The sequence below is a fragment of the Jaculus jaculus genome, chromosome 7 (genome assembly GCF_020740685.1).
Source record: "Jaculus jaculus isolate mJacJac1 chromosome 7, mJacJac1.mat.Y.cur, whole genome shotgun sequence".
Classification (NCBI taxonomy): Eukaryota; Metazoa; Chordata; class Mammalia; order Rodentia; family Dipodidae; genus Jaculus; species Jaculus jaculus.
The window spans coordinates 141,374,600-141,662,957 of NC_059108.1; the positions used below are offsets into that span (position 1 = coordinate 141,374,600).

At 49.1% G+C, this 288,358-nt stretch overlaps 1 protein-coding gene, 1 non-coding gene and 1 pseudogene across 6 annotated transcripts; 1 reads left to right on the forward strand and 2 right to left on the reverse strand.

Annotated features, from left to right (window-relative positions):
• Positions 1–18,890: 18,890 nt before the first annotated feature.
• Positions 18,891–222,889, reverse strand: Esrrb (estrogen related receptor beta). Of its 5 annotated transcripts, none has more exons than XM_004649392.2 (7): positions 222,690–222,889; positions 79,012–79,424; positions 58,020–58,136; positions 36,513–36,623; positions 35,923–36,084; positions 24,304–24,573; positions 18,891–21,574 (listed from the first exon to the last, which is right to left on the reverse strand). In XM_004649392.2, coding segments are annotated over exons 1-7 (1,320 nt in total). In that variant the 5' UTR covers positions 222,692–222,889; the 3' UTR covers positions 18,891–21,329. The 5 variants fall into 5 exon arrangements, with proteins under 5 accessions (XP_004649449.1, XP_012803122.1, XP_004649448.1 ...); XM_012947668.2 differs by lacking the exon at positions 222,690–222,889 and adding an exon at positions 222,489–222,564; XM_004649391.2 differs by lacking the exon at positions 222,690–222,889 and adding an exon at positions 144,492–144,615.
• Positions 105,182–105,288, reverse strand: LOC123462542. Its single transcript, XR_006638351.1, has one exon. It is a non-coding gene; the product is annotated as a U6 spliceosomal RNA (small nuclear RNA).
• A 41,098-nt stretch (positions 222,890–263,987) lies between the features above and the next one.
• LOC123462349 lies at positions 263,988–266,138 on the forward strand (annotated as a pseudogene).
• Positions 266,139–288,358: the final 22,220 nt, after the last annotated feature.

Below are 288,358 nucleotides of genomic sequence, written 5' to 3' on the forward strand. Positions count from 1 at the left end.
AACACCAAACACAGTGGTAGTGGGGGACTTCAACACCCCACTCTCATCAATTGACAGGTTATCCCAGCAAAAAATAAACAGAGATGCATCTGAATTAAATGAGGTCATAGAAGAAATGGACCTGACAGATATATTCAGGACATTTCATCCAAATGCTGCAGAATACACATTCTTTTCAGCAGTACATGGAACATTCTCTAAAATAGACCATATATTAGGACACAAAGCAAATCTTAACAAATACAGGAAAATTAAAATAATTCCTTGCACTCTATCTGATCACAATGGAATCAAACTACCAATCAATAGCAAGAAAAGCTATAGAGCATACACAAAATCATGGAAACTAAACAATACACTACTAAATGATTGAATGGGTCAATGAAGAAATCAAGAAAGAAATAAAATTCCATAGAATCAAATGATAATGAGAACACAACATACCAAAACTTTTGGGACACAATGAGGCAGTTCTAAGAGGGAATTTTATAGCTTTAAGTGCCTATATTAAGAAGTTAGAATGACTGGGCTTCTGCATGAGAAGGAAAATACTTAGTAGCAGAGGCCAGTAAGTTAAAAAGGAGATATAAAGGGAAGAGAAAGGAAGGGAGGAGGGTACTTAATAGGTTGATATTGTATATATGTAAGTACAATTATTGAGATGGGGAGGTAATATGATGGAGAATGGAATTTCAAAGGGGAGAGTGTCGGGGGGGGGGGGAGGAATAACCATGGGATATTTTTTTATAATCATGGAAAATGTTAATAAAAATTAAAAAATTTAAAACAAGAATAAAAAATAAGAAAAAGAAGTTAGAATGATCATAAGTAAACAACTTAATGCTTCACCTTAAGGCCTTGGAAAAAGAAAAACAAGGCAAACCAAAAATCAGTACACAGGAAGAAATAATAAAGATTAGGGCAGAAAGTAATGAAATAGAACCTCCCCCCCCCAAAAAAAAATAATCCAAAGAGTCATTGAAACAAGGAGTTGGTTCTTTGAAAGGATAAACAAGATTGATAAATCCTTGGCAAATCTGACCAAAAGAGAGAAGAGACACAAATTAATTAAATTAGAGATCAAAAAGGCACCATCACAACAGATACCAGAGAAATTTTAAAAATCACAGGGACATACAATAAGAACATACACTCCACTATTGCAGTCAGGTTCACATGGCTGGCAAAAATCACCTGACCAAGATCAGCTTTTGGGAAAAAAAGGGTTTCTTTTGGCTTAAAGACTCAAGGGGACACTCCACAATGATAAGGAAAATTATGGCATGAGCAGAGGGTGGACATCACCCCTGGCCAACATAAGATGGACAATAGCAACAGCAGAGTGTGCCAAACACAGGCATGGGGAAACTGGCTATAATACTTATAAACCCACCCCCAACAATACACTGCTTCCAGAAGGTGTTAACTCCCATTCTCCATCAGCTGGGAACCTTCATTCAGAACACTGAAGTTTATAGGGGACACCTGAGTCAAACCACCATACCCACTAAGTTTGAAAATCTGAAAGAAATGGATGATTTTTTTGATTTATAAGACCTACCAGAGTTAAATCATGGTGAGATTAACCACTTAAATAGACCTATAACAAGTATGGAGATCTAAGCAGTTATAAAAAAATCTCTCAACTAAAAAATGTCCAGGCCCTGATGGATTCACTGGTGAATTTTACCAGACCTTCATGGAAGAACTAACACCAATGCTTCTCAAACTTTTCCATGAAATAGAAAAGGAAGGGATCTTACCAAAATGAAGCCAGTATCACCCTGGTACCAAAACCAGACAAAGATAGAACAACAACAAAAAAAGTATAGACTAACCTCCCTCATGAACATAGATACAAAATTTCTCAACAAAAATTGGCAAACAGTGTACAAGAATATATCAGAAAGATTCACCCCAACCAACTAGGCTTTAATATCCCAGAGATGCAGGGATGGTTCAACACCTACAAACTGACAAATGTAATGTATTATATAAATGGGCTGAAAGACAAAAATCACATGATCATTTCATTAGATAAACAAAAAGCATTTGACAAAATCCAACCTCCCTTCATGATAAAAGTCCTACAGAAACTGGGAATAGAAGAAACATATCTCAACATAATAAGGACTATTTATGACAAGCCTACAGCCAACATAATAGTAAATGGAGAAAAACTTGAAGCTTTTCCACTAAAATCAGGAACAAGACAAGGGTGTCCACTATCCCCACTTTTATTTAATATAGTACTAGAAATCTTAGCCCTAGCAATAAGCCAAGTGACGCACATAAAAGGGATACATATTGGCAAGGAAGAGATCAAGTTATCATTATTTGCAGATGATATGATTCTATACATAAAGGACCCTAAAGACTCTAGCAACAAATTGTTAGAGCTGATAAACACTTACAGCAATGTAGCAGGGTACAAAATAAACACAACAGAAATCAGTATCCTTCCTGTATGCTAACAACAAACACACAGAGGATGAAATCAGAGAATCACTTCCATTCACAATTGCATTAAGAAAAAGTACCTTGGAATAAACCTAACCAAGGAAGTGAAGCATCTCTACAATGAAAACTTTAAAACACTCAAGGAGAAATTTCAGAAGATACTAAGAAATGAAAAGACATCCCTTGTCTTGGATTGGAAGAATCTATGTGAAAATGGCAATCTTGCCAAAAGCAATCTACACATTTTATGCAATCCCCATCAAAATTCCAATGGCATTCTTTGTGAAAATAGGGGGAAAATCCTAAAATTCATTTGGAAGCACGAAAACCTCGAATATCTAAAATAATTTTGAGCAACAAAAATAAGACCTATACTACAGAGCCATAAAAACAGTATGGTACTGGCACAAAAACAGAGATGTAGACAATGGAACAGAATAGAGGACCCAGATGTAAGTCTAGGTAGCTGCATCCACTTAATCTGTGACAAAAATGCCAAAAGTGCTCATTGGAGAAAAGACAGCCTCTTCATCAAATGGTGCTGGGAAAACTGGATATGTATCTGTAGAAGGATGAAAATAGATCCTTATCTCTCTCCATGCACAAGAATTAAATCCAAATGGATCAAAGACCTTAACATCAGACCAGAAACTCTGAAACTTCTTTTTTTTTGTTGTTCATTTTTTATTTATTTATTTGAGAGCAACAGACATAGAGAGAAAGACAGATGGAGGGAGAGAGAGAGAATGGGCACGCCAGGGCTTCCTGCCCCTGCAAACGAACTCCAGACGCGTGCGCCCCCTTGTGCATCTGGCTAATGTGGGACCTGGGGAACCGAGCCTCAAACCGGGGTCCTTAGGCTTCACAGGCAAGCGCTTAACCGCTAAGCCATCTCTCCAGCCCAGAAACTCTGAAACTTCTAGAGGAAAAAGTAAGGGAAACCTTTCAACATATTGGTCTTGGCAAAGACTTTCTGAATATAACCCCATTTGCTCAGGAAATAAAACCACTAATAAACCACTGGGACCTCATGAAATTACAAATCTTTTGTACAGCAAAGGACATTGTGAATGGAGCAAAGAAGCAACCTACAGAATGGGAGAAAATTCTTGCCAGCTATACATCTCACAGAGGATTAATATACAAAATATACAAAGAACTCAAAAACTTAAACAATAAGAAATAACCCAATTAAAAATGCAGCTATGGGGAGGTCATGTGCCTTCGGGGTATAAAGCCTACTCTTGTCTGGCTAAATGCATATTTTTTTTTCACCAAACTGTCCTGAAAGCACTACACTTAATAGTCATATTCATATATTAATGCCACTTTCATTTTTGGTTAGAGAAACTTCTCTTTTCAGATGGTGATGACCACTGGAATGACCCAAAAGGCAAGATAGTGCTGAGAAGTGACGGAGGAGCGCTCAGCACTGAAACATCTCAGTCACACCCTCCAAGGCTCAGGGTCCATTGCAGAAGAGGTGGTGGAAAGAATGTTAGAGCCAAAGGAAGGGTAGGACTCCTTACAATGCAACTGTCCAGACAGAAATTGGCCTCCGTACCCATGACCTCACAGTGCCTAGCAATACCTCACAAGACCCTCATAATAGGGGGGGAAAAAGACAATGACATCAAAATAAAAGAGAGACTAATGGAGAGAGGGAGGGAATATGACTGAAAGCAGTGTTGTGAAGGGGAAAGTGGGGGAAGGGTGGGAAATATCATGGTTTATTGCCTGTAAGTATAGAAATTGTCAATAAAATTTTTTTAAAAAAATAGTCTATGGGGCTGGAGCGATGCCTTAGCAGTTAAGGCACATGCCTGCGAAGCCTAGGAACCCAGGTTTGATTCTCCAGGTCCCACTTAAGCCACATGCACATGGTGGTGCATGCATCCAGAGTTCATTTGCAGAGGCTAGAGGCCTTGGCATGGCCATTCTCACTTTCTCTCTATGTCTCTAATAAATAACTAACTTAGGGCTGAAGAAATGACTTAGCAGTTAAGGTTTTTGCCTGTGAAGCCAAAGGACCCAGGTTCAATTCCCCAGGACCCATGTAAGCCAGATGCACAAGGGGTCCATGCGTCTGGAGTTCGTTTGCAGTGGCTAGAGGCCCTGGCATGCCCATTCTCTCTCTATCTCTCTTTTCTCTCTCTCTCATTGCAAATAAATAAAATTTGAAAATAAATAAATAAGTAAATAACTTAATAAATAAATTAAAATCTTTGAAAAAATAGGCTATAGAACTAAGTAGAGAGTTCTCAAAAGAAGAAATACAGATGGCACATAAACATCTAAAAAAAAATTCTACATCCCTAGCTATCAGGAAAATGCAGATTAAAACTACATTGAAAGCCAGTCATCGTGGCACACACCTTTCATCCCAGCACTTGGGAGGCAGAGGTGGGAAGATTGCTGTAAATTCGAGGCCAACCTGAGGCTACATAGTGAATTCCAGGTCAGCCTGGGCTAGACTGAGACCCTACTTGGAAAAACCAAAAAATAAATAAATAAAAAACTACTTTGATATTCCATCTCACTCCTGTCAGAGTAGCTACCATCATGAAAAGAAATGACCATAAATGCTGGCAAGGATGTAGAAAAAGAGAAATCCTTCTACACTGTTGGTGGGAATGCAATTTGGTCCATCCATTGTGGAAATCAGTGTGGAGGTTCCTGAGACAGCTAACAGTAGATTCACCATATATACCTATATGGTTTATCTATATATACCACTCCTAGGCATATATCCTAAGGACTCATCTCACTACCTTAGAGATACTTGCTCAACCGTGTTTATTGCCGCTCAATTCACAAGAGCTGAGAAATGGAACCAGCCTAGATGTCCCTCAAGTGATGAGCGGATAATGAAGATGTGGCACATTTATACAATGGAGTACTACTCAGTGGTAAAGAAAAATGAAGTTATGAAATTTATAGGATAATGGATGGATCTGGAAAGGATTATAGTTAGTGAGGTAACCCAGGCCCAGAAAGCCAAATGCCACATGTTCTCTCTCATATGTGGATCCTAGCTACAAATGATTAGACTTATATGTGAGTAGAAATAAAACTTAGTAGCAGAGGCCAGTAAGCTAGAAATGGGATATGAAGGGACTAGAAAGGGAGCAGGGGGACTTAATAGGATGGCATTGTATATATAAGTAGAACAGATTTATGGGGATGAAAAGACCTAAGTGAGGTCAGGGGAAGAGAATGAGTAAAGAAAAGGTGGAGGAAGGGCTAATCAAAATCTAAGAGGATATAAATAAGTCACATGGAAACCTACTTTTTGGACAATGAAACACCCAGAAACCATAGATTGTTACTAGAAAACTTTCAGTGCCAGGGATAGGATACCTTCGCATGAGTTGTTGGCCAGGGAGGTCACTGATACCCCCAAACATTACCGGCCATTGCCGAGGCCCTTGGTTTCTCACCAGGAATAGATGGCAAGACCCTGTTGCTGAAGACTCCACATACTTGGGCTGCAAGATTGTATGAACATATTTTATTATATTGGAGACCCCATTACTGCTAATATTCCCACCAAGGATTCAGCCCCTGGAGGCCTGTCCCAAGAAAGGCCAAGCCAGGCAGGCTCTGGGTCAGCTCCGGACTCCCGTCTGATATGGACACACAGGAGGCAACCAGAGGAATCTCTAAGGCCCAAATCAAGGGTCCAAGTGGGCTTGAGGGCGGGCTCCATTACCAAAAGGTGCGCGAGGCAGAGCCAAGATGGGCTGGTTGGGGTGGGTGAAAATAGGAAGGGGGGAGTTGGCTTCATCAATAGCTGAGCAATTAGATGTGTACAAAATATTATAACAATAATAATGATGATGATGATGATGATGATGATGAAGTGGATTATCCAGAGGTAGGATTATCAGAATGAGCAAATATTAGTGCAAGACACTGAGTGAAATTTGAATTTCACTTAACAGTACTTTAGTATTCGGACATGCACTAAAAAAATTACTCATCATTTACCTGGATTTAAAGATTTTTATCTGGAAATGTTCCCAGGATGACGTGTTCTTGTCTCCAGAGGCCATGGTTTGGGGAACCGATTAAGCGATCTGATGATAGGCTTGGGAAGAACCATTTGGCCTACCACAGCCTGACATTCAAGATCCTGTTTTCCTGGGGCAGATGGTCAGACAAGAAGAACCCCCTACCCTCCTGGGGAAGGCTCCCCCCTTTTTTTTCTGGTGTGCGCGGATGTATGTGTGTGTGTGTTGTGGTGTATGTAGTATGTGTGACATCTGCATGGTGTGAGCAGATGCACACGCCCTATGCACATTCACGCAGAGGCCCGAGGAGGATGTTAAGTTTTCTCTTATTGCTCATCTAATGATGCTTGAGACAAGGTCTCCCTTCAACCCACAGTCAGTCTTTCAGTAAGCCCCAGCAATTAATTCTCATGCACCTCACCTCCCCAGCCCACCCCACCAGTGGGGTTACAGACATGCTTGGCCACACCAGCTGTTAATGTGGGTCCTCGGGAGCGGAAGTTGGCGCTGGCTGTGTCCGATTCGAGAGGCTGTCATGTTTAAGCAGCAAACACTCCTTACCACTAAGCTATCTCCCCAGCCCCCAGGGAAGGCTTTTGACTCACTGGCCCTGAGCCCAGCTGCAACTTGCTGGGAGTCCTGTCCTTTAGTCACCTCCAGCATCAGCTCTACCCTGTATCCAAGGCCTGGGGGTGAAGGCGCTGGTGGCTGAGCCCAGCTCTGCTCACAGATGTGGACCAACCAGCCCATCTGGCCAGGGCCAACCTTTCTCGACCATGGGCCCTTGTCACGTCACTGGTGCTGGTGGGCTGTCACCCGCCCTGTGCTGTTCCTCACACATCCTGCTGTCACCCACCCACCCACACATGATTAGGGGATCGAATGACTTACAGGGGCTCCTCTTCTCCAGGGTCGGCATTTGCATAGGGTGATGGATGCTGAGATGTCATCTAAACACAGCCGCACTTTGCATTTTAAACAAAGCAATTTCCAGGGGGAAGCTGGGGGAACACAGGCTCTTTCCAGGAATGCTTTCAAGTCCCTTGCTATGCCGCCAGCATTTTCCCTATCTGGTACCTCTGCTGGCCTCCTGCTCCTATCTCACTGTGGTGACCTCAGTGTGGCTGCATGGGAACACACACTGGGGAAGGACAAAGACCCCTGCCCAGGGCCAGGCCAGGGTCATCCGGTGTGCCATTGTATCTGATGCTGGAGTCCCCCTTCCCTGTGCCACCTTTTAGTAGGCCTGGAGTCAGGCGAGGTAGGGGAGATCTTAGCCAGTGCCGGTCCCCTTGAGACCTTGAGGAACACAGAGCATCTACCGTGGCATCTCCGCCACCTTTGCCTCTGAGGGGTGAGCCCAGGACCGTGCTCCTTAAGGTTCTGGGCTGTCTGGATTCACGACGCTCCTTCTGCCCTGAGCTCTAACCTCTGACTCTGGCACCAAAGCTGAGATCTTTTTGTTTTCTTTTCTTTTGAATAGCCTAAGCTTTCCCTTCAGGGCCCCTTACGGATGACAAAAATTACCATAATATTGTCCCATTAGGTCAGGATTAATAGTCATGTTTTGTTTTCCAAAACAAAACAACAAACACACGCATGCACGCATACGTGCCCAGAAGCAGCAGCAGCAGCAAGGAGTCTGTGGGTCTCTGTCCCCAGCAATGCAGTCTGAAGGTGGCAGTAGCGTTTAAGCTCAGTTACTTCAATAGGGCAGAGCTTAGGGTAAAGTCACCGAACCACCCAAAGAAATAGCAATTCCTCCGCCAGTGGCCCTGTTGCCATGGTGCACAAGCACTGCGTGACACCTAGACAGACTCCAGCTTTTCCTCCCTTCCTACCTGCTCCAGGAGAAGGCCCGTGAGCTGGCCCTGTGAGAGTGGGCGCAGGCAGACATCTATGGCTGGAGACGGTTCCTGTGGGACGATGTGGTCCGAAGAGGATAGAAAGAGGCCTGAAGTAGGGTATGGTTAAGGTTAAAAGACTATTGTTGTTGCTGCTGGTGGTGTGTGTGTGTGTGTGTGTGCATGTGTGTGTGTGTGGCTTGGTATACACATGCATGTGGGTGGCAGAGGAGAACCTCAGATGTCTTTCCTTGGGCACTACCCACCTTTTTGGAAACGGGGTCTCTCACTGGCCTGGAGCTCACTAAATAGCCTAGACTAGCTGGCCAGGTAACCTCAGGGATCTGCCTGTCTCCACCTCCCCAGCGCTGGGATTATAGATGTGAGTACCACCATGCCCAACTATATTTTTATGTGGGCACTGGGGAATCAAACTCGGGTCTTTATGCTTGTGAGACAACAAACAAGCACTTTACCAACGGATCTTATCTTTATTTTTTTATTTTATTATATTTTGGGGGTCTTTTAAGGTAGGGTCTCACTCTAGCCCAGGCTGACCTGGAATGTACTATATAGTGGGGTGGCCTTGAACTCACGGTGATTCTCCTACCTCTGCCTCCTGAGTGCTGGGATTAAAGGCATGCACCGCTATGGCTAGCTAGTTTTCTAGATCTTTCTAGTCCAAGAGAAATGACTAATTGAACTAGTATAGATCTTAATTGAAGCAGATCTTCGTAACCTTATAGAGCTTGATCGACCTCACTGAGCTTTGGTCTCCCACAAAGTGGTGACTGTGATTATTGCATCACTCATTCTAAGGAGGGGGTAGAGTATATAAGGTGTCTGGGATCCAGTGACCTTCCCTCCAACTCCTTTGGGCAGTGACGCAGGGGAGGAGTCTAGCAATGCAAGCTCCTGAGGCCAGGCCAGCCTGGACCAGAATCTTCTAATTCACTCCACTTTCAGTGGATCTGACCCATTGCCCCCTGCTTAGAAGGCTCCGCAGTTTGCTTCTGTTTTTCCCTTTGCTGGTCAGTATACTCAGCAAGCCAGCTACCTTCGTGCCCCTCCCGTGCCCAGCCTTCTCTTTTCTTCCTCGCCTTCTGCCACTAATCAACCAATCTGATGTTCTTCCACTTCCTGGAGCAAGTGCAGTGTCAGCCTCTCTCCTTTCCATGAGCTTCATCCGGCTCCTTTCACTCCTTCAGGTCTCAGCCTTATCCTGCTTCCCAGGGCTGACGCCCCTAGACAGCTGCTCCCAACATTCTGGCCACCAACCCAGGGCGGTTCCCTGCTCTACCTTCCCATGTGACATAGAAGTCTCCGGTGCAAGATACAGTCATAAATCTCTGGTAGCATGCCTATCTTCCCTGCAAAACTATGACAGCCAGCTGGAGAGATGGCTTAGCAGTTAAGGTGCTTGCCTGCGAAGCCTAACGGCCCAGTACTCATGTAAGCCAAATACACAAGGTGGTGCATGCATCCAGAGTTCGTTTGCAGGGGCCAGATGACCTGGTGCATCCATTCCTTTTCTCTAAAATAAGTAAAAATAAATAAATAAAACTATGTGGAGCCAGGCATGGTGGTGTACACCTTTAATCCCAGCACTTGGGAGGCAGAGGTAGGAGGATCACCGTGAGTTTGAGGCCACCCTGAGAATACAGAGTGAATTCCAGGTCAGCCTGAGCTAGAGTGAAACTCTACCTTGAAAAAAAAAAGAAAAGAAAAGAAAAAGAAAAAGACAAAGAAAAAAAAAAAAAAGCTATGTGCTTTCACCTATTCCCAATATTTAGCTCATACTCAAGGATAAATGAGAAGAAGAGAGTGGGTGAAAGCAACTTGAATCACCCAGGGAGCACCAAGGGCAAGGATGGGAGCAGGCATGCTGAGTTGGAAAGGGTTTGCCTATCAGAGATGTTGAAACGAAGGGAGAAAAGGCAAAAATAAATAAATAAAGAAGAAGAAGCAAGAGAGGCTTTTCTCAGGAGCGCAGGACCGTATGCTGATGCCCATGGAGGATGTCAGGAGCGTCCGCTGTGGGGGAGAGATGAGGAGACATGCTTCTGATGCTGGGGAGAAGACTCAGTTGGTAAAGTGTTTGTCTAGCAAGCACGAGGACCTGAGGTCAATCCCTAGAGCCCATGTAAAATGGTACTGGGAAGATGGACACCGGAGTATCCTGGGGTTTGCTGGGGAGCTAGTCTATTCTAATTAGTGAGCTCTAGACCAGAGACACTATATCAAAAAAAAATTTTTTTTCAAGGTGATCATTAAGATGACCCCTGGGGCTTTCCTCTGGCACACACACATATGCACACACACGTGCACATAACTTATGATTGACTTTGCTGTGTATTTAAATTTTCACAGCTCCTGAGTGATGCCAGTGCCAGGGTAAAAGGACTTGGGTCCTTTTAAGTAGTTCTATGATTCATTTGAAAGCAACTGGTCATTGCACATGGCCTGGGGTTTTATCTGGGACATGTATTCACTGAAGTGACCTGATGGGTATGTGGCACAGATGGAAGTACAGTTCATGGGCTGGAGAGACGGCTTAGTGATTAAGGCACTTACTTGCAAAGCCAAATGACCTCAGTTCGATGCCCCAGGACCCACGTACGTCAGATGCACAAAGTGGTGCATGCATCTGGAGTTTGTTTGCAGTGGCTGGAAGCCCTGGCCATTCTCTCTCTCTCATTCTTTTTCTTTTTTTCTTTTTTGGTTTTTGAGGTAGGTTCTCACTCTGGTCCAGGCTGACCTGGAATTAACTCTGTAGTCTCAGGGTGGCCTTGAACTTACGGCGATCCTCCTACCTCTGTCTCCCGAATGCTGGGATTAAAGGCGTGCACCACCACGCCCAGCTCTCTCTCTCTTTCTTTCTGCCTCTCTCTCTCTCTAATAAATAAATAAAAATTATATATATTGTTTTTTTTCAAGGTAGAGTCTCACTCTAGCCCAGACTGACCTAGAATTCACTATGTAGTCTCAGGGTGGCCTCAAACTCATGGTGATCCTCCTACCTCTGCCTCCTGAGTGTTGGGATTAAAGGTGTGTGCAACCATGCCTGGCTTTAAAAATAAAATATTGGGGCTGGAGAGATTGTTTAGTGGTTAAGGTGCTGCCTGCAAAGACAAAGGACCCAGGTTCGATTCCTCAGGACCCACATAAGCCAGATGCACAAGGTGGCGCATGCATCTGGAGTTCATTTGCAGTGGCTGGAAGCCCTAGTGTGCCCATTCTCTCTCTCTCTCTCCCTCTCTCAAATAAATAAAAATAAAATATTAAAAAATAAAAATTTTAAAAAGGAAGTACTGTTTATGTGACAGGTGGGTCATTCTCAAATCTGCCTGTACTACCCATGAGCTTCTCTGATCCCTCTAAACCAGCCCCCTGACTTAGTCTTGCTCTAAGCTTGTCACACTTATTTGTGGGGGCAGAGAGCAAGAGTTTCTGGTGACCCCTGAGGCACAGAAATAGGAGAGATTAGCCAGTCTTGGAGGGAGAGCCCCTGTTCTTTCTGGTGAGGATTTTGGCCACTGGGATCTCTGCTCGGGTGGGCTGGGGGTTTGGATTGACAAGGAAGGGAGGGATGTCTACAGAAGGAAGACTGGTTCCTGGAATAGGGAAGGTGGAGAGGTCTAGAAAACGCCTTCCCCGTACGTTGCGGAGAAGCAGGCTGGACGTCTGCCCTCCCCCCACACCCGGCCCTGCATGGCTGGGCTCCTGGCTCCCTGCTCATCCCCGGCAAGTGAAGGAAGTCGGAGAGAAAATGCACAGGGAGTCAGAAAAGTAAGGATAGTCCCTTCCGGGCTGCGGCCACTTGAGGCCAGGAAGAGGAGTTCAAGGAGTCATCTTTGCTCTGAGCACCCTTACTCAGGGCATACCTTGATCTGATAAGAAGCCATTCCCCCATCTTTCAGACCTGAAGCCATGAGTGTTCTCTTGCTTCACAAGGACAAAATTTGAGATAGAAATGATGTTGAGCTATGGTCCAAATACCTAGGGACGGCAAGGCTGTAGAGCCTATCTTGGACCCTTTGGTTGGCTCTGGGCAGGAACCTTCAGGCCTAGCATGTTTTCGCCCTAGAGGGAAGAAAAAATAAAGAGGAAGTGGTACTGGCATCAAAGGCGGGGGGAGGGCTGGAGTACTGTTCAGTGGCAGAGCGCTTGCCTGGCATGGGCAAGGCCCTAGACTCAATCCCAATACCACACACACACAAATTAAAAAGTGGAAGAAGCTTGTTAATGGTAATTAACACTTGTAAATCCTGTTGCCCCTGGCTGGAACACATAGGCCCTTTTATAAGAATAGCTTTCAGATTTTCGTTGATAATTCCAAGGGTACGTTTAGATCAAAGCTTCTGGGTTCCAGTATTATTGACATTTTGTGTGTGAAAGTCTTTTGTACTGGGCGGGGCGGGGGGGGCTGTACTGTGCATTGTAGGAAGTTCAGCAGCGTTCCTGGTCTCTACTTACCCCTCAACGTGATAACAAATAACTCCAGACAATTACATTGAGTCCCAAGGCTGTGTAGTTCCTGGCCCAGCAGCTTCCCAGCACCCTGGGACTTGGTCAAGGTAAGCTCTCAATGTCACGGTTGAGATAATGTCACAGTTCTGACTTGCCCAGTCAGTCTTTTCCAGAAGATGCCTTTTAACTAATTTTTCTCAGTGACATAGAATGACACACGAGGTAGTCATGGAATCCCTGTTACTCCACAAGGCAGTATTCAGAAGAATTAAATTTTGCTTTTATCTAGAGTAGGACACACCCCTTGGATAGTACCAAATTATGTTCTAGGCTTCCTGTGCGTGCATTCCTGTATGCCTATGCCAAAGTTTGATTTAAGCACAGTGTTATGGTTAATCCCTATTGTCAACTTGATAGGATCTAGCATCACCATGGAAATAAATCTTTTGGGAAGTCAGTGAAGGATTATCTAGATTAGGTTAATTGAGGTGGAAAGACCTTACCTTAACCATGGTAGCGACATCTCAGGGAGAGTTAGCTGAGGGGCTGGAGAGATGGACCCACGTTTGATTCCCTCATACCCTCACAAGGTGATGCATGCATCTGGAGTTCATTTGCAGTGACTAGAGGCCCTGGTGTGCTCATTCCTGCTCTCTCTCTCTGCCTCCTTCTCTCAAATAAATAAAATATTTACAAAAGAAAGAAAGAAAGAAAGAAAGAAAGAAAGAAAGAAAGAAAGAAAGAAAGAAAGAAAGAAGAAGAAGGAAGAAGGAAGGAAGAAGGAAGAAGGAAGGAAGGAAGAAAGAAAGAAAGAAAGGAAGGAAGGAAGCTGAGCATCAGTATTCATGGCTCTCGGTTTCTTGAATGTGGATGAAATGTGATCAGCCACCTCTAGCTCCTGTGGCTACGCTTCCCTGCCAAGATGGACTGAATATCCTTGATCTGTTAAATAAAACAAATCCTTCCTCCTTATTTTGCTTTTTTCAGGTATGCTGCTGCAATGGAAATGGTAACTTATACCCACAGTAAGAGAAAAACAAACACTAATGAAATTGAGCAATTAGGGCTGGGGAGATGGTTCAGCAGTTAAAGGTGCTTACTTGCAAAGGCTGCCTGCCATCCCACATTCAGTTTCCCAGTATCCATGTGTGGGCCTCCTTGATCATCTTGTGAGAGCAGAACACACGCCACTTCTGATGGGACCACCTATACCCTCTACCTCACAGTGTTAAACTTCTCAGCCTCTGAGACAGGCGCAAACATTTATGTCACTAAGGTTCAAAATCTTTTTGTCACCAGGTCAGAAAAATCTATACACCACAGGTGATGGGGTGTCTGACTAATAGGTTTCTCAAGACCTTCAGATAGTCCCTTGCCCTAGGAAAAACTCTTAAGTGCCATATTGCTATGACCCTGTTCAGACAGAAGTGGTTTAAAACTGACATCATCACCCTCTTCCCTTGAACAGCAGTTAGAGTATCTTCTCATGAGATAGGGCAGTGAGAAGAGCGAAGCAGATGTCTTTGAGTCAGAGTATCTTCTCACGAGAGAGAGAGAAAGGAGTGAGAGAGGTTAGTCAGATGTCTTTGATTCAGGAAGATGTTATCTAGGAGAAGCTCTGCAGGGAGGAGCCCTGTATCATACCCTCACCAGCCTACCTCAGCTCACCCTGCCTGCCTCAGTTGCAGGACTCAGCATCTGCTCATCTCACCCAACCAGATCTCTCTCGAGAGAGAGAGTGTAAACCCATCCAGGTGTGGGTGAACCCCTTTTTGAGGCCAGACCAATGGGCTTTGAGACCTGACACCAGTGTGTCAACCTCCTCCAGAGCTCAGACTCCTAATCTCTTACCTGGGCTCAGGGAAACAGAACTTCTTTTCCAGCTCTTTGGCTGCTCTGGCCTCTTGGATTTTTGAAAGCTCATGCCTTTTCCAAAACAACAACAGCAAAAAAAAAAAAAAAACAAAAAAACTTTTCAGGAGTGGGAGAAGTGACTTAGTGGTTGAGCGCTTGCCTGTGAAGCCTAAGGATCCTGGTGCAAGGTTCGATTCCCCAGTACCCACATAAGCCAGATGCACAAGATGACGCATACATCCTGAGTTTGTTTGCAGTGGCTGGAGGCCCTGACATGACCATTCTCTATCTGCCTCTTTCTCTCTCTGTCTGTTGCTCTCAAATCAATGAATAAAAATAAACAAACAAACAAAGAAACCTTTTCATATTTTTCTTTTCAAGGCCCATATTTGTTCTTTCACATGAGCTCACGGGTCACATGGGTGTATGTATCCACATTCCCTTCCTCGGTTTCTTACTTTCCCTTCCTTGGCTCTTGAACCATTTTCCTCCCTTGTATCCCTGATATTTTTGAATAAAATAACATTTTATAAATTTTTTAAAAAAGAACTAGATTATAGTGATATGATGTAATAAAGTTAGCAATTTTTGCTTCTGGAATGTAATAGTTAAGGCGGATTGACCATGGATAACTGAGAGAATAGGATGTGGATTCTGCAAAGAAGGGGGCTACCTCCCTGTCTTTCAGTCACAATAGACGGCGATGGGGTGTGTGTGCTAGGGAGAAAGAGGAACGCACAGTGTCACACTCATCAGAACCACACTTGCTACTAAGGCATCACATGCCCTGTTTCCTACTCAGCCAACCTACTGCCCACTGCCCTGGTGCCATCTCCCTTGACAAGCAATAACAGCGTCTCGGTCTTAACACTGGTTTTCTTACCTGATCCTCTGCGCCACTCCCCACCACACTCCTCCCCGCCTCAGTCCAGAGGTGCTCTGGCAGGTTGCATGATGGGACTTTTCAGCTGTATTACATTAGAGTTGACCTGCCTTCTCAATTTTGTTTCCATGAGGAAAGACACAGATGCCAGCTCGGAGTGCTTGTATATGTATGTGTGTGTGCATGCGCACACGCTACAGGTACATCAGGTACAAGGGAAGTGCTTTAAAATAATCCACACGCTGGGTACTTGCATTCTCACGCTACTTCGTTAACCCCACAGCTAACGTGCTGAGTGCTGAGGGCGGACTGCTATGAGAATTCAAACTTGGCTTTCACAGCTCACTGAAATTTGGGCAGACCCTGAGCTGGCCACTGATGTAGTCTGTGGGCTAGTCACCTCAATTTTCAACTCATCTCTTTTTCAGTTGCTTCGCAGCTAAGATGTTGAGTAGGTGTCACCCATCACATAGCTGATTCGCTGAGAGAAAGACCCCACACCAGTGGTATTCAAGAGGAAATTCAGACATTTTTTTGTGGTTGTAAAATTTTTCTCTCACCCACCCCACGGTATGAAATAAAAAACCAGCAGCCCTCCTGCTACCATGAAAGAGGCTAATTTAAGAATGAAAAGAGGGCTGGAGAGACGGCTTAGCCATTAAGCGCTTGCCCGTGAAGGCTAAGGACTCTGGTTCAAGGCTTGATTTCCTAGGACCCACGTTAGCCAGATGCACAAGGGGGCGCACATCTGGAGTTCGTTTGCAGTGGCTGGAAGCCCTGGCATGCCCATTCTCTCTCTATCTGCCTCTTTCTCTCTCTCTCTCTGTCACTCTCAAATAAATAAATAAAAATGAACCAAAAAATAATTTAAAAAGATGAAAAGAAGGCTGTGTGTGATGACACACTTTTAATCCCAGCACTCAGGGAGGCTGAGGTAGGAGGATCACTGTGAGCTCAAGGCCACCCTGAGACTACATGGTGAATTCCAGGCCAGTCTGAACTAGAATGAGACCCTACCTCAATAAATAAATAACAGGTCTGGAGAGATGGCTTAGCTGCTAAGGCACTTGCCTGAAAAGCCAAAGGACCCAGGTTTGATTCCCCAGGACCCACAAAAGCCAGATGCACAAGGTGGCACATGTGTCTGGAGTTCATTTACAGTGGCTGAAGGCCCTGATGTGCCCACTATCTCTCTCAAATAAATAAAATAAAATAAAATTTAAAAACAAACAAACAAAAAAAAAACAAAAGGAAAGAAAGAAAAAGAATGAAAAGCTGGCATGAGAGACTTGGAGCAGGGCCTCACCACATGCCATGGCGGCAGAGAAATTGGAGAAGAGTTGAGATCCACTGATAAGACAAGATAACTGACTGCCCACCGCAAGGCTTGCCACCTCTTCCACATCTGCCAGGGCCCAGGAGAACTTGCACTGGAAGAAGTGCCATGAGCACTGCTCTTACTGCTAACCTGACAGCCAGCTCCAGGGTGACGGTGACGGAAACAGTGATCAAGCACAACCTATGAAAGCAGAGATCCAGAGGCTGCAAAGAACTCAGCACTAAATCCGACCACTAACAGGCCTGTCTCATTGAAGAAGGGGTGGGGGAAGATTCTAAGATCCACAGAGTGGGTGAGAGTGACCTGAGCATGGTCCCCCACTATACCACTGGAACTGATGGAAGCCCTCATGACCTCACAGTAAATCCCATAACAGAGGAGGACCCCAGGGAAACGGGAAGAGGGGAGAGGGAATAAAAGGGTACAATTTGTTTAAAAAAATAGAAAGGAGGGGGAGCCAGATGTGGTGGTGCACACCTTTAATCCCAGCACTCGGGAGGCAGAGATAGGAGGATTGCAATGAGTTCAAGGCCACCCTGAGACTACACAGTGAACTCCATGTCAGGGAGACCCTACCTTGAAAAACAGAAAAAAAGGGGGCGGGCTGGAGAGATGGCTTAGCATAGCAGTTAACACATTTGTCTACAAAGCCAAAGGATCTTGGTTCGATTTCCCCGGACCCACGTAAGCCAGATGCACAAGGGGGTGCATGTGTCTGGAGTTCGTTGGCAGTGGCTGGAGGCCCTGGTGCGCCCATTCTCTCTGTCTGCCTCTTTCTCTCTTGCTCTCTCAAATAATATATGACTAAAAAAAAATTTTTAAAACATTAAAATAAAAAAAGCATTGCTGGGCATGGTGGCGCACGCCTTTAATCCCAGCACTCGGGAGGCAGAGGTAGGAGGATCACCGTGAGTTCGAGGCCACCCTGAGACTCCATAGTGAATTCCAGGTCACCCTGGGCTGGAGTGAAACCCTACCTCGAAAAACCAAAAAAGAACCCCCCCCCCAAAAAAAAGCATGAAAAGCCCCTTCTAAGGCTCAGGGAACATCACCGAAGGGGCAGAACGTTGGAAGCTGGAGGATGCAGAGCGGTTCAGCGGAGTCCAGTCTTCCAACATGACAGGGCCGCTGCACTCAGGTCCACGGGAACTGTGGCTGGCTCCACCAGACTGGGCCATGCACACTCTTCATGGGTTGTGGGAGGGGGAGGGGGCTCCTGAGGTCCTATCTGTCTCTGAAGAGTGACTGGCAGTTAACAGTCCCTGGGGGAGGGAGATGTCTTTTACAGTGGAATAGCCACAGGCTGTGGCCCACGCTGTAGTAAGGCCTCCCCTCCCCACCCACTCATGCACCCCCAAACTGAAACAAAAAAACAAACATCAAAGGAGAAGCAGGACTAGATGAGAAGAAAAAGGATCAGGAAGAGTGGAAGGGGGACAGAGGAAATTAATGTGCGTGGGGGCGTGAAAGTTTCCAAAATGCACTATATACAAGGATAAAATTGTTAGGACATAAATAAAAAAGAATGCAACACAGAAGAGGCCTGCCTGACCCATAATTGTATGCACTCCAAACCCTGCCTGATGCCTGCCTCACTTCTGGAATGAACACGCGTGCGCGCGCGCGCGCGCGCACACACACACACACACACACACACACACTGGCTGACGCGTGAAGCCGGCTGTGGCTTTGCTGCCTGAGTGTGTTAAGGCCACTGTTTGTGCTTCCCACATGAGATGACCTAACTCTGGCGCTCATGGAAATCACAAGGGCCTTGTAGACACTGGGCTTCTGAGATGGCACTCCTGACTTGTGCTGACCAACACCCTTATTTCTGTTTTGAGGTGCTGAGGATTGAACCTTTAGCCTCCCGCATACTAGGCAAGCACTGAGCACACTTCCCACAATACCCATGGGACCCACACCCTTTCTCTCAAGCTGGTGTGGCCTCTCCTTATATAGGCCTGAGACCCGTCCTGTCCAGAGGGCAGCAAGTCGACCGATGATTCAAGAAGAAACGCTCAGCAGGCCTTTCCTTATTTATTAGATTCCAGATACATGGGACTGGATGGGAGAACCCTAGCACATGTGATTTACATGGGAGCTTTGGGAGAACATGGAACAAGAAAATACATACAGGGAGGCGAGATGACACCAAGGGACTGCCGGTTAAAAAATATATACATCTCAAGAAGCCATTCCAGCCACAGTATCATTATCAGAAAATAAATCAATCTCTCCACATAGTGCTTCTCTTTGGTGCTGTCCCACGGGCTTAGACTCTGGGCTCTTCGGTCTTACCACATTCTATCACCCTCCCCTGCCACCTATCTGCCTGGGGTACTGGAGTCTCAAGGGAAGGACAGGGGAATTGCTAACCCTGCTGCCAACAGCATCTTATTTCTCGAATCATGGCCTGGGAAGTCACCAGTTTGTGTGCAAAAATTGGGAGACATGAAATACCATCTAGAACCTTCAGAAGGATGGGTACAAAGGAAATAAATAAAACCCAGCCAGCACCTGCTCAATGGTTGGCTGTTTTTTCCCCCCCTTGGCATTTCAAACAACCTGAACCATTAGCACACAACTAAAGGGCTATCTATCTCCTCTCCACTTCCAGAAACGGAAGACGTAAGACGGAACATGGGCCCTGCCCCACAGGGGCTCAAACTGAAGATGTCCCACTGAGCTTCCCCACCAGGCCCCACACCTTGCGGGCCTTTCATCCGCCCAGGCTTCCACCAAGCAGCTGGCCCTCTCCTTCCATTCCAGATGCCCGGTGGATTCTCTGCCAGAATGGTCTACAGTTGCAGAAGACGGCTGTGCGTGGAGTACTTGCTATGTGTTAAAGCAGTGGCAAGCTGGACGACATTCCCAGGAGACGACAGCCCTGCCCACTGGTGACAGCGGGCCCGGCCTTGACACTTACGCAGTGCATGCGGAGAACCAGCTGCTGGGGGCCTGTCTCCCCAGACACACAAAACAGCAGTGAGGCTGGGGAGCATCCGATCACAGGTTCCCACAAGGTTTCCCAGGCCGAGTACTCAGGGCTGGGCCCCTAAGGGGTGTCTGACTTGCTTGATCCACTTTCCTAATGCCCAGACACCTTTACCAAAGGGGACCAGTGGTGGCATGGAGAGCCAGGGAAGGGGTCACACTGGACTCGGGGCTGTGACTTCCCACGGCCCTCTCTCTGGAGGACCTCAGAGCAGTGTCTGCTGCTCCTCAGCAGTCAAGCCAGGAAGGCTGGGCCAGTATCGGCTCCTTCAAGAGTCTAGAAGAGAGGCCTGGCATTTGGGTGGCATCTGCTCACCTTCCCTCAGTGGCTAGGTGTGGTCTGTGGGTCACCCAGGTGGCAGGTCCATTTTCTATCACACTAAAGCCCCTCATCTCCAAGACCTTCCACACTTCCCTCAGCTAGCTCATGGGCACTGATGGGAGTTCGGGAGTGGGGGACACAGGGTGAGAAACTATTCCCACGTGGCCAGGGCTGCACCCTTTCCTGGAGTAGACTCTCTTGTGTGCGGAACCGTGGGATGGTAGATTGCCCCACACTGCAACCACACTGCAGAGCCCTTGCCAGGGAGCTACACTCACAAGTCCTTTGTTCAATGTACCCCTGGACATCCTCTTTGCTCTCCCCGCCCTGCCCTCACCCCAGGGCTCTGGACCTGCAATGAGATGAGAACCCCAGGTGCCCCAGGATGGGGGCAGGTTCTAAACTCCCCACAGATCGCTTGGCTGGACCTGGAGCCTGCTCTTCTCTGGGTGAGTGTCTGTCTCTGTGACTGGGAGTCTCTTGGGCTGTCTGAGGTAGGGGCAAGAAAGGAAGCATCTCATGGGTTGATGGGGTGTCCCTGGTTCCCTGGTGCGGGCATGGACCTGGACTTGGGGTGCTGAGGCTGAGGAAGAGCGCAGGGAGGAGACCTGCACATTGGGGCCTCAGGAGCAGCCCCAGGGACCTGTGAGTAAGCAAAGCCTCTGTTAGAAGACATTCCTACCTCAAGGACCTGCCCTCTGCAAGACCAGCACCTACAGAGGCCCCAAACCTGAGCCTCGGAACCTGGGTGCAGAGAGCTGCGCACCTAAGCCCTAGGTGGGGAAGGGTTTGGAAATGGACTCGCTGGTTTGGTGCCGGAGGGGATGCAACCTCTGGTGGCTTCCAGCACTAAAAGGAGACAGACCTGGCCCAGGCCTAAGCACTGCCCACGGAGAAGGAGAAAATACCAAAGAAAAAGCAGGTGACAGATGAGCCCTCGCCCCTGCCCTCCCATCCCTGTCCCCACCCCCCACCCCGTTGTCCCCAGGAGTCTGCACACATGGTCAGGAAGCAGGACACCCCTTGTTCTCTGGGAATGCTCAGAGCCCCGGCACAGGGGTCAAAGATCAAAGCTGGTGTCTGTGGAGGTCTCCGCGTGGATCTGTCTGTCTGTCCATGTGTGGGCGCCTGTCTGTGGGCCGGGCCATCACACCTTGGCCTCCAGCATCTCCAGGAAGAGTTTGTGCATGGGCACCTTGCCCTGCACTTTCACGCTGTAGAAATGCTGCACGGCCTTGGCGGCGGTCTGCCGCAGCAGGGGCAGCGTCAGCAGGAGCTTGCCCGTCCTCCGCGGCTCCTCGTGGCGCTGGCTCAGCTCGTAGTCCTGCAGCGCCTCGTGCAGCATTTCCTGCAGCTTCTGCACCGCCTCCAGGTCCTCGATGTACATGGAATCTGTGGGCACAAGGTGAGCGTCAGCGCCAGCCAGGCACCGGGCCTGACTTCAAAGCCGGGGTGTGGAGAGCACCGTGGCGGCCGTCACAGTCCGACGGCACCTCTTGAGAGACCCCCCCCCTTCCCATAAGGTGGCCACGGACAAGTCCGAGGATTTGGACCTGGGCAGACCTGTCGCATTCCTTGGAGGTGTCAGGGGAACCTTGGGAGTCTGGCTGGCAGAGTTCGAATCCTGTGTCCCTTTGTTTGCTGGCTCTCTGGCCTTAGCTAAGTCGTTTAAATTCTCTGTGCCTCGTTTACCTACTTCTGAGATGGGCTTCAGAGGGCTACATGGCTCAGGGTTTAGATGACAGTCAAGGACTACCTCTGTGCTGCCACCAACACCAGCTTCTCCATTCTGCAGTGTGGCCACTAAACCTGCAAAAGCTCTGGCTATAGCACACTTGCCCAGCATGCGCAAGGCCCTGACTTTGAACTCCAGCACTGCAAAGACAGATACAGAAAAAAGCGTTGAAGAAGGGGTTGAACTTAAGTCGTGACTGGCGTTTGACAGAAACTGACTTAAGTCCCAGAAGAGAAGGCGCTGTCTGACGTTGGAGTACAGTTGGATATGAGAGAAACAAAGCTAAGGGATTCTTCTAGAACCCACCTGGGAGAGCCAGTCAGCACCTTCCAGCCTTCCTTTATACCTGGACTACCCCACCCCACCGACCTTCATTCCAAGGCCCACAGAGCAGAGGGATCTGGGCCAACTTCCTTTAATCCCAGCACTGGGGAGACAGAGTTCGGAGTGAGTCTGAGGCCCGCCTGAGACTACATAGTGAATTCTGGGTCAGCCTGGGCTAGAGCGAAACCCTACTTCAAAAAGACAAACAAAGGCTGGAGGGATGGCTTAGCAGTTAAGGCATTTGCCTGTAAAGCCAAAGGACCCTGGTTCGATTCCCCAGGACCCACGTTAGCCAGATGCATCTGCAGTTCGTTTGCAGTGGCTGGAGGCCCTGGTGTGCCCATTCTCTCTCTCTCTCCCTCTTTCTCTGTCAGATAAATAAATTAAGATATTTTAAAAAGGGACAAGCAAACAAACAACGACAACAACAAAAGAATGTACAAAAGAAAAAAAAAAAAAAGGCCAAGTAACTCATCTGCACAGGAATGCAAGGGACGACCAGGGTTGAAGGAGGTACCAGTCAGTGCCTGGTAAATAGTAGCCATTACGTTATCACTGTGGACTTGTTCCAGGGTGGGCACCCTGGCAGGGATGGGCAGTAGTGGTGCCATGTCCAGGTCTCCACAGTTCTCTGCTCCCTGCTGCTACATCAGTGAGGATTCGAGTTGATTCCAGCTCTACGCTCTTGGCCATTCGCAGCCTGAAGGTCTAGGACCCAGCCTCCAGACCCCCCTCTACTCAGCCTGTCCCCCTCCCCCGTGCTCCCCAAGGAGCCTACAATTGACAGGTGCCTTCAACCAAAAATGAAATAAAATAACATTGCAAGATTAATTTCTTTGCAATCCATCAGCAAGTCTGTATTGATGGTATTGATAAACTGTTAATTACAAAATCGATGGCTATGATTTTGTATTCTTTTTCTGCTGTCAGAGAGCCCTACATATGCCTGGGATGCAGGTGCAGAGCGGCCAGCAGGCTCCCAGGAGGCTGAGCTCTGGGCTCCCTGTCAGCCCCTGATGCGTTCTGCTCTTCTGTTAGACACCAAGCCTAAGGCCATGAACCAGCGCTGGATAGTCACTCCACAGTGGCCTGCAGTGACCTCTTGGCTCCACCCCTCCCCCAGCCAACAGGCTCTCTGGGTTGCTGGGGAACTTTCTTACCTAGTGGCTGTGGACAGGACTGACGTCTCAACTGACCCCATCCCCACCCAGTCCTTGGCAGCCCTGAGTTTCTTATTGGACCCTGTTGCAGTCAGGTTCACACTGCTAGTAGAAATCACCCAACCAAGAGCAGCTTGTGGGAAAAAGATGTTTATTTTGGCTTACAGGCTCTAGGGGAAGCTCCACGATGGCAGGGGGGAAATGACGGCATGAGCAGAGGGTGGACATCACCCCTTGGGCCACATAAGGTGGGCAACGGGAGCAAGAGAGTATGCCAAACACTGGCAAGGAGAAACTGGCTATAATACCCATAAGCCCGCCCCCAACAATACACCAACTCTAAGAGGCTTTAATTTCCAATTGCCATCAGCTGGGGAACCTAGCGTCCAGAACACCTAAGTTTATGGGGGACACCTGAATCAAACCACCACAGACTCCCCCCCCAACTGCTTTTCCATCTGTACCCCATATTCTGGCTCGAGATGACAGCTCCACAGGGACACCACAGGGACTGACATTTTGTGGTCTTTCCTGGGGTAAAAGGAAAGCCAAAATCCTGAATGTCACACCCACACACCAGTGCACGATGGTCCCTAGATGCCACTGGGGCAAGAAGTCTGGGTTCGTCAAGCCTCGTCCCATGTGGCTGTTGAGTGTGGAGTAAGTTCTGCTTTTGTCCCCATTCCACTGATGAAGAAACAGAGGCTCAGAGCGGCAGAAGCAGATTCGACCCGTGCAAATACCAAAGTGTAAACCCAGCGCTGGCCTCACGACTGTCCTTTGGGCTCGACAGGGCAGCTGGTACAGTTCTCTGTCAACTCCTGCCCAGTGCAGCCAGCCTGATTCAGCCTGGGCTCCGGAAGATCCCCCGAAACCCCCTGCAGGCCGTACACCACTCTTACCCGAGTTGGCAAGGGCCAGGGCCTTGAGCGTCACAAACTCCTCCTTTTCCACCTTGAGCCGCTTGTACCTGCGCACCAGCTGCAGGATGGCACGGTAGAGCTCCAGCAGCCCCGCCAGGCGCGAGTGCTCCTCGTCCATGATGTAGTCCTCGGCGTAGACCAGCTTGTCGTCATAGGGCAGCGAGCGGTACACGATGCCCAGGATGAGGATCTCCATCCAGGCGCTCTGCAGCAGGCTCATCTGGTCCCCTAGCGACAGATTCGAGAAGCCTGCAGGAGGGGTGAGAGGGCTGCTGGTCAGGAAGGAGGAGCCTGGGGGCTTGCTGGTGGGCATAGATGGGGATGGGCCGTGTCCTTGCGTCGGGAACCTGCTAGGGGGCTGGGGGGGGCCCTCCGTGCAGCCGCTGGACTCATTCCAGGCTGAGGGAGTCGCGCTCGGAGCTCACGGACAAGAATCACACAAGGAGAGCTTGGTCAGAGTTGACTGCGCTACGATTGTCGGCTCTAGGTCTTTTCCAGTGTCTGGAGAGATGCTGATTAATTAGCTGCGTTTGTAATTTTGGTAGCTACTGACTTCAAAGCAGGATCAGATTGGGAGATGGCAGTGCGGGATCTCAGCCACTCAGGGCTTTCCCGGCTCCTCTCGTTGCTCATTCCAGAGGGCCCTTCTGCTTTAAAATGACACCCGGGGGGCTGGCAAGATGGTTTAGTGGCTAAGGTGCTTGCCTGCGAAGCCTAAGGACCCAGGTACGATTCCCCATTACCCGTGTAAGTCAGATGCCCAAGGTGGTGCATGCATCTGTAGTTTGGTTTGCAGTGGCTAGAGGTCCTGGTATGCCCATTCTCTCTCTCTCTCTTGAATAAATCAATGAATTAAATTAAATGCCATCTGATTCTGATTCAGTATTCAGCCAGGAGTAAGGACTCGGCTGTCTGTGACCTAGTCAGAGATCTTGTGACTATTGCCTGGGTCTCCGGGACCAGTAGCATTTTCTCACAGGCAGTCTATGCTCCCAGGGGTCAACTGGGGCACTCCTTAAATGATGACTCAGGAGTTCAGTGACATCTCTGGTTCTTCCCCCTCTCCCTAGGGAGGATGCTGACTCCCAGCACTCAGGAGGCAGAGGTAGGAGGATTGGCATGAGTTCAAAACCACCCTGAGACTCCATAGTGAATTCCAGGTCAGCCTGGGCTAGAGTGAGACTCTACCTCGAAAAACCAAAAAAGAAAGAAAGATAGAGGTGGGAAACGGTCCAGATTCATGACACTGTCTTGTCCAATATGCTCTGGAGGCTGTCTGAACTCGAACTCTGACAGCTCATGTGCTGGCTATCGTACACGGGCTGACCTTGAGGGAGCCGCGCAGACTCTCCAAGCCTTGGCCTCTTCATCCATGAAACAAGCATAAGAGTCACTGTGAGCTCGAAATGGGGCAACGAGTGCAGAACATGAACACTCTTACTATTACTGTTGAGATGGAATCACTCTGTGTGTGAACTTCACTTAGGCAGTCAATTAATAGCTTGATTTACGAGAGGGCATTTCAAATAGCTCAACCAGTAGACAGGAGGCAGTAACTTCGCTGGGAGAGCCCTGGGAAACTGAGCGACGAGTCTACCCCTGACCAAGCTGGAAGGATGAAAAGAAGCAGCTGGCTGTGGTGGTGCATACTTGTGATCCCAGAACTAAGAAGGCAGAGGTAAGTGCACCCAGAGTTCAAGGCAAGCCTTGGCTACACAGCAAGTTTGAGGCCAGCTTGGGCTACAATGAGTCCCTGTCTCAAGAGAGAAAACGGGGCTAGAGAGATGGCTTAGCGGTTAAAGCGCTTGCATGCAGAACCTAAGGACCCAGGTTTGATCCCCTAGTGCCCACGTAAGCCAGATGTACAAGGTAGTGCATGTGTCTGGAGTGCAGTCGCAGTGGCTAGAGGCCCTGAGGTACTCTATTCTCTACTCTCCTTCCTCTTTCTCTCTCTACTAAATAAACAAATGAATAAATGAAGAATTTTTTGAAGATGGATGGAAGGAAGAAAGGAAAGGAAGTTTTCTGACTAACTTTGCTTATGGAGGGATTCCTTTAGGCCTGTCTGTCTGGACATTGCTTCTGAAACGTGGGGGCTGGAGGGCAAGTAATAAGGGGGTGTGAGTAATGAAAGAACTGGGTGAAGAGCCAGCGCCGCTCCCAGCACGCAGTGGGATGCTTGCAATGGTTGGCACATTACATCCTTCTCTTTGCTGGTTCCCAGTTCCTGCATCCTCCTTGTCTTAGGACCTGTGCAGTGTCTTCCATTACCCACTCTCGGGGCATACATGGGGCTAAAGGCCAGTCATGAGGCTGGCCACACTGGCCTCTGTTTTCTAAGTCCATTCTCAGGGTTCCTGGTCTCACCGCTGAGCTCCTGGACTCCTTGGGTGGCCAGCCAGACAGCGGCAGGAGACACCCCATCTCGGGCTCAGCTCAGCGCGCTTCCGCCCAAACTCCCAGCACCACAGAGGGTGTGTGGCCACCTATGGGGGTCCAGGGAGCCCGAGGTAATAAAAGATAGATAGAAATGGACATCCAATTTCCCTTATCAGGTCCCTGAGTAGGAGAGAGGCTTTGGGCGACATTAATTAACAGATACCAATCAGCGAGCACAGGAGGGTGAGTGGGAAGTGAACTGCACCGGGAGGGAACCTGAGAACAGAAAGGCTGGGAGGAGGGCGGAGGAGACAGGGACGAAATGAACAGACAGCTGAATCGGATCAGAAGGTTGCAGAAGGGGAGGGGGAGGCAAAGGCAGGGAAGGAGGGAGGCGGCTCAGCACACAGGTGCGACCCTCACAAGACTATCACCCGCATGCTTCTAGCTAAATGCCAGCCCAAGCCAGGCACGAGGGACAGATGGCGTGTTCAAACCAGGGCTCGCGGGCTTCGGAGAGCTTACAAGCCACCATGCATCACTGGTCAACATGAAGCTGTGATTGTGAGACCTTCAGGGACTCTAAGACTTCAAGAACATGCAATGGGAACGTGTCCTAATAGACAGCCCTGGGAGGCCTTGTACGAGAGCTGCCTTTGGAGCCAAGCTCTGAAAGGACACACTTAAGTGTCCTACTGCTAAGTCCCAGCTCTGAGCTCCTGGGGACCACCGGGTCCCTCACCTCCCTACTCTCCCGGCCCAGAGCAGAAAGGGTGCGGCACTCATGGCTCAAGGAACTAACAAATGCTATGGGCCTGGGCCCCCAAGTGGCAGGGAAATGTATTTAAAGCGCTTGCTCAGAGCCTGTTAGAGCCTCCTTGGGCTCAAGTTGACAGTTTGGATGTGGTTCACAGACCAGCACAGTCTTATGGAGAGAGAGGGGAGCGGCCACCTGGAAACCCCTGTGCCACCCCAAGATGGAGGGGGCCGTGCAGGTTTGAGGTTTCAGCACTGAGCTCAGCACTCACAGGAGAAGCGTTTTTCTTCTACCTCTTTGAGCATCTGTAAAATTCCTGGACAGCTCTGAAAACCCCAACAGACTCAAGCATGAGTATGCAAAAGTGTCTGCTGTCTTGCAATATGTGAAATCACTCAACTGTTTTCTAACATTTGAGAAAAGAAACACTAAAAGAAAAAAATGAAATATGCTTACCTCCAGGAAGGGAGGGGGTAGAGATGGAGGTAAGATGTGTTTATGTGCACACTTTTGCCTACTTTTGGCTTTTAAATCCCATCAAAATACGTTCAACAAGCTGGGGGTGGTGGCGCATGCCTTTAATCCCAGCACTCAGGAGGCAGAGGTAGGAGGATCACCGTGAGTTCGAGGCCACCATGAGACTACATAGTGAATTCCAGGTCAGCCTGAGCCAGAGTGAGACCCTACCTTGAAAAACCAAAAAAAAAAAAAAAAAAAAAAAAACGTTCAACAAACAAAATTAAATCATAATAAAATAGAGAGCTGGCTATGGTGGCACATGCCTTTAATTCCAGCACTCAGGAGGCAGAGGTAGGAGGACCACCATGAGTTTGAGGCCATCTTGAGATTACGTACTAAATTCCAGGTCAGCCTGGGCTAGAGTGAGACTCTACCTAAACACACACACACAGAGATACCAGATGCAGACATCTGCAGCCTCAGTGCCCCTGTGGCAATGGGAAGAAGACAGGGGAGAACCACAAAGCTTGCAAGCCAGTCAGTCTTGTCTTCCAAGCTGCAGAAAAACAAGGGAAACCTGTCACAGACAAGGCAGGAGAGGACCAGTGGCCTGAGGTTCTTTCCTGACCTCCACATGCAGGCTGGATATGTGCATGCCCAAACACACACGTTTAAAAAATAAAGAAAGGGAGCCGGGCGTGGTGACACACACCTTTAATCCCAGCACTAGGGAGGCAGAGGTTGGAGGATCACTGTGAGTTCGAGGCCACCATGAGACGACATAGTGAATTCCAGGTCAGCCTGGGCTAGAGGGAAAACCTACCACTAAAAACCAAAATAATAATAATAATAAATTTTTAAAATAAAAACGGGGGGCTGGAGACATGGCTCAGCAGTTAAGGCGCTTTCCTGCAATGCCTAATGACCTGGGTTCCATTCGCCATTGCCCAAGTAAAGCCATATGCACGAAGTGATGCATGCAACTGGGGTTCATTTGCAGTGGCCAGAGGCCCTGGTATTCCACATATTCATTCTCGCTCTCTCTCTCTCTCTCTCTCTCTCTCTCTCGGCTTACAAATAAATAAATAAAATATTTTAAAAAATAAAGAAGAAAGAAAAAACAGCAGATCGTAGTGGTATACACCTTTAATCTCATCTCTGGGAGGTTGAGGCCAGCCTGGGCTGCAGTGAGACCCTGCCTCAAATAGCTCCCCCAAAAGATAACAGAAACAATAAGCAATGCAAATCAGTAAACAATGAAAATGTGCCTAGTGTGATCATGTAAGTATGGTACAGATACACCTTTCAGTTAATAAATGGTAAATTAGAAACCGATTTGGTGCCACACGCCTTTACCCTCAGCACTGGGGAGGTTGAGGTAGGAGGATCACAGTGAGTTCAAGACCAACCTGGGATAGAGTAGGACCCTGTTTCAAAACAAACAAACCAGGCATGGTGGTGCATGTCTTTAATCCCAGCACTTGGGAGGCAGAGGTAGGAGGATCACTGTGAGTTCGAGGCTACCCTGAGACTACATAGTGAATTCCAGGTTAGCCTGAGCTAGAGTGAGGCCCTACCTCAAAAACGACACACACACACACACACACACACACACACACACACACACACATACACACACGATTAGAAGCCACTGGAGTTAGGTAGAGGTTGGAAGGCACAGATTACTTGCTCTGCTGTCCACCTGAGGGAAGTTTAATAACCCTTTTAATCTCCTTTGGAACAGCATAATCTTAACATGCTTGTATGTGGAACACTTCAAGTTCTGCTGAGTGCATTGAAAGTGCTACTATTTTTCACTGTTACATGCTGAAGTAGGGATAAAGCAGTGTTGGGGTGTGAGCCCATGGGTAGGTGAGGACCCCCCCCACATCGACCCTTATCTGTACACTGGTTGTACACACCAGATGGAGGGCTTGCAAGTGTTTCCTTGCCACTTCAGTCACATCTGGCATTTTCACTAGAAGAACGTACTCCCTGATTCAAGACCCAAAGCAGCTGGCGACCCCCTCCTGGCCTGCAGGAAAACCCTCTTCACAGGTTTCAGCGGCAGGCTGGACCTCCTCCTCCATCAAGTCATCACGGATCTGGAGTGGACTGACAGAGGCTGGGAGGGACCATGGTCCTGGACCAGAGCAAGGCTGGTCCTTGGGGTTCAGCCTGGGTGTGCTACCTACTCCAAGGCCCCTGGCTGCCAGGCACCCCACCGTGAGCTTTCCTGCCCCAGTAGATCTAATAGCACTTAGGCTCTGGCCCCAGCCCCCAGTGATTTGGCACCACAAACTCGCAGAATTTAAAAAAAAAAAAAGCATGTAATTTGTGGCAAGTGGAGTTCATAATCTGTTAATTTATGATCGTCTCTGCCGACCTGGAGGGCCATTAGGGAGGTAATAAAGGGAGAGGTAATTACAGGATCTGGGGCCACTTCAGACACAGCTGCTGTCACTCGGCAGCTCATCCTTCATCCAGCCTGGTGGTGGCTTCGACTGTTCAGGGCCCTTTCATGAGAACGCCTCCAAAGATCCTACACACACAGTAGTAGTCTGCGCTGGGCAGAGGTGGCAATGACTCCTCATGACAGCCCCCCTGGCCAGGGTGGACTCCAAGCTGCCTGGGGAGGGTGGACAGCTGACCAATAATGTATGGAGGCTGCAACGCCATCAAGTGCTGCCCGCTGCTGGCAAAGGCTGCTGCTGGCTTTTGCTTGGATCTCTTGCTCCAGGGAATAAGGTGTTTGCAACACTTGGGCTTGCCTCTAGGCAGCCCAGTACCTAAAGATCCTACTTCAGGGCTGGAGGGATGGCTTAGTGGTTAAGGCGTTTGCCTGCAAAGCCAAAGGACCCAGGTTTGATTCCCCAGGACCCATGTTAGCCAGATGCACAAGGGGGCATATGTATCTGGAGTTCATTTGTAGTGGCTGGAGGTCCTTGCACGCCTATTCTCCCTCTCTCTTCCCCTCTTTCTCTGCCAAATAAATAAATAAAAATAAACAAAATTTTAAAAAAAAGATCCTACTTAAGTTAGAACCCAGTGGCTTCAACAATGCTTGTTATTCTGAGCAAACTGCTATCAGCCCAAGCTCCCTACGTGGCCTTCCTTGTTCCAGTGGGTTCCTTGGGGAAGAAACTGACCTACAAACTGAGCCTGGTGGTGCATGCTTGTAATCCTAGCACTTGGGAGGTGGAGGAAGGAGGATTAGGAGCTCAAGGTCATCCTCAGCTACAAAGCAAGTTCAAGACCAGCCTGCCCGGCATAAGACCATGTTCTCTCCCAGGGGTGGTGGGGGGGAATAAAGGAAAGGAGGTAGGGAGGGAGAAATGGGAGGAACTGATATATAGCAGTCCCTCCCCTTACCTGAGATTTTACTTCCTGGGGTTTCAGTTATGCAAGGTCAACCCAGTCTAAAAATTTTAAGTAGAGGGGCTGAGGAGATCACTCACTCAACTGTTAAGGACACTTGCCTGCAAAGCCTGCTGTCCCAGATTCAATTCCCTAGCACCCGAGTTCATTTGCAGCCTGGCACACACCCATGTACGCATGTACATATATACATACATACACAAATTAAAAATTGTTAAGTAGAAAGTTCCACATATACACAATCCGTAAGTTTAAATTGTGCACTATTGTGAGTGTTACAGTGATATGCCCTCCTCTCTCTCTCTCTCTCTCTCCCTGTTCTGCCCATGACATGAATGAATGAGGCCTCTGCTCAGTGCATCCACACTGTATGTATTACCCATTCCTTTGTCACTTACATGCTGTCTCAGTTAGGAGATAGACTGTCACAGTACAAGCAGTGTGTTTGCACAAGCAATCCCGTTTTACTTAACAACGCTCCCGAAGCACTCTCGTAGTGACGCAGTGTGTCAATGCTGTGGACTTACAGGAGAACACAGCACACACAGAATTCAAACACACAGGGCTGGAGAGATGGCTTAGTGGTTAAGCACTTGCCTGTGAAGCCTAAGGACCCCGGTTCGAGGCTCGGTTCCCCAGGTCCCACGTTAGCCAGATGCACAAGGGGGCGCACGCGTCTGGAGTTCGTTTGCAGTGGCTGGAAGCCCTGGCGCACCCATTCTCTCTCTCTCCCTCTATCTGTCTTTCTCTCTGTATCTGTCGCTCTCAAATAAATAAAAATTTAAAAAAAAATTTAAAAAAAAAAAAAAGAATTCAAACACACAGAGTTCAAACACGGGGCCTATTGGAACTTTCAAGCATTCAAAGGGGCCCTTGGGTCAATCCCTCAGGAATCAAGGGCACTCCTGCAAGTCTCTGACTCAGCCAGTCCCCAGCAAGGGCCTCTTTGTGCATGCGAAGGCAAGTATGGGGTTGGGGAGATGGCTCAGCGGTTGAGGGTGCTTGCTTACAAAACCGGCAGGCTTGGATTGGTCCAGGTCCGATTTCCCAGTACTCACATAAAGCAAACGCCAAGTGGCACATGCATGTGAAGTTCCTGCGCGGTGGCAAAAGGCCCCGGTACGCCAATATTCTCTCTCTCTCCCCTCCTCCTTCCTTGCTTTCAAATAAATAAATAAGTTTCTTAAAAACAAACAGGTAAATATGAAGCACCTTGTGCGTCAGGCCAGGGGCTGACGTCACTGAAGCATGAGTCTGATCTCTAGTCCCCCACATGTGACGCCCAGTCCTCCTTCCCGTCTGTCAACAGGGGACATGGCTCAGAGCGAGCTCCGTTTGTAGCCATCCTCTTCCGTCCCCTCTCCACCACAGGGAGCCTGTCTTTAGATGAGTGTCCCACTGAATAGTTGATAGGCTTAAATCACTTAGTTCAAAAACATCGGGAATGGGCTGGAAAGATGGCAGTTAAGACGTTTGCTTGCAAAGCAAGGACCCAGGTTTGATTCCCCAGGATCCACATAAACCAGCTGCACAAGGTAGCACACAAGAGTCTGAAGTTTGTTTGCAGTGGCTACAGGCCCTGGTGTGCCCATTCTCCCTATCTGCCTCTCTCTCTCTCCTCTCTCTTAAATAAATAAAGTTTAAAAACAATATACATTGAGCCAGGCGTGGTGGCGCACACCTTTGATCCCAGCATTCAGGAGGCAGAGGTAGGAAGATCTGTGTGAGTCTGAGGCCACCCTGAGACTACATAATGAATTCCAGGTCAGTCTGGGCTAGAGTGGCGAAAAAAAAAAACAATAAATAAATAAATAAACAAACAAACAAACACTGTGCACTTGAGGTTTACATACACTAGCAGAAAACTCCATTAATTTTACCTTAAACACGGAAGGTCAAGCCTAAAAGATTGTGACTTCAGATTGATGCAAAACAGGCAAATCAGTGTTTAAGCCAAATGAGCCCCTTTGTTTACTTTACCTTATTGGATTGATAGATTGGTTGGTTGGTTGGTTGGTTGGTTGATTGATTGAGACAGGGTATCAGGTTGGCCATGATGGGTCTGAACTCAATATGTAGTCAAGGTTGACCTTGAACACTTGGATTCTCTTGCCTCTACTTCCCAAGTGCTGGGATTAGCTGTACACTCTAGAGCCTCCAGTTTATGACTTGCTAGGGATTTAAGGGACTTGCGCCCACTAGGCATGCACTGCCCATTAAGCCACATCCTCAGACACTATTTGGGTGCTCTGAGAGTGACTATTCCAGGGAGTCCTTCCTGGCTGGCCTGGAACTTGCTATGTAAAACAAGCTGGCTTTGAACTTGAAGCAATCTTGCCTCTGTCTCCCAAGAACCGAGATTATAGGCATGAGCTACCACCCCTGTTACTTTACCTTTTTAATCCAAAGGAATTCAAAACCAGGTGGAATTAAAGCACACCTGTAATCCCAGCACTCGGGAGGCAAAGGCAGAAGGACAGAAATTCAAGGTCATCCTCAGCTATGAAAAGTTTAAGGCCAGCCTGAGCTACATGAAACTGTCTCAAAAAAATTTTTTTTTCCAAGGTGGGGTCTCACTCCAGCCCAGGCTGCCCTGGAATTCACTCTGTAGTCTCAGGATGGCCTCGAACTCACAGCAATCCTCCTACCTCTGCCTCCCGAATACTGGGATTAAATTAGACCATGAGTTTGAGGCCACTCTGAGACTACAGAGTGAATTCCAGGTCAGCGTGGACTAGAGTGAGAGAGACCCTTCCCCAGGGGGGAAAAAAAGAGCTTTGGAAAGATACACTAGGGCTGGGTAAAGTGGCACACGACTTTAATCCCAGCACTCGGGCGGCAAAGGTAGGAGGATCTCCACAAGTTTGAGGCCATCCTGAGACTACATAGTGAATTCCAGGTCAGCCTGAGCTAGAGAGAGACCCTACCTTGAAACACCAAAAAAAAAAAAAAAAAAAAAAAAATTAAAATTTTAAAAAAAGCACTAGTGCAAATGAAGGCTTTGCTGGTAACGATGTCATTCCTGGAAATGATGACAACCACGGCAAGTGTGGCAGTTATGAGCGTGCTACCTCCTCACAGAACTCCATTCGTGATTCCCATTTACAAACAGCTAACGCTGAAGCTCGGAAAAGCGCAGCACCTTGCACAAAGAGAAGCTGTCGCTGGGCCAGCAGCCCCGGCTGTCTGACTCCAAAGCCCCTGTTCCCCAGCAACCACGAGGCTCTTCCAGTCCCTCACGGGGCCCACATGGGAAAGCATGGGGGTTCGTAGGAAGACAGAGTCTGGGTCATACGCCTTTCCTTCAGAGGTGACGGGAGTGGGACTGACGGAAGACAGTGACTCAAGAGACCGCCAGGCGCCACTCCCGGGTCACTCCCAGGACAAAGTACCTGTGTGACCGGCAGTAGAAGTGTGGGGGGCAGGGCTGGGATATCTGTGCCTAATTTGGCTCCAGGTTAGTGGAGCAATCCAGGCTGAGGTGTCTTAAGCAGTGGCCTGAACCCACATCTGTGCTGAGCCAGCACAGGGCAGATTCAAAAACCTACTGAGTGTATAATCCCGAGAGGCTGATCTTCTTAGCAAGAAAGCACCAGCCAGGTGCCTGGCAAACCCACCCTGGAGTCAGAACGCCCAGGGACCACCGGAGGCACCTAGGCTTCCTGCTCGTTAGTGTTGCGATCTCACACAGGACCTGTCGGCTCACTTCGATCAACTGCTTGGTACCCTTGGCTAGCAGCACACCTCTGCTATAGCCGCTCTAGAACCGTGTTCTTCTTTCAGGGCCGAAGAGACGCTTCCTGCGTCACAGAGCTAGAACCGGAGCCCGTGGTGGGGAGGGGGCCCGTCACTGGAGGACATAACAGGGTGTCTCCAGCCTACTTGGAGCCAAGGTGCTAGAGCGTGGGAACAGAACCTGAGACTGCCCAGAGAAAGGCCGACGGGACATTATGGGGACTTGTATTCACCAAAATGAAACTAATAGGCTTAACCATCTACCCAGACCAAGAGGGGGTCACATGGAGCTAAGAGAAGCCCACATCACATACTTGCTGCCCCAGTAGTGCTCTTAAAATCATGGGATCTCAGTAAGGAGGGGCTCACAAGAGACACGGCAGGTAGCCACAGTGCAGTGAGCCATTCCCACTTTCACCGTTTCATCCTCAGATCAAAGCCCACCAAGGAGGGGATCAGATACTCCCATTCATAGGTCACACGACATGCCCAAGAAACCCAACAAGGAAACAGGTGACCCAGAGTTTGAATGTGACCTGTGAGGCCCAAGCCCCTAATCCTATCGCCTCCTCTTCTGTTTGCCACTTACATGAAGCTATGCTCCTATGCAATCCCAATAAGGTGTACAGGAAGGGCCTACTTTTTGTCTTTAAGGGTTCAAGGAACTTGTCTTTGAGTGAGAAGTTCTGTTGAGCCCCTAACCTATCATCTATATGACTGGGCCTCCCAAACTTTGCTCCTCACCCCCAATCTCAGGAGAGCAAAGGACTCAGAAAGAACAGGCTTGCCAAAGTCTCCCAGGTCTCCTGGGGGCCAGGCCTCAAGCATCAGGGACACAGTTAGGGCGCGCGCAGCCCCAGACCACCCTCCCCCGATCCTCCCCGACTCACCTGGGATGTGCTTGGCCCAGCCAATGATGACCACAAGTTCTCGGTCTGCCAGGTCGCAGAGAGTGGTAAGGGCCTTGATGTCCCCCTCGGGCATGCCAGGGGGAGGCATGGCGTACAGCTTGTCTGGCTCCGCCACCAGTAAATATGAGACAATCTTGGTCACTGTAATGACCAGAAAGGTTAAGATAAATGCCTGGGAGATAGGCAAGGGCAAGGTGGAGCCTCGCAGCAGCCTGACTTGGGTTTCTGAGAGCCTCAAGAGTATCAAGTAAGTTGGAGTCACTGTGTCAACTGTGTGAACTATCCCACTGTGGGGAACTACTAGGAGAACCTGGCACCACATCCCTGGGAGGGTGGCCAGGGAAGCAGGACTGGATGCTGGCACCCATGCTTCATTTGGAGCCCAATCTGTGCCATCCCAGACGGACAAGCCTTCTGATGTGGCCAGGCAATGCCAGGCACTGGTGGCCCCTCCAAGATCCACACTGCCCCATGATCTAGTGGAAGGGAGTTGGCATCATCTTCCGGGGCCATGCCAGATATTCCACATGCAGATGCTGGGCAGAGGGCAGGGCCCATCCGCTACTCACATGGCTTCTTAGCAGGTGGGGACATCTGTAAGCTCAGGTAGGGGCTGCTCTCGGAGTCCAGCCGCCGCTTGTACTTCTGACGGCCTCCGCGTACTCGGTCCAGACGCACACCTGTTGGGGGAAGAAGGGTCTGCTCTAACGAGCTGCTCCGTGTGGCCAGGGTGCGACCACTGTCCCTTGGAAATACCACGCTAAGTCCACCAGGGTCATGCCCACGGCCAGCCTCAGACCAATCATAAAACAACGGTCTGGGGCTGGAGAGATGGCTTAGCAGTTAAGCGCTTGCCTGTGAAGCCTAAGGACCCTGGTTCGAGGCTCGGTTCCCCAGGTCCCACGTTAGCCAGATGCACAAGGGGGCGCACGCGTCTGGAGTTCGTTTGCAGAGGCTGGAAGCCCTGGCGCGCCCATTCTCTCTCTCTCTCTGTATCTGTCTTTCTCTCTCTGTCTGTCGCTCTCAAATAAATAAATAAAATTTAAAAAAAAAAAAAAACAACGGTCTGGAGGAATGGCCTTCCCACTTTCCCTAGGCCTGGTCCTGCCTTTCTAGGTTCAGTATCTTCTAGAAGTGCAACTGAAGAGACCTTTAGCCCCTGAGAGCCTATGTCTCCAAAAGGGAATGCACACAAGGAAGGCCCTGCCACACATCAGTGTTGCAGATCTGCTCTGGTTCCCTGACAACACGGGAAAGGAAGGATCTGAACTGGCAGGCTCTTCAAGAGCCCAACTGGCTCACTAGATTTTTCTCAGAAGCATCTGGGTGCTCGTTACAAATCTCACTTTCTAGACCCCACAGGTATCCCTGGCCACCTCTTAAAAAAAAAAAAAAAAAAAAAGCCAATGCCCGCCGCAAAGGCAATGTGTCTAACAGGCTGGCATCCATCTCTAGGAGGCAAGGCCTACCACAGAGAGAACCATTACTGCCAATTTCTATTCAGCAGGTGGTAAGCCAACCCCATCCACAGCTCCTACTGGTTAGTCAGACACCCTTGTACCACTCACACGCTCCACTTGAAGACCAAGAACACAGGGCTTCCAGTGGGCACCTCACCCAGAGGCACTCGGGCTTTCTAGAATGACCACCTGCTCATGTGGAATCCATCCATCCCATCAGTTCCAATGTATGAACCTACGCAGATAGCATAGGGCGAGGGCAGACAGAGACAGCGTAGCCCCAGAGAGCAGGGGGGGTCCCTTGCAGCCTGGAAGCCACTCCTGCCTTCTTTCTGCCCCAGGCTCTGAGGCCAGCCCTTATGCAAGGTCCTTTCTTGGACTGGATCCTTTGACATGGAAGTAAAGTGAATAGCTTGTCCTCTCTGTGAACTGGGTCCCAGGGTACAAGGCCAGCCTCAGCTACACAGTAAGAGGAGACCCTGCCTTAAAAAAAAAAAAAACAAGGGGCTGGAGAGATGACTTAGTGATAAAGTACTTGCCTGCAAAGCCAAAGGACCCAGGTTCAATTCCCCAGGACCCACATAAGCCAGATGCACAAGATGGTGCATGCATCTGGAGTTTGTTTGCAGTGGCTGGAGGCCCTGATGCACCCATTTTCTCTATCTGCCCCCGCTGTCTCTCTGTCTGTTTCTCTCAAATAAATAAAAATAAAATAAAACAAGCTGAGCATGGTGGCACAGTCCTCTAACCCCAGCACTCGGGAGGCAGAGGTAGGAGGATTGCAGTGACCTCGAGGCCACCTGAGAGTACATAGTTACATAGTTAATTCCAGGTCAGCCTGGACCAGAATGAAACCCTACCTTAAAATAAAGAAAGAAAGAAAATAAGGCTGGAGAAATGACTCAGTGGTTTAGGTGCTTGCCTGCCAAGCCTAAGGACGTGGGTTTGATTCCCCAGTACCTACGTAAAGCCAGATGCACAAGGTGGAGAGTGCATCTGGAGTTCATTTGCAGTGGCTACAGAGGCCCTGATTCTCTCTATCTACCCCTCTTTCAAATAAATTAATGCAAAAGAAAAAAAGCACAGAAGCACAAAGTTGTTGCCTCAGCAACAGGCCAAGTTCAACTTCTGTTCCATTTTCCAAAGGTGAGGGGACACTGACACAGAGCTTGGGTCCTGTCTTTCCCTTTTCCAACAAGCTAAGGTGCTTGCAGATCTGGGAGCGGGGCCGGGAGCTTCCTCTCCAGTCCCAGGCCTCCCTGGACAGCCCGCTCCGTGGAGGTAGCAAGTCAGCCGGCCCAGTCTCCTCTCAAGAGGCCAGAATAAAGGCCAGGGACTGGAAGGACTATCCACATCCCAGTCCCTCCAGGGGCTACTTTCTGCTGTCTTTAAGGTATATACATCCAACGCATTTAAGTCCTAAGAACAAGAGGCAGTTTCGTAGAGCAATTCAAAGTAAAATGACTTTGTTGGTGGACAGGGCGGAGGCTAAAGGACAATTCCTTTGGGGGTGAGAGCAAGGAGGACACCACTATTCTCTCCCCACCCCAATTATGGGCCCCAGTACACAACCCCTCCCTGAGGGCAAGGAGGTGTCGGAGCACCAGGAGCTAGGAGTGTCATACCCTCCAGGACCCTAGAAGGTGCCGTTTCTTTGGGGCCAGTTGCTACACAGCACTTGACTTCCATTCCCAGGCACTAAAGTAGCTGGTGCTGCACAAGGCCACAGTGAATACTGATTGTGGGGCGGGGGGGGGGGGTGGATTCAGCATCCCATCTCTGATTTGTACCTAAATATAACTTCCCAATTAGTATCGTGCTAGGGGTCAGAGCTGTACCCTCAGTAGCCATGCATGGCCTGAGTGCCCTCTCTTCCCGCCTTCTGGAAGTCAAAACATAGTCGGTGCGCATAATCCCAGCACTTTGAAAGCAGAGGTAGGAGATCGCTGTGAGGCCAGCCTGGGACTACAGAGTGAGTTCCAGATCAGCCTGGGCTAGAATGAGACCCTGCCTTAAAAAAAAAAAAAAAAAAAAAAAAGCCACAAACCAACCAATAGGAGATAAAGGGCGCATGACACCCTCATAGGGTATGAGAAGCCACATGGTCCCCAATCCTAGTTGCAGCACTGTGCTGGGCTCTTGAATGGCCTCCAGTAAGCCCCGTTCTGCTTGGTCAGAAATGCCTGTAACTGCCCATGGAGCAGAAGCCGAGAGGAGGCGAGGATGCGGATGCAAGCAGCTGGGAGACGGAAGAGGACAGACCACGAGTGAGTAGGTGACTGCTCAATTTGCTGGGCCTCCTGTGACTCAGTGGAGGGTCAGGTGATCCATCAGTCACCCACAAAGGGCTGCTTTGACACTTCCTGCTTCCCTCACAGGCTAGGCTGAGGCAGCTGGTGACCAGAGCCCGGGGCAGAGTCATAGTCATCGAGTACCAGACCAGCACACACAGGCAGACTGATTGAGGTGAAGGGTAATCTTGTCAGTGTAGGCCAGAGGCCAGTAACATCACCGTCACCTGGGCTTGTTATAAATGGCCTCAGGACAACCAGAATCTGTGGTGTTTTTTTTTTTGTGTGTGTGTTTTTTTTTGAGAAAGGCTCTCGTGTATCCCAGGTTGGCCTCAGAACTCATCGTGTTGCCATGGATGACCTTGAACTCCTGATCCTCCTGCTTCTGCCTTACAAGTGCCGGGATTACAGGTGGGTGCTACCATGCCCAACTTGGGGCTTTGTGCATGCTGAGCAAGCACTGATCTTTATACCCGGCCCAGAATCAACATCTTCTCAAGGTGAGGGGTAGGGAGTCCTGTCCCGGGGTTATCCTGATGGACCTGCACCCTGGGCCTTAGGGGGCAGCAGACACCCAACCGCATGGGCCCTTGGGACTGCGGCTCAACTATGTGGTGGTTTGAAAGTAAATGTTCCCATAGCCTCAGGTGTTTGTTTGAGCCCACCTGGTGGAGCGTGGCTGGCGGTGTGTCACCAGGGGTGAACCTTGGGGTTCAGTCCAGCCCCTGGGTGTTCTCAGGCTGGCTGTGATCTCCCTGCTGTGGATGTGTGATGAGGGAGCCAGTTTCTTCCACCATGATCAAGACCCACCCCCCCCCCCGAAACTGTTCAGTCTGAAGTAAACCCTCTGCTCCCATAAGCTGCTTCTGGTTGAGTGTTTTGTCCCAGCAGTGAGAAGATAACGGCAACACCCACGTATAAGGCCTTCCAGCAGGGGCAGAAGGATGGCTGCTCCCCTGGTTAGAAGAGTTTCCTATCCCATCCTGTGACTTGTCTACATGAAAAACTTTTCCTTCCCCTTTAAAAATGCTGTCACGGCTGGGTTTGGTGGCGCACACCTTTAATCCAAGCACTCGGGTGCTGAGTTTGAGGTCTGCCTGAATTCCAGGTCAGCTTAGGCTACAGCGAGACCTTACCTCAAAATAACAAAAAAAGGGGGGGCACTGGAGAGATGGCTTAGCGGTTAAGGTGCATGCCTGCAGCGAAAGGACCCAGGTTCAGTTCCCAAGGACCCATGTTAGCCAGATGCACAAGGCGGCGCATGTGTCTGGAGTTCATTTACAGCAGCTGGAGGCCCTGGTGCATACATTCTCTCTTTCTCTCTCTATCTGCCTTTCTTTTTCTCTCTCTCAAAAAATAAAATTTTTAAGAAGTTTTAAAGATAAAAACAACAACAACATAAAAGAATGCTGCCATGACCAAGAGTGAAAGCCCACAGCACTCATGGGGTGGTGGGACCCCATCCCATACCGTACACTCCTCACGTGCCCAGGGATGATTTATTTGTTCTCTCATTCTTAGGGCCAAGGGGCCACTTTTGCCATCTTTCCTCCCAGAAGCCTCCATAAAGGAGCTTTCCTGTTCCCCTCCCCCCGCCCAGTCCTCCAATTCTCCAGGTGACACCCATCCAGAAAGGCCTACAGCAAAAGAAAAGATGCATCCATTCCTCAGGGAGGGAGGAAGGTGAGCACTAACCAACTCTGTCAATGCTCCTTCTAGAATGTTCTCTGACCGGATTCAGGGCCCGACTTTTAGCGAGGCCCAGGGAAGTCTTAATGAATGCGGAAGTGGATGTGCCCCCTTCCTCTCCACCCCATGCCAGGCTGGTGCTTCTAGAGCACCTGGGGTTCCCTTGCTGGCCAGGTGCCCCTCACAGGGGCTGCTCACCACCAAGTCCAGGCTGTGGCACGGTGCTGAATTCTCAGGTGCTTAGGAAATAAACTGTGCACACTTCCTAGAAAGTCACATTTCAGCCAAAAGAAGGGTAGGACTGCTTACAATGCATTCTTCCACACACAAGAGGGCCTGGATATCCAGGACCTCGCAATGAGGCATTGCAGCATACTACCTTCACAAGACCCTCATAATAGGAGGAAAAGGTGATGACAGCAAAATAAAAGACAGACTCACGGAGAGAGAGAGGGGATATGATGGAGAGTGGAGTTGTGAAGGGGAAGGTGGGGGGAGGGAATTATCATGGTTTATTGTCTGTAAATATGGAAATTGTCAATTGAAAAAAGTTTTAAAAAGCAAAGAAAGCCACATTTCAATGATAACAGGGCTCACGGAGGACTTTAAGTACTATTTAACCCACAAAATACATAATAGCTGCTATTATCCTTGTTTAACAAATAAAGAAAACAGGCTCAGAGAGACTCAGTGACTTACTCAGTACATGAGCTAGTTAGTACCAAACTCACTGCCATTTAAAGGGGAGGACTGAGGGAGGCTTTTTTTTTACCTCCAAGTTTTATTATCTATGAGCAGAGAGGGAGAAGAGACACAGAGAGAATGGGTGCACCAGGACCTCCAAGCTACTAGAAACGAACTCCAGGTGCATGTACCACTTTGTGCATCTGGCTTTACGTGGGTACTGGGGAATCGAACCCAGGTCGTTAGGCCTTGCAGCCAAGTGCCTTAACCACTGAGCCACCTCTCCAGCCCTGAGCGAGGCTTTTAATAGAAAACAAAAAGCCTTTAAATGGGCGAGATGGCACACTCTCAGTACCTGGGGAGATCAGGTAGGAGGTCAAGGCCAGCCTGGGCTTCACATTAAGTTTGAAGACAGCCTGGGACCCATGACACCGTACCTCAAACAACATCAGTTACCAATGGGCAAACCACTAGCTATGAGGAGGTCTGGGAGCAGAAAAACCATTTCCGCTGACTGGTGCAATGGACAATTACTTTCTAAATTAGGATGTGACTTCCAAACACCCACTGGAGAGTAAGGAAAAAAAGGAATTTTGGCCTTGAAGTAAGAGCTGCCTTATTGTTTGTGTTCTTATATTTGTAAAACATCCAAAAAGCAGTCAGGAAACAATTAAAATACTAATTAACTGATAATTATTGTTTGGGATTATTAGATCCTATCATTTTATTGAGACTCTCTGAATATAAAAAGGCATTAATAGTGCTAATGCATAAAGCATCGCAGGGCTCCAAATACTGTAATAAATACAGAGTCTTTGTTTAATTTTTTTGTTCATTTTATTTATTTATTTGAGAGTGACAGAGAGAGAAAGAGGCAGATAGAGAGAGAGAATGGGCTTGCCAGGGCTTCCAGCCACTGCAAACGAACTCCAGACGCGTGCGCCCCTTTATGCATCTGGCTAACGTGGGTCCTGGAGAATCGAGCCTCAAACTGGGGTCCTTAGGCTTCACAGGCAAGCGCTTAACCGCTAAGCCATCTCTCCAGCCCCAGAGTCTTGTTTTAACCACTGCTGGATACTACTTAATCTCTTAATGTGTGCAGGTCAAAAATGTAATACTTCTAGAGTGTCTCATGAATACAAAAAAAGCTGGTAATCACTGGAATTCATGGAGATAGAGTCCTTGAGTTGAGGCCAGAGCCAGATGTGTCCCCTCTTTGACCAATATGACAGCCCCCCCCTAAATCTGAGATGGGAGTATAGGCAGAAGGCAGCAGTCCTCATGTGGTTAGACCTGGCTGGGATCCTGACTGCTCCCGGCTAGCAGAGCGGTACTGAGAACGCGTCTTTACTCTGTCTTCCTCTAGGTCATCTGGAAGACTAGGGCAAGACCCGTGTCTACCCCACAGGAATAACTCATTTAACCCCCCCATGAGCTAATGCATGTCAAACACTTAAAGTATTGTTGACGGGGCTGGAGAGATGGCTTAGCGGTTAAGCGCTTGCCTGTGAAGTCTAAGGACCCCGGTTCGAGGCTCGGTTCCCCAGGTCCCACGTTAGCCAGGTGCACAAGGGGGCGCACGCGTCTGGAGTTCGTCTGCAGTGGCTGGAAGCCCTGGCGCGCCCATTCTCTCTCTCTCCCTCTATCTGTCTTTCTCTCTGTGTCTGTCGCTCTCAAATAAATAAATAAAAAATTTTAAAAAAAAAGTATTGTTGACAGAAAATAGTTAGTGCTAAATAAATGTTAACTGGGTGAAGGGGACATGGAACGGCTCTGTATTTTTTTCACAACGGCAACTGAGCCCACACTGGTCTCAAAACAGAAGGTATAATGAAAAATTTAAAAGGGGGAGCTGGAGAGATGGCTCAGCTGTTAAAAGGCATTTACTTACTTGCAAAGCCTGACAGTCAAGAGTTCAATTCCCCGGTAACTATATAAAGCCAGATGCACAAAGTGGCGCATACATTTGGAGTGCGCAGTGGCAGGAGACTCTGGTACACCCATTTCCTTTCTCTCTCTCTCTCATTCTCTCTCCACCCTCACACCCTCACCTCTGCGTGCAAATTAAAAAAAAAAAAAACACCTCCTGGCAAAGCTGGGACATAGTAGCACACGCCTTTAATCCTAGCACTTAGGAGGGTGAGGTAGGAGGGTCACTGTGAGTTCGAGAACAGCCTGGGCAATAGAGTTAGTTCCAAGTCGGCCTGGGCTAGAGTGAGAAATCAAATGGTATAGCTATTGGCACAGTAGATTTGTTGATTGCACAAAGCTACCAGAATGACCACTGAGTCAATAAGTCCACTCCTCAGTATAAGTGTAGACTCCAAAGCACTGAAGGCAGGAATGTGCGGGAATGCGCACGGATACGGTACATGTGTCAGGATCCACGGCAGCACAGTTCCCAGGAGCAAAGGTGGGAACAACCCCAGGGGCCATCAGGGGACAGACAATGACTGAACAAATGCGGTACATAAAAGTAACACTATGGGGCTGGAGAGATGGCTTAGCAGCTAAGGGCTTGCCTGTGAAGCCTAAGGACCCCGGTTTGAGGCTCCATTCCCTAGGACCCCATGTTAGCCAGATGCACAAGGGGGCGCACGCATCTGGAGTTCATTTGCAGTGGCTGGAGGCCCTGGGGCGCCCATTCTCTCTCTCTCTCTCTCTCTCTCTCTCTCTCTCTCTCTCTCTCTCTGCCTCCTTCTCTCTGTCTGTCACTCTCAAATAAATAAACAAAAATATATTTTTAAAAAGTTATACTATGAATAAAATGTATATATATATATATATAAAGATCTGTGTGGCCACAAGTGGTGGTGCATACATTTAATCCTAACACTCAGGAGGCAGAGATAGGAGAATTGTTGTAAGTTTAAGGTCAGCCTGAGACTATAGGGTGAATTGCAGGTCAGCCTTCGCTTGAGCAAGATACTGCCTCAGGAAAAAAAAAAAAAAGATATTGGCTGGAGAGATGGTGGCAGTAGTCAAGGCACTTGTCTGGGAAGCCTAGGGACCTAGGTTTGATGCTCCAGTACCCTTGTACGCCAGATACATATGGTGGCACATGCACCTGGAGTTTGTTTGCAGCGGCTTTTGGAGGCCCTTGTACGCCCCTTCTCTCTCTCTCTCAAATAAATAAATAATATTTATTTAAAAAAATAAAGATCTGATAGAAGCTGCAATGTGGATTAACTGTAAAAGCATGCTAAATGAAATAAGCCAGGCACAGAAGGTTAATTATTGTAAAATTCCATTTTGATGAGGCATCCGCAGTACAGAGTAGTTAAATTCACAGAAAGGGGGAGGCTGGGGGCTGCAGGGAGGTGGAGGTTGGAAGTGGAGAGCTAACGTGCCATAAAGACAGGGTTTCTGTTTGGACCTAGGACTCAGAAAGCTGAGGCAGGAGGACTGCTGTGAGTTCCAGGCCAGCCTGCTACAGATTGAAGCCCTGTCTCAAAACCAAAAATCAGGGCTGGAGAAGTGGTTCAGCGGCGAAGGCACTTGTTTGGAAAGCCTGAAGACCCAGACTGATTTCTCCAGTACCTACATAAAGCCAGATACACAGGTGGTCTATGTAAATTCATTCTCTCTCTCTTTCTTTCTCTTCAGTAAATAAATGAGAGATAATGGGTATGCCAAGGCCTCCAGCCACTGCAAACAAACTCTAGATGCATGGGTTCTCGGCAATTGAACCTGAGTCCTTAGGTTTCACAGGCAAACACCTTAACGACTAAGCCATGTCTCCAGCCCTAAAATTTTTTTTAATTTAAATATATATATTTTTTAATTTGCCAGGTGTGATTGCACATGCCTGTAACCTGGGAGGTGGAGGCAGGAGGGTCAAGAGTTCAAGGACATCCTCAGCTATCTAGCCAGTCTGAGGCCAGCCTAGGCTACATTAAGATTCTACCACAACCTCCCTGCAAGCTCTCAAAAACAAAACCAAAAAAGAAAAAAAAGCCAGGCATGGTGGTACACATCTTTAATTCCAGCACTTAGGAGGCAGAAGTAGGAGGATCGTCGAGAGTTCAAGGCCACCCTGAGACTACATAGTGAATTCCAGGTCAGCCTGGGCTACAGTGAGACCCTACCTTGAAAAACTAAAATAAAATAAAAACTTCCTATTTGAGATCATGAAAAGGTTTTGTTTAGTCACAATGGTTGTAAAACACCACAGACATGCTTAATGGCATAGAACTGTACAGTTAAATTAAAAAAAAATTTTTTTTGAGCTACAGTCTCACTCTAGACCAGGCTGACCTAGAACTTATTCTGTAGCCCTGGACTGGCCTTGAACTCACAGCAATCCTACTATCTAGATACCTTAGCTTTCTCTGTCTCTCTCTCTCTCTCCATCCTCAATCTCTTAAATAAACAAGTAAATATTTTAAAAAACAGACAATGCCTAAGACTGTCAAACTATAGCTTTAAATGGGCGAGCTGGGTTTCAATGAAGCTGCCAGCACTTTGGAAAGTTCTTCACTCAGAAACATACAGCCTGTGAAAAAGCAGAGTGCCCAGTGCATGGTTGGCACTCAGTACTCCCTTATTCTCTTCATCATCACTGAAGGTGGTAGAGGGGCAGAGCCTACAGGAATGGGAAGAGACCCTTATATCGCATTATTTTAGCTACCATGCACTGGGCTCAACCTCAAGCAACCAAGGCTGGGAGAGGTCAGACTCAGCCCTGGACACCCCCCCGAGACAGGCACTCTACTGAAATGGAAACAGCCAAGTGGCCACTTCTGTCCAGCCCAAGGAAAGTGGCTCTAGCTGTAGGTACCTCCCTTACCACCCCCATCAGCCCCAGTGCCCGTGGGAGTCCTGGCTCAGGGCACAGGAGGCAGCAATGATGCTTCAGGCTCTGCAGAGCATAAACTCCTTGGAGGGAGCCCCTCAAGGCCAGGCCCCATCTGCTGGCCTCCATAGCCCATTACAAGCACAGCAGAGCGTAGGAGTAGGCAGCTTGCTGTCCATCCTGGATCAGACACTGGCAGCCCTGATGCCACCAGGCCTCTGACTTTTTTTTTCTTAATGGAAGTGAAATATTGTGCACATCCCTCTACCTCCCCCTTCTTCTCGTATGCCCTCCAGAAGTTGGCAGAGAGCCCAGTCTTCTCAAAGTAAAAATAGCTGCATGCGTGGGGGCAGCAGACACGGAGATCAGTTTAAGTTTCTCTCTTTTGTCCCCAGGCACTAAAAATAACCAGCTAGAGTTCCGCAAGGCATAGCCCTGCACCTGGCCCACAGCCTGTCGGGGCGCTGCCCCCACCGACACAGGTCCCTGTTCACCGGGGTGTTTAGATAGAAGGAGAGGCCTTAAAGCCAGTGTCCCCTACTTCACTCTGTCCAGTGCTAAGGACAGGCACAATCCCTACTGACCTTGCTAAGTGCTCATGTTCAAGGCTTTTTTCTCTTCCTCTTCTCCAAAACACCCCATCACCACCACTGAATTCAACATTGTACTTGGGCCAGGGGGTCCCGGTCTTTGAGGGTTTCTGCTTACAGTTTAGTTCACGCCAAGCTCTCATTTGAGCTGCAAGACCAGGCTGAAGGAAGAGTTCCTAGCTGTTACCAGACACAGGAGAAAAGAGTCATCTATCAGAAAGCGCAGCTAACCTGCCAAGCGACACACAGCCAGGAAGGCCACAGTGAATTGCATCTTGACTTAGAGATGTCCAAGTGCTATCTCCTTGGTCCTGAACCAGTCAGTGGCCACCAGACCTGTGTAGACAGAATGACCTAGAAGACCTTGTAACAGCTCAAACTGGAGGGAGGGGCTTGCCCCTTAGAAGTTTGAGCCAGGGGGTTCTGGGGATATATCCAGGAATTGAGGGAGATCTTTTCAAAGCCCCTCTATGATTCTGACTATGGGCCAGGCCTGGGGGTACAGAGGATGTCGCTCACGTAGCTGACTCCCTAGAAGGCAAGGAGTCAGAAAGCCTGGCAGGTTATGAAGCATGCTCCTACCTAATAATCCCAGGTTCTTGCCAACTGCTCGAAGGTGCCAGACACCCTGGTGGGTAAGGTGGCACCCCAGCATTCTGGCTAAGAATGTTTGCTGTCATTCCTCTTGCTCCTCTGAACCCTGCTGGCTCAGGGCACCACACTATCAAGGCCGTCTTGGACAAGCCTTGCTATCCCAGCATCCCCTCTGGCGAATGCCTGAACTATGAACTATCTGAGCTGGGAAGTCGGTTCAGCCAGCCCCCACCCCCTACTCCTTGGCCCTCCCCAAGATAGGGCTGAAGCCTTTGCTACCGGATAAAGCACTGACGTTAGGGGGGGAGACCGGGGTGGAGGCGCACACCTTTAATCCCAGCACTCGGGAGGCAAAGGTAAGAGGATCGTCATGAGATCGAGGCCACCCTGAGACTACACAGTAAATTCTGGGTCAGCCTGGAATACAGTGAGACCCTACCTCAGGAAAAAAAAACAAAACGAGACACTAGGATCCTGGACTGGACTCCGCTCAGCTCTGTTGAATTTCTTAGCAGTGTGCCCTGCGCAAGTCACCTAACCTCGGCCGGGTTAGATCAAGCATGGCAGATAGCTGTCATCACCTGTGCCTCTACCCTCCAGCTCCTAGCCCATGACAGACAACGCTCATCAATCACACGGTGCCGCTGCCTACTGCCCCCGGGAACTGCGCCGGAGCCTTTCAATCATGAAGCTCTCGGTGCCACTACCTCCTGGAGCTGACGGTCGACAGAAAGGTGATCTACCAGCGCCGTTAGAGGACTCCAGAGGAACCAGCGCTCCAGCGAGGTCGTTCTGAGCGGGAGAAGTTTAATGATGAGTCACGCGAGGGATTACTACAGCAGGGGATGGCAAGGTGGGGCGCAGACCTGTTTGAGAAGAGGACACCCGTGTTGAGGTGGGAAGGAGGAGGAGGAGCCAGCTTTGGGGAAGGCATTCCCAGCACAGAGAATCCTGTGGAAGTGCTGAGACAGGGAAGAGTCTTACTGGTGGACAGAAAGCAAGCCACGAGGCTGGAGCCGACCAGCAGGGTGGTGACGCCGGAGTCACAAACAATATTTGTTTTGGGGATTTTATTTTGTTTGTTTGTTTTGTTTTGTTTTTCAAGGTAGGGTTTCACTCTGGTCCAGGCTGACCTGGGATTCTCTATGTAGTATCAGGACGTAAGCCACCACACCGGGCTTTTTTTGTTTTGTTTTGTTTTGAAGCAGGGTCTCACTCTAGCCCAGGCTGACCTGGAATTCACTATGGAGTCTCAGGGTGGCCTCGAACTCACGGCGATCCTCCTACCTCTGCCTCCTGAGTGCCGGGATGAAAGGCGCGCGCCACTCTGTGAGGCTGTTTGAGTTTTACTCTACGTGCAGTGGAGAGCCACTGGATGGCAACGAGATGAAACAGGACCAAAAGAGACCAGAAGTCCAGTTGTGGGCTGAAGAGAGAGTTCCATGATTAAAGGCACTTGCTTGCACATCCTGGTGGCCTGGGTTTGATTCCTTAGTACCCACGTAAAGCCATATGCACAAAGTGGCACAAGCATCTGGAATTCATTTATAGTGACAAGGGACCCTGGCGTTTCCATCCCCCCCCATGGCACTCTCATATTCCATCTGCTTGCAAATAATTAATTAATTTGAAAAAAAAAAAAAAGAGATGTTGCCGGGCATGTTAGCACACACCTTTAATCCCAGCATTCAGGAGACAGAAGAACTAAGAGGATGGCCATGACTTCACAGCCACTCTGGGACTACATAGTGAATTCCAGGTCAGCCTGAGCTAGAGCAACACCCTACCTGGGCGGGGGGTTGGGGGGAAAGGACAGGCTAGGGAAATGGCTCAGCAGTTAAAAGGCAGGTGCTTACATAACCCACCTGCCTGGGTTCCATTCTCCAGTACTCATACAAAACCAGATGCCCAAAATAGTCCAGGCATCTGGAATCACATACATGCACATAGAAAAAAAAAAAAAAAGACATCAGCCAGGCATGGTGGTGCACACCTTTAATCTCAGCACTGGAGAGGCAGAGATAGGAGGATTGCTGTGAGTTCAAAGCCAGCCTAGAAGTACAGAGTGAGTTTCAACTCAGCCTGGGCTACAGAGACTCTGCCTCAAAAAAATCAAAAATTAAAGTCAGGCATGGTGGCACATGCCTTTAATCCCAACGCTCAGGGGGCAGAGATAAAAGGATCACAGTGACCTTGAGGCCACCCTGAGACTACATAGTGAATTCCAGGTCAGCCTGGACCAGAGTGAGATCCTACCTCTAAAAACAAAAACAGGCCAGAAGTGGTGGCGTGCCTTTAACCCCAGCACTCAGGAGGCAGAGGTAGGAGGATCACCGTGAGTTCAAGGCTACCCTAAGAGTACAGAGTGAATTCTAGGTCAGCCTGAGCTAGAGTGAGACCCTACCTCGAAACCCCCAAAACAGAATGTAAGAGCTTGTGATGTAACTGTTCAGACAGAAATTGGTCTGATACCCACGACCTCTCAGTGCCTAGCACAACCTTTACAAGACCCTCATAATGGGAGGAAAAGACAATGACATAAAAATAAAAGGCAGACTAACTGAAAGAGAAGGAGGGGACATGAAGGAGAGTGGATTTGTGAAGTGGAAAGTCGGAGAGGGGAGGGAATTAAATTATCATGATTTATTGTCTATAATTATGGCAATTGTCAATAAAAAAAAGTTCTAAAAAAAGAAAATATGGGGCTGAAGAGGTAGTTTAGCAGTTAAGGCACTTGCTTGCAAGTCTGACAGCCCAGGTCCGAATCCTACGTAAAGCCAGATACACAAAGTGGTGCATGCATCAATTCGTTTGCAGTGGTAAGAGGCCCTGGCACACCCATTCTCATTCTCCCTCTGCTTGCAAATAATAATAAATAAAAATTTTAAATATATGTTTAAAAAGACAATATGAAGCAAAATCATTAGCCAAAGTATGGAGAGAGTGGCTATGGGGAACCCCAAACTGTTTCTTTTTTAATATTTTTATTTATTCATTTATTTTTATTTTTTTGTTTTTTTTCCAAGGTCATGGTCTCATTCTAGCCCAGGCTGACCTGGAATTCACTATGTAGTCTCAGGGTGGTTTCAAACTCATGTTGATCCTCCTACCTCTGCCTCCAGAGTACTGGATTAAAAGTGTGCACTACCATGCCTGGCTGATATTTTTATTTATTTATTTGAGAGAGAGGCAAATACACAGAGAGAGTATGGCCACTCCAGGGCCTCCAACCACTGCAAACGAATTCTAGATGCACTTTGTGCATCTGGCTTACATAGGTACTGGAGTATTGAACCGGGTTGCTTAGGCTTCGCAGGCAAGTGCCTTAACCAGTAAGTCATCTCTCAGCCCCACCAAACTGCTTCTTGAGCCACAAGATGCTAACCAAAGGGTTCAATGTTTCAGTGAGACTAAGGAGCACGTCTGTGACATATTGCACTGCCTGGAACCACTGTATAAAATAATGCATTGCAGGGCTGGAGAGATGGCTTAGCGGTTAAGCACTTGCCTGTGAAGCCTAAGGACCCCGGTTCGAGGCTCAATTCCCCAGAACCCGTGTTAACCAGATGCACAAGGGGGCACACGCGTCTAGAGTTTGTTTGCACTGGCTGGAGGCCCTGGAGCACCCATTCTCTCTCTTTCTCTGCCTCTTTCTGTCTGTCACTTTCAAACAAATAAATAAAAAATTTTAAAAAAATAATGCATTGCATACTTTAAGACTGCTAAGAGAGAATACTAACATTCCCACCAGAAAATAGTAAGTTAATGAAGTGATGGGTAGGTTTATTAGTTTGACTGAATCTTTCCATAGCACATAGATTACATCATCACATTGGACCCCATCAACATGCACAATTATTTGTCAATTAAAAGTGAAACAAAAAGAAAATTAATGCTATACCGTCATGAAGAATATCCATCTCAAATCAATGCCCAGCATTAGACATCAATGTAAAGCCTTGGGACTGTCCCTGAACAGGATGAAAATAGCTTCTGTGATTCTCATTTTCCAGCAGAGGAAAAGAGTCATTTACAGAGGTCTGCGAAGCTCACCCAGAGAGCTGCTAAACGATGAAACTGGGGTTTGACTAGATCTAAACAACTACTGAACTTGTCATCCAATGTCAGACACTAAATGCCTCGAGTGAACAGTAATAAGTACTGGACACAGCCTGAATCAACTACTATCAACACTTGTCCAGCCAGAGGTCACTGCGCCTGGGTGGCTCCAAGGCTTCAGGAAGATCTCCTGAGCGGTCAGTGGTTGGGGGGGGGGGGAGGACGATAGTTGAGGAGGGGGCATTACACATGAACAGAGTTCTCCGGATATAGCTCAATGGTGTTCTCTGTCAGGCTAGCTAGAGAGTTGTTTTGTTTCAAAACACTGCTGTCTTTTGGAAAAGAAAAAGGATTTAAAAAAAAAAAACAAAACAAGTCATCTCTCATTCTCTTTCTTCATTCACAGGATGAGAAAAGTGATATTTCTGGCATGGGCTAGAGGCAGAATACTCTATAAATACAAAGCCATTAAATCCCATACAGCAGGAACCTGATCAGGGCCTCCTTTTAATTTCCTGACATGAGCTGGCCACTAACCCAATTACCCAGAATCCCCGGAGGAGCCCTCTGCCTCTATAACATGCACAAAGAGAGTGAGAGCATATTGCATGGCCGTCAGCCCAGCTCTCAATGAAATCAAATATCTTTTAGAAAACACTTGGGGAGCGGCAGATGGGCCTGAGTGGAGACTAAACGGAGGCTGGTGGCTGGAGAGAGGGCAAGTCGGGAGAGGAGAAGGTGACGTTGGCAGGGACAAGCCGGCTAGAGGGGAATGGACTGAAATCTGCAACAACAGGCTTCTAAACTTGAGGAGCATTCTATGAAATGCAGCAGGTGGGGTTCTAGGGTTCTTCTGGATTGATGGTTGAATCAGCCCACTCCTGAGCCAGGCAACAGAACCCAAGTGAGAGGGTCTATTCACATGCTGATTCTAGAACCCACAGATGGAGCCAGTTCAAGACAAAGCCGCCTGCTAGGAGTCCTGGCAGGGAGACGAATCTGTTTCATCGGCCTCACCAAACTCAGTGGCAGGCTGCTAGACAAGCGCTTGTGAGCCAGACTATCCCTGCATCTAGCCGGACGCGCCCCGTGATGAGGCATGCCAAGGCAATGGCCGCAGTTGTCCCTTCTCAACCCTGTCTTCACAGCTGATGGACAGCAGATCTCAACATCCCTGTGATATAGGTGAGGAGATCAAAGCACATGAAAATAACCGAGAACCAGGAAGAGTATCAGCCAACTCTTGGCCCAGTTCAATAATGGGGGGTAGAGGGGTTGAGACAGGGTCTCACTCTAGCCCATGCTTATCTGGAATTCACTCTGGAGTCTCAGGGTGGCCTTGAACTCAGGCCCTCCTAACCTCCGCCTCCCAAGTGCTGGGATTAAAGGCATGCGCCGCCATGCCCAGCTTCAATTTTTTTTTTTTTTAAGTCAGGGTCTCACTTTAGCTCAGGCTGGCCTGTAATTCACTTCAAATCCTGCCTCGTCCTCCCAAGTACTGGGATTAAAAGTGTGAGCCCACTGCCCCCAGCCCAGTTCAGATTTTGTATTAAATTTGCATACGAGGACAAAAAAATTTGTCTTTCCTTAAAACACCATTTTCTTTTTTTGGTGGGTTTTTTTTTGTTTTTTTTTTTTTTTTTGTGGTTGGGGGAAAGGATCTTACTTACTCTGTAGTCCCAGGCTGGCCTTGAACTCTCATCATTCCTCCTACCTCTGCCTCCTGAGTGCTGGAATTAAAGACATGAGCCACCATGCCCAGTAAAAACACACATTTTTGTATAGCTAGTTAGCCTGCATTCCATTGCCTACTCTCAGGGCACAGCACAGGGAAGCCAAAAGGGACACAGGATTAGTCTGCGACAGCAGAGGCCATCTGATCAGCTTCGATCCTCCAGACCTAGGAAGCCCCACGTCTGACCTCTTCCCTATAATTGCTAAAATCATAGCTCAGACTGCTTTACTAAGAAAGAAAAAGTTGGCTGGAGAGATGGCTTTGCAGTTAAGGCATTTGCCTGCAATGTCAAAGGATCTTGGTTCGATTCTCCAGGACCTATGTAAACCAGATGCACAAAGGGGTGCATGCATCTGGAGTTCGTTTGCAGTGGCTGGAGACCCTGGTGCACCCATTTTCTTCCTCTCTTCCTCCCCCCCCCCGCCCCACCCCTTTCTCTATCTCAAATAAATAAATTAAAAAAAAAAAAAAAGAAAGAAAAAGTTTCCGCAGACTTCTCAAGCTGCCGGGTAGAAGAGGGAAAATGAAGTTCAGATGCACAGACTGTGGGGGTCTTACTGGTCTGCATTAAGACTCAGGGACCCCATGCGCAGGGCCTGCTGTGAGACCTTAAGGCGCATGGGGAGGGGAGACGTTGCGGGGAAGGGTGAAGATTGCCTTTTACAGTCAAGTCAGAGACTGCGGGAAGACGCTGGGACGCAGGAGCCCAAGCTGCGCCTGGGGACCAAGCCCTGCCGGCACAGCCAGGAGGAATACCCAAACAAAAGCAGGAGCCAGGGCAGCTGCCAAGAGCTCTGCCTGGCAGGGACCCAGACTTCTGCAGGAGGCCAATTCCTCCTGGGGTCCAGTCCCCATGGAGCTTCTGATCCCAGGATCTTGCCGAGGCTCCGCAGGGACCCACACTTAGCCAGGTGCCTGGCTGTACCCACACTCAGGAGGCCGTGTCAGCCTTCTCCTTTCCCATTCGAACCTGCTCACACTGGAGGTGAGGCAGGAGTGCTCCAGCGACTAACCAACCCTTCTTCCTTCGGGCAGAGCTCCTTAACAGGCCTGCTCTGCAGACTAAGAACATCTGCTCAGGGGACGACTGGCTGTCACTGGGACCGCTGGTGTTTTCCCTGCCATTCCCTTCTTACTAGGAGCCATGCTCACTAGAAAGTGTCCCCTCTCAGCCTGGCACGGGGGCTTCAATTCCAACCCTTGGGAGGCTGATGTGGGACTGCCCTGAGTTAGAGGCCAGTCTGGGAGACAGGGTGGTTCCGGGTCAGCATAAGCTAGAGTGAGACCCCACCTGAAAAAAATAAAATAAAATCAAAGAAGCCATGTGTGGTGGCGCATACTTAACTTTAATCCTAGCACTCGGGAGGCATAGGTAGGAGGATCACTGTTAATTCCCAGGTCAGCTGGGGCTAGAGAAAGACCCTACCTTGGAAAGATTAAAAAAAAAAAAAAAAAAAAGGAAATCAAAATATCCTTTCTCTTCCCAACACTGGACAGGTCCTAAAGAAACTGTTAAGAGCCGGGCGTGGTGGCGCACGCCTTTAATCCCAGCACTCAGGAGGCAGAGGTAGGAGGATCGCTGAGAGTTCGAGGCCACCCTGAGACTCCATAGTGAGATCCAGGTCAGCCTGGGCTAGAGTGAGACCCTACCTCGAAAAACCAAGAGAACAAAAAAAAAAGAAACTCTGTTGTCCAAGCAGTAGCCACCCCCCACCCCCGTGCTGACCCCTGACACGGAACAGAATAGCATGAAGCAAGAGAAACTCCAGGCTCGAGCTCCTCAAGCTAGTGGGTAACCAGGGACGGTGAAGTCATCTCGCCCCCCAACCCTACAGGTCATTTGAAGGTCTGGAGCAGAGTGATAACAAGAATATCTCCATGCTGGACAGCAATCGGAGCGCCTGCCCATTCTAGCCAGGAGAGGCCCTGTCTGTGCAGGGGGCCCCAGCCTGAATAGCGTCCTCACACCCAGCTTCCAGAACAAGGTGGAAGCTGTGTGTCTCAAGCTTAAGAGTCTCTCCAAGGCCATTTACTCTCAGGTTCCCAGCACCCCACGGGACAAGACAGACTAGCACTAAGACATGTTTCTGGGGGGCCTGTGGGTCCATTTTCTCACCTGGAAACAACAAAAGGCCAGGGAGGAACAGCAAGAGCCCAGCGCAGGAGCCAAAGGACCCAGTCCTGTCTCTAGGTGGGTCACGGCCTACACGCAAGACCATAATCGTGCAGCCTCAACGTGAAACATACAGTGTATTTTTCCACAGGTCCAACACAGCCCATTTTAATCTAGAAAGGAGACTATTGCCTCCAGAGAGACACCAAAATGACAACTGGCACATGCTTCCGTCACCAAGGGGTTAAATTAAGTGACTAACGTAATATCCAGTGTGCTTCGTAGACCCAAGGGCAACTAGAACCTGAATCAAGGGTTTCTACTTTGTAGGCGCAGATGCCAGGTTGAGCGGAGGTGAAGGGGACCTGGAAATTTCCACTGAACGTAAATGTCTGCCCAAGCTGTCTTATAAGCAAGTATCTCGAATGCAGGAAGAGACCTAGGGTAGGAAGGAGAGGTGAAAAAAGGACCTGAGGACTGGTAAAGGCTGGGCTGGGTTCCAGACACCCACACCCCACCATTCCAGCTGCTCTCCCCCTTTTCTGCTAGTCTCTATGGAGGGACTGTACTCCAGCTGGGTCCCCTTCTTTACTAACTTTTCATCATCACCTCCACAAACCTGCCTTCATGCCCTCTCCCACTTTGGAAAGGACCCTAAGGGCCAAAAGTTGGTCCAGAACAATTTCCACGGGCCCTCTGAAATCCACAGCGGGATACACACACGCATGCCTGTGCACATGCAGGCACGCACGCAGGACCACACAGACACGCTGCCCATCCCCACCCCCAAAACAGGACCGAACACGATTCAAATAAGAATCCATAGGGATGGTGGGAAAGGAGGAGACCTAGAGCAGCTGTCGATGAAATGAACCCCATCACAACATAGTTTCCTGGGAGCCACGGGAAAAAGAACTACATGTGATGTTTATTTCACCTTCTATCCAGAATATTGTCACTTCTGCATGTAGTCAATTTTTCAAATGCTACCTAAAACATTTTATTCTGCCTTTTTTTTTTTTTTCAATGTAGGGTCTCACTCTAGCCCAGGCTGACCTAGAATTCACTATGTAGTCTTAGGGTGGCCTCAACCTCACAGCAATCCTCTTACCTTGGCCTCTGCCTACTGAGTGCTGGGATTAAAGGCATGTGCCATTACGCCCGGCTGCCTTTTTGTTTTTTGAGGTAGGGTCTCGCTCTAGCCTAGGCTGACCTGGAATTCACTATGTAGTCTCAGAGTGGTCTTGAACTTTCTGTGTTCCTCCTATCCTAAGTGCTAAGATTAAAGACATGCTCCTCCACACCCGGCTTTCTTTTCTTTTCTTTTCTTTTTGAGGCAGGGTCTCACTCTAGCCCAGGCTGACCTGGAGTTCACTATGTAGTCTCAGAGTGGCCTTGAACTCACAGCGATCCTCCTACCTCTGCCTCCTAAGTGCTGGGATTAAAGATGTGCATCACCACATCCAGCTACTCTGCTTTTTAGCATCCTCTCTGAAGTTGGCACTTATAGCCAGAACACACCTCTGTCTGGACTAGTACAACTCTACAAGAGAAAGAAGAATCAGGGAGAGAAAGTAGGGAGAACAAAAGACACAAGGAAAAGGAGTCTGCCCCAAAGGAGGGCTTTCAAAGTGAAGTCAGTAACTGTCCATGGCCTAAGTAGGGTTAGGAGACTCAGAAGGATGCCAGGGAACTCCGAACTCCTGCCTCGCTAGCCCGTATCTCTCCATGAAGAGGGAGCTGTGCTGGGCGTGGTGGTGCACGCCTCTAATCCCAGCACTCGGGAGGCAGAGGTAGGAGGATCACTGTGAGTTCAAGGCCACCCTGAGACTACAGAATGAATTCCAGGTCAGCCTGGGCTAGAGTGAGACCGTACCTCGAATAAACAAGGCAGCCAGGATATGGGATGGCCTGTGGGACGTGCACGTGCTGTCCTGGAGAAGGGCCTCGGCACGTAGGTATTCACACATACATACAGGGCCGAAACTCCCCATCAAGAAGAGCTGAGTGGAGCCCCCATTTTGGGGGGAGGGGGCGGTAAGGCTTTGGTGCAGCGGGACTCTTACCTTCCTTCAGCATTCCCACTTTGAGGCATTTCATGAAGCGGCAGGCCTGGCAGGACTTGCGCCTCCGTTTTGTGATCTCACATTCGTTGGTGGCTGGGCAGCTGTATTCAATGTTCCCTGTAACACAGAGAGGGTTGCCAAGGGCCTGTCATCTTGGACCACCAGAAAGAAGGAGGGTTAGCTGCCTGGAGCTCGCTCGCCCCACCTGGGGCCTCATAGGTCCGTGCTTCTCAAAGCAGGGGCTCCAAGTGGCTATCCAGGAAGCGTCTAACTTCCCCATGCAGATTCCAGACCGTGGGAGGAGGTGGGCCAGGCAGCCACCTGGAAAATCACTCCTGAGAGAACGCTCACTCACAGATCTGTAACTGCCACTAGACAGGGGCATTAAGATTCACTGGGGTGGCATTTTATCCCAGAAAGAGGGCAGGCAATTTGCGGGCCTGAGCATCAGTCAATGCAGACCACGACCTTCACCACCTCTGCCACCAAAGCTCCCCTGACCTCCATCCTGGGCCCCTTGTGTCGGGGAAAAAGCCTCACAGAAACTATGCCTCATAGGTGTCAGAGCCTCGACCCTGCCTCCCACTGGGATCTGGGCTCTTCAATTTACCTGAGCTACAGGAAAAATAAGCTTTCTCTCACCAAGCCCTTTTCCTAATTTGCAAAACTACTGTTAGCTCCTACAGGACCTATTCATTTATTTGACAGAGAGAGAGAATGGGCGTGCCAGAGCCTCTAGCCACTGCAAATGAACTCCACATGCATGCACCACTTTGCGCATCTGGCTTATGTGGGTACTGGAGACTCTAACCTGGGTCCTTATGTTTCGCAGGCAAGTTCCTTAACCGCTAAGCCATCTCTCTAGCCCCTAAGGGCCCTATTAACCAAAATTGTCCTAAAGAATTGTAGCCTGTAGCCAGGTGTGGTGGCGCATGCCTTTAATCCCAGCACTCGGGAGGCAGAGGTAGGAGGATGGCCGTGAGTTCGAGGCCACCCTGAGACTACTTAGTGAATTACAGGTCAGCCTGGACTACAGTGAGACACTACCTTGAAAAACCAGAAAAAAAAGAATTGTAGCCTGAGCTGGGTGTAGTGGTGCATGCCAGTACTTAGAAGGCAGAGGCAGAAGGATTGCTGTGAGTTCAAGGCCAACCTGGAACTAGATTGAGTTTTAGATCAGCCTGTGCTAGAAGGGGCCTTATCTAGAAAAAAAAAAAAAAAGGATTGTAGGGGCTGGAGAGATACCTCAGTGTTTATAAAGCCCTTGCTTGCAAAGCCTAAGAACCCAGGTTAGATTCCCCAGTGCCCACATAAAGCCAGATGCACAAAATGATACATGCACCCGGAGTTCATCTGAAACGGGCAGAGGTCCTGGTGCACTGATTCTGCCTGTCTCTCTTCTATCTCTCTCTGCTTGCAAATAATGTGGTGGCTCATGGGTTTAATCCCAGCACTCATGAGGCTGAAGCAGTCCACTTGCGTGGGCTACACGGCAAGACCTTGTCTCAAAATAGCAAAAGGAAAAAAGAAAACCTGCAAAGCACAAGTGAACGTGAGATGGTCGGTTTATAAACCCACCTTCATCACAACAAAAGGAATTCGTAATTAGCACTCTGGGTCCTTCTGACCTGTTACCAGGAGATAATGTTATGCCCTCACAAAGGCAGGAACAAGTGTCACCCACCAAATTCCAGCAGCACCTGGAACCCACCTGCCATGTGGAAGGCAGGGAGAACAGGATTCCACAACCCACCGCATGACGCCTCCCAGCCATTCCAAGAAACAAGTCACTCGTGTGCAGCTTTCCTTTTTCCTTCTGCTATTGTGAGGCCTGGTCTTGCCATATAGGCCGGGCGACTGTACTGCTTCAGCCTCGTGAGTGCTGGGACACCAGTGGAAGGTACCAGTACCTTCTCATAGGTGAGAAGCCCAAGTTTTACAAAGTGCTTCTGGGCAGTGTGACTGGTCTTCTGAAGGACGTATTTTTTTTTTATTTTTATTTTTTGCTTTATTTATTTATTTGAGAGTGACAGACAGAGAAAGAGGCAGAGAGAGAAAGAGAATGGACACGCCAAGGCCTCCAGCCACTGCAAACGAACTCCAGACACGTGCACTCCCTTGTGCATCTGGTTTAACTTGGTTCCTGGGGAATCGAGCCTCGAACCAGGGTCCTTAGGCTTCACAGGCAAGCGCTTAACCGCTAAACCATCTCTCCAGCCCAGGACGTATTATTTTTGAAGGCTCTGGGAGTACCTCTTCCTGGGAAGGCTTAGGGTCTAGCCAGAAAAGCTTGTGACTATTACCTGAGCAGGATGCGCATTGTCAACCGGTCAACAACCCTCACTGAACAAGTGTGGGCCAGGACCCCCCCCCCCAACCAGCCTGAGGTTGGAAGGAAAAGCAACCTTTAGGTGCCAGGCCCTCATCCTCACCCCACACGGACAGCCACCTCCAGAGGGACTGGGGAAGCTGGAGGCCCGCTGTCCTCCATACCCATCCGTGTCAGTCCTAACAGCTCGGGGCATCCCTCCCTCGGTCCTCACCACAGCCCTGGGCTGCCACACCAGCATCCCGATTCACAGACTGAGAAACGAAGACCCGAGGAGCTGATGCGAGTGAACCAGGCCCTCAGCTCTGCGGGCCCCCTGCGGCAGGACACAGCACTCACAGCACGTCGGGAGAGCAATGTTCTTGACCCTGCGTGTGCAACAGGCCGTGTGTGTACGGGTGCGCGTGTTCTAACTTTTACTTATTTATTTTTGTTTCTTTCAATTTGTTTTATGGCCTTGGAGGCTGGCTGCCAGCAAAACCAGGCTGGGGGCCTTGTATTGCAATTTCCGTAAGTGCCTCCTCGATAAAGTGATGAGATTAATTCATCGGAGTTCTTCTGGTCTCAAGGGGAGTCTAGGAGAGCCTGGGACCAGGGACAGGACGTCGGTGGCACACAGGACATCAGTGGCACACATTCAAGTTCTTACGCGTCCTACCAACTAAGGTGGGGCAAGTTAGCAGGTAGACCTCACGGCCAGGGACATAGCCGATGGCTAGCACACAGCTGGGCTCTAGCCTAGAAACACGCCCAGTATAGGTAGGTGCAGGCTTCGCTTCCGGCAAGCTGAGGAGCCTAACTTCTCTGAGCCGCATTGTCATCATCTGTAAAATAAGCGATTCCCATTTGCACTCAGCACGGCAGGGAATGGTATGGCTAGACAGAGGACTCTGGGATCCGCCTTGTAGGCATCACCTCTGAGGCCGTCCACCCATTTGGACACTGAAGAGTATTAGTTTGCTGTCTGCAACTAGACCTTAGGCTGACTGCTACTGTGCCTGAGACAGAGGGAGGTACGGCCTGAGCTGAGAGGGATTTATGGGGCAACCCTGAGGCACAGGGAAGGTCGCCTTGATCCTGGGCTACCCTCAGAAGAGAATACCAAGGCCATTCCTACCAGCTGTCACCGAGCAGCAGCTGTGGGCTAAAGGCAGCAGCTCAGGCACAGGGCCACTGAGCTCAAACCAGCAGCCCCAGCAGTGGGGAGGTCTAGGCAGGATTACCGTGAGTCGGAGGCAAGCCTGGGCTATACAGGGAGTTCTAGGTCAGCCGAGCTAGAGACCCTGCCTCAAAAAGACATCAACAAAGCCCTTACTTAGAAGCCCTGAACTCCGGCTGATCTCAGAGCCGGAGGTGAGCACCTGCTGGGTGCCAGGCCAGGCTCTCCTTTGTTCCCAACCCTAGGACAGAGCCTTCCCTTTCAAGGTCCAGTGTCCTCTACTCTCTGCCCATAGCTGGAGAATCTCACCTCTGTAAGACTCCCTTGTCACGTGACTGTGGGGGGGCACGTGGTCTAGGATGGCCCTGCTGCCCTCAGATCCAGCTGCACGGCTTGGGCTCCTCAGCTTTCTCAAACTACATGTGTCCTCCCACAACTGGCTCCTGTTTTCCTTGTCGTGCCAAAGGAATGACTCTCCAATCTGCCACCAAGGTCAGAAACTGAAGTGACACCTGGATTCTTCCCTTTGCTTCTATGGTCTTTTTTTTCTTCTTTTTAAAATAATAATAATAAAAAAAATTGGATCACTTATTTGAGAATGAGAGAAAGGCAGAGAGAGAGAGAGAGAGAGAGAATGTGCTCGCCAGGGCTTCCAGCTGCTGCAAACAAACTCCAGGCACATGCACCATCTGTGCATCTGGCTTACAAGGGTCCTGGGGAATTGAACCTGGGTCCTTTGGCTTTGCAGGCAAGCACCTTAACCGCTAAGCCAGGTCTCCAGCTCCTATGGTCCTTTTTCATCCCATCTCCTGGGTATTCCTTCCCCTACTGCACCGTTTGCCTCTGCTGTAATGCAGACCTCAGCTCTCCTCCATTCCTTTCCAGTCCAGTGCACCCTCCCCATCACTCCAGAAGACACAAGGGCCATTCCTGGGCACACTCCCAGACAGACGAGGCCTCTGGACTATCGCAGCAGTGAACACTACACGCCTTCCCCAAAGCCAAAGGGCAGCACTGTGGAGAGCGTATCTCAGAGGAACGGAGGAAGATGAAAGACGAGATCCAGCTAAGAAGCTCTGGTTCTGCAGAATCTCAGAGAGCCTCGGCACCGATGGCCAACCAGGCAGCACGTGGGGAAGGCATGGGCCTAAAACAGAACTCCCCAAGCCGGGCGTGGTGGCGCACGCCTTTAATCCCGGTGCTCCGGAAGGCAGAGGTAGGAGGATCGCTGTGAGTTCGAGGCCACCCTGAGACTCTATAGTGAACTCCAGGTCAGCCTGGGCCAGGGTGAGACCCTACCTCGAAAAACCAAAATCAAAAACAAAAAAAGACTTTCCCCCAAGGGTGATTTGAGGGGATGTTCCGCTGCTCAGATTCCCAGTCTTGGCACCTGTGCCTCATGGCCACCCAGAACCCGGGCTGTACTCTGAAGCAGATCCATTGCCGCGCTCTGAGACACACTGCGGGCTGCACCCCACCTCCCATCTCTGTGCAGAGGCTCCGGTGACATGGCTCGCCTGCCATGTGTAGTTTATTGTCCTGAAGACACTCCGTAGTAAAAGCACCATTATTTTAAGTAGCACCAAGAAAAAGAAAGAGAAGAAAATCCAACCAATGCAACTACAGCTGTGGTTCAGTGCCCCCAGAATTTTAATTTCCTTTTTAAAAAAAAATATTTTATTTTATTTATTTGAGAGAGAGAAAGTGGGCGTACCAGGGCCTTCAGCCACTGCAAATGAACTCTAGACACATGTGCCACCTCGTACATCTGGCTTAAGTGGGTCCTGGGGAATCAAACCTGGGTCTCTTGGCTTCGCAAGCAAGGTCTTAACCGCTAAGCCATCTCTCCAACTCTAATTTCCTTTTTAAAAATTCTTTTAGGCCAGGCGTGGTGGCGCACACTTTTAATCCCAGCACTCGGGAGGCAGAGGTAGGAGGATCACCGTGAGTTCGAGGCCACCCTGAGACTACATAGAGAATTCCAGGTCAGCCTGAGTTAAAGTGAGACCCTACCTCGAAAAACCAAAGAAAAAAAATTATTTTAGGTTTGCTTATAAATCTGATCATATAACATTCCTGTGCGTGTAGAAAATACATAAAGAAAAATAAACTAGCTATGACTCTAATCATTTTTTTTAATCAAAGACATCATTTCAGGCTTTCCCTCAGAACTGTCCTTTCCAAGAAGACAGTTGATAATACTCTCGAAAGACAGGTTTTTGGCCGGGTGTGGTGGCACATACCTTTAATACCAGCACTTGGGAGGCAGAGGTAGGAAGATCGCTGAGTTTGAGGCCAGCCTGGGCTACAATGAGACCCACTCTACCTCAGGAAAAAGAAAAAAAGAGGGGGGAGCTGGACAGATGGTTTAGTGGTCTAGGTGCTTGCTTGCAAAGACTAAGGACCCAGGTTCAATTCCCCAGGACCCACATAAGCCAGATGCACAAGGTGGCACATGTGTCTGGAGTTTGTTTGCAGGGGCTAGAGGCTCTAATGCACCCATTCTCTATCTGCCTCTTCCTTGCTCTCTTTCGAATAAATAAATATATATTTTTCCTTTTTCTTTTTTTTTCAAGTTATGGTCTCACTCTAGCTCAGGCTGACCTGGATGGAATTCACTATGTAGTCTCAGGGTGGCCTCGAACTCACAGTGATCCTCCTACCTCTGCCTCCTGAGTGCTGGGATTAAAGGCGTGCGCCACCACATCTGGCTTAATAAATATTTTTTAAAGATATATTTCTGTTATATATAGTGTGTGCGTGTGGAGAAGCCAGAGAAAGATGTCAAGTGTCCCCCCACCCTCCCATCACTCTTTGACCTTACTTCCCTGAGACAGAGTCTTGTGCAGCTTGCTGGTTTCAGTCAGACAGGCTGACCAGGGAATCCTAGGCACCCTCCTGTCTCCACCTCCACCAGTGCTGGGGTTACAGGCACGATCAGCTAAGTGTGGCTACTTCATGTGGGTTCTGGGGATCGAACTCAGGTCTTCATGCTTTCACAGCAAGTGCTCTTACCCACTGAGACATCTCCCCAGACTCAATGGAAGGGTCTCACTCTAGCCCATGCTGACCTAGAACTCTCTCTGTGGTCTCAGGCTGGCCTTGAGCACTTCCTGATCCTCCGACCCCTGCCTCCGGAGTGATGGGACTAAAGGCACGCGCCGCCATGCGTGGCAACATTCTAATTCTGAGGACAGCAACCACTGATTCTCCTAAGAGCTTTCCCTCTAGATCACTGGTTCCTAGTTTTCAAATTTCCACGAACACCTAAGGTTAGTGACGACCATGCGTCATGTAGTGGACAGTACCTATGAGGGCAGCAGCCTGCCTGCCTGTGAACTTTAACATGGGCCACTGTGCCTTGGAGCCAATTAAATGGGGTCCCTCTCAACTCCTGTGAAGGCTCCTTTTTCCTTTCCACCTGTCCCTCCTCTGTGTGGGCTGCCCTCACCTCTAGCACTCTCCCCGGCATAGCTATCTTTAAACCTGAGCTTGGAACAAGCTGCGGGGAGGGGTTGGGTATGGTAAACCAGAATGTTGAATCCAGGCAGCCAGCTGGGGTCTCTCACATGATGCCAGTCTGAGGTGGAACCCAAAACTTGCATTTCTGACGAGCTTCCACTAGGGCCGCACTCTGAAAGCTGATCAAAACCCACTCTGAGGCTCCTTCCTGGACTCTGGGCTTTAATCTCCCTCCACCTGCCCAGGGTCTCAGCTGTTGATCAAATTCAGCATGTCAAAACTTCAACCAGGGCTGGAGGGGTGGCTTAGTGGTCAAGGTGTTTGCCTACAAAGTCAAAGGACCCAGGTTCAATTCCCTAGGACCCATGTTAGCCAGATGCACAAGGGAGCGCATGTGTCTAGAGTTCGTTTGCAGTGGCTGGAGGCCCTGGTGCGCCCATTCTCACTCCTTCTTTCTCTTTCTTTCCCTCTTTATGTTAAATAAATAAAAATAAAATATTTTTTTAAAAAACAAAAAATCTTCAACTATTCCAAACCTTACCTCCCGCACTCCTTGGGTGCTCACAATTCTACACATCCTTTCTCCTGGAGGCCTGGCCATCTATCTTCCCTAACAGCCTAAATCAGAACTCCAGAATCCTTCCTGGCATTTCCACAGCTGGCTGCTTTTTGTTTTGTTTTGTTTTGGTTTTTCAAGGTAGGGTCTTACTCTAACCCAAGCTGACCTGGAATTCACTATGTAGCCTCAAAGGTGGCCTCGAACTCACAGTGACTGACTGCTGGGATGAAAGGCGTGCACCATCACGTTGGGCATATGATTGTACTTTTAGTCTAGAACCCATCTTCAGATGATATTAACCCTCTGCTGCTGTCCTATTAGTGAGAACTAACCATTACCTCCCTATATGCAGACACCCCTGGCTTCAAGATCCTAGTTCCTACTATCCAGAATTCTTTTCTATAAGATCAAATTCCCTACTCAGAAAGCTTCGATGACTTCCTATGGCCAAGTATGAATAACAGAACAATTATTTCTTTTCTGGTTATTGAAGTTACACACTTTACATACATGGCTCACCTTCTGTTATAATACCTGAGGGACAGGAATAATTTATTAGCCTCGTTTTACCATAAGGCTCAGAAGAAAAACGATCCCTTGCTCGGGATACCTAAACACTGTCCCAGTCTGAACCCCATTCAACAGCCCTCCTCAGGACTCTTGTCACCTGAGTCAGGCCAACCAGTTTCTGACCTGTGTCTTGCAGGTCTCCAAAGAGGAACTGCGAGTTATTCTTCCTATTCCCTTTCTTGCCCACCCCCATCTCTGTCTGACCTGCACACAGTCCATGCTTGGTGTCTATACGACTCTAAAGATGAGGAAACTGAGGCCAGGGGTCCTAAGCCCCGTCCAAGGTCAGCCAGCTGGCGTGTCACTGGACTGACAGCAAGCAGTCCCGTGCTGACTCTTTCCCACTCTTGGGTTTGTCTCCATCCCCTGAGATCCACCAACGAGCCTTGTTCTCGAAGACAAAAGGCCTGGAGGTGGTCCCAGGCAGAAGAACCCATCAGTCATGCCTCTGCCCTGCTCCTTAGAGACTTCCCTACCGATTCTGCATCCGGCCCCAGATGAGCAGAGCAAACGCGGCGCCAGGATTTCTGTGTTCCTTCTCGTCGCCAGTAACAGCCTCGAGTTTGCTGGCAGGGTCTCCCACTCTCCCGCGGTGTTTTAGAATCACCTCCCTCTCCTGGGCAGTCCTGGCTTGACTCCTGCCCAGCACTCACTGTGGCATCCCTGGACCTTTTCTTTTTGTGCTGGTAACTGGACCCAGGCCTCGTGCATGTTCTACTGCTGAATTACACAGTCAGGTCCTCAAGCATCACTTTTTAAATTTTGTTTTCCGAGGTAGGGTCTCGCTCTAGCTCAGGCTGACCGGGAATTCACTATGCAGTCTCAGGGTGGCCTTGAACTCAAGGCAATCCTCCTACCCCTGCCTGCCAAGTATTGGGATTAAAGGCATGTGCCACCATACCTGGCTCAACCATCACTTTTTAAAATATATATATTTATTTATTTGCAGAGAGAGAGAGAATGGGTGCATCAGGAACTCCAGCTACTGCAAATTAGCTTCAGATGCATGCACCACTTTGGGCATCTGGCTTTACGAGGGTACTAGGGAATTGAACCCAGTTATCAGGCTTTGCCAGCAAGTGCCTTAACTGTTGAGCCATCTCTACAGCCCCACTTTTTTTTAAAACTCATTCTTTTTTTCAAAAGGCAGGGTCTGGGTCTAGCCTAGGCTGACCTGGAATTCACTATGTAGTCTCAGGCTGGCCTCAAAGTCACTGTGATCCTCCTTACCTTTGCCTTCCAATTGCTGGGATTAAAGGCTTATTAGATAGGGTCTCGCTCTAGCCCAGGTTGACCTGGAATTAGACCCACACTAGCCTAGAACTCAGAGATCCTCCTACCTCAGCTTCCCCAGTGCTAGGATCAAAGGCGTGTGCCACCACACCCCGCTTTTTTTTTTTTCTAAGATAGATCTGATTAGATGCCCAAGTTAGCCTTGAACTCCTGGTTCAAACAATAATCCTGCCTCAGCCTTCTCTGGAGCTGTGGGCCCAGCTCTCCAGCTCTACGGGTCACACTGGTTTGTCACAGCAGCCTCCTCTACCTTTCTTGCCTGGTCTTCAGCTCCCCCCCCCCCCGCCAGCCCTCCTCCTGTACCCCAAACCTCCTCTCATTCACTCATGTCCCAGCGCCGTCTCAGTTTCTTCCCTGGTCACATGCAGCCCACCAGAGTAGGGGCTGTCACTCTGCCCAGTTCCCAGAGCAACAGTTCCAATAAATCCCAAGTGTGTCGGGCGTGGTGGCGCGTGCCTTCAATCCAGCACCAGGGAGGCTGAGGCAGGAGGATCACTGTGAGTTTGAGGCCTGAGACTACAGAGTGAATTCCAGATCAGCCTGGGTTAAAGGGAGACCCTAACTTGAAAAAACCAAAACAAACATTTCAAAGGGGAAAGTGTGGGGGGGGGGCTAAAATATTTTTTATAATTTGTATTTTTTATAATTATGGAAGTTGTTAATAATAAAAAATTGGAAGAAAAAAACAAAACAAAACAAACTCCTGAACAGCCAATTGATAAGCTCAGGTGTAAGGCAGTGACATTCTATCCTTTAGTAAAAGGGAAGCTGCTTATGGCCTCAAATCAGAGATGTCAGTAAGTGAGCCTCTTTATAATATAAACTGCTCTAAGACCTCAGTCACCACTGGTCACCAGCATGCACCAATAAGGGAACAAAGAAACAACACAAATTCCATTCTTCCCAAAAAGGCCCAACCTCAAAAGCAGAATAGTATTATAATCATGATTGTAAATTAACACAGAAATTAACTGTTCTAATAATATAGGCACGTATTTATGAGTTTAAAAACATGGATACGGGGCTGGAGAGATGGCTTAGTGGTTAAGCGCTTGCCTGTGAAGCCTAAGGACCCCAGTTCGAGGCTCAATTCCCCAGGACCCACGTTAGCCAGATGCACAAGGGGGCACACACATCTGGAGTCCGTTTGCAGTGGCTGGAGGCTCTGGCACACCCATGCTCTCTCTCTCTGCCTCTTTCTCTCTGTCTGTCGCTCTCAAATAAACAAAAAAAAAAAAATTAAAAACATGGATACGGCTGGAGAGATGGTTCCGTGCTTTAAGGCGCTTGTTTGCAAAGCCTAGTGACCAGGGTTCAATTCCCCAGTATCCACATGAAGCCAGATGTAGAGTCGCATGCATCTGGAGTTCATCTGCAGCAGCAGAAGGTCCTGGCATGCCCACTCTCTCTCAGATAAACAAATTATTAATTAAAAAAGAAAACATGGAGCAGGGTGTGGTGGCGCACCCTTTTAGTCCCAGCACTCAGGAGGCAGAGGTAGGAGGAGCTCCATGAGTTCAAGGCCAGCCTGGGACTAACAGTGAAGTCTGGTCTGCATGAGCTAGAACAAAAGCCTATCTCGGAAAAACTAAAACAACAAAAATTGAATGACAGTGCCTCAGAGATGGCTCAGTAGTTAAAGGGGCTTGGCTGCAAAGCCTCATGGCCCTGGTTCAATTCCCTAGTACCCACACAGAGCCAGATGCATAATGTGGTGGTGCACACATCTGGAGTTCAATTGCACTGGCAGAAGGCCCTGGCATGCCCATACACACTCACACTTTCTCTCTTAAGTAAATAAATTTATAAGTAAATAAATTTTTAAAAAGCTGCATGATGGGCCATGCCTGTAATCCCAGCAATTCAGGAGGCTGAGCCAGAAAAATCATGATGAGTATGAGACTACCCTGGGCTATAGTGAGATCATCCAATCCAACCCCAGAAATTGTTTACATCATGTGACTTAAAATATTCAAAGCTGCTGGGTGTGGTGACACAAGTCTTTAATCCCAGCCCAGAGGCTGGAAGGTGGAGGCTGGCTGTGGGCCATCAGGTTTAGAAACAAGCACCTTTAACCTCAGAACCATCTCCCCAGCCCATAGTATGCTGAGGTTTAATATCTAATGTTTAAAAAAAAAAAAAAGCCGGGCGTGGTGGCGCACACCTTTAATCCCAGCACTCGGGAGGCAGAGGTAGGAGGATTACCATGAGTTCGAGGACACCTGAGACTACATTACATAATGACTCTACCTTGGAAAACAAAACAAACAAAAGAAAATGCAAGTGGTGAGGCCAAGGTAGGATCGTGAATTTAAGCCTAGAGCTACAGTATGAGTTCCAGATCAGTTTGGGCTACAGTGAGACCACTATCTTGAAAATAAATACATAATGCAAGTACAACTGAAATTTGTATACTGTCAGCAGATTATATCTAGAGGTTTATATCTACTCTGGCTCAAGGGAAATGCCTGGTCCTCAGACACTTAGAGCTCTCCACATACCAGGAACTATGAAAGGCCTTGGGCTTGGAGAGGGTGAATATAACCTCATCCTATCCAGGCTTACTGTCTTCTCAATCAGACCAGAGTGGCAATATCCATGGTATTATCAGGGCTGGTGACATGTGGAGATTTAAGCCCAGGAGAGGCACTACCAAGTCAAAAGTGAGAAGAGAGGCAAAAAGACATCCTGGGAGAAGTGGGGTGTTTCTGGGGCAGCCACGTGGAAATGTTCATCAGAACTGTAGCTGGGGGCGGGAGAAATGGCTTACTCATTAAGGCGCTGGCCAGCAAAGCCTAAGGACCCAGGTTCAGTTCTCTAGGTCCTATGTAAGCCAGATGCACAAGACGACACATGTGTCTGGAGTTCATTTGCACTGGCTGGAGGTCCTGATGTGCCCATTTCTTTCTCTCTCTCTCTCTCTCTCCCTCTAATAAATAAATAAATAATTAAGAACTATAGCTGGGGAGCTGAAGTGTTGGCTCAGCAGTTAAAGGTGTTTGCTTGCAAAACCTGTTGACCCAGGTCCAATTTTTCTATACCAACATAAAGCAAGATATACAAACAGGTACATCCATCTTGAGTTCCTCTGTAGTGGCATGAGGCCCTGGCATGCTTATATACTCTCTCTGTCCCTCTCTTCTCTCAAATAAATAAAAACATATAAATTTTATTTTATTTTTTTCTGTTTGTTTCATTGAGGTAGGATTTCACTGTAGCCCAGGCAGACCTTGAATTCACTATGTAGTCTCAGAGTGGCCTTGAACTCATGGTGATCCCCCTATCTCTACCTCCCCAGTGCTGGGATTAAAGACATGCACCACTGCGCATGGCTATACACACACACACACACACACACACAGACACTAAAAAAAAAAAAAAAAAAAAGAAGAAGAAGAAGACCCACACACACACAAACTAAAAAAGAACCATAGCTGGGGGAGAGGGGATATGATGGAGAGTGGAGTTTCAAAGGGGAAAGTGGGAGGAGGGAGGGAATAACCATGGTATTGTTTACAATCATGGAAGTTGTCAATTAAAAAAAAAAAACAACTGTAGCTGGGAAAGAGGTTATTTTCAAGAGCTGTAGAATCAGGACTCAGGATTTCAGGTCACGGAAGCATCAGGCACAAAAAAAGGAAGACAGTGGGCAGAGGATGAAGGGAGAGTCAAGAACTAAGAGGCTGAAGGCGAGACTGGGAAGGAGGGGCTTGAAGCTGAAGGTTGAGGGGATTTTAAGACTGGAGACATGAAGTATTTAAAGTGGATGGATGGATGGATGGATGGATGGACAGACAGATGGGACAGAGGGAGGGAAACAGGTGAGAGGAGGACAAAGGATAGAACATAAGGGGTCAGAGGGTCCCAAGGTAAAGACAGATAAGACTCACTACCTGAGGTGAGCTGGGCTGGGTAGGTACACTTCTTCTGGCCAGAAACATCAGTGGAGGAAGAAGTAACCCATAGTAACACATGGAAAAACTGAGAGTTTAATTATGGTGAGCCCAGGAGTCCCCACTCGGTGAAACCGAGGCAGGGTCAAAAAGTTGAGACAGGAGCCAGGCGTGGTGGCGCCCGCCTTTAATCTCAGCACTTGGGAGGCAGAGTAGGAGGATTGCTGTGAGTTCGAGGCCACCCTAAGACTACATAGTGAATTCCAGGTTAACCTGGGCTAGAGTAAGACCCTAAAAAAAGAAACAGAGACAGGGTAATAGGGTCAAGGTTTATGGGTAACATTTGGAAAAGGCATTGAGGTTGCTCCCCAGAAGACCACCTCTCTACTTTAGTTCTCATTTTCTACTTAAGGACTCATTTTCTAGGTTCTTCATTACTATGGGGTCACATTCTGGAATCTGGCACTCAGCCTCAAGACCCACAAGCCAGACCTTGCCAGTACAAAAGGGAGCTCCGTCCAGGGCAGGCTCCCATTGCCCAAGTTCAGGAGTCTTGATGTGTAAGCCCAGGGAAGCCAGCATAGAAAAAATCAGGGTCAACCAGAGGGAAAAACTGATCTGTTTGTCTGACCAGCAAGTTGACAACTTGAAGCCCTAGAAGGGAATTAGGTCATAATCAAAAAGACATCAATCAGATCAATTAGATGTTCCCATTCGGCCATTCCTAGGCTTGCCTCCCTTTTCCAAGCACACACTCTGCCTGGTTCCTTTCCTCTGCCTCCCAGCTCGCCCAGCCTCTTGAATAGTTACACCACCTCCTTTAGATTCACTGCGAAACTCAATCAGACCAAGTTCCCCTTTGTCTGAAGCCACTCGGAAGGTGTCTTTGTCGATATACAAACTCATCTATTCTGGCTGATGCCGCCGCAGATCCCAGCTCCGGGGACAAACGCCACTCTGTCACTTCACGTCCACCACCCAGAGTTGATTCCACACGGCAGTGGGCTGCGGGGGTGGCGCGACCTTCCTCGGTGCTGTGGCTCAGAGGTTGGAACCTTTGCAGCTTGGCACCTTAGCTGCAACTACCAACTCTCCAGTCAGCCAGAGACGATATGGAGAGGAACAGGTGCGGCTGGGGTCCAGGCCCACGTGCTTCACAACTGAGTTAACTGGCCACCGCTCCCTCACCGCACCCTCTTCTCGGCCAAGCACACAGTGGGCATCACAGAAGGCTGTCTCCCAAAGTTGGTCAAGATATCCCTGTTTGAGCAAAATTCTTTCCCAAGATGAGCCAGATGAGGCACACTAAGACAACAGAAACGGGGACAGGCATGGTGTTCAGGGGCTCCCAACAGACCATTAAAAAGCCTGGCTGGGTGCAGTGGCTGCACGTCTTTAATCCCAGCGCTCGGGAGGCAGAGTTAGGAGGAGTGCCATGAGTTCGAGGCCACCCTGAGACTACAGGTCAACCTGAGCTAGAGTGAGACCCTATCTTGGGAAAAAAAAAAAAAAAAAGCCTTCTACCCTTCCACCCACGTGACCAGAATTTATTTATTTTTTTAAATATTTTTAAATTTTTTATTTATTTGAGAGAGAAAGAGAGAATATGAATGGGCGCTTCAGGGCCTCCAGCCACTGACAATAAACTCCAGACACATGTGCCACCTTGTGCATCTGGCTTACGTGGGTCCTGGGGAATTGAACCTGGGTCCTTTGGCTTTGTAGGCAAGCGCCTTAACTGCTAAGCCATCTCTCCAGCCCCCAGAATTTATTTTAAAGAGATGACTCACTCGGAGCTGCCGATGTTGCTCAGTAGAAAACTTACTTCCCTTGCATTCAAAATGGCCATTCAGGATGTGAGGGCGATCTGGCTGTAACACCTGTCACCCCATTGATCGCCAGGGTAGATTCGGCTGATCTGGCTGGCCAGGCGGGTGTCCCCTTCTTCCCTCACCGTTCTGTGTGCACCCCTCCAGAAGGGGACGACCATCCCCGAATAGAGGAGGACTGGTCTTCGGTCAAGGGCACATGAGTAACTGCGTTCCCCTGCTAAGACCTCCAAACAAGCTCTCAAAAAGGCCACTCACAACACCCTAGCTTGGCACCGAAACCTAACACCCCTCCGGAGATTGAGCAGGTGCATACGAGACTCTCTGGTCTGGCCATCAGAAACTGCATCTGTCTGGGAGGGGTCTGCCGGGTGACCAGCTTACAGGTACTAAGCATTGGATTCTACCGTCTTGAGGACAGGATCTATGCTCCCATCTCTCCTATCTCCACTTATGCCTTATACACAGAGCAGAGACTCAACAAATGCTTGTCTAGGTCTTTCTCTGGCTATCCAATCATACATAGGTCATATTTTCTCTTTATGATTATTCTATTTTTCCAAATTTTCTGCAATTTAGGAACAACAAAATAATTGTGTGCATGCCTGTAAGTCTAGTACTTGGGAGACTGAGGCCAGAGGGCCACCTTTAATTTGAAGCCAGCCTCATGACACTTTGTCTCAAAAACATCATAAATACCATGAATGGTGGTACATGCCTTTAATCTCAGTACTTGGGTAGTCAAGGCCAGCCTGGGATTACAGAATGAGTTCCAGGTCAGCCTGGGCTACAGTGAGACCCTACCTCGAAGAAACAAATAAACAAAAATCATAGAAAAGCTGGGCATGGTGGCGCATACCTTTAATTCCAGCGCTTGGAAGGCAGAGGTGGGTGGATCACCATGAGTTCGAGGCCACCCTGAGACTGCATAGTGAACTCCAAGTCAGCCTGAACTAGAATGAAACCTTACCTCAAAAAAAAAAAAAAAAAAAAAAACAAAATCAGAAAAAAAGGGGGCTGGGGAGATTGCTCAGTGGTTAAAAGTGTTTCCTTACAACCTTGGATTTAATCCTCCAGGACCCGTGTATAAAGCCAGATGATGCACAATATGGCACGTGTGTATGGAGTTCCTTTGAAGCAGCAAGAGGCCCTGATGTGTCCATACTCTCTCTCTAAAATAAAAAAATAAAATAATATATATTTTAAATAAAACAAGAAATAAAAATCTTTGTCAGAACGAAATCAAAGAGTTATTTTAAAAATCCAGAGCAACCCGCAGCTGCAGCCTTGGGGCTAGTTTCCCCTGCTCTTCCAGGGAATGGGCCGGACCTCTCCTAGTGAGAAGAGCTGCTGTTTGTCTTTGGACTTCTACGAAGAGATCGGTATCCTCTTCGCAGTAGCAAATAATTAAGACTGTGTGCAGATCCTTCCCTCCCAGCTCGGCCGGGCTTGCTGAGGAACATCATCAGCCACCCAGGGCCTGGTTAAAATGGCTAGGGTTCCAGGTTTATGCATACCAGCTTCTGCTTGTAGAAAATCCAATCAAGAACATTCCTGCCCCATTGAAGAACTCCATGAAGGGCTGGAGAGATGGCTTAATGGTTAAAGGCGCTAGCTTGTAAAGCCTGATGGCCTGAATTCAATTCCCCAGTATCCACATAAAGCCAGAGATGCACAAAGTGGTCCATGCATCTGGACTTTGTTCATACCAGCAAGAGGCCCCAAAGTGACCATATTCTGTCTATTTCTCTCTTGGCTCACAAATAAATAAATAAAAATATTGGGGCTGGAGAGATGGCTTAGCAGTAAAGGCGCTTGCTTGGCCTATGAAACCTAAGGACCCAGGTTCAATTCCCCACTACCCATGTAAGCCAGATGCACAAGGTGGCACATGCATCTAGAGTTCATTTGCAGTGGCTAGAGGCTCTGGCATGCCCATTCTCTCTATCGGCCTCTCTCTCTCAAGTAAATAAACTTTTAAAAAAATTTTCAAAATATTAAAAAGAGAGCTTGGCAATAGGTGCAATAGTGGCACATCTGTCATGGTGGAAATCAACTGCCCTCTAATTGGACTGGAGACCTGCTCCACGGGAGGGAATACATCCTGATACTAAAAATCTACAACAGGGGTAGCCATGAGCCATTGGGGTGTAAAGTCTGCTGCTGTCTGGCTAACAGTATACACTATGCGCATCCAACTGCCCAGTAAGCACTTCTCTTAATGTTCATACCCTTATATTAATGCTGCTCTCACTTTTGGTAGACAACCTTCCCTTTTCAGATGGCAGTGACTTTGGGATGACTCAGAAGGCATCATGGTGCTGGAAAGAAGTGACAGGAGAGCTCAGCACTGCAATATCTCTATCACACCTTCCAAGGCTCAGGGTCCATAGTGGAAGAGGTGGCAGAAAAAATGTAAGAGACAAAGGAAGGGTAGGACTCCTTACAACGTGCTCCTCCAGACACAAAATGGCCTGGATATCCATGACCTCACAGTACCTGACACTACCTACACAAGACCATCATAATAGGAGGAAAAGATGATGACATCAAAATAAAAGAGAGACTGATTGAGACAGGGAAGGGATAATATGATGGAGAGTGGGGTCTAAAAGGGGAAAGCAGGGGGAGGGAGGGCATTGCCATGGGATATTGCTTACAATCATGGACGGTGTTAATAAAAAACAAATTAATTTTTTTAAAAAAGGGGGTGGCTCGGGAGATGACTCAGTGGTTAAAGACAATTGCTTGCAAAAGCCTGATGGCCTGAGTTCAATTTCCCAATGCCCACGTGAAGCTAGATGCATAAAGTGGTGCATGTGTCTGCAATTTGTTTGCAGTGGTAGGAGGCCCTGGCATGCCCATACTCACTGTGTCTCTGTGTCTTTCTCTCAAATAAATAAATAATGTATTAAAAAAAAAAGAACACCATGGAAAGGAGATGTGCTTGACTCCTTAAAAAGCTTTCTGGGGGCTGGAGAGATGGCTTAGCGGTTAAGGCGTTTGCCTACAAACCAAAGTTCCCAGGTCTGATTCCCTAGGACCCACGTAAGCCAGATGCACAAGGTGGCACATGTATCTGAAGTGCATTTACAGTGGCTGGAGGCCCTGGTGCACCCATTCTCTCTGTCTGTCTGCCTCTCTCTCTCTCTGATTCTCTTAAATAAACAAATAAATAAAAATTTAAAAAGCTTTCTGAAAAAGCCAGGTGTGGTGGTTCATGCCTATATTCTCAGCACTTGAACCTGGAACTCACTTAGCAGCCCAACTCACAGTGATCCTCCTCCTATCTCAGTACTGAAATTAAAGGTGTGAGACACCGCGCCTTTTTTTTTTTTTTTTTTTTTAAGGCAAGGTCTCTTATAGTCCAGGCTGACCTGGAACTTAGCTGACAGTAACTTCTAATCCTTCTGCTCCTACCTCCTGGGTACTGATTACAGGCCGCAGCATTATACACAATTTATACAGGGCTTAAATTCCTTAAACTCAGGAATCAAACTCAAGAGTTTTGTGCACGCTAGACAGACACTGTATTCATGGAGCCCCAGCCCCAGCCATAGTCCACCTTAATGTAAAAATAATCATGGTAGCCACTGATATATAGCTTAGAGGTAGAGTACTGCCCTGGCATGTGTAAGATCCTAGGTTCAATCCCTAGTACTGGGAAAAGAAAAAGAAAAGCTGGGTGTGGTAGTGGTGGCCTATAATATGCCTGTAATCAAAGCATTTGGGAGGGGCGATTGAGGCAGAAGACCAAGGAGGTCAAGACCAGCCTGGGCTAAATGAGACCCTTCCTCAAAATAAATAAATCTTGGGGCTGGAAGGATGGCTTAGCAGTTGAAGTGCTCGTCTGCAAAGCCAAAGGAGCCAGGTTCAATTTCCTAGGACCCACATAAGCCAGAGGCACAAGGTGGTACATGCACCTGAAGTTAATTTGCAGCAGCTGGAGGCCCTAATATGCCCATTCCCCCCCCCCCCACTCTCTCTCTCTCACTCACTCTTTTAAATACATAAAAATAAAATGGATATCACGGGATGAGTATAGTGAGGGCCTTAAATCTTAAAAAAAAAAAAAAAAAAAAATCTTGGGCTGGCCAAGAGTGATGGCGCATGCCTTTAATCCCAGCACTCGGGAGGCAGAGGTAGGAGGATCGCCATGAGTTCGAGGCCACCCTAGACTACATAGTAAATTCCAGGTCAGCCCAGGATAGAGTGAGACCCTACCTCGAAAAACAAAACAAACAAACAAAAATCTTGGGCTGGAGAGATGGCTTAGTGGTTAGGGAGCATGCCTGCAAAGCCTATGGACCCAGGTTCAATTCTCCAGGTCCCACATAAGCCAGATGCACATGGTGGCACATGCATCTGGAGTTCATTTGCAGTGGCTAGAGGCCCTGGAATGCCCATTTCTCTCTCTCTCCCCCCTCTCTATCTCTAATAAATAAATAAAAATAAAATCTTTTTTAAAAAATGTTAAAGCTGGGTGTGGGAGCAGAGGTTTTTAATTCCAGCACTTGGAAGGCAGAGGTAGTGAGTTGAGACCACCCTGAGACTACATAGTGAATTCCAGGTTAGCCTGGGCTACAGAGAGACCCTACCTCAAAAAAAAAAAGAAAAGAAAAGAAAAGAAAAAGAAATTCTCACTTGCATAAGAAGAAAATGGAACCCAAAGAAACTGGAGAAACATGCCCAGGGCTGACCTATGAGGTAACGAATGGCTCCGGTATGAGCCAGGACCCAGGCAGGCCACCCCTCAAGGAGCATGTGGAAGGGTAAACATATCCCACCCTAATGTCCTCAACCGGCTTTCCAGATTGTTACCTGATGAAATGATGTTAGCTGATGAAATTAACAAATATTTGTAGAATGAATAAACAGAATCATCCCAGGGAAGCTCACTCAGCCTGATTCTTTGCAAACTGTCCCGATGGAGGATGAGTAGAGGACACCCATGAGAACCAAAAGGCAGGGCTGTGGAGGAGGGATCGGATGGGGACAGGACAGGCAGCCACGAGTTTCCTGGAGCTGGTCTAGTGTCAGTCTCAACGGAAGGACCTAAACCTCTCATTAACCTTCATTCAGTGCATTATTCATGTCTATCTGTCTATCCTGTCACCAGCACCTAGAACATAGCCCAGTACTTGCCAGCTGGGGTTAAGAATCAGGACAGTTTCTTGGCACCAGGAACATGGTAGCTGCCCAGTGAAGCAGATGTACTACTACCCCACTTACCTGTAGCTGAGTGCAGGGGAACCCACCAGAACCCCAGCAACACCTTTATCAAGATGAGTCACCACTGTCCCCAAAGAAAGAGGCAGCTAGCCTAAGGCTATGGCACATGACTCAAGTGATATGCTAATGAATACAAAAAAAAAAAAAAAAGGCCTAAGGCCACTGGGATCCCAGTCAGTTCCAGTCCCAGGTTGAACCTGAGTCTTGACAGGAAGAACCTTCAATCTTACTTGTGCAATTGAGGATAAAAAGAAAGGAAGAACCCTTGTGTCTCTGTGGGTCTGAAATGACCAAGTAAAAGGTACCAATGGTTGTCCCCAAATGCAGAAGCTGGGGGATACGACTAGCGATTGAACCGCGCTCTGCAAACTGGTTCGCGGCTCTCCCTGCGAGGCGTTTGCGTGAATTCTCTCGGGGGCTTCTGTGGGGCAGTGGGGAAGGGGCATGGTTTTTTTGCACAAGTAGTGAAGAACTCTCCCTCTGCATGCTAGCCAGAAGACAAGTCTGAAGGACACAACCAGAGCTCCTCAGAACCTCTGCAACCCGGGGCTCCCAGACCTGGCATCCTGAGAACCACCCCATCTCCTGCAAGACCCGCAAGGCCAGGGCGGCCCACCCAACGGCCCCCGAAGCCAGGACCCCGTCCCCACGCTGCTCACCACGCACCTTGGATGGTCCTCTTGAAGAAGGCCTTGCAAGCCTCGCAGGAGGCCACCCCGTAGTGGTAGCCAGAGGCAATGTCCCCGCACACGAGGCACAGGCGCTTGGGGATGGCATTGAGCATGTACTCGCACTTGATGGCCGAGTCCTCCATGATGCCACTGGCACAGTCCTCGTAGCTCTTGCGGCACGGGGTGCCTCCCAGCCCCGCTCCGGCGAACATGGGCGGCGAGTCCAGACCGTTGGCGTGGGCGCCCAGGGCCATGCCGAACCCTCCTCCGCTGGCGTCCGACGAACCGCTGGGGCTGTGGTGGCTGAGGGCATCAATGCCCGAGGATGGACTGGACGGCTCCGTCTTGATGAAGGAGCCGCAGCTGGAGCCCAGGTGCCGATCTTCCGAGGACATCCGGTTCAACAGCCTGAGGACACGGAATACAAGAGTGAATCCCCCGCATGGAAGGCGGGGCCCCCGCCCAAGAGGGCGGGGTTCCAACGGAGGCCTTGGGGGAGAGGTGGCCCAGGCTCCATTGGTAAACCAGCCTCCCCCCCACCCCAGCAAGTCTCCCCCGCCAAACTCCTAAAAAGTCTTCAGAAGCTGCCCATTCGTTGTCTGTGGTGGGTTAAGCTTCAGGCCAGGCAGCCCCGTGCTTTTGCAAATTGATGACCCCAGGGCGATCCAGAGCTAACGATGCTGCTTAAATCTTCGTCCACACCTTTCCTGACAAGTCACGTGGCTGTCATAACGTAGCCTGCACCCAAGTGCCTTGGCAGCTTACTCTCAGCACAGTGACCTGGTACCCAATTTCACAGTATCCTTTGCCCAGGCTGGGGCACTAGGTAAATCCAAGCTTGGGACTCCCCGAGGTACCGGAGGCTAGGACCAGAGAAGCCAGGTTCTCCCCTCTGTGACTGGGGCACAAAGATGGGGGTGCTTCACGCAAAGTGCACCCGGCCAGAGGGGCTGTGGTTGGGTTTGGCAACGAGGATGTAGCTTTCATTTCCCTCGGTAGCTGGGGGGGGGGGGCAGGGGTACCTGGGGGGTGGTGAACCACCCTGCCAGCCTACCAGTCCCGGCGTCTCGCTAGTTCACGAGTCCTGGGACCCCTAGCTCTCGCCTCTTCCCGCTCTGGCCAAGGCTCCCTGTTGCAGCCCCCCGGGGTTGACCTAGAACTCGCTAGATGGGCTAGGCTGGCCTTAAAACTCTATCCTTCGACCTCAGCCAACCACTTGTTGGAATTACAAGCCTGCGTATCATGCAACTCCTTTACTGAATTTTTTTCTTCTTAGCAATGAAACCCAGGGCCTCCAGCAGGCAGGCTAAGGACTGACTGCTGGGCTGCTCAGCTACACAGACCACGCTCTAACCTGAAGTTTCTTAACCTGCAACCTCCCTGCCCACCCCCCCCCACACACACAACCCGTAGGAAAGCTGCAGAGCTTCACCAATATAGTGGATCCCTCCAGAGCCTTACTGATGTGTGATAGTGGCGTGTTTTTAGTCCCCAGAAGCCCCGGCTCCTCAGTAGTGTGGGTGGCCATAAGGTCCTCAAGGGTTTGGAACCTCCCACATCCCAGGTCCCAGGATGAGTGAGGACCCGCGCCCCTCTCCGCCTGGAGAAGGGGAGAAGCAAGAGAACACGGAGGGGACCGAGGTGTGTGTGCTCTGGGGAACCCAAGCTGCCAACCTCAGTCCGGCCAGGATTGGGATCTGTGTCAAGAGGCCTGGGTGGGACGTGTCAGGACCTGTCCAGAGGTGTGACCTCCTTCCTGGGCAGGTGGCTTCCCTCTCAGAGCTGCTTCCGTGGAAGTGAGAGAGTAAGCTGGGGCAAATGCATCGGGGGCAGGTGAAAGGGAAGAGGGAAAGATCTTGGAAAATGACACAAACACAAAGATGCCTCGGGGGAAGGAAGCGCTAGAGGGCACAAGGGGCGTTACTGGGGTCCTACCTTCAGTGTCACCCTAAGATGGCAAAGAGCATGTCAAAGTATTGGTTGGCCCCTCTTTTCTGAACAGGCCACCAGAAAAAAAGAGACTGAGCGGAAAAGAGAGAGAGAGAGAGAGAGAGCTGGTCACTCCTAGGGAAATGGGCAGCTCTTAACCACACCAAGACCTCAACAGTGTCCACGTGATCTCCTGGAGGGACTTTTGCGTCTCCTGGTGTCACTGATGAGTTCGCAGTCAGGTCACCTCCTGAGGTTGTCCCCCATCCACACTTGAACATGTCCGCAGATAGGAGCTACATGTTCTAGGTTGAGAGATCCGCCCCGGGCTCCTTGTTCTCCAGCCTACAACCCCTGGAAGGTACTGTGGGAAGGTTCTAAGTCCCTTCTGTTCCAAACAGAATGTTCCTGAGATCTCCCCAAACCCTAGCCTACAGGCCCCCATTCTCCCTTTAGTTGGCAGAGGGTCTTCTAGTTAAGGGTCTTACCCAGGCCCTTTTATCTCTCTGGCTGGTTCCCAATCATCTCCCTGAGCATTGTGACCTGCCTCCCTCTGCTTCCATCATGATGTGTCCCAAGAAAATGCCATCAGCTTGTCAAGACACCGTCCAGAGGAGACTCTGTCCGAGCATGCGCAGTGCATTGCTGGGCTCCTCCCCAGTATGCCCTCCCACAAGACAGCTGACCACATGCTCTTGAACTTTTAATCCTCTCTAGCTCTCCCAGTGGCTGCTACAGGCTCTTCTTTTCTCAGAAGCATCCTAGACCCACTGTGAAACCCAGCTGGACCAGAGTTCCCAGTCCCCCCAGCCTCTTCCCGGCCTTTCACAGGCTCTGAGAATGCCAAAAATGTCACGACGTGCACTGGATAGGAACAGTCCCGACTGCAGCTGCTGGGTGAACTTCTACTGTAGGCTTCCTGCTTCAGTTCTGTCCCTGAAGGTACAAGAAACATTTGCCCCGAGGGAAGCAGATGGAGCCTGCAGCTTGGGAGGGGGTGGGACACAGTTTTTCACTGCCTTTCCAGCCTTGCAGCTCAGCCTGCCCTAAAGGACACCAAGGGGGTGGAAGTTGTATCCCTAAGACTTGGTTTCCTCTCCAGCCTACCCCACCTTGATTCAGAAGGCCCCCAAAGCATTTACAGTGTGTGTAGGACTCCCATTCTAGGTTGTGGTGGAAGCACCTGAGACTGAGAAAACGGGATATTGTTGGCGTAGGAAGACGCCAGTGAGTTGCTGTCTGGATCACTGCAGACGGGCATGCAGTTTTAATGATGCTCAACCTCCACACATGACCGTGCTATGTAGCCTTGGCTGGCCTTGTATATGCCATCTGCTTGCCTTAATCACCCATGCGCTGGGATTATTAGGAATGCACCACGACATCGGATTCTGTCCTTCCTGACTTCCTTCTTTCCTCCCTCCCTCCCTCCCTTTCTTTCTTTGACAGAAGCGCATGGGCACACCAGAGCCTCCAGCCATTGCAAACAAATTCCAGACACATGTGCCACCTTGTGCATCTGGCTTACGTGGGTCCTGGGGGAATCAAACCTGGTCCTTAGGTTTTCTCAGGCGAGCACCTAAACCGCTAAGCCATCTCTCTGGCCCCAGTGTTCTCCCTTCTGTGAACATTATTTAGGTCCCACCAGAAGGTCTTTTCGAAGAACAGTCAACATGTATTGGGTACCTACTTCATGCCAGGTGCTGTCTGGGTAACAGAAAGAAGACAGCAGCACAGCCCACCGTCTCAAGGTCATGCCCACTCCTGTAGGAAGTGTAGGCCCGGGTCCTGCAGGACGTTGCTATCCAGAGAACAAGGGTGCAAATGTACATGGGCATTTGATTGAGAGTGCCCCTCTATTGTGTCCCTCTGGTCTTTCTTCACTCATTCATGTTTGCAGACTGCTGGAAAACCCCTGAGAGGCTATAGCTTCTTTTCTGTGTTAAAAGTTTCCTTCAGGGCTGGAGAGATGGCTTAGCGGTTAAGCGCTCGCCTGTGAAGCCTAAGGACCCCGGTTCGAGGCTCGGTTCCCCAAGTCCCACGTTAGCCAGATGCACAAGGGAGCGCACGCGTCGAGTTCGTTTGCAGAGGCTGGAAGCCCTGGCGCGCCCATTCTCTCTCTCTCCCTCGTATCTGTCTTTCTCTCTGTGTCTGTCGCTCTCAAATAAATAAATAAAAAATTTTTTTAAAAAAGTTTCCTTCAGGTTTAAGAGATGGCCCAGCAGTTAAGGTGCTTGCCTACAAAGCCTGAGGAACCAGGTTTGATTCCCCAATACCCACATAAAACCAGATGCACAAGGTGGCACGTGCATCTGGAGTTCGTTTGCAGTGGCTAGAGGCCATGGCGTGCCCATTCTCTCTTGTTATCCGCCTCTCCCTCTCTTACTCACTCAAATAAATAAAATAAATATGAAACAAAAAGCTCCTTTCAGATTCATCTACTTTACTTTTTTTTTTTTTTTTTTTGGTTGGTTTGCTTTTTCACTTTCAGATTTTGCTGTCCTTAGGCTCCAAGGTGACCGTTGCTGCCACCCATCAAAAGCAAAAAGTAAGGAAAGACCCAGTATCAAGCCCCAGCTGCATACTGGATCTTTCTTTACTTTTTGCTTTATTTTTGGCTTTTTGCAAAAAATTCTATTGAATTTTAAAATATTTTATTTTTATTTATTTATTTGGAAGAGAGAGAGACAGAGAGACAGAGAATGGGAGTTCCAGGGCTTCCAGCCTCTTCAAATGAACTCCAGATGCATGCACCACCTTGTGCTTCTAGTTTAGGTGGATCCTGAGGAATCGAATCTGGGCCCTTTGGTTTTGCAGGCAAGCTCCTTCAATGCTAAGCCATCTCTCCATCCCATTTTTGGCTTTAAAAAAAAAAAATATTTGAGAAAGGAGAGAGAAAGAGAGAATGGCTATGCCAGGGCCTTCTGCCACTGCCAATGAATTTGTGCCACTTTGTGCATCTGGCTCTATGTGGGTCCTGGAGAATCAAACCCAGGCTCTCAGACTTTGCAGGCAAGCACTTTAACTACTGAGCCTCCTCTCCAGCCCTTGGCTTGATTCTGTTGGTATTTTATTTTCCCTTGAGGTAGGGTCTCATTATAGCACAGGCTGACCTGAAATTCACGATGTGGTCTCAGGGAGACCTTAAACTCACTGTTACCCTCCTACCTCTGCCTCTTACATGCTGGGATTAAAGGCATGTGCCACCACACCTGCCTTCTTTTGGTCTTTTGAGATGAAGTCTCACTATGTAGTCCAGGCTGGTCTGGAATTCACAGTACTCCTCTGCCTCCATCTCTGAGTGCTGGATTACAGATACTCAGCTCCACAGCCTCCTCTGTACCACCTTATTTAATCCTCACAGCCTGTCTGCTAGGGATTATTGTCCCCTCTTTACACATACACAAAAGTGGAAAACTCAGCAAGGTATACATGGCAAGACCCTGTCTCAAACAAGAGAGATGGAGAGATGGCTCAGCAGTTGAAGGCACTGGCTTACAAGGCATGCTGGTGCTGGTTTCAGTCCTAAACCTTCCACATGAACTGGGCACAAGTGTGTAGAATTGGTCTGTAACAGCAAGAGACCCTGGAGTGCACACACGTGTATATACACACACACATACACACAAGTAAGCAAATAAAGATTAAAAGCCGGGCATGGTGGTAAATGGCTTTACTCCTAGCACTCAGGAGGCAGAAGAAGGGGTTTCCCAGGGAGTTCAAGGCCAGCCTGGGACTATATGGTGAATTCCAGGGCATCCTGGGCTACAGTGAGACTCTACCTAAAAAAAAAAAAAAAACTCCAAAGGAGTTAGAGAGGAGTCTATCACAAAATGTGATAAGCAGAGCCCTCTGGAAGAGGGGCAGATAGCAGGTTAGACACCACCACAAGGTCAGACGAAGGAGGAATCAGCCAGCGTCCATAGTATCAGGAAGCTGCAAGGTCCCAGAGCGAAGGATGCATGGATACTATGTTGCAAAGCTGGCAGGGGAGGTAGTGAACACAATTAGGCTTAGACACCCAAGGTGACTCAGCACTGCACCACACGCGTCAGGGCCCACTGGACTGAGGGATGGAGGTATAGAGAAGAGACGTTTTTATTGTTGGTCATGCTAGAATCTTGGATGAGGAAGAGGTTTGCCGAGAAGGAAAGGAATTGAAGGTATTTAAGAGTGACTGTCCACGCCTTGTTTGTTCTGGGCAATGTGGTCCTATGTAATGATGCTATGTCATTACTAATCACCCCCTGTCTCACCCCAAAACAGATAATGAATTACAGTACCCCTCAACTGAAATGCCTGGAAGTACAGGTGTTTGGAATGTGGGATTTATTTTTCAGAGTTTGGAATTTTGCATTTGTATGAGAAATTCTGGATGTGGACCCTGTATGGTTAATATTGTCAACCTGACAGGGTCTAGAAACTAGAATCACCTAGGAAACAAACCTCTGGGCATGTGTGTAAGGAAGATTGGGTTAATTGAGGTAGGAAGGCCCACCTTAAAATGTGGGTAATACCATTCCATGGGATGGGGTTCCAGAGTGAATAAAAAGGAGAAAGCCAGGACTGAAGAGATAGCTCAGTGATTAAAGGTGCTTGCTTTAAAGCCTCAAACTGTGAGCCAAGATAAACCCTCTTTCCTCAAGTTGATTTTGTCAGGTGTTTTGTCATAGCAACAAGAAAGGTAACTAGCCAAGTCCAATGGAACAAGCCTTTAATCCCAGCACTCAGGAGGAACACCATGAGTTCGAGGCCACCCTGAGACTACATAGTGAATTCCAGGTCAGCCTGGGCTAGAGCAAGACCCTACCTCAAAAACCCAAAACCAACCAACCAAATTTAAAAAAAAAAAAAAAAAAAGGAAATGGACATAAAGCATGATCTGATGGTCTGGGTTTGATTCCCCAGTATCCATATAAAGCTTGAGGCACAGAACGGTGCAGGCATCTGGGGTTTGTATGCAGTGGCAGGAGGCCCTGGGGCACCCGTACTCATGCCTCTGTCCGCCTCTTCCTCTCTGTCTTTCTCTCTCAAATAAATAAAGAAGATATTTTTACGGACCATATGGAAACCTACTTCTTTGTTAGCTACTTTTAAAAATACAATTAAAATAAGAAGAGTTTGAACAGAAGTACACCGTGTGAATGGATAATGCTGCTCCAATAAGCCACAGGGTGTTATAGGAAAATCTCAGTGCCAGCAGCAGTATACCTCCCCCCACCAAAAAAAACAATGCAGGATTGGCCACTACTCTTGGTTGCTTACTACATGGTAAGACCCTGTTGCTGAAGACACCACTTCTCCAAGTGCAGAACACTGAGAAATGGAGCAGGAAGGGAACTGGAAGCTTTCACGCTGCTGGCTAACTATCCTAGCGCAGGAAGGTGCTGTATAAGCTGCAGGGGTCAGGAGCAAAACCATTAGCGATCCTACTCAGCAGCGAACAGGGCGAGGCGCACCACTGGCCAGCCAAGACGTGCCCACTGGAGCCAAGTGGTATGACTGTCATGGGGATAAATCCAACTGCTGTCTGATTGGATTCTCAAGACTCGCTTTACAGGAGGAAATTCATGCTTGGTACTGGAAATTACTCCTGTTGTTTGGCTAAATGGCTCTATTGTGCCCATCAACTTGTCCTCTAAATATTTATGTTTATATCCATGGAATAGTACTGCTCTCACCTTGGGTTAGGGAAGCCTCTTTTTTAAAATATTTTTTTCACGAGTGTTTTTTCCAATTTTATGAGAGTGAGCAGGAGAGAATTGGCATGCCAGGGCCTCTAGCCGCTGCAATCAAACTCCAGATGTGTGCATCACCTGTGAGCATGCATCACCTTTACACTTGGCTTCCATGGGTTCTGGGGAGTCAAACCTGGGTTCTTAGACCTTGCAAGCAAGTGCCTTCACCACTAAGCCATCTCTCCAGCCATATATATATATATATATATATATATATATATATATATATATATATATATATATATATAATTTGAGAGAGAAAGGGAAAGAGGGAAGGAAAGGGAGTGAAAATGTGTATGCCCAGGGTCTCTTGTCATTGCAAATGAACTCCAGATACATGTGCCATCATGTGCATCTGGCTTCTTTGAGTGGGTACTGGGGAGTTGAACCTGGGTCCTTTGACTGTGCAGGCAAGCGCCTTAAATGCTAAGCCATCTCTTCAGCCCCAGCAGCTTCTTTTGATAGTTGGTGGTGACTACCAGGGAGACTCAGACGTCACCAAAGTATCGAGAACAAGTGACTTCGGAGTCCAGCCCTGCTAAATGAGAATCAATATCTCGTCCTCCAAGGCTCAGGAAACCTTGCGTAAGAGGGGTTGGAAAGAATGTAAGAGCCAGACAATGGGAGGAATGTTGTGGAATGCTGACTGCTGGACATGACATGGCCGTTTTCACTCATGACCTCACTGTAACCATTATTACCTGCACAGGACCTGCATAATATTGGGTCCGTCAACACTCTGTCATAGATGATGGGGAAAGGACATGACCTCCGCCCACACACATCCCTCCCTAAGGAGTTATTGGCAGTGAATGGTCGCTGAGAGGAACAGGAGACATCTTCTTCAGTGGCGTAACCACCGGTAGGTTGTATATAGTCTGGTAAGTATCCCTCACCCAGGCTCATGCATGTAACCCTGACTGGACTCAGTGGCTCATTGGTGCTCCCCGCCCCCCACTTCCTCATTCTCTCTCTCTCTCTCTCTCTCTCTCTCTCACACACACACACACACACACACACACACACACACACACACACAAAAGGTAGCAAGGTAGAGGCGGGACTAGTTGGAAAGAAGGGATTCAGTGGGAGAGGGAACAAGAGAAATTAATAGGAAAGGACTATGATATTTGCTACACATATAAAAGTTGTCAAAAAAAATTCGTCAGGCATGGTATCACATGCCTTAGTCCCAGCACATAGGAGGCTGAGTGAGAGGCTCACCATGAGTTTGTAGCCAGTCTGGGGCTACAGAGTGAGTTACAGATCAGTTTGAGCTAGAACTAAACCCTGACTCAAAAAAAAAGAAAGAAAGAAAAAAGAAAAAGAAAGGGCTGGAGAGATGGCTTAGCAGTTAAGCGCTTACCTGTGAAGCCTAAGGACCTTGGTTTGAGATTCGATTCCCAGGACCCATGTAAGCCAGATGCACAAGGTGGCACATGCATCTGGAGTTTGTTTGCAGTGGATGGAGGCCCTAACACTCCCATTCTCTCTCTCTCTCCCTCTTTCTCTCTCTGTCACTCTCAAATAAATAAATAAAAATAAAAAGAGAGGTTAAAAAAAAAAAAAACATAAGGGGCTTGGAGAGATTGCTCAGCAGTTAAAGACACTTGCTTGCAAAGTCTGACCATCTGGGTTTGATTCTCCAGTACCATGTAAAGCCAATGTATAAAGTGGGGCATGCATCTGGAGTTCTTTTGTAGTGGCAAGAGGCTAAGGCATGTCCATTCTCATTCTCTCCCCCTCTCCTTGCAAATAAATAAATAAATAAGTAAAATATTTTTAAAGACATTTAATGGACTAGAGAGATAGCTTAGCAGTCAAGGCACTTGCCTACAAGGCCAAAGGACCCAGGTTTGATTCCCCAGGACCCACGTAAGCCAATTGCACAAGGTGGCACATGCATCTGGAGTTTGTTTGCAGTGGCTAGAGGCCCTAGTGCACCCATTCTCTCTCTCTCTCTCTCTCTGTCTCTCAAAGAAATAAAAATAAATATTAAAAACACATTTAATGGGCTAGAGAGATTTATCAGTGGCCAGAGCACTTACTTGCAAAGCCAAAGGGCCTGGAAACATTTAAGCCAGGAGTGGCGGTGCATGCCTTTAATCCTAGCACTTGGGAGGCAGAGGTAGGAGGATCACTGTGAGTTCCAGGCCAGTCTGGGCTAGAGTGAGACCCTACCTTAAAAAAAAAAAAAAACTAGGGCTGGAGAGATGGCTTAGCGGTTAAGCGCTTGCCTGTGAAGCCTAAGGACCCCAGTTCGAGGCTCGGTTCCCCAGGTCCCACGTTAGCCAGATGCACAAGGGGGCGCACGCGTCTGGAGTTCGTTTGCAGAGGCTGGAAGCCCTGGCGCGCCCATTCTCTCTCTCTCCCTCTATCTGTCTTTCTCTCTGTGTCTGTCGCTCTCAAATAAATAAATAAATAAATAAATAAATAAATAAATAAATAAATTTTTTAAAAATCTAAAATAAAATAAAATAAACATTTAAATTTTTTATTTATTTACAAAGAGAGAGGGAGAAAAAAAGAGAGAGAGAGAGAGAATGGGCCTGCAAGAGCCTCCTGCCACTATAAATGAACTCCAGATGCATGTGCCACTTTGTACATCTGGCTTTATGTACTGGGTAATCAAACTTGGGCTATCAGGCTTTGCAAGCAAGTGCCTTTAACCACTGGGCCATCTCTCCAGGCCTCTCCCTGCAATTTTTTGTTTTGTTTTGTTTTTGTTTTTGTTTTTTGAGGTGGGATCTTGCAGTAGCCCAGACTGACCTGGAATTCACTATGTAGTCTCAGGGTAGCCTTGAACTCACAGCAATCCTCCTACCTCTGTCTCCCGAGTGCTGGGATTAAAGGCCTGCGCCACCATACCTGGCTCCAAAAATATTTTTAAAGAGATGGGAGGGATGGAGAACTCTGCAGCATGGAGGGGTGCTGGTGCTTTTTTTTTTTTTTAGCAGACCAGAAATGAGTCTTTCAAACATTAACCTGAAACACCACTGAACTAAATAAAGCAGAGAGAGGACCTGGCATGAGTCTGAAAGGCATCTGGACGCAGAAAGGGAATTTGTAGGTTATCTGAGAGCCATCAAGGGGGGCGCACCTCATCCCTCACACCTATCCACTTCCACCTCCATTCAGCATCCAGTAACCCCAGGAAGAGAGAAGAACAGAGAAAGAGAAAGAGGGCAGAGGCCAGGGGGACTAGGAGAAGGAAGAAAGCTGGAGAGAGAGAGAGAGAGAGGGAGGGAGGGAGCTATGGGAGGCAGAGAGAGCAGACATCAAGGGCATGAAAGTTTGTTTCACAGACCCTTTACCCAATCTGCGGAGATAATGAGCAGCTGATAGTGGGTTCTCAATGTGATTGGCATTGGGGGCCAGGCAAATATTTGGCATAGAGACTGTCCTTTGTACAGCAGTGTGTGTGTGTGTGTGTGTGTGTGTGTGTGTGTGTGTGTGTGTGTATGTGTTAGGGTCTCACTCCAGCCCAGACTAACCTGGAGCTCACTCTATAGTCCCAGCCTGGCCTTGAACTCACAGTGGTCCTCCTACCTCAGCCCCCTGAGTGCTGAGATTAAAGGGGTGTGCCACCATGGCCAACTCTGAGGTTAGCCTTTTCATTATAGAAGTGTAAGTACATCCCTGGCTTCTACCCACTAGATACCACTAGCCACCCAGATGTATCAACCAAAGTCTCTGGGCTTCACCAAACATCCCCTGTGGGGTCTGTGGTGGTTTGATTCAGGTATCCCCCATAAACTTAGGTGTTCTGAATTCTAGGTCCTCAGCTGATAGCAATTTGGGAATTGGAGCCTCCTGGAGGCAGTGTATTATTGGGAGTGGGCTTATGGGTGTTATAGCCAGCTTCCCCTTGCCAGTGTTTGGCACACTCTCCTGTTGCTGTTGTCCATCTGATGTTGGCCAGGAGGTGATGTCCACCCTCTGCTCATGCCACGTTTTCCCCTGCCATCGTGGAGCTTCCCCTGGAGTCTGTAAGCCAAAAAATAATGAAACCCTAGCTGGGTGTGGTGGTGCACACCTTTAATCCCAGCACTCGGGAGGCAGAGGTAGGAGGATCACCGTGAGTTTAAGGCCACCCTGAGACTCCATAGTGAATTCCAGGTCAGCCTGGGCTAGAGTGAGACCCTACCTTAAAAAAAAAGAAAGAAAGAAAAGAAAAAGTCTTCAGAGCTGGGTTGGGGGTTGTAGCTCAGGTGGGGCAGTGCTTATGTAGTTTGCACAAAGCCGGGGTTCAGTCCCCTCCCAGCACCATAAGAATGAGGTGTGGCCGTGCACATCTGTTAGCCCAGCACCTGAGACGTGAAGGTAGAACGATCAGGAGTTCAAGCCAATCACAGAGATACAGATAGAGTTTGAGGCTAGCCTGGGCTACATGAGAGTGTCTCAAAAACTACCTCCCTAACTAAGAGATTGCATGGGTGGCTGCTTGGTATCCTGGAAGCGCTGCAGCCTCGGGGTGGGGACAAGAGGCGGCCATGGAAGGAGGGGCAGCTAGTCCAGTCTATCATCTAGGGCTGTCTGATTGAGATCCCAACGTGATCGATGAGTATTGACTCGTCGTGTGGAGGGGACAGACCCCTCATCTCAGCAGGCTTTGGAAGAGCAATAGTGAGTGGTGGAAGTCCCTTGGGGCATCATGCACTTTGATTTGTTTGGTAACGGAGCTTAGCGACAGCTGCCCTGGCCTCAAAGTCACCACCATCGGATGAAATGTGGTCTCCTTTTTCACCCCCACCCGGCCCTTCTCCAGGCCTTCTTCGTGTCGACCATTGATTCCCACCCAAGGGCTGGCTGAGCTTACCTGGGTGGGAGGTGAGGCAGCTCTCCCAACCTCAGCTAGATGTCACTGGGACAAGAGCTGAAGGTTCTCTAACAAGGAGGCCAGTAGAATCTTGAGAGGTTTGAATGAAACCCCAGTTGTTTCTCCTTGGGTCTCTGGGAGAAGAGAATTTCTGGGTGTCAGCAAGAAAGAATCATAGATTTCTGAGCAGGAACCTCAGGTTTCACTCCTCTCCTCAAGGTGGCCCGCCGGGGGTCGGGTGGGAGGGAGGCACGGACGGCCTGATTGCGCTCCACTGTGGAGTGGAGTCTTCCCACCCCACCATTCACAAGCATCTAGGTCACCCGGAATGGCTGCCTTGAAGCCCTCTAGCACTCGGCCAGGCCACGTAGTCAGTGGAAGAGAGATTGCATGTTGACATCAGACATGCTGGTTCTGCCTCATGTTACTGGTGACTTTGAGTAGCCAAGCTCCCCTCTGTGGACCTGAGGGTGTGCACCTGTAGAATGGGCTCAATCACAACACCCGTTTCCCAGGGTTGTCTGAGTGAGAGGAACCGATGAGGCAAACGGCTCTGAAGAGCGGAGGTCTCGGCTAGTGATCACTGGGACCTGCTACCGTTGCCATAAGCCCCAGAGACCCTGTTCAGAGATCTGGCAGCAGACAGGTCTGGGGTTAACTAGAAAGCCACCTCTTCTTCATCCGAAATTGAACTTGCCACACACCAGGAGGGAAAGAGTTGTCTAGGCAAGCCAGGAGGATATACTAGGGGGTGGGGGGATGGCTCAGAGGTTAAAGGCCCTAGCTTGTAAAGCCTGTGGGAATGGGTTCAATTCCCCAGCACCCATGTAAAGACAGACAGGAATTCCTTTGCAGCAGCAAGAGACACTGACACATTCATACACCCCCACACACACATGCAAATAAATAAATTAGTAATAATAGTAATAAGCAGATAAGCTGGGTGTGGTGCTGCATGCATTTAATCCCAGCACATGGAAGGCAGAGGTAGAAGGATTGCTGTGAGGTTGAGGCCACCCTGAGACTACAGAGTGAATGCCAGGTCAGCCTGAGCTAGAGTGGGACCCTACCTCAAAAAAAAAAAAAAAATGGGGCTGGAGAGATGGCTTAGTGGTTAAGCGCTTGCCTGTGAAGCCTAAGGACCCTGGTTTGAGGCTCGATTCCCCAGGACCCACATTAGCCAGATGCGCATGGTGGCGCACACGTCTGGAGTTCGTTTGCAGTGGCTGGAAGCCCTGGTGCACCCATTCTCTCTCTCTCTCCCTCCTTCTCTCTGTCTGTCACTCTCAAATAAATAAACAAACAAAAATAATAATAATAAGTATATGTATATGTTCCTAGCCTGAGCCAGGAATCCACTCTGCAGCAGAAAGCCTAGCTCTGAACACTGAGAGACTCTTATGCCCATCTTCATGACAAATGTGCTAACCAGGGGCTAAGGGCTGTTTGTCAAAGCAGATTCACAGACCCTTTAGCAAGTCTGTGGGAGTAACACAGCTAAACTTCCATTCAGAGCAGTACTAAAGGGCTGGAGAGATGGCTCAACAGTTAAGGCACTTGCCTGTGAAGCCTAAGGACCCAGGTTTGATTCCCCAGTACCCACATAAGCCAGACGCACAGGTGGTGCATGTATTTGAAGTTAGCTTGGAGTGGCTGGAGGCCGTGGCACACCCATTCTCTCTCTCTTTCTCAAACTAACTAAATAAATATTTAAAAAAAAAAAAACAGTACTAAAGTCTGTATGGAGTCCTAGTACTTGGGAGGTGAAGGCAAAAGTATCAGGAGTTCAAAGCCAGCCTGGGCTTCAACAAAACAAAACACACACACACACAAAGTGCATGCCTTTAATCCCAGCACTCGGGAGGCAGAGGTAGGAGGATCACCATGAGTTTGAAGCCGCCCTGAGAATACAGAGTGAATTCCAGGGCAGCCTGGGATAGAGGGAGACCCGGCCTCGAAGAACACACCCACAGGAAGATGCCATTAACATGGCATAAGAAGGGGGCAAATACATGACTGCCAAGGTCCCTCCCAAGAGTGTTCTTGTTAAGCATGGATTCGAGGCCTCTTATTCCAGGGGAGGAGGGCAGGAGAGGGAGGGAGACAGACAAAGATGAGACATGTTATGATGAATCCAGTTCGGGACACTCAGGTCCACTCATTATATATGCAGTTTTTATCTTAAACTTAGAAATTTCATTAATTCAAACTCCCCCTTCCTAAAGTATTCTGAATTACCTACTTTAAGAGCTAATGTTTCTTTTCACCAAAAAGTAACATATTTCTAGACAGACACACGTGCACAGCTAGAGTCCTAAAAGAGGTCCTTCTGCTTACTCTGGCAACTTTAAAATATTTTATTTCGTTGGTTATTTATTTTAGAGAGGGAGAAAGAGAGAGACTGGGTACCCCAGGGCCTCTAGCTACTGCAAACGAACTGCACATGCATGAGCTACCTTGTTGCATCTGGCTTACATGGGTACTGGGGAATTGAACCTGGGTCCTTAGGCTTCACAGGCAAGCTCCTTAATGACTAAGCCATCTCTCCAGCTCCACCCTGGGAACTTTTAGATAAGAGCATCAAAGCCTTGGGAAAATTAAGTGACTTGCCCTAAGTCACCAGAGAGCCAAGTATATTGGTGGGTAGTACTAGGGTGGACAGATAGAGAATTTCGAGACATGGTAAACTGGGGATGTGTCCAGGAGAACAAGTCGACATAGAAAGCTGCCTACCTGCCACCTCCCTAGACCACATTGCTGCCAAGGTATTTTCCTCTGTGATGTCTCAATTTGAGTTTAGTTGTCTCCCTTGAGAATATTTTCTTAATACTCTCTCTCCTTGGGGTCCTCCAGAGCCCAGGCTTCAGAATGAACCAAAAGCATTGTATCGTCTACCATAGCCTCCCCCCCCCCCCGCCCCCCGCAAGCACTGGAGCTCAGGCAGAAATCTGTAATTAAGCATCTTCTCGTTGGAAAGATTAGTCAAAACCAGGCTGATCCCGGACAACTGATGGAAATCTCATTCCACACAAATTACTGCATGGAAAGTAATGATGGGTAATTAGTGTCTTTCAATCAGAGCTCTTTATCCTGATATTCCAGACTGCATCCATCAAAATGAGAAGAGAGGCTCTGCTGCAGTGGGAAGGGACCACTGGATGCCTAGTGGCTGCCGCGGGACAACGGGGAAATCCTTATCCGCTGGCCTGCGGACGGCCTCAGCTAGCTTTGCGAAACATCAGCCCTGAGCTGGAGCTCCTCAGTCAAGTGCCTGCTTGCCGGGCCCAGTGGCATCTGGTAGCTCTTTCTTTAGCTCACTTGGCCAATTCTGGGTTCCAAATACAACAAGGCGTGGCGGTGTCAAAAAATCAGAATAGACAGCTGGGCGTGGTGGCACATGCCTTTAATCCCAGCACATGGAAGGCAGAGGTAGGAGGATCACCATGAGTTCAAGGCCACCCTGAGATGTCAAAGTGAATTCTAGGTCAGCCTGAGCTAGAATGTGACCCTACCTCAAAAAAACCAGGGCTGGAGAGATGGCCTAGCCGTTAAGTGCTTGCCTGTGAAGCTTAAGGGCCCCAGTTCGAGGCTCGATTCTCCAGGACCCACGTTAGCCAGATGCACAAGGGGGCACATGCATCTGGAGTTCATTTGCAGTAGCTGGAGGCCCTGGCACGCCCATTTTCTCTCTCTCTATTTGCCTCTCTCTGTGTCTGTGTCTTTCAAATAAATAAATAAAAATAAACAAAAAAAATTCAGAATAACCAAGCATGTTAGTACTCATCTTTAATCCCTGGGAGGAACACTATGAGTTCGAGGCCAGCCTGGGACTGTATAGTGAATTTCAGGTCAGCCTAAGCTAGAGCAAACTACCTCGAAAAACCAAAACCCAGCCAAACAAAACACTTTTGAGGTGCTCAAAACCAAACAAAAAATAAAATAAATAGATAAATCCAGGCCATCTGGCTGACAGCACTGTGTCATTGAAAGATGACTGTGTTCAGTGACAGTAGGTGGGATGTTTATGCCACATTGTTAATTGATAATAGAATGAAAATAAATACAAGCACCAGACCAGATGTGATACTTACAGATGCCATATCCCCTATAGCTACTGAGAGGAGGGACACAGGAGGAAAATTGGGAGGCTCTTCTGAGGGCTTCCTATGTTGTGATGGTTTTTGAGATAGGGTCTCACTCTAGCTCAAGCTGACTTGGAACTGCTGACTTGGAACTCATGGCTATCCTACCTCAGTTTCTAGAGTGCTTGGGATTAAAGGTACAAACCATTATATGTGCTGCATTGTTTTGTTTTCTTTTCTTTTGGTTTTTCGAGGTAGAGTTTCACTGTAGTCCTGGCTGATGTGGAATTCACTATGTCATTTCAGGGTGGATTTGAACTCACAGAGATCCTCCTCCCGAGTGCTGGGAATAAACATGTGTGCCACCACACCCGTCTGCATTGTTTTTTGTTTGTTTGTTTGTTTGATTTTTGTTTTTTTTTTTTAAAGCCTGTGATAACACGCCTAGCTGGCGCGTTTGTTTTTAATTTGTTTGATAATGAGCTTCTAACCACTGCAGATGAACTCCAGACACAACGCCACCTTGTGCATCTGGTTTATGTGGGTTCTGGGGAATCAAACTCGAGTCCTTAGACTTCACAGACAAGGTAGGACACTGCTATATAGTCTGGGCTGGTCTCAAACTGACAGCAATTCTCCTGCCTCAGCTTCCTAAATGCTAGAATTAGAGGCTTGTGCTGCCGTGCCTGGCTTATTCTGAGTTGGGTTTTTTGTTTTTTTTAGTTTTGTGTGTGTGTGTGTGTGTATGTGGTAGGGTCTCACTCTAACAGAGACTGACCTGGAATTCACTATGTAGTCCCTGGGTGGCCTCGAACTCATGGCGATTCCCCTACCTTTTCCTCCCCGAGTGCTGGGATTAAAGGCATGTGCCACCATCCAGGATAAGATTTTGTTTTTGTTTTGTTTATTCAAAGTAGGATCTCACTCTAGCCCAGGCTGACCTGGAATTCACTATGTAGTCTGCAAATGAACACCAGATGCATGTACTACTTTGTGCATCTGGCTTTGTGTGGGGAATGGGGAATGGAATTCAGGTCATTAGGCATTACAGGCAAGCGCCTTTGCAGCTAAGCCATCTCTCCAGCCCTATTTTTTTGGGGGGGGAGGGTAGGGTTTCACTCTAGCCAAGGCTGACCTGGTTTTCACTCTGTAGTTCTAGGCTGGCTTGGAACTCACAGTGATCTTCCTACTTCTGCCTCCACAGTGCTGGAATTATAGGCATGTGCCACCGTGCCCAGCAAAGGCCTGCTTGTGGATTGCAGTTCTGTCCCTTCTGAACTGGGATTTTTAACCTGTAGGTATCTCAGCTTCCTCATCTGTGAAGTGGGGATGTAAATAAGAGCACTCATCTCAGACACTGTGTGAATTAGCACCTTGATACAGAAAAGAACCTGGCACAGTGGCTGCCACACGAGAAGTACTCAGCCAATGTTAGCAGTTGTTTCCCCCCAGAAGGCTTCCACTTAAGGCTTCTAGGTTCAATCCTGGGGCATAGCAGTTCAGCCCTAAAGCAAACAAGACTATCTTCCTCCTTTTCCCTCCTACCTACCTTCCATCCATCATAGTTATTTTTTTTAATTTTACTTATTTGAGAGAGAGAGAATGGGCACATTGGGGCCTCTAGCCACTGCAAATGAACTCCAGATGCATGTGTACCTTGTGCATCTGGTTTTATGAGGGTACTGGGAATCAAACATGGGTCCTTTGGCTTTGTCAACAACAGCCTTAATCACTAAGCCATCTCTCCAGCCCCATCATGTTTTGTTTTTGATATTTTTATTGTTTGAGAGAGAGAGAAAAAGTTTGGGCACACCAGGATCTCTTCCAATACAAATGAACTCCAGACACATGTGCCACTTTGTGCATCTAGCTTTACATGCTCCTAGGGAATTGAACCCGGGCCAGTGACCTTGAAGCAAATGCCTTTAACTTCTGAGCCAGCACCCTATCTATCATTTAATCATGTAACTTTGTGTTGTTGTTGTTAGTTTTGTTTTTTCTAGGTAGGGTCTCACTCTAGCTCAGGCTGACCTGGAATTCTCTCTATAGTTTCAGAGTGGCCTCAAACTCACTGTGATCCCCCTACCTCTGCCTCCCCAGTGCTGGGATTAAAGGCATGTGCCACCTCACCCGGCAACTCCAGTATCTTTTGCTTTTACCAGGAAAGTAATTTTCAGACAAAGGGGACCCTTATTCAGGAATTTCTGGAACCAATAGCTTAGTATTCACCCCTGCTGAAAACTGACATCTGATCCCAACTCTCTCTCTTTCTTTCTTTCTTTCCCTTCTCCATGGAAACTACTGCCATCTTAAACATTCCGCCCTTCTTCCCTCCTGAAGGGCAACTGACTGACCTAAGGGTGCGCACCTGATCCAAGCTAAGCCAAGTTTCTCCCAGGAGGTTTCTGGGGCTGCCTCTCCAAGGACAAAAGCAGCAGGTCACAGGGCCCCAGAGCGGAGCAAGGCCATACATCCCTCCTATGAGCAGTGAAGGAGAAGCATATAAAATTGGCAGCAAGGAAGAGCAAAGGTCAGAGGTGGAGTCCTGAGAGCCTGGGTGACCGCCTTAGTGACTCCTAAGCCCTAGCGCCATCTCTGCTCAGGCCAGCCGGCATGGCTGCTTCTCTGGGAAGCAGAGGTGGGAGGACTGCCATGAGTTCGAGGCCACCCTGAGACCTCATAGTGAATTTCAGATCAACCTGGGCTAGAGTGAGACCCTACCTCAAAAAAAAAAACAAAAAACCAGGATCTCATATAGCCCAAGCTGGCCTCAAACTCACAATATAGTTGAGGCTGGCTTTGAACTCTTAATCCTTCTTCCTCTACCTCCCAAGGGATGGGATTACAGGAATGTGCCACCATGCTCAGCTATTTATTGTTCCCTGGCCATCTAGATCAATAAACCCATGCTTTTGAGGACAGATAATACCACAGTGAATTTGACTCTAGATAGCACCTTCTTTTTTCTTTCACATTTTACTATCTAGGCAAGTCAGAATGCATCTGAAATTGATGCCATCTCAAAGTTTAAACAGTAGCTCCGGGTGAGGTGTAGTGGTGCGTGCCTCTGATCCCAGCACTCAGGAGGCTAAGGTAGGAGGATCACCAGGAATGTGAGACCAGTCTGGGCTACAGAGTGAGATCCAGCTCAGCCTGGGCCAGAGTGAGAATCAACCTCAAAAAGCAAAAAAAAAAAGGGGGGGGAAGGAGGGTATTACCATGGGATTCTTTTTATAATCATGAAAAATGTTAATAAAAATTGAGAAAAAAAATAAAAGAGAAAAAAAAAAAAGCAAAAAAATAAATAAATAAATAAGCCGGGCATGGTGGAGCATGCCTTTAATCCTAGCACTCAGGAGGCAGAGGTAGGAGGATTGCCATGAGTTCGAGGCCACCCTGAGACTATAAAGTGAATTCCAGATCAGCCCAAGCTAGAGTGAGACCCTACCTCGAAAAACAAAATACAAACAAAAAAAAGAGCAAAAATAAAATAAGCAGTAGTTTAAAAACCAATCTCTTACAAAAATATTGTCATAGAAGCTGCTGTGATGGCTCAGCACTTGTGAGGCAGAGGTAGGAAAATTGCCATGAGTTCGAGGCCATCCTGAGACTACATAGTAAATTCCAGGTCAGCCTTGGCTAGAGCAAGACCGTACCTCAAGAAACAAATATATATACACATACATACATATATATGTAATCACAGGGGCTAGAGAGATGGCATAACAGTTAAGGTGCATGCCTTCAAGGCTTCAGGACCCAGGTTCCATTCCCCAGAACCCATGTAAGTCAGATGCACATGGTGGCACATGCATCTGGAGTTCATTTGCAGTGCCTAGAGGCTCTGGCATGCCTATTTTGTCTCTCCCTCTGCCCCATCTCTCTTTCATTAATAAGTAAGTAAAAATAAAATATTGTCATAGGTTCAATGAACCATGGTAAATAAGTATAGCTGAGACAGTGAGTTTTAAAAAAAGTATTTTCTTTTCTCCCTAGACCCAAGGTTTACTACATCTAGCAATCTTGGCCAATGGGTATGCATGAACAGTTAGATGGAAGCCGCTCACTATTCGAGGGCTTCGGTGCCAGATAAGGAACAATGACTATGAGGTCATTGATTCCTTACAACCCCTTGAAGTGAGTTCTATCATCCGCCCCTTTTGGTGGGCTGGAGTCAGGATCTTATTCTGTAGCCTCACTGACCCGGAAGTCACAGAAATCCTCCTGCTTCAGTCTCTTGAGTGCTTCCAAGGTTACAGACATGAACCATTGCTCTGGTTTCCCTCCAACTTACTTGCTTATGTATTAATTTTTTCCAGACAGAGTCTCACTCTAGCTCAGCCTCTTAAGTGCTGGCATTAAAGGCATTTGCCACCATGCTGGGCTTGGTTTGTTATTTTTTCCCCACTCTATAGGCCAGGCTAGCCATGAACTCACAGTGATCCTCCAAACTCCCCATCCTCAGCACTGCTGGTATTAAAGGCTTCGGCCACCACTCCTCGCTGGTTTTATTTTTTTATTTTTAATTTTTCCAGTGTAGGATCTCACTCTAGCCCAGGCTGACCTGGAATCCACTATGTAGTCTCAGGCTGGCCTCACATTTACAGTGATCCTCCTACCTGTGCCCCTGAGTGAGTGCTGAGATTAATTGTATGTGACAACAAACTCAGCTTTGTGTTTGTTTATTTCTCCAGGTGGCATCTCACTCTAGTACTATTCTCTATGTAGTCTCAGGGTGGCCTCAGACTCAGCGATCCTCCTGCCTCTGCCTCCCAAGTGCTGGGATTAAAGGCGTGCGCCTCCACACTGGGCTTGTTTTGTTTCGGACACCAGAAACCATGCATATGTTTGACAAGTAACTTAATTTAGAGCCTGAGAGGTACTTACCAAGAAGTCTGGCTTCAAAATGTTAAAAGGGAAGCCTGTCATGGTGGCACATACATGTAACCTCAGAATTTGGGAGGTGAGGGCTAAAGGTCATCTTTCTCAGCCACATTGTGAGTTCAAGTTCAAGGCCAGCCTAAGTTACATGAGACCTTGTCTAAGAAAAAACAAAATAAAATAAAGAAGCCAGGGTGTGGTGGTGCATGCCTTGAATCCCAGCACTCACTCACTCACCCACCTGGGAGGTGGTAGTGGGCAGATCACTGTAAGCTCCAGGCCATCCTGGGAATACATAGTGAATTCCAGGTCAGCCTGGGCCAGAGTGAGACCCTACCTCAAAAAAAAAAAAGAAAAAGGATAGAAAGATGGCTTAGCGGTTAAGGTGCTTGCTTGCGAAGCCTACAGACCCAGGTTTGATTCCCCAGGACCCATGTAAGCCAGATGCACAAGGGGCACATGCATCTGGAGTTCGTTTGCAGTGGCTGGAGGCCCTGGTGCACCCATTCTCTCACTCACTCACTCTCTCTGCCTCTTTCTCTCTCAAATAAATAAATAAGTAAGATATGTTTTTTTTTTAAAAAAAGGAGGGAAGAAGGAAAGTAGGCTAGTTTAACACAAATACCAACGAGACACATAAAAACCTATTGGCAATGGCTTGGAAAAGGGCAGCATGAATTCAGGGCCAGCAACTTATGTAAGTGAAAACGATTCACCACTGCTCCCCAGCTTGAAACACACAGAATCAAGGTACAGATCACCTGGGTCTGAATCCTGACTTTAGTACTTGCTGTCTATGTCCATTGCTTATCCTGTCCAGGTCCCAGTCTCCTCACCTGTTAAATGGTAGGAGAATCCTTCAGTCATGTCATTTCTCTGAGGATTAAAGATCACACTGGGGGAGCCGGAGGGATTGCTCAGTGGTTAAGCTGCTTGCCTGCAAAGCCAAAGGGCCCAGGTTCAATTCCCCAGGACCCACGTAAGTCAGATGCACAAGGTGATGCATTGTGTCCAGAGTTCATTTGCAGTGGCTGGAGGCCCGTTAAAAGATCACATTGGGCACACGGTAAGTGCTCGGTAAACATGAGACCTCTTGGGTGTGGGTCCTGTGAACGAGCCTATTTCCCTGTCAGTGTCGATATCTGTCCTTTCTTCTGGGAACTGGTCAGAAGACGAAAAGGAGGGAGTGATGGGAAGGGAATCGGGCCCCCCTAATCTGCGCCATGGTGGGAGGGAGCTGGAGTAGTCGGGATTGCCCTTGGCCCTGCTGACACTCACCGCCAGTGCTTGACTATTGATCTAATAAATAAACAGCCTGCTGGCTCGATCAAAATGATATTCTGCATTTCAATTAGTGACCATGACTGCAGCCTTCATCCAGCAGCCGTGATAATCACCCCGCTTCTTCTCTCAGCACGGAAGGGCCCGTGGCTCCGCCTGCTGGGATTCAGCATGATGCAAAGAAGAGAGGGTGCCAGCCTTGGAGGGGCCTCATAGTGTCTGGGATAGGGCCCCTGTGTGTCAGATGTGCTGGGCTGGGATGTTCCGGGCACCTGCAGGTCAGGCCTAGGTGCCCCAGCTTCACAAAGTGGCCTAGGGATGTCATTGCTCTTCTCCGAACCTTAGCTGCTGTGTGGGGACAATCTGACTACGCTGGGATGCCCCTTAAAGCCAGAGGAATGGCCCAGGCTACATCATCTGTGTACGTAGCCGGGGAGGGAGGATGGCCTATAAATCCAGCGCTTATAGAGTTTAAAGTGCTGGGACAGAAAGCTACGATATCAAGAGCGTGGCTAACCTGTCCCATGGTGTAGGCCGGTAATCCCAGCTATTTGGGAGCCTGACGCAGGAGGCCTATATATTTAAGGTCTGGCTGGGCCACAGGAGAGCGTGGCAGCCGGCCGCAGGCCCTGGGAGACCACTCCTCCATTGCATGTGACTTGGTTGACCGAAGGGCCGGGGTTTGGCCTGAGTGCCAGAATTGCTTTGTTCTTGGTCATAGTTCAATCTGTCTGCCTTCCTCTCTTTCTCTCTGTCCATGCTCAGAACTGTGGCCTGATATATGCCTGTCAAGAGTGGAATTAATTTTGTACTTTATATTTTAGTTTTTAAAATATCAGTAGAGCCGAGCGTGGTGGCACACACCTTTGATCCCAGCACTCAGGAGGCAGTGGTAGGAGGATCACCATGAGTTCGAGGCCACCCTGAGACTAGTGAATACCAGGTCAGTCTGGGCTAGAGTGAGACCCTACCTCGAACAACAACAACAACAACAACAACAACAATACACACACACACACACACACACACACATATATATACACATATATACATATATATATACATATATATACACACACACATATATATATGTATATATATATGGCCTGCAAAGGCTAAAGACCCTTGTTTGATTCCCCAGTACCCACCTAAAGCCAGATGCACAAGGTGACACATATGTCTGGAGATTGCTTGCAGTAGTTAGAGGTCCTGGGGTACCCATTCTATCCCTTTCTCTGTATCTGCCTCTCTCTGTGTGTCTCTCGCTCTCTTATAAATAAATAAAATATTAAAAAATATATCACTAGCTGGGTGTGGTGGTGCACACCTTTGATCCCAGCACTTTGGAGGCAGAAGTAGGAGGAAGACTGCACAGTGAGTGCCGGGTCAGCCTGGGCTAGAGGGAGACCCTGCCTCTGACTCCACTTCCCCTTGCCCATGTATATAATCGATAGCGCACACTGTCCTCAGAGAGGAGAGCCCAGACGCTGATCTGGCTTCTGTTCCACCTCCCAGGCTGCACCCTGACAGTCACTCACCCTGTCCAGTCTGTCATTCCCCATCCCTATCTGGATAAGACAGGCACGCCTAGCCATCTGCTGGAGAGGTTCCCAGATACAGGAACCTCGGCGAGGTGAGTAGTTCTGCCCACCTGCAAAGAGCGTGCACCCGCGTCCTGAAGCAGATCTGGGGACCAAGGCCAGGCACCGAGCTCTTTGCCCATCAGCTTATGTTGCTGCTTCCGTGGGGAACGCAAGGGTTAAAAATGAAATCATTCAACAGGGGGAAATCCACATTACCGAATGAAACACTGGCTGAATGCAATGGCCTGAGATCAATATGACCTACAGAGACTGAGAATCCATAGCTTTTGTCTTCTGCTCCATGTGTCCGGTAAGCTAAACTCCACAGGGCAGACCCCCTGCGCCCCAGGAGCCAGGGCCGGGACTTTCCCTGTCCCCCGAGCTGAGCCGTCTATTCGTTGGAAAGAGCAGCGGCTCCCAGGGGCCCGGCTCCTCCTTCTGTGACCTTTGACAGTTCTTGACCTCTGGGTTGTGGTGGTGTTTTTTTTTTTTTTTCAACTAGGAATAACCCATTTTCCTACCTCATAGAATAAGTACCCTATGGACAATGCTAGTTTCAACAGCTTGAGGAAGTGACAGGGCGGAGCCATGAGGTCCTCCCTGCCTTCTTCCAGCTGAGTCTTCATAATCCAGGCTCCCCGGACAGGGAGGTCATGGGTTGATCTGGATACTCACCCCTAGATGAAACCTAATTTTTCCAATGTCTTTGAAACTTTTTTTTTTCTGGCTTCTTTTTGTTTGTTTATTTTTATTTATTATTTGAGAGCGAGACAGATAGATAGAGAGACAATGGGTGCACCAGGGCCTCGAGCCACTGCAAATGAACTCCAGATGCATGTGCCACCTTGTGCATCTGGCTTATGTGGGTCCTGGGGAATCGAACCTCGAACCAGGGTCCTTAGGCTTCACAGGCAAGTGCTTAACCGCTAAGCCATCTCTCCAGCCCTTTTTCTGGTTTCTTTTTTTTTTTTTTGAGGTAGGGTCTCACTCTGGTCCAGGCTGACCTGGAATTAACTCTGTAGTCTCAGGGTGGCCTTGAACTCACAGCAATCCTCCTATCTCTGCCTCCCGAATGCTGGGATTAAAGGCGTGCGCCACCATGCCCGGCTTGAAACTTTTTAGTGGAACAGTTTCACTGCACAGAACAATCCCTGTACCCAGGGCTGGGTTGGACTGAATAAATGCCCTGCCCTTCTCAGATGTGGGTGTTTGCTGCTGATGTGCGTCCGTTCTTTGACACTGGATCGAGAACTCCTTACTGCATCTAAACTGTCATGCCCACCGAGTCTCTCCCAGTCTGTAACACTTTCTCAGGACTTTCAGGCATTGCGAATGAACCCCAGACACATGCGCCACTTTGTGCATCTGGCCTTACACGGATACTGGGGAGTAGAGCCTGGGTTGTTAGGCTTTGTAGGCAAGCACCTTAACTGCTGAGCCATCTCTCTAGCCCTTTCTTTCTTTCTCTTAAATATATTTTATTTATTTATTTGAGAGAGAGAAGAAGGGAGAGAATGGGCGCACCAGGGCCTCCAGCCACTGCAAACGAACTCCAGATGCATGTGCCCCCTTGTGCATCTGACTTATGTGGGCCCTGGAGAATCGAACCAGGATCCTTTGGCTTTGTAGGCGATTGCCTTAATCACTAAGCTATCTCTCCAGCCCCTCTTTCTTTCCTTTTTTTTTTTTTTTCGAGGTAGGGTCTCACTCTAGTCCGGCTTACCTGAAATTCACTACGTAGTCTCCGGCTGGCCTCGATCTCACAGCGATCCTCCTACCTCCCCCTCCCAAGTGCTGGGATTCAAGGCATGTGCCACCACGCCTAGCCCCCCTCCTCCGTGCTTTTTGTTTTTTTAGTGTGGAACACTTTATGAATTTCTGTATCTCCATTATGCACAGGCCATGCTAATCTTCACTATGTCATTCCAATTTTAGTATATGTGCCGTTGAAGCAAGCACTTTTTTAAAATTTACTTTTATTTATTTGAGACAGAGTGGGAGGGGGAGAGAGAGAGAGAATGGGCACACCAGGGCCTCTAAGCCACTGCAAACGAACTCCAGATGCATGCGCCAACTTGTGCAACTGGCTTACATGGGTCCTGGGGAATAGAACCTGGGTCCTTAGGCTTCACAGGTAATGTCTAAGCCATCTCTTCAGCCTGAAGGAGGCACTTTAAAAAAAAAAAAAGATAGTGTCATGCTATGAATTACAGGCTAGCCTAGAACTCTCCATCTCCCTGCCTCAGTCTCCCTAGAATTACAAGCATGTGCCACTATTCTTGGTCTTGCTCAGGGTTATTTGAACTGGACTCAAATGTTACCCTGTGAACTTTCCTGAGCTTGGGACCTCTCTATGACTCTGTTGGCTTGGAATGAACTCCTATTAGGTCCCCATAGATCTGACTACACTGGGCCTAGGGGAAGCTGTGACAGGACCAGGTAACTGACTTAAAGGCTGGGAGGGTAGATTGAAAGGTTAGGGTAGCAAGGGTCAGGGGCTCTGAGAGGGCAAAGACCCCCAAGCCTGAAGCTGGCTCCAATCCAGCAGCCCACATTGCAACTGCAGGCTCTTGGTAGGGCAGGAAAGACAAGCCAGAGGAGGGCAGGGTTAGCCCTGGACCATTCTCCTAGCAGCGTGTGCTCATCAATCAGTCCGGTTCAATTGGAATGCCAGGGAGGGGGTGGCAGCAAAGACGGAAGCAAAAAGCAGCGACTATAATCAAGTCAAATTGGATTAGTTCTGTGCTGACTGGGTGGGGTGCATGGGGGAGCAAGCACGGCGGGGGGGTGGGGGAGACAGCACACTCAGCAGAGCCATCTTCATAGAAACATCCAGATGCTCTAAGAGCTGTGCATGCACTAGCTTTACAGCACTCCTGAGGTCCGATCTAGGGCCACCCCCTGTATAGATGGGGGAGCTCAGAGCAGAAAGTTTGGTGAGGGTCACGTGGTTGAGGCATGTGGTAGTTTGAATGGATGTCCCCCACTAGACTCAGCTGCCTTATGAAAGCTTGTAACTTGGATTTCCAGCTGCCTGGCTGGAAGAGGTGTCACTGTGGGTGGGTCTTGGGATCCAGCACTGAGGCGGTACTGGGGTAAGGGGGGGTCAGATCTGTTTCCAGCGTAAAGGTATGCAGGGTGCTCTGCCAGCCTGGGTCCCGGAGTGCGCATGCTTGAGGGGCTGTGGGTGGCTTTTCTCTGTGTGGACTTGGCGCTGCCGTTATGGAACCTGCCCTGGTCTGTCAGCCTGGAATAAGTGCCATTCCTCCCATAAGGAGGTTCATCCAGCAGTGTGGAGCCAAGTACACAGGGCCGAAGCAAGTCTCATTTTCATTTGGCATTGTGGGACCTAGTGCCAGGTTTTTTGTTTTGTTTCTTTTTCTCTATAATATGCTGCATGCTTCCTGGGGCACAGGGTGCCTTCTTATTTATTTTATTTATTTATTTACTTTAGTTTTTTTTATATTTTTTGTTCATTTTTTATTTATTTATTTGAGAGTGACAGACATAGGGAGAAAGACAGATAGAGAGGGAGAGAGAGAATGGGCGCGCCAGGGCTTCCAGCCACTGCAAACAAACTCCAGACGCGTGCGCCCCCTTGTGCATCTGGCTAACGTGGGACCTAGGGAACTGAGCCTCGAACTGGGGTCCTTAGGCTTCACAGGCAAGCGCTTAACCGCTAAGCCATCTCTCCAGCCCTATTTTACTTTTTTTTGAGGTAGGGTCTCACTCTAGGCCAGGGTGACCTGGAATTCACTCTGGAGTCTCAGGGTGGCCTCGAACTCATGGCGATCCTCCTCCTACCTCTGCCTCCCTCCCGAGTGCTGGGATTAAAGGCGTGCGCCATCACGCCCGGCTCCCCGTGCATTTATCACGCATGTCACACATATTGGGTCAAACAACAGATCCTGAGCCTAAAGGAAGCTCTGTGGCTGCCAGGCACGGTGGCTCTTGCCTGTGGTCCTCCCAGCTGACTTGAGGCCTGAGGATTACCTAGACTTGATGCCCAGCCTGGATGACCTAGAGAGTTCTAGGCCATTCATAGATACATAGTGAAACCCCGGCTTTAAACAAACAAGTCTCCCCGCCCCATGACAATAAAGGCACTGGATGGTGGTGTGCTAAGTATTCCAACTGGGGTCACATCCACGGACAGGCTTGTGGAGAGTGGTGCCCAGCGCTTCTCGGGAGAAGTGGGTCTGGATAGCTTCAAGGAGAAGCGGGTGCTGGGTGTGAGGGGCCGGCCGGGTACTTGCTGGCTTTCCCACCAGAGCCCTCAGCTCCAAGGGCACATGCTGCCCCACAGCGGGCTCAGTGCTTGGGCCTCTCCTGTCATGGGTCTTCTATTCTCTCCAGCAACTGGAACGCATTAGTGAAGCTGGCTATTTAAAGGAACCCTGCAGCTAATCCTTGCGTAAATGGAAAATCTTTATACTAAGCTAATTATCGCCCCATAATCCAGCTGTTGCGTAGTTCAGGACTCTATAGTACAGCCTGGGGCTGAGGTGTTCTGGTCCCTACAAAATTCCCTTTGGACCAGGTGTGGTGGCGCACGCCTTTAATCTCAGCGCTTGGGGAGGCAGAGGTAGGAGGATCACAGTGAGTTCGAGGACGCCCTGAGACTCCATAGTGAGTTCCAGGTCAGCCTGGACTAGAGTGAGACCCTACCTCCAAGGAAAAACAACAACAGCGAACTTCCTTTGCAGTGGGGAGAGGATGGGCTTGGGATTCAGGATGGTGAAAATGTAGTCTTGTGGGGGATCAGGTTTGTTGGGGGGTACAGAGCACCGCTAAAGGAGGCAGAGGACTGCGTTCTGGCTGCTCCGGCTCTGCAGAGGAGTCAGAGCCTTCTAGAATGGAATATGCACTTGCTGGTGGTGGGAAGAATAAAGGGGTTCAGCACTCCCTGTTCCCACAGGACAGAAACCCTCTTATCCAGGCTGTCCCACATCTTCCAGATCCCAAGGGGTGGAGTTAGGGAGCCAGCACCGCTCCTCAGAATGGAAAACTGAGGTCCAGCAAACACGAAGCCAGGAAGCCTCAGCTATCCTAACCCCTCCCACTCCCACAACCCAGCCCCGCGGACACTCAGCCTGCCCATGTCACATCAGTCCCTCTAGGACAAGGTCTAGGGCCTAGTCATCCTTGTGCTCCCCACCCCACCGCACAGAGCCTAGTGCGAAGTAAACAGCAGGTGCTCAATACATGCGCCCAGAGGAAACTAAGATGAGATGAAAGGAAAGGAAAATCAGCCTCATGATCTGAAGCCTAAGTGGAAGGACACACAAGTGAGAAAACATACTCACTGGCTGTCTTCCATACCTTGACATTTTGCTGCGTGCATTTAAGATCCTTTTTATATTTTTATTTATTTATTAGAGAGAGAGAGAGAGAGAGAGAATGGGCATGCCAGCGCTTCCAGACAATGCAAACAAACTCCAGACGCAGGTGCCACCATGTGCATCTGGCTTACATGGGACCTGGAGAATCGAACCTAGATCCTTAGGCTTCACAGGCATGCACCTTAACCGCTAAGCCATCTTTCCAGTCCTGCTGTGTGTATTGAAAGTCATATTATTGCTTTTTTTTTTTTAAGACATTTTATTTGAGAGAGAGAGAGAGGGTGTGTGTGTGCCAGGGCCTCCAGCCACTGTAAAAGAAATCCAGAAGTATGTGCCACCTTGTACATCTGGTAAAACCATATCATTATGTAATAGATTGTGTTATTTTTCTTTTCTTTTAAACATTTTATTTATTTATTTATGAGAAAGAGAAAAAGGCAGATAGATGGAGAAAATGGGTACACCAGGGCCTCTCACCACTGGAAAAGAACTCCAGATGCATGTGCCACCTTGTGCATCTGGCTTATGTAGGTATTGGGGAATTGAACCTGCATCCTTTGACCACCGAGCCATCACTCCAGCATGTATGTATGTGTGTATGTATGTATGTATGTGTGTGTGTGTGTATGTATGTATGTGTGTGTATGTATGTATGTATGTATGTATGTGTGTGTGTATATATATATATGTGTGTGTATATATATATATATGTATATATATATATATATATATATATATATGTATGTATAATTTTTGTTTGTTTTTTAAGGTAGGGCCTCACTGTAGCCCAGACTGATCTAGAATTCCCTATGTAGTCTCAGGGTGGCCTTGAACTCACAGCAAACCTCATACCGGTGCTTCCTGAGTGCTGGGATTAAAGGCATGTGCCACCACACCCATCCTGCATTATTTTTTTTAATTAATTTTTTTTTATTTGAGATAGAGAAGAGAGAAACAATGGGCATTCTAGGGTCTCTAGCCACTGCAAATGAACTCCAGATACATGTGCATCTGGCTTACATGGGTATTGGGAATTGAACCTGGATCCTTAGGCTTTGCAGGCAAGTGCCTTAACCACTAAACCATCTCTTCAGCTCCTCTATATTAAGGAATACAAGGGATTTCCCCCCCTTTTTTGTTTTTTTTAGGTAGGGTCTCACTCTAGTCCAGACTGATCTGGAATTCACTATGGAGTCTCAAAGTGGCCTCGAACTCATAGTGATCCTCCTTCCTCTGGCTCCTGCATGTTGGGATTAAAGGCAAGTGCCACCACACCTGGCTTGAATTCCTTTTTTGAAGGCTGGAAAAAACAACACACAGGGGCTCAGTACATGGCGAGCAATACGATAGCAGATTGCCTTACAGGTCACGTCATTATTTGGGATGGAACCCAGCCATCAGAAATGCATGCCTGAGGGGCTGGAGGGATGGCTTAGCGGTTAAGGCATTTGCCTGCAAAGCCAAAGAAGCCAGGTTAGATTCCCCAGGACCCACGTTGGCCAGATGCACAAGGGGCACACGTGTCTGGAGTTTATCTACAGTGGCTGGAGGCCCTGGTGTACCCATTCTCTCTCTCCCTCTTTCTCTGTCAAATAAATAAATATTAAAAAAAAAAAAGAAAGAAAGAAAGAAATGCACACCTGAGCTAGATATGGTAGCCCATTCCTTTAATCCCAGCACTCAGGAGGTTGAAGTATGAGGATCATGGTGAATTTGAGGCCAGCCAGGGTTACAGCGTGACCTCCTGGTCAGCCTGAACTAGAGTCTCTGCCTAAAAAAAGGAAAAAAACGAAAAGAAAAAGAAAGGGCTAGAGAGGTGGCTTAGCAGTTAAGTGCTTGCCCATGAAGCCTAAGGACCCTAGTTCGAGGCTCAATTCCCCAGGACCCACGTTAGCCAGATGCACAAGGGGGCACATGTGTCTGGAGTTCGTTTTCAGTGGCTGGAGGCCCTGGCGCGCCCATTCTCTCTCTCTACCTGCCAAATTTCTATATCTCTCTCTCTCAAATAAGTAAAAATTTGAAAAGAAAGACACAACAGCGTTAATCTTGGTACAGTCCAACCGCAAATCCTGAGCAAAGCAGAGCAAAGGCACATCTCTTCTTCAGATCTGCAGTACTCCCCCCCCCACCATCTCCCCAAAGGAGCCCCTACAGCTTGTTTGGCTAATATATTCGCAAACCAAATTAGGGGGGACTGACTCCAGAGGGAGGTCCCCAAGCCAGTTGCTAGATGTAGGGAATTAGATACCATCTCATGCCCAAATGTGATTAGACCACCTGCCCCACATGCAAAAGCCCACTTCCTAATCAGTTTTAGGGAGGGCTCCGCAGATAGACACTAATGGTATTGAGCTGGATCTGGAGTCTGCGTGAGCAACAAAGTCCGGAGCTAAAACGCACATGTTGGATTAAGGCAGAAGCCTGTCACTGGTGTAGTGACCTTCTTCATGCCGTCCCCACCCCAATAACACCCGTCACCTATTCTCTCCCTTCACACTTCACCCCAACCCAACATTTCCCATGAGGTCTCTAGTCACTGGTCTGTTACCCACCCAAGGTCCATGAAGTGACTGGAATGTTCTTTCCCTCCAATCATTGGTTCTAGGATCATGCCTGACAGCCATTAGCTACCTGCCTGGCCTCAGGCATAAACTTGATCTTTTAGGCCTGAGGCTGTGTGTGAACTGGGATTGAGGGCAGCAGGACTCAGCACAAAAGGGTAAGGAAATGGAATATGCTGGAACAAAGCCAGCTCCAATGTAAAGCATTCTTTCCTTGCACACTGTTATGCCCGGCTCTCGGCACCTCCAGTGACCACCAAGGAGAACCAAACACGTACGCAAGGGCAAGGAGCTTTATTTCGGGCTGAAGCTCAGTCTCTTGAATTCACCAAAACAGTGGGTCCATAAAAGAGCCCCAAGTAGCGGCAGGGTAGGGTTTTTATAGGGATTTGAACACAGAAGAAGGGGATGGGCACATGATTGGTTGATTTAAACAGTGTACTCCTCTGATTGGCTTAGGATTTTGGCAGGCAAGGTTGGCAGGCTGGGGCTAGGGAGATTGAATTTATCTATGAGTACAGGAATGTATGGTGTAATCAGTTTCCAGTAAGTGTCAAACCCACCTGTGGTGGTTTGAATTGAATAGATGGCCCCCAATATATTCAGTTGTTTGTTTGTAGTTTGCATCTTTAGCCACCTGGCTGGAGGCAGTGTCACTGGGTGGATCTTTAGGTGTGGTGGTTGGGTTTCAGATTTCAATCTAAAGATATGCAAAATGTGCCTAGCTGGAGTTCCTGAAGTGTGCTGTGGCTTTTGGCTTTTGGCTTGTCCTTCTCTCTCTGCTTGATCCTGTGAAGGGAGGCCAGCTTCTTCTGCCATTTGGAACTTTCCCCGGATCTGTAAGCTTCAGTAAATATCCCTTCCTCCATAACTGTGCCTGGTCTGGAAGTTCATCTCAGCGAACCTGAAGTGTCTGCAACACCACCTTTACCGGAAGATAAAAACTTAGACCTTTCTGGGGAAACAGAAACTTAGGCCTACTGAGGACTCTGAAGCCTGTCATGGCGTCCATCTGGTTCCTGAGTCCTTCACACACCAAGTTCCTTCTCAATCCCCCACGGCCCCTCAAAGCCACCTGATGCCTGGGGCCCAAGTGTACTCCGCAGCCTGATGCCTGCCCTCAAAAGTAGGCCGTACTGGAACCCAGGCTCTGTGAGCTGCTTGTGTACCTGAGGGCTGGCCCGCCAGGACTCTTGTGACCCAGCGGCCACATTGCTGGACTAGCGGATACTTGAACGGGTCTAGGAGGCTGAAGGAGTTTTCTTACCTTGGGCCAGTAAGCAGGCTGGCTACTTGTACCCACCTGAGGCTCAGAGGTTATATACCTTTGCAAGGTTATTAGATGGTCACACAGAACATCTGTCCCTCTGAAAAGCCCTCAGTAGGGTTTCACTCTAGCTCAGGCTGACCTGGAATTCAGTATGTAGTCTCAGGGTGGCCTCGAACTCATGGGGTGTTGGGATTAAAGGCGTGCACCACCACTGCTATAGGATAGCATAGTTCCCATCCCTTTCAATAACAAGGGCTTCAGGCAGAGCGTGGACTAACCCCACGACCCTCCTGGTCTGGCATGACCCAACTTTTGCACTGAGCAGCTTGTCAGGTTGGCAGTAACCAGACTGATCAATAACACAGGACACTCCCCACTCTCCTAACCTGCTAACATGCTCACCTGGTAACCGGACATTAATGGTTTCTTCTGTTTGTGGTTTAGATACGGTATCTCTAGTAGCTCAGGCCAGCCTTGAACTCCTGATCTTCCTGCTTCAGCCTCCCAAATTCTAGGATTACAGGTGTGTGTCACCACACTTGGCTTTTTTGTTCCCTTTTAAAAAATGTACATATATATATATATTTTTTTCTTTCCAAGGTAGGGTCTTGCTCTAGCCCAAGCCAACTTGGAATTCACTATGTAGTCTCAGGGTGGCCTTGAACTCATGGCAATCCTTCTACCTCTGCCTCCTGAGTGCTGGGATTAGAGGCGTGTGCCACCACACCTGGCAAAAAAATTATATATTTTTTATTTGCAAGGAGAGAGAGAGAGAGAGAGAGAGAGAGAGAGAGAGAGAGAGAGAGGGAGAGTATGGACACTCCAGAGCCTCTTGCCACTGCAAACGAACTCCAGGTGCATGTACCAATTGGTGCACCTGGATTTACATGGGTACTGGGAAATGAAACCCTGGCTGGCTTTATAAACAAGCACCTTTACCACTGAACCATATCCCTAGCCCCTCTTTTTTCCTTTTTGCTTTGAGAGGGAGAGACAGATAGAAAATGGGTGTACCAGGGCCTGTAGCCACTACAACAAATTCCTGTGTGCCACTTGGTGCATCTGGCTTTATGTGAGTACTGGGAAATTGAACCTGGGTCCTTTGGCCTTGCTGGCAAGTGCCTTAACTGCTAAGCCATCTCTTCAGCCACCTCTTTCTTTCTTTTTTTCCTTTTAACTTTTATTTATTTATTTGAGAGAGACAAAGAAAGAGGCAGTTAGAGAGAGAATGGGCACTTCAGGGCCTCTAGCCACTGCAAGCAAACTCCACACATGTACACCATGTAGCAGACAGCTTCAGGTTCACTGAGATGAACTTCCAGACCAGGCACAGTTATGGAGGAAGGGATATTTACTGAAGCCTACCAATCCAGGGGAAGTTCCATAAATGGCAGAAGAAGCTGGATCAAGCAGAGAGAGAAGCACAAGCCTAAAAGTCAAAAGCCACAGCACACTTCAGGAACTTCAGCTAGGCACACTTTGCATATCTTTAGATTGAAATCTGAAACCCACCACCACACCTAAAGATCCACCCAGTGACCTTGCCTCCAGCCAGGTAGCCAGCAGATGCAAACTACAAACAATAAAGAACTGAATATACTGGGGGCCATCTATTCTATTCAAACCACCACACACCACCTTGTGCATCTGGTTTATGCAGGTACTGGGGAATTGAACCTGGGTCCTTTGGCTTTGCAGGCAAATGCCTTAAGCAATTCTCCAGCACCCCCCTCATTTTTTTTTTCTATTTTGAGACAGGGTCTCATGTAGCCCAGGTTAGCTTTGAGTCTCTGATCTTCTGCCTCCACCTTTCAAGTGCTGGGATTACAGATGTGAGGTAGCATGTTGGGTTTGGGCGTAAGGTTGCATCTTAGAGAAAGAGGGGAAGAGTTTTCACCAAAAACTGTAAGAAGAGTGGAGGATGAAGACAGGGAGACCTATGGACATTTGAAAGAACGAAGTTCAAAACCCTGCCACCGATTCAATGAACTGAACACCAGACAACAGTCAGACCCCGGCGCGGATTCATGGTTCTACACCCACAAGCTGTCCAGCTGCCCCTCGAGGTCCTGGACTTCTCTAACCAATCCTCCCTTTATGCCTCCTCTGATTATCCCCCTCCTGTACCCCTGCCACCCCACTTCTGTGACTCTGGAGAGAGGTGTAGAATTTGTTTGTGTGTCAGGTTCTTCATGCTCAGAGCCTCTGGCCTGGGGATTTCTCCAAATACCTTCCCATGTTTGAACTACGCAAAGAAAAGAGAACAAAACTTCAAAACAAAACAAAAACCCTTTTAATCTCCAAATATAAAAAGGAAAAGAAAAATGTAAGATCCAAAAAAAAAAAAAAGAAAAGAAAAGGTTTTTGGTTTGAAACAGGGTCTTATAAAGTTGGCCTCAAATCTAACTAACTGAAGATGACCTTGAACTCTTGACTTCCTGTCTCCAAAGTTTTATGCCAAGCTAGAGATGGAACCTGGGACTTTGCTCTCTATCAGTTGAGCTATTTCCCCAGCCCTTACTAAGTTATTTATTTTTATTTGTTTTTCAATTTTTTTTATTAACAATGTCCATGATTATAAAGAATTATCCATGGTAACACCCTCCCTGCTTGTTTGTTTTTTGAAGTAGGCTGACCTGGAATTCAGTATGTAGTCTCAGGGTGGCCTTGAACTCACAGCAGTCTTCCTACCTAAAGGTGTGTACCACCACATCTGGCTTGGTATTCTGAGACAGGATCACACTTTGTAGCCCAGGCTACAATCCTGCTGCCTTGGTCTCTTGAGTGCTGGGATTATAGCTGTGGGCTACCAACTACAAATGATGTCTGGGTATACTGAAATGTTTATAACATTAACCAAATCAACAACAACAAACAAGCCAGTCTTTCTTGGTAGTACACACCTGTAATCCCAGCATTGAGGAGATAAAGGCAGAGGATCAGGGCTTCAAGGCCAGTTTTAGCTACCTTGGGGGCTAGCCTGGGCTATCCGAGATTCCCATCTCAAAACAAAATAAACAAAAAACAAAAAAGACAGCCGGGTGTGGTGGCACACACCTTTAATCCCAGCAGTTGGGAGACAGAGGTAAGAGGGTCACTATGAGTTCAAGGCCACCGTGAGACTACATAGTAAATTCTAGGGCTACAGAGGTAGCTTACCAGTTAAGGCGCTTGCGATTCCCCAGGACCCACGTTAGCCAGATGCACAAGGGGCGCATCTGTCTGTAGTTTACTTGCAGTGGCTGAAGGCCCTGCCTCCATTCTCTCAATATCTGTCTCTATGCTTCTCTCTCAAATAAATAAATAAATACATAAATACATAGTGAACTCCAGGTTAGCCTGATCTAGGGTGAGACCCTACCAATAAAAAAGACTCCAGAAAATTTTCCCACTGTTTTGTTATTTTCTAAGAAATCACACTCTATTTTAAAGGAATAAAGAGAAAGCAAAACTAAAAAACGATAATAAAGTTAATGAGTTATTTGCATCTAAATAATTTCAAATAATTTTGTTTGTTTTGTTTTTGCCCTTTATTTGAGACAGCACTTGCCCTAGCCCAAGCTAACCTGGAACTCACTCTGTAGTCCAGACCGGTACTGAACTCACAGAACTCCTGCTTCAACCTCATTTCTTTCTGTTTTTTTCTTTTTCTTTTTATCCTCCCTCACCCCTCATTTCTCTCTTTTTTTAATAATTTATTTTTATTTATTTAATTTTTATTATTATTTGTTTATTCATTTGAGAGAGAAAGGCAGAGAGAGAGAGAGAGAGAGAGAGAGAGAGGGAGAATGAGCGCACCAGGGCTTCCAGTCACTGCAAAGGAACTCCAGATGCGTGCGCCCTCTTGTGCATCTGGCTAACGTGGGTCTGGGGAATCGAGCCTCAAACCGGGGTCCTTAGGCTTCATAGGCAAGTGCTTAACTGCTAAGCCATCTCTCCAGCCCAATTTTTTAAAAAATATTTTTTATTTATATTTATTTATTTGAGAGTGACAGAGAGAGAGAGAATGGGCACACCAGGGCTTCCAGCCACTGCAAACGTGGGTCCTGGGAAATCGAGCCTCAAACCGGGGTTCTTAGGCTTCATAGGTAAGCGCTTAACCACTAAGCCATGTCTCCAGCCCAATTTATTTATTTTTTTAAGAGGAATCAGCAAGCCCATGGTTGGCTGATGGTCAGTGGGTGTCATCATCCCGTGTGGACAGCTTCCCCAATGAACTTTCCCCCCCCGCCCTGTTTTATTTCAGACAAAGAGGAGGGAGAGGGAGAGAGAAAATAATAGAATGGGCATGCCAGGGCCTCCAGCCACTGCAAACAAACTCCAAACGTATGTGCCCCTTGTGCATCTGGCCAATGTGGGTCCTGGGGAATTGAACCTGGGTCCTTTGGCTTGTGCCATTTTTATTGCATCCTGCTCACGTGGGTACTGGGAAGTGGAACCTGGCCTGGCAGGCTTTATAGGCCAGCACCTTTTTTAAAAAATTTTTTTTTTTTTTATTTATTTGAGAGCGACAGAGAGAGAAAGAGAGGGAGAAAGAGAGAAGAGAGAAAGAATGGGAGCGCCAGGACTTCCAGCCACTGCAAACGAACTCCAGACACATGCGTCCCCTTGTGCATCTGGCTAATGTGGGTCCTGGGGAATCGGGCCTCGAACCGGGGTCCTTAGGCTTCACAGGCGAGCGCTTAACTGCTAAGCCATCTCTCCGGCCCAGGCCAGCACCTTTAAATGCTAAGGCACTGCCCTCACCCCAGCTATGCCTCATTTCTCATACCTGGGTTGGCAAACCAACTCATGTACCCCCTATCTGATTCCCCCCAACCACCCCTTTGGTTTTTTGAGAGGCTGGACAGGAGTGTGGCCAAAGATGTTTCTAGGCAGCGCATGGGCAGGGCAGGGCTGGTGGAGGGCTGGAGGATTCTGGGACAGCCAACTGCAGTGTCCCGGGAGGCAGCTGTTCATGTGCAAAAGACATTTCTTCTAGACAATGACAAAGATCACCCTGTAGCCAGTCCAGTTAGTCATTCATAATATTGGAGGCCTGGAAGTTATTCTAACAGGGAAATGAGGGTCCCTGACTCCAGGTTTAGGGTGCTCAGGGGGTTCACCCTTGTGAGAGCAGCAGATGATTAACAAGGACGGAAGGTAAATGTGGCACTGATAAGGGGAAAGAACTGCTTGGGGCATGACTGCCTCTACATGCGGCCTGTGTGCACGCAGAGATGTTGGCACACGGCTTAGCAGCACCTCTGTGGCAAGGCCAAGTCACTGGTGAGCAGGCTGCTGAAGACAGAGTCACGGGTACACACCCACCCACGGTCACAGGAACACACACATGCTCACCTGCACATACATGGCCATGTGCTCATGCACCCACACGCGTACCAATCTTCCTTTTTATTTATTTATTTATTTATTTATTTATTTATTTATTTATTTATTTATTTATTTGAGAGCGACAGACACAGAGAGAAAGACAGATAGAGGGAGAGAGAGAGAGAATGGGCGCGCCAGGGCTTCCAGCCACTGCAGACGAACTCCAGACGTGTGCGCCCCCTTGTGCATCTGGCTAACGTGGGACCTGGGGAACCGAGCCTCGAACCGGGGTCCTTAGGCTTCACAGGCGAGCGCTTAACCGCTAAGCCATCTCTCCAGCCCCCAATCTTCCTTTATGGAACGCCGTCATACAAGTGAGATTTGGAGTCTGTTTATTCAGCAAGCTGGCAGAGAGCCTGGTGGTATCTGAGAGTATCCAGACTTGCCTGAGACACACCAGTTACTAGACCGGTCCTGTTCCCAACTAGCTGGTCTTGCTGCCTGTTACCATGTCCCCATCTGGGGGCCACCTCTGAGGGCACCCGCTTCTCACCCAGGAAGAGAAACCAGAGCTGAGCAGGCTCATCTATTGCCAGCAAAGCAGATGACAGCTCAGGACATTCTGTGCCTACATTCTTCTGGCCACCTCTTTGGACGTGTGAGCACCGAGCCAAACCCCCCCCTCCCTTGGAGCATTGGACTCCCCACGGCCCTCACCTCTCCTCTCCCCATTGCCACCGAAAGGTCTTGCCATCAGCTAAGCTAAGGGCTCCCAGGTCAACAGAACCATCCAAACAGCACACCTGGACAGTCTGTTCCTTCGCTGCCCTGGGATGTCACACAGTAGGACAAGAGCAAGACAGCCGTCAAGACACTGTTCTGCAGTCGCACAGATTTGGGGTCTAAGACTTGACTTTCCACAGGCTGCAAAGCCCCACAAGCGCTCTGTGCCTGTTTATCTGTCAAATGGCATAGGCGTTCTGACCTTGAAAGGCTGGAAACAGCCACGTGCTGCCTCTTTAATCTCAGCCCCCCCGAGAAGCAGAGGCAGGAGGATCACCGTGAGTTCAAGGCCACCCTGAGATTACATAGTGAATTCCACGTCAGCCTGAGCTAGAGTGAGACCCTACCTCAGGAAAACTAACTAATTAATGAAATAAAAAAAAATAAAAAATAGAAATAGAAAACCAAACCTCCCCCAAAATTCCTTCTGAGTCTTTTCGCTTCCAGATGCTTTCTGACCGTGACAACACACATCAAGGTCAGCGGGTACAATGGCCTTGGTCACGGATTGGCACAGCGTGACTGGCAGGGCAGAAGCAGGGGTTAGAAAGGCCCTAGAGGCCAAAGCCAGATACCTGTGGGCAGAGGAGGCTCTGAGTGATGCTCAGCTCGTGTGGCATTTCCAGGGTAGTCACATCAATATATTGTCTCTAGAACTCAGTTCTATAGAAACTGAATTCCCCAAATGTACCATGGTTGAATAAGTAAGGAGAATTTGGGATGAGCTCTCTGTCTCTCTTGTTCTTCTATTTTTTCAAGGTAGGGTCTAGATCTAGCCCATACTGACCTGAAATTTACTATACAGTCTCAGGGTGCCCCCGAACACACAGAGATCCTCCTACCTAGGCCTCCCTAGTGTTGGAAGTAAAGGCGTGTACCACCATTCCCAGCTCAAGTTGGGTCTCGCTTTAGCCCAGACTGACCTGGAATTCACTATGTAGTCTCAGGGTGGCCTTGAACTCATGATAATCCACCTACCTCTGCCTCCCAAGTGCTGGGATTAAAGACGTGCACCAGATAGTTTTCTTTACTGCGGAACTACTTGTCAGTATGTTTAAGTCACTTGCCTGTTTTAGAAGAACTAAGACGGTGCGGTGGTGTAGAGCTTCCCAAATGGACCGACTGCTCAGGGGCTGGATTTTATGTGTTAACTCAAGTGGACCACAGCCTGCCAAGATATTTGCCCAAGCATCACTCCAGGCATTTCTTTCTTTCTTTTTTAATGTTTTATTTTTATTTATTTGACAGAGAAGGAGAGAGAGAGAGAGAGAGAATGGGCATGCCAGGGCCTTTAGCCACTGCAAATGAACCCCAGACGCATGTGCCCCCTTGTGCATCTGGCCAATGTGAGTCCAGGGGAATTGAACTTGCATCTTTTGGCTTTGCAGGCAAACACCTTAACTGCTAAGCCTTCTTTCCAGCCCTCTCTTTTAGTTTAGTTTAGTTAGTTTGTTTGTTTGTTGTTTTTTTTGAGGTAGGGTCTCACTCGGCTGACCTGGAATCCACTCTGTAGTCTCAGGCTGGCCTCAAACTCACAGGGATCCTACTATGTCTGCTTCCTGAGTGTTGGGATTAAAGGAGTGCACCACCACCTCCTGGTATGGGGACAGAGAGGGAGAGAGCCAAGGAGAGCAGGCACACCAGGGCCTCCAGCTGCTGTGAATGAGCTTCAGATGCATGCACCACTTTGTGCATCTGGTTTACATGGGTACCAGGGAGTCAAACTCTAGTCGTTAGGCTTTACAGGCAAGTGCCTTAACCCGCTGAGCAATCTTTCCAGACCCTCTCCCATTTTTTAAAATTTATTTACTTATTTGAGACAGACAGACAGACAGACAGACACACACACACACACACACACACACACACACACACACACACAGAGAGAGAGAGAGAGAGAGAGAGAGAGAGAGAGAGAGAGAGAGAGTGTTGGGCATGCCAGAGCCTCTAGCCACTGCAAATGAACTCCAGAAACATGTGCCACTTTGTGCATGTGGTTTATGTGGGTACTGGGGAATGCCAACTGGGTCCCTAGGCTTCGCAGGTAAATACCTTAACCTCTAAGCCATCTCTTCAGCCCCAAAATGGTTTTTCCAGAAGTTTCCCCAGAAGGAAAATGCCAGAGGATGGTAGCTCAAGCAAAGGGGAATGAGTGCTCACTTGTAGGGTTCATAGCACCAAGCTCACTCTCAGGAGCAGCCAATGTGTCCCAAGCAGGAGGGGCCGTGTGTGCCCTTCCCTCCTCCATCCTCAACGAAGCTCTTGTAAGCTCCGGCTAATTTGGCCCTCCCGGACGAAGCAGCATGGGTTCTGCTGGCTAATTTGCAGGTCTGGCTGGTAAGATGAGAAAGTTATAGGCATCTTGCTGGGCCGTTACTTATTCCTCGTGGAGTCGATGGAGCCTGACCGGTGGCTGCCGCAATTACCCAACTTCCCCTGGAGACCTGCGTGAACTTCCAGCGAGCTTACTCCCCGGAGCTGGGACAGCTGGTCAGGAGCACCCGGGAGTGACCGTGAAGTCAGGAGGCCATGGTGACCAGATGATATTTATGCACCTGGCCAGTATTATCTCCTTCAAAATGGTCACCTTGGGCATCTCCATCCTCAGAGATGCCGCCTTGGTCACAGTGTTCTCGGCGCTCCTTTTGGGAACTGCCTCTGGGGCCACATGAGCTTAGCAGTTGACTCACAGCCTCACTCTCTTTGTCATCAAAGACGACCTTGTGCAGCTTTGTCACTCAGCTACTTCCCCAGACCTCCTCCAAGTGACCTGAGCGGCACTGAAAATTAAACCCACAGCCGGGGCGTGGTGGCGCATGTCTTTCATCCCAGCACTCGGGAGGCAGAGGTAGGAGGATCTCCGTGAGTTTGAGGCCACGCTGAGACTCCAGAGTGAATTCTGGGTCAGCCTGGGCTAGAGCGAGACCCTATTTTAAAAACCCAAAAATAAAAATAAATAAATATACCCCAGGGGACCCACCGATGATAGTGACATAGACTCTGAGGGCTCAGCTAGGAGGGGGTACAGGGCTGTAGCTAGAACTTTCCATCTAAGACTACATGGCTCACCTGACACAAGTGCCCCCTTCCCTACATGTACCCCATGAGCTGGTACTACCTCCTCACATGGCAGATGAGATCATGAGGGTCATACTAGCGAGACCATTGTTCCTCCCTGTCTCCCTCCTTTTTTCCTTCCTTCCTTCCTTCCTTCCTTCCTTCCTTCCTTCCTTCCTTCCTTCCTTCCTTCCTTCCTTCCTTCCCTCTCTCCCCCTTCCCTCCTTCCTTGCTTCCTTGCTTCCTTCTTTCTTTCTCTTTTGTGATTGGGGTTTGCTGTAAGCCCAGACTGACCTGGCATTCACTATGTCGTCTCAGCGTGGCCTCAAACTCATGGCACCACGCCCGGCAGTAGAGAGAACTTTTTAAGAAAACAGCGCTCCCAGAGAATCCTCCACCACAGACAGCTTCCCGTTCCATTGCTCAAAGCTGGGCACCTGTTTACATGGGGATTTTGCAACTTAAACAACAACCAAGGTGGGCATGGCTGTACACAGATGAAATCTTAGACTGTTGAAAGTTCAAGGCCGGTCAGGGCTACATAGTGAGCTCCAGACTAGCCTGGGCAACTTAAAAAGACCATGTCTCTGCACTGAGGACATAACTCAGCAGTAAAAGCCACTGGCTTTCAAAAGCCTGGGTTTGATCTCTCAATATCCGTGTAAAGCCAGATGCCCAAAGTGGCACACTGGTCTGGAGTTCATTTGCAGTGTGGCGAGAGCGCCTGATGCACCCCTGCTCCCTCCCTCCTTTTCTCTCTCTCTTTCTCATAAATAAATAAAAATCTTTTTTAAAAAGACCGTGTCTCAAGAAACAAAAACAGGGCCTGGAGAGATGGCTTAGCAGTTAAGGCACTTGCCTGCAAAGCCAAAGGACTAGATGCACAAGGGGGCGCACGCATCTGGAGTTCATTTGCAGGGGCTGGAGGTCCCGGCGTGCCCATTCTCTCTCTCTCTCTCTCTTTTTCCCTCTTTCTCTGTCAAATAAATAAATAAAAATAAAATATTTTTACAAAACCAAAAACAGCGAAGCTGCACATGGTTGCCTAGCACTCAGGAGGTAAGAAGCTCGTCGTGAGTGGGAGACCAGCCTGGGCTACGGCTGACACCCTGGCTTCCAAGACAGTCTAGGTCTCATGATTTGCATCTGGAAGATGAGGTGAAATATGCAGGTGTGCCCTTTCTGCTCCCCACGTCCTCTCCACTAAGCAACAGAAGCTACCTGGAACAAAACGGAGGAACCCCAAGTCAGCCAGTCCCTCCCTCTGCCTCTGAGCAGCCTCGCCCGAGCCACACAGCCCTGCCGCGCTTCATCTCGAAGGGCGCTTCCACCTCACGGGGTTGTCGTGAGGACCCTCTGTGCACATTTGTGTGGTGCCTTGCGGCAGGGAACATGAAGGAGATACCCGGTACCACCGCCTCCATGCCTCAGGCAATGACCCCATGTGACTAAGCCAGGTCCTCCAGAAAGCCTCTCTTCCCATTCCTTTGGATGCTCTGCCTTCCCCCTGCCAGGAAAGGGCACTGTCTGCCGCTCTAGGGAGATGCAAGCAAAGCAGTGACAAGGTTGTAAGGCGCTAACCAGAGACCTCACGGTTTCTGGATTGCCTTTGAACTCTAGTGGATGAATGACAACAAAAAGGAGATGAAAGGGAAGCATTTATCACCCAAGGTATGTCCCTGGTTCAAATCCCCAGCTTTGATGGTTTAAAAAATATTTTATTTTTTTTTTATTTATGAGAGAGAGAGAGAATGAGAATATGCACACCAGGGCCTCCAGCTGTTGCAAACAAACTCCAGACACATGCACCACTTTGTGTATCTGGTTTACGGGGGTCCTGGGGAATTGAACCTGAGTCCTTTGGCTTTGCAGGCAAGTGCCTTAACTGTTAAGCCATCTCTCCAGCCCTCCAGCTTTGATTTTTATTAGCTCTGTGCCTTTGAGGACACCACTCAATTTCTTAGTTCCCTCCACCGTCTAAACAAGGAAAATATAAGCCGAGCGTGGTGGCGCACATCTTTAATCCCAGCACTCGGGAGGCAGAGGTAGGAGGATCGCCGTGAGTTCAAGGCCACCTTGAGGCTCCATAGTGAATTCCAGGTCAGCCTGGGCTAGAGTGAGACCCTACCTCAAAAAAACCAAAAAAGAAAAAAAACAAGGAAAATATATGTGCCTACTTTGCACTATAGACAAGAGATTCAGAAACTGGAAGTAGGAGGTTGAGGAGATAGCTCAGTTGGTGAAGTGCTTACTTCAGAAGTGTGAGGATAAGTTGTTTTATTTAAAGATTTGATATTTATTTATTTATCAGAGAGAGAGAAAAAAGCAGACCTATAGAGAGAACAGGCACGCCAGGGCCTTTGGCCATTGCAAACGAACTCCAGATGCATGTACCACTCTGTGCATGTGGCTTTATGTGGGTACCAGGAAATTAAACCCAGGTCTTAGGCTTTTTTGGTAAGCACCTTAACTGCTGAGCCATCTCTCCACCCTTCAGGATAAGTTGTATGTGTGTGTGTGTGTGTGTGTGTGTGTGTGTGTGTGTGTGTGTGTGAGTGTGTACTTTTGTTTTCCGAGGTAGGGTCTCTCTGTTAGTCCAGGAGGACCTAGAATTTACTATGTAGTCTCAGGGTGGCCTCAAACTCATGGCGATCCTCTTACTTCTGCCTCCTGAGTGCTGCAATTACAGGTATGTGCCACTATACCTGGAAAGAATAAATTTGATCCCCAGACAGATGGTGTGCCTGAGAAATAATCCTGAAGTTGTCCCCTCTGGTTTCCACATGAATGCACACATGTGTACATGCACATGGGAAGGTCAGCCTGAGCTACAGCGAGATGCTGCCTTGAAAAAAAAAAAAAAAAAAACAGGAAAAAAACAACAACCCCAAAGAAACTATAATTATAAACAATTATGTTATCTTAAATTTTCCCCCAAATGTTGTCCCAATAACTCTTGCAATTATTCTAAAGCTAGCAGGTAGTGCCTTTGGGGCTTTTGGCTTGTTGACTGGCATTTTTGTTTTGGTTCATTAAATATTTTATTTATTTATTTGTAAGGAGAGAAAGAAAGAGAGGTTATGAATGGGTGAGCCAGGGCCTCAAGCCACTGCAAACGAACTGCAGATGCACGTGCTACTCTATGCATCTGGCTTTATGTGGGTGCCAGGGAATCAAACCTGGGTCATTAGGAATTGTAGGTGAGCACCTTAACCACTGAGCCATCTCTCCAACCACATTGGGTTTTTTAAAAAATATTTTATTTTGTTTACAGAGAAAGAGAGAGAGAGAGAATGGGTGCACCAGGGCCTCTAGCCACTGCAAACAAACTCCAGACATGTGTGCCCCCTTCTGCATCTGGCTAATGTGGGTCCTGGGGAATCAAACCTGGGTCCTTTGGCTTTGCAGGCAAATGCCTTAACCGCTGAACCATCCCTCCAGCCCTGTTTTTAAATTAAAATATGTTGTGTATATGTGCACATGTACGTGTTTGTGTGTGGCACACGCATGTTTGTGTGAGTATTGATGTGCACGTGGAGGACAGAGGTCCATTTTTTAAATTTTTTTGTTTATTTTATTTATTTATTTGAGAGCAACAGACAGTGAGAGAGAAAGAATGGGCACGCCAGGGCTTCCAGCCACTGCAAACGAACTCCAGACACGTGCGCCCCCTTGTGTATCTGGCTAACGTGGGTCCTGGGGAACTGAGCTTCGAACCAGGGTCCTTAGGCTTCACAGGCAAGCGCTTAACCGCTAAGCCATCTCTCCAGCCCCAGAGGTTCATTTTTAGGTCAGTTCTTGTCTTTCCACTGTTCCTGAGGCAGGGTTACTTCCTCTGGATTCTTTTCTGTTGCTCTTTGCTGCATTCACCTGGAGCTATCTTGGAAATTTTCCTGTCTCTGCATCCCTCCATCTTGCCACCAGTGGAAGCCCATATGGCTTCTGGCTTTTTAAAATTTTATTTATTTATTTGCAAGAGAGAGAGAAAAAATGGGCATGCCAGGGCCTCTAGCCCCTGCAAACAAACTCCAGACACATGTGTCACCTTGGCATCTGGCTTATGTGGGTCCTGGGGAACTGAACCTGGGTCCTTAGGCTTCACAGGTAAGTGCCTTAACCATTAAGCCAGCTCTCCAGCCCAGCTTCTGGCTTTTCATATGAGGTCTAGGAATTGAATTCGGATACTTGTGCTTCAGTGGTGAGATCTTAATCCACTAAACCATCTTTTCAGCCCTTGTTAAATTTTTTGAAAGAAGGTCTCTATAGACAGGCTGGTTTTAAACTCATGGCAATCCTTCTGCCTCAGACTCCCTTGTGCTGGTATAACAGCCACACACCACTAGAGTGTCTAGCTACCCTTGGTCCTTCTAATGCAGAGACAACAGGATCTGAGGCTAAAGTTGAGACTTCTAGAGCCAAGGTCATCCATCTGGCACCCTGACTGCTTATGACTAAAGAATCTGCACTTGCTGACTACAGGGAAGGATCCACCTAGACGGTGAGACCCAGAGCTGGGGAGGTCAGGCACTGTGTTCTGGGGTACACAAGACTGGCCTGGTAGGTGCAGTGAATACAGCTGTGGTGGTCTGATTCAGGTGTCCTCCATACACTTACGTGTTCTAAACACTAGGTTCCCAGCTGATGGAGATTTGGGAATTAACACCTCCTGGAGGGAGTGTATTGCTGGGGGTGGGTTTATGGGTGTTAGAGCCCCAGCATCTTCTTGCCAGTGTTTGGCACACTCTCCTGTTTGTTGCCCACCTTATGTTGGCCAGAGATGATGTCCACCCTCTGCTCATGCCATTGTTTTCCCCTGCCATCATGGAGCATCCCCCTCGAGTCTGCAAGCCAAAATAAACCCTCCCCCCCCCCCAAAAAAAGCTGCTCTTGTTCGGGTGAGTTATGCCAGCAATGCAAACCTGGCTGCAACACCAGCCTTGGCCTCTGGGTTTCCCTGGTCACTCTCTCAGGCCCCCTCAGGAGGCCCACAGGCAGCTTTGGAGATGCATGTCTAGCAGTGACCTTGAGTCCCAAGGTCCTGCCAAAGAAGTGACAATGGAAAATTCACCAGGCGCATCTCTCTCAGGGATCCCAACCTGAGCACCGGTGTCAGAAGGCAGATGATGTTTCCCAGGGTCCTGGCCCACCAGAGAGAAGCCCAGGGCCCCTTTCATGTCCTTTGCTGCCTCCGTCAGTGCCAGGGAGGTTGGCGTAGGAGGACAGGAGCCCGCAGAGATGCAAGATTAATGGCATTCAAGGCAGGTGATGGGCCGCCCCCGCGCCAGTCACGATCCCAGGCTCCCGTGACGTGGCCAGACTCTGTGAGACGTGCAGTGTAGCAAGAGCCTGGCAGAGAGGCTGGCCCTGACCAAGCAAGCTAAGCTGGCCACTGCGCCCATCCTCCACCAGCGTCCTGGGGCTCAGTCAGTGGGACCACCTTGGTGACAGAGAGAGAAGACGTGCGGGAAGTGGAAGCAAGGGCCAACGGGGAGCTTCCATGCTTAGATCACGGGGTTCCATGCTTGCCTAAGGAACCCTGTGATTTGGCTGTTTTCTTAGCGGGGAGTGCCTGCTTGCCAGCTTGCATACATGTACCTTGCTTTTTTTAATTTATAAAGCAAATTGCTTTCATCCTAGGATACTCACTCGGGTACCAGTGAGAAATGAAAGTGAAAAGCAAAAGTCTCACCCAAAGCTGGGTGTGGTGGCACCCGCCACCTGTCCCAGCACTCCGAAGTTGAGGTGGGACGATTGCTTGAGTTTGAGGCCAGCCTGGGCTGTCATCTCCAGGACAGCCTGGGTTAAACTGAGACACTGCCCCCCGCCAAAAAAAAGGAAAAGAAAAACCTCACCCAATATCAGGACCCGTTCCCCACAGATCTCTAAAATGGTAGTGTTCTATATCTCCTTCTAGTATTTTTTCAAAGCACATGTCTGGGACTTTGTAGCTTAAAAAGCTCTTAAGTATGACTTTACTGTGTACATTACTCAGCAGCGTGTTTTTTTTTTTTTTTCTTTTTGACCCTATGTTGCCTAAATTTCCATTCAGTCTTTACGATCCCATGAGGAAACCTCACCCTCATCCTGGGGATGGAACCAAGTTTATGAGCTCCCTCTAGACCTCTCCTGTTCTAATGCCTTTCCCGTTCACCAGTGATTTGATGCATATGGTCTTGTCACCACACCCTGAGGCCATCTCAAAGGGGGGGCAGTGACCCTTGGACATGGCTGTGGTGGCTCAGATGCTGCCTGGTGGCAGCAGAGTGACAATACCATTTCTGTGCAACGTGGGGGCTGAGACATTGGAAGGCCACCATGAGGCAGAGAAAACTTTTACCCTTGGGACCATGCACTTTCCCCACCCTCCCCTTCACGCTGGCTGGGAAGGACCGTCCACTTGGGGTGAAGAACTCCCTGTGGCTCCACCTGCGTTACCAAGAGTAGACAGCAGCCTGAAGAGGTGCCCAGGGAGGGATGCACAGAGGGCCAGGGCACAGGAAGATGCCAAGGAGGCCTGCAGAGCCAGCTCCCACCCATGGAAACTCTGTTGAGTTTTTCAGTCTCCTCAAGGGAAGTGTTTGCCCTGTATTTCCTCCTCTGTCTCCCACAGTCCTCTTTCCGCACTGGGCGTGGAAAAACAATGTCCCCCGCCACCAAGCATGGCCCGTCCGAGATCCACCCCACTGGGTCTTAGGCTCCAGGTTCCAGCTCTCCGAATCACGGAGACAAAGAGGCCCTGTCTGTGAAAGCTGCAGGCTGATGGGATTTATATTCAGAAAGACAAAGGCTGGGTTGGAGAGATGGCTCAGTGGTTAAGGTGCTTGCCTGCCAAGCCTAGCGACCAGGGTTTGATTACCCAGTACCCACATAAAGCCAGATGCACAGGGTGGTACATTATCTGGAGTTCATTTGCAACTTCTGCAGGCCCTAGTGTGCCCATCCTTTCTTTGCTGGAGCACATCTTTAATCTCAGCAGGCAGAGGTAAGAGGATCGCTGTGAGTTCCAGACCAGCCTGAGACTACATAGTGAATTCTAGGTCAGTCTGAGCAAGAGTGAGACCTTACCTCAAAAAGAAAGGAAGGAAGGAAGGAAGGAAGGAAGGAAGGAAGGAAGGAAGGAAGGAAGGAAGGAAGGAAGGAAGGAAGGGAGAGAAAGGTTTAGTCAGGGCCTGCCCCAGTTCTTCACCTGAGCTCTGGACAGTCACTAATGCCCTGGACCTCTCAGGGCCTCAGTCTTCCCATCTGTAAAATGAGACACTAGAGCTACACTCCTTTCTCTTCCTTCCCAGCTCCAACATCCCGTTTTCTGTGGGGACGGGGCATTCTACTTGCCAGCCACTCAGGGGACCCAGGCTGAGTCTGCAGTACAGAAGACCCTGTGTAAGGGACCGCAAGGGACACTGCCTGTACCTGGTTATGGCAGGTATTGGACAGTTGGAAAGCTGTCACCAGCAGGCAAGAGGAACACATTTCATGAAACAGGCCTGGAACGGCAGAGACAGAAAGATGGCTGGGAAGAGGGTGTGATGGGAAAAGCCCGAGTGGGACAGTGTCTGGCTGAGCCTACAGTGGCCGGTACCATCCGTCTCCAGCTCAGTCAGGTCCACACGGCCAGGAGCTAGGATGGCAGAGAAAGACAAACGGAATCTTAAGTGTGTTCTCTTGCCTGAGCTCCCCTGGGCATGTGTGCCTCCCGCTCCTGAGCACCCAGGTCTTGCAGGTGTCTGGGGCACGGGGATACTGCTATGGACCACGCCATCTGCCAGAAGGCTCTGGCAAGTTAACCCACCTAAAGCTGCCCACCCTGCTATACCCTCATTCCTGGGCCCCAGGGACTTGTTTCCTGCCACTAGGGGGCCCTGTTTGCCGGGACTGCTCTGAGTACAGGTGATATTTTTCTTTATATGTACACACACACACACACACACACACACACACACACACACACATTTTCTGGTTTTTTGAGATAGGGTCTCACTCTAGCTCAGGATGACCTGGAATTCACTATGTAGTCTCAGGGTGGCCTTGAACTCTCAGTGATACTCCTACCTCTGCCTCCCGAGTGCTGGGATTAAAGGTGTGCACCACCACACCCGGTTTATAATGTATATATTTGAGAGTGAGAGGGGAAAGAGAGAGAGAGTTCCAGGATGTCCCACCACTACAAATGTACTCTAGACACATTTGCCACTTTGTGCATCTGGCTTTATGTGGGTATTGAGGAACTGAACCCAGGCCATCAGGCTTTGCTAGTAAGCCGCCTGTTAACTGCAGAGCCATCTCTCCAGCCCCTTCTCTTTGTAATAAAAAATAGTGCAAGCCGGGCATGGTGGCGCACGCCTTTAATCCCAGCACTCGGGAGGCAGGGGTAGAAGGATTGCCGTGAGTTTGAGGCCACCCTGAGAATACATAGTGAATTCCAGGTCAGCCTGGGCTAGAGTGAGACTTTACCTCGGGGAAAAAAAATAGTGCAATGTGTCCAAATCATACAACAGTGTCTTGGGTGCCTCTGCAGGAGCTCTGTGCGGTGCAGAGAGGGCACACTTTTGTCTTGGCATGCCAACTTCCCTCTGTCTCCATTATGGCCATGCAGGACTGCTGACCCAGGGGGCATGGGTGGCAACTGTGCTTTGTTCTTCCACCTTCCTTCTTGGCAAGGGACGATCACTGGCAGGGATGCTTCCAGAAGCCCTGATACCCTGAGCTACCACATGCCTTATCAGGGGCTGTGATCCTCATTTCTGAGGCCAAGGTCAAGTGTGTCCGATCGGTTCGGCTAGGTACCACACAGACATGCAGGGGACACGCTGGGGGAGGGGGAGCTCTGGCTCGTCCCGGAACACACCTGGAGATTCATGATAGACTTGGTGGCTCCCAGAGCTGTTTGCAGGTGGCTGGCTTGGATTTGTGTCCGGGGCCCAGAAGAGAGGCTACCTGGCATGCGCTGTGTCCTACACTGTGCCCTGTGAGGACCCCAGAGAGCGAGTGTGCCATCTGGCACAGTAGCTTCATCCCCCAGCTTCCTCTGAGTGTCTGCACTCGGGCATGCCCCCCAAAACCCATTCACCCAGAGACCAGGCATCCTGTGCCTCTCTCCGACACGCATTTAATTGCGTGCCTGACATTTTAACCGGGCATCACGGTCTCGGTAGCTAGAGCAGGCTGAGGCGCCCCACTTCACCCTGCCTGTGTCTGCTGAGAGCTCCGGGGGAACCCGCTAAGTAGCATGTGGAACGGAAAACCTTCCAAAGAATTGTCAAGCATCGAGCTCTGGCAAGAGGAAGCGAACACAGCAGCCTTCGGAGAGTCAGTCGGGTTCCATAGCCCTCTAGACGCCTCCAAGCCCCTGGGTACTCACCTGCCTCTTGCCCCTGTGCGCTCTGCTAGGAATTAGAAAAACGAGGCTCCGACCTCACCTAGCTCGGGCGCTGTTGGTCAGCGAACACCCCGTACAACTGTATGTGGAGAAGCACCAGCCGTTCAGCAGAACACATGGATTTTCTCAAAATGTACCCAAGGTTCTCACCTTACATGTACGGAAGGCTCCCCCAGGCCCGGCTCAGCTGTAGATTGACAAACGACTCAGACTCAGGACAGGGACGACCCCCGCGAGCAGCTGGAAGGGCAGGAGGCACTTTCAGGGCGGTCGCCATGTCATAGTCACTTCCAAGGGACATTTGTCTATCGACTTGCAGTTCAAACAGACAAAATGAAGCTGGACATGGAGGCTCACGCCTATAATTCCAAATACTCAAGAGGAGGATTGCTGTGAGTTCGAGGCCAGCCTGGGCTACAGAATGAGTTGCGGGTTAGCCCAGGCTAGAGTGAGCCTCTGCCTCAAAACAAAACCAACAAATCCCTGCTCTGTGAGAGCACTGCAACCTAGGGCTAGACGGCAAAATTAGTCTCCCCACCCAAGCACTAAGGACGGCTTCCGACGGATGGGAAAACCCGAGTAGAGTTTTGTGGGAAACACAGATGCTCACCAGGATGAGGGAAAGAGACCTAAAGGAAGGAATAGATGGAGTGTGTATGTAGGTAAAAGTTTTCCTGATGGAGGTGGGATTGGACAATGAAGCAAGAGAAGAACTGAAACTGTGTCTTGGCTGAGAGTTTCTGGGTTAAGGGACAGTCAAAAGGCACGGGGACAGCAGGATGGAGGGCCGTGCTGCGCTGGGGCTGCGGAGAGGCACCTGCAGGATGTAAGACAGGCCCTGGCATCAGATGTTGACTCAGAGTCCATGGAGAAGGCTTAAAGGGGAAAGGCTCGAGAGGGGACGAGACCCAGGCTGAGGAGAGAGAGTTCTTCCTCCCAAAACTCTCACGATGCCTCAGTATGTGAGGTCAGACCAGTGACTTAATGTGTACACGCCTCGGTTACTTTAACTGGCACCATTATGAGGAAGCAATGAGTTAATTTAATATGCAGCATTTTTAAGACAATGCTAGCCCACAGTAAGTTCTCAGTAAATGTCGGTTATTGGGACTGTTGCTATTATAGCGATCACCCAAGGAGACTCTGAACACCTCGAGCAGGTTGTGAAACTGGTGGGGGCGGGGGGGGGCACCTCATAACTCCTGCATATTCAGCAGCTGGCCGGCATTCCTTACAATGAGTGAGGCTGAGCGCTGGCGGGTCTGAAGGTCAGACAAGCATGGAAGCGGGGTGTGTGGGGTGTGTGTGTGTGTGTGTGTGTGTGTGTGTGTGTGTGTGTGTGTGTGTGTTAGGGGAAGGCACCCCGCTGTGGTGTTAGAGAGCTCAGAAGGTGGGATCGAAATCAGCTGTGGTTCTCAGTCCTCTGAGCTCCTTCTCCAAGGAAGTGCCCCCACCTCTTCTTCCAGCTCCACGGCAAGGCCTAGTGTCCTTGGGCTGCAGTGCCAGAGCGGGCCTGTAGGGGGCTCTAGCGCCCTTCCATTCCCGGCATCCTGGCGGCGAGGGGACCCCCGGTGCAAACGTTCACCAGCTGGGGAAGCGAGCGCGACGGAGGGTCCGCTGGCCCCCAGCGCCTGTTCCTCTGCGCCATCGGCCCGCGCCCCCGTTCAGATTTGGGCCCTGATGCCCGTGCTCTCCGCCTGACCTTCAGCTGGTGCAGGTGGGTTCCTCACGGTCTCCCGTTCAGTTCTCCATAGACAGATAGGAATACCTTCCCCTAGCTTCTTGCAGTGACTCTCCAACACACTTGCTGGGGAAACAAACACGAGGCAGACACAAGTTCCCCACAGGACTTGTTTTTCTGCTTCTCCATAAGGCAAAATTCAGCGGGCCTAGGAGCTGTGTTAGGAGCAGGGCCAAGGCTCCTTTACCAACCGCGAGTCCATCTAGAACGCCTGGAGGCGAGAATTCACCACTTGCCTCTCTCCCCCGCCCCCAAGGACTTGACCAGCCTATCAGGTTAATAATATTGGAACGATGTTAAAAATGGTCACTTAAAAAATATTAAAATACCAGGCTGGAGAAATGGCTTAGTAGTTAAAAGTGCTTGCCTGCAAAGCCAAAAGACCCAGGTTCGATTCCCCAGGACACATGTGAAGCCAGCTGTACAAGGTGGCCTATGTGTCAGGGTTTCATTTGCAGTGGCTAGAGGTCCTGGCATGCTCATTCTCTTTCTCTCTCTCTCAAATAAATAAATAAATAAATATTTAAAAATCAAAATATGAGACAAAACAAAACCTAAACATAACAAAAACTAAACATTCTTTGGAGCTTTGTCAAGGAGAAAAAAAATAGGGCTGCAGCCATAGGTCAGTGGATAAAATGCTTACCATGGAGCTGTTGAGTATCTGGGTTCATGGCTGTGGCTGGCTTTTACTTTTTTTTTTTTTTTTTTTTTAAGGTAGGGTCATGCTCTAGCCTAGGCTAACCTGGAAATTCACTATGTAGTCTCAGGCTGTCCTTGAATTTACAGCAGTCCTCCTACCTCTGCCTCCCAAGTGCTGGGATTAAAGGCATGTGCCACTATGCCAGAGAGAGGGAGGGAGAAAATGGGTGTACCAGGGTCTCTTGTCACTGCAAACAAACTCCAGATGCATACAACACTTTGTGCATCTGTCTTTATGTGGGCACTGGGAAATTGAACCCAGGGTTGTAGCAAATGCCTCTACCACTGATCCATCTCTCTCTCCAGCCTTGTGGCTGGCTTTTGTAATTCTAGTGCCAGAGGAAGGAAGTAGAGACGGGAGAACCTTCTGGAAGGTCAAGAATGGGGCAATGAACAATAAGTAACCTTGCCTTAAAACAAGGCAGAAGATGAGCATCAACCTGAGAAGTTGTTCTCTGACACACATTTGTGGCATGTGCACCCATTCTCATGCACACATACACATACACATACACACACACACACACACACACACACACACACACACAAATAAACAATTTTCTTTCTTGGTAGGGTCTCACTCATGCCCAGGCTGACCTGTAACTCTCTGTAGTCCCAGGCTAGCCTCAAGCTCCAGCAATCCTTCTACATCTGTCTGCCTCCCAAGTGCCAGGATTAAAGGAGTGTGTCACCATGCCTGGCTTAAATAAACAAATTTTAAAAGAAAAAAAAATTGAGGGAAATACGTTACTTGGTCAGACAAATTCAGAAAAAATAGCCATGGTAGGGTTATCAGCCAATATTGCATAGGATGCACTTACACTAAAAATTATATTGATTATCTACAATTCAAATTGAACTGGGTTCTCTTACATTAGGCAGCTCTAGGCAGCAGGCTGAGCATATAGGGATTCATTCAGAGAAAATTTTCCAATTCATCATCCCTGCCCATATGGTAATTTCTTCTCTAATCCCCTTGTGTCATACACACAGAACGCCGAGCCACAGCAATTACATTAAGCAGAGCGGTCAGTTTGGGGACTCCATTCTCACTACCAGGAGCAACTAAACACGAACTTACAAAAGATAACCTAACCACCCAAAGGAGCACTGACCATTAAGGGTGTGCCGCCTACAGGCCTGGCTCTTGTTTGATCTTCACAAGGACATTGAGAGGTGGAGACTACTTGCAGAAAAGGGAAAGAGAATCAAGTTTCTGGAGAAATCTACAAATCCAGTTTGTGTGGTTCTTCTAAAGGCATGGACTTTTCTGTTACTTCCTGGGCAAAGGAGGAGAGGAACTGGAAGGGGTCCTTCCACCCTATGAACAAGGGCAGAACGCCAGGCCCTGGGCTGTTTGGTTATGGTAAGGGTGGTCTTCATTTTAGTTAATTACCCCAGGCGTGGGTAGGGGGATGGTGGCAGAGTCATACATAGGTGGAGAAGTTGTAGCAGTCAACAGTAAGTCAGCCTTATACCCAAAGAAGACAGCTACACCTTAAGATAATGACAAACTCATTTGCTGTAAAGGACAGATATGCTCAGACCATCCCCAAATACTGGCTGACAATGACACACAGATTCCAAATGTTCTCTGGAAGAAAAAAAAAAAAAACACCTTTTTCTTCTTATTCTTTCTTAAATTCAACAAGACTGATTAGTTTTTATTATTCATGAATTAATTTTTTTTTTTTTTTTTTTTTTTTTACTCTGGGTCCAACAAGGGAATTGCAGCCATAAAATTTCAAACCAACCGAGAGAAAGGAAGATCGCGACCCGTGAACACCACAGCCCAACTCTTGCTGGCATTCCTGGGGTGGAATGTTTTGTTTGCTAAATTAGTTAATTATCAATTAATAATCCAAAGCTTCGGGGGCTTTTTTTAGCCTTGAGGGGAGAAAATGAGTAAGAAGATGAGCAACAATAATATTAAGATGTTAAAAAGAATGCAGACAGCTGAAGGACCTTGGCATGGTACGGAAAAGCAGAACCAAGTCCTATTTCTAAGACACACACACACACACACACACACACACACACACACACACGCTCCCCATCCCGAGAGGAAATACCAGCATTGCTGGTTTTGTGAGTAACACACAGGAGCCTGAGGGGTTAGCGCCAGTGACCCAGCCACCCAGGGGCAGGGACAAGAGTTCTGCAGAAACAGAATTGGCCAAGATGGTGACCCAGGCTAGTGAGGTGACTTTCCTCACTTCACAGAGTTCTTCTCCCAGGCACCCTTGTCCTCTGCAGGCCACAGATGCAAACATCTCCTGGAACAGCCAGAGGAGCCGTGGGACACAGGATCTGAGAGACGGAGTGCCACATGGGGCCACTGAGGTAGTGGGGTCACATTGAACCCACATCCTTGACCGGAGACACGTCTCCTTTCTGTATCCAAAGGTGACACACCAGACCTTTTTCTGGGCTTGGGTACATGTGGTTTCTACCATACCCTGGACTTCTACCTGCCTGCACATACCCAGGGGCCCAGACGGGCTTTACTCCTGGATGAATTCAGACATGCAAGCCCGAAGCCTCTGCACGCTCACATTTGCACAGAGATATTCGCGTTTGAGAGCCACATGCGGCCACCCTCATCCAGTTACTAGGAGAGAACTGGTCATAAGGGCTGTGCTCTGGAGGAAGGGAGAAAGAGGTGCTAGCTGTTACAACTTCTCGTAATTACTACACCCACCACGCCATTGCCGTTATTTCGGTGAAAGCAGCATTCTTTCTGCCAAAGCTTGTCAGCTTGACTGTGGAGGTAGACAGTGTCAACATACCCAAGAGACAAGTGACAAAGAGTCAGGCTTAAAAGGAAGAGGCTGAATACTGTCTGTGCATGCTGAAGGCTGTTTTTCTACTGAGGGATTTTTTTTTTTTTCCTGCTCATCGATCAGAAAGACATAAACCAAAGCACATACCAACTCACTTACTTGCTTCTCCAGGATCCCAAACTAAGACACCCCGGGACAGGATGGAGAAAAGATTAAAAAAAACTGATTTTGAATAACTGCTTCCCTTGCCCACACCCTATCACCTGGTTTCCCAGGTAACAGACAGAGCCAGTCTGGATTTCTCATAAGCAGATGGAGAGATACTGGATAAAGGTAACGGTGGCTCATGACAGGTACTCTTCATTGGGATTTCACCTATCTCACCTCTGAACCGCTCACACATCCTCCCGCATGCGCAGACACACGGGTTTGAACACCCAGACCCACACACCTACGTGTTCTCTGAAATGTGCAACTGAGACAGGGTAACGGGACAAGGACACACTATACTGAAGTGTGACAGCAAAAGGGGGAAATGAATGAAGACACAGGCAAGGCTAAAGTGTAAGAGAAATTTCATCTGGAGCATCAGCCTCTACCCCACCCTCCCTCCTTAGACTGTATGTCCTTATTTGTCCTTTGGAAGCCAAGAGCACCAGATAAGGTCACTGATCTCAAAATCCCTTTATCAGGTATCTATCTATCTATCTATCTATCTATCTATCTATCTATCTATCTATCATCTTTCTATCTATCTATCATCTGTCTACCTACCTACCTATCTTTTTTTTAAATTTTTTTTAAATTTTTTTTTTTTAATTTATTTGAGAGTGACAGACACAGAGAGAAAGACAGATAGAGGGAGAGAGAGAGAATGGGCGCGCCAGGGCTTCCAGCCTCTGCAAACGAACTCCAGACGCGTGCGCCCCCTTGTGCATCTGGCTAACGTGGGACCTGGGGAACCGAGCCTCGAACCGGGGTCCTTAGGCTTCACAGGCAAGCGCTTAACCACTAAGCCATCTCTCCAGCCCCCTACCTATCTTTTGAGACAGGGTCTCATGAATCCAGGTTAGCCTTGAACTTGCTATATAGCCAAGGATGACCTCGAACTCCTGATGTTCCTGTCTAATCCTTTTCCAGGTGCTGAGATTCCAGGTGTGCACCACCATGCCCAGCTTTAGGTATCTACTTTAGAACACAACCAGCCTAAAATGCTCACATCAGAAGCTTAAGCAAAATGAATTAATAAAAAAATGTAAAAACGAATGTATGAGCTGAAGTTAATTCAAACAATTAAAAATAAAAGAACCAAGTTAAAAAAAAAAAAAGCACTTTTGAAACGCATGGTCTTCTCAATGGCAGCGGCAGGCTACAATCTGGTGGGTCACATTCTTCCTGTTGTAAATGCCATGTTTTAGCAAACACCATGGTCAGGCGCCGGGCTAGCTGCTGCTGTAATTGGCAACAGAGGACCCTGATATGGTGTTAAATGAAAATTGATCACATTTGAAACCAGAAGATAAAAACAAAACCTGGTTAGAGTTTGTTTAACTTTTGACCCCTGAGTGAAATGACATTGAACAATGAAACAACATTTTCTAGAAAATCATTCCCAGAAAAGGCTTCATCCTAAGCAATGCTGAATGATAATACAGAATAGAATATTTCTTCATCCTCAAGAACAAAGGAGAGAATTTAAAATAAAATTTTTTTTTGAGATCAAAATGGGTAAAGGTTAAATAGCACAGCAAAATGAAGATGTAAAAAACATTGTATCTCTCGCCCTCAGAAAAACTTGTTTTAGGTTTACATAATTTTAACTCACAGTCCGACAATTCAAATTTTTAAGACATTTAGGAGATAATTCCCTGCCCCCAATCTTATCGGATTCTATACAGAAAATCCCACAGGCAGATTAACCACTATGATTTTCCTTGTTTTAAGAAAACATTTGACCCTTTAAGCTCTAGCCTGCCAATGTCAATACTCAGGGAGAGCAGGGGACATGGGGACTTGGAGCAGAATGACCCAAGTGCTCCTTTGAGTGTGACCATCTGTTCGAGAGGTAGGACTGCTCTCTCTCTCTTCTCTCTCTCTCTGTCTCTCTCTCTCTTTCTCTCTCTCTCTCATCAGCCCCTGCCCTACTCAGGCTCACAAACTGAAGAAAGGCTTTGAGAGAGACTGGAATCCTCTGTCTGCAGGGACAGCAGCCAGCAGGTCCCACTGGATCCCCTCCACGCTGTGGACCAACCAACTCCTAGGCGGCAGTTCCTGCTGGGATAGAGGCACGCCTGACCTGGGCGCAGGCAGAGGGTGTTGTGGGCAGTAGGGGCACTGTTTGGGGAGCACGGCCCTCTGCCCACTGCCAGCCTTCATCACATACACTTGCACACAGCCTCTCCAGGGCGGAAACTCTCAGGGATAGATGTAGCTTTTGAGAGCATCACCAAGAGGCTTGGCACTTTCTTGAGCCAGTACTTATACATAGAGGTCCCCTTAAGATCTCTTCTGATTTTGATCTCCATCGGGACAGAAAGGCACCTGAGAGACGTAGATAACAGGAGAGGAAACGAGAGCATGCTGCTCCCTGTGCATGGCAGCTTGGGGGTCTTTTGGCTGGACAGTGAGTTGGGAGTCTCTGCCCTTAGCAGGGCAGCCTGAGCTGAGTTGCTACGCAGGACACACACTCAAAGCCCAGGCTCTGGTCAACATCTCCCGGAGCTGGGTCTGGGAGAGGCTGATGAGATGGGTGAATACAAGCTGCTGCCCCTGAGCCCCGGGAGCACGAGGCGGAAGTCATCACCAGACCCTCTGAGATGACTGCTTTCTCCAGGGCGATCCCTGGAGCCACCGGACCAGCCTGCAGGCGCTCAAAGGCTCCCGTCGCGTCCTCCCAGTGTGGCTGGGGAAATGAGAGAGGAAATGTCCCAGCACAGCTGCTACTGAAGGTCACATTGTCATAAGGATTGAGAGCCAACGATTCCAATGCCCCGTGGAAGAAAAGGCCTCAACTACCAACCTCTCCCAGTTACTGCCTTGTCCCAGCCCATCCGAGGAAATGGTCTAGCCCCAGCACGGCTTTGCCACTGCTAGAGAAAGATCAGCGGCCTCGCCAGTGGCAGGAGGCGAGCTGGCCTTGAGAGGGTTAATCGGCCTCGGCCAGCCATCACAGGGGTCACCGTGATGTGTGTGATGTGTGGAGAAGTTGAGCATCCCAGTCCCCCATGGCTGGTCTGCTAATTACATTTGCAATTATAAGCACCACAGCCTCCCTGCACAGGGACCGGGCCACACCAGGCCGGGGCCGATGGGAAAACCAGATGTTTAACCCAGCCCCAGGCCACCCCAGCTCCACCAGGGGACCCTGGGGCCAGCTGAAGCTTGTGGGTCCCTCCTCTAAGGAATGGCTAGGTCTGTAAGTATTCCGGAGAGGTCTTAAAACTTGCCAGGGAAGCAGGAGGCAGACTAGTGACCCTGCTAGGGCCTGTTAGCTCCTGAGACCACCAGGGTCACTAGTCTGACGTGCTAAGACGATCTTTGATTTACCTCTAGAAGCCTCTGGAAGCTGACTGATCTAGTTATACAGTCATCCTCTCCCTGGCTTTCCAGGAGCCTTGGGCAGGCCCTGCCCTTGCACCTCCATGCAGACTGCAGTGAGGCTCAAAGTTGGGCATTCTTGCAGGTCTGGGACAGCCATGATAACATTGAGTCAAGAGCCACCAGCCACTCCCCGGGGCTTTGCAGAGTGCTGGGCCAACTCTCAATGCAGCTCCTGGTCATGGGCGAAAGCTGCTGAGAGCGGTGCAGAGCTACAGTAACAGCTGGTAGGTAAGGGAAGAGGTCGAAATTGTGGGTATTCAGGGTGTGGGTCAGGCTCTACTTTCCAGGGGTGGATTAAGATGTAAATATCTGCTAGTCCTTCCTTTAAAGATGAATCCAGAAGAGAGTTAGTTAATCATCTTAAGGAAGCCACTTAAAGGACTTGGGGAGATAAGTCCAGCCAGGTCAACACCACCCTGCCTCTGGTCTGTCTGCTGTCTCTGACTTCCCTCCTTCTGCAGCCTGCCTGTGCAGGCCAGGGCCTCCACCTACCCCACGCACACTGTGAGGGACTCGTTCACTCCTCTCTTCAGCCTACTAGAGTTGAAGAGATTTCTGCTCAAAAGAAGCAAGGCACTTTGCAAAGACTAAGGGCTAAGAGAAACTTTTTCACTGACTCGAGGCTACATTTCAAAACCATTTGGCAACATGTCGGGTTCTGGAACACAGCACAGAATAAAGTTCTGAGAGATCCATGATGGAGGGACAGGGCACACTATGACAGTGACGTGAAATCACTATCCACAGCTCCCTCCCAGTTGCTTTCCCCGAAAGTCCCCTCTGTCTCTTTTCTTTTGGACTAAATGGGATATTTATTGATCACTCCAAATCAATAGAATGAAAAGGTTCCTGTTTGAGGGGGGGGATCAAGTTGTGTTTATTTTCTTTCCTTTCAAGAAACATCTTTTCATATACTGAAATCATTGCTCAAATAGAGAATTATTTCTAAATTAAAGGAGTCGGGAAACTCATCAGCTCCAAGAGGAAATTTCCAAGGATATCAAATTGTCACTGAGCCGGAAAGGGCCTTAGCATAGACACTGACCTAATGTTTTCTCTATTTACTGCCCTGGGGCTCAACAGCCCTTTCCTTCCAGCACCCATCCCCTTCCACTAGCCCACGCCTCCAGAGGGGTGGCAGACACATACAGGTTTATTTTTTTTTTAGAGCCCCTCCCCTAGCAAACCAAAACTATGGCCTCGCTCTGATTTATTTTTGAATGTACCATTAAAAATTAATTCCCCCCTTTGTTTTTCTCCAGGTCACTGATTTTGAATTACCAGGTGGCATTTTTCCTACGTGTGAACCCACATATTTTACCTTTGGGACAGTTTGTTCTTTGTTTCCTTAACAACAGCAAAGTGGTCCTCAGAAGGTGACAAGCTCGCCCCCACCTTCAGGTTTTATGCCTTGGGGGTTCCCAGCGAGTGTGCCACGGCACGTTCTTACAAAGGCACACGCAGAACAGGCTCACCCCACTGCCTCGGATCGTATATGGACATAAAATACTGATGAGGATGAGGGAGGGAGTCACCTTAGGATGGGTTACAAGAAAATGGAAACGGAGGACGAACGGGAGGAAGGTGCACAGCCGTGTTCATTTCTCACCTGGGACAGTGAGAATGACACGGACGTGTGACAAATGCTGGATGGATGTTAGGAGACGAGAGAGGGCTGTGAGGTTCTCTCTCTCTCCCTCAACTCTGCTTCCTGTGCCCTTGGCTGTTCTCAAGTGTGACAACGTGAGATCCACATGGGTACAGACTGTGTACAGAGCACTCCACGCCCCTCGTGGGCTTGTCCTCTGAGAAACATCAGCCCCAAGGAAATGCATCCATCCCTCCGTCCTTCCAACAGACCAAATTACACAGTTCCCCCGCCCTTGTTGAGTTCCAAAGCTACCTGGCACAAGGCCCCGGGTTCGAGTTCAGAAAGATCCCACCCCAGATACCAGCCTCTGACCTCGCCATGCTTAACCTTGGCAATGACGCTCCTCCATACCAGGGCAAGTGCCAACTCTAGCCGGGAGGCATGGATCTGCGTATGGGCCACTGACTAAGGTTTGGGGCTGCCGTGTGGAGGGTCCTGGGGCTTTGAGAAGTAGCTTGAGATAGCTTCTTCAGTCCTCAGTAGAGAGAACAGGTATGCTTTTGACTTTTCTATACCCTGTGGAATGAAAAGCTTATTATTACTTATTATTAATATTATTTGCAGAGAAAGAAACCGGGAGGAGCGGGGATGATCTACATCACTAGCCTAGTTTATGAATGATTTCCACTACAAACCTTTCCCATACCTGCAACATCTCCTCTTCCCGTTCACTGCCTCTCTGACATCATTCCCCACCTTTGCCCATTATTTCTCCTCAAACTCCAGCCAGGGCCTCTGTGAGCTGGGGGAAGTACCCAGCTACACACAGTCCGTCTTTTCTGGCTTCTTTGGTTGAACACAATCGAAGGATGCACCCCCCCACCCCCTCGCCCCACACACATCTTCATATTGATTGACTATGACTTGAGCCAGGGACAAACACAGAGAGATATTTTGAGCTCAAGGAAAAAAAAGTCACCTCCGGAGAGAGGGAGTCTAAATAATTTAAATATCCAATATTTGCAGTACTTGGTAATTTTATGTGAGGAAATGCCCAACAAACATCGCTGTCCACAGCCTGCCTCCCCAGCTTTTCCAGGCTCGTCCACCCTCTCTCTTGCGAAGGAGCATCTGCAAGCTTCGCCCCCCTCCGCCCCCCACAACCCCCCAGCCCCACAGGCTGGGATCAGTGTAGCCTTGAGAGAGAAGCCACTTTTCAAGCTGAGGGAAATCGGAATCCATTATAATTAAGGGTCGGTTTCTTCTTGCCGCCCAACACGTTTCCTCTCCCTGGCCCTCTGTTTAAATTTCTGCTGACATCTAAAGGACTCTGCTTGGGGAAAATCCTAAAAGCCGAACGGAAGCTGTCGGTGCGCTGGCTGGGGCGGTCCTGCGATCGACACAGCCGCGTGCGGTGAAGTTGAGTGTGCGCGCGTGTGTGCGTGCGTGTGTGTGTGTGTGTGTGTGTGTGTGTGTGAGTGTGCGCGACCCCGCGAGAGGGACCCAGGACGTGGTGGAAGTGACCTCCAGGGCTGGGGTGGGGGTTTCAGAACTTCCGACCTGGTTCCCGAGAATTTGTTTTAGACATGTCCTCCTGGTTCTTTGGCAGGGTGGTAGGGGAATGGGTGAGTGGTATAAAAATGAAAGGATGATGTTAAATAGATAAATAAGTAAATAAAATAAACCCTGACTTGGGATAGTTTTAAGTTTGCATCAGAATACATAGATAGATAGATAAATAGATAGATAGACAGACAGACAGACAGATAGATAGAAGCTATGCAGGAAAACCGCCCGCGAGAACCCCGTGTTGGCACTTTGTTACTGTCACTGTCATTTGTCGGCTTGCGGAGGCCCCACTTTGCACGCGCCCACGCCCGGACGCCTGGTGGCGGGCGCGGCGGGACGCGGGGCGCCCAGGGGACACCCGCGCAGGTGCTCGCTCCGAGGGCGCGGGCGGGCGATCGCCGAGGGCGCCGGGCCAGACCGAGAGCGCGGGTGACCGGCGTGGAAGCCGGCAAGCTTGCCCGGGCAGGGAGGGACTCTCGGGGCAGCCAGTGCCCCGGGGGCGGAGAGGGGGAGGGGGCGGTCACTGCTCCCCTTCCCACTTGGCGCGCTCGGTGCGTGCGTCGCCCCGCGGGCCCGGGAGCTGCGGTCGCCACGAGCCGCGTCCCGCCACCGCCGCCCACGTCGCTTCCACAGCCTTAAGTTCGGGCGCTGCCCGGCTCGCGACCGAGAACTCGCACCGTTTGGTCCCGCGGCGAGCAGCAGTTTCCTCGCAAACCTCCACAACTAAACTTTATACCTTCCTTTTGTCGCAGCGCCAGGCGGGCCAACCTCTCCACTCCCGGGAGGGACACGGGCTCCCTGGGTAGATCTGGCGCCGCGCCGCGCGCCTGGAGAGCCTCCCCCCGCCCCACGCTATCTGCTCTGCCCGGGGGGCTCCCGGAGGGGACCGTCACGCCGCGGGCGCACCCCGTGCGAGGGAAGGGGGGGACTCCCGCCGGGGCCCGGGGTACCAGCGCGGCATAGATGTTCTGCCTCCAGCCTTCCCCTCCCCTTCCCTCCGGCCAAAATCATTTTGGAGCCCAAGATGGAAATACAAGCCGAGCGCCCGCAGGGAGGTTCCCGCACCTGTCCTGGGCTCCCGCCTCCCCGTCACGGAAAGTGAGATATTGTGTCGCGACGGAGCAAGATCAGCAAGATGGGGAGAGTGGATGAGAACGCGCCACTCTCGCCTAAAAGTCAGGGTTCATGGAAGCGCTGTTGGGGGGGGAGGGTGGTGCGGATGGGTGGGATACTGGAAAAGTTAGAGGCGGGTTTAAACCGCAGAGGGGAACGCAGGAAGTGCGAGGCTTCCCCCCCCCAACCACCCCCGCACACACACCTCGCCTACGTCCCCCGACTGTGCCCCCACGGGGTCCCTGTCACTTCAAGAATGTGGAAGAAGACGAACTGCGACACCCGGGACAGAGAAAGCTGGCTGGGAGGATAGGACGGACGGACGGACGGACAGACAGGCTGACCAAAGCAAGGCACTTACTGGTTATGGTAACCGAGAGGGTCCGGGATGCAGAGTTCGGACACGTCCATCAGTCCCGTTTTAGCATTCCCAGGTGGTGGAGCACGGCGGCGGGGAGATCACGCGGAAGACGAGTGAAGGGCACCGGCGGCGGCGGCGAGGTGCGAGTCCCGGCGGCGCACGGAGCGCGCGGCGAGGCGGAGTGGGAGGACGCGGCGGCGGCGGCGGCGGCGGCGGCGGGCCGGGGGAGCAGAGCCGCGCGCGCAGCCCCGCGCTCCCACGCATCCGCGCGCGCGCTCGCCCAGCGGCCCGGGGCAGGGGGCACGCGAAGCCGTGGACGACGAGGACGAGGCTGGGGCGCCCGAGCCTTGCAGCCCACTAACCCTACTGTAGCTTTAAGGCTGAGAGACTGATGTATGGTTTGGCTCCCATTGGCTATCTCTCAGGGGCTGGACTTAAAGTGACAGAATCCAGCTGGGGCGGGGTGGGGGAGAGTTGGGGAGGGGGGGTGTCCAGCCAGAGAGACTTCAGTGGAATAAGACGCTCCCGCGGACAAACAAGGTCCCCACCTCCGGAGAAGTAAGGCAGGCAGACCGGATTTTTTAGAGCCCCCCCCCGCCCCCCGCCCCAAGGCTTGCCCACTTGCAGTGAGAAATGGGGAACAAATGTCCAACTGACTGGTGTTAACTGGAGGCTGGCGATGGTGTGGGGCGGAGGAAGAGTTGCTGCTTACACCCTCCCTGCTGTCCCCACCCGCCACCGTACACGGACCCTTGAAACGGGCAAATCTAGCAAACCCATACCTCAGCCTATTGGGATGGATTTGTTTCCCAATTAAAAATGAGTCACATTTCGCCCCACGGGCAACCACCATCAAGGAGAAGACGCCAGTGGGTTTCACAATTCACGGGGCTCCAACCTTGTGTTGGGTGTGCAAATCGTGCGACGGGTCCGGAGGGCCAGCAGGTGAGGGGCAGCCCGCCAGCGGGAAAGAAGCATTCCCTTCCCTGCTCCGACCACCTGGGCCAGTCTATTCTGAACAGGCTGGCATGTGGCTAGATGCAGGGTAGACAGCCACAGAATGCCTGGGGACTACCAAGTCGGCCTCTGCCCATTGGCAGCCCTCAGTAGCTTGCACCCAGGACACAGGCTCTGGCTCATAAATCCATGTCTGCTTCGGAACACCACAGTTGTGCTTTAAACCCCCAGCCTACCTGCCACAGCCTCTCGGAGGCACAAGGAGACACTCTGAAACGCACACCTGAATCCCCAGCTAAGAACACACCTGCATCTCTGTCGGCTGCTCCTTCCGTGAACCGGGATATTATGGGCTGCCAGTGTACCAAAATGAGCCATAAGTCAAGTCCCAACCCTTCTTGTGGGGCTTTTCATCTTTGGAGATGTGCCAGGCACAGGGATAATAATCAATTTGATGATTCAAATGAGTGTGGGGAGGGGATAGGTATAGAATTATTTAAAAGGGGAGAAGACGCCCTCGGGGGAGACCACCACCTTATTCTCCTATATTCTAAAGGAGACAGTGAGCAGTAGGGGGGAGAGACATAATTTTATCGTCAAAATAATGTCTAAATGCAGCGTAACTGCAGGCAGTGTGGCGCGTTTCAGGAATGAAGTGGGGAAGGAGGATGGTGGGAAGCTCCCCCGGAGGGGCCACTGCTTGGGAAGGGCTGCAGCATTGGACAGCGGCCTCAAGGATGGTGTTTGACTTGGATAAATGCATCCAGGCAGGCTGGGGAGGGGACGTGGGATTTTTCATACGTGCTGAAGTGGAGGAGCACATGGGATTCTCCCGGCTTGGGGCTCAGGAGGGCATCTCGCTGAGAGGCATAGATGAAGATATTTGCTCTGTTAGCAGTCCCTGGATCATTACTATTATTATTTTTTTTTCTTTTCTGGTTTGTAAATCACATAGGTACTTTGTTAGAGACGGAAAGCAGGTTTGGAGACGCTGTTCTTGAGTCTGGCCTTCCATGCCCCTGTCTCATGCCAAGGTCTTGGCAGTCAGTTTCTTGGAATCCTTTCTCCCCCCAAAGCCCCCTTCTCTCAGAACACAGTGGCCAGGCTTTGTGCAGTTCACTTCTAATGTCTCCTCATTACAAGCCAAAGAGAAGCCCCAGGTCTTTAGCCTACAAACAAGGCCTCACGTGACAAAATTCTGGTGAGTCCCTCTGCCACTCTCCACAGCCCGAGCCATACTTCTCCTCCAGCTGCAGTCTTTGCACCTGCCATCTGGAAGACTCCCCCCTTTCTAGACAGCACCCGAAGCTTCTTCCATTCACTTTGCTTTGATGGTCCACGGGTTAGCAATCACATGTGACCTGGAGAATCCCGCAGGGTAGTTGCTAGATAGATTTTTTTTTTTTTTTTTTGAGACAGGGTCTTATGTAGCTCAGGCTGCCTAAATATATGTAGCTGAGGCTGACCTTGAAACCCTGATCCTCCTACCTCATCCTCCAAAATGCTGCAATTACAAGTGTGTATGTGTGTGTGTGTGTGTGTGTGTGTGTGTGTGTGTGTGCGCACGCACGCGCCCAAGCTGGACTTGCTGGATGAAGATTCTTCTGAGAAAACTGTGGCCTTTTGGAGTTGGTGGCATGCCAGCTGAGGGTAAGCTGGTACCCACTTAGGGGGTGAGGTTTTTGCTAGGGAGTCAGTCAGCTGCCCTTGCTTTGTAGGACAGCATCACTTTTAACCGTAGACACTGTGTTTGGTGGACAGCAAGGCCTTTGGGGTACATGGGAGGAAAGAGCCTGGAGCTGAGATGCCAGGAGCGAGTGAAGGACAGAGGCTTGCCATGGTTGGCAAGAGGGCCTGCTTGCTGTTTTCCTTGACTTCCAAGGCTTAGAGAGTGTGGGAACTGTGTGCCTCACTTGTGGACGTTGTTAGATTGTCCTCCAGGCAGCAAGAAGATCCTAGAGACTCCAGGGAAGCCTTCCTGAGGTCTGTGCCTAGCCAGCCTCCATCCCCACAGCCTCCACCCCTGGAGCCGGAGCTGTCTCCTTTCTCTGCCCAGCAAGAGTGAACCTTCACTGTGCAAGAAGAGAGGAGACGCCCAAGGGCCAGGACTCCCTGGTGAGCGGATACAGCCTGGCAGTCCCAGGCTTCTCCTGTGACACTCCATGCCAACCTGGTTTGATCTCACTGTACACATAGGACCAGCCTCTCCCTACCTGGTCTTCACTGAAGGTGGGACTCCTTCCCAAAAGCCAGGGCCAAGTTCCATCCCATAGCAGGAGAGGCTACAAGCTGGGGTTTTGCTGAGCACTGTGGTCCTCACTCCTCCCCCGTGACCTTGTGAAGGTCATCCCTCTTCCAGGAAACAAAGACTGTGCCAGAAATGGAGCAGGATGGACAGAATGCTTAGTTTTTTTTTAAAAAAAGCTTGAAATGAATTCAATCAACTACAATTTGGACTTTGACTGCTCACCTCCAGCAGAAGTTATGTGTCCTTACTAGAGGTTCCAGGCAACCTTCATTGCCCTGTGCCCAAATCTTGGCACCCAAGTGTCTAGACAGCCCAAAGGGCAGAGGACAAATGGTATCAGACACACTAATGGAGAGGTAAGGTGACAGACTTACTTTTGTTTTTGTGCAAACTCCTTTAAATAGCCATGTAGTACATTCATTTTACAGCTAGGAGAGGCTTGGAATTATAGACGCTCCTCAACTTACATGGTTTGACATGATTGTTTTCTTTCTGGGTCAGCATCTCTCTCTCTCTCTTTCTACCCCCACCTCCAGGCTGGAATGATCCTTTTGCCTCAGCCATCAGAGTACTAGGATGCCAGGCTTGTGCCACCATGCCTGCCTTGACATGATGTCTCTACTTTATGGTGATGCAAAAGGCATACAAATGCAGAAGAAACTGAATTTCACATTTTTGAGTTTTGAGCTGGGCTTCATGGTGCATGCTTGCAATTCTAACACTCATGAAACTGAGGCAGGAGGCTAGTTCAAGGCCAGCCTAGGCTACCTTTTAGGTCAGTTTTAGTTACACAGTAAAGTCCTATCTCAAAACAAATTTTTTTTTTCCCAGTCATGTGTGGTGGTACACACCTTTAATCCCTGAACTCAGGAGGCAGAGGTAGGAGGATCACTGTGAGTTCCAGGTCAGCCTGGGCTACAGCGAGACTCTACCACCAAAAATAAATAAGTTAATTAATTAAATAAAATAAAATTCAGGGCTGGGAGATTGCTCAGCAGTCAAAAGTCCTTGCTTGCAAAGTCTGATGGCCCGGGTTTGATTCCTCATCACCCATGTAAAGCCAGATAAATAGAGTGGCATATGCATTTGGAGTTCATTTGCAATAGCAGAGGGCCTGGTTGTACCCTTTCCTTCTCTCTCTGCTCCTCTCTCTCTTTCTCTCTGCTTTCAAATAAATAAATATTTTTATTTATTTATTTATTTATTTGAGAGTGACAGACACAGAGAGAAAGACAGATAGAGGGAGAGAAAGAGAATGGGCACACCAGGGCTTCCAGCCTCTGCAAACGAACTCCAGATGTGTGCGCCCCCTTGTGCATCTGGCTAACGTGGGACCTGGGGAACCGAGCCTCGAACCGGGGTCCTTAGGCTTCACAGGCACGTGCTTAACCACTAAGCCATCTCTCCAGCCCTCAAATAAATAAATATTTTAAAAAAGAAAAAAATGGTGTTTTTTTTTTTTTTTGAATTTTCATCTTTTCCCAGGATGGAGATACATGATGCCTCTACTCAGTCCCAGATCACGAGGGCAGAGCTGGGGGAACCAGGGTGCCATGCTGCTAAGATACGGGGTTCAGTAGGCTAGGTGTATTCAAGGCCTTGTCAACCTCTGCTAGTTTGAATTCACGATAGGAGAGTGTGAATGTAACCCCATCCTGAGTTAAGAAGCATCGACATGTAATACCCTTGCCAGGTTGGACAGATCAAGAGAGTTGTGCATTTGCTTCCATGTGTGTGAAGGTCCTACCCCAAGCCACATAGTCAATCCCTGATAAAACACACCATCCGTGCTCTTGAATTTCTACTTAGACAACTTCCAAATCTTTGTAGTCAGGCTTCTCCCCTTTCCCTGCCTTCCCTTTCACTGAGTTCAAGCTCTGTTGGAAAGCTTGAAGCCAGCAGCACGAGCCTCCACACACACTCTACCTGGGAGATATTTGGGACATAGGTGTCTGTACCCCAGAGGGTCTCCTGGGAGGGCAAAAGGAAAACCAATTTATGACCCGCTGTCCTTCCATAGGTGAGGCTCTGCCGGCTGATTCACCATCACACTCAGCACAGCCCATGTGTCCCGTGGGACAGAAAGCACTGAGTTGTTCATGGATCTTGTCAAACATTGATGCTAGCTGCCACCTGCTATGTCCCATCAGCACAGCCTGGCTCAGTGTCAGAGAACCTGTGAGGCCTGGGGGGGGGGGGTCTTCCATGGTCCAAGCAGCTGCCCCTGGGCACAGAACCACTTGCCTAAGATCTGAGGCAAGCCTCAGCCATTGAGAGCCTGGTCTTGGTTCTATCTTCCCTCCCTTGGGGCAGCTGCCCGTGACATCAATCACTTTTGCACAAATAAGGGCAATAGCAAGAGATCTCTCTCGGGCTGAACCACTCCCTCCTTCCTTGAACACCTCTAGGAGCAACAGTAAGAGAAGGGCCGTTTGCATCTTTGAGCCAGATGTCAATAGGAGTTGGTGGACCCTGTTTGGTCCCCAGAAGAATAGAGGATTTGGGCTGGGGAGAAGGCTTAGTGGCTAAGCGCTTGTTTGTGAAGCCTAAGGACCCCGGTTTGAGGCTTGATTTCCCAGGACCCATGTTAGCCAGATGCACAAGGGGATGCAGGTGTCTAGAATTCTTTTGCAGTGGCTGGAAGCCCTGGTGTTCCCATTCTCAATCTCTCACTGTTACTCTCTCCCTATTTCTCTCTCTCTCTGTCACTCTCTCTCTCCTTCTTTCTCTCTCTCTCTGTCACTCTCTTTCTCCCTCTTTCTCTCTCTGTCACTCTCAAATAAATAAAAATGAACAAAAAAATTAAAACAAACAAACAAAAGAATAGAGGACTTGGTAATCCCAATTAAATAAGACCTGCCAGGCAGTTTCGGAGAGTCTGCCTTCTGATTCCAAGTCCAGCAAAAGAGAGAGCACTAATTGTTTGGTTATACCATCCCTGCCCTCCACCCATAACCCATATCCCCCGGAAGCTGAGTTTTCAAGTGAGAACGAGGCCTTGGTCAACACCCAAGGTGTCATTTCTTACCACCAGCCTGGAAACAGGAAGCTGCCTCCGCGGACTTGTCTGAACTGTAAGCCAAGCTTGACTCTGCTCCAGCCCACAGTGAGGGCTGGGAGAGAAGATCCATGGACAGTCCACAGTGACTAAGGTGCCTGGTCCGGCCAGTGAGCCTAACATGAGCATCTCTGGGTCTGGTGGGCCATGGACTCAGGGCCAGGGAAGCGTTCCTGACCACACGCCTCTGTGGACCTGCTGTCTTCTCGCATGTCCGAGTTTGGGTGTGGAGTTATATCCTCCAGTGGGGGCCAGCAGACTGCCAGCCCATTGGCTGGCACTGGTGCCAAGGATCCTAAGGAACTGATAACACTAATACAATGTGAGTTTGTGCTCCGTAATAGTCTCCTGCTGACAGATAAATGCTTCAGAAATATGACGGCTTTTCCTGAAGCTCTAATGGGACGTTACTGGGGCTGGAAAGCTCCTGTCCTATTAGTGCGGCCACCATGACACCAGGAGGTATGGAGGGGACATCTTGAGTGGATAGATACTTGGTTCCCACCTATCCCCATCGTCACCCTTTTTCATTAAATCCCTTTCAAGGGTCTTGGAATAACTTCCAGGTATTTCTAAATTTGTTTTCCCTCCACACCTCAAGACCCCATTTACACTCACACAGCTGAGCAGTCTATTAAAGTTCTCTGCTTAGCACAAAGATTCCTTCTTCTTGGGGCTGGCAGGCGGTTGGAAGGACCAGGACAGTGAGATTTCTCTCTCTCTCTCTCTGGAAACAAAGATCACCCCACCCCCGGCCATCAGGAGGGTCACAGGGCATCATGACTGCAATAGCTTTGTGTCTGTCAAGCTTCTGGGGCTCGAACAAGATGAGTGGAAGAGCCACAAAGAGAAAGAGGAGGGGGAAGAAAGAGGAAGGGGGGAGAACAAGAAAGAAGACCGTGTCTGGATAGTACCTGTTAGCTAAGAGGCATTGAACAACGGGCTATTGACTGAATGATCTAATTAAATATTTTCCATTATGGTGTATTGTGAGGTTCCTTTTCCTTACAACAAAGAAACTCGACCTTATTTTTGTCCATCCCACATATTAATTTTTCTTCCAGTTTCTTGTGACTGGCATCAATTTAAACATAAAAGAGTTGGGTTTCTAGGAGTCTTATCATTGGTGAAGGAAAACTTTCTCTTTGGCTGAGGGTAGTTTGTTGGTCTTTTTTGTATGTTGGTTTGTTTTTCTGTTTCTTTCAAGGTAAGGTCTCACTCTAACCCGGGCTGACCTGGAACTCACTTTGTAGTCTCAGGCTGAACTCAGACTCACAGCAGTCCTCCTACCTCTGCCTCCTGGGTGCTGGGATTAAAGGTGTGGGCCACCACGCTTGCCTGATGATAGGTTTTTTTGAGGTAGAGTCTCATTCTAGCTCAGGCTAATCTGAAATTCACTGTGTAGAATCAGGGTGTCTTAAACTCATGGTGATCCTCCTACCTCTGCCTCTGGAGTACTGGGATTAAAGGCATGCGCCACTAGGCCCTCGATAGTTTTGTTTTTTTTTTTTTTTTTTAATTTTATTTATTTATTTGCAAAGAGAAGGGGGATGGGCAAGCCAGGGCCTTTTGCCACTGCAAACAAACTCCCGACGCATGTGCCACTTTATGTGGCTTTATGTGGGTACTGGGGAATCAAACCTGGGCCATCAAGCTTTGTAAGCAAGTGCCTTTTAAGTACTGAGCCATCTCTTGAGTCTTTGATAATAGTTTTAAAAAAAAATTTATTTACTTTACTTATTTGAGAGAGGGAGAGAGAGAGAGAAAGAGGCAGATAGAGAGAATGAGCATGCCAGAGCCTTCAGCCACTGCAAACAAACTCCAGATGCATGTGCAACCTTGTGCATTTGGCTTGTGTGGGTCCTGGGGAATCAAACCTGGGTCCTTTGACTTCGCAGGCAAACACCTTAACTGCTAAGCCATCCCTCCAGCCCCCTGATGCAGAAATCCCACTGTAAGAATCCCATAGCCACAGAGGGAATAAAAACTTGCTTTGCAGGCTCACAGATGAGGCCTCAATTGACATTTGTATTCTCAGGGATAATTGCTCTGGAGAAACTATAAATACATGAAACTTTAGGAAAACTTGTCTTAAAGCATCAAACATAGGTGTGTTACCAAATGGAAACATAGAAACATGTTGGCTTAACAGTGACAAAATTCAAAATTGAGGATATTTGAACTGGGTGTGATGGAACACAATTTCATCCTGTCATGTGTGGGTGGGTGGCAACTGAAGCAGGATGATCATGAGTTTTGGGCCATACAGAGTAAGCCCCTGCCTCAAAAAAAAACACCCCAACACAAATGCATAAACAAACAAACCCCCCACCCCATTACAAAAAAAAAAAGAGACAACCTAGGGACATTTGAACACATTCTTATTCAATTAAGGTAAAGCTTATTATTTTCAGAATAGAATATATTTTACTTTTGCTCTCAAGAACTGTTTTGTAGAGAGGGAACATGCACAATGAATGCTTTCAGGTTTGGGGGGAAAAATCAAATGGCCGTGTTTTATAAAGTGTAAGACAAAATGAAGATGATCACTTTTGATTGTGTTCTTACACGCTCAAGGCTGGCCCAGCACTGCCTGCACAGATGCATGCTGTAATTAAACCAGTCTCCTTGGCCAGCTCCCCACAGCTCTGAATGATGCAATTATGAATGGGTCAGTACCGATTCCAGAGGAAGGCTCCGGCTTTGTAGCAGGGCCATTCATAACATCTTTATCCTTCATAAGTAACTGGAAATGTTAAGACGGCAAAAGGATTCCTGACTTGGGAGGGTTTGTCTTTTTGGAGAAGGACAAGAAAGGCAGAGAGAGAGAGAGAGAGAGAGAGAGAGAGAGAGAGAGAGAGACGCCATAGGAGAACCAAAGGCAGCTTAGAAAAACGGGGTAAGAGGCGGTCACCGATTCGAGATTTAATATGGATAAACACCGGTAATACACTTGTCAGGGCTGACCCTCGGCCACGCCGCAGAGCACAGGATAGCTGGAGGGGAGCAGCGATGCAGAGAGACAGCTGGGGTCAGTACAGATAGCACATTAAACACAGGCATCCAGCTCGATGGCATGATAAACACAGCTTTGGGGTAATTCCACCAGGCCCAGCAGAGCAGGGAGCAGCAATAATTCCTCTTTACACCTGCCTTGATGGAGGGTTACGCTCGCCCCAGGGGACTTCTCTCAAAGCCAACTGGAAGGGTGATACGGGGAGAGCTGGGAGAAAGGTGGTATCAATGACCTTTCCGGAGGCATGTGGGCCCTACTAGGAGAGGGACAAACATGGGTCCAGCAGGGAGAAGGAGTGAATCACAGTGCCCACCAAAGGACAGCTGTTTGAGTCCAGACACCGCATCACACACAAACTTATATTTCGGGCTCCTCGGCCAGCAGTCCGCTCCCGTGAGCATCACGTCCACTCCCAGAGCGTGAGGTCTGCCTTACTGAAGTCCAGGAGTTGGGCAGCTCCCCAAATTCCTTCCTTTTCCTCCCTCCGTGCAGCGCTTCGTCATCGGGCCCCTCCCCCAGACAAGGTCTCACTCTAGTCCAGGCTGACCTGAAACTTACTCTGTAGCCCAGGCTGGCCTTGAACTCAAAGGGATCCTCCTACCTCAGCCCCCTCGAGTGCTAGGGTTACAGACATGAGCCACCATGATGAAGCAAAATAGGAAGAGGTACAGTCCAAGTCTGGTCTCCAACTCCAGACCCTCCTGCCTCTACTTCTTCAGCAATGACCCATCAGTGTGTATGCCACCAGACAGGGGAGTTGCATCTTCTTGATCTTTTTTTTTTTTTTTTTTTTTTTTTTTTTGAGGTAGGGTCTCACTCTAGCCTAGGATGACCTGGAATTCACTATGGAGTCTCAGGGTGGCCTTGAACTCAGGGTGATCCTCCAACTCTGCCTCCCAAGTGCTGGGATTAAAGGGATGCACCACCACACCCAGCTCCAGCCTCAGATTTCATTTATTTATTTATTTATTTGAGAGGGACAGACAGAGAGGGGAAGAGGCAGATACAGAGAGAGAACGGGCACGCCAGGGCCTCCAGCCACTGTGAACGAACTCCAGACACGTGGGCCCCCTTGTGCATCTGGCTAACCTGGGTCCTCGGGAATTGAGACTCGAACCAGGATCTTTAGGCTTCACAGGCAAGCGCTTAACAGCTAAGCCATTTCTCTAGGCCCAGCCCCAGGTTTTTTAAAAAAATATTTTTTTATATTTATTTGAGGGAGAGGGAGGGAGTGGGAGGGAGGGAAGGGATGGATAGAGAGAGAAAATGGGTAGTGCCAGGGCCTCCACTCACCGCAAATGAGCTTCAGATACATGTGCCACCTCGTGCATCTGGATTATGTGGGTCCTGGGAAATTAAACCTGGGTCCTTAGGCTTTGCAGGCAACAGCCTTAACCACTAAGCCATCTCCCTAGCCTCCCCCAGACTTTTTTTTTTGGTTTTCTGAGGTAGGGTCTCACTCTAGCCCAGGCTGACCTGGAATTCACTATGTAATCTCAGGGTGGCCTCAAACTCATGGTGATCCTCCTACCTCTGCCTCCCGAGTGCTGGGATTAAAGGCGTGCACCACCACGCCCGGCTCCAGATATATTTTTTTTTAATTTTTAAAATTTTATTAACATTTTCCATGATTATAAAAAAAAGTCCCATGGTAATTCCCTCCACCCCACCACAGATATTTTTTAATACAGGGTCTTTAGCCTAGGCTGACCTGGATCTCCTTATGTAGCCAGAGATGACCTTGAACTTCTTATCCTCCTGCCTCTGCCTCTACCTCCCTAGTGTTGGGATTACAGACATGCACTTCAGTACCTGGATTTATGCGGTGCTGGGGAGTCAAAACTACATGCTTGTGTCTGCTACTCAAGCATTCTACCAACTAAGCTACATCTCCAGCCCCCGCTTATTTATCTGAGAGAGAGAGAGAGAGGATGCGAATGAGTGTGCTAGAGCCTCCTGCTACTGCAAACGAACTCCAGATGCATGTACCATTTTGCATGTGCTTTACATGGATACTGGGGAATCAAACCCAGGCTGTCAGGCTTTGCAAGCAAGCACCTTTAACCACTGAGCCATCTCCCTAGCATCTCCTTTTATTTTTCAAAGTAGGGTCTCACTCTAGCCCAGGCTGATCTGGCACTCATTCTATAATCCAGGCTGGCCTTGAACTCACAGCGATATCCCTACTTCTGCCTCCCAAATGCTAGGATTAAAGATGTGCGTCACCATGCCCGCCCTACGGCCCCCCCCCCCCACCGCCATGATGTTCTCTCATATGCTCCTGGCTGGTCTTGAATTTATTATGTAGCTAAGGTTGTCCTTGAACTCTTGATTCTCCTGTTTTCACCTCCCAAGTGTTGGAATTACAGGTGAACACTCCCATACCTGGTTCCTAGGATGATTTTCTGAGAACTCATTTCCAAATAGATAGTAAAAACTTTCTCTGAGCCTCTGGAAGGATCCAGAAATTGTGTGTGTGTGTGTGTGTGTGTGTGTGTGTGTGTGCGTGCTCGCGCAGATGCATGGGTACTATGCACATGCAGGCGGAGGCCAGAGGAGAGCGCCGGGTGCCCCCTCTGTCGCTCATGGGCACACTGTGCCAGGGGGCCGGCTCTCCCTCTCCCTGGAGCTGCAGTCATTCTTTGCTCTCCTCCCTTGGTCGACTGAGCTTACAGACATGTGTGGACAGGCCCAGCTCTAATTTCTCTTTTTTTTTTTTTTTTTTTTTTTTTGAGGTAGGGTCTCACTCTGGTCCAGGCTGACCTGGAATTAACTCTGTCATCTCAGGGTGGCCTTGAACTCATGGCGATCCTCCTCCTACCTCTGCCTCCCGAGTGCTGGGATTAAAGGCGTGCGCCACCACGCCCGGCTCCAGCTCTAATTTCTATGGGTTCTGAGGAGTCAAACGTGTGTTCTCAGGCTCTCCCAAGACCCTCATACTTAAAAGAACTCTTTTTTCTTAAATTTTATTTTATTAATTTGAGAGAGAGAGAGAGAGAGAGAGAGAGAATGGAGATGGCTTTCAACCACTGCAAACCAACTCCAGACACATGCATCACTGTGTGCATCTGCCTTATGTGGGTCCTGGGGAATCCAGTCTGGGTCCTTTGGCTTAGCAGGCAAGTGTCTTAACCACTAAGCCATCTCTCCAGCCCTTAAAAGTGCTCTTAACTGAGGAACTATCTCTATAGCCCGAGAAATCCTTTCAGCGTCTTTTCATTTATCTATCTACCCATCCTTCTCTAATTCAACAATTCTGCCCTTTATTAAATAAACAAAGACATTCTATTTCTTTTTTCTCTTTTTCTCTGAAATGGGGTCTCATGCAGCCTAGGCTATATAGCCAAGGGTAGCCTTGAACTCCTGATCCGCCTTCCTCTACCTCCCAGTGACTGCTGCCATTACATGCTTGTGTCACCATGCACAGCTAAAACATTTCATTTCTTTATGTAATTAATTTGTTTACTTCTATGGTAGGTGTCTCTGTTGTGGCCAGTAGCATTTTCATTTTCTACCTTTAAAAAAAAGCTATTTATTTGCAAGAACAGAGAGAGAGAGAGAGAGAGAGAGAGAGAGAGAGAGAGAGAGAGAGGGAGAGAGAGAGAGAATGGGAAGGCACATGAGGGCCTCTTATGACAGAACCACTTTGTGCATCTGGCCTTACAAGAGTACTCGGGAATCAAACTCTGGGCTGTCAGGCTTTGTAAGCAAACACCTTTAACTGCTAAGCCCTAAGTTTTCTTTTTCTTTTCCTCTTTTAAAAGTTTTTTTTTTGAGGTAGAGTCTCACTCTAGCACAGGCTGACATGGATCTTACTCTGTAGTCTCAGGCTGGCCTTGAACTCACAGTGATCCTCCTACCTCTGCCTCCAAGGTGTGCACCACCACGCCTGGCTTTTGCCAGCCAGAGTTTTCTACCTTTTTTCAAGGGACACAAGTAGTGCACCAATTATCACGCATTTTCAGACACGGTGAGTGTCTGGATGAGGAGCAGGCCAGCATTGCTGAGTACCCACTCAGTCCTGGGCACTTGCCACTGTTCGGACATTTCGCACTACTACAGGAAAGCAATCTATCCCACAGCTTGGGATAGACTTTTTCTTGGTGGCGGAGGGGTGGAAGTGCTGAGGAGAAAACTAAAATTCTCAGGGCATATTGCTCAAGGTCAGAAGAGAACATGGGTTAAAACCTAAGTTAAGTTCACCAGAAAATTACTCCGTCCATTCTACCATGTTACCTCAACAGAGTCCATGATTGTGCCCCAGGAAGAGACTTTGCGGGTTAGTTTGGGAATCTAACCACAATGGGTAACTGGGCAAATATGTGCTTAGCCAGAGCCAACCGATTTATACCAGGCTTTTGGAGCAGCTTTTCGGGAGGCCTGTGTGGGCCAGACCCATGCCCATTGTGTATGGGCTGGGCAAGACACGGCCATTTTGAACAGAAGAACTCTTTCAAATCAGGTTGACGTATGCTCTCAACAGGGGAGGGAGAAAATCTGCGCAGAAACATGATGCCAGGGAAGAAACCAATGGATTTGTGTGGAATGATGCCAGAGGGTATGTTTTCACTTTCTATGACATGGACAAGGTGAAGGGCAGCCGGAAGAAGGAGGAGGAGGTGACGAAAAGGAAGACGTCTCCTGCCAAGCTGAATTTCCCCATTAGGGCCAATTTGCTCGGTTGGAGCAGGTTCAAATGGGCAGCGCTTCTGAAGACCACTGGACACCCTCAGAACTTTCTGCGTGTGCACCTGAGATACCAGGAGGTCCCCTCTGGAGGCAGACCAGAATAGCATGGGACTTCTCTTCCCAACCGGAGCGGCTCCAGGAAGGAGAAACAGGCGGTTTTATTTTTCCGTTTTTCCCAACATCAACCAGCGCACACTTCCTTTACTGCCATAGATCCTCACTAACTTAGTCACTCAAGCAAGGAGATTCACTTCTTGCTCCCAATATCAAAGGCTGGGCTGGAGCTGGAGCCTTACAGAGGTTTAGAGTTCCCTCAAAGCTCTGGGTCTTGTCTATCCACAGCAGAGAGATTAGCCACGAGCAGACGTTTTTGCCTATGGGAGTATTGGAAAGCACTTGTTTTCAGATTTTTTTTTGTTTTTCAAGGTAGCGTCTCACTCTAGCCCAGACTGACCTGGAATTCACTATGGAGTCTCAGGCTGGCCTCAAACTCATGGCAATCCTCCTACCTCTGCCTCCCGAGTGCTGGGATTAAAGAAGTGCGCCACTACGCCCGGCTCTGTTTTCAGATTTTAAAAAGAGAGCCCCACACAGTCGTTTTTTAGCTGGAACTGTCCCTGAGAACCTGATACAGATAGTACCCAAAAAGCAGCTGTCCAGGTCTAGACAAGTGGGAAGAGAGGATGTCGCGATTCTCATTCAGTTCTCCCTCCGCAGAAAGCCTGGGAACCATGCAGGTGGGACCCCAGCCCTCTTTGGAGTATACTTTGAAAGTCTAACTGGTAACCCTAACGTCGCAATTCTCTAGCCACAGCACAAGAGACAGGAAAGCAAGCTCCTGGGGTCACGTCAGAGGAGATGGTGGTGAAAAGACCCCCACCCTACAGGCTTTATGTTGTATGCCAACGCCATTTGTTCAACATCAGGTCAATATCGGCTCTGTGGCTGGCCTTCAAACACACTCGTGACTGGGCTGGTCATCGTAGGTCTTGTGGTCACCATGTCACAGAGGAGTTTCAAACCAGGCCTGAAGTGTGTGCCCGGGAAGACTCCTAGCTGAAAGGAAGAACAGCAGCTTTGGAGTCTGGCAGATCTGAGTTCAAATCTCGGCTGTGCCGTTCATTAATCCCCTGTATATTTGTGATAGTCCCCTGGGGAGAAGGAACCGACGGTCACAGTGATGTTCTCCAGTATAGCACACCCAGTGTCTGCACTGCGCTTAAACTTGGTAAGTCTCGGCACCCCTGGCGCAGAGTGTGACTGAGACATTGGCTACGATCTGCTCTTTCTGGCAGTGTCGATCGATACCAGTCCCGTTCACGCGCTCTCCTAAGCTCCATCTCAGCTCCCAAAGGCTGGTTGCGTATCCCCACATGTGACCAAAACATGGACAGGCCCACTGCTCAACTTCCCAACGCACACGGTCAGGTGCGGGGCTGTTGTTTTAAGTCTCTGTTGAGATCTATGCCAACCTCTCGCTGCACAGGGATCGCGTCTTTCAGCAAGTGTAAAAGGAGCTTCCGTGACAGCACTCGTGACTTACCTGGTCCTTGCAAATCCTCCTGTAACCCCCAGGGGAAGGTTGCTACTCCCATCTCTTAATCGTGGAGGAAAAGTGATGATGGGTAAAAATCCAAACACTCCCATTTCAGCTGCCAAATGCCCTGGGATGGAACGGAGAGACAAGCGCTCATTCCTCTCCCTCAGCCGGCTACGGACCGCACCCCAACCTTCCGTCAGGAGAAGCTGCCCACTGTAGACACCCTGGGTGGCTCAGACAGGAGCCCAGGCAGAAAAGATCATGGCTGCTGAGCCCACCTGCCTGGTCACTAGGCAGCGAACTCACAGGAGACTTGCTGCCACCTCTTCCAGGTTTAATGGCCTGAATGTAGTGACCACAAGGACAGCTTCTCATTGCGGTCTTCATAAGTTATTTGTTTAGTTAAGAGAGAAAGAGGCAGACAGAGAGAGTGAATGAGCCAGGCGTGGTGGTGCACGCCTTTAATCCTAGCACTTGGGAGGCAGAGATAGGAGGATCACCATGAGTTCGAGGCCACCCTGAGACTCCATAGAGAGAGAATGGGCACATGAGGGCCTCTAGCCACCACAAACAAACTCCAGACACATGCACCACGTTGTGTGTCTGGCTTTATGTGGGTACTGGGGTATCAAACCTGGGTCCTTTGGCTTTGCAGGCCTTAACCACTAAGTCATCTCTCCAGCCCTCCCTCACTGTGATTCAGCATCCATAATGTGAGAGATCCTCTGCCCACTCCCTGCGGGAGGAGCCAGAAGGGAGCACCTCCGAGCCATGCATGGGGAGAGCCCGCATAACGTGTCCTGACGTGTCAAAATCCCTCCTGGATATTGTCTTTTGGATCATCCTTGCTCATATTAAGGGCAGAATGGTACCTTCTCTCCATTTGGTGAAGGGAAAATGGGTCGAGCCAACCTGTCCTCTGTGACCCCTCCTCTGTTCCTTCTTGGTGGTGGCGGCGCAGTGACAGAGTGAGATTTCCACTGGTGGCATGCCCTGGCCAGGATGGGGCAACCCAAGAAGGTAGATGGTGTGTGCCCAGCTGAGGCTAGTGGGGTGGGTCCAGGACCACGTCCTCATGTAAGTCTTGCTACGGTGGCGGACACAGAGCGGCCATGACAGAGCAGTCTGCTGGTAGAGCCACTGAGGTGCCGTGACAAATGTGTGGCAAATGTCCTGTGTGCTCAACAAAACAAAAGGGTAAAATTTTGGCTTCCTGTTCTCACATGGCCTGTCCCCACTGGGAAGGGAGGAGCTGTTAATCTGGTTGGCTGGCACCCAGTACACTCTCAAGATCACACTCTACTGGCGGTCAGGCACTGGGTAGTATTCAAAGTTTACACATCTGGCTAGAAAGGGCTCATGAGGCTTGCTGAAGAGCGACTTTGCCCAGGTGGCTCATTGAGGGGTGTATAGGAGGAAGCACACTCAGAGCTGTGGGATGAACCAGAACCATTGTCAGAAAGTCAGCTGGGGGCTGGAGAGATGGCTTAATGGTTAAGGCGTTTGCCTGCAAAGCCAAAGGACCCAGGTTCAATTCCCCAGGACCCAGGTAAACCAGACGCACAAAGTGGCACACGTGTCTTGAGTTTGTTTGTAGCATCTAGAGGCCCTGGCATGCCCATTCTCTCGCTATCTGTCTCTCTTCTCTCTATGTCTCTCTGCTTGCACATAAATAAATAAAATTTTAAAAATTAAAAAAAAAAAGAAAGAAAGGGCTCATGAGGGAGGGAGGAGAGAAGAAGGCCTAAGGGGAGGGTTTGGTAGATACGTAGGGAGAGGGGCCAGAAGACTCCAGGAGAAACAGTCTAAGTGGGGTCACGGGAGGGACAAGGGTTAATCAAAATTAAAGATGCTGTGAATCAGCCACATGGAAACCTACTTCTTTGTTATACTATTTATTTATTTTAAAAAGAGAGAATCTGGGCCTAAGTACCCTGTGGGGGTAGATCATGCTGTGCCCCAAAGTCATAGATTGTTATAAGGAAATTTCAGTGCTAGGGGTAGGATACCTTTCATGGAGTTGTTGGTCAGGGAGGCCCCTGTTGCCCTCAAAATATTACTGGAAAGAGCTATGCAGGCTGTTGGGGGAGAAATGCCATCGAGTCTTAACCAGCAGTGGACCCTGGAAGCTTCACAGCCAGCCGGCAAGGCCAAATATGCTCACTGGTGTAATGGTGGAATGTCTGTTATGGGGGAAATCAACTGTTCCCTGATTGGATCTGAGGCCCACTCCACAGGAGGGAATTCTTGCCTGGCACTGAAAACCTAATCATGAGCCTGTGGTTGGGGAGGTCATAAGCCCTAGGGAGAAACTACTACTGCTATTTGGCTAAGTGGATATATTAGGCTCACCAAACTGCCCTCTAAATACTTATATTTGTGCCCAAATGCTAATGCTACTCTCACTTTTTTATTTTTCAAGGTAGGGTCTTGCTGTAGCCCAGGCTGACCTGGAGTTCACTATGTAGTCTCAGGGTAGCCCCAAACTCATGACAATCCTCCTGCCTCTGCCTCCTGAATACTGGAATTTAAGGTGTGTGCCACCATGCCCTGCTTACTCTCACTTTTTAAAAGTTTTTTAATTTATGAGAGAGAGTGAGAGAGAAAGAGAATGGGCACATCAGAGTGCCTCTTGCCACTGCAAATGAACTCCAGACGCATGTGCTGCTTTGTGCATCTAGCTTTACATGGGTACTGGGGAATTGAACCCAGGCCATCAGGCTTTGCAAGTTAGTGCCTTTCACCACTGAGCCATCTCTCCAGCCCTACCATCTCTTTTAGCTAGAGAAGCTTCTCTTTCCAGATGTCAGTGACCATTGGGGTGACCACTGGGGTGACTCACTGAAGTGTTGAGGAGAAGGGACAGTGAGGCACCCTCCATTGCAATACTGTCTTCCAGACACAACATGGCCATGCGTTCATGACCTCACCGTGACTGCTGCTGCCCACGTAAGTCCTTCATGGTAAGAAGGCAAGGAGTGCTGACCTCAGAAGAGAAAGGAACTTGTAAAGAAGAAAGGGTTCAGTGGAGAGAGAATGTGGGGAAGGAGGATGCTGAGAGGGGATTTTGATTATGGTATATTGTGTATATGCACAGAGGTTGTCATCAAAAATGTATTTTTTTTGGGGGGGGGAGGTTTCAAGATAGGGTCCCACACTAGCCCCGGCTGACTTGGAATTCACTATGTCGTCTCAGGGTGGCCTCGAGCTTACTGCGATCTTTCTACCTCTGCCTCCCAAGTGTTGGCAGTCAAAACTTTTTTAAAAGTTTGCACATCTGTCCAGTGCTCTCTCACCTGCCCCTTGATCTCCGGGGCTTCCAGAAGCCTCTTGCAAGGTCGCTTCTGCCTGCTGTTTACCTGTAGCGTGGTTTGAATGTGTCCCCAAAGTTCATGTGTGAGAAACTTAACCTCATTGCAAGGGACTGAGGGGTGGGACCTTTGCCAGGTGAGCAGGCCACACTCATCACTCCTGTGTCCTGCTGCGGAAAGTAGACCTTTACTGTGTGCGAGCCTTTGGCCTCTGACTTGCCAGTTGTGTGAAACTGTTCTTTCTTAACTGTCCAGTCCCTGGCACTCTGATATTCAACAGGACATGATTTTTCCTCTGCCTGCTCCTGAGGGAGTTAGTAGTTGTCCTCCATAGAGCGTGGAGATGCGTAGCACGGGGACAGGTCGGTGTTACTCCAGGCTGATGCAGGTTAAAGTGAGCGCAACATGGATGCAGGCTGTCAAAAGCAAGCTCTGAAGCCGGGCGTGGTGGCGCACGCCTTTAATCCCAGCATCCGGGAGGCAGAGGTAGGGAGGATCGCCGTGAGTTCGAGGCCACCTGAGACTCCATAGTGAATTCCGGGGGGGGGGGGAGGGAGAGAAACACCTTCCCACTTGCAGGCCTCAAACCCTTCAGCAGTGTTCTCAGGCAGTTGCAGACTAGACCCTGGCATTCTTACTCTAGCTCTCTTGCCCGCAGCATCCCCTTCTTTTTCTATTGTGCTTCTTCAGAAAAGTCAGAAGATAATGTGACTTAGAGTCCCGAGGGCCGCTGGATCCAGCCATTCCTGAAGACGGAGCCTGCCCAACACTCTTCAGGTCATGCTCTGCTGGGGCCTTTGCTGGGATGTTGGTGCTTTTTAACCCTCAAGAGTCCCGGAAGCATGCTGCTTCTCGAATCTCTTCCTGCATGTAGTTTACCCACCTCCTTATCACGCCTGACTTCTCCAGAGCTTGCATTATGACTCCTCAACAAATGTGTAGTGCCTTTTCACCCCAGAAAAGGCACTCATAGGGGGGCTGGGAAGATGGTTCAGCTGGTTAAAGGCACTTGCTTGCAAAGCCTGCCAAGGAAGGTTTGATGACCCATCCTCCACATAAAGCCTGATGGACATTTGTAGCAGCAAGAGACCCTGGCCTCTGGTGTGTTCCCCTCATGAATAAAAAGGCAAATATTTATTTTTATTTGAGACAGAGGAGAGAGAGACAAGAGAGATAGATAGATAGAGAGAGAGAGAGAGAGAATGGGCGTGCCAGAGCCTCTAGCCTCTGCAAACAAACTGTAGGCGCATGTGCCACCTTGCGCACATCTGGCTTACATGGGACCTAGGAGAAACAAACCTGGGCCCTTGGGCTTCACAGACATACTCCTTAACCACTAAACCATCTCTCCAGCCCAAATGGAGATTTTTTTCTTTTTTTTTCACTCTTTTATTTTTTTTTTAATTTTTAAATTTTTATTAACATTTTCCATGATTATAAAAAAAAATCCCAAGGTAATTCCCTCCCTCCCCCCCAATGAATATTTTTAAAGGCCTGTCTTCCAATATATAATGGCAATAGTTTCCATTTATGCCCTGCCCCATCCTTACTTGGCATCAGTACAGCTGGAATCCCTTGTTAGACATGCTTGAGCCGGGCGTGGTGGCACACGCCTTTGATGCCAGCACTCACAGGGCAGAGGTAGAACAACTGCTGTGAGTTTGAGGCCAGTCTAAGTCTGTAGAGTGAGTTCCAGGTCAGCCCGAGCTAGAGTGAGACCACACCTCAATAAGTAAATAAAAATAAAGAACTAAAAAACTAAAAAGGGAGAAATGCTTGAGCCCAAAAGAGTTTGAAATTTCAGACTGAGATGTTGAAATATGTGCACATGTATAAGGAGATAGACAGCTAAGGGTTAGGACCTGAGTCTTCACGTGGAATTCATTTATGTTTCATCGGCACTTTACACACATAGTTAAGTGGGTAATTCATTATACTCTCTTAGTGTGTAGGAGAGCATTCACCCAGGGACCTGTCAGACAGGCAGGTCTGTGTGGCCCCAGGCTAGAAAGTCAGGCTGGCACAAGAAGAAACCAGTGACGTGCCACCTGGACACAGTATAGCCCGGTACTGGGTGGACACCGCGGGACTGTCTGGGGGTGGGTGCATAATCCAAGCGGGTCTCTGGGCTTCTCTGCAGTCTTTCCTCACCTGTCTTAAGCGGGGCGCCCTTAGCTGCCTCTAGGATGAAGATGGTTTAATCCAGTCCCACACACCTGCCCCGCCAGGTCTTTGTGCCATGGCACAGCCAGCAGAGCAAGCGAGGAAGGGGTGGCTCACACAGGCAGCACCTCTAACCCTGTCCTTTCCTGGATCCTCCCAGATAGCCCCCACTTTAAAAAAATTCTTATTTATATGCAAGCAGAGAGAGAGAGAGAGAGAGAGAGAGAGAGAGGGAGAGAGAGATTGAGGGAAGAGAAGAGATACAGAGAGAATGGGCGTGCCAGGGCTTCCCGTCACTGCAAACGAAGTCCAGATGTGTGTGCCATTTTGTGCATCTGGCTTTACGTAGGCGCTGGGGAATGGAACCTGAGTCATTAGGCTGTGCAGGCAAGAGCCTTAACCACTGAACAATCTTTCCAGCCCCTCTCTGCTCGTTTAATGACAAGGGGCGCTGGAGCAGGGATAGCCACTCTTCTATCCTGCAACCTCGGGTCTCGAGATGGGCACTGTGGGGAACAAATAAGACTCACCTCCATTATGCCAGAGCCCAGGCCCCCAAGGTAGAAGGGGGTAGGGAGAGACTGTAGAGGAGGGGTACCAGAACTTTTGAACCCCAGTCACCAGGGTCCATGGAGGATGAACGATCGCTCTCACTACAAGTCCTTGTCTGGTGGGAGACGGCTCTGGAAGCCTGGAAGGAATAGGTCAGCAGGGAAGATGGGGGTCTAGGCTGCCCGCTGGGTACTGGCAGCTCTGATGATCAGGTTCACCTATGAAGCTATTGTTCGCATACATAGTACAGAGGAGAAAACCGTAGCTGAGGGTGAGGCTGAGAGATCTACCCTCCCTTGAACATCTCTTATCTCTTAGTGCTCAGGGTCGTGACTGGTTGTGGAGGGGGACACAGACAGCAGGAAACACTTCACCTTTCTCTCTCTCTTCTCTGTTTTTATTTAATTTAATTATTTGAGAGAGTGTGAGAGAGAAAGAGGCAGGCATACACACACACACACAGAGAGAGAGAGAGAGAGAGAATGGGTGCACCAGGGCCTCCAGCCACTACAAACAAATTCCAGAGGCATGTGCCACCTTGTGCATCTGGCTTACGTGGGTCCTGGAGAATCAAACTGAGGTCCTTTGGCTTTACAGGCAAATGCCTTAATCACGAAGCCATCTCTCCAGCTTTTTTTTTTTTTTTTTTTTCCAAGGCAGGTCTCACTCTAGCCCGAGGCTGGCCTAGAACTCACTCTGTAATCCCAGGATAGCCTCAGACTCACAGTGATTCTCCTACCACTGCCTCTCGAGTGCTGGGATTCAAGGCTCTTGCCTTTCTCTTTAAGGAGCATCCACTAGAACAGGGCTGGCCTGGGAAGTCCCTGAAAATGACCCACATTCATGGGCACCCTGTGACTCAGTGATGGGTTGAAAGAAAGAGTACCTGAGATCCAGGGTGGTGGTGGTGGTGAGGTTTGGTCAAGGTTTTAAAATGGGCTGAAAATGACATGGGGGGTGGTGGCGATGCAATGGCAGTGGACAAACACTGCAGTCATGCAAAGGACAAGGGGACATGAAAGTGTGCTAAGGCAACTATCAGACACAGATGCTGCTCAGAGCCCGGCTGCCCTGGAGAGCAGACCAGAGCTGTGTCATTTCCTTCCTCCCTTCCTTTCTTTTTAAATATTTTATTTATTTGAAGAGAGAAGGAGAGAAAGAGAGAATGGGTGCACCAGGGCCTCCAGCCACTGCAAACAAACTCATCTGGTTTTACATGGGTTCTGGGGAATTGAACCTGGGTCCTTTGACTTTGCCGGCAAGCCCTTTAACCACTAAGCCATCTCTCCACCCTCAACACCTCTGGATCATATCTGGGTTTCCACTGCCTCTGACTCCAGAGCCCCTGCTTCAGACCACACAGGAGAGCCAACCGAGGAAGAAGGTGACTACAAAGATGACATCCTTCAAGGGGAGACTCTGGAGAACAAAACAAAGGCCAGTGGAGCTAAAGCCCAGGACCTCCCTGCACAGCCAAGGCCACCATCCATAGCTGAAACTCCCCGATCCCGTGGGCACACCTCTCCCCCTTATCTCAGCAGCCTGTTTGCCTCGCTGTGTGGAGTTGGATGAGCCCTCACTCACGACCTTGGTGACCTTAGCTGTTCCTTCCCCTGCAGTGGTGAGCTGTGTTTCTGGGGAAAGGCTCCTGCTTTGGAGGCTGGTCTTGTTCCAGGGCCACCTGCTGGGTGCCAGGTGTGCCCTGTGCTGGGCCAGGAGAGCCAAAGGGAGTGGAAATGGTCTCGGCTGGACAGCAGCCCCGCAGACTCACAGCCCTGGTAGGTAGGTCACTCTCCACCATAGACCCACGGAGAGAGGGAAGGGAGTGGGTCCTGCCGACACAGAAGGGAAGAGCTCCCAGAGGTTTGTCAAGCAGGGCATTCTATTTTTGTTTGTTTGTTTTTAAAATATTTTATTTATTTATTTAGGAGAGAGAGAGAATGGGTGCGTCAGGACTCCAGCCACTGCAAACGAACTTCAGACGTATGTGCCCCCTTGTGCATCTGGCTTATGTGGGTCTTAGAGGATCGAACTGGGATCCTTTGGCTTTGCAGGCAAATACCTTACCACCTCTAAGCCATCCCTCCAGCCCTGTTTATTTGTTTTCCTTTTTTTTTTTTTTTTTCCAGGTAGGGTCTCACTCTAGCCAAGGCTGACCTGATATTCACCCTGTAGATCCAGGCTGGCCTTGAACTCACAGCTATCTTCCCATCTCTGTCTCCTGAGTTCTGGGATTAAAGGTGTGCTAACCAGGGCGTTCTAGATGCAGGGGCAGGTGAGCAGGTGCAACTGTTCAGACCTCAGCAGTGAGACAGTGGGACGCTGCAGGGGTGACGTCATCTTAGAGGCAGGCTGCCCGATTCAAATCCCCTGTTCTGTGACTTTGGACAGGTCCCTAACCTCTCTGTGCCTCTGTTTCCTCAGAGGGGCTTCTGCTCCCATAGGAGCTGGTGTTGTGGGGATGAAACGGACCATACACCCAACCCAGCATCCTGCTGGCTCGTGTGGCATGCTCCACAGATGACCAGGATGAAATGATGACCAGGGACGGTCTCAGCAGGTCAGCACAACAGCTGCGCTTTGGTCCTACAGGCCTAGGCGATGGAAAGGTGGTGAGCTTACTAGATTTGGGGAGAACCTAAGATGGGCACGTTCGCGGCTGCTGGGCCTTATTAGTACTGGTTGGTTTCAACAGGAAAGGGGAAAAAAGTAGGTCGGGCTTGCTGGTGCACTCCTTTAATCCCAGCACTTGGGAGGCAGAGGCAGAGGCAGAGGCCGGAGGATTGCAGAGAGTTCCAAGCCACCCTGAGACTACATAGCGAATTTCAGGTCAGCCTGAGCTAGCCTGAGACCCAACCTCAGGGGAAAAAATCAGCAGGGGGCCTAAGGACTGTAAACACATCGCCCCTCAGCTGTGCTCCCTCCTTCAGTCTGGGAGGACCGTCTGGAACCTGTCCCTGGACAGAGGGATGAACGAACGGGTGCTGCCATTTCCTTCCTTCCTTCTTTCCTTCCCTCCCTCCTTCCTTCCCTCCCTCCCCCAGCACTCGAATGAGGGGAATCACAGCGCGAAACAGCGTTTCCTAAAGATGACACGGAGGGAGGAAAGCCAAGGTCAAAGCGCACTGCCCAAGAGCCGTCCCAAAGCACCCAGGGGGTCACCTTCGCGCGGTCTGGCGCGAGCGCACACGGGCCCCGGCGTGGCCATTCCCGACCTGCGCCACCAGAGGGCGCGCTGGGGTCTCAGAGTGCGCGCCGCGCTGGGCCCGGGGCGGGCGCCGCAGGTGGCGGGAGCGCGGGAGAAACGGTGCGCCCGCCTGGCCTGGAGGGCTAAGGAAGCCAAGGTCGCCGTCCTAGGGTCAGCCCAGAGCAAAATTTGGGGGCTTAGGACATTTCCAGTGATCGAGCCATCGGGGCGGGACCCTACTTAGAAAAAGTAATGCTAAGTCCAAAACTTACTACTTGCTATGTGCCAGACACTGTCATTCGGTCCCCACGCGTAAGGCACAGGCTGGTATTGTCCCCACTTCACAGGAGGAGTAGGTGAGTGAGCCCAGGTGCGCCAGAGGTCTCCCTGCCAGCTGGGATCTGGCTCCAGAGCCTGTGCCCTTAAACCAGGAAAGGTTAACCACGTTCTCACAGATCCCGGGCTCACTGTTCCCCAGAGAGGCGAAACTGAGTTCTTCTGTTCCCGCTCGGAGGGCTGATTTTGCCCCAACTGTCTAAACAAACCATACACAGCTTTCCAGAAAGATTCGAACCGAATGAGCTGTGCGCCAGCGCTGGATGTCACGCATTGCGGTGGATTCTCGTGTCATACTCCCAAAGATGCACCGCCTGAGCTCTGCTTGTTTTGTTTGTTTGTTTGCTTGTTTGCGTGTTTGTTTGTTTGGGATAGAGTCTTGCTGTAAAGGCCAAGCTGGTCTGGAACTCATTGTGTAGCTCAAAGTGGGCCTCAAACTTGTCATCCTCCTGCCTCAGCCTCCTGAGTGCTGGGATTACAGGAGTGCACCGCTATACCCAGTTTCTGTGCTCATTTTCATTTATTTATTTGAGAGAGACAGAGAAAGAGGCAGAGAGAGTGAGAGCAAAAGTGAGAGAAGGGGGCGGGGAGAGAGAGGGAGAGAGGGGAAATGGGTGCACTGTGACCTCCAGTCACGGCAAACAAACTCAAAATGCATCTGGCTTACGTGGGTCCTGGGGAATCAAACCTGGGTCCTTAGGCAAGTGCCTTAACCACTAAGCTATCTCTCCAGTCCTGTGTCCTCATTCAAAAATGTTTTATTTATGTGCAAGCAGAGAGAGAGAGGGAGAGAGAGAGAGAAGAGAGACAGATGATGGAGAGAATGGGTGTGCAAGGGCCCCCAGCCATTGCAAACAAACTCCAGATACAAGCACCACTTGGTGCATCTAGCCTTAACCACTGAGAAATCTCTCCAGTCCCTGGGGTACTCATTTTTATTCCCATTTTTCAAGTAAGCAAACAAGGAGGTAAAGTGATCTTTCTTGTCACATGGCCTGTGACGTTCCTAGCACCACAGTCATTTATTTACTCCTTCAATAACTGCCTCTTGAGCGAGCACCTTCTCCTAGCTCTGTCCTGACTAAGTGCTGGGGACGTCGCAGCGAACAGATCAGGTGGAAACCCCAGATTTCCTGGAGTTGACATTTTTCCATGAACTCTAGGGGTTCCCATGACATTAATCTGGTTCTTGCAAGTCTGTGAGAGTAAGGCATGTACATCAAACAGAAGAGCAAGAAGATTTTTGTTTCACGTGACATCTATGATTGAATGACCCTGACCTTCCCTTGAAAGGTAGAGGATTGATGGTTGAATGGGGTCCATGTTCCCCAAAAATATAGCCTGAAGTCCTAACCCCCAGTACCTGAGAGTGGGACCTCAGTTGGAAATACGATGGTGGTGATGTAATCATGTGAAGACAAAGTCATATGGGAACAGGAGGCCTAATCTAATGCTAATGCCTTCATAAGAGGGGAAGAGGCAGGGATCAAGTGCCCTTGAAAATAGAGCTCAAGTTTGGAGGGCAGCTGCTGTCACCAAGGAATGCCGTCAACTGCCAGCTGCCAGCAGAAGTGAGGGAGGGGCATGGGAGAACTCTCCTGCCCGTTCCTCACCCCTTGATCTTGGATGTCTGGCATCTAGAACTGAAAGAGCGCATCGCTGTGTTCTAGCCATTTGTAATGACTCATCTTTATTTATTTATTTATTTAGGTTTTACGAGGTAGGGTCTCACTCTAGCCCAGGCTGACCTGGAATTCACTATGTATTCTCAGGGTTGCCTTGAACTCACAGCGATCCTCTTTCCTCTGCCTCCTGAGTGCTGGGATTAAAGGTGTGCACAGTCTTTATTCTATTTAGTTGAGAGAGAAATAGGGAGGGAAGGAGGGAGAGGGAGAGAGAGAGAATGAGAGAGAGAATGAATGGTGCTTCAGGGCATCCAGCCACTGCAGAGGAACTCCAGACGCATGTGCCACCTTGTGCATCTGGCTTACATGGTCCAGGGGAATCAAATCTGGGTCCTTTGGTTTTGCAGGTAAGTACCTTAACTGCTAAGCCATCTCTCCAGCCTTTCTCTCCCTTTCTCTTTCTCTCTTTTAAAGATTTTATTTATTACAGATAGTGGGGAGAGAGAGAGAGAATGGGCACGCCAGGGCCTCTAGCCACTGCAAACGAACTCCACATGCATGCGCCACCATGTGCATCTCAGCCCTTGACTTTAAAAGAAAATATTTTATTCATTTATTTGCAAACAGATAAAGACAGGGGAGAGGGGAAGGGCAGGAGGGAGAAAGAGAATGGGCAAGTCAGGTCCTACAGCCACTGCAAACGAACACCAGATGCATGCACCGCTTTGTGCATATGGCTTTACGTGGGTACTGAGGAATAAAACTTAGGTCATTAAGTTTTGCAGGCAAGCGTCTTAACCACTGAGCCATATCTCCAGCCCTCAATGATTGATCTTGATTGTCAGCCTAGTGAGGTTTGAAAAAATCCCCCAGGAGTCGCACCTCTGGGTCCAGTGAGGACATTTCCAGAGAGGCTTAACTGGAGAAAGACCTACCCTGCATGTGGGCAGTACAATCCCATGGGCTGGGATCCCAGACTTTCATGAAAGGACAAAGTGAGCTGAGCACCAGCATTTCTCTCTCTCTCTCTTTCTCCTTCCTGAGTAGAGACAAAAACGGGACCAATCACCTCACACTTCTGCCCCGTGTCTTCCCTGCTGCGAAGACTCAAGCCATGAGTGAAAATGAACTCCTTCTTGAAGTTGCTTTTGCCAACTACTTTGTCACAGTAGTGATAAAAGCAGCAAACACAACCGCCCAGTGTGTGGTATTTTGTTACATAGCCTTAGGAAACCACTTTAATGATTTAGCATTATTTCCCTTTGGGGAAATGGATGGGCTCATCCACCAATGCTCTCCCCAGCCAGTTCACACAGTGGCTATGCGCTGGCATAAAGGTCCCCGGCCGTGACAACCTTGAGCCCAAGCCAATGACCTCAGTGTCACTGTTGCCTTCCTCCCCCTGACTGAACCAACCCGCGATTCCCAGCCAGGCTGACAAAGATGTATTCAGTTGGCAGAGGCAGGACAGACAGCAGGCAGGTGTGCCCAGGGTCCCTGCACTTCACCTGCCAGACCCGTCTCTGCCAGCCTCTCTCAGCCTTGCCAAAGCTGCGTGCCACTGTGATACGGCCTGTGTGGGACAAAGGGAAAGGCCGTGTCATGCTGCTGCCTCCAGCTGTGTCCAGGTGGCCCGCGACAGAGGCAGGCAGAGGCCATCGGCCCTGTCGGGAGCCACATGTAGTTGGATCTCTCTCACTCAGCAGTCACCCCGCAAAGAGCCTCGGTTTGGCTGTCCCTGTAGCTGGCTCGGCTGAGGGCTCCGGGCTCAGGGGGGGCCGGCTGCTGCTTTGTTTCGCTCAGAAGAGTCCGGCTGGAAAGGAACTGAGTGCCAACCCTGAAAGCCGGGAACCCTCATGGACAGAGAGACCCTTGCTATCCTGGGAGGTTGGGGCTGCTGCGATGGCTGCTCTGATTCTCTGGGGGACCCCACATCATTTCTCTGGCCCTTTAGCTTGTTGTCATCCTGTGGGCTCAGAGACAGTCGCGTTCCCATGTTTGTCTCCCTAGGAAGTCGACGCACTTCTCCAGGGCAGGACGGTTCTGAACTGTCCTATCTATGTCTAGCTCAGTGTTATTTACAGTCAGAGGGAGCTGGCCATCGGCTGACCCCACCTGCAGCATCTGGTGGCTTGTGCACACGCTCCATGGGGAGATGTAGAGGCCCAGCTTGAGAGGAGGGAAGTGAGTGCAGATCCAGACAGGAGCTCTGTCTAGGACAGTAGAGCAATATGCTTGTAACTTTCCCTGGAGTGGATATTTCAGAGGTAGGTGACCCCACAGTGTGGCGGAAAAGAAGACATCTCCAACGCCACCATGAGGAAATGTGTAGTCTCAGGGTGGCCTTGAACTCATGGTGATCCTCCTACGTCTGCCTCCCAAGTGCTGGGAATAAAGACGTGCACCACCACGCCCGGCTTTTCTTCCTTTTCTGTTCACTCATCATTACGCAAACCTTAATGAGTGCCGAGGCAGAGCCAGGGACTGTTCTAAGCATGAGGGGCCCAGCAGTGACGAAACAAGAAAATGCACTGCCCTTGTGAAATTTACATCCTGGTGAGCACATCTCTCTCCTTCCTTTCAACTGTTCAATTTCCCTGCTCTTCTCTTATTGCTCACTGAGCTTTTAGCTCAACCAAACCTTAATGGGAGAGTCTATATCCACTCATTGATTCTTTCTTTTTATTTTTTTTAAGGTAGGGTCTTGCTTTAGCCCAGGCTGACCTGGAATTCACTATGTAGTATCAGGCTGGCCTTGAACTCACAGCGAACCTCCTACCTCTGTCTCCTGAGTGCTGGGATTAAAGGCATGCACCACCACGCCCAACATCATTTTTGTTTGTTTGTTTTTTGGAAGTAGGGTCTCACTCTAGTCTAGGCGGGTCTGGAATTCAGACCCAGGCTGGCCTCGAACTCATGATCATCCTCCTATTTCTGCTGGGATTAAAGGTATGCTCCTGGCTTCCATTTATTCACTCGAGCTGTCAATCAAGTGCCTATGTATCTGTCATGAGGTGACACCTTCCTGGGTTCATGGTAGCTCGAGGGAATTATCGCGACCTCTCTCAGACCCACTCTCCTTTCTTGGTCCCCTCAAGGCACAGAGAAGTAAGTCCCGGATAGTTCACAGATACCGATAGTTCACAGATACCTTCGGTGGGATGCAAGGGCCACACAAAGAGCTGATAATGAACTCACTGCATTGAGGTACTTTGGAGAGTTACTGAGGCCCTGACCCTCAATTTTCAGTTCCCTCACACAGACCCTGACCACCCCTTTTGTGACCTTGGACCCCTTTGTGCCCTTGGACCCCTTTGTGCCTTTGGAGCTCAGCGGACCACAGAGGGAGCCCCGTTCCCAATGCAGGGCACCTCTGCTGCGGCTGCTCAGAGCTCTGGACTCCAGCTGCCCCCCGCCAGCCCTCTTGCCTTTAATTAACTCTGCCGGGATGCGCTGACTCACTCATTGGCTCTGTGACCCTCCTGGCCACAGAGGAGACCTCCTCAGACACAATTACATTTGAGGAGGAAGCATTACCTCTGGGCAAAGAACAAGGCTGTGAAAGCTTGGGCGGGGGTTGAGGGGGGCCTGATTGGAGATGACTCATAAGATCAGTCTTCCCACTAACCTCCTCTACAGGCCCGGCCTACCCCTAGGTGGGTGGGAGTTTCTCTTCTGCATTCTAAGCGAAATGGGCCCAATAGCTTTATCACCCATGGGGGCATGCAGGCCCTGGTGCAGACAGCTTCACTGTGCTCAGAGCCCCCCCTCCCCCCAGCCCCAGGCAGCACATCAGAACCCTATAGCTTAGCACCAATATCTGTTGAACACAGTCGTGTGGCTTGTCCAGACATGTAGAAAATAAAAAGTGTAGCCAGGACTGGTGGCGCACGTCTTTAATCCCAGCACTCGGGAGGCAGAGGTAGGAGGATCGCCACAAGTTCGAGGCCACCCTGAGACTACCTAGAGAATTCCAGGTCAGCCTGGACTAGAGTGAGACCCTACCTCGAAAAACCAAAATAAAATAATCAAATGAAATAAAATATGATCTCTCAGCCTAGATTTGGGGAGAACAGAAGGCTCCCCCTTTGGACTCTCAGCCCCAGTTGGTGGATCTGGAAGTTGAGGGTTGCAGAGACAGTGACAAAGTGACATGCTTCCAGAACTGGCCTTGGATGGGCCACACCAAGCAAAGGTGCTTGGGAGAAAGAACAGCTCAGATAAGTGGAAGACCAGCCCTCTTTTCTGATTTACAATCTCAAGACATGAGGAAGGAAAGGAAGAAACTTGCCTGTTTGTTGTGTTTGTGAGTGACAGGCTTCAAGGATGACAGTCTCGTTGTCCTCTTAAGTGTGCCCAGTGAGGGCAGGCTCCACCCCTGAGCTGGGGTGCCGTGGTTTGGATAAGATGTCCCCCATAAACTCATGTGTTCGGAATGCTTGGTCTCTAGCCGGTGGCCATTTAGGAGCCCTGATGGAGGAGGTGTGTTGCTGGGGGTGGGCGTTGGGTGTTATAGCCAGCTCCCCCTTGCCAGAGCTCGCCTCACTCTCCTGCTGCTGTTTTCCACCTGCTGGGTAAGGAGGTGATGTCCGGCCTCTGCTCATGCCATGCCTTCCCCTGACATCATGATGCTTCCCCTTGAGACTATAAACCAAAATAAATCCTTCCCATGATTTGCTTTTTGTGGGGTGCCTTGTCCCAGGAATAAGAAGGGAACTACAACATTGCGGAAAAGGTTAGCCATGTTTCCTTTGCTAGGATTGAAGCAGTAGGATCTGCGTTTTATTTATTTAAAAATTATTAATTGATTGATTAATTTGAGAGAGGGAAAGAGAGAGAGAGAGAATGGGTACACCAGGGCCTCTAGCCGCTGCAAATGAACTCCAGATGCATGCATCTCCTTGTGCATCTGGCTTACATGGGTACTGGGGAATTGAACCTGGGTCCTTAGGCTTTGCAACCAAGTGCCTGAACCACTAAGCCATCTCTCCAGCCCTGAAATCTGCAGTTTAGTGATAATTGCCCCAGATCTGTGCCACCTTGAACAGCTGTGATTATTTAAGGACGTTGATCATGAGAGTCAGTGTGAAACGTGGCAGGCATTTGGTTTAAGACAATCAGACTCCATCCTTAGGATGTCAGTAAGACATCATCTGTCCATCTATACACCTAGCCACCCACCCAGCCATCCTGCGTCCAAACACTTCCTGACAGATGTAGGGAGAACAGTAGACTATACACACCTGGTTCACACCTGCAGGACGTGAGTCGAATGCATAAACATTAACAGTAGGGTACCCTCTACAAAAAGGCAAAAGTCAACCAGGCATGGTGGCACACTTTGTAACCAGCATTTGGGAGACAGGTAGGTGTATCATTGTGAGTTCAAGGCAAGCCTGGGACTATAGACTAAGTTTCAGGTCAGACTGGGCTAGAGTGAGACCCTACCTTGGAACAAAAAGGGGGGAGGGGCTGGGGAGATGGCTTAGCAGTTAAGGTATTTGCCTATGAAGCCTAAGGACTTAGGTTCGAATACCCCAGTACCCACATAATCCAGATGTACAAGGTGGTGTATGTGTCTGGAGTTTGTTTGCAATGGCTAGAGGCCCTGGTGCACCTATTCTCTCTCTATCTGCCTTTCTCTCTATCAAATAAATAAAGTAAAATAAAAAACCTTAGAAAAACAAAACAAAAAATACCCAGGTATGGTGGTGCACGCCTTTAATCCCAGCACTCGGGAGGCAGAGGTAGGAGGACCATTGTGAGTTTGAGGCCAGCCTGAGACTACATAGTGAATTCCAGGTCAGCCTGCGCTAGACCCTACCTTGAAAAGAGCAAGAAAATTGCAGTTAAGCTTCTTCATGCAGAGGATAAAAACCCATCCCACTCTCATAGCCAGCCCCTGGATGGAATATGAATCATTTGTTCAAACTCCTTGAGTGTTAGATAAACTTACTGTATACGCCCTGGATCTTAGGGTCAAGCAGAGCCAAATTTGAGTCTGGCTCCATCATTTACTAGTTGTGTTGGAAAAATTACTTAATCCTCCTGAGTCCTGTATATAAAAAATAGAGTGATACATGATACCCACTTGGAATCACCCTTGGGCAAGTGAAGTGAGCTAGGTAAGTGTGATGGCCAGATTTCTGTCACTATAACAAATACCTGAGATAAGTGAAGTTATGAACTAAGAAGGTCTGCCTCACAGTTTTGGTGGTTTGGGCCCATGGTTCATTGGTCCATTTGCCTTGGGCCTTAGTGGAGCAGCACATGATGGCAGAGATATGTGACAGAATAAAACCATTCACTTCAGGCTAGAGAAATGTCTCAGCTGTTAAGACACTTGCCTGCAAAGCCTAAGGACACAGGTTCAATTCCACAGTACCCACATAAGCCAGATACACAAGATGCGCAGCATCTGGAGTTCATCTGCGGCATCTGAAGGGCCTGGCACACCCATTCTTTCTCTCTCTCTCTCTGCCATCAATAAATAAATAAAAATAGGGCATGGTGGCACACATCTTTAATCCCAGCACTTGGGAGGCAGAGCTAGGAGGATTGCTGTGAGTTCAAGGCCACCCTGAGACTACATAGTAAATTCCAGGTCAGTCTGGGCTAGAGCAAGACCCTATCTCAAAAACCATCCCCCCCCCACAAATATTTATATATATTTCAAAAACCCACGTACTTCATGGCAAGAAACAAGAGAACGAGAGACAGAGAAAGAGAGACAGGCTGGAGAGATGGTTTAGCGCTTAAGCGCTTGCCTGTAAAGCCTAAGGATCCCAGTTCGAGGCTTGATTCCCCAGGACCCATGTTAGCCAGATGCACAAGGGGACATACGCATCTGGAGTTTGTTTGCAGTGGCTGGAGGCCCTGGCATTCCCATTCTCTCCCTCTCTCTCTCTCTCTCTCTTCCCCTCTTTGTCTGTCTGTCACTCTCAAATAAATAAACCAAAAAAATTAAAAAAAAAAAAAAACAGAGAGAGAGAGAGAGACTCCACAGTCCTCTTCAGGGGCACATCCACAATGACCGGAACCTGTCACCAGGCCCTGCCTCTTAAAAGTTCCACCAACTCCCAATAACACCAAAGCTGAGACTCAAACTTTTGACACGTGAACCTTTGGGAAACATTACAGATCCAAATGACAGTACTCAGTGCGCATGCTGCATGCTGGACGCCACAGACTGGACAGTGGCCCTGCAACCCGAGCTAAGTGTGCTACGTGAATTTCTTTTCCCTCTCCTATGCATTTGCAAATGAACACTGTGTGACGGTTTGAATATATTGTCCTCCCCACCCCCAAAGACTCATGTACTTGAAAACTTGGTCCCCAGCAAAGTGGCACCCTTTGGGAAGGGTGTGGAACCTTTAGGAGGTGGAGCCTGTGTCCCCCCAGGGGCAGGCTTTGGGGTGTACAGTCCAGACTCACTTGCTCCCCATGATGTGACCATGTGACTCAGGCTTCTAGCTCTGTGCTGTCTTGCCTTGCCCACCATGATGGACTCTACCCTCTGGAACTTGAAGCCCAAGCCACTCCTTCCTTCCCTAAGTTGCTCCTGGTAGGGTATTTTGTCCCAGCAACAAGAAAGTAACTACCACAATTGTCATCACCTTGTTTTACAGAGATGGAAACCAAGAACAGGGATGGCCTATGTGGCCAGCCCAGGGTTTTACAGGTGGGAAGGGGCCTTGCTGGGATTTGGACCATAAGACATTAACCCATTTCCACTACTTAATTCTGTAGGTGTCTACTGGCAGTTTTCTAGTCTAGGGCCCGGACTGCCCCACCCCCAAGCTTCTAGAAGCAACCTTAAGATGGATGAGAAAAATGACATCTACAGGGATCATCAATCAGGCTGCTTCCTAGTGACCAGCATCCTTGCTCTTTCCAAGAAGCTGGGGTGGGGAGAAGGTCCCAGGGGCCTCCCTTCCTGCCACAGCCCCCAAGAGGCTCTGGAAGCCCAGCCCTGGCCTGGCTCGGCAGGCTGTGTCTGCGCGTGTTCCTGGGAGCGTGTGTGGGGGCCAGTGTTACTCACAGACACGGGCTGCAGTAAATAAGGCCGTGGAGCTTGATTCATGAGCTCTGACAGGAAATCTATAGGATGTAGTGTCTATAATCCACACACTACAACGAGGCAAAATGAAAGAACAACAGTCCAATTACAGGTCCTGGTTGCTCCTGAGTGTCCTGCTCAGGCCTTCGGTGCTGAGCCTTGGCTGGCCAGGGGCAGCTCAGTGGGAAGCAGCCAGTCTGGGGAACCCCCATGGTCTGGCCACAGAGTGTGGGCTCCACACTAATCACCGGTGGAAGTGCCTGGGCAGGACAGAGATGTTGCTGCCTGGGAATGGGAAGGGGGATGTGGTGGTCCACGCTACCAGCTCCATGGCTCCTGGCAGCCTCACCAGCCCAGGGGTCCCAATGCCAGGCTCACGAAAGCACCTTGCAGAGCTCCCTGTTTTCAACCCCAAATGGTGCTGCCCTGGGAGAGCCAGGGAAAGGCACTTTGGGGTGTTTATTTTCAGGGGTGGTCTTTAGGGCTTAGCAGGGCCTGAGTTCTGGCTGGCTTAGTGATTGGGGATGTCGATATCCCCTGCTGCGGACACTCAGCTGTCCCTGCGGGACAGTGCAGGTATTTGGGTAGAGTTTCCCATCCCCTCAAGGGCAGTATCTTTTCTACCTTGGTAGTCCTAATAATGCCCGACTGTGACCTGATTAGAAATGGGGTCTTTGTGGTTGTAATCAAGTTAAGGTGAGTCCATACTCAATAGACAGGATCAGGATGTCTTTGTAAGAAGTGGGAATACTCACACAGTTGTGTGCGTGCACGCGCGCACACACACACACCCACACAGAGAGAGAGAGAGAGATGGAAAGATAGATAGATAGATGGATGGATGGATGGATGGATGGATGGATAGATAGATAGATAGATAGATAGATAGATAGATAGATAGATAGATAGGTTTTTTTCAAGGTAGGGTCTTGCTGAAGCCCAGGATGACCTGGAATTCACTATGCAGTCTCAGGCTGGCATGGAACTAATGGAGAAACTCCTACCTCTACCTCCCAAGTGAGTGCTGGGACTAAAGGTGTGCACCATCATGCCCAGCTTGGGAATTTTTTTTTTTTTTGAGGCAGGATCTTCCCTGTAGTCCAGACTGACCTGGATAAGTAGCCCAGGCTAGCCTCAGGCTTGCAGTAATCCCCCTTCGTGCTAGGATTACACACCTGGCCAGAAAAAGGGAGTTTGAACAGACATGGCAAAAGGATGTGTGAAGACAGGAGCAGATGGACTTCCATCATGCAGCTCGGGGCCAGGGACTGCCAAAATCTGCCAGAAGCTAGGAGGAAGCGTGGGACTGACCCTTCTTAGACAGCAGTTCCTAAGTGGCTCTGCCAGACATCTTTTGTTTGTACTTCTGAACTCCAGACTGTGAGAGAATACATTCCTTTTTTCTAAGCCACCCAGTTTGTGGCAGTTTGTTATAGCTAATGCAGCATGTGGCCCGCAGCAAATACTGACGTGATGGGGCACCTGGGGACTGAAATCGAGTGTGGCTCTGTCCATTGTGCCTCCCTGATCCCTCTCAAGCCAGTACACAATGTCATCTCTACACTTCAGCCAGAGCAAGGGTTTAAAAGCACACCTTTCATGACAACAGTGAACTCCTGAGCACATGTGAGGTACCAGCCATGGTTACATCCTTTAATTTTTTCCTCAGACCAAAGAATAAAGATGATAAGTCCCTGCAATCCTATTTTACAGATGAGAAAATTGAGCCCAGAGAAAATGCAACATGTCAATGTCACATAGCTAATAAACAGTACAGGTACCACTCAAACCTGGGCAGTCTAATTCCAGAATCCATGCTGTCTTATACTCTACTTAAATCCGTTTATGAGGGCTGGAGAGATGGCTTAGCACTTAAGGTACCTGCCTGCAAAGCTTAGGGACCCAGGTTTGATCCCGTTGTACTGGTATAAGCTAGATGTACAAGACAGCGCAGGTGTCTGGAATTCATTTGCAGTGGTTCTATCTTCCTTTCATTTTTTTTTCTATCTGCCTTTCAATCTCTCTCTCTCTCCCTCCCTCCCTCCAATAAATAAATAAAAAAAAGTATTTAAAAAATGTTAATGAAGCCAGGCAGAGTTGCACACTTCTGTGAACTCACCACTCAGGAGGTAAAATCAGGAAGATTATTCTACATTGTGAGTTTCAAGTCAGCCAGGACTACACATGGAGGTCCTGTGTGTTTTTTTTTAAATCAAAAACAAAAACAAAAAATTATAACTAAAAACACAATTAATGACTTCACATTGACCTTCAAGTCATTGAATACACTTTTTACTATGACCTACAAGGTTTTGCGTATTCTCTCTGACCTAACTCACCTCTCCAAACTCTTTTTTATTTTTATTTGTTTATTTTTCATTGTTGTTTTAGAGGTAGGGTCTCACTCTCTAGCCCAGGCTGACCTGGAATTCACACTCTGTAGTCTCAGGGTGACCTTGAACTCCCGAGATCCTCCTACCTCTGCCTCCCAAGTGCTGGGATTAAAGGCGTGCGCCACCACCCCTAACTTCTCCAAACTCTTTGTATACATAGTTGCAAATCTTGACTCCTACAGAGAAGCAGAATCTTTAGCCCAGGCTGACCTGGAAATCACTATGGAGTCTCAGGGTGGCCCTGAATTAACAGCGATCCTCCTACCTCTGTCTCCTGAGTGCTGGGATTGAAGGTGTGTGCCACCACACCCCAGCGAGAAGCAAAATCTTAATTCCTGACCCTTTGACCTTAGCCTGGCCCTAGAAACTGCTCAATCGGTTGGATCATATGGAAGCCACGTGCATAACTTTCAGGGGCAGGGCAGCAGAAGGCATGTATTGCTACACTTGGCTCTTGGAACCCCAGCAGCCCTAGGGAGAGGTTCCTGGGTGACAGTCCCCTCCGTTGAGCCTCTGGGTCAACACTCAGCACCTCTTGCTAGTGAGCGCTGACCGACCTAGCCCTCCTGAAGCCACCCAGCCAGAGACTATGAGGACCACCTGCCGCCCACCCCACCTGCCGCCCATGCCCACGTTCCTGCTTTGTGAGCGGAACACATGCTTGTAGATGTTCCAAGACCCCACGTGTCATGGAAGCGCATTTCATTTTTTGGGTTCAAATCCAGACAGCCTGACTTCAGGGTTTCTGCTTTCAGCCCCTCTGTCATGCGCCCTTTCTCACTACCTTCACATCACCGATGACTTCACGCTGGGCTAAGGGTAAGCAGCCCTCCATCAGGAGATGCTGAGGCCCTGCCCGGCCTGCCTCTGCTCTCCTCCAGGATGACCTCCTTCCTCCCGCTGGCCCAACTTGTTTCTGCGCCCAGACCAGGGAAACATTGCGCAGATGTCCAGCCCTTGCCCTCCTGTCCCTTTCCCTGCCTGGGGTGCCCTTGGCACAATTGAGTCTTCCTCCCAAAAGGTTTGTGGTCCAAAGTTGTAAGGCCTTCTGGGACACCATGTGATGACACCCCTCCACCTTGACAGCCACTCTCTAACCCCTCCTATGTCCTGCACCGAGCAGCATCCGCTCTGGGATGACCGCATCCTTGGTTTCTGGGTGAGTTACTTAGTTACTCTTCTGTCACGGTGACAAAATACCCTGACAAAAGTCTTATCCTGGCCGGGCGTGGTGGCGCATGCCTTTAATCCCAGTACTCGGGAGGCAGAGGTAGGAGGATCGCCATGAGTTCAAGGCCACCCTGAGACTACATAGTTAATTCCAGGTCAGCCTGGACCAGAGTGAGACCCTACCTCGAAAAACCAAAAAAAATAAATAAATAAAAGTCTTATCCTGGCTCACAGTTCCAGGAGACATTGCCCACCATGATGGGGAAGGTGTGGCGGCAGGGGCGGCTGGTCACATTGCATCCATAGTCAGGAAGGAGAGAAAGCAGTAAGTGGCATAGGTAGGCTATAAAATATCAAGACCTGCCTCTAGGTAACCTACTTTCTCTAGTGAGGCCCTACCTTATTTTTTTTTTTTTTTAAATATTAAGCAGATAGAGAGAGGGAGAGAATGGGCATGCCAGGGTCTATATAGCCACTGCGAATGAACTCCATATGCACATGCCATCTTGTGCATCTGGCTTATGAGGGTCCTGAGGAATCAAATTTGGGTCCTTAGGCTTCGCAGGCAAGTGCCTTAACCGTGAAGCCATCTCCCCAGGCTGAGGCTCAACCTTCTAAAGTTCCATCACCTTCCCAAACAGCACCACCAGCTGGAAACCAAGTGTTCAAACACATGAGCCTAGCGGGGGCATTCACGTTCAAACCTCCACAGCTTTCTAGTCCACTGCCTGTAAGAATGGAAGGCCTGGAGAACGGAAGTGTGGCTATTGAACTCACTTATGTGATCTCGGGATCAGGCAAAAGCATTTTCCCAATAAAAAAGTAAATAAGGGGCTGGAAAGATGGTTTAGAGATTAAGGCAAAATTAAGCCAAAGAACCTCGGTTTGATTCCCCAGGACCCTCGTAAGCCAGATGCACAAGGTGGCACATGCATCTGGAGTTTGTTTGCAGTGGCTGGAGGCCCTGGCTCACCCATTCTCTCTCTCTGACTCTTGCCCTCTCTTGAATAAATAAATAAGAATAAAAAATATTTTTTTAAAAAGAAAACAAAGTTGTGCTTAGGGCAGTTATTGTTTGGGGATATTCTACTAACAGCCATGTGAGGAAATAAATATGCTGAGTGACCGACACGCAGCAACTCTAGGACGTGCATATGGGACCGTTGTCAGTTGACGGATGTGAAAAGCCAGGCTAAACGGACAGAATTCAAGCCACGCTCTGGCTGCACAGCCCCTGTTCTGACCCACAAGGCCTCTCGGTACCACTCTCTGCTCATCTGAGCACCTTATCTGGATCAGAGGGGCTGACAAGTGGGGGATTTTGTAAGCATTTAGAGGTGTACCCTCACTGCAACCAGCAGTGTTTTCCTGCTTTGGGAGCGGCTGAGGGCCTGGCAGGCTTTGCCCACAGGCTTGCTCGGGACTCGGACACCCCTGCCCCAGCCCTTTGCCCACAGTGTTCTGTTCTTGCTTCCTGAAGTTTGTCATCTATAGTCACCTTTGTATTGCTGGGACAAAAAACAAAAACAAAAAAAAACCTGATCAAAACTACTGGTGGGAGGAAAACTTTTATTTTGGCCTACAGTCTTGAGGGGAAGCTCCAAGATGGCAGGGGAAGCCATGGCATGAGCAGAGGTTGGGCATCACCTCTGCCACAGCAGGTGGGCAACAGCAGCAAGAGATTGAGCTGGACTCTGGCAAGGGGGAGCGGACTATCCCTACGCCAGTCCTCAACAACGACACACCTCCTCCAGCAAGGCTCCACATCTCAAATTGTTACCAGCTTGGATCCAAGCATTCCGAACAAATGAGCTTATGGGGGACATGAGATTGAAACCACCACCCCATCTCTTCTGAGAGCTGTGTCTGACACAGAGAGCCAGAAGGGAGCAAGCAGTTCCCTCTAGGAAGGGCTGCTGGCTTTATGCCACTCCTGCCTTCCTGTGGATCCTCATTATGCCACCACAGAGCCCTGCGCTGCTTTCTAGTGGGGTCTGTGTGACAGCTCCCTGACTACATACACACTCTGGTGTCTCTGAGTGGAGACACCCTCTTTCATTTTCTGGCACTCCACTGCCACTGTATTGGTGTCCCAGTGTGTCTGGTATTCTGAAACTCTTCTCACAGGTCCCGTCAGCATATGCTCAGGACCCACAAGGTTGGGCCTCACCGAGGACACATAACCTCTAGCTTCCCAGAGTTCCCTTGTCTTCCCCAGTATGGAATGTGTGCTGTCCCTGGCCAAAAGCCATGTCGAATGTGTCAAAGCAATCCATGAGATCTGAACAGTAACATCCACAGATAGTTCTGAGGCAAGCACATTAACCATTCAGCCATCTATCTAGCCCCCACATGATTTCTTTTTTCTTTTTCTTTTTTGGTTTTCTGAGGTAGGGTCTCGCTCTAGTTCAGGCTGACCTGGAATTCACCATGTATTCTCAGGGTGGCCTTGAACTCACAGTGATCCTCCTTCCTCTGCCTCCCGAGTGCTGAGATTAAAGGCTTGAGCTACCACACCTGGCTCCCCGATATTTCTGAACCCATGGTGCTCAGCTTTCCTCTCTTCCCTGTCTGGGTAGTTTTGTGAATAGTAAAGCGACACCCAAGCTAGGTTAAAATCATTGCTCTAGGGCTAGAGAGATGGATCAGCAGTTAAGGCGCTAGCTTGCCAAACCTAATGGCTGGAGTTCGATTCTCCAGTACCCCCATACAGCCAGATGCACAGGGTAGCACATGCAGCTAGAGTTTGTCTGCAGCAGCTAGAGGCCCTGCAGGTGCATGCCTTTAATCCCAACACTCAGGAGGCAGAGGGTAGGAGGATTGTTGTGAGTTCCAGGCTAGCCTGAGCTTGCATAGTGAATTCCAGGTTAGCCTGAGCTAGAGTGAGACCCCACTTCCAAAATCCACATCATCATCATCATCATCATCATCATCATCATCATCATAATGGCTCTAGCATCATCCACTCTGAGCAGAAACTGTGCTTTCTGTCTAGCTAGGCTGTTGTCATATGTTGTGGACAAGCCCCTGTCAGCCCTCGCTTCTGCCTCTGCCCAAAACCCCTGTGGCCTGAGATGGGAGGACGGAGGTTGGAGCTCTGAGGACTCACAGACCAAGTCCCAAAAGAAATGTTGGTAGCCAGGGTCTGGAACCAAGGGTTCTGACAGTGGCAGGAGATCAGGATAGGATCAGGTGGGCCTGGGGGGACGGGAGTCACAAGAAGCAGGTGACAGGAACTGTTTGCTAGAGGGGCCCAACCAAAACGAGTAGTGTTTCCAAGATTTGTTTTTGCTCTCTGAGGCAAGGTCTCATGTAGCTCAGGTTGACCTTGAACTCTCTATGGAGCTGAGGCTCATCTTGGACTCCAGATCTTCCTGTCTCCACCTCCCCGGTGCTGGGATTAGTCTTCCTGCCTATCAGGAGAGTGAATCCTGAGGATCTCTGAAAGGGTTGGGATATGGTGTCTGGGGCATGAGGAAGGAGGCAGAGGGACACAGCCCCAGGCTGAGAACCGGGCTGTCTAGATCCACTGGATGGGAACCCAGTGAGGACAGTGCAGTTTTCTCTTCTGCCGAACACCAGGTTTCTGGGTTGGGGAGGGCCCAGAGGTAGGAGACCAAGTTCCCTATGGGAAGAGCAGATGAGGGGGACATTGCACCCTCAGGAGGCTGGGGCACCGGATTAGAGCGGGGTTCTGGCAGCCCATCCGGTGAACCTGACGCCCTGCCTAGGGGCAGGGATGGATGAGTTTCGTGCGTGCACTACCCTACTCTGAAGGGAAACTGCTGCACCACCGATTTTTCTCCCGAGGAAATGGAGACTCAGAGGAAACAAGCAACTGATCTCAGTCCCTAACCAAGAGAACAGGCGGGCCAACTCAGGATGGCATGACTTCGACCACTTCCGAGGATATGCAATGTCTATGGCCACCCAGCCTGGCGGCCTTGCCCAGTTAGATCTCACCACCACCCGAGTCATATTGTCCCTGATGGCTTATAGACAACGTTCAGCAGAAGACAGGCTGGAGACTCCTGTGCCTTTAGCTTTTGATTATACGAACTGTTCCCTTCTTCCTTAAGCTGCTGCCTGGATGGACATGAGGAAGGCAGGCGGGAGCGGGGAGTGGGGACCCATGATCCTGCACCTAGAACATTTCAACTCATGGTCAAGGCCATCTTCCCAGCAGGTGCGACTATTTCATTTGGCACAAAGGCAACTGAGCCCAGGGGGTTAAGACATTGTCTAAGGTCACAGAGCTGGTTGACATGGAGCCAAAGCTCCAAGCCCTAGGATTCCAGACTGGGATTCCTGGATGGTTTGATTTGGGCTATTAAAAACACCAAGCAACTGGGCTGGAGAGATGGCTTAGCGGTTAAGCGCTTGCCTGTGAAGCCTAAGGACCCCAGTTCGAGGCTCCATTCCCCAGGATCCACATAAGCCAGATGCACAAGGGGCACATGCATCTGGAGTTCGTATGCAGTGGCTGGAGGCCCTGGCATGCCCATTCTCTCTTTCTATCTGTCTCTTTCTCTCTAATAAATAAATAAGACACTTTTTTTTTTTTTAAAGAAGCAGATTCTAGGGCTGGAGAGATGGCTTAGCGGTTAAGCGCTTGCCTGTGAAGCCTAAGGACCCTGGTTCGAGGCTCGGTTCCCCAGGTCCCACATTAGCCAGATGCACAAGGGGGCGCACGCGTCTGGAGTTCGTTTGCAGAGGCTGGAAGCCCTGGCGTGCCCATTCTCTCTCTCTCCCTCTATCTGTCTTTCTCTCTGTGTCTGTCACTCTCAAATAAATAAATAATTAATTAAAAAAAAAAACAAACACCAAGCAACAACAGAGTTTAGATTTTGAAACTGGGGACACAGAGTCCTCATGTTTGACCAGCCATCGACCTGACCATTCTCTGGGCTTGTTCCCTACATTTGTTCTGAGGGGGTGTTATCTGAATTCCCGAGCCCCATTCCTGAGCTCAGCATCTTGGCAGTTTGGTCCAGGTTGTCTTGGAAGTCCACTCTCCTTGGGCAACTGGCCATTATTTGGCCCAGCTGTCCTTTTTCTCCTGCAGCTCCCCCGTCCCCGCCCTGCTCCGCAATTGTTATCTGTCAGTACACAGTAATTAGAGATGTGGCATGCTTGATAAAGATTGCCGCCCGCCCTGAGATGGAACTGCCCTCTCGGACGTGTCTAATTAAAGTCCTGATTGATAAGATGAAGAAATCCCACCCGGATGGATGTGCGCCGGCCTCTCCCTCCGCTGCGCCTCAGCCTCCTCATTATGGGTGACGAGGGAGAGAGATATAAAAGACCCCGGGAAATGCTTCTACAAGCCAATCAATATGTCCTTTTGTGCGACTTGGCGGGGCATGCAGCTTGGCCTTTTGAACCATTCCTGGGGCTGTGCAGGCTGCCTGGCTGGGATGGCCCCTTGCCCCCCCCGGGGGCCTGCCAGGACGGAGGCTGCGTTTCTGGGTCGGCTCAGGGAAGGCTGGTGGTTTCAAGGGAGGCTGGCCTCTTCCATGGGCTGCCTGCTCTGAGCACTGCATGGGTGAAGTCGGGGCTCCTGGCAAAGCAGACGGTCCAAACACACGTCCCCAAGCAGCTGAAGCTGGGGATATATGAATGTACGCATGTGAGGCAGGGCCGGAAGCCACATACTCAAAGTCAAGGGAGACGATGGGTTTTCTTATACGCACACCACTCTTTCACAGCAAGGTGAGGCAGCCTGGGCTCGGATGTGCCCTGTGCAGCTGGTAAGATGCTATAGGTGGGCCAGCAGCTCATCAGACTCTCCTAGCTGTCAGCGGAGGCAGGCAGCAGGTGGTCCATTTAGCACTGCCCAGCTCCTGAGGCCAGGATGCTCAGGGCCTGCCCATCCTGGCCGCAGCCAGGGCCGGGACTTGCTGGGATGGCACACCGCTCGCTGTACCAGCTAATAAATAGAAGTAATTTGATTAGCTTTCTCTAACTGGTGATAAGATCTTGACAAACCCTTTTTAATGCATTTCTGGAGCAGGATGAAATTGTTTCATTCGGAGAGTAGGGCCCCCCGGGAGTCGCCTTGAAGCTCCTTTAGTGAGAGGTAAAAATATGCCAATCATTAATGAGGGGAGAATTACGGAGACTTTAATGCAATCAGAAAGAGGAGCCCCGAGGCAGCTTGGGAATAAAACCTGCCCTTAAATCAGAGAGAGGCGGCTGCAGGGAGGCAGAAGGAGACAACACAAGCTTGCGCAGAAAGCTCGAGCCGCAGAGCCTCCAGGCAAAATGGCCTTAGCCTTTGCCTTGTGTCCCCACAAGACCCTGCTCACAGCAGGGACTCCCTCTGTAAAGGAACAGAGAGCTGGGGTCAGTGTTCATTTGAGGGTGTCCTGCCCACACAGTCCCCCTCACAACACTGACCAGGCTTTCCTAAGTTCCTAGAAAAGTCAGTGATTGACGGAGGCCTCCTTCAGCTGTGGGGACAGGAGTTTTTGAGAAGCCCTTTGCTGGAGCAAAGGGGAAGATCGTTTTGGCCAGGCGAGGCGGCGGCACACCTGTAATCCCAGACTCAGGAGGGAGGTGGATCATGAGTTCAAAGCCAACCTGGGGTACGTAGCAAGGCCTTGTCTAAAATTCCAGAAAGAAAGGAAGGAAGAATCCTCTCTCCATTCAGGTGAGGGAGTTTTAGTCAGCCTGTTAGTGCCTGTTCACCTCAGCACTCCCCATATGCTCCAACCGTCCGCTCTGTAGAAAGTTCTATAGCTTCAGCCCAAGTACCTCAGAAGGTATGAGTGGTCACAGGGACACGTGTACCATTTTATTCTGGCACTCCTGTGGCAGCGTTGGCAAGAATAGGAGCACCTATTTCTGTGTACCCCTCTTACCTTTGACCATCTCCAAAATTTCTCATGGCTCATGAGCCAACCAGGACAGCCAGAGGAGGCTGGCTCTTCTACCGAGTCTGATGCCAACTTTGCCCCAGCATGGTTGGGCCACTGCAAGTGATTTCTGTCTCTCACAGACACCTTTGTTCAACAAGGTCAAGAGGCGTTCAGCCTTTGATTCGCTCCTACACTATGCCATGTTCATGCCACACCAATGATCCTTGTTGTTTCTGCACACACCAGGACCCTTCCTATACCTTGGGGTCTCAGGGTTTGGACGGAGGAGGCCCTCATCCCTTCAGAGGCTGTGAAGCACAGTGAGCATCTCTCTGGTTCCCTGCATCACCACGTCTCCATGACAGCTACCTGTCTAAAACACTGACCATACTCTGGTGCTTTGTCTGCCTCCCCCATGGCCCCCACATGAATCTGAGGTACACCAGAGCAGGATTCAGTCTGTGTGGTTCACTGTTAAATCCTCTGCGCTCAGGACATCCTGGTATCTGCTTGCACTCAGGGAGTGGAGAGCCAGCAGAGCCCTGGGCAGGCTCACCAAAGGGCATGTGAGGGAGGGGGAAGTTGTAGCAAGGAGCAGTGTGCCGAAAGTCCTAGAACAAGGAACTGGCTCTGCCAAGCCTGGAGAACACAGAACAGCACTTGGGGACATCACGCTGGGCCAGGAGCCACAACTGGCTCAGGCACGGGCTTGAGGCCTCAGGCCAGTCCCTTCCCATTGCTGAGCCTGGGTTCCCCCTGTTGAGACAGGAGGGGCGGGGGGAGGACCACAGTTCCTGGAGGGGACAGCACACAACCGCATTCTACCCAGCAAGGGCTCGCTGTCACTAAGAGGCAGAAAACTCAGCAGATGGGGTGAAAAAGAATTTTCTGCCCTGCTTTGTACGTGGTAAGAGTTGACCAACAGATGACGCTTTTCAGAGCACAGACGCTAGGGCCAGACTGCCTGGGTTGATCTCCCAGCTCTGCCTATCATTCGCTGTGCAACTTTGAACCACATGGCATAACATCTCTGTGCCTCAGTTTTCTTTTTTTTTTTTTTTAATTTTTATTGATTTGAGAGAGACAGACACAGAGAGAAAGACAGATAGAGGGAGAGAGAGAGAATGGGCACGCCAGGGCTTCCAGCCTCTGCAAACGAACTCCAGACGCGTGCGCCCCCTTGTGCATCTGGCTAACGTGGGACCTGGGGAACCGAGCCTCGAACTGGGGTCCTTAGGCTTCACAGGCAAGCGCTTAACCGCTAAGCCATCTCTCCAGCCCTCATTTTTCTTTTTGATAAAATGAATTGAATAATAATACTGACCACATGGGGTGTCTGTGAAGGTGAGTATATGTCTCATGTCAGCCAGAGTGTTTAGTATAATTAGCACCTATAAGTGTTGGCTATTATTATTGATTTATTATTACTCATATTAGTTTATGACTCCTGAGGTCAAAGCCAGCTGAATCAGAACAGGGAACCTCTCAGCAGGCAGCCAGTAAAGACAACTTCAGAACCAGCTTCACAAGTACCCAGTGGGAGGAATGGTACGCAGAAGAGATTATTCCCAGCCTGCCAGCCAGTGAGTATTTATTTAGCACCCACTGTGTACAGGCACAAGAGAGAGATGAGAATGCGCTCATTGGTTTGCTTAATCTCCAACAGACTTGTGAAGATGGAGGCCACATCTGCCCGTCTTTCTTTGCCATTGTACCCACAGTCCCTAGTGTTCCCCACATAGTAGCCCTTCTTAAGTGCCGGCTGAACACATAGTGCGCACATTCCAGCAATTTCACTTTTAAAGTTTCTCTGACCACTTTGACTCCAGTACATCGCAGGTGATGAGATGGTTTCCCGAGTGGTTCATTCTCTCTGCCAGCCTGCATGCTGCTGGCCAGGCACTGTGCCCGGGGCATACTGAGTACTCCCACACTGGCCCCGCATGGCATCGTGCTCCACACAGGAGAGAATGGGACAGCCGGGCGTGGTGGCGCACGCCTTTAATCCCAGCACTTGGGAGGCAGAGGTAGGAGGATCGCTGTGAGTTCGAGGCCGCCCTGAGACTACATAGTGAATTCCAGGTCAGCCTGGGCCAGAGTGAGACCCTACCTCCTCCAAAATCCAAAGGGGGAGAGAGAGAGAGAGAGAGAGAGAGAGAGAGAGAATGGGACAGAGGACAGGGAGGTGTTGAGGTGGAAAGGGAGGCTCCAAGCTAGGGTAATGGGGATTCAAGCTGGGTCCTCAAGGAAACTAAGAAGGGTGAATTCTAGATTGTACAAAGCCAGAGGCCAGAAGGATAGGCCAGGACCCACAGGTGTGGGATGACCCAACAGGGAAGCCCAGGTGCTGCCTCCGTCAAAGAAGAAGAGCCAAGAAGAGGGCAGTTGCAGGGCAGGGAGGGGCGCACCAAGAAGGCCCTGGCTGGTTCAGGCCAGGGAGAACCAGTGGGTATTGTAGGCAGCCTCCCTTTGGCTCTTACCTTTGTTGGTGACCAGGAGCACAGTGAGCTCCTTGCCCCTACCTTCCACCAGCCCCAGCTAACAGCGACCAGGCGTTTCTGGTCGCCTACCCCAGGAAGCCCGGGCAACCCTGGAGCAGAGGCAGAGGCGGCCAGCTGCTCAGCCCCGAGTCATCACAGCAGAGACCGCGGGAGGTGACTGGTAGACCAGCCACCCTTCCCCCAGGAGGACCCTTGGGGGAGGGGGGGCAGTCAGCGGCGGAGGGGTGGGGGCTGCTGCCTTGCTGCAAATGACTCCCTTTGTCATTCTGTTTTGTTATGATTAAAAATGCATGTCGCAGGCGAGGCCCTGGAGTGGAACCCGGTTGAAAATTGAATCATTAATATTCCCCCCTCCAGCTGATGGCCAGAGCTTCCTGGCAGCTGGGAGCGGGAGGCAGGCATGCAACAGTTTTGAGAGTCCCGGCAAGTGGGGAGCACTGACTGAGGTCGCACAAGCTCCCTCTCCACCTCCCAGGGACTCTACCCCATGGGGGGGGGGGATGGGAACACGTGTCAGGTAAGAGCTTGGATCCCTTCCTGTTAGGGGATTCTGTTCCAAGAGCTGGAAGGGCCGCCAACCTCTTTGGGTTGGATGTGCTGAGCCCAGCTCCACCCGATCTCCTGTCCCCTGGTCCCCCATGGCGCCCCTTCCCCCTCATCCTGTCTCTCTGGCTTTCCTTTCCTCTGCTGTTTTCCGTCTTGACTGCTTTTCCTGCAAGGACTTACTGTGTTCATTTTTCACGTTCTTCTTATTAATGGCCATTTGAGCCCTTTATGTTTATGAGTTTATATAAGTCTCAATATTGGAATACAATTCCAGGGGTAACTTCTATCCGTAGCCCATTTTACAGACTGAGAAACCGGCTCTGGGGGGTTCAGCAAGCCGCTCCAGAGTTTGATCCTTGGTCTCTAGACCTGCCCTTATCCTAACTGAGCTCTTGGGATGTGGCTGGTCTCCACGAGAAGAACGAAAGTGTGAGATACCCCACAGGCTTAGATTAAGAAAAAGAAGGCAGGGGCTGCGGAGATGGCTCAAGTGGTTAAAGGAGCTTGCCTGATGATGCAGGTTCAATTCCCCAGCTATCCACTTAAGGCACCGGTGTCTGGCTTTCTGTTTGCAGTGATAAGAGACCCAGTGTGCATGTGGAGGCCAGAGGACAGTCTCAGGTGTTCCTCAGGCACCGTCTGCCTTTATTTTATTTTTATTTTTTTAGATAGAGTCTCTCATTAGCCTAGAGCTTGCCACGTATACCAGACTGGCTGGCCAGTGAGTTCCAGAGATCCTGCCATCTCCCGTTTCCCCAGCACTGAGATTTCAAGTGTACACCACCATGCCCAGCTAGTTTTTTTTTTAAAAAATTATTTATTTATTTATTTGACATAGAAAGACAGAGAGAGAAAGAGAATGGGTGTGCCAGGGTTTGCAGTAACTGCAAACGAACTCCAGATGTGTGCGCCCTCTTGTGCATGTGGCTAACGTGGGTCCTGGGGAGTCAAACCTGGGTCCTTTGGCTTTGCAATCAAAGGCCCTAACCACGAAGCCATCCCTCCAGCCCTACTTTTTTCTTTTTTAAAAATATTTTTATATATTTACCAGAGAGAGACAAAGAGGGAGACACACACACACACACACATACACACACACACAATGGGTGCACCATAGCTCCTACCACTGTAAATGAACTCCAGGTGCACGAGCCACTTTGTTCATCTGGCTTTAAGAGGGTACTGGGGCATCGAAGCATGGCCTTCAGGTTTGTAAGCAAGTGGCTTTAACTGCTGAACCATCTCTCCAGCCCTGTTCCTATTATCTTTTTTTTTTTTTTTTTTTTTTTTGAGGTAAAGTCTTACTCTAGCCCAGGTTGACTTGGAACTCACTCTGCAGTCCCAGGCTGGCCTCTATTTTTTTTTCTTTGAATATGGGTTCTGGGGATCAAAGTCAGGTTTCCACGCTTACATAGCAAGCACTTTACCAACTGGGCTATCTCCCCAACCCTCACCTATTTCTTTTGATTGCTTTTAAACACTGTGGCTATTGGGAAGTTGAGAACCACACATGTGACCCCATCATGGCTAGCACTGTATTTTTGTGGACAGCACTGTTCTCAACCATATTGATTCTGACTTGGTTCTCGCCTCATCCCTGAGCCCGGAAGCTTAATGTCATCTCCTCAGAGAAGCCTTCCCCAGCCCTGGAAAGAGCCCCAGCGACAGCCTCGCGCATGCGAGCAGCATCAGCTTCGGCTGCACGGCGCATGATGGATGCCTCCACAGGCTTCTGTGGGATGGTGTGGGTGCAGGCCAGGAGGGAAACTGTGCGGGGCATGCAGAGATGGCTTAGCGGTTAAGGTGTTTGCCTGCAAAGCCGAAGGACCCAGGTTCGATTCCACAGTATCCACCTAAGCCAGATGCACAAGGTGACACATGCATCTGGAGTTCATTTGCAGTGGTTGGATGCCCTGGTGTGCCCATTCTCTATCTGCCTGTTTCTCAAATAAATAAATAAATAAAATACTTTTTTAAAAATTTAAAAATGTGTGGGCGCGTGTGCTCACCAGAGCCTCTAGTGGCTGCACTACTTTTTGCAACTGGCTATAGGGCCGTCTTGGGAATTGCATTTGGGTTGGCAGGTTTCACAAACAAGCACCTTTAACCACTGAGACATCACCTCAATATTTTTACTCACTCTTTTTTAAAAAATATTTTCTTGGCAGGGTCTCACTGCAGCCCAGGCTGACCTAGAACTCTCTGTGTAGCTTCAGACTGACCTCCGACTCACTGCGCTCCTCCTCCCTCGGCCTCCTCAGTGCTGCATGCCCGGCTCTCCTCCTCACTCATGCTAGAATGAGAGCTGCTCACCAAAGCCACAGTATCCGGAGGAAATGACCACGGAAGGGGTGGACCCCCAGCTTCCCAAACTACTGTATGAACTAGACCGAAACCAGGGCCAGGGGACTTGGGGTCAGCAGAGCCAGCCATGTGCCCCATGCTGCTCAGGACCTGGTGTGATACTGGGCCTTCCTCCCACACCTAACAGGAAGAGCCTGGGCTGAGGAAGAGCAGGGCTGGGCCTTGGCTCAGGGTCAGCGTAGCTAGATGAGGGATGTGTCAAGATAGAGCTCCAGGGTAGTCCTTTTTCAGGAAGATGGCCTGCTGCTGGCCCTCAACTCCCAGAAGGGGGTCCAAATAGCACTCAGAAGGTGGAAACAGTGGGATCAGTAGTTTATCCTTAGCTTTATAGAGAGTTCAAGGCTAACCTGGGCTACATAAGACCCTGTCTCTAAGGGCTGGAGAGATGGTTCAGTGGTTGGGGTACTTGCCCGTAAAGCCTAATGACCTGAGTTTGATTCCCCAGTACTCACATAAAGCCAGATGCGCAAACTCGTGTATGCGTTTGCTTGCAGTAGCTGGAAGCCCTGATGCGCCCTTTCTCTCTTCCCCTCTCTCTCTCTTTCTCTGCTGGGTATGGTAGTGCACGCCTTTAATCATGGAGGCCGAGGCAAGAGGATATTGTGAGTTTCAGGCCAGCCTGAGGCTACATAGTGAATTCCAGGTCAGCCCGGGCTAGAGGGAGACCCTATGTCTAAACCACCACCACCACCACAACAGAAAAAAAATCAATAACAGTAATAAGGGTTGGAGTTCATTTTCCCAACCCCCTTCACAGACGGAGCGAACTGGGTGAAGAAGGAGCAGAGAGACCTTACCCTAGCATCCCCACACAGTCCCATTCTCCTCCCCGTCTTAGCTTTCTTTTTCTTTTTTCTTTTTGCAGTGTTGGGGCTGGAGCCCATGCATGTTAAACAAGTAAGCCTGCCTCCACTGAGCCATACTTGCACTTGCCACTTGCATCTTTAAGAACAGAGTGAACGTGGCAGGAGCCTCACTATCAGCCGGTGCTGCTGCAGTGTGACCTCACTGAGGCACTCTTAATCTTTTCTATGCGACAGATGAGGAAACTGAGGCGGAAGGCGATGACTTGATGGAGTCAGACTTTCACTCCAGATCTTCGGATACCGGAGCCACAGTCAGAAGTCACCGTACAACATGACCAGGGGAATGTTCCGAAGCCCGAGGAAGACTGTGAGGAGGTGGCAGGGGATGGAACTTTTTGTTTTTAATTTATTTTATTTACTTGAGAGAGTGAGAGGGAGGGAGGGAGAGAGCGAATGGGAGCGCCAGGGATTTCAACTGTTGCAAATGAACTCCAGATACGTGCACCGCCGTGTGCATCTGGCTTATGTGGGCACTGAGGACTCAAACCTGGGTCCTTTGGCTTTGCAGGCAAGTGCCTTAACAATAAGCCCTGACAAACAGGATGGTGGAGCCTTGGAGGGAAGTGTCTGGGAGGCGAGCCTCCTCTATCTACTAGCAACTCTGAGATAGCAAGGACTGGCTGACCCCTGAAACCAAAGCTTACCCCATGCCTGCTCTCTAAGAAGGGCAAGGCTAGCGACAGGCGGGCCGCCAGGGGCTGCTGCTGCTGATCTGGAGGTAAAAGAGGTGAAGACAGAGCCTCTGCCTGCCTTCAAGTTCTGGCCGGGGGGCGGGGCTCACCCTGCACCCCCAGGGTCCCCAGCAGCCTGTGCCTAGCACAGCCTTTCTTCTGCCCCTGTTGCGGGTCACGCCCAGTCGTGACTCGTGCTGCTTCCTCCACACCTGAGGCTCAGCTCTGGAAGCCCTCCAAACCCCACCTGGTCATCCAGCCCGTAGCCATCGCCCGCTACCTGTGCTCCTCCTGGCCAGGGAGGGGTCCTCAGCCTCTTACGTAGGAGGGTCTGCTCCTGGCCAGGCAAATGCCCTAGGTGAGCGTGCTTGGACAGATCAAGGGGCCATTGGAGCCAGGGCCACCGCATCGGCTTTTTAGAGCCACTCACAGCCGCTTTGGCAGTTCCAGCTTTGGGCGGTCAGGATTTTGGAGTTGCAAGAAGGAGTCTGTCATCGATAGTGCAAGGGCAGCATCTAGCGACCCTGTGCCACTGGGGCAGCATGGGCTGGGCGTGAGGGGTTCGGGTCTGGGAGTGCGTGGGACCTGAGCCCTTTCCTCTAGCACTCAGGAGCCTCCTGCGGGCGCAAAGCCGGGACGTTTTGGTCACCATGGTGGCTGTTGCAGAGGGTGGCCATAGCCCTTGCTCCCACGGCGGGGAGAGCCAGAGGATGCACCCTGCCAGTCAGGAAGAAGTGAGCGAGCAGGTGTGGCATTCACACACTCCTCTATCTCCCACCCTTTGCCCCAGACCCCCACCCACCCCACCCCACCCTCAGCCCTATCGTCCCTTCCCCCCCTTCTCTTTCCCTCCCCCACCCACACCTCCCCAAGGACAAGCAAAGTTATTACAATAATGAATTAGCCAGCCCGCTTACTGCCGCCACTGGCGAAGACAATTATCCCCCCCTCACATCCCTAGCCGCTGCTAGGCTCCCTCATAAAGACAGGCTTTTGGGGCCGCTTTGTGCTTTGATTGGAAATGAAGAGATTGCTAATTAGGGAACACCTGCTGGGACCCGGGCTGGCAGGAACAGACCAGGACGGACCGAGCGGCCATCGCGGGCGAAGCTGAGTGTGTGTGTGTGTGTGTGGGGGGGGGTGTTTGGTTGTGAGTGTGCATCTGTCCGTGTGTGCCCACCGGGTGGGCGGTGGTGAGGAGACCAGCGGATGAGATGAGAGTCAGCACCTCACGGGCACCCCACCGATTTAATCCAACTCCTGACCATTACCCCTCAGAGCCATAAACAAAACCCAGACGTTTAATGTTGCTTTTCGCCTTTTACAGGATGCTAATTTGTTGATGGGCGGCTGTCATTCTGCCCGTGTTTGCCCAGGTCAGCACCTGGGTGTGAAGTTCCTTGTTTCCATGGGGTGGGGGGTGCCAGGGCCAGCAGTAGAACCCAGCTTCCCAACTCCCTGTGAGGGACCTGCTGGCACCTGACAGCCTGGTGGTCGTGACAGAGACGTGAGCTCAAAGGGCAATTCAATCTGAATATGACTTATTAATTCTACCTGGGTTGGAAACTACCCACTTCTCGTTACCCTTTCCTGACTCCTTCTGGGTGTTGTGGTGTTGCCTCTCCCAGAATGAAAATCCAGTTTGACACTGGGAGCTTGAGGGGGCTGGTGTCCATACAAACACTCAACAGCTTTCTCCTGAGCCACGAAAGACTTCTGCCTGTGACCCAGGGAACGCTCCCGTGGAAGGTCACCAAGCACATCAAGGGACCAAAGCGGGAGAGGGGACTGTATAAGAAGGGCCAGGAGAGCTGCAGAAGTTTCTCAGTGGTTAAGGCACTTGCCTGTGAAGCCTAAGGACCTGAGTTTAATTCCCCAGGACCCACATGAACCTGATGCACAAGGAGGCAAGTTTGCAGTGGCTAAGAGGCCCTGGCCCACCCATTTTCTCTTCCATTCTATCTGCCTCTTTCTCTCTCTCTCTCTCATTCTTTTTCAAATGAATAAATAAATAAATACATTTTTTTTTGTTGTTTTTTTCAAGGTAGGCTCTCACTCTAGCCCAGGCAGACCTGGAATTCACTATGTAGTCTCAGGGCGGCCTCAAAATCATGAGGATCCGCCTACCTCAGCCTCCCAAGTGCTGGTATTAAAGGCGTGCTCCACCATGCCTGGCAATAAATACATTAAAAAAAAAAAAAGGAGGGCATAAGCAAGAGGGGAAGCAAGCCACACCATGAGGAGTCTCCTTGGGCTTGGACACAAGAAGGCCTGCTCCGCTTCCAGCAAATACAGCATGTTTCAGCAGAGCTAGCACAAGTCTCTAGGGCAGTGCAAGGGCAGAGGCTAAGGTGGAGCTGGAGGGAGACAGGGATGGGGGGTGGGAAGGGGGGGCCGCAGTTATGCGAGACTGGTACGGAGAGAGGCTGCCCCTGTGCTTCTGGGTGGTGGGGCTGCAGTAGGAGTCTCCAGAAAGTAGTGGCCCTGGAAGCCAACTCAAGGAGTGGCACATGGTCTCTTGTGGCACACCCCGCTCCTGGGCCAATTATGACTATTTCCTCTCTCTGTAAAGCACAAGCAGGCATCAACCCATAGAACACTGGCCAAGATGCATGGCCACGCACCCCAGCACCCTTTCAGCTTTCCCCAAGAGCATGGAAGGACCCTCGCCGAGGTTCTGTCTTGGCATGAGCCCTGGACTGAGGTTGTTCTGACCCCAACCTCAGTTTTTCCACCTACAAAGTGGGAAGGTGTTCCTTACTTGCTGGGAGTGGAGGTATCTCTTTTGCAGCCCTATAGCCTGGTCCCACAAGACAATGCATATGGTTGGGGTACACAGTGCAAGAAGGCAGTCATATGCATAACATTTGAGTATGACCAGGTCCAAATCCCAGTGCTCCTATTCAATAGTCACTGGTAACCTTAGGCTAGTTACTGAACTGCTCTAAGCCTTCCTCATCTGTCATACGGGACTAGAGAGATTCCATGCTGAGGACAGGAAGGGACAGGAGCAGAGTACCAGGCCCAGAGCCTGGTACTTACTGCCTTCTGCCTTTTCACCACTGTTGGAGTCAGCCCTGCATTGCCGGGACAAACATCCAACCAGATGCAGTTTATGGGAGGAAAGGATTTATTTAAGCTTGTAAATCCAGGGGAAACTCCATCAGTGGCAGAAGAAGCAGGCTCCCTTTCATAGATCCCAGCTGAGAGAGGCCACCAAACAGCCAGCACCACAAGCCAGCAGGAACCATCGGAGCTCCAACTGCTCTCCCCACACCTTTGGGCTGGAAATCCAGATCTGCCCCGGAACCCACCTTAGGGATGGACTTCAGGATCTGTCCCCAGTGACACCTCCTCCAGCCAGATGGCTGGAGACTCAAGTTGCAAGTTTAATTAAAGGGCTGGAGAGATGGCTTAGCAGTTAAAGGTGCTTGCTTGCAAAGCCTGATGGCCCAGGTTCAATTCTCCAGTACCCACATAAAGCAATATGCACAAAGTGGTGCATTTGTCTGGAGTTCATTTGCAGTGGCTGGAGGTCCTGGCACACCCACACTTATATTCTCTCTCACATACACACATAAATAAGTAAAGTAAATTTTTTTAAATTTTGGTTTTTCGAGGTAGGGTCTCACTCTAGCTCAGGCTGACCTGGAATTCACTATGTAGCCTTAGGGTGGCCTTGAACGCATGGCAATCCTCCTACCTCTGCCTCCCAAGTGCTGGGATTAAAGGTGTGCGCCCCCATGCCTGGAAAATTAAATATATTTTTTTAATTGAAGAAAAAAAACACTGGATGTAGTGGTGCACGCCTTTAATTCTGGCACTCAGGAGGTGGAGGCAGGAGGATCGCTGTGAGTTTGAGGCCAGACTAAGATTACACAGTGAACTGCAGGCCAGCTTGGGCTAGAGGAAAACCTAGCTTGAAAAACCAAAATAAATAAATAAATATAAACAGCAAGTTGAATTTTAACAAAACACTTGAATCTATGGGGCCATATATTTATACTATCCCATTCCAACTACCACCGCCCCCATAACCGTCCCCACAGCCAGCCCCTCCCATCTCTGTGGCCGAGTACCTTTCCATGGAATAGGGACTTCTCTCAGAGGCAGTGTGCCTACAGGTCAGTTTATCAGATGCCTCTACTTCCTGAGGACCTGCCCAGTTCCTCCTTGACTCACGTAACTATGGACATCTCTTAAGAAGTTTCCAGATCTTTCAGGGAGAAAGGGATAAGCTGGCAGACCCCCAAGGGAACAGAGGCTGTGAGCTGATCTCACCCACATGTGGTGGGCATGCAGGCAGATATAGAGGCAAGAGACTCCTTGGCCAACTACTGGCTTAAACCGGGCAGTGTGGGCTGCTGAGAAGAAAGGACACGGGGTCTTCTGCCTGGTGACCAGGCAGGGTCCTGAGAGACAGAGACATTGGACTTTGAGAAGCTGAGGTCACAGCTGTCAGATCACCCAGCCCGAGCAGATGCCAAAAGCTGGGGATAGGTGGGGCTGGTGCTGAGCCCAGGCCTGGCAGCTCTGGCAGATGCCCTCTGCAACCTAGAGCCTTCTCTGTATCCAAGGACATGGACAGCCAGGCATGGGGAAAGCAGCAGGCATGAAGGATGCCTTCTGTCCCCTCCGGGCAAGGCAGAGCCAGACAATAAGGCTGTGTGGACCTCAAACGTGCTAATGGGCTCACGTCTTCCAAAGCAAACAGGATCCTCCCTTCTACCCACGCCTACAGTCAAACCCCAAGTTAGCAAAAGTTTACAGTGGAATAATATCATCACCACCCAAAGCTTCTCTTTCTTTCATTCAATCTTTTGTTCTCCCTCTTTCTTTTCCTCCCTCCCTTCTTCCCTTCCTTTTTCCTTCCTTCCTTCCTTCCCTCCCTCTCTCCTTCCTCTCTTCCTTCTTTCTTTCTGAATGAGACAGGGTCTCTAGCTCAAGCTGGCCTTGAGCTTCCTATGTAGTCGAGGATGGCCTTGAATTTCTGTTCTTCCTGCTTCTACTTCCTTAGTGTGGGGGTTCCAGGTGTAGTACCCTGCCTGATTTATGCTGGGGACAGAACCAGGGCTTTGATCCTGTTAGACAAGCCAGTCTCCCGGCTACATCCCCAGTCCCCATCTGTGGAGGTTTGATTCAGGTGTTCCCCATAAACTTAGGTGTTCTGAATGGTAGGTTCCCGGCTGATGAAAATTTGGGAATTAACGCTTCCTGGAGGCAGTATAGTGTTGAGAGTGGGCTCATGGGTGTTATAGCCAATTTCCCCTTGCCAATGTTTGGCATACTCTCGTCCACCTGATGTGGGCCAGGGGGTGATGTCCATCCTTTGCTCATGCCATCGTTTCCCCCTGCCATCATGGAGCTTCCCCTCCAGTCTGTAAGCCAAAATAAATCAATTTTTCCCCAAAAAGCTGCTCCTGGTTGGGTGATTTCTGCCAGCAGCGCAAGCCTGAGTGCAACACCACCCAACGCTTTTATGGGCACAGGCACCTGGGCAATCTCGGCCCGTGAACTTGAGCGAGGAAGGCACCCGCAGAGCAGAGCTCTGAGCCGGTTTCTCCTCATGCCTCGTCTCCGTGGTCCCCACAACAGCCCCACGGGACTAGCTTTTATTAGCCCCACTTGCAGATGAGAAAAACCAAAGTACAAAGAGGCAGATGAGCTAGTTCTCCAGAGACCAGAAAAGCAATAAACACCAAAGCCAGCGCTCAGGCCTAGCTTTGCCCAAGTCCAAAGTGTGGCCTCTTCCCACTGCCGTCTGCTGGCGGTGGCCCCCAGGTTCCTGTGGACAAGCGTGGCGTCCATCTGTATGAATCCCCACCGTGTCTCGAATTTCTGTGCTGCTTTTGGCTATGGCAGCAGCGGGCACATACTGGAGACACTTCTGTGGGCAGGAGCCTAGCAGCTGGCATGCAGAGTGAATGCCCAGGGCCCTGAAGGGTTGGAGCTGGCGTCTTGCTCTTGGGTTTTACATCACCACCAGGGAAGGGTAGGAGGAAGTCTCTCTTTTTTGAGGTAGGGTCTCTGTAGCCCAGGCTGACCTGGTATTTGCTCTGTAGTCTCAGGGTGGCCTCAAACTCACAGTGATCCTCCTACCTCTGCCTCCCGAGTGCTGAGACTACAGGCGTGTGCCACCATGCCTGGCAAAATATCTTAATATGAATAGAGATTTGATTTGAGGTCGGAGTGGAGGTGGGGCTGCATCCTGAAGAAATGCCATTGTGGGTGGGTGGAGGCCAGGAGGGGTTGCGTAGGGTGAAGAGTTCGGGCAGAAAGAAGCCTCAAACCCTTGGGGACTGACTGGCACGAGCTGGACAATCGAGTCACAGAGCCAGCATATATCCTCATGGGCCCACCTCCCATGTCACAGTGTTCCCAGAAGTGGGTGGTGTCCAAACCCTGTGGATCTACTGATAGAGCATGGCTACATGGGGGACTAAGTTTGAATTTGAAATTGGCCTTCATCATTTCCCTGGGGCTGCCATTCCCTTGGTGGACCAAGCAGGGAGCCCCTGCCCCCTCAGCGGCACCCCAAAGATCCCACTCACGTTGGGGACGAAATGCAGCAATACACAGGGAACTCAGCCCAGCACGCTGATCGTGGTCCTTTTCAGTACAAGGCCCCCTGCCGTGTACTTGCCCATACTCGGGTCCCCTACCTTTTCCCCCTGAGGCAGCCAGGATGGCCACAGTCCATGACAGAAGGCAGGTGGGATGACCTCTCTTCCTCCATTCCTACCCCGACTCAGTTTATGTTTTCAAGGCCAAAGGAAAGAACTATTCCTCCCGTGTTTTTCTGTGTAACGCCAGTCTCCTGCCTCTGACACCCGAGCTGCCTGGGTTGCTGGCATTCTCTACCTTGCCTTTCGCAGAAGGGCCAAGCCAGGGGCCCAAAGACTCCACTGCAGGGAGGCAATTGTGGGGGTGGGGGAGCGGTGGCTGAATCTGTTCAAAGGGCCTGTGAAGGTGGCAGGAAGCTGCCCTCCTCCACAGAAGAGGAAGAGATGATTCGTCCAGCTTCCAGCTCTGTGTGGAGTGAAAGCATGCAGGAGGAAGTGATTCTCTTTCTCTACTAACGGAGAGCCTGATCCAGGACAGATAGAGGAAGGAAGAAGAGGAGGAGAAGGAAGAAGGGGGAGGAAGAAGAGAGAATGGGAGAGGATCAGCTCAAGTTCTGGGCCTTGGGTAGCCTGGAATCTTCCTACCTAGGGTCCTGGGCTCCGTAGTGGCTGGACCCTGGGTTCAAACTGAAGAGGAGTGCACTTGGAGCCAAATCCTAAAAGGACTCGTATGGACATGTTGGGGATGAGGCTTGTGCCAGGGCACCCTCTCTTCTGCTCTCTGATGCGGATGTTTCTGGAGCCCTCCCTGGCTCCTTTGCCTTGGTACTTTCTCCCCATCAGCCGCTATAGCCTTCTCCTGAAGATTTCACTGGACCAGGCGTTCCCACTTGGACCAGAAGGGCCTGGGAGGGTAACTTTCAACCAATCACTGACTGATTTGGGGTAGAACTGACCCAATATTCTGGCCTGAGGATGGGAAGCTCCGTGGTATCCTTTACACTCCTGAGCTCCCTGGGAACCAAGTGGGGGCTGATGCACAGCGGAACCCACATATTTGATGGCACCTTCGCATGGTCTTTCTTCCCTCACCTCTCCCGGGTTCCTCCAAGAGCACACCTTCGGCATAGCTCTTGCTTGGAATCACCGTCAGGCTTTGCTCTGAGGAACCCGGTCCAAGACAATCTGTTCCCCTGGCTCCTTCCCCGCATAGCAGGGTTACAGTGGAACCCACCAAGATGGAAACTGCCCAAAGTCACCGGGCAGACAGCCTCACTCCCCCAGTAGTTGAAAAGGTGCCATCTGAGTATAAATACTTCTGGGGGAGATTCCAGCTTTGAACCTACAATGGGTTCAGAACCCAGGAGGGTACTCCTGGCTCCCCTTGGTGCCCTCCAGGCTGGAGATCCAGGGCCTAGGACAAGGCCGCCAGGCAGAAAGCCAATGCAGCCGGAAGCTCACCTTGACATCCTGTTGCTACGCTGCTGGGGACTTGATGTCTTCACAGGCATCACAGAGTCTTGTTGTCACACCCCAACCCTTCTGGAGAACTTTACTAACTTTCCTAGGAAAGGAAGAGACCAGGGCGGGGGAGATGGCTCCGTTGATAAATTGCTGTCTGTTTAAGCCTGAGGTCCTGAGTTTAGATCCCCAAGCATTCATGCACAAGTTGAGTTTGATGGCCCGTGCCTGTCATTCCAGTGTTGAGGGAGTCAGGAGACTCCCTGGGGCTTGCTAGTTACCTAGCCTAGTCAAATAGGTGAGCTCTAAATTTACTGAGAGACCCTGTCTCAAAAAGAAGGTAGAGAGTCACTAAAGAGGACATCTGACAATAACCTTTGGCTCCCATATTTATCTGCACACACACAACACGCAAAAAAAGAAAGATAAGGACTGGAGAGATTGCTCAGTGGTTAAAGACACTTGCTTTCAAACTCTGACAGCCTAGGTTTGATTCCATAGTACCCAGGTAAAACCAGATGCACAAAGTGGCCCATGTATCTGGAGTTCATTTGCAGTGATAGGAGGCCCTGGTGTCCCTATTCTCATTCTCTCTCTGTCTCTCTCCTTGCAAAGAGACACATAAAAATATTAAAAAGAAAGAAAGGTAAGAAGGAGGGAAGAAAGGGAGAAAAAAGAGAGGCTGTTCTGGGGATGGTAAGAACGCCACAGAACCAGGGAAAACAGTCTTCAGGGTAAGTGAACAGGCTACAGACAGGAAAGGGGGGGGGTGGGGAGATGGCTTAGCAGTTAAGGCACTTGCCTGTGAAGCCTAAGGAGCCATGTTCAATTTCTGTCCCGATCTCATGTAAACCAGATACACAGAAGATGAGGCATACCTAAGGGTGCACATACCCACTAGGTGGTATGTGCAAGCATCTGGAGGTCAATTGCAGTGGCTGAGACCCTGGCATGGCACTTCTCTCTCTCTCTCTCTAAATTAAAAAAAAAAAAAATGCTCAGGCTGGAGAGATGGCTTAGCGGTTAAGCACCTGCCTGTGAAACCTAAGGACCCTGGTTTGAGGCTCGATTCCCCAGGACCCACGTTAGCCAGATGCACAAGGGGGCGCACGTGTCTGGAGTTCGTTTGCAGTGGCTGGAGGTCCTGGCGTGCCCATTCTCTCAATCTCTCTCTCTCTCTCTGCCTCTTTCTCTGTCACTCTCAAATAAATAAATAAAAATAAAAATAAATTTTTTATAAAGCTCACCACCGGATTGTCCAAGTATCTCCAATAGTTTCACTGGGATTTCTGAGGGGGCACATGGGCCTAGGGAGGAAACAAACATGTCGGGGCTCTATTGATGACAACCCTGTGACAGAGTATGTGTGAGGATTCGGGGACTAGGGGGATGACAGCTTGAGTTCTGAAATCTCTTCCTGTGAAGGGGACATGGCACAGCTCAAAGCACAGCGTCTGTGCGCATCATCGGGCAGCCCCTGGGGCCCCAGCCCTGTCCAGGAGGACAGCCGCTGTCGTGAGCTCCTCTGCAGAGAGAGGGGAAGCAGAGGAACAGCCGGATCCCGGCGAACCCGGGTCTGCAGAAGGTCACGGATGCAGAGGAGAAATAATTTGTCCCAAATGGTGAGCGCATGTTGGACTCCATCCAAGGTGGGGAGACATTTTGACTCGCCTAGGGAATGTGATTAGCATCCTAAGAGCCAAGGTGGGCGGATCAGGAAGGAGATCAAGGTCGCAGGAGAGTGGGTAAAGGAGGAGGCTGTGACCTTGGCAAGACCCTGCCTCTCTGCCCTCCTCCTTCCCTCGGAAAGCCCACTGGTGGGCTAAGTTAGAGGAGAGCCTGCAGAGAGGGAAGGGCACATATGCAGGAGACAGGCTGATATTTGGGGCGAGAGAAGTGATGGCCCGCCAGACTGGCACTTGTGGGAAGATGCACTCTGAAAGAGGATGGTGGGGAAAAACAAAATGTGACACAGGAAGAAGCAGAGTGACTTCTCCGTGGGTGGCCAAGGGAGGAGATAAAGCCTGATAGGTGGGTGAGATGGGAATGGGAGGGTGTCGCATGGAGCAGGAGAGACCCGGAATGTGTGCTCTGGAAGTAGTTTCTGACCCCTCCCCCCACCCCACCGCGTAGCCACAGGTGAGGTCTACATTCTCCCACTGTGCTCTGTGGAGATGCTGAAAACGATTTCTGGAAAAGCAAGACTGTGAGACTGGCAAACATGAGCGAAGGAGGCTGAACAGGAGGCTTTCTTTTTCTTTTTTTTTTTTAATTTTTTTTAAAATTATTTATTTATTTATTTGAGAGCGACAGACACAGAGAGAAAGACAGATAGAGGGAGAGAGAGAGAGAATGGGCGCGCCAGGGCTTCCAGCCACTGCAAACGAACTCCAGACGAGTGCGCCCCCTTGTGCATCTGGCTAACATGGGACCTGGGGAACCGAGCCTCGAACCGGGGTCCTTAGGCTTCACAGGCAAGCGCTTAACCGCTAAGCCATCTCTCCAGCCCCAGGAGGCTTTCTTGATGCCAACCTTATGATGGAATGTTTGCAAGGATGCAGGGACTAGGGGAATGATAACGGCAGGACTGAAATCTATTGTTAAGGGGACACTTGACACATTTCAAAGAGTTGGAGAGATGGCTTAGTGGCTAAGGCACTTGCCTGCAAAGCCTAAAGAGCCCCCAGGTTCAATTCCCCAGACCTCCGTTAACCAGATTCACAAGGTGGCGCATGCATCTGGAGTTCATTTTCACTGGCAAGAGGCCCTGGTGTGCCCATTTTTTTTCTCTCTCTCTCTCTGCTTCTCTACTTCCAATAAATAAAATATTAAAAAAGATGGAAACTTAGAAAATATCGGACCCAAGTTCAATATTTATATCAGTGATACAAAAGGGGGAGTTGAAGCTGATGGCTCAGACCTATAATCCCATCTACTCAGGATGCTAAGGCAAGAGGATAGTAAGTTCAAGTCCTGCCTAGGACTTGTAGAGTGAGTCCAAGGTTAGCTTGGGCAACTTGGCAAGATCCTGTCTTAAATTTAAAACATAAAATAAATAAATAAAAAGGGTTGGACAGGTAACTTAATGGCAGAGAGCTTGCCTAGCATGGTGAAGCCATATGTTCCATACACAGTACCACTGTGATGGTCAGTTTTTATTGCCAACTTAACTGGATTTAGAATCATCCAGGGGCTGGAGAAATGGCTTAGAGGTTAAGGCACTTTCCTGTGAAGCCTAAGAATGCATGTTTGAATCTCCAGGCCCCAGGTAAGCCAGACGCAGTGATGCAAGCATGCAGCGTTCCACATGCGCCATAAGGGGACACATGCATCTGGAGTTTGTTCATAGTGGCTGAAAGACCCTGGCACGCCCATTTTCTCTCTCTGCCCATTTCTCTTTCTGTGTCTCTCTCTCTCAAAAATAAAATAATAAATAATAAAATAATAAAAAATAAAAAATAGAATCATCTAGAAGACACACTTCTAGTTATGTCTGTGAGGGTATTTCCAGAGAGATTTTTTTGAAAAAGATATTTTATTTATTTATTTATTTAAGAGAAAGAGAGAGAGAGAGAGAATGGACATGCCAGGACCTCTAGCCACTGTAAATGAACTCCAGATACATGCACCACCTTCTGCATCTGGCTTACGTGGATGCTGGGGAATTGAATCTGGGTCCTTAGGCTTTGCAGACAAGCACCTTAACAGCTAAGCCATCTCTCTAGCCCCCTTTTAATTTAATTTTTAATTTTTATTTACATATTTGAGAGACAAAGGGAGAGAGAGACAAATAGAGAGAGATGGCACACCAGGGCCTTTGGTACTGCAAACGAACTCCAGATGCATGCACCACCTTGTGTATCTTCCAGTCCTTTTTAAAAGGAGATATTTTGTTGACTTATTTATTTACTTATGGAAGAGAGAGAGAAAGAGGCAGATAGGGAGAGAGCCCAGAGAGATTTAACTGAGGAAGGAAGACCTTCTCTGTGGGCAGCATCATTCCACAAGCTGCATCACTTGCTTTCTCAGCACTGGGACAAACATATCCAACCAGAACCAGCTGATAGAAGGCAAACACTTCTTTTCTTTTGGCTTACAATTTTGAGGGAGAATCCGTTATGGTGGGAAGATCATGGCAGAAGCGGAAAGCTGGAGTCACATTGTCACATTCTTAGGGAGGAAGTAGTCAAGAGAGGAATGCTAAAGGCTAGCTTTCTTCTTCTGATACAGTCCAGGTGGTGACACCCACGGCTAGGATGGGTACTGTCACTTCAATTAAACTAACTGAGAAAACCCCTCACCATTGTGACCATGGCAGTTAAGCACCACATTGACCATGAATGTAAGCAGCCTCTCTGCTGCTGCCGTGCGTTTCCCGCTATGGTAGACGGTATCCCCCAAATCACAGGCCAGAAGTTCTTCCTTCATTAAGTTGCTGCTTGTTAGAATTTGATCATGGCAACAAGAAAAGTAATTAATACAGTAATACAACCATACACACACACACACACACACACACTCACACAGTATTCATATTATCTCTTGGCTGCCTGTTTGCACCGAGGACTATAGGAATCTGTGGAAGATGGTATCAGATGGTGGCGTCACTACCTAGGTCATTTCAGAACAACAGCCTTCATCTCAGTGCCTCAGTTTCCTCTCCTGTAAGATGGGAATAATCACGATGCCTACATCTTTCAGTTCTTACAAAGGTAAGTAAAATAAAGGATGGAGAGTGCCCAGCATATACCAGACCCTTTGAGATGCCTCTTTTCTTCTCCCACACTCAGAAGAGAAATTGCAGAGGAGGGGGCCCAAGGGAGCGTCCAGAGGCCAGGTGAGCACTGAACAACAAGGAGCAGAGCGATGTTGAGAAAATGTCACCATTAGGTCTCAAGTACTAGCTAATGTGAGCAGGGACTGTCAGGGAAATAAAAGTGTCTTCACAACACAAAGCCGGAGAAAGATAGGGATTCTTAAAGCTTTAAATTCATGATGTGGCTCTCATGCAACATGAAACCTGCAGGTTAAAGAAGAGATGAGGTTGTAGGGGCGGAGAACAAAGCTTGTCCCCAGGCTCGGTATGGAAATGACAGAGACCCACGACCACCTGAACTGTGGAAGTCCAACCATCAGATCTGCTCTTCTGGGAGATTTGGTGCAGGACTAGGGAAGGCCCGAGATCAAGGGTCCAACATCTAAAGGAATCACTTTGTAAGTTTTATAAAATAGCAAAGACGGTGGAGAAAGGGGGCACAGAAACCAGTAAAAGTATACTCCAGGACCTAAGGGAGAATAGTTTAGAAATAAGTTGGACACAGTAAAAAGAATTGTCACATGGCGATTAATGATTAAAAAAAAAAAAATCAAGGCCATTTAGTAAGAAATACGAGAAAAATCTTTACAAGGGAGCACATAGGGACAGAGAAACCGGATGAGGCATACTTTGTGCTCTGAGGACTCTTTATTTAGCAAGTCTCCAAATGTAATTTTTTTAAGTTAATAGAGTAAGATAGACAGTGGTGGCGGGTGGGGCGGGGGTACAGAAACAGTAGCGTGCTGGCTATGTAGAGAAGCAGACATGTCTGTTAGGAAATCGCCCTTCCTAAGCAGCATCTTCAGTGATTTTACAGACAGCTCACTTCACATACTCTTACTTAAAGGAGCTTCTTGTTCCTACGACAAATGCAAGAACCTCCATCCCGACCAATGAGGGTCACGGGGAAGAAACCAAAGGCATCAGGCACAGTGAGGCGGGCCCACAGCATTTCCGCAAACAGCCGGGTCCATTCCGAGTTGGGAGTTGGTCTCATTTCTTCCCATGGTACCCCTCCCACCCCCAGGGTACTGTGTAGCCTTGGCTGGCCTGGCACTTGTTACAGAGACAGGCTGGCCTGGACCTCACAAAATCCCCCTGCCTCAGCCTCCTGAGTGACTTACCACCACACTGGCTTCCCTGGTGCAGTCAAGGCATGTTGGGTCCCTGTCAAATCCAGTCACAGTACTGAGAGATGAGAACCGCCCCCCCCCCAAGTCCTTACCCATAAAGCCCCTGTCTTTGGACACAGCTATAAGATAATTCCTGCCCAGAAGGTTATAGATATTCAAGACAGGACCCAGAGCAGTCCCTGGAAATCAACTGTCCTTTGTCCTTCCGACAAAGAAACCGAGGCAGAGGGAGACGAAACAGCTTGTACAAAGCTACCAGGCAGTGGCTTCTGGAAGCTAACGGAAAGGATTGCTCAACATGTTGATATAAAACTCAGTTTTATTTCTATAAACAGCCTGGTTGCCTCCACAACAGTGTCCTGCTACATCAGTGGAGTGTCATATTTCAAGGTAATATTGCTGATATTTTTAGCAAATAGATTCCATGGGTTTAATTATAATACATTCTTTCTCTTTCTCTCTCTCTCTTTCCTCCTACTTCCCACCTTAATGCTTAGGCAAATTTCTTCCCCCAAAACTCCATCGGGAAAGTGAACAAAGGAGGATCATGGGGAGGCTAAAGTAGATGCCCGTGGGTGGCTGGTGGAGAGTACCCTATAGGCATATGACCCTGCTCCCCTGACGTGGGTATTTCTCATTCTCATGCCCATCCTAGGTCGGATTCCTAGTTAATGAGTGGTTTTTAATTTTGGCATGTCTTAACACTTTATGTAAGAGTTAGGGGAGATGGCTCAGTTGGGTAAGAGTGCTTTTTGAACAAGCATGGGGGCCTGAGTTGGATCTCCAGCACCAGCATTAAAAATGGGGGGTGGGGGCTGGAGAGATGGCTTAGCAGTTAAGGTGCTTCCCTGAGAAGCATAAGGACCCATGTTCGACTCTCTAGATCCCACGTAAGCCAGACGCACAAAGGTGAGGCAAGCGGAAGGTCACGCGTGCCCACTAGGTGGCACAAGTGCCTGGAGTTCGATTGCAGTGGCTGAGGCACTGGTGCGCCAGTTCTCTCTCTCCATAATTAAAAAGAAAGTGAAAATAAAAAATGAATGACATTAGCTCCAGGCTCAGTGACAGAGCCCTTCCCAAGGAAATAAGCTGGATGACCAATAGAGAAGGAGGCCTAGTGTCCACCTCTGGCCTCTGCATGTATGTGTATGTGGTACATGCATCTGTACACATGTGTACATACACCACACTCACACTACATAGCGCACGCACAAGAAGGAAGGGAAAACATTGTGTAAATGGTTTCCAATCTCGCGCTCCTTCCCACTGGGCTGAAAGTGGTGCTAGATCCCAGCTTCCCAAAGAGCGACGGCAGATGGGCGTCTGAAGGTGGAATTAGCTCGAGTCATTACATAAGGGTGTTCTCAATTGAGTGCCCCAGAGTAAATAGTAATTACATGTTCCTTCTAGATTACTCTCAGCCTGAGACGGGGAAGAAGAGTCATGGATGACTGACCACAATACCCTGAACGTGCACACGTGCACACAAACACTCAGGCTGGTCACAAGTCTAGATTGAGAAATTTCCCCTAAGAGTGTGATGGCGGTCTCTTGAAATACATAAATCAAGCCCCCTTAGAGGCATCAGAAATTGCCCTTTCCTGTTCCCATTCTTCTTTCCTTGCTGAGTACTCCCTGAAGACGTCCCATCAAATGCATAGGAAACAGGCAGTCTCCCCCCTTAGTGACTCTTTCCAGGGAAGAGGAATTGGACCCGCACAGAAAGCACACTGTGGGGACTGAGAATGCCCCCGGACCCACAAGACAACTCATTCAATCCGCTTCCTGCCTTCGCAGCACATCAGCAGCCATGTGCAGTGGTCTACAGATGGCAGCTTTCCCTGTGAGGTCCAAGGGTGGGCCAGCACATCCCAAGTCCCAGATGCCCAGTGACAGGGCACCCAGTGCATTAAACTTTGTGTCACTATGATGACATCCCTGACAGGATAATGTGAGGAAGGAAGGACTTATTTTGCCTCACAGTTGTAGAGTTGGCCGTCCAGGTTTCCTGACTGCTGTTTGGGGGCTGCAAAGAGGAAGAACATCACAGGAGCAGGGCTGCTCACCTCGTGGCAGCCAGCAAGCAGAGAGGAGCGACAGAAAGAGGCCAAGACCAATATACCTTTACGGGACCCACTTCTTCCAACCAGGCCCCACCTTCCACAGTTCTAGCACTTTCCAATAGCCCAGTAGAATTGATCAGTGGACTAAGCCACTGATGAGGTCAGAACCCTTGCCACTTCGTCGCAGGAACCACGGCCACAGACCCCCCAGAGGCGATGTGCCTTACTCACGTAGGTGTCTCTCGATGCGGTCAGGTTGACGACCCACGTGAGTCACTCCACTCAGGGTCGGTGTTTAGGAGGTCGGTGGCTATGTACACGCAGCACTTTCAGTGGGGAGTTGGTGTGTGTGGGGGGGGCAGGCATGTCTTTACATCACCTCAAGAGTAGCGCCTTTGGGGGCTGCAGAGATGGCTCAGTGGGGAAAGTGCAAGCGTGAGGACCTGGATGGGGACCTGTGTAGAAGCCTGATGCTGTGGCGGACGCCTGTAACGCCAGCGTGTCTATGGTGAGAAGGAGAGCAGAGACCGGAGACTCTCCAGGAAGGTCAAGGGTCAGCGAGCCCAGCATGTTCATGAGTGAACAATGAGAGACCCGCCTTAAGCAAGGTGAAAGGGGAAGACTGACACATGAAGTTGTCTTCTGACCTTCATATATGTGCTATGGTACATGTGTGCCTACACTCACACACATGAACAAACACACACATATACCCCAGAATTTAAAAAAAAAAAAAAAAAAGCCAGGTGTGGTGGCACACACCTTTAATCCCAGCACTTGGGCAGCAGAGGTAGGAGGATCGCTGTGACTTCCAGGGCAGCCTAAGACTACAGAGTGAATTCCAGGTCATCCTGGGCTGGAGTGAGACCCCCATCACCTCAAGAAAATAAAAAAATAAATAAAATAAGGCTGTTACTTTTTGTGATCTTTGTCAGCTGGTCACGCGGACTCTGGGAAGAATGAGAGGACTGTGAAAGTTTCCTTCCTCCTGACCCTTTTGGCAAGGGGTCCTGGAAAGTGACGGGAGCAGTCAGTGTGCCCTCTCCTTCACCACCACCGCTCTAGAGCTTATAATCCAGCAGGCACTGCCCAAGGGGCTTTTACCAGCTTCTTGACGTCCTTACTGCGCTGCAAGGCAGTTGTTATCTCCCTGGGGTTCAGATCAGGAGACTGAGAGGGACGTGGGGCAGTGGCAGCCAGGTGAGAGGTAGGTAAGAGCTCTGCCACTTGGTTCTGAAGCTCACTTTTTCCCCAAATGACTTCACAGAGGCCACCACACAGGGGTGAAGAGTTAGGCTGCAACCTGTACCACTCTTCAAGGATCGTTTCTTCAGGGGGTTTTAGGTTTGTTTGTTTGCTTGCTTGCTTTTTTTTGGTTTTTGGTTTTTCGAGGTAGGGTCTCACTCTAGCACAGGCTGACCTGGAATTCACTATGTAGTCTCAGGGTGGCCTTGAACTCACTTGATCCTCCTACCTCTGTCTCCCAAGTGCTGGGATTAAAGGTGTGCGCCACCACACCCAGCTTTTTTTTTTTAATATATTTTATTTTTATTTACTTATTTATTTGAGAGAGAGAAAGAGAGAGATAAAGAGGCAGATAGAGAGAGAATTGAGCACAGCAGGACTTCCAGCCACTGCAAACGAACTCTAGACGCATGTGCATCTGATTTACATGGGTCCAGGATCCTTTGGCTTTGCAGGCACACTGTGCCTTAACCACTAAGCCATCTCTCCAGCCCAGGTTTTTTTTGTTGTTGTTGTTGTTTTTTATTTTTTGAGGTAGGGTCTCGCTCTCACCCAGACCGGAATTCCCTATGTAGTCTCAGGCTACCCTCCAACTCACAGTGATCCTCCCACGTGCCACCATGCCTGGCAGAAAGAGACAGAGAGTGTGCACACCAGGGCCTCTAGCTGCTGCAACTGAACCCCAGATGCGTGTGCCACATTTTGCATCTGACTCTACGTGGGTGCTAGGGAATTGAACTCCAGTTGTTAGGCTTTGCAGGCAAAGCCTTAGCCACTGACCCATCTCTCCAGACCCTCTGTAGGTCTTATTTTCACTTCACACCAAGCTTATGAGAAACTCAGAACAGAAATGGGCCCCATTTAGCCGGTAAAGAAAGCCTGCTACAGAGAAGTGAAGGACGTGCAGAGGCAGTTCCCCTCCCAGAGGCCCACTGCGCTCCCTCCGGTGCTGCCCAAGGACAGCGGCAGACTTGGAGGACTGGAATGCCGGCTTCTGCTGAGGGGACGAGTATGAAGACCACCCAGGCACCAAAGCAGAGGCCTCTGCAAACTGAAAACAAATATTAAGACCTGTGGGTCTAAGCGGGGCGTGGTGGCGCACGCCTTTAATCCCAGCACTGTGGAGGCAGAGGTAGGAGGATCGCCGTGAGTTCAAGGCCACCCTGAGACTACATAGTGAATTCCAGGTCAGCCTGAGCTAGAGTGAAACTCTACCTCGACCCCCCTCCAAAAAAAAAAAAATCTGTGGGTTTATCTTGTGTAGCCCTGACCAGTTTCTTCACCAACTCCTTAGTGTGCTTAAAGATGATAGCGTGAAGACAAGAGTATGGTGGTAAATCCCCAAAGCCCGGGAGGATCTGGATCTGGATCCATGACCTTGGGTGAGAGGGCCACAGGCTCGCTGACCTACCCCAGGGGGGCATGGTACAGGGAGTAGCCTGGGCTTATCCTAAAAGCATTTCTAAACATGTAAACATTTAGAGTTAGAGGACTTGAGAGCTCCTGCCATCCTACTCGCATTGACCGAGGGGCCTACGCTCCTGGGAAAGTGTCTCCGTTACCACGGGCCGCGGGGCTGATTGACCGGGCTGTGCCGGGCACCTGCCTCCTCCCAGGTCACCTGCTCCCTTCATGCTACCTGCCTCCTCGCGTGGCAACAGGCTGTCCTCTCAGGATGGGAGCCATCTTCCCTCAACCCAGAGCCTCTGTTTAGATGAATTCAGTATTCAAGTTGATATTTCCACATGACTGGATTCCCGGAAAGTCCCAAAGAGAAGGCATAAGGATGTCCTACGCACCTTCACCCCGCCCCCCTGCAGCTGGCGTGTGCGCACACAGCCTCCACGGCTGTTACGCCACTTTAGACACACACGGGGCAGAAGGTCCCAGCTAACACAGAAACAAACAATACGTGACATTTTTTTTTCTCCTGTCTTCTGCCGTCACCCTAAAACACGCGTGTGCACACCCCACTTACACGGAACCTGATCGGCAATAATTTCACTCCTGAATATTGCTAGAAAGATCACTAAACCAGACCAATCAATTGTCTCAGCCAGCCACCCAGTCCCCACGAGATGCCTGGACTTCGTGGCCGTCATTGAACCCTCAGCAGCCTGAGTTGTCAAGCCCTGTCTTCCCAGGGAGTGCAGAAATGCTGTTCTGGGAAGAATCCAGTACCTAAAATGATGTCTGTAACTCGACACCTTTCAAAGGCCTTGTCTGTACTAATGCAAGCAGACAGTCGGCGAGGCTTCAGAGGGAAGGTCTCCCTCTTATGTGTGCCCCCCCCCCACCCTCCGGGACCAGAACTGGGGCCCCACAGAATGTGAACAGCTAGAGGAGCCGGGTACTGTTCAGAAAGGGGAGAGGCAAGAAAAGAGGGAAAGAGTCGCAGGAGACATTCTAGTTCAGCAATTAAATCTGACACCAAGTTTGACAAAGCTTCTTTACTGGATAGGACAAAATTCCCTGGAAGATTCACATAGGAAAGACCAATCTCTCTTTCGCTCTCTCTCTCTCTCTCTCTCTGGCAGTGGGAAGGACAGGGAGGTGAAGGGGCTGGGGCAAGGACCTGATCAGTGGGTCATGAGCTGCTGTCATAGTTCATACAGGTGGACAGAGCTTCGAGTCACTCCTCCCATGATGAAGCAATCAGACATGCCCTGTAAGAAAAGAGATTCTGCCATTCATTTGTGTGTATTTATTGAACATGTGTGCCAGCTATTTTATGAAGCACTAGGTTCCTGAAAGGGGGCTAGTAAAGAAGCCAAAAGGTTGCCAGGGACAAGTTGGATGTCTGCTAGCGCCTACCAACTGCTGGGCCTGAGAGCAGCGAGGAGGGAGGGAGGACAAGGATCGCCTGGCAAGTCTGGGGGGCACCATGGCTCACGTTCAGGATTCAGTCACTGCAATGAGGACACAGGGCTGGGTAGACAGCTCAAGCATGAGGGCCTGCGTTTGATCTCTTGTGCCCCCGCTGAGAAAGCTGAGTGCGGTGCGGGCTTGTAACCTTAGCTCAGGGGAGGTGGAGACAGATCTGCAGGGCTCATTGGCCAGCCGGTCTAGCCGACTTGGTGAACTCCAGTCCTGGGATCGAGCTGAGGTAGATGGCACATGTGGAAAGACACTTGAGGCTGTCCTCTGCCTCTACATGCATGCACACACTTACACACACACACACACACACACACACACACGGGCGCTTCTCAGTGGGGAAAGATAATAAGAAGAACCCATGGCATAGCAAGTCCCTACACAGAGATACATACAGGGTGCTGAGGGCTCAGGATGGGGGCATCTCACAAGAGGGTATTCCTTGCAGGAGCTTGAGTGGGCCCACATGGCTCTGGGGTCCATTAGTCAGAGGAGTACTTTTAAGAAGCAGGAGGTTGGGCTGGAGAGATGGCTTAGCAGTTAAGGTGCTTGCCTGTGAAGCCTAAGGACCCAGGTTCGATTCTCCAGGTCCCACGTAAGCCAGATGCACATGGTGGCACATGCGTCTGGAGTTCGTTTGCAGTGGCTGGAGGACCTGGTGCACCCATTCTCTCTCTCTCTCTCTCTCTCTCTCTTTCTCTCCCTCTCTCTGTCTCTAATAAATAAATAAATATAAATACATCTTAAAAAAATTAAAGGAGCAGGAGGTCACAATGGCATTTGCTTTATATCCATGCCTGACCTGGCCTGCACTGTAACAGCTCAAACAAGTCTCGTAGAGTGTGGGGCACAGAAGGGTACAGGAGGGAGTCTGAGCCCCAAGAACCAAACTGCTCACTGGAATGTGACCAGGACCCAGAGAGTGGCCAAAACCTATTTCTGCAAAGTGGAACAGAGTCAAGCCTTTCCCTGACTATGGGATACCATCCAGGGCCCAGCTGCCCACTCTGCCCTCTGACAGGTTCAAGGACTTCTCAGGATATCTTGCCCTCTACTTCCCAATGGATGGCCCGTGGAGGGACAGCTAGCAGTCTTGCCTCAGGATTCTGCTTAACCACGGCGTCAGGGCTAGCAGCCCTTGCTAAAGGCTTGGGGCCTACCCTCAATGATTACAACCTCATATGTGCAGAAGCCAGTTCTCCAAAGTGCCCACACTGGTAGGGCCCGGGGCTTAAGCGCGTCACCGTCCCAACAAACCCAGGAGGAACGTTCCATTGCCATGTTTCTTCAGCAGAGGTGAAAAGAAAGACCTGAAGGGGTTCAGTGGCTCTGGGGCTGGGATACCAGGGTTGGCTAGCTGAGTGGATGGTACAGTCTTCAACCACGATTCCATACTGTCTACAGAGGTAGTACTTAGGGTAGGTTGATCCACCATGTGCTGGGCCAACACGGGGGGCGGGGTTTAGAGAGGGAGCCGCAGCTCTCTCCATAGCCTCGTGGAGACAGAGGAGGGCTGGGGAGATGGCTCAGTGGGCAAGAGCGTTTGCTGTGCCAGCAAGAACACCTGAGCCCCAGCCCCAGCGCCTCTATGATAGCTGAACGTGGCCATGCACGCCTACTATAAACCAGGTCCTTAGGGGGCAGAGGTGGGAGAATCACTGGGGCTCACTGGTCGGCCAGTCTGACAGAAGAACGGAGCTCTCCAGGTTCAGTGAGAGACTCTGTCTCAAAGAAGTAAGGCAGCAGAGGGATACACGGGAAGACACCTGAAGTTCCCTCTGGTCTCCAGCAATGCGTGCGTGGGGTGTGCTTCTGCACGCACGCGTGCATACACCATACGCACACCCGGAATGGAGGACGGGGGAGCAGAGGGAAGAGACCTCACAGAAAAGCTGCTGGGGGTGTGTGAGGAGCACTACCTCAGCACGGAGAACAAGTACAGGCCTCGGGCCACGGGCATCGAGCACCCACAGAAACCAAGGGCTGACCTCAGAAAGCAGAGGGGGAAAGCCCGTGTGAGAGAGACACAAAAGGTGCTGACATGGCTGGTGGTGGCCGAGGGAAGGACAATGTCACAGCACATTCAACATGACCACATCAGGCCCTGCCCTTCCTAGCCGGAGCAGGAGAGCTCACTGTGAGGCCCAGGGCCTGTTTGGCAGCCGCAGAGCTCTGACGCCCCCCCTTCCTCCACCGTGCTCCCCGAGAGCCCAGGGAGAGAGAGGCCAGGACACTTGCCTGGGCTTTGCCTGACCTCAGCTTGGCCTTGACATTGCTTGACCTTGGCTGAGTCAGTCGCTCCTCCTCGCTTTCCCAAGCTGGAGATCAAGGAGTTCTCCACCTGGCACAGTGTGCCAGGAGCCTGGAGGGCCTTGGGGAAGAGAGCCGGGTGAGAGAGCCAAGCCATCAGTGATCATAGGGTCTGGGAGCCACGGGAGGGAGTTCCCATCTCAAGGGGAAGACCAGAGCCCTCAGCATGTTCCTCGCTCCTCTCAAGCAGCCAGAGGGACCCTCCAGCCGCTGCCAAACTGAGCCATGCTCCTGCCTCTTCTCACCTACTGGCAGGAGGGAGAGACTGATTTGTGGGGCATTGTAGAGCCCCCCCGCAGGTCTTTGGTGAACCATCAACCCTGGTCTACTGTGGGGCTTTCCCTAAACACTTCAGCCAATTCCAGCTTCGCTTTGTGAATCCATTCCCCGTCTCTCCGCTCTCTCCTCTTTTCTCTCTCTCCATCCTGCCTTCCACTTTGCACAGCAGACAAGTTCTACAGCTGCCTGATATGCTGGTGACTTAACTGGTTTCATTTTTTTTTTTTCTCCCCAGCAGCCCTGAGGGGTTTTAACTCTTTCCTCCCGCAGAAACCCAGCTTTTGGAGTTGAAGGTTTAAACTCTCACTGGGAGACTCATAAATATTCGGAGTCACTCTCTCCCTCTCTGTTTGATTAGGAAATGAGCCTTTAACTCAATGTAATCCCCAAGCCATTAACAAAAAAGCCCTCAACAGCTCCACTATTAGAATTTCACTCTTAACCCGCTGAGGATTGAATTAGATTAACATAACTACCCACAATCTGAGTTTATTTTCTGTGCCAGATAGAAATGTGTTTTCAGGAAAGAGGAGAATGGGGAGGGAATGGAGGAGGGAGGGAAAGAAGGGAAGGATAATGAAATGTAAAAACAGTGATAAGAAGGAGATGGACAGAGATATTGTTAAGTGCAATGATAGGGAAAAGGAGCTATGTCATGGTCTTTGGTTTAAAACCCCTGCCAACTGCCTTTTAAAAAAATTGTTATTATTCGTGGATTATTTGGAGAGACTTCAACTAACTACTAAAATGGTTTGAATCAGGGCTGCGTGCACTTTCCAGGGATTTATAACTTCTTCCTGGGGATTGACAGTCCTGCACCTGAGCTTGTCATTTTCCAAAGCACCTGCTCGTTGGTCCCACTGTCCCCAATCTGGGAAGGGGTCAGGATTGGGTTTCAGAATGCCCGAGGGACAGAGGCCTCATAAAACCCACAGCGAATGCACATACCTGCTCGTCTGCATCCACAGCCATGACCTCCGCCAAGGCTGGGGTGGGCTGGACTCAGCAGACGTGAAGTCGCAGCCAGCCAGCGCCCGTGACCAATTGCATTTAAGAAATCAGTTTGGGGAAAAAAAAATGAGTTTGATGGGAGCTTAGACCACATAAAATTAATCGTTACTGAAGCAGAAAGTAAGTAATCGAGGCTGCCTTATGCAAATACACTGAAGTTTTCCCCAAGTGCATCTCCATGAGGAAGTTAGTGGGAGAAACCCTGAACATAAGGACCAAAGCCAAGTCCTCCATCACCCTACCAAGCAAGCCTCCAGCCCACCTGTACACATCTGCAGATGGCCTAGGCGAGGGCAGTTCGTGAGTCTAAATGTTCCCACAGCTATTCTCCTCTCTGGGCCTTGAACACTAATGAGAACACAAGACTCTCCTCCATTGCATTCAGCCACGAGTCTCAGCCAGGCAGGCCCAGTGTGCGTGCTGGGGAGGAAAGGGAAGGATTTGCTCTTGGACTGGAAGGTTAAAAAAACACCTGACTTTCTTTAAAGAGCTACTGAGCTCTGAAGGTCCAGGAAGTTCAGCTTTGCAAATAGTGGACTGCTCTGATTTCTACATGTAACATCTCAATCACTCGACTCACATGAGCCTTAATTAACAATGACCCACCAAGTCCCACTCCAGCATCATGGAGGGAAAGCTTAACAGGGTTAAATTAAGCAAATGGAGACCATGAAATAGGAAAATAATAATAATAATAACCCTACCGGTAAAATTCACTCGGGCGCCCTACCCCCAGGATTTCTTATTTTCTACAAGGTTTTAAACGATGAAATTTGTCCCCCTTACTCTGTATTCTGGATTTTTATACTGATGAACATGGCCTTTCTACATGAGCATGCCACAATCACTTTCTAAGTTCCTTTTACTTCCTGACCTCCATAATAGTGAATGAATGGATTCAAGAACATTAATAACTCAAAATAAAGTGGTAGTTAACTTAAAAAAAAAAAACGAAGAAAATGGAAAACTAAGGTTTCATAAAAGTCAAAATGAAAGGAGAATAAATTGCCCGTAAACATACGCGTGGACATCCATGTTATTTAACTTGCATGAACTATTTTGTGGATAAAACTATTTTGTTTGTAATCAAAAGCAATTCAGACTGATTGACTTTGATGCTTCTAAATTGTTGGAAAGATGGCTCCTTTCTGAAGACATTGTCCTCTTAAGCAAACAGAGAAGTAGTTCTCAGCAGGATAGCATCTGATGACCATTACAAAAGTAAATCAAAACCCATCTTGGAAAGACTCCAGGTACATGTTAAAAGTTGCACACAGTATACATAGACATCATCACATCATGTTTTAAAGTTGAGGATTCCTGTTGCAGCAATGATATAAATCCGGTCTCCCCGAGTGCAAGAATGTTCCAAGGTCCCCAGGCAGCTCATGGAAGGTAAGCTCTGGGGACACAGAACAGTAGCCGGGTGGTTGCGGTTGGTGGGGGGCCAGCTCCCAAGCCACCTGATGCACACACAGCCTCCGCACACCCCTCGGCATCGCCTGAGACCAGCCCGGCTTTGCCAACACTGGTACTATTAAGTTTCCGGCTCCATGAAGGACATAGAGCGATGCGCTCAACAGCCCTCCACACCTGCCTTCATCCTCGCTGACCTCAGCCTCTCTTGTCCAAGCCCCCTTTCAGAGTTAGGGGAGCACACCCCATGGGTGAGCCAGCAAAGCAGACCGGCAGCTCTCCTCTCCACTTCTCAAAGCAGACCCGCTCCATGGAGGTGGGGGAGAAAGACAACAGCCCTTTTCCTTGGAGGGGCTCTAAACAAGCTGGTTTAGAGGGGCCGTCACGACTCTCCCCAAACCTGGCAGCGCCCAGGGTGCCGCTCCCCAGTCTCATAGCACCTGTCATCATCACCCAAGACCCCTAAGAAGTGGGGCTCCTCCCCCAGCCCGTCACCTTCCCCAGCTCTCCAAACACTAGGACCTGCCAGCAAATAAAACTTTTCACGCTGGGAGACAGAGCTACCCCCGCCGAGCCGCGGGTAAACTTTCCCTTGCCCTTTTGATTTACTTGCTTTCTTCCAGCGAAAACAAATAAAAATCAAAGGGAACCTACTGATTCCAAGTGAGTTTGGGGAACCGTCCCACCCCAGCCACGCAGAGACCCTCTGACCTTCCCGTGACAGTCTGAGAGAGGCAACATTTTGGCCACGCAGGGATGTTTTAGAGTGCGGAAACCGGGATGAAAGAGAGGCGTGGGGAGATATTTTTATCCAGAGAGGGAGGGAGGGAGAGAGAGAGAGAGAGAGAGAGGTGTAGGGAGAAGGACAGAAGACAGCGTGGGAGGGGAGGAGGGAGAAGTTAGTTTACTTACATGCTCTGGCTGGCTAAGAGGACGGGGCTGCTATGCAATGGTCACCTCAGGTGTTCCAGTGGCCGATGACTCTTTGCTTGGCTCCTCCAACACTGACACCAGCTGACAGTCCCCTGTCTGTGTCTCTTTGTGACTAAGGACACAGTACTCCCAACCTATAAATAGATCTCGACTCCGTGATTGATATAACAGGCAGCTGACAAAAAAAAAAAAAAAAAAATCCCACAACCATAACCAGGTCTTAAGCAAAGCGGCAAAAGACTCCGGACTTTCGATCTCACAGAGCCCCGTGCAGGTTCCACAGCCACCTATGGGCGCAGGAAGGGGGGACGTGACATTGTGTCGTCAAGTGGGGGAGGACCTGGGTTGAGCAAGCACTGGGTGTTTCGGTGGGGTGGGGTGGGGTGGGGGAAACGTGGAAGACAATGGCTTCTCCAGTGGCACAGCTCACTCCGGTCACAGGAGAGCCTGGTAGGTGCCAGTCTGTGGAATGCAAGGAGGAGGTTCTGACCTCATGAAGGAGAGGCCCCCTGAATCCTGAGCCCAGGCTGTCAGGGCCCGAGTCAACGTCCTGACTTGGGAGCATTCGTCAGCTCAAGTGCTTTCCACGAAAGTTTCCATCCCTCCTGCCAAATCAGGAGGCAGGGAGGGAGCAGAGCTCTCCCAGCTCAGAGGCCAGAGGGCTTGTTGGGGGCTAGGCAGAAGGCCCCCTGGAGGATCAGGAGACGAGGCAGGGCCTTTGCAAAGGTAGGTGGCATTCTCTGGCAAAGAAGGGCCCAGTATTGAAAGCCTTGGGGTTGCTGGTGACTGCTTTTTCCAGAAAGGTTTTCTAGGAGCCCAAACTCTGCACAGATCTCTTTGGAACAAGAGCCCTAACTGAAATATCGAAGGGTTTGGGCTCTAAGGAATAGCCCCTGCTTCAGGGTCTGCAAGATGGGGCAGCCCACTTCTGGGACCTGAGCTGGCAGGGTGGGGGAGGGTGAAGTTTCCAGAAGATGGGAGCATCATGGAGAAAGGACAGCAGCATGGCTGGACCAGTCAGGACCATGGGCCTTGACTTTTGGGGTTACTTGGGCATGCTCGGTTAAGCAGGGCACCATGTGAGGTTCCCCTGCAAGAGTTATGGAGCCAAATCTTTGTTGGCGCTGAAGGAACATGAGACCCTTAAAATTTCTTCTTCATGAGCCAGGCATGGTGGAGCAGGCCTTTAATCCCAGCATTTGGGAGGCAGAGGTAGGAAGATCACTGCGAGTTTGAGGGCACCCTGAGAATGCATAGTGAGTTCCAGGTCAGCCTGGACTAGAGTGAGACCCTACCTCAAAAAACCAAAAAAAAAAAAAAAAATCTTCTTCCTTTAGTTTTCCCAAGGTAGGGTCTCTTAATTATGATTTTTTTTTTTCCAAGGCAGGATCTCACTCTAGCCTGGAATTCCCTATGTAGTCTCTGGGTGGCCTCCAACTCACTATGATCCTCCTACCTCTGCCTCCCGAGTGCTGGGATTAAAGGCGATAATTATGATTTTTTAAAAATTGTGTGTGTGCGTGCTGTGTGTCATGTTTGGGCCCCTGTGCGCCACAGCATGCATGTGGAGGTCAGAGGACAACTTTCTGATCAGCCCTCACCTTTCCCCTTCTTTTGGGGCAGGGGTCTCTCTCGGTCACGTTCTGCTCCTGAGCTATTGCTCTGCCATGGCTCCTTGCAGCACCAGCAGCTTGTGGAAAACTCTCCTATCCTCACCTCCCATCTTGCTGTCAGGGGCACTGGCATCGCAGAAGCCCGCCATGATTGCCAGCTTCTTATGAGTAGGGTCTGGGAAGGACTTTACTCATGTCCTCAGGTTTGATCAGTGAGCACTTGAATCCACTGAGTCCTTCCCTAGCCTGATTACAATATTTTTATTTAATATTTTTTGTTTGCTATTTATTTATTTGACAGTAATAGAGAGAGAAAGAGGCAGATAGGTAGAGAGAGAATGGGCGTGCCAGGGCCTCCAGCTGCTGCAAACGAACTCCAGACACGTGTGCCCCTTTTGTGCATCTAGCTTACATGGGTCCTGGGGAATCGAGCCTCAAACCGGGGTCCTTAGGCTTCACAGGCAAGCGCTTAACTGCTAAGCCATCTCTCCGGCCCTAGATATAACTCTTTACACTCCAGGTTAACAGGGACCACGAGGATGCATGGTCCCCGAGCTGTGAAAGGATACCCCATAATCCTGCTATTGTATTAAAAGCTCCATGAGGGTGAAGACTACATGCTTGTTTTGTTTACCTTGTGACCCAGGACTCCCAGGAAAGGCAGCACATAGCAGGACCTTCCCGAGTGTGCACTGAGTGCCTGAGTGGATGCACGAGTGAGGGTGTAAGTGAGTGAGTGAATGAGTGAGTAAGGAATGATGTCTGAGACATTACCATTGGGGTCACTCTTTTTTTTCCGCTTTTTTAAGGTAGGGTCTCATTCTAGCTCAGGCTGACCTGGAAATCACTCTGTAGTCTCAGGGTGGCCTTGAACTCATGGCAATCCTCCTACCTCTGCCTCCCAAGTGCTGGGATTAAAGGTATGCACCACCACGCCCAGCCAACACTGTTTTTTAAAAATATTTTATTTACTTATGAGAGAGAGAGAGAGGATGAGCATGCCAGGGCCTCAGCCACTGCAAATGAACTCCAGATGCATGCACCCCTTTGTGCATCTGGCTTATGTGGGTCCTGGGGAATCAAATTGGGATCCTTTGGCTTTGCAGGCAAGAGCCTTTAACCGCTAAGCCATCTCTCCAGCTCTGGAGTCACTCTTTTGAACTAGTAGAAATGTCTGTTTCATGAGGGTGTTATTGGGCAAGTAGAGAATTGGAAATAGGACTTCAGCAGACACAGCCTTTACCCATAATTCTGCCTGAGGATCGCCATGCTTCTGGGCACTGGGCTAGCGTAACTAGTGGCCACACATGGGGCAGCCAATGTGTGTAGCTGCTAGGAAGGCCAACAGCCTGGCAGAGGGGGGCTTGGGAGGGGGGGGGTCACATGCTGATGACCCAAGTCACAGGTGTTTGGCACATATTCCCGACGAGGCTCCTTTCTGGAGAGAAGCCATCTTGTCATGGAGACCAAGGCCTCCCTTTGTGATCACCATTCTCTAGCTGGGCCCTTTTGGCTTTTGACTGAGCCCTCACTGCTTTTGGGAGGAAGCCCCATGTATGTTTCTGTCTATGCTGTGGCACTCCTGGGCTTCCAAGCCCCTGGCACAGTGCCCTCTCTGTTTGAGGCACTCAATACAGGAGTCAAACATACCTTGTAGAAGACACTAGAAGGCCTCATGAGATCTTGCTTTCAGCTTTGCATCTCCAGACTGGCTTCTGAATCAGTCCACAGTCTACCACTCAGCTGTCCTAACAGCATGCAGCTTTGGAGCCACCCCTCTGAGCTGCCCCATGCAGGGGGGCCTGTGGGAACCCCGTGATAACCGGGCCCCTCCCATCATGAGGGGCTCTACTGAGAGCAGATTGTCATGGTGGGAGACCACTGGCCTTTGTTTTCAGGAGGCTCTTTGTTTTTTTTGTGGTAGGGTCTCACTCTAGTCCAGGCTGACCTGGAATTCACTGTGTAGTCTCAGGGTGATCCTCCTACCTCTGCCTCCTAGGTGCTAGGGTTAAAGGCATGTGCCACCACATCGGGAGGCTCTTTATGCCTCACTGTCTTAGCATGAAAGCTGTCTAACTGCCAGGTCCTCTGAAGTCTCCTGCCCACATCTCCAGTCTAACTAGTTGAGTTGGAATCTTGCCTCTTCCATGTTTTATGAAGACACTGCTGAACTCCCCTACTTCTCTGAACGTTACTTTCTGCATTTACAACTGGGAGTCCTAAGCGTCTAACTCCTAAAATGGTCATGAGGATAAAAGTGACTCAATCCAGGAGGATGCTTTAGACAGTGCCAGGCACCTACAGCACCCTCCGTACATGCTCTAGGGGTCCACATAGCCCTGTGTGCACCCCAAACTCATTCTGGAGACCCACACTCCTCCCTCCAGTTTGCTTTGGTTCTTTTATATTTTTTAAAATTTTATTTATTTACTTATTTGAAAGAGAGGCAGATATATATATATGTATATATATACATATGTGTGTGTGTATATATATGTGTATGTATATGTATATGTATATGTATATGTATATGTATATGTATATATGCACACACATATATGTATGGAGAGAGAGAGAATGGGCATGCCTGGGCCTCCAGCCATTGCAAACAGACTTTAGACGCATGTGCCACCTTGGGCTTCTGGCTTATGTGGGTCCTGGGGAATCAAACCCGGGTCCTTTGGCTTTGCAGGTAAGCGCCTTAACCGCAATGCCATCTCTCCAGACCTTTGGTTCTTTTTAAAGGACAGAGGCAGCACCAGCAGTCAAGTAGCTGATGGTGACATGTGTGCCTTCAAAGCCTGTCTAGAGATCAGAGGTCAGGAAGAGAAGGCTGTGTGGGGTTCTGCGAGTTTTAGTAGTGACACCCACAGATAAGGGAAGAGAAGAGCAGCAAGGCCTAAAGACCTAGTATTTTCTTTTAAAAAATATTTAATTTTATGTATTAGAAAGAGAGAGAAAGAGAGGAAGAGGCAGACAGTGAATATGGGCATGCCAGGGCTTCTTGCCACTGCAAATGAACTCCAGATGCAGGTGCCACTTACTGCACATCTCTCCAGCCCGAATGTTCCATCCTAAACCCTGCTTTGCTCTGGCTTTTGTGTGTAATGTATTCTCATAGGAGAGTACGTGTGCCACTGTTTTGAAGCACATGCTTGGAGAGTGGTCGTGTCATCTCCATGTTGTGTGACCATCGCCGCTATGTCTTTAGTTCTAGAATATTCATGGCAGCTCCAGTAGAGCTTCCCACCAACCTGCTAAGCAGTCACCTTCTCACTCCCCATTGGGTGTCAGGGTGGGGGGTCATCAAGTGCACAGGCTGGGCGGCTTAAACAGAAATGCAGTTCTTTTCAATATGTGCATTTTAGGGCAACCACTGATTTTCTTCCTATTTCTGTGGATTTGCCTAGTCTGAGGATTTCATATGCAAAGAATCTTACAGGAATGCTGGGGAAGGTTAGCTCACTCAGTAAAGTGGTTTTCTTGCAATCATGAAGGCCTGAGTTCAATCCTCAGGACCCATGTGCAATGCCAGGAGTGGAGGCATGCTGCGGTCACCTCAGCACTGGGAAAGCAGACACAGGCAGGTCCCTGGCCAGCCTGTCTAATCTAGCTGGTGAGCTCCAGGTTCAAGAAGAGGTGGATGGCCGGGCGTGGTGGTGCACGCCTTTAATCCCAGCACTCCGGAGACTGAGATGGGAGGCTATCTGTGAGTTCAAGTCCACCCTGAGACTACGGAGCGAATCCCAGGTCAGTCTGGGCTGGAGCAAGATCTGACCTCGAAAAATCAAAATAAAATAAAAATTTTTAAAGGCAAAGAATAAAAAAAAGAAGGTGGTATGCCTAAGGTGGTCCTCTGGCCTCCATATGCACATATACAGCACACACACACATCTACATGCATAGAAATGCAAACACACACACATGCATGCGCACGCATGCGCGCGCGCGCGCACACACACACACACACACACACACACACACACACATATTTCAAAAGAATTGGGGGCTGGACAGATGGCTTAGCGGTTAAGGGTCTTGCCAGCAAAACCAAAGAACCCAGGTTCAATTCCCCAGTACCCATGTCAAGCCAGATGTACAAGGGGGCATGTGCGTCTGGAATTTGTTTGCAGTGGCTGGAGGCCCTGGAGTGGCCATTCTCTCTCTCTCTGTTTTGCCTCTTTTTCTCTCTTAAATGAATAAATAAAAATATTTATCTGGGTGTGGTGATGCACGCCTTTAATCCCAGCACTCGTGAGGCAGAGGTAGGAGGATCACAGTGAGTTTGAGGCCACCCTGAGACTACAGAGTGAATTCCAGGTCAGTCTGAGCTAGAGTGAGACCCTACCTCAAAAAACAAAAACAAAAACAAAATTTTAAAAAAAGAATTGGGGGCTAGAGAAATGGGTTAGAGGTTAAGGTACTAGCCTGTAAAGCCAAAGAATCCAGGTTCGATTCCCCAAGACCCATGTAAGCCAGATGCACAAGGTGGAGCATGCATCTGGAGTTCGTTTGCTGTGCCTGGAGGCCCTGGGATAACCATTCTCTCTCTCTCTTTCTCTCTGTGCCTCTTTCTCTATCTCTCTTAAATAAATAAACAAATGAATAATAGTAACTTATTTTTAATTGTTTTGTTTTTTTTTTTTTAAGAGAGTTGGGCTGGGGAGCTGGCTCAGTGGATAAAACACTTGGCTGTACCAGCACAAGCACTGAAATGCTTGCTGGACGCTGTGACCGACTCTAGGGCGCTGATGGCAAGCTGGGAGACAGACACGAGAGAACTTACTGGAAGCTTGTGGGCCAGACAGCCTGCTGAAGGCAGTGGTGAACCATGAGAGTGATAGACCCTGCCTCAGACGAGGGTGGAAAGTGAAGACTGACGCCCCAAGTTATCCTTGGCCTAATGACAACACATGCTTGCACCCACACGCGTGAACGGAAATAGAGAAAATCCCGCCGCACGTGCCGCCTTCCTGACCATGTCTTCCAGGCCGTGTCATGTGGCCCTTCATGCTTGCTGCGATCCATCTGGCCTCTGTCTCCTGACGCCCCACCTAGTGTCCCCTGTGTCGAGGGTGAGCCTCTGGCCTTAACATTGAACAACTTCTTCTTTTTTTTTTTGTTCATTTTTTTATTTATTTATCTGAGAGTGACAGACACAGAGAGAAACACAGATAGAGGGAGAGAGAGAGAATGGGCGCCCCAGGGCCTCCAGCCTCTGCAAACGAACTCCAGACGTGTGCGCCCCCTTGTGCATCTGGCTAACGTGGGACCTGGGGAACCGAGCCTCGAACCGGGGTCCTTAGGCTTCACAGGCAAGCACTTAACCACTAAGCCATCTCTCCAGCCCAACATTGAACAACTTCTTGAGCTGTGAGACAAGAACTGCTTCACAGGGCTTTCCTATGACCTCTTACCACATGCCCACAGGAAGGTAGCTACTGTTCTTCCATATTAGTTTACGAGGGCTGCCATCGTACACTATCAAAACCTGTGATTTAGAACAACAGAAACGTGTTGGCTCACAGTTCTAGAAGGTAGAAGTTCAAGATGAACGTAGGGTTAGCTCCTTCTGAGGCTGAGGAGGACACCTGCTCCATGACGTCTTCTATCTTCTTTTAAAAATATTTTATTTTTTGGGCTGGAGAGATGGCTTAGCGGTTAAGCACTTGCCTGTGAAGCCTAAGGACCCCGGTTCGAGGCTCAGTTCCCCAGGATCCACGTTAGCCAGATGCACAAGGGGGCGCACGCGTCTGGAGTTCGTTTGCAGAGGCTGGAAGCCCTGGCGCGCCCATTCTCTCTCTCTCCCTCTACCTGTCTTTCTCTCTGTGTCTGTCGCTCTCAAATAAATAAATTTAAAAAAATTTTAAAAAATTTTTATTTTTTAATATTTTATTTATTTGTTTACTTGAGACAGATAAAGAGGCAAAGGGGTTACAGGGAGAGGAGAGAGAGCGAGGGGGAGAATGGGTGTGTCAGAGCCTCCAGCCCCCACAAATAAACCCCAAACACATGCGCCACCTTGTGCATCTGGCTCACTTGGATCCTGGGGAATTAAACCTGGGTCCTTAGCTTTGGAGGCGAGTGCCTGAACTGCTAAGCCATCCCTCCTATCTTCTAGACTCTTGCTGGCCACTGTTGGTGCCCCTGGCAAGCGGCCCGGGCATTGCTTCTGGGTGTCTGTCTGTCTGTCTGTCTGTAAGCGGTACCTTTCTAGAAGGACACCAGTCCTCAGTTTTACACTGTCATCTGCAAAGGCTGTTTTCACAGAAGGTCGCAGCTACAAATAACGGGAGTTAGGACTTCATGGTCATTTGGGAGACAAACCGAACCCACGACATCGCCCTTTATGGAAGAGACAGTGACACTCAGGTCCTGCCCCTGCGGTGAGAGACACACGAAGACCCAGGCAGAGTGGTGGTGGAGACCCAATGGCTCCTTCCGCCTTAGGGGTACACAGCCCTGCCCTGGCTCAGCGCCACCTCACTCCAGCATCGTTAGTCCTGGCACATCAAGGTGACTTTACACTGTTTACAAGGGCCATTGAAGACAGCCGTTCTTGCCACCCCCACTCCTGCTAGCTTATCAATTCATTTACCTTTCAGAGTTCCCTGACACAGGCTGCCAAAGGGAGGGAGGGGCAGGCTCCGAGCCACAGCCCAGGAAGGGCCCGGCGAACACTTTATCTGCAAAGACGATCTATCTGCTCGGGAGCGGACTTAAATACAACACGGGGATGCAGCTATGCCATTAATCATTTCCAGCCAGGACATGGGAGACCCAGAGTGGCCATCGTGGGCACACTAGCTTTACACACAAGGACAAGGTTTCCTGGGGGACACTGCTGGCCTCTTCCTCTCCGGGTGTCATTCCAGTTGACTTGGGAGCATGGCATGGTGGGAAGGGGTAGCTTAGGTCTGCGCTGCTCACATCTGACATGGGAGAGGAGGTGAGAAGGGTGGTAGGAACTTTAAGGGTGTCCTAAAAAGAGGGGCTCCCACTGATGGAAATGCCCACTCCTAGGACAGGCAGAGGGAGTCCTGACTAGGAACCCCATTTGTCAGGGGATTTACCAGGGCCAGCAGTTTGGCACCTGCCTGTCATCTGACCTCCGTTGGGATGCTGTACTCTTCTTAGAGGAAGGGGAGCCGCTGGAGAGATGGCTCAGGTGGTGAAGCGCTTGCTGCCAGAGCGTGAGGGTCTGCGTTCGGATCCCCAGCACCCACGTCAAAAGCTGGGCACGGGCCTGTAATCCCAGGGCTGGGGAGATGGAGATGGGAGGGAGCCTGGGGCTTACTGACCAGCGGGTCTAGTCAAATCCATGAGCTCTAGGTTCAGTGAGAGACCCCTACATCAGAGAATAAGGCGGAGAGTGACTGAAGAAGAGACTGAATGTCAAACTCTGCCATCCCCTGCCAGCACACACACACATGCCTGTGCCCAATCACACACAAAGCATGCACACACACATGAGCACCACATACCTGCACATGCAAAAACACACATAAAAAATAGAAATCCAGGGCTGGAGAGATGGCTCAGCGGTTAAGCGCTTGCCTGTGAAGCCTGAGGGCCCCCATTCGAGGGTTGATTCCCCAGGACCCACGTTAGCCAGATGCACAAGGGGCGCACATGTCTGGAGTTCGTTTGCAGTGGCTGGAGGCCCTGGCGTGCCCATTCTCTCTCCCCCTCAGCCTCTTTCTCTCTCTGTCTGTCACTCTCAAATAAATAAATAAAAATAAACAAAAAAAAAATTTAAAGAAATAGAAAGTCAGGAGACCTAAGATGTGGCCAAATCAACACATCAGGAATCCCAGGCCAGCCTCCCTCTCCCAGCTTCTATCCTCTTACCCCAGGAGCCTCACCTGCTGCTGTCTACCCACTGAAAAGAATCACACAGACAAGCTGTCCTTGCCTGGTTGCAGTTCTGACTCTGCTCTGTCCCTTACCTACTTCTATTCATTCTTCCCAGTGTGGCTCAAGTGGGGTGTCCTTCCTGGCCACTCTCTTCCCCCAGCGTCTTACCCGTAATCTCCCTGACCCTGAACAGTGTGCCTCACCCAAGCTGTTCACTTCACGTCAAGCCCGGTCAGGTGCCGACTCCTCGGGGGACAGACACAAAGAAGCAGTGGTGGGCTGGAGAGATGGCTCAGCGGTTAAGACGCTTGCTTGCAGAGCCTAAGGACTGGAATTTGACTCTCCAGTGCCGAGGTAAAGCCAGATGCACAAAGGGCGCATGCGCCTGGAGTTTGCTTAGAGCGGCTGATGGCCCTGTCTCTCTTCTCTCTCTGCTTGCAAATAAATAATTTTTTTTTTTAAAAGAAGCAGTGGTTATGAAAAGACCTTGCACCCTGAGGTCTTTTGTGTACCAAGCCCTCTGGAAAGCACCTGGAGATGAGGAATCATAGTGCTGCCTTTAATCTCACAGTAACCCTGCTGAGCGAGTCCTTATCTGGCTCCTTGTCTGGGGAACCAGTAATCAGAGTTGTCAAAGTGACTCGCCTAAGGCTGCGCAGTGGGTAAACAGTAAAGGTCATGATTTGAACTCAAGTCAGCCTGCACTAACCATCTGTGCCATGGCTTCCACTCAAGAAGGTTCCCTGGGGGCGTGGTCTTGTGGTGCTCTTTAACTGAAGGGGCAGGGTTCTCACAGGCATGCGGCTGGAGGGGAAAGAGGGGCAGGGGCACAGTCCTGGCTGGCTGGGTGCCCCCTGTGTGTTGTCTCCAGGTCTCAGGGCACCTCTGCCACGGATTTTTGTCTTTTCCTCGGATGCCTTAGCGCAGCACTGTAGAACCCAGTGACTTCTGGGAGGTTCCTCAGTGCTGTGTGGCACCCAGATGGGACAGTTGCAATTCCTGGGTCTTACCTCCAAGATGGGGTCCAAAGCAGATGGAGGGGCGGGTGAGGAAGGATGGAGACAGCGAGGAAGGATGGAGAGAGCAGGGAAAGCCTAAGAGCTCAGGTTGGCCAGGGACCGTGGCATCTCGTTCTAGGTTTTGCATCTTGTTTTGCCCTAAACTGAGGAGAGACAAGCTGCGCCCCAAGCCTACTCTCCATGGGCGGAGGGGGTGGGGTAAGACACCCCTGCAGTTTTGTGAGCAGTGAACATTCTAGCCTCTAAAACACGAAGCACTCGTGTGCTATGGTCAAAAGCAGAAAGCCAGGGTGGAGAGATAGTTTAGCGGTTAAGGCACTTGTCTGCAAAGCCAAAGGACCCACGTAAGCCAGATGCACAAGCTGGCACATGCATCTGGAGTTCTTTTGTAGTGGCTGGACGCCCTGGCATGCCCATTCTCTCTCTCTCTCTCTCTGTCTCTGCCTCTCTGGACAACTTAAACAGAGTTAAAATGGAGTGAAATGGTACCAGGCAACTCACAAAAACTAAAGGAAAGACTGAAGGAACTAGGATGGGTCTGAGGCCTGGAAGCTGAGCCTGGAGTACAGACAGACACAAGAGGGAAGGAATGAACGCACCATGCCTAACCCGCTTCATTCCACTTCCAGGACAGAGGCTCGGAAAGATGCTGATTGGCTCAGCCAGAGGCTGATGAGGGGGTGGGAGGGACTGACGGCCCACTAGGGTTATGTACAATGGAGGAGAAGTTATTCCACCAAAGGACAATGCAGGGCCACTCCGGGAACAAACGAGTGCAGGGAGTCAAATCTCAAATCCAGGGCTCTTAGGAATACAGATTTGCTCAATCCCAAAAGAAGTCCATGGGGGGTTGTGAGCCTCTGGGAGGAAGCAAGATTAATGGCGGCTCTCTTCCCCTATTTCAGATTAATTACTGCTCTTCCGCCTGCCCCCAGCTAACAGCACCATCTGGGCGCTGCTTCTCGCTGAGCCAGGACTCTCCCTCCCTCTCGCCCATCATCAATCCTCACACCATTCCTTCCACCCAGCACGTCAAACACGGCACAAGGTCTCCTCTGCTAAATCCAAGTGAAGCTCCTGCTTCCCGGGCAAGCTTGCTTTCTCCTCACTTTCAGCCCTTGACCTTCAGAGTCACGTGGGTGACTTCACTACACTACATCCAGGGTGCTACGAACAAGACTTGCCATGTCCTTAGGTGGCACGCTCACTCTTCCCGTGGCCCCTCTTCATCCACTCCACCCCCAACTGAGGCCTCTATGTCACCTCCACCCCAACTTCTCTCTCCTGTCCTAAGCTTTCCATCCCCTAAGCCCTAACCCTCACCCTGACCTGACCCTGACCCTAACCCTAACCACATCTCCTGCCAAGTCTGATCAGTAGGACACAGTCAAGTCTGAATCTGCTGACCCCAGGAGCAACCATGTGTCTGTGGCACAGAGGCTCGTAATGGAAAAAAAGAAAAAGAAAACCTAGATACTTTTCGGGCCAGCTGCCTTCTTTGGTTCCTGATCCTCCATGTGGCCATGAGGCGCCTCCCCTCAGCTCAGCAGAACAAGTTCCCAAGGTCAGGAGTACAGCCTTGTTAAGCCTGGCTGCTGGCTGTGGGTCAGAGAAGCTCAACCAAGTGCATCTCCCTACAAAAGTTGTCACCTTAGGGGCTGGGGAGATGGCTTAGCCGTTAAGGCATTTGCCTGCAAAGCCAAAGGACCTCAGTTCGATTCCTCAGGACCCACGTAAGCCAGATGTACATGGGGGCGCATGTGTCTGGAGTTCGTTTGCAGTGGCTGGAGGCCCTGGTCCCCCTCTTTCTCTCTCTCTCAAATAAATATAAATAAGCAAAAGCTGTCACCTTTACAAACGAGCCCTGCCTGATGCCATCCCGGTTTGGCTTCAAGCAATAGCGTACATTTCAACAGAGCTAGCAATCCCACCAGGGTGGAGCGGGGCCAGAGATGCCCACGTGCTGCCTGGCAAGTGGGACTGTGGCAGACAGTGCCCAGTTTGAAGGAAGGCCTGTCTGCATGCCTGGCCATTGCTACAGCCACACACCATTCTTTCCCCTCAGATTAGTCAAAGATAGTGAAGCTTAGTCTCCAGCAAGAAGAGAAAGCAGTTAAGCGCTTGCCTGTGAAGCCTAAGGACCCCTGTTTGAGGCTTGATTCCCCAAGACCTGCATTAGCCACAAATGCACAAGTTGACGCATGCGTCTGGAGTTCATTTGCAGTGGCTGGAAGCCCTGGTGCGCCCATTCTCTCTATCTCTTTCTCTCCCTCTTTCTCTGTCTGTTGCTCTCAAATAAATAAATAAAAATTTTAAAAAAAAGGAAGAGAAAGCAAGACAGTTTTCCCGCAAGTGGAGAAGCAGTAGAAATACCCCAAGTCCTGCTCACAGCCAGAAAATATGCTTCCCATTTTCTCCCATTATGTGATAATCATACTTTTCCTTCTCAAGATTGTCCCATTTGGGTTGCCATCTGTAACAGGGTGTTAGGGGTTCAGAAAAGTCCTTGAACCCTAAACCTTAGGTCTTATTATTAGTATATTTTTAAGATATATTTTTATTTATTTATTAGAGACAGAGAGAGGTAGAGAAAGTGAGAATGGGTGTGCCAGGGCCTCCTGCCACTGCAAATGAACTCCAGACGCGTGCACCACCATGTGCATCTGGCTTACATGGAACCTGGAGAATTGAACCTGGGTCCTTAGGCTTTGCAGGCAAACACTTTAACCACTAAGCCATCTCTCCAGACCCCTAGGCTTGTTTCTAATTTTAATCAAAGGATTGAATAAAAAAGGCTGAGAAGGATTGTTAAAGTATTATATTTGTTGAAGGAAGTACAGAGCCAAGGAAAAGCATCCATGTGGCTAGAGATCCCACATGGAGGGCCTGGAAAAACCATGGGAAGAAAAGAGAGAAAAGAAAGTTCAAGGAGGGCTGGAGAGATGGTTTAGCGGTTAAGCGCTTGCCTATGAAGCCTAAGGACCCCGGTTCGAGGCTCGGTTCCCCAGGACCCACGTTAGCCAGATGCACAAGGGGGCGCACGCGTCTGGAGTTCGTTTGCAGTGGCTGGAAGCCCTGGCGCGCCCATTCTCAATCTCTCTCTCTCTGTCTCTTTCTCTCTCTGTCACTCTCAAATAAATAAATAAAAAATGAACAAAAAAAAATTTTTTTTTTAAAAAAAAGAAAGTTCAAGGAGCTCCTGCCATAGGGGGAACTGGAGGGGGTAAAGAAGCCCATGTGCAGAGCAAGGACTAGGGGTCTTCCTGACAAGGTCTGGGCCGAGCCAGCCCAGGCCCAGCACAGGAAAAATCTCATGCACAGCCGAAAGTTCCCAAGTGGTCCTACCCAGCCCTTGGTCTGGCTTTATTTCCAACTGTCATATTCTCTTACTTGGACCATGGACAACAGCCTCTTAATTGGTTACTCTGGACTAATCTTTCTCTTCCAAACCACTTCCACACAATCACCTCAGGATGCCAACGATTTTTTGTTTTTGTTTTTCAAGGTAGGGCCTCACTAGTCCAGGTTGACCTGGAATTCAGTAGTCTCAAGGTAACCTCAGACTCATGATGATCCTCCTATGTCTGCTTCCCAAGTGCTGGGATTAAAGGCGGGTGCCATCACACCAGACTCTCCAAGGATTTTTAAAAAATATTTATTTATTTGCAAGCAGATAGAGAGAAGAGACAGAGAAAGACAATGAGCCTCTAGCTGCTGCACATGAACTCCAGATTCATGCACCACTTTCTATATCTGGCTTTGTGTGGGTTCTGGGGAATTGAATCCAGGTCATTCGGCTTTGCAGGCAAGTGCCTCAACCACTAAGCCATCTCTCCAGCCCCCAATGTTTTGTATTGATGGCCATCAGAACACACAGTGTGACATCTACCCCCCTGTACACAAATAGTATTGCTAACCATAAGCACAATGCTGTAGATCAGGACCACAGAACTTATGAAAAATAAAAAAAAAATTGGGGGGGCAGTTTTGAGGTAGGGTCTCACTCTAGCCCAGGCTGACCTGGAATTCACTCTGTAGTCTTAGGGTGGCCTCGAACTCACAGCGATCCACCTACCTCTGCCTCCCAAGTGCTGGGATTAAAGGTGTGCACCACCACGCCCGGTCAAAATGAAATTTTATATCAATTGAATAACTCCACCTCTTGCTGGAATCACAGGTATGCACCACCACACTTGGCTTATATACATATTTTTTGTATGTGTATGAATGTATGTATGTGTATGCATGTATGTGTGTGTGTGTGTGTATGTATGTATGTATGTGCATGGACACATCTGAATGGGTGGGTGTGTGTTTTACTTTAGACATCTCCCTCTGGCTCTTCTACATTATTATTGTTATTATACTGAACCTGGGACTCCTCAGCATGCCCTAGAGATTCTTCCGTCTCTGCTTCCCCAGCGCTGGAATTACAGGTGTGTACCATCACACCTGGCATTTTACATGGGCGCTGAGGTCCTCATAATTGTGTGGCAAATACCTTAGCCACTGATCCATCTCCCCAGTGTCCCCACCACCACCCCCAGCTTAGGTTCTTAAATCAGACCATTTGGTGGCTGGTGTAGAGTCTAAGAGTTCCTTGTGTGGTTTGGACATCGATCCCTTGTCTGGTGTCTGCATGCTCTGCCCATACTCTCTCCTAGCATATCACTGACCTTCCCACCTGCTCTTCCCTTTGCTGTCCAGATACTCACTATGACACGGACACTCAGTCTCGTTTTGCTTTTCTTGGTGTCAAATCCAAGTCATACTATCAGGCTCTCCTTGACAATTCCTTCTAGATACTTTAAAGTTCCAGGCTAGAATATCCTTGATCAATTTAAGTTGAATTTTTAAGTTATTTATTTATTTATTTCAGAGACAGAAAGAGGCAGATAGAGAGAATGGGCACGCCAGGGCCTCTAGCTACTGTAAACAAACTCCAGACTCATGTGCCAGCTTGTGCTTCTGGCTTATGTGGGTACTGGGGAATTTAACTGAGGGCCTTAGGCTTTGCAGGCAAGTGCCTTAACCACTAAGCTATCTCTCCAGCCATTAAGTTGATTTTATGCAATGGTATAAGATCCATTTTCATCTTGCATGTAGATATCCAATTTTCCCCTCACCATTTGTTGTAGAATGCCCTTTCCATCTTGTATATTCTTGGCACTCTTGTTAAACATCATTTGGTTCCATATGCATGAGTTTATTTTTATTTTTAAATATTTATTTATTTATTTATATGTATTTGTAAGCAGAGAAAGAAAGAGAGCAAGCGAAGAGAGAGAGGGGAGAGCGAGCGAGCCAGGGTCTTTTGGTGCTGTGAAGGAACTCCAGATGCATACACTACTTTTTGCATCTGACTTTACATGGGCACTTGGAAATTGAACCTGGGGCAGCAGGCTTTGCAAGCAAGTGACTTTTACTATTGAGCTGTCTCTTCAGCTTCATATGCATGATTTGATATCTGAGAACTCTAAACTAAAGAGATCAATAGTCAGCTCTAATCTGAGTTATCTATTCAATTCTACTGGCCTATATGCTTGTTTTTGTGCATCTGGCTTTACATGGATACTGGGGAACCGAACTAGGCCTGGCAGGCTTTGCAAGCAAGTGCCTTTAACTGCTGAACCATCTCCCTACCCCTGTCTTTTATAAAATTTTTTTATTTTTATTTATTTATTTGAGAGCGACAGACAGAGGGAGAAAGAGGCAGAGAGAGAGAAAGAGAGAGAATGGGTGTTCCAGGGCTCCAGCCACTGCAAACGAACTCCAGACATGTGCGCCTCCTTGTACATCTGGCTAATGTGGGTCCTGGGGAATCGAGCCTCAAACCAGGGTCCTTAGGCTTCACAGGCAAGTGCTTAACCACTAAACCATCTCTCCAGCCCAACCTCTGTCTTTTATTAAATGCCAGAACCATCCTGTATTAATTCACATAGATTTGTAGTATATTAAATTAATTAATTAATTAACTGATTTTCTTGAGGCAGGGTCTCACTCTAGTCCAGGCTGACCTGGAACCCCTTCTGTTGTCCCAGGCTGGCCTCAAGCTCACACTGATCCTCCTACCTCGGCCTCCAGAGTGCTGGGATTAAAGGCGTGCACCACATAACCAGCCTGTCCATGTCCAGACTTGCAGGCCAGAACTCAAGTTCAGTCTTACAAATGCAGGCAAAGGCAGGGGGTGGGGGAACCGAGAGACACCTTTTTCTATTTCTAGTACTTTCCAATAAATCACAGTGAACATTAATAGCAGCCAAATGGGACTCTTGCTGAGTTTGTGTGAATGAATAAATAAAACTAATTTAATTAGCATGGCTCTTGTATACAAATATCTTCTGTTAATACTCTGGAAAGCTTGTTGTTTGAAGGTTAGGCATTCATTCACGCATCTGACAGGGTTCCCAGAGAGCCATCGCCCAGACTCTGCCATGTGCCAGGTTGTGCTGCTTGCTGCTGGACGCGGGGATGTCGGGGGACAAGAGTCACATCACACACTGGAAGAATCCCGAGACTAAGCAATGTAGGTCTACTCTCTGACACGCACGGTATTCACAATCTTCTAGCAGGTCAGAGGCGCACAGTGTTCTCCTAGCCACAACTAAGGGGCAAGTGGTGCTCTCTGAGAGGAAGTAAAGGAAGCCCGTCTTTGAATTGGGTTTGGAAGGATGAGTAAGAGTCTTACGGGAAGGGAAAAGGAGAATGTCAAGGTTAGCAGCCACAAGACAAGGGCCAGAGAGTCCCTCAGAGGTCTGGTGATGATGCGCCGACACAGCTATGCATCCATCGGTCACATGAGCTGTGGCTCATGGCTCACGAACCCTGAGTTACTGGGTGCAATTGTGAGTTACCTGATTTAATGCAGAAAGCATTACACAGAGAACACGTTGACTATGGAAAAGTACAAAAGGTTACAAGTACCCATCTACTTACCACTCATATAAACAAATGTTAGAATACTGTTTCATTAAGTACAGTTTGCTTTTTAAAAAATATTTTTTTTTATTTATTTGAGACAGAGAGAGAGAAAGAATAGGTGTGCCAGGGCCTTCTAGCCACTGCAAATGAGCTCTAGACACATGTTCCACCTTGGGCATCTGGCTTGGTGGGACCTGGGGAATCAAACCTGGGTCCTTTGACTTTGTAGGCAAGTGCCTTAACCACTAAGCTATCTCTCCAGCCCAACTACAGGTGGTTTTTTTTTTTTGTTTGTTTGTTTTTTGTTTTTTTTTTGTTTTTTTTGAGGTAGGGTCTCATTCTAGCCCAGGCTGACCTGGAATTCACTATGTAGTCTCAGGGTGGCCTTGAACTCACGGTGATCCACCTACCTCTGCCTCCCCATAGCTGGGATTAAAGGCCACCACGCCAAGCTCTAACTAGCTTTTTTGTTTCCATTTCTTTCTTTCTTCCTTTTTCCTTTCCTTTCTTTATCTTTCCTTCCCTTTCCTTCCTTTAAAAATATTTCTTTATTTATTAGAGAGAGAGAGAATGAGTACATCAGCTCCTCTACCCATTGCAAACAAACTCCAAACTCATGCACCACCTTGTGTATTTGGCTTTACATGGGTACTGGGGACTTGAACCTGGGTCCTTTGGCTTTGCTGGCAAGCACCTTAACCACTAAGCCATCTCTCCAGCCCTCTTTTCTTTCCTTTTTCACTGTTTCTTTCTTTCTTTCCTTTATCTCTCTCTCTCTCTCTCTCTCTCTCTCTCTCTCTCTCTCTCTCTTTCTTTCTTTTTCCAGTAAGGGTTTCACTCTAGCTCAGGTTGAACTGGGCCTTACTCTGCATGCCAGGTTGGCCTTGAGCTCACGTCGATCCTCCTCCCTCTGCTTCCCAAGGGCTGGGATTAAAGGTATGAGCCACCATGCCTGGCTTCCAGGTTCTTGTTTTTGAAGAAATGAAACTATACATCATTAAGATGCCAACAGAGCTTATCTGGCCTCCATCGTCTCCTCTGACCCCTCCTTCCTGACTGCGCTTAGCACTACCTGTCCCTCCGGTCGGTCTGCTGTGTGGGGACCTGAGTTCCCTACGGTGCCACCCCTGTGAGAGGTCACCTTGTTGCAGTGTTGATGCATCCCTCGCTGTAAGGCCCTCTCTTTGAAAAGGCTTCTAGAACACATTCTCCACAGCCCCTCCTTGCTTGATATATGTTAGGTGAGTGCACGTGTACAAAAGAAGGGTTGCAAGGAAGGAGGAAGGGAGGAGGGGTGCGCCTGGAGTGTAGAGTGAACTCGAAGCCCCAGGACCAGCAGTTCATTGAATTCTACAACCACTTCTGAGCAAGTCTGGTGTAAATGGCTCCGGGAGGCCCTGGCCCCGTGGCACCCTAGCCTCACGAATGACAGATGCTCCTAGCAGCTCTGTCCTCATAGGGCACCAGAGGGGAGGGGGGGGAGGGGAGTGGGGGGGGTGCCTGGGTGTGTTTGGCGAGTTCAAGAGACAAGGGTCCAAAGCTCCTGAGAGCCAACACAAAGCAGGGGAGTCCAGGCTAGCGCAGGTCTGTGGTGGGCTGGGAATAGCACGCCTGACCAAGGAGACCTGAGCAAGGTGAAGCATTACAGGCAAATAGAAGAAACTGACATTCAGGAAAGGTGACAAGTTACACATTAAGCCATGGAATGGGAGAGGGCAGAGGTCTCCCTGCCCCCGTCACATAACCCCAAAGACCCGCCTTTGTGCTCAGCGAGTAGAAGAACGAACCTCTCTCCTTCATGCTCACCGTCCCCTTCCTTGAGGAGGCTTCGGCCACTGTGAGGACCTGCTGGAAACTGACTTTGAGAACAGGAGTTGCCATTGGTCTGACGCTTCTGCGGCCAGCCATGGACAGTTCCTTCAACAAATGCTTACTGAGCCAGGCGTGGTGGCGCACGCCTTTAATCCCAGCACTCGGGAGGCAGAGGTGGGAGGATCGCCGTGAGTTCGAGGCCACCCTGAGACTCCATAGTGAATTCCAGGTCAGCCTGGGCTAGAGTGAGACCCTACCTCAAAAAACCAAAACAAAACAAAAAAGTGCTTACTGAAAACCCAGCCAGGGGTTGGGCTAAGGACTAGGAATATAGAAATGAAGAAGCCACCACCACCGTTTTTTGTTTTTTTTTTTTAATATTTTTTGTTCATTTTTATTTACTTATTTGAGAGTGACAGAGAGAGAGGGAGAGAGAGACAGACAGAGAGAGAATGGGCGCGCCAGGGCTTCCAGCCACTGCAAACGAACTCCAGACGCATGCGCCCCCTGGTGCATCTGGCTAACGTGGGTCCTGGAGAATCGAGCCTCGAACCGGGGTCCTTAGGCTTCACAGGCAGGCGCTTAACCGCTAAGCCATCTCTCCAGCCCAACCACCACCGTTCTTAAGACGGCCACCCAGTCACCTGTGAAATTTACCTTAAAGCCTCTCAGCACGAGTGCTGCCGAGGGTGAGGTAGAGCGCAGGAGCTGTGGCTGTGGGCATAGGGCAGGGGAGGGAGGTCCAGAGTCGGAGCATCTCTCATCCGTGTCCATGGCGACAAGCAGCACGAGGCGCCGTGGCCTGGCGGGTGCCCCGTGAAAGAAACAGGTGCTAAGGAATCGGTGCTACGGACGCCCGGCGCTGTCACCTGCCAATCTCGGGGCTGAGCTGCCCCTGAGGTGGACATCTCCCACAGCCTACCAGGGCTCCTCCTCTTTTCTGCCTGGCGACTTCCTCGCCACCGTTTTATCTTGTCCAAAGTCAGTGCTAACGGGAGCGCTCTTTGATGGGAAGTTCTGAGGTGTGGTCTACCCAGTGGGTCAGAGGGTTGGTACCTGTGCTCCCCCACCTGTACAGCCCTGGGGTCTCCCACGCCCTCCTTCCATACCTCTGCCCCCGCTCTCCCCATCCCGCTCTGCCTCGACTGCCTTCCGCTTGCGCTTCCTGACCCAACTAAATAAAACCGCGCCAGCTTCTAGCAAGGTCTTCTGAGGGGAACCCAGGCCAAGACACCCTAGAGCCCAGACTAAAACCCTGGAATCCAGGCTAAGGCCAGAATGTCTATCTTTCCCTGATGCATGTGGTAGATGGGTTCAGGGAGACCCGAGGCTTCATCTTATCCACTTGGTGAGACGCTAAGCCCTAGATTCTTGTTAACTTTTTAATTGATTCATGTGCCAGGGTCACTTGCATTGTTTCTGTATCTGTCTTTTTTTTTTTTTTTTTTTTTTTTGAGGAAAGCTCAACAGACTGGCCTTTTTTTTTTCTAAAAAAATAATTATTTATTTACTTGACAGAGAAAGAGGGAGGGAGAGAGAATGGATGCGCCAGGGCCTCCAGCTTCTTAAACAAACTCCAGACGCATGTGCCAACTTGTGCATCTGGTTTACGTGGGTCCTGAGGAATCGAACCTGGGTCCTTTGGCTTACTAGGCAAGCACCTTAACCATTAAGCAATCTCTCCAGTACTGCATATGTATTTTTTAAAAGAAATTAATTTAAATTTGCAAGCAGAGAGACAGAGGGAGCAATATGAGACAGAGAGAGAGAGAGAGACACAGAATGGGCATGCCAGGGCCTATAACCACTGTAAACAAACTCCAGACACATGTGCCCCTTGTGCATCTGGCTTATGTGGGCTCTGAGGGATCAAACCTGGGTCCTTTGGCTTCGCAGGCAAACACCTTAACTGCTAAACCATCTCTCCAGCCCCTGCATATGAGTTTTTAAAGAATATATTTTTAGGGGGCTGGAGAGATGGCTTAGCGGTTAAGGACCCCGGTTCGAGGCTCGGTTCCCCAGGTCCCACGTTAGCCAGATGCACAAGGGGGCGCACGCATCTGGAGTTCGTTTGCAGAGGCTGGAGCCCTGGCGCGCCCATTCTCTCTCTCTCCCTCTATCTGTCTCTCTCTGTGTCTGTTGCTCTCAAATAAATAAATAAATAATTTAAAAAAAAAAGAATATATTTTTAGGGCTGGAGAGATGGCTTAGCGGTTAAGGCACTTGCCTGCGAAGCCTAAGGACCCATGTTTGACCCTCCAGGTCCCACATAAGCCAGACACACAAAGTGATGCAAGTGTGCAAGGTCGCACATGCACACTAGGTGGCACACGCATCTGGAGTTCAATTACAGTGGCTGGAGGCCCTGGTGTGCCAATTCTCTCTCACTTTTGCTCCCACTCTCATGTATAAAAAACAAAATTTAAATAATTTATTTATTTTCAAGGAAAGAGAGAATGGGTACAGGAAGGCTTTTTGCCACTACAAACAAACTCTGGATGCATATCTCCCTTTGCATCTGACTTTATATGGGTACTGGGCCATCAGGCATTGCAAGCAAGTGCCTTTAACAATTGAGCCCTCTCTCCAGTCCCGGCATCTGTCTTTACATGTATGCTAGGGAATTGAATGCCAAGATTGCAGGGTTTGTAAGCCAGTGCCTGTGAGTGATTTCCGTAGCATAGCCTCAGCCGCAGCTTTTTTTTTTTTTTTTTTTTTTCTAGGTAGGATCTCACTGTAGGCCAGTCTGACTTAGAATTCACTATGGAAGTCTCAGGGTAGACTCGAAGTCTCGGCAATCCTCCTACCTCTGCCTCTCAAGTACTGGGATTAAAGGTGTGCGTCATCATGCCCGGTACAGCCTTAGCTTCTTAAATTGTATGTCATAATGTATGTATGTCATGTGCATGACTCTGGAGGGGAGGTTGAGAAAAATATGACAATGACAAAAGGTTTCTGAATGCAAAAGGCCAAAATTAGCTCAACATCAAATATGTAATGGATGTGAGGTGTTTCTGGAAGCACTCACCTATATTACATCACGCCACTTCCCTGTAACGCCGGTTCTGAACACACCGCGTGCGCGCTTTGCATTGTGCCAGCCGTTGCCCCGCTACACACTGCCAACACATGCTGCCAAAATGCCTTGGCTCAGATTGGAAACGATCGTGTACTAGGAACTGCAGACCTTTTACTTGACAAAGTTTTCTTCTGCCATACATTTGTGTGGATATCCATGCCTACGCGGAGGGAGTGGGTACGTGTACATGTGTGTGCACAAGCATGTGGAGGCCGCAGGACAGCCTTGAGCACTGTTCCTAAAGATTATTTATTTACTTGAGGGGGGGCAGATAGAGTAGAAAGAGAACAGGCACACCAGGGTCTCCAGCCACTGCAAACCAACTCCAGATACACGTGCTACCTTGTGCATCTAGCTGATGTGGGTCCTGGGGAATTGAACCTGGGTCCTTAGGCTTTGCAGAAAAGTGCGTTAACTGCTAAGCCATCTCTCCAGTCCAGCTGTCCCCTTTTTTGAGACAGGGTCTCTCTTCGGCCTGGAGCTCACCAATTAGGCTAAACTGGATGGTCAGCAAACCCCAGGGCCCCTCCTCTCTCCACATTCCCAGCACTGGAGTTATAAGTGCCACCATGCCTAGCTTGTTGTTGTTGTTGTTTCCTATTTTTTTTATTAAAACTTCAATGATTATAAAAAAATATCCCATGGTAATGCCTTCCTGCCCCCCACTTTCCCTTTTGAAACTCCATTCTCTATCATATTCCCTCCCCCTCTCAATCAGTCTCTCTTTTATTTTGATGTCATGATCTTTTCTTCCTATTATATGGTCTTGTGTAGGTAGTGTCAGGCACTATGAGGTCATGGATATGCTGTAAGGAGTCCTACCCTTCCTTTGGCTCTTACATTCTTTCTGCCACCTCTTCCGCAAGAGACCCTGAGCCTTGGAAGATATTGCAGTACTGAGCACTCCTGTCACTTTTTTCCAGCACCGTGATGCCTTCTGAATCATCCCAGGTCACTGCTATCTGAAAAGAAAAGATTCTATACCAAAAGTGAGAGTAGCATTAATATAAGGGTATGAACATAAAGAGAAGTGCTAACTGGGCAGTTTGATAATCATAGTATATACATTTAGCCAGACAACCGCAAATGTTACACCCCCAGGACTCATGACTACCCCTGTTTTAAGTTTTCAGTATCAGGGATGTGTTTCCCCCCCATGGAGTGGGCCTCCAGTCCAATTGGAGGGCAGTTGGTTTCCACCATGACAGACGTGCCACTATTGCACCCATTGGCTCATTTGGCCTGGCTGACCAAATATAAGGCTTGCAGTGTCCACTGTTGAGTATTTTCACTGGTGATTCCTCTTTCTCCCATTGAACTGCATGCAGAATGGCTTCTTCCAGCTTCCTGTCAGCTGGTCTACATGGAAGAGGTTATCAGCTCAGTTCCAGCGGGATTTCTCAGTGGCCTTGCAGCCCAACTATGTGGAGTCCTCAGCAATAGAGTCTTACCATCTATTCCTGGTGGGAAACCAAGGGCCTCAGCAATGGCCTATAATGTTTTGGGGGCATCAGGGACCTCCGTGGCCAACAACTCACTGGAAGGTATCCCGTCCCTGAATGCCCAGCTTTTTCTAGAAGGGTCCTAGGGACCAAACTGAAGTCCTTATGCTTGCAAGGCAAACAATGCGCCCTCTGAGTCATCCCCATGCTGAGTTTTCTGCTCATATAGAACCATAGTGGCTTAATTACAATATACAAAATCTTAGTATTTTTCTACCATCATTCTTCAACATGGAAGTATCATATTAGTATATCTTCACATTATATTACATTAAAATTTTGCCAACTTGAGTTTTATAAGAAATCACTAAAATGAAATTTAGACCAAGATTGGGACAAAATTTCTTTCTTTTTTTTTAGGTAGGGTCTTACTCTAGCTCAGGCTGACCTGGAATTCACCATGTCATCAGAATTTCTAACAATTTCCAAAGTGGTTTTAAATATACTACTGCTTTGTGTGTGTGTGTGTGTGGTTTTTCAAGGTAAGGACTTGTTCTAGCCCAGGCTGATCTAGAATTCACTATGTAGTCTCAGGGTGGCCTCAAACTCACGGCGATCCTCTTCCTACCTCTGCCTCCTGAGTGCTGGGATGAAAGGCGTGCACCACCACTCCTGGCTTTACTTTTGCTTTTTTTTTTTTTTTTTTTGGTTTTTCGAGGTAGGGTCTCGCTCTAGCCCAGGCTGACCTGGAATTCACTATGGAGTCTCAGGGTGGCCTTGAACTCACAGTGATCCTCCTACCTCTGCTTCCTGAGTGCTGGGATTAAAGGCGTGCGCCACCACGCCCAGCTTACTTTTGCTATTTTGTATGACAAGTTTATGTGAAGTGACATTCTCAGCAATGATGACTCAAAATGAGAACATCTACCAGCTCTGAAAACACTGAAGGTGCTTTGTGTCCTGGAGTCCCAAATACTCAGCCCAGACTTAAGCCTTCAGGTATAAGTAAACAAACACTTCCACCTCATTAGTCTACAATTTGCCTTCATCTTTAATAAATGCTAAAATTACATGTATGCCAAAGAATTGTTTGTTTGTTTGTTTTTGGTTTTCCGAGGTACGGTTTCACTCTAGTTCAGGCTGACCTGGAATTCACTATGTAGTCTCCGAGTGGCCTCGAACTCATGGTGATCCTCCTACTTTTGCCTCCCAAGTGCTGGAATTAAAGGCGTGCGCCACCACATCCTGCTACCAAACAATAGGGGCTGGGCTGGAGAGATAGCTTAGCGGTTAAGATACCTGCAAAGCCCAAGAACCTATGTTTGACTCTCCAGATCCCATGTAAGCCAGACACACAGGTTGATGCAAGTGGTGCACAAAGTCACACATGCGCACAAGGTGGTCCACATGTCTGGAGTCCGATTGTAGTGGCTGGAGGCCCTGGTACACCAATTCTCCCTGTGTGTGTGTGTCTCTCTCTCTTTTTCTCTCTCACTCATAAAAAATTATCTGTGATTTATTATCAGTAAATGTTAGATTTGTATACTTTTTTGCACGTGTATAAGTGTGTAGGTATACAAGCATGTTGTGTGCATGTCTGTATGTGTGTGGACACGTGTGTGTGACTGTGCATGTATGTGTATACATGTGTGTGCATGTGTGAGGAGAACAGAGGTCAGCTTTGGATGTCCTCAATCACTGCCCACTTGATTTTTTGAAACAGGGTCTTGGGTTGAATCTAGAGTTCACCAATTTGGCAAGACTAGCTAGTCAGTAAGGCCCAGGGGTGCTCAGAGTCTGCTTACCAGACCTGGGATGCCAGGCATGTACACCATGCGTACTGGGAATTCAAACTCAGGTCTTCATGCTTGTGAGGCAACCGCTGAGCCATCTCCCCAGCCCCTGGGATCACATAACATTTTCTCAGGTGAGGAGGAGTTGCACGTGGAAAAGTTTAAGAAGCCCCGCCTTACATCACATCTCTCAATGGCCAGAGAGCAGTGAACCCTGGGAAATTCTGGTTGTTGGAAGGCTGTAGTATGGATGGGCGGACTGCTGCTCCTGGAATCTTGGTACATGCATGAGTGAGCTCTTCAAGCAAGGTATCTCCTGGGAGCATTTAAAAGCCACAGAAAGCTGGGGCTCCTGTGTTAAATATCCTTGCTCTTGCTCTTCATAGAAGGCGAGGTTTTTGTTTTTTGTTTTTGTTTTTGTTGTTGTTGCTTGTTTGTTTCTTGAGGTAGGGTCTTGCTCTAGCCCAGTTTGACCTGGAATGGAATTCACTATATAGTTTCAGGCTGGCCTCAAACTCATAGTGATCCTCCTACCTCTTGCCCCTGAGTGCTGGGATTGAAGGTGTGTCACCGCACCCAGTGAAGGTGAGTTCTTGGAAGTCTCTGAGGGGACATAATTGTGCTCATGACTTGCATCTCATATTACATGGTCATGAAAGGCTTCCTTCATTTTCCTGAAAAATTTTGAACATCTTAACTGTAATATTTCTGAAATTGGTCCTCTGTGAATAAAAACAACCTCATCAAGACATTCCCAACTATGCTCAAAGCTGAGTTTCTGCTATCTTTGGTCCTGTCCCTCTGAGCTTGCTGTTTGCATCTTAGAAAATGGATTTTTCCATTCTTCCAGTTACTGGGGCCAAAGCCCTAGAGTCACTTTTATTCTTCTCTTAAAAAAAAATTATTGGTAAGCCAGGCGTGGTGGCGCACGCCTTTAATCCCAGCACTTGGGGGGCAGAGGTAGGAGGATCACCATGAGTTCAAGGCCACCCTGAGACTACATACTGAATTCCAGGTCAGCCTGGACTAGAGTGAGACCTTGCCTTGAAAAACCAAAAAAAAAAAAATAAATAAATAATATATATATATATATATATATATATATATATATATATATATATTGGGCTGGAGGGATGGCTTAACGGTTAAGGCATTTGCCTGCAAAGCCAAAGGACCCAGGTTCGATTCCCCAGGACCCACGTTAGCCAGATGCACAAGGGGTCACATATGTCTGGAATACATTTGCAGTGGCTAGAAGCCCTGGCGTGCCCATTCTCTCTCTCTCTTTCTCTCTCTCTCCCTCTTTCTCTGTCAAATAAATAAATAAAAATTAAATATTAGAAAAACTTATTGACAACTTCCATAAATATAAAAGATATAGCATGCTTGTAATATCCTTCCATCACACTCCTTTTCCCTCTCTCATATCCCTTCTCCACTGAATCCCTTCTCCTTTCCAATTAGCCTCTCTTCTATTTTTATGTCATCAGCCACCCCCCGCACTGTGAGATCATGAATATTAAGACCGCGTTGCATGTGGAAGACAGTATTGTAAGCACCCTTACCTTCCTTTCATTGTTCCTGCCACCTCTTGGCTCTTACCACATAGCCCATGCTTTTGGCTGGCTCTGCCTTAGCTCTTCTTTCTTTCACAGCCTGGCTTAGGACCTCCTCTGCCTACATCGGTGCCTTCTAGTAGGAACCCCCTTCCACCTGCCACGACCCTTCTCTATTCACCACTGCGCAGCTCAGAGCAAACGTTACTGTCTTAACTGTCCCCATCACCTCCTTCAACTGCCCTGCATCTCCTCCAATCTCTTCCTCCCCCTTTTTATTTTAGTTTTCAGGATTGACAATTATTTACTTATTTTTGATTTTGACACTTTTTTGGCATTTTTAAATAACTTCCACACCTACACACAATAAACCATGATAAGTCCCTCCCCACTTCTACTTCCCCCTTCACAAATCCACTCTCTCCATCATATCCCCTGCCTCTCTCCATTAGTCTCTCTTTTATTTTTCTTTTAAAATTTAATTCAGGGCTGGAGAGATGGCTTAGCAGTTAAGCACTTGCCTGTGAAGCCTAAGGACCCTGGTTCGAGGCTTGATTCCCCAGGACCCATGTTAGCCAGATGCACAAGGGGGCTCACACATCTGGAGTTCGTTTGCAGTGGCTGGAGGCCCTGGTGCGCCCATTCTCTCTGTCTCTATCTGCCTCTTTATCTCTCTGTCACTTTCGAATAAATAAATAAAAATAATTAAAAAAATAAAAATAAAAAATAAAATTTAATTTAATTATTTTATATTACTTTTTTATTGACAACTTCCATAATTGTAAATAATATCCCATGGTAATTCCTTCCCTCCTCCCACTTTCCCCCTAGAAACTCCACTCTCTATCATCTTCCCTCCGCCTCTCAATCAGCCTCTCTTGTATTTTGATGTCATGATCTTTTCCTCCTATTATGTTGGTCTTGTGTAGGTAGTGAATTTGGACTTTTTTTTTTGAGGGAAGGTCTCACTCTAGCCCAGGCTGATTTGCAATTCACTATGTAGTCTGGGGCTGTCCTGAAACTCAGTGATCCTCCTACCTTGACCTCCTGAGTGCTGGAATTAAAGGCATGTGCCACCATGTCCAGGAGAGAGAGGGAGAGGGGAGAGAGAGAGAGAGAGTGAGGGAGGGGGAAGAGAGAGGGAGAGAGGGGGGAGAGAGAGAGAGAGAGAAGGGGGGGGGGAGAGAGAGAGGAAGAGAGAGAGAGAGATGAAGAAAGAGAGAGAAGAAGAGAATGTGCCCCAGGGCCTCTGGCCATTGCAAACAAACTCCAGATGCATGCACCACTTTGTGCATCTGGCTCTACATGGATACTGGGGAATTGAACTCTAGTCATTAGGCTTTTTTTTTTTTTTTTTTTAACTTTTGGTTTTCCAAGGAAGGGTCTCATTCTAGCCCAAGCTGACCTGGAATTCAGTATGTAGTCTCAGGGTGGCCTCGAACTCATGGTGATCCTCCTACTTCTGCCTCCTGAGTGCTGGGATTAAAGGCATGCACCACCACACCCAGCTCATTAAGCTTTTGAGGCATTTGCCTCAACCACTTGAGCAATCATCTCTCCAACCCTATTTTTTTTTTAAATTTATTTGAGAGTGACAGACACAGGGAGAAAGACAGATAGAGGGAGAGAGAGAGAATGGGCGCACCAGGGCTTCCAGCCTCTGCAAACGAACTCCAGACGCGTGGGCCCCCTTGTGCATCTGGCTAACGTGGGACCTGGGGAACCGAGCCTCGAACTGGGGTCCTTACGCTTCACAGGCAAGCACTTAACAGCTAAGCCATCTCTCCAGCCCTCCAACCCTATTTTTGACACTTTCATATACATATAATATATTTCGATCTTATTCCTCCCAATTACCCTTTCTTATCTTCCTCCCACTAAAACTCTTTTTTCTCATCTGATCCCCATCTCAGTCTTATGCTTTCACCTGCTGAGTTAAATTCGGGTTGCTTGCATGATCACGAGTGGGAGGTGGTTTACTGGAGAACGTGCAACCCAGCAGCGGCTAAAACATCCCTTCTCCCTGCAACTATTGCCTGCCATCTGCCACTCCCAGAGGAGGTGTGGGGGTCTTATGAACCCATGGTGAAATCCTGGCAGACTCACTCTTACACCAGAAAACCACAACTGCTGTGAGTTCACGAGTGTAACAGCCATGTCGTGTGTAGAAGATAGCATTCCATAGCTCTCTCCTTCAGCTCACTGCCTGGGGCTTTTGCCTTTACTGCTCCATTAGCCCGAAATTCTCTTCCCCCAGATTCCTGAATGATACACACGTTCACCTCCTGTGGGTCTTTATGTAGTATAGTCCACCTACTTAGTCTAGGTAAAATTATAACTCACTCACTTGAACATCTTCTGCTCCCTTTCTTGTTTGATTTTCCTTATTGCTCTTCGTTGTTTTAACATTCACTGTACTGTACCCACCTTAAGGGTAGTTCTGTGTGTGGCAGCTTTTGATTATTGCCTATTGCTATATTGCCAACGCCGGGACAAGGCCTGAGAGATAGTGGAAATTCAGTTATAATTGTTCAGAAAAAGAGATGTTTGAATTCTAGTCCCAGGCTAGAATTTTTTTTTTTTTTTTTTTTTTTCTGAGGTAGGGTCTCACTCTATCCCAGGCTGACCTGGAATTCACTATGGAGTCTCAGTGTGGCCTTGAACTCACAGTGATCCTCCTACCTCTGCCTCCTGAGTGCTGGGATTAAAGGTATGTGCCCATGCCCAGCTTTAGAATCCTTATAATAGTTTAGAGGCCATAAGAAGGAATCTTGTCTCCACTGCACATTTTGCTATGATGGAGGAATGTACATCAGACTGATGTTTCCACCAAGAAAAAATAAAAATGCTGGATAAAGTGAAAAAAACTATAAGGCTTTAGAGATCTCCCAAGACAGCTAAATGCTTACAAGGGGTCTTTGAAAATGCCTCAAGGTCCCTGTTGGAACCTTTGGATGGTCAGGTGCTGAGAATAAGAAACTTAATATTTGTTGTCTTCAGCCACAAAATTTGTAACAGATTGTTACAGCATTAATATGGTGAACAAACACCATTATGAAAATGAAAATTCTGGGCTGGAGAGATGGCTTAGTGGTTAAGGCATTTGCCTGCAAAGCCTTAGGACCCAGGTTTTGTTCCCTAGTCAGTACCCAGGTAAAGCCATGTGCACCAGGTAGCACATGCTTTGGAGTTCATTTGCAGTGGCTAGAGGTTTCTTCCTCTCTATCTGCCTCTCTCTCTCTCTGAAACAAACAAACAAATAAATAAATAAATATTTTAAAAATGAAAATGAAAATTCAGGCCATGGGCTAGAAGAAAGTCTTTCTGTCTTTTTCTCACACACACACACATCAAGAATTCATAAATGTTTCAAATCAATAAAGGAAACAACACAATTAAAAAAGGGCAAAATATTTAAACATATAAAGAAGACATTCAAATGGCTCATATACACACAAAAGAAGTGTAATTTCCATTATCAGGAACATGCCAACTGAAACCACAACAAGACACACTTGCTGTGGGAATGAACTATGATAATGAACTTTGGAAAAGAACAGTGAAAATCCTTACAAATAGCTTTTCTGAGAATATTGCTGTGAGATGATTTTTCTGTAAAGTTCCAGACTTGTAACTTGCCCTGAAGTTAATCTTACAACTCTATAATCAGCCTGCTTAAAATAATGTAACAAGGTTTCCTCTGCCTTAGTTTACCATTGCAATCAACGACACAGATGACCAATGTTGACAAGGACTGTTAAGAGATACTGACTGAATTTAAGCTATTCTCCTTGCCTCACTTCCTCAGTGACCTGCTTGCACTCCTGATCCAGAACAATGTCTGTGTGAGTAAAATATGCTGGCCCCATTGAAAGTAACACACATGAAAAGTAACAAATTGCTCACAGAACTATTGGAAGCAACAGGTGGGCTTCATGTGATTGCTTTTGTGAACAGAGTGTGTGTATATGCGTGTGTGTTCTGGATCAGCAGAGTCCAACAGGCCATACACTTAAATCCCTTCCTTTAACAAATGTTTAAAGAATTATTTGGAGTCAAAAATTCCTTGTCCTTTACCCACATAATGCTGAAATTGTTCATGAATTCTTGGTTTTTGCTGTTCAAAACAAGCAAACAAACAAACACCAGTGAGGACCAGCCATCAGAGGCTACAGCCACAGAAGCATCAGAGCAATGGCAACATCAGAAGCAGAACCAAGGTCCACCCTTGGTTTAAATGACCCTGAGGGTCAGTTTTTTTGTTTTTGTGAGGCTCTGCTCTAAAAAGTAGCTAGCCCTCTCTTGGGCAAACAAATCCAAGAGTCAGTTTCGATAGTTCCAGGGCTACTTGGCCACCAGAGTGGCCAACATTACAGAGATCACTAATACCAAGCACTGATGCCTGCAGACCAGTGGAACTTGCACTCTTTGCTGGTGGAAGCACTAAATGGTCAGCCATCTTGCAAGACTATTCCCTACGCTATTATAAAGCCAAACACACCCCAACAATTTTATCTTCATTCACACAAGATACATGGAACATATATGTTGAGCAAACCCTCAGATGTAAATATTTGTAGCAACTTTATTTGTAATAGCCTAAAGCTAGAAATAATTCCAAATGCCCATCAACTAGTGGTATAGGGTATATGCTGTAGAGGAATACCATTGATAAATAAAAAGGGCCAGCACATACCACATGAATGAAGCTTAAAACATGCTGTTTGGGCTGGAGAAATGGCTTAGCAGTTGGAGCATTTGCTTGCAGAGCCTAATATTTTGGATTTGATTTCCCAGTACCCATGTGAAGCAAGATGCACAAAGCAGTGCTTGCATTTGGAGTTCATCAGCAGTTGCTAGGGGCTCTGGTATGTTCATACTCTCTCTCTCTGCCTTTGTCTCTCTGTATCTCTGCTTGCAAATAAATGAATAAAATATTTTTTAAAAAATCATGATCCAGGGCTGGAGGGATGGTTTAGGAGGCATTTGCCTGCAAAGCCAAAGGACCTAAGTCCTTTGGAATCATCCTCAGGACCCACATTGGCCAGATGCACAAGGTGGCACATGAGTCTGGAGTTTGTTTGCAGTGGCTGGAGGCCCTGGTGCACCCATTCTCTCTCTCCCCCTCTGTCAAATAAATAAATAACAATAAAATATAAAAAATCATGATCCATTTGTTTCTCTCTTTCTTTCTCTGTCTCTAATAAATAAAAAAATAAATAAAAATTTTAAAAGGGGATGAAGAGATGACTTAGCAGTTAAGGCACTTGCCTATGAAGCCTAAGGACCCATGTTCAATTCTCCAGGTTCCACGTAAGCCAGATGCACAAGGTGTCAAATGTATTTGGAGTTGGTTTGCAGTGGCTAGAGGCCCTGACACACCCATTCTCTCTCTCTTTCTTTTCCTCTCTCTGTCTCTAATAAATAAATTAAAATTTAAAAATTATGATGCTAGATCAATTAAAGTGAAATACAGAAAACATATACTCTAGGATTGCTTTTGAGAAGCATGGCTAAGCTAGAACATCAAAAATGGATCAGTGGTTATTTTCAACCAGGAGTGGGGTTGGCAACAGGGCATAAAGGAGCATTTTGGAAGTGAAAAAAATATTCTATTTCTTAATTGTGGTGAAGTTAGAGGCTAGCAAACCTTTTTCTATAAAGAGCAAGATGGTCAGTATTTTAGGCTTTGAGGACTTACGGCTTCTGTTTCTGGTATCCAGCTTTGCCTCAGAAGCATGGGAGCAGCCATGCACCACTGGCAAACCAATAATCACAGCAAGATTTGGCTCAAGGACTGGAGTTTATTCATCCCTTGTTGACAGCCTTTCAACTGGACTCTCAGGATAGATGCATTCTACTATATATAAGTCACACTGTATATCATTGATAAAAATAACAGAGTTAAGTAATATGTAGTATTTTTAAAGGTTTGGGGGGGGGAATTTACATACCAAAAATGGGCAAATACATGTAGCTGGCTTGAATGACTTTTAATTTCATCCATTGTGCTAGAGGTGGAATAATATCTCATGGTAGTTAACTTACAGTTCTCTGATGGGGTCTTTTATATGCTTATTTGGATACTGTGGAGCACTTATTTAAAAGTCTTGATAATTTTTAAATTCAGATAGTACATGTTTTTCCCTTACTGATTTCTATGAGTTGTTTATATATTCTGAATATGTCTCTCTGTCAGTTGCCTTTTCAATCTCTTCTTGATGTCGTTTTTTTTTTTTTTTTTTTTTTTAAGGTAGGGTCTTGTTCTAGCCCAGGCTGACCTGGAATTCACTATGTAGTCTCAGGATGGCTTAAACTAATGGCAATCTTCCTACCTCTGCCTCCCAAGTGTTAGGATTAAAAGTGTGCACCATCACACCAGCTCCTGATGCATTTTGATAAATAGAACCTCTTATTTTGATGCCAGTTTTACCCATTACTTTCTTATTGCTGTGAACAAATACCCAATCAGTAGCAGTTTAGGGAAGGAGAGTTTATTTTGGCTTATTATTCCAGAGAGTAGGGTCCACTGCAGTAGAAGAAACATGGCAGAAGCAGGAAACCAGCATCACAGTGTCACACTAGCAGGGAGGAAGTAGAGAGGGAGGGAAGCAGCCAGGGTTGGCTACAGCACCTCAAGGCCTGCCTCTTGTGACACATTTCCTCCAGCAAAGTTATGCCTCATATAGGTTCCACAACCTTCCAGAACAGTGCCACCAGTTGGGGACCAAGTATTCAAATAAGACTGTAGGGATCATTTTTCACTCAAACCATCATACTACTTCACCTGTGTTTGTCCTGATGTTTAACAACATTGAGCATTTTTTAGGTCCTTAGTGGCCATTTGTGTATCTTTATGGAGAAGTGTACATTGTGGCCTTTTGCCTTTCTTTCCTCCCTCCCTCCCTCCCTTGTTTCTTTCTTTCTTCTTCTTTTTTTTTTTTTTTTTTTTTTTTTTTGTTTTTCGAGGTAGGGTCTCACTCTGGTCCAGGCTGACCTGGAATTAACTCTGTAGTCTCAGGGTGGCCTTGAACTCATGGCGATCCTCCTACCTCTGCCTCCCGAGTGCTGGGATTAAAGGCGTGCGCCACCACGCCCGGCTTCTTCTTCTTTTTTTGTCTAAACAAATTCCAGACATGTGTGCCAACTTGTGCATCTGGAATATGTGGGTCCTGAGGAATCGAACCTGGGTCCTTTGGCTTTCCAGGCAAGTGCCTTAACTGCTAAGCCATCTCTCCAGCCCCTTCTTTCTTTCTTATGTGTGCATGTGCCACAGCACACATGTGGAGGTCAGAGGACAGCCTGGAGGTGCTCATTCTCTCCCTCTACCTTCTTTGTGACAGGATCTCTTTCTTTTGCCCTTGTGTGTGTGGCCTGATTCTCCTGGACCCACCTCTCATTAATGCAGACATGTTGGGGTCACAAACACATGTGTCACTTTCTGTCTGGCTTTACATGGATGCTGCAGAGGATTGAACTCAGGATGACAGGCTTGCAAGAAAGTGCCTCTAACAGCTGACCCATCTCTGTAGCCCCCCTTGCATAATTTTAATTGGGTTACTTATTTTTGTTATTGTTGAATTTTAGGACTTTTCTGTTCTATTTTAGATATCAATCCCTTATCAGATCAGATATATAATTTTCACATATTTTCAATTTGGGTGTTTCTCTTTTACTCTCTTCTTTCTTTCTTTTTTTTTTTTTGGCTATATAGCTCAGGTTGGCCCCAAATGCCTGGAATTCATAATCGTGCCTCTGCCTCTTTTGAGTCACAGGCATGTGCCATCACGCTCAGCATTTTTGGGTTCTTTTTAAAAGTAAGATTTTTTTGTTTGTTTGTTTGTTTATTTGTTTATGGTAGGGTCTTGCTGTAGTCCAGGCTGACCTGGAATTCACTATGTAGCCTCAGGGTAGTCTCAAACTCACAATGATCCTCTTGCCTCTGCCTTCTGAGTGCTGGGATTAAAGGCATGTGCCACCATGGCCAGCTTAGATTCTTTTTGGTTAAGAATTACCACTATAGATGTTCCTTTCTTAAAAATATGTTTTAAATATTTTATTTTAGTTTTTAATTTATTTGAGAGAGGGGGGATGGGTATGCCAAGGCCACCTGACACTGCAAATGAACTCCAGACACATGTGCCACCTTGTGCATCTGGTTTATGTGGGTCCCGGGGAATTGAACTCGGTCCTTTGGCTTTGCAGGCAAACACCTTAATGGCTAAGCCATCTCTCTAGCCCTATTTTTATTTACTTATTTGTTTGTGAGAAAGAATATTTATATGGACATGCCAGGTCTCCTGCCACTGCCAACTAACTCCAGATGCATGCACCATTTTATATTGGTACTGGGGAATCAAGTCCTAGCCTACTGGCTTTCCAAGCAAGCATCTTTAACTGTTAAGCCATCTCCCCAGCCCCATGCTATTTTTTAAAATATTTTTAAATTTTATTTTATTTGAGAGAGTGAGAGAGAAAGCAGGAGAGAGAGAGAAAGAGAGAGAGAATGGGAGTGCCAGGGCCTCCAACCACTGCAAAAGAACTCCAGATGCATGTGCCACCTTGTGTATCTGGCTAACGTGGGTCCTGGGGAATCAAAATGGGATCTTTGACTTTGCAGGCAAATATCTTAACCAGTAAGCCATGTCTTCAGCCCTAAGATTTATTTTTATTTATTTATCAGAGATAGACAGACAGAAATAATGGGCATGCCAAGGCCCATGGCCACTGCAAACGAACTCCAGATGCATGTGCCCCTTTGTGCATCTGGCTTATGTAAGACCCGGAGAGTCTAACCTATGTCCTTAGGCTTCTTAGGCAAGTGCCTTAACCACTAAGCCATCTCTCCAGCCCCTGTACTATTTCTTTAAAAATGATAACTCACAGCAAAATAGCCACTTTGTTGACACAGGTGACTTCTGCATGGCATACCATATGTTCTGAGAGACACTCATACATGTCCATCTTCACTCACATACACACATGCATGCGGGCCTCTACCACAGCAGTCTCCGCCACTGGGTCAGGATGAGCCCACCGGAGCTCTGCCAAGAAGGCAGGTGAGGCTGAGGGGAGTGCCTACGCATGCCGGCCTGCCCGTCACCAGCTAGACCTCTGCGGCATCGGGAGGTTCTCGCCCACCCAGCTCACCAGCCTGGCTCTCGGGGAAGAGCTCCTAGGCGCCCATCTCCAGGCGGACGCGTTGACTTTGCTCTCTGCCTCGCAGTGAACATGCAAGCTTGCACAAGGCGGCTGAGACGATCGCCCAGGACCCATGCCTCACCGTGGGAAACCAGCGCTGCTATTTTTAGGTAACCCACTTGCTCTGCCATCCCACCCCTCTGCGCTCACACGAGGCTGGCTCTGAGGAAGCAGGTTTTCCGGGACACTCTTTCATCTGTCCCCTCCTATGTCTCGGGTCTACCCCGGGACCCCACGCCTGGGACCTGGCTTCCAAAGGTCTGAGATACACAGCCCAGCTGACAGAAGCATCCCAGTCTGCTGTCCCCTGGTTTCACGTCAAGACAGACCCTGCACTTAGGCGGGGGAAGCCGCCGTCCCGCCGGTGTGTATTCACATCAGTGGGGGTCTGGTGCCAGCAGTAAAAATTAGGAAGACATTTCGAGGCAGGTTAGACCAGAGCCAAAAGAGCCAGGGAGACAGTTAACTCTTATCCTGCATGCCCTTGTGTCATAGTCATTACCCAGGACCCCGGTACAATTTAAGTGCAAGGGACACCAAGACGCAGTCCTTACAGACTGGTGCATGGGCTTGCCAGGCTGCAAGGAGCTACTTTAACAGAAAGGGAGAACTTTAGTGGTAGAAAAAAGGACGTCACTGGATGTCAGAACTCCCTGGAAGGAAGGGTCACTATGGACGGTGATGGAATACCCTGTAGCCACATTGTTTGTGAGGAGATGGTGGGGAGAGGAAGACGGGTCTCCAGGAGAAGGGATGACCTAGGACCACTTTAAACACACCAGTTCATTCTCCTGCTAGTCTCCTAGAAAGACAAAACGTGAAGAGACAGATGCCATGTGGTCCAATGAAGACAGCCTTGGAGGTGCTGGTCTCAGCGGAATTGTTGACAGATTTGACAGTACACTTCAGTTCTGGTTGAAGACCAGGAAGTGGAGGGTGGCCTCTCAGGGTCACAACCAGACCTCACAGTCTTGGCCCCAGGGAAGGGGGGAAGACAGCTCCCAGAGGCAATGCATGGAAGAATAGGCCCCCAGAAGCTCAGGGAAGAATTAGGAACCACAGACAAAACCAGAAGACAGAAGAGATGCACACTGGAGAATACACATATTATTATTATTTTAAAGATTTTATTTTTATTTATTTGTTAGAGAAGGAGAGAGAGAGAGTGGCATGCCAGGGCCTCTAACCACTGCAAACAAACTCCAGACGCATGTGCCACCATGTGCATCTGTCTTACTTGGGACCTGGAGAATTGAACCAGAGTCCGTAGGCTTCACAGGCATGTGCCTTAACCACTAAGCCATCTCTCCAGCCTGAATACACATACTATTGATAGAATATTCAAGGTAGGCAGGGCTGGAGTGGAACAGATTTGGGTTCCAAACTCAACCTTGGGCTGGAGAGGTGGCTTAGCAGTTAAGGCGTTTGCCTGCAAAATCCAAGGACCTAGGTTTGATTTCCCAGGGCCCATGTAAGCCAGATGCACATGGCACATGCATCTGGATTTCATTTACATTGGCTGGAGGTCCTGGTATGGTCATTCTCTCTCTCTCTGTCTCTCTCTCTTTCTCTCTCAAAACAAATAAAAAATAAGATTTTCAAACAAGCTCAACCTTACAAATTTTGGCTTGCTGTGTGACCATAAGCATTACTAAACCTTTCTGGGCTCCAGTTTCTTTATCTATATAATATGAGGAGGGTCACTAAATTGCCTTTTCCATAGTTCAGAACAGAAAGCAAGGCGAATGTATGCCAAGTTCTTGACCTCCTGTCCTGTAATTGTCCAGTGACAAATGAAATGCTTAGGAAGATAGCTCCTGACAGGCTGTCAGCACTCAGTAAAACCCTGCCCGCCCAGATTCAGTTCCCAGGGACCCCATCTCCCGGTCCCCTCTAGACGTGCCCTCGCTGCAGAGGCACGGTGGAATACCAGCAGGAATGCAGGTCTGAGGCACCAGGTCTCTGCTAGCCGACACCCTACTTCTTCCCTGCCGGCTCTCCTTTGGGCTTTGGACCCAGTTCTCCTTCCTAATCCCAGCCAATGAGTTTCTAAAAGGAGCCAAGAGGACCCTGTTCTGCTCCTCAAGCTCTGCCTCTGCTCCTCTCCCCTCCTCCTCTTTTATTTTGGTCCAGGAACATGTCCCCAGCATGTCAACAGCAGTGGGAAGTAACCTAATTAGTAGCTATTTGATAGACTGCCCACCCTCGCGTCCCACTGGCAATCCAGCAGCCTTTTCTGCAGACAGGAAAATATTTCTTTGCTAATTAATCTGAGCACAGGGACCTGAGTTTGGACCAAGGCAGGGAAACCCATCTCCAGGCGTCTTGCTCAATTGCATCTGTTTCTCCCACAGTCATTTCCTTCCCCCAGACTCCTCCTCCCCCACCCAGTCTCCCCCCCCCCCCGCTTCGTCTGCCTGCATTAGGGCTGGTTACCCCCACCCTGGGGCCTTTCTTAGGAAGATTCCATCCTCCCCCCCCAACATTCATTCAGGCTGAGGTTCTGTTCCTCGAGCACCCAGTGTTGCCCTCCCCCAACCACCACCATAGGCTAGTTCAGGCTGCTCAACTTGAGGCAGATGCAGTGCAGGTGACATCTGTCCTGCTCCCAGGCCCCACGGGAACAGCCCACACCTCACTCAGGTGCCCCTGGCCCCAAACACAGCACTCCAAACAAATGTAGACCTCTCGCTGCTGCTTTTAAGTAAGACTCAGCTTCTGTCCCTGGGCCCTGCCCCGGCCCTCTGAAGAATCATCTATCTGCATCCAAAGAGGCTCCTTCGAAAAGGGCAACTGTACACGTTATTCCACACTCACTCGCTCTCCAGGAGCGTCTTTCCCGGGCTTGTGCAGCTGTCACAAACCACACGCTGGGAATGGACGTTGTTAACGGGGAACTTCTGTGTGGTTGCGGGGGGGGGGGTGTCTGTCACGATGAGGTGTCTACAGTAGGTATGATTGTCTCATTTCTAGAAGATGAGCTTGGGATGGATGGAGAAACAGCTGTCTTCCCAATGTTAAATTTACGAGGCAGACGTTGTGCAGGAGAAGGGCAAGACAGAGAAAGGAGAGACAGAGAGGAGACATTTGTTGTAGTACAGCAGATAATGTGGTTTTTTAAAATTATTTTATTTATTTATTGGCAAGCAGAGAGATAGACATAGAGAGAGAATGGGCATGCCAGAGCCTCCTGCCACTGAAAATGAACTTCAAATGCAAGTACCACATTGTGTGTCTGGCTTTACATGGGTACTGGGGAATGGAACTCAGGTAGTTAGGCTTTGCAAGCAAACACCGTAACTCCTACACCATCTCTCCAGTCTCATGATGTGGTTTTATTGGCCCAGCAGACCTTTTTTCTGGTACCTTCTCTCCATGTTTGCCTTGGGAGCTGTCTCATGTCATTGCTTGCAGCCTCAAGATCAATCCTACCACAAGGTTGGCCAATTACATGCTCCTCCTTGGGGGAGGGGGAGTCTTGAACTGACCCCCACCTCCTGCAAGGCTGAAAACAGCCAAGCTCCCCCAGTTCTTCAGCTGCCCTAGCTCCTGAGGCAAGGGTTTCCTTTGAGCCTCCATCTCCACGTTCAGCTGTCTAACCTGCTCCTTCCCAGCCCCTCCCTTCAGTCTTCTAAGACCAGAGTTACAGAGATTTTACTTTTATTATTATTCAAAGGTTGGATGATTTTAAAATGAAATTGACAGATGAGGTCTGAGGGTTGCTGTTCTCTCCTTGTCATGTCCTCATTTCTCCTGATATTATTTCTAGAAACTTTTTCCACCTCTGCTGGGAGCCACCCCACTAAAGGAGGGTTTTGCGGTCAGCCCCTCTTGGCTGGGACAAACATTCAACCCCACGCAGATTATGGGAGGAAAGCGCTTATTTCAGGCTTGCAAATTCCAGCGGAATACCACCAACGGTGAAGAAGCTAGATCAATTCCATACTTCAATAGCAGAGAGACACAACCAAAGGGCCAGCGCGCCCAGCAAGAAGCACAAAACTGACCAGAGCCCCAGCTGCTCTCCCCTCTCCCTAGAGCTGGACTCCAAGGTCTGCCCGCAGTGACACACTTCTTCCCCAGTAGAGCTCCCACTGGAGACTCAAGATTCAAGCCTGAGTCTTGGCGGGGGGGGGGGGGGGTCACTAAGGACAGTTGAGTCAGAGAGAGGACATAGATCCTTCTAGATGGACAGCCTCTTCACTAGTCAACAGCACAAAGTGGTGGAAGGCCCACTACCTCATCTGCAGGCCCACTAAAGTGCACACACACACATCCTTTCCCCAAAAAATATTAATTTGGGGAAGGAGACATGAGATAGTCTAACATCAACTGGAAAATGGTAATGTTAGAGCCAGGTGTCATGGAGCATATCTATAATACTGGCACTCGGGTGGTGGAGACAGGAAGATCAGGAATTCAAAGTCGTCTTCAGCTACACAGCGAGTTCAAGGTCAGCCTGGGCTGCATGAGACCCTGTCCCAAAAACGAATAAATAAGGCTGGAGAGATGGCTTAGCTGTTAAGGCACTTGCCTGCAAAAACCTAAGGGCCTAGGTTCATTTCTCCAGGTCCCACATAAGTCAGATGCACATGGTGGTGCACACATCTGGAGTTAACCCTGGCATGCCCATTTGCTCTCTCTGTGTATCTCTAATAAATAAATAAATAAAAATAAACACTTTAAAAAGCCATAATAAATAAGTGTAATGTTTTCTCAAGTACCAGAGCCTCCCTCCTCCCTCTCAGCCAGGACAGTGCTGTCATTCATAGGTAGCACTTGTCCTCTGAGTGGTCCTATCCCTGTGAAAATGCAAGAGGCTGGTCTTCTTGTCAGTGATCTTTGTTATGCACTGATGGATTCTGTGCCCTGCTGTGGTCTAAAAATTCCACTGTCTCCCTCTGAAGAGCTGAAGGAAGCCCCTCAATAAAAAAGGAAGGAAGGCTTGTCCCCATGGCACATTAATGTTGTCCTTATTTTCCTGATGAGCACCAGCAGAATCGCACTTCAAACAACACATGGACAGATCCAGATCCGCTCACCTCATTTCCCACTCAGTGTGGTAGCCTTGGATTTTAACTCTCTCAGCTCAGAGGGCGAAGGGGATCAGGTGAGACTTGTTGGACGTGAAGGTGAATCTCAGGGACGCTGCCAAGGGTGATTCTCACCTGTTGTTGCAGTCAGATCCGCATTGCTGTTAGGAATCACCCAACCAAGAGCAGCTTCTGGGGGAAAAATAGGTTTATTTTGGCTAACAGGCTTGAGGGGGAAGCTTCATGATGGCAGGAAAAGCGATGACATGAGCAGAGGGTGGACATCACCCCCTGGCCCACATAAGGTGGACAATAGCAACAGGAGAGTGTGCCAAACCCTGGCAAGGGGACACTGGCTGGAACACTCATAAGCCCGCCCCCAACAATACACCGCCTCTAGGAGGCGTTAATTCCCAAATCTTCATCAGCTGGGAGCTTAGCATCCAGAACACCTAAGTTTATGGGGGACACCTGAATTAAACCACCACATTCTGCCCCTGGCCGCCATAAACTGATACCCATACATGACATAAAATGCAATGCAATCATCCAACTTAAAAATCTCCATAGAGGGCTGGAGAGATGGCTTAGCAGTTCAGCGCTTGCCTGTGAAGCCTAAGAACCCTGGTTCGAGGCTCGGTTCCCCAGGTCCCACGTTAGCCAGATGCACAAGTGGGCACAAGCGTCTGGAGTTCGTTTGCAGTGGCTGGAAGCCCTGGCGCGCCCATTCTCTCTCTCTCTCTCTCTCTCTATCTGCCTCCTTCTCTCTCTCTCAAAGGCCTCCTTCCTGTGAGCTGGAGTCTACCCAGAAAAGGACTAGGCAGAAAATGAGGATGGGGCACAGGAGAACACCTTTTCCATGGACCCACAGCTGCAGCAGCAGGTGGAGACTATCTGCAACCTGGTGGACTCATATGTGGCCATCATCAAGTCCATCCATGACCTCATGCCAAAGACCATCATGCACTTCGTGATCAACAACACAAAGCCCTTCACCCACCATGAGCTGCTAGCCTACTTGTATTCCTCGGCGGACCAGAATAACCTCATGGAAGAGTCTGCTGACCAGGCCAGCAGCGGGATGACATGTTGCGCATGTGCCATGCACTGAAGGAGGCCCTCAACATCATCGGAGACATCAGCACCAGCCCTGTGTCCACACCCGAGCCCCCACCTGTTGATGACCCTTGGCTGCAGAATACCAGCAGCCACAGCCCCACTCCCCAATGAGAGACCAAATATAACCATTTTTTTTAAAAAAGGCCCAGGCCTGACTCAGATAGAGAACTAGCCGGCCAATGTGCTGACCTTTTGCTTCTATAAAGTTTGCTTGCTTAATTGCTGCCTTTCCCCCTAAAGTTTCTTAGGAATCTCCAGTTCAAGGACATTGCAGAAACGCTCCACTGTGGGGGGCCCTCCACGGCCTTCGGCCACCTGCTTAGATAAGAAACTGAGGAATCTCCACTTCAAGGACAATGGAGATGACTTCATCTGCCTGGAGTGCCCCTAGCTCCTGCCCCCAACTTTGCCCACTGAAACCCCAAGCCAATCAGAACTGTTTAAATCAACCAATCATGTATCTATCCCCTACTTCTTTGTTCGAATTCCTATATGAACCCCTTCCCCCAAAAGAAAGGGGCTCTCTCCCTCACTACCGCTGTGCCGGACTGTGGGGACGGAGCCCAGGCCTAGGCTTGCAATAAAGAAGCCTGTTGCTTTTGCATTCGAGTGTCTCGGCTTCTGTGGAGGTTCTCTGGGTGACTCCTGGCTGATTGGGGGACTTGGCTCCTGATCAGGGGTCTTGGCACAACACCAGCACCGACCGCTGTCCAGTGCACACCCACCAGGCCGGCCTCCTGCAGCGTGGGGCCCCGCACCTGGGCCTGCTCTGATTCCTGTGCCTGTAGGGGCCGCAGCCTCCTTCTCAGCACCCCCATCCCATCCAGGCCTGGACCCCAGAGCATGTTTCCCAACAATGACCCTTTCTCTGCCCCACATCAGATCCCATCTTGGCCAGCACGGATTCCCCCCCCCCCCCCGGCATCCCTCCTGGAGTGCCCAGGTGACCACCTCCATCGGCTCCTGCCCGACCTTTCTTCTGAGCTTCCTTCGTGGGAGAGCCCTCCCGCCTGTGTGGCTGCTCCCTCCCTTGGGGGCAGGTCTGCCCCAAGGTGTGTCCCTGAGCCCCAGTCATCAGGCACTGATTTTTCTGCCCATAATTTATTGACTCCAGTGCCCAAGATGGACAGTATTACTTTGTGGGGGCAGGCTTTGTTGGGGCTGCCTCTGCCTGGGGTCCTGCAGGGAAAAGGAGGGGTGGATGGGTTGGGTAGTCCGATAAGCACCCCCTGCTAAAGTTCTGTTACCAGGCCCCCCAGCCAGCTAGCCTCTCTAGGTTGAGGGGCCAGGGCTCCTTCCTGTCAAATAAAGTGACTGCCCTGGGGCAAAAATCTCTATAGTTTTTATCAATCCCAATGATGATCATACATCCCCATAGTCCAAGATCTTTTAACTGAGCCATAATACCAAAAATTCCCCTCAAAACCCATAATGGCACAGAATAAACACTGCAAAAGATGGCATTGGGCATAGCAAAGAAATATTCAACCAATACAAGATTTAAACAGGGCAAACATCAAACTCTGTAGCTCCAAGTCCAACAACTCTAGCCAGTGACAAGTCCCCATGTCCAATAATTCAAACCAGTAACACGTCTCTGGAGTTCCAATTCCACCCCTCCAGCTAGGCTACTCACAGTCCTGGAAAACTTCATCTGAGGCCAGCAGCTCTCCTTGGCAGCCATCTCATAGTTCCGGCATCTCCACTGGGTCTCCACTGCAACCCACGGTTCATCCTCATGGTCCCATGGGGTCTCCATGTGGGCATCCAGCAAACCTGCTTCACACTGCCCGTGGCCATTTCCAAAACACAAGACCATGTTGTAAACTCAATGACCTTCTCTTTCCTGCATTTCTTGTTTGTTTGTTTGTTTTTGTTTTTTCGAGGTGGGGTCTCACACTAGCCCAGGCTGATCTGGAATTCACTATGAAGACTCAAGGTGGCCTCAAACTCAAGGCGATCCTCCTACCTCTGCCTCCCGAGTGCTGGGATTAAAGGCATGTGCCACCACGCCCGGCTTTTCCTGCATTTCTTATACTCCACAATACCAGGTAGGGTGGCAATTTGTTAATCCAGGAGGGAATAAAGCAGACTTTGAAGAACAGGACACTCCTTGAGCACTCAGGCCCCTTCAAAAGGGTCTACATTCTTCCTGTTGTCCCAGTGCAGGTCAGCTAGCCCAGTCTCAGTGGTTGTAATCTCTCATAAAGTTGCAGCTGAATGGGCAGCAGTCCACCCAAAGATTTTTTTTTTCTTCTGTGCCATATCCCTCTGCTCATACCAGTTCATTTCTACGCAAAGCAACCCTGCACAACTTCTCAGGACACGGGCATAACAGCAAGTTTCTCACACAAACTGCTAGCTCAGTCCAAGCAAAGCTCTTTCTTACCCTCATAAGCCAATCTCATGGTCCATAGTTGTCACTGCAGGTCTTTCAACTCTGACCAGAATAGTCTGTCAAGCTGTACTTAAAGCACTGCAAGGCATCTCTTAGGCCAAGGATTCAAATCCTTCCACATTCCTCTTGAAAATCAGCTCCAAAAGGCCAAAGTCACACAGTCAGGTGTCTAGCAGCAATCCCACTCCTCGGTACCACTTTACTGTTGCAGTCAGGTTCGCATTGCTGGTAGACATCACCAAACCAAGAGCAGTTTGTGGGAAATAAAAAGAGGTTTATTTTGGCTTACAGGCTCAAGCAGAAGCTCCATGATGGCAGGGGAAACAATGGCATGAGCAGAGGGTAGACAGCACCCCCTGGCCAACAGAAGGTGGACAACAGCAACAGGACAGTGTGCCAAACACTGGCAAGGGGACACTGGCTATAAAACCCATAAGTCTGCCCCCAACAACACACTGCCTCCAGGAGGCATTAATTCCTAAATCTCCATCAGCTGGGAAGCTAGCTAGCATTCAGCCTACCTAAATTTATGGGCGACACCTGAATCAAATTACCACACCTGTTCTGGACCCAAGACAACCCGACTACACCACATCTCTTTCTGCACTCACCAAGTGACCAAGAAGGAAGCCTGATTTGGATCTGTAGCTCAGCCGTGGCTCATGCTGGCCTCCCCAGGGCTGCATTGATCCAAAGCGGGAGACTCATTTCCCAGGAGGCATTTCATGAACTCCATCTTTAAGATTTATTTATTTATTTATTTGACAGAGAGAGAGAGTAAGAGAGACGAATGGAGGCACCAGGGTCTCCAGCCACTTCAAATGAACTCCAGATACATGCGCCACCTCGAACCTGAGTCCTTAGGCTTCACAAGTAAGTGCCTTGACTGAAAGCCATCTCTCTAGCCCCCAGAGCACATTTTCGTCTCAGCCTGCACCCATGTCTGAGGTACCACGCTGACAGCCTGCCCAGATCAGACAGAACCCAAGCACTGGCAAGACTCAGACCCTGAGGGCTCCTCGGGTGCTATGGAGCATAGTGGCCGTGAACGAAGGTTCTAGAGGGCAGCGGCCTGAGCCCAGCCCTCACTGAGCGTATCTTGGCCATATGCTTATCCAGACCTACAAAGCAAATGACCTCACTCAACAACTTACAATCTCACCATTTCTGGGGTTCAGGAGTCTAGGGGTAACTTAGCTGGGCCATCTGCCTCAGCATTTGTTACAAGACTGCCAGCAAGGTGTAGGCCAGGGTGGGGGTCATCTCAGACTTTCGGGCAATCGCCTTAACCTCTAAGCCGTCTCCCCAGGTCCATCTCAGACTTTCAGAGCCACTCAGGTCCACAGGAAACCATTTACTTCCAGTCCTACAGAGCCAGCTGCAGCCAGGACCCAGAGTCCCGTGGCCACTGAATCAAGGATGACTCCAAATACGGCACCTTGCTTCACCAAGGCAAGCCGCTCAGGAGAGGCAGTGAGCCGCAGTCTCTGAAATGGCTTCCCTCCACTTTGGCTAGATGCTGTCCGTGGGAAGCAAGTCACCAGACCCGGGCCACACCCAAGGGGAAAGGATGACACAAGAATGTGACTGTCAGAGGTGGGTTGTTTAGCAACTCCATGGGCATCTCAGAGGCCATGTGCCATGCCGGGCATTGTTAAACACTGTGAGAAAGCTGGCCTGGGCTGTTGGACATTCAGGACGCCGGAGCTGGCCCTCCCTTCTTGCGAGGTCATAGTGGGCCTCATCTTCGCCCAGGGGAAACGGGGCTGGTGGGTCCTCCCCCATCCCAAAGCACCTGAGCATTCCATAGGCTAAGGTTCTGCCCCCCACAGTTCCTGACCTTGTGGCCAGCTGCCTAAGGGACCCTTATGGGGTAGAAAACAGTCTCTGTGCTGCTGTAGCCATCCAATACGCGGCTGAAGTCGCGTAGCTTTTCTCACCGCCTCTGTTATCCGCCTCGCTGCTTCTCCCACACCACTTCTGCCTTCCAACACCAGCCAACTGGACAGCAACCCATAACCCTATGTATCCAATCACCTTCCAGTCTGCATGCACCTTCTCAGCCTTTCCCATGTGTTTGTAAGCCCACTCCCTTTTGAATAAACGGGACAACGCACTACCCTTCAGACTGTTTCCCTGGTGGTTCACTGCCCGTCGCGCCCACCCTGTTCTCTCCCGACTCCTCCTGCGCCCTGGACATCGGTGGCCAATGACCCCCGGGGATAGCGAGGATCCTCAGTGCCACACTAGTCCTGGGGCTTTAACGTGTGCCTTATTAACCCAAGGGGACTATTGTGTAGGTTAAATACACGCATGCAGGCTAAGACTTTCCACCGCGTCTGGGACGTGTATTGGTTTGATGTGTGTTAGCATCAGAGGTGCCAGAGGACAGAGATGCATGTGACAGTGGCAGGAGGGTCCCTGAAGCCAGGGCCTCGCCTGTGTTGACGCTGCAAAGACACTCGGAACACAGAGGGGAGGGAAGGAGGAGGAAGAGGAGGTCGCAGTTGGGTAGGGTATCAGCAGGTGTGAGGCCAGGGTGGGAAACAGAGGCTGGTAAGCCAGGGCTGCGCGTAGAGTCAGGGCTTGGATTTCTTGCAGCATCTACATACGCTGAGCCCGTATCACGTACCAGGAATTATGCGAGTGGCCTGCATAGATGATCTCCTATAATCCCTAGCACTCCCCTGGAAGGCAGGCATTATCTCCACCCCCAGTTTGCATATGGTACACGCTGCAGCAGGAGGATCGCTTGGTTAGGACTTTACAGATGGATGGAGCATTGAAGTTCGGGGAGGTTAGGAAACTCGCGTGGGCCACGCAGTTTCGAGGCAGCGTTGAGAGAGTCAGCTGGTGTTCATCCACGCTCACACTGCTCTGGGTCTGCGGGCTGCTCCAGATGTGCCCACATGTGGTTCCGCCTCCTGCTCCTAGTCACACAACCCAAAGGTGGGTGTTGATACAGTTCGGGTTCCTGAGTCCTACACCGTCCCTCCTCAGCCCCTCACACCAGCCTGTGTGCCCGGTCTAAGTAGTTGTGCCCTCCCATTATGTGCAACTTGATTGACACCCTAGTCCCTAGTGAGATGGTTTTGGACATGGTGCCTCTGGGAGGTACCAAGTCATGAACAGAAGTGTGGCTGCTAAGGATGAGACACAGGAGTGCTCTCTTGGGCTGGGGTGTCGCTCAGTAGGAGAGTGCTAGCCTCGCATGAGCGGGGCCTAGAGTCAATCCCTAGCACAAAAATAAATAAATAAATAAATAAAATCTCGGGCTAGACAGATGGCTTGATGGTTCAAACAATTACCTGCAAAGCCAAAGGACCCAGGTTCGATTCCCCAGGACCCATGTAAGCCAGAGGCACAAGGTGGCGCTTGCATCCGGCTGGAGCTAGTATTGTTCTTCCTCTGGCCTCCACATCCACGCACACACAGTCATGTGACCACAAACATACAAGCACACATCCACACATGTGTGCACATAACACATACACACCCTCAAAAAAATCTGATCCATTGTCTCTCTCACATCAATTCACTGAGGTATGAATGCCCCTTACCCCAGCCCTGGAGAATACGTTTCCCAGAATCCATCCAGTGCCCTGCCTATGCAGGTTCAGTGAGACAAGACTGAGACTGGAGTTCATTTGCAGCAGCTGGAGGCCCTGGCATGCCCATTCTCTCTCTCTCTATAGATAGATAGATAGATAGATAGATAGATAGATAGATAGATAGATAGATAGATATCTGCCTCTCTCTGATAAAAATAAAATAAAATAAAAACCCAAATCTCAATCGCCCCCTCCTTCTCTTGGTCATGAGAAATCACACCAAGAAGGCTCCAGGAGCCCACCCTGCTGGCACTCTGGCCTCCAGCCTCTAACCTGAGCCCTGACCACCGTGTCTAGACTCCCAGCCAGCCGTGGCAGCAGCGGAGGGGATGACACAGGCCCTTGCCACACTCTAAACTGCACCATCAGAGCCCTAGGCCACTCCAGCGTGCTGCTTCCGGTTGTCACAGTGGGTCCCCCTTGTGCTTCCAAAGCCACTTTCCTTCTCCACCTTCACCTCACACCTCTGTCTCCAGCTTATCTCCATCCACCTTTCACCCTCGAGCTGGCCTGGCTGACCCCTAATTCCTTTGACACCACGAAGACCTCCCTGCTGAACACTAGTTCCAGGTCACACACACACACACACACACACACACACACACGTACACTACCCAGAGAGCGCTCTCCTGTCCCCATTCTCCTCTGCCCCATCACCAGGATGGAGGAGAAGGCCAAAGGCCCAGAGGAGAGACAAGAGAATGACAGAGACTGAGGTGCAGAGGCGAGGGGAGACGGCGAGCTCCAGGGGGCTATAAATTCCCTTCTAATTCCAAATAATTCCGATTACACGGATGAGTAGTTTTCAATCAGGAAGATAATCTCAGAGATAGATGGCAGGATAATTGTTCGTAGCGCCGACGTAAATATTGTGTCGTTTCTATTAATCTCTGCGAATCGGCTGTCAGAAGTGCCACTCATTCATCACAACAAATTAAAAATAAAATTTTAAGAGAGCAAGTCCTGCCTGGGGAGGGGCGGGGAGGTGGAGGAGCTTGGGGTTGCTTCGAGAACTGTGAGTAAGAGGGAAAGGTGTCGCCAGGAAGCTGTTGCCAGAAATAAATTTAGCTTACCGATTTAATATATTTATTTATGAAAGCAAATGGGAACAAGGGCTGTAGATCTCTATTAACTTTCCTGCAGGAGTGTGCACACGTGTGAGCATGAGCGTGCACATTCACTAATGCAGAAGATAGCACTGGACAAAGACATAGGCTGCCTACCTGCTGGCATCCCAAGCCCATGACCATGAAACATCTTGAGGCCCATGTGGGCCCGAGCATGTGCACCCAGAGAGGGTCACCTGTGTTCTGACACCCTAGGCTCTGCCAGCCAATGGTGGGAGGCGGTGATGGAGAGCCGACCTAGAGAATGAGACCCTCTTCAGGGCAAAATCTCCCAGGAGCAGAAGCAGTAACTCAATTCACACCGATTCTTGCAACGGGCTAATGTTCCCTACAACACTAGGGTCTTGGAGAATTCAGCAGGCACTGAGGAGTTAGATCTAGATAGTTCTCTTTGAACAGATACCTGGAGCTGAGTGTGGCAGTGCACATTCGTAACCCAGCACTCGGGGAGCTGAGGCCAGAATTGTGAGTTCAAGGCCAGCCTGGTGTGCGTAGTAAAAAGGGCTGAGGGAGAGACCTGATTGGTAGGAATAAGAACTCAATCCATTGGCTCGGGAGGTAGACGGATCAGTGGGTAATGTGCTTACCATGAGGGCTTGAGTCAGATCCTTAGGACCTTCAGAAAGTCCTGGGTGCCTCATGCTGGCACTGGGGAGGTAGAGACAGGAAGTCCCTCATGTTTGCTGTCTAGCTGGTCTTGCTGAATTGGTGTGCTCTAGGTTTAGTGGGAGATTTAGTTCCAAAGGTAAAAGTGAAGAGCAATTAAAGACCCCTGACTTCTTCCTCTGGCCTCCACATCCATGCACACACAGTCATGTGACCACAAACATACAAGCACACATACACACATGTGTGCACATAACACACACACATACCCTCAAAAGAATTTGGTCCATTGTCTCTCTCACATCAATTCACTGAGGTATGAATGTCCCTACCCCAGCCCTGGAAAATACATGTTTCCCAGAATCCTCTCCTCCATCCAGTGCCCGGTCCATGCAGGTTCAGTGAGACAGGACTGAGACTGGCATGTGTGTGGCATACTTTCTAGCAGCATAGTAACGACCAGCTCTGTTCTTTGTAAAGTTACCCACCCCTCTTATTCTCGAGAGATGTGTTCCAAGACCAGTAGATGCCAGAAACCGTGGCATCCACTGTGGGTCTCATATCAGAGACAAGGAGTGGGTTTGCCATCCTGTTTTCTCTTTTCAGACTCTCAGCGGGCTACATTTCCCAAGGTCTCTTGTAGTTAGTTTGGGACTGTGCAGCTGGACTCTCAGGAGTGAGCTTATAACTCCTGTTCTGTTCACACGTTCCTCTCCCAGAAGAAAAGGAAAAATCCAGAGACAGCTGAGGTGCTGGGTGGGAGCAGCTTGGGCCCCCTAGTTGCTTTTCACTGTACTGTGAGGTGGCCAGAGTCAATCTTCACCTTGTTTAACCCCTGAGAACTGAAGGCTTATTTGTTGTTTCATCCTGTCCCGGACTAGCCTGACTAATACAGCCCACTTTGTTCCTCTTTAGAGCTGAAAAAGTTCACATACATGTACACTCATACACACACACACACACACACACACACACACACACACTACATTTTCTTTATCTCTGTCATTGAACACCTAAGTTGGTTTCATCCCTTAGCTGTAAATAGTTACCACTGCTTTTTATAGCATACTTCAGTCAAAGCCAAGGCCATAGGTTCCAAAATGGATGGCTCTTAGGGCCAAGGCCACACAGCCAATGCATTGTGCTCTCAGGCCCCCGCCCTTGAGCCTGTGGTACACTGTGGGACGCTTAGGGAAGCTACCCAACCAGAAATGTTCCACACAGTCTTCCATGGGAACCACTTTGGGAAATGAAAATGTTCATGGGTTGGCCAGTTAAGTCTTGGGAATTATATTCCTGAGCAAGAATCTGCAGTACAGATATTACATCCTATTTCCATTAAGCACTGAAATATGGACTTTGAAAATGAGCCAGGTGGAGAAATAGGATTAACATTTTCTTAGGAAAATGAAGTTGCTAGCCATTCCTCCACTTGCATCTAATAGCTTCGAGGCCTCTGAAAGACAACTGTCTAAGGATCTGTGTCAAGCAGGGCCAAGGCACTCCACAAACAACAGCCGCAGGATCCTCCGTGGGGGGGGGGGCACCTGAGAGGTGGAGACCCCCAATGAGTGGGCATAGTGGATATCTGTGATTCATCTTGCATCAGTCACTCTCCCTCTGCCTTTAACTAGGAGCCGCTAGCTTCCCCGCTGGAAATCTCCTCTGCTCTTTCAATCAACATGAGCTAAGTGTGACTGACCCACGCCACCACCCGGGTGACCCGGGCTTGGCCAATCTGCACACTGTATTCCCTTGGTGGCAATGATTAGTTCAGTAGCTGTGAAAAAATATCAGTTCTCTATGAGACTAAGCCCTGGGGATTTTCCTGAAAGTTCTGGGAAAGAAGAACACTTTTCCTGGGGCTAGACTGAGTAAACCTGAGCCTAAGGCTGTGGAAACCCCTGCTGTCACCACAAAGAAGGCAGATTCCTGACGATCACTGAAGGCCATCCAAAGGAAGCAGTGCCCAAGAGGGCAGGGATGGCCAGCACCTGGGCTCACTGGACACTCCAGATCCCCCTGTGGATTCATAATGAAAGTGAGGAGCAGGTGGGGCAGGAAAGGACAAACTAGGAGCATAGATGCATTTGAACTCCAACGATTTCCCTCGCTTTCCCTTCAGCCTAATTCAGAAACTTTATTTTATTTTGATTTTATAATTTTTAATTTTTTTAATTTTAATTTACTTTCTTATTTATTTGAGAGAGAGAAAGAAACACACACAGAGAGAGAATGGGTGTGCCAGGGCCTTTAGCCACTGCAAATGAACTCCAGACTCATGAACCACCTTGTGCATCTGGCTTTATGTGGGTCCTTGCGAATCAAACCTGGTTCCTTTAGCTTTGCAGGCAAGAACCTTAACCACTAAGCCATCTCTCCAGCCTGATTTTATAATTTTTAAAAAATTTTTAATTAATTTATTTGAGAGCGACAGACACAGAGAGAAAGACAGATAGAGGGAAAGAGAGAGAATGGGCGCGCCAGGGCTTCCAGCCTCTGCAAACGAACTCCAGACACGTGCGCCCCCTTGTGCATCTGGCTAACGTGGGACCTGGGGAACCGAGCCTCGAACCGGGGTCCTTAGGCTTCTCAGGCAAGTGCTTAACCGCTAAGCCCTCTCTCTCTCCAGCCCTGATTTTATAATTTTTAAACTTTTTATTGACAGCTTCCATAAGTATGGACAATAAAAGCATGATAATTCCCCTCCCTTCACCCCTGTTCCCCTCTCTCAAGTCCACCCTCCAGTGAACCTCCTCCTCTTCCTTTCAATTACTCTCAATTTTGTTTTGATGTCATCATCTTTTCCTCCTAATTATTATTATTTTTTATTTGGTTTTCCGAGGTAAGGTTTCACCCTAGCCCAGGCTGACCTGGAATTCACTCTGCAATCTCAGGGTTGCCTTGAACTTATGGCAATCCTCCTACCTCTGCTTCTCAATTGCTGGGGTTAAAGGCATGCACCACCATGCCCGGCCCTCCTACTTATTTTTGAAGCAAGATCTCACTCTAGTTCAGGCTAACATGAAATTTTACTCTGTAGCCCAGACTGGTCTTCAACTCATAGCAATCCTCCTACCTCAACCTCCCAAGTGCTGAGATTACAGGTGTGAGCCACTACATTCAGCTTCACTTAGATACATTTGATCTGAGCATCCATACTAGAGCCACTGGCTATGTGAGGTGTCGTTTACTTGTTTCAACCAGGATTTTTAGCATTCAGAGAGAATATGTGAGAAAGTATTTTAGAGATTGGCCATTAAAAATATATACCTGGGGGGGTAGAGAGCTGGCTTAGTGGATAAGGCACTTGCCAGCGAAGCCTAAGGACCCAGGTTTGAGTCTCCAGATCCCACATAAACCAGATGTACATGGTGGCACATGCATCTGGAGTTCATTTGCAGTGGCTGGAGATCCTCACGTGCCCATTCTCTGTCTCTCTCTCTCTCTCTCTCTCTCTCTAATAAATAAATAAAAATAACATATTTAAATATATACACATAGTACCAGGAAAGAGTCCTGTAATTCTGCTTCCTTGCTCTAAGAGCTCTCTCTCTTTCTCTCTGTCAACTGCTATCACTTACAGCCATTAAGCCCTCACTCTGACCTATGAAGCAGATACTATTATCTCTATTTTACAGGTGAAGAAAAGACTCAACAGTTAAGCAGTATTCCCAATGTCTATCTGTCAGCTAGTAAATGGCATAATTGGGTTTTGTTTTTAGCCAGGTTTGGTGGTTACAGGCCTGTAATCCCAGCTACTTGGGAGGCTAAGGCAGAAGAATACCAAGTTCAAGGCTAGCCTGGGCAACTTAGTGAGAACCTGTCTTAAAACTAAAAAATAGGGCTGGAGAGATGGATTAGCGGTTAAGCGCTTGCCTGTGAAGCCTAAGGACCCCGGTTCAATGCTTGATTCTCCAGGACCCACGTTAGCCAGATGCACAAGGGGGCGCATGCATCTGGAGTTCGTTTGCAGTGGCTGGAGGCCCTGGCGTGCCCAGTCTGTCTCTCTCTCTATATGCCTGTTTCCCTCTCTCTCTCTGTCCATCGCTTTCAAATAAATAAAAATAACAACAAAAAAAATTTAAAAAAATAGAGCTGGGGGTATGGCGCATGCCTTTAATGCCAGCACTCAAGAGGCAGAGGTAGGAGGATCACCATGAGTTCGAGGCCACCCTGAGACTAAGTGAACTCCAGGTCAGCCTGAGCTAGAGTGAGACCCTACCTCAAAAAATAAAAAAATAAAAAAAACCCAAAAATAACAAAATAGAAATGCAGGGCTGGAAGTATGGCTTAGTAGTTAAGTCATTTGCCTGCAAAGCCAAAGGACCCAGGTTGGATTCCCCAGGACCCACATTAGCTAGATGCACAAGGGGGCGCACACGTCTGGAGTCCATTTGTAGTGTGGCTGGAGGCCCTGACGCGCCCATTCTCTCTCTCTCCCTCTTTCTCTGTTAAATAAATAAACAAATAAACAAATAAATAAAAATAAAGAGTGTTTGCTTTATATAAAAAATAGAAATACAAAAAAGTCTGAGATATATAGCTCAGTGGTAAGGCTCTTACTTGCCTGGCATGAATGAGGCCCCAAGTTTAATCTCCAGGACCACAAACAAAACAAGTTCTGGGGCGATGGCTCAGTCGGTAAAGCACTTGCTGTTCAAGCAAGAGGCTCTGAGTTCAGGTCCCCAGCACTCATACAGCCAGGGCTCACTCAGTGGCTGGTGGGTCACCTGGGCGCACGGGAGTGGGGGTACAGTAGCAGAATCGGTGAGCCTTTGTTCAGTAAAAGACCCGGTTTCAATAACAAAGTGGAAAGCAACGGAGGAACACACGTGCTGCAACCTCTGGCCTCCACATGCATATGAACACATGTAGGTCTGTGCCCATACATATGCAAACACACACACACACACACACACACACACGCATGTACAAAAATCAAAGCATAAAAAGATTTAAAAAAAATTTTTTTTTAATTTTTTTTGTCTATTTTTATTTATTTATTTGAGAGTGACAGAGAGAGAGAGGCAAATAGACAGAGAGAGAGAGAATGGGCGCGCCAGGGCCTCCAGCCACTGCAAACGAACTCCAGACGCGTGCGCCCCCTTGTGCATCTGGCTAACGTGGGTCCTGGGGAATTGAGCCTCGAACCAGGGTCCTTAGGCTTCACAGGCAAGTGCTTAACCGCTAAGCCATCTCTCCAGCCCCATAAAAAGATTTTTATGACAGTTTTTTGGAGTACAATTCACATACCAGAAAGTTCTCTTACCCACTGTAGGTGTGCTCAGCACTGTGGATGTGCAACCCCCGTGCCCTTCAGTCTAGTTGACAAGAGCAGTGTGAAGCTCGCCAGCTTTCAGCTCCAGACCATCTCCACCCCTTTAAAGGAAGAGGTCACTAAGTATTTAATCACAGCCGACTTCTGGAGAGCAAGGGCAGCCGAACCTCCAGGAGTGCTTCAACAGAGCACTCTAAACCTGGGAAGGGGTGGGAAGGGCCAGCAACTTAGGTTCACAATTTGAAGGTGAAAATAAGAGTGTGGGCGGGGCAGGGTGAAATAAAAAACAGGCCAGGGACTGGAGACGTGGCTTAGCGGTTAGGCGCTTGCCTGTGAAGCCTAAGGACCCCTGTTCGAGTCTTGATTCCCCAGGACCCACGTTAGCCAGATGCACAAGGGGGCCCACGCACCTGAGAGAAGACTGGCCTCTATGGGCTATGGCATCTTTGAGACTTGGTTTACAACGTGATGAGCTCTCTTGGCTTAAGGTAGACCATCTCTTGTCCCTCTCCACTGACCTGCCCAAGCAGGGCTCACCACCTTGACTCTCCAGCCTATGATCTCCTTCCTTCCTGTTACCATCCCAAATAGGAAATGCCATTGGTGGCCTTCATGGTGTGTGTCTCTCTCTCCCACCCCACGCCCCCACTCTGCCCCAGGACAGAACCTAGGGCTTCTTGCATGCTAGGCAAGTTCTCTACCCCTGAGTTACATGAGGAACTGATAAAAAGTTCATTTCTGGGGTCTGGAGAGATGGCTTAGTGGTTAAGACGCTTGCCTGCGAAGCTAAAGGACCCAGGTTTGATTACCCAGGACCATGAAAGTCAGATGCGCAAGGTGGCCCATGTGTCTGGAGTTCATTTACAGCTTCTGGAGGCCCTGGCGCATCCATTCTCTCTGTCTGACTCTTTCTCTCTCAAATAAAATAAAATACATATTTTTAAAAATTTCAGTTCTGACTCTGTCAGCCCATCTCTCATAGCGGGGCATGACTGTGAATTGGCCAGTCAGGCCTTCTCTCCATGGGCCCAGTGAGACAAGGATGCAGGGCTCATGTTGGTCTCAGCAGCCACTGCAGGGCCGAGACCAGCCAGTTCTTGCTTAAATGGCTCTGGCTGACGTTGCTGCTGCTCAGTTTTCAGTCCTCTGCCCCGCCTTGGTTTTGGACATTCCCCCAAGCTTGGCCCTCTTGCTTCCTCACAAGTTCACAAGCCCTCCCTACCCCTTGAGAAAAGTCTTTTTATTCAAAAGAAAGCCAAGGCAATTTATGTTGCTTGTAACCAATAATCCTTCCCAGTACAATTTGCATTATAATGGCTTTGTGCTCTCTGAATGTGAGAAGTGGCTCATCCCTGGTATGATCCTAGCTGCTTGTGTATGAATTACAAAAAGGCATCCCTTCTGGGTAGAAGATTTTGCAAAAAAGGTTTCCTCTCTGCCGACTCAGTGACAAAGGATGGCCCTTCCGGCCCCACGTGCGGGCATCACTCAGTCACAGGGCATGCTGGTGCGCTGGGGGCCTCTGAGCATGAGCACCCTGCGTGGTCATGCCTGGCAGTCCTCTGGGTCTCCTGTAGCTACTCCTCAGGGAGTCACTTCCAAACATTTGTGGAAATAAGGCTCAGAGATGTGTCAACGACTCACTCAGTTCACCCAAAGGGAGGGGCAGAGCTGGGAGATGGACCAGATGCACCTGACTCCAAAGCGGACCACGGACACGTCTTCTTCCTGCTGCAAGAGGAGGGGGCGTGAGGAGATGAGCCTTCCTGTCAGCTGTTTTCCTGTTTTGTTTGGTTATTTTGGTTTTTCAAGATAGGGTCTCACTCTAGCTCAGGCTGACCTAGAGTTCACTCTGTAGTCTCAGATGGCCTCGAATTCACAGTGATCCCCCTACCTCTGCCTCCCGAGAGCTGGGATTAAAGGCGTGTGCCACCATACCCGGCAGTTACCTGATAGAAGCAGATTAAGGGAAGAAGGCCAAGACATCAGAGGCTCTTGCCGAGGCCCTTGGTTTCCCATAAGTAACAGATGGTAAGACCCTATTGCTGAAGATTCACATGCCTGGACAGCAAGGTCACTAAGAACTCAAGCAGGTATGGAGCTGAAAACCTCCTCCCTGTAGACCATCCAGCTGAAAGCTGGAAAAAAAAAAAAAATTACACTGCATGCAGCCCTATGGGAGACAGAAGCCATCAGTGGTGAAAACAGTGGACACTGGAAGTCTCAAGTTTGGCCAGACAGGCCAAATGACTGAATGGGTGCAATAGTGGCATGTCTGCTCTGGGGGAAACCAACTGTTCTCTAATTGGACTGGAGGCCCGCTCTATGGGAGGGAATACATTCCTGGTACTGAAAACCTAATCAAAAACCTATGGCAGGGGAGGTCATGAGCTTTAGGAGTATAACGCCTGCTCTTGTCTGGCTAAATGCATATATTATTCTCACCAAACTGCCCTGAAAGCACTACACTTAATGTTCATATTCATATATTAATGCTACTCTCACTTTTGATTACAGAAGCTTCTCTTTTCAGACAGCGGTAACCACTGGGGTGACCCAAAAGGCAACATAGTACAGAGAAGAAGTGACCAAGGAGTGTTCAGCAGTGAAACATCTCTATCACACCCTCCAAGGCTCAGTGTCCATTGTGGAAGAGTGGCAGAAAGAATGTAAGAGCAGGGCTAGAGAGATGGCTTAGCGGTTAAGCGCTTGCCTGTGAAGCCTAAGGACCCTGGTTCAAGGCTCGATTCCCGAGGACCCACGTTAGCCAGATGCACAAGGGGGCGCACGTCTGGAGTTCGTTTGCAGTGGCCAGAGGCCCTGGCGCGCCCATTCTCTCTCTCTCCCTCTCTGCCTCTTTCTCGCTCTGTCTGTTGCTCTCAAATAAATAAATAAACAAAATTTAAAAAAAGAATGTAAGAGCAAAAGGAAGGGTAGGACTGCTTCCAATACAACTGTCCAGACAGAAATTGGCCTCAACAACCACGACTTCACAGTGCCTGGCAGTACCTTCACAAGACCCTCATCATAGGAAGAAAAGACAATGACATCAAAATAAAAGACAGACTAACAGAGAGAGAGGGAGGGTTTAGTATGAGAAACGGAGCTGAGAAGCGGAAAATGGGGGAGGGAAGGGAAATATCATGGCTTGTTGTCTGTAAGGACAGAAGTTGTCAATAATAAAAAAAAGGAAGGATTTATTTTGGCTCATGGTGTGAAAAGGTGTGCGCCATCATGGCAGGGAAGGAGCAGGAGTGAAGCAGCTCTGGTCTGTGTAGACCAGGATGCAGACAGCACTCCGACTCCTGTCCCCGCTCACCAGCCACGCTCAGCTCCTCACCTGCCATGCTTACCTCCCTGGACAATGCCACCAGCTTAGGACCAAGTGTTCAAAAACATGAGCCTGTGGGGGATATTTCACAGTCAAACCATAACAGGAATTAAGAGTAAACCAGTATTGTGATCATGGTATATTGTCTATATGTATGGAAGTTATCAATATAAAGTTTTTAAAGAGTAGAACAGGAATGGAGCCAAACATATATGATATTAGGGTGAGAGCCAGCCCTTCCAGTTCATCAGCGTCCTGCTGACCAAGGGCTTGCAAGCCCATGATGCTGAGCTGTAAATCCACCCTTTGGCTCTCCTTCAGGGCATCCTCCAGGCCACCTCCCTCAACGCCGTGGCCACCGGCATTACCCCAGCCTCTCAAACACATCCCTTGGCTACACTAGCAATCACTAATATGAGAACCAAACGCAAAGGGCACAAGTAGCAAAGTGTTAGCTCAAGGCTGTCTGATGAGCACCAGTGTGGGGTTTGACATAAATTCCGTTATTTAATGAAGTTTATCATGCAGGACAGCACAGCTGTGTGCAGACGAAGCTCTGCTGACCTTTCTAATACAGGCTCCCATAAAGGTCCATATAATAGTGCTTCTCTGTGACCTGGCAAGTCCACTCTTAGATATTTATCTGAGCAAAATGAAAACACATGTCTATGGGAGGACTTTAAACAAATGCTCACAGAAGCCCTAAACTAGAAACTACCCAAATAAACATTCACCAACTAAAACGGGGTAAACAAATCATGGTATGACTGCAGTGAAATTGTATTCAGCGATGAGAAGGAATCAGCTATGGGTACACACAGCACATTGGATGAATCTCATCAACATGAGGTGAATAATAACAGGTGAGTTTCAAAACAAGTCCTGTAGGGTCCATTTATATGGATCCAAGGTCAGACAAAGCTAACCCATCACCATAGAAGAAATGAACTGAAGGGACACGTTCCAAGACCTCAGATAGGACCCAATCCTGCACGTATCAAGTTTTCTCCAATACCAATACACTGTGCTAAGCTTTCATTAGAGTTTCTCCTGTGCATACATGCTATGATGAACTTTCGCTTGCTCACTTCCAGGAAGCTCTCTGCGGTTTCTCTTCAGCACATCTGAATTGCTAGCATCACAACTCTGCCCTTTGGGGTCAGTAGTCAATATAATGAGGGTGCTGTAACACGGCACCAAGATGCTGCATGTCACTATGACAACCAGCCATAAACACCTGACAGTGTTACCAGGTGACTAACGGGTGGGTACCATATACAGCATGGATACACTGAACAAAGAGATGACTCAGGTCCCTGGCAAGAAGGAACAGGATCGATTAGGATTCATGACGCTACCCTGACCATGGCACAACTTGAAACTTTTGAGTTACTTATTCTTGGAATTTTCCACTCAGTATTTTCATCTCTCAGTCAGTCATAGGTAACTGTCACCAAGGAAAGAGTAATCAGAAATAATGGGGACTACTCTCTATAATTATACCTGAGTTTAAAGAAACTATCAGGGACTGGGGAGATGGTTCAGTGGTCAAAAGCACTTGCTTGCAAAGCCCACTGGCCTGGGTTCAATTCCTTAACCACCTACATAAAACTGGACAGGCATTTGTTTACACAGGCGATAGACTCTGACACATCAACTCACACACATGTGAGCACACACACAACCACAAATAAACTTAAAAAGGAAGTAACTGCAAAATGAACAGAGATTGGAAATAAACTCTAGGCTACACCACCAGCTCCTTCCTCCCCCTGGAGATGTGACAGTCCTGTAAGTGACAACTGGTATTCCTGGACCTTCTCTCAATGGAGACCCCACCCTCAATAGAATCTATTTATCCTCAGTCTCCAGCCTTATTGCCCCTTTTGCCTCCACAGGCTTCTACCCAGGAAGAACAGAACTGAAGGAAACTCTTCCAAGGTACCCCTGGGCTCTCGGTGCAGACTTCCCACTCATCAGGACCCAAGGCTCTTGCAGATGCACATTAAGGGTAAACTGGGGGGCTGGAGAGATGGCTTAGCAGTTAAGCGCTTGCCTATGAAGCCTAAGGACCCCGGTTCGAGGCTCGGCTCCCCAGGTCCCACGTTAGCCAGATGCACACAGGGGCACACGCGTCTGGAGTTCGTTCGCAGTGGCTGGAAGCACTGACGCGCCCATTCTCTCTCTCTCTCTCTCTCTCTCTCTCTCTCTGCCTCTTTCTCTCTCTGTCCATCACCCTCAAATAAATAAATAAATAAAAATAAACAAAAAATTAAAAATAAGAGTGAAGTGAGGGCTGGAGAGATGGCTTAGAAGTTAAGGCACTTGCCTGCAAAGCCTAAGGACCCAGGTTTAATTCTCTAGGTCCCACATAAGCCAGATGCACAAGGTGGCACAGGCGTCTGGAATTTGTTTACAGTGGCTAGAGGCCTTGGTACACTCATTCTCTCTCTCAAATAAACTAAAATTGAAAAAAAATTTTTGGGGGGGGGGTTTTGAGGTAGGGTCTCACTCTAGCCCAGGCTGACCTGGAATTCACTATGTAGTCTCAGGGTGGCCTCGAACTCATGGTGATCCTCCTACCTCTGCCTCCCGAGTGCTGGGATTAAAGGCGTGTGCCACCATGCCCGGCTCTTAAAAATATTTTTTTAAAGAGTGAAGTGGGGGCTAGAGAGATGGCTTAGTAGTTAAGGTGCTTGCCTATGAAGTCTAAGGACCTAGGTTTGATTCCCTGGAACCCATATAAGCTAGATGCACATGGTGGCACATGCATCTGGAGTTCATTTGCAGTAGCTAGAGGCCCTGGCACACCCATTCTTTCTCTCTCTCTTTTTCATTTTGTCTGTCTATCTCTCTCTATAGTAAATAAGTAAAAATTAGAGAAGAAAAAAAACACTCAGGCCTTTGGTCCAGCCTTCTCTCTAGAGAGGAAAAAGACCGGTTGTCTCAGCCTCAACTGAAGAAATCAGCTGAAATGCCAGCCCACGAAGAAGCAGTCAACGAAGAGGCAAAGAAGGGCTCTTTCCTTGTAGTACGGAAACAAGAACACAAGCTTTGAAGTTGAGACCTGAGTTCAAATCCCAGCTGGGCGTCACTAGGGATGTGCTTGGAGCAGGTGACAGCCTCACTGAGTTACCTTTACCCACCAGCTGTGGTGGAGGGAAGCCTGTTGGGGACAGCAAATATGAAAAGTCCCCACCACACACCCTTACCTCCACCCTGAGCCAACCACACGGTATGCTAAGGATCCTTGCAAACTTGTGTGAAGTTTCCATAGTAACATGGGTGCAGAACGGCGCAGATGTGCATTTGTATCGCCACACAGAGGATGAACGAGGTCCTTGCCTTTCTTTGCAACTCAGGCTAAATAGATGGCATTTCTCAAAGGAGTCTTTCCAGACCCCTTCCAGGCCAGACGGAATGCCCCACTCATATTTATTCTCCAACAAAATGCAGACCCCAGATGACTACTATGTGTTCACTCACCTGGGGCCTTTTGTCTCCCTCACTCCTTAGGCCACAAATCCCACCAAAGCAGAGAACGACCCTTTCCATCCATCGCTTTCTATAAACATGTGACATGCTGTATGGTACTTGTCCAGTGTTCACTAAATGCTCCTGAGTGAACACATTTATATCCTTGGTTTAAAAAAAATTATTTGAAGCTTCGTCTCCCCAGTAACGAGGTAACCTCGGATTCCAGAATCTGGAATGTGATACATCCTGGTGGGGAGCCTCATGTAGCTGAAGATACAAAATGTTTCTGCACAAAGACACTCTTTTCACAGAGGACCATGAAAGTGAAACCCACAGAACTCTGTTCCTGGTTGGGATCCAGCGTGAGCTGGCAGCTGACAAAAGCATGATTTATTTTTCATTCAAATGACTTGTATCTGTCAGCGGCACATGCCTGTAACAGAGCCCCTTTCCTTTAAAAATTCAATGAATTATTTGTGGTCTCTTTAAGGGGGACTAAATTAAATTAATACCATCAGCTTTTATTTTTATGCAGCTCACATTTTCAATGTGTATTTTAAAAGTATTTCAAGCTCTGTAAAATCCAGGACTTTGAAATGGTCTGGGGTTTCAGGGTTAATTTCCATATTAATTTAACCTATAAGTATGATTAGGAAGTAAGTCTACTGCCATATACACATGTGTGCATTCTGAAATCAAAGGTCCATTTGGGATTATCAGAAGATATGGATTTCCATGCCAAAGGAGCCCTCGGTTAATATGGGCAGATGTGGAATTACTCTATTATTTTTACTAGTTAAATTGTGATGGAGGTCATCTTTTGAAGTCTCATGCACCCTACTAATGAGCAATTTCCCTTTCTTAGAATCATCACCTGTGACTCCTCTTGAGGAACATTAACTTAGTTCTCTTCAAGAAATACAAAGTCAGATGAAATGTTTGGCCTGCTCCACAAACTCTCACCCCAAGCACTGGAGGCGAGTACACTGTGTGGAACATCCCGGAAGAAGGCTCAAGCTCACTCCTACTCAGCAGGGCTTGTTCCGTAGGTCAGGCAGCCCTTGCTAAGCCATGCTCCTCAGCCTTGAGTCAATAATGCTTGACATGTTTGCTTCTGATCACCTGTATGGTGTGGATGCCATCCTGTGTTAGGAGAGACAATGTTAGTTCTGTGAAGCCAATCTCCTTTTAAAAATATGTTATATGTTTATTTATGAGAGAAAGATGGCAGGGCAGGGGATGAATGGGTGTGTCAGGGCCTCTTGTCCCTGCAAACAAGCTCAAGATGCGTTCTCCACTTTGTGTGTCTGGCTTTACGTGGGTACTGGGGAATCAAACCCTGGTCATCAGGTTTTGCAAGCAAGTGCCTTTAACCAATGAGCCATCTTTCCAGCTCCAGAGGCCAATCTAGTTTACCTCCATCTTTTTTTTTTTCAGTCTTAAAAGATATTTAATTACTTAGGGCAAACATGTTTATTCCATTATTCTATAAACCACAAATGAAATACCCTAGATTAAGTGAAGTTACATATTAACTTTTGTCCTGTATAGCTGCAAATAATTTCTTTTAGGAACAAGAAATTATCCCAGAAGTTACTTGCTATTGGTCTATAGGACACCAAACAGTGTGTAACTAATAGAAATATTATTTAGCCAGTTGTTAAAACTGCCTATGAGCACTGAGCCCCTCAGTTACTCTTTGAAATTGCCTTTTTTTTTTTTTTTTTTTTCCTGAGGTAGGGTCTCACTCTAGCTCAGGCTGACCTGGAATTCACTATGGAGTCTCAGGGTGGCCTCGAACTCATGGCGATCCTCCTACCTCTGCCTCCTGGGTGCTGTTTCCTCCATCTTTTAAAACAATATTTTTTTTTATGTATTTGCAAGAAGGGAGAGAGAAAGATAGACGGGGGGTGGGGAGGAGAAGCATGGATGTACCAGGGCCTCTTGCTGCTGCACATGAACTCGAGATGCATGTGCCACTTTGTGCATCTGATTTGTATATGGGTATTAGAGAATTGAACCCTGGCAGGCAGGCTTTGCAAGCAAACCCTTTAACCACCAAGTCATCTCCCCAGCCCCTACCTTAATCTTAGAATGAAGAAACTGAAGGAAAGAGAGGTTTCAAACAAAATTTGCCCCAAATCACACAGCAACTACGTGGCAGAGCTGGGCAGAGCGCGGGCAGGCTCCATGCTGTGGAAAGGAGCTGAGCCATCTCTGATACCTCAAGTGTTTGAGAGGTGTCTGGAAGGAAGTGGAGCAAGGAGAGAGCTCCGGCAGCCCCACCCTCAGGTCCTGGGAGGAGAACCGAGGGAGAGCGGGAGTGCTCCCTCTCCCCTGGCAGAAACATGTGTGTCAGGCAAAGCCACGACAAGGAAACCACGCCTGCAACATCGATTTTTTTTTGTGGATCTTTCCTGATCCCTCCTCCTTGCCAGAATGGGAGGGGGGACTCACTCCAGAATCCCCTGTGGGCACCCCTCTGTTCTCCTCACCCAGCTTTCCCTGCCCAGTCCTCAGCATCGGAGGTTTAGCGGCCATCACAGCATGACAGCCAGCTGTCACCCGCCTCCCTCCGCTGGGGTAACTGTGCTTCTGACATCTCACCGCTGTGCCAGTCACCGAGTGAGCCAGCGGCCAAGCCCTTTCCCAGAAGTAGCTGAGGGAGGCAGGCTAGAGGGGGACAGGATGCAGACTTTGGATTTGAACCAATACTTCAATTTAGGTCTCAATTCACCACCTATTTGACAGGCTTACCCTCCCCCAGCTCAGCCTGTTTATTGTGAAAACGAGAACAACCTTCCTCTGCAGTCGGTGTGTGGATGAACCTTTGATGAACGGGCCACGGCTGGAATGGACATCTCTGGTTTGCCGGGCTCTGCATCCTGTCCCCCTGGTTTTTCTGTGGGGAACCTCTGCCCTCTCTCCTACCCTTGTGTGGTTCCATGGGGTGGACTCTGCCTTTTGTCTGAGGCAGATGGATGCCTGAAGTAAAAAAGGCCACCTACAATCACAGGGATTGGCTAAATGTAGGACATATGACAGACAGTTCCTGCCTTTGAGAATTGAGCCCCAGGGCTTTTGCTGGTGGCATTGGGACAGAAACTTTCTGTTCCCTGGAGATGATGAGTTGGTGACAGACAAGCCAGGCCCTGTGAGGGCCATCCTGCCTCGGGGGAAGGGGTCTTGCTTGAGAAAAGACTTCTACACAGAAAATAAGGCTGGAGAGAAACAAGGAAAGCCAGGTCTACACAACCTAGATCCAGCTGGATGGAATCTGGTCCATGCAACTTTTCAGACGCCAGAGGTGACCAGTTCTCTCAGAGGCTTGATCCACAGTAAACTGGGTACTGTTAAGGACAGAAATGTATT

What these genes read in the sequence shown, in the direction of transcription:
- Esrrb (XM_004649391.2), bottom strand. Translation starts at nt 144,541, where the DNA reads ATGGACGTGTCCGAACTCTGCATCCCGGACCCTCTCGGTTACCATAAC. An exon ending in CCTCTCGGTTACCATAACCA is followed by an intron (nt 79,425 to 144,491) that starts GTAAGTGCCTTG and finishes CCGTGTCCTCAG; the next exon opens with GCTGTTGAACCGGATGTCCT. An exon ending in CCCACCTGCTAAGAAGCCAT is followed by an intron (nt 36,085 to 36,512) that starts GTGAGTAGCGGA and finishes TGGTCATTACAG; the next exon opens with TGACCAAGATTGTCTCATAT.